This window comes from Diabrotica virgifera, chromosome 7 (genome assembly GCF_917563875.1).
Source record: "Diabrotica virgifera virgifera chromosome 7, PGI_DIABVI_V3a".
In the NCBI taxonomy this organism is placed as follows: domain Eukaryota; kingdom Metazoa; phylum Arthropoda; class Insecta; order Coleoptera; family Chrysomelidae; genus Diabrotica; species Diabrotica virgifera.
In genome coordinates this window covers 99,489,174-99,777,531 of record NC_065449.1, presented here as the reverse complement: position 1 = coordinate 99,777,531, position 288,358 = coordinate 99,489,174, and the positions used below count along the sequence as shown (strand labels likewise).

Here is a 288,358-nt window from a genome sequence, read left to right as displayed (position 1 = left end):
AAATCCGCACCTTTTTCTTTGAAAAATTCATAACCTTTATCATGATAAGAATAAAAACTTGAGGCAGATACCTTTCTCTTTAGAAATATTACAGCTATATAGTGTAAAAATTACAGAAAAAAATATTAAAATCGAACAGAGTTGTAGCGAGGTAAACGCAAAAAAACGTGATTTCTTTTTTTTTATTTTTAGGTTAAAATTGCGATTTTGACAATGTTCCCCCACATAAAATTCAAAATAAACTTCATTTTCGTTTTCAGCACCCTCGAAAATATAAAGTATGAATAAAATTAGCCATTCATCCCTCTGTGGTCAGTACTGGTCAGTATCTCGAAAACTAAGCGCTTTTTTGAGGGTGTCACGCTCGTGTATAATATCACAAAAATTGTAACGTGATAATATGAAAAAATAGAGGATACGGCAACGATGTCACAAGTGATGGTCGGATCGAACGCCAAAATCTACACAGACATATTAGGGTGCTTTAATATCCAAGATGTCCAAATTTCAATAGTATATAACGCGCTATAACTAGTCACTTCTGTCGCAAGTGCCACGTACCGTTATTTATTGTCAATCGGTTTTAAAATCTATAATGTATAATAAAAATAATTTAGAGGGAGTCAGTAAACATTAGAGGGTGTCAGAAAGAATTAGAGACCGTCAGAAAAATAGGCGGGTGTCAGAAGAAATGGGAGGGTGTCGGAAAAATAGGAAGGAATTAGAAAAAAGTAGGAGGGGTTAGAAAAAACTAGAGGAATTCAGAAAAAATTGAAGGGAGATACGATAAAATAGGAGGAAGCAAAAAAAATTGAGTGCAGTGACTGTAGTGGGCAATTGATTGTATCCCCAGTCGCATGGCGACGGGTAAAATCACTAGTTTTATATAAAATTTTATACTTTCGAAGGTCATGTACCTGTTCTCTTTAAACAACGAGTGAAGCAACTATATAAGCATTTTAAGATTTAAAGTCAAAAAGGTTAACTGATAAAGAGTTCAGTGAATATGGTCGATAAGAATATTTTTCATTATTTTGATTATTAAGCAAATCATATGTGATATTTTTACACTTTTTAATTTATCGTTTATTTATATGCTTGACCTGATGATATCAAAACATACAAATATTCGTAATGTCTCAATTTAGTTTACTACCTATTCTTGTCGGTTCCCTTTGTTATAATATAGTTAATGTGAGCTCCACACTCTCGCCGAAGTCGATCGAGGTTCAACAAGTACGAGAGTGTAGACGGCCACCTTGTGCAACTTTGCCTCACTTCGTTCTACTTCCATGCTCTGTCGGTCTGGCGCGTCCGAGTCAAAGGGATCTTTGTCGGTATCGCACTTCCTCGCGAAGTAGAACAAGTGTGTAGAGAGGTACTTCGGACTTCGGTCAACTTTGGCGAAGTAATTTCGCCGAGAGCGTGGAGCGCACAAGGCAGTGTTATTCAGTGGAAATATTAAGCAATTTTGAAAATATAAATAACTGCTACACATAATATGATCATCACAATCATTAATATCTTAGCAGATGTGTTGTGGTTCATTATTGAGCTTCAGCAGCTCGGATAATTTGATTGATGATATTTCTCCAGAACCACACACGAGCTCACAGAATCGAACTCAATGTCGGCATTAGACAAGGGGACAGCCTCAGCCTCAGTCCATGCCTATTTAATTTAATAACGGATGAAGTTATAGCTAGTGTTAACAATATGAATTAGGGATACAAAATGTGTAACCGAATTATGAGAATACTTTGCTATGCAGATGATGCAATCTTAATAGCCGAAAACGAAGATGACTTACAACGCCTACTACAAAAATTTAAAATAACCGCCGAAAAGTATAACCTGACACCATCAACAGAGAAAACCCAATCGATGGTGATATCCAAGAACCCAAATAGAAGTAAATTAGTAGTGGACGACCATATAATCGAACAGGTAATGGATTGTAGATACTTGGGTGTGGAAATATCTGGCGACTAGGCATCTGTGGCAAGAAACAAAACAGCAGGCAACGAAAGTAGCGAGAATATCTGGTTTCCTGAGGGATATAATCTGTTGGAATAAATATATGAGCACCGAAAGCAAAGTCCGCATTTATAAGACATGTGTTAGGCCCGTACTGACATACGCAGCTGAGACAAGGGCCGAGACAACAAAGACCGAACAAATAATGAGAACAACAGAGATGAAAACCCTAAGATCCATAAGAGGTATCACACTCAGCAAGCCCTTCTTTTCTACTGGGCACGTGCCCAGGGCCCCGCGATAGATTGGGGCCCCTTAGTCTCTACTCAATTACTGAATGATAACCGAATCGGTTATACAGGGTGTTTCATTGGGAAAGTAACATACGTTAACTGCAGAAAGAGGACACTTGGGCGGTCTCAAAAATACCATACTTAATGGGTCTTACTCCATTAATAACAAAGATACTGAGTGTTTTATCTATTTAGCCATTTTCTTAATTAGTTCATAACTTTTTAACCACACTGTATATTTATTTTATATTTGGCACGCAAATATCGTTTAAGGTGTACAATAATTTATATTATTTACAATTGTAAAAAATCCAGGTCCGGATTAAAAAAAATTGGAAAAATATTCCAACCCAAAAACAACACCCTGTACATTAAATTTTTTTAAAATGGATTTTTCAGTTGAAAAGAGATGACTAAATTTAGTGGTATACTTTAAATTTTTGGCAAAATGATTTTACTGGTCAAATTTTGAATTTAAATTCTGAAATTATGTGAATTTCGAGAGCTCTAAGTAGAAAAAAATTGAAATACAGCTTACAACTTGTCAACCGCACTGTATATTTATTTTATATTTAACACGCGAATATTCTTTTAGGTGTTTAATCAATTAATTTATTTACACATAAAAAAATCCAGGTCCGGATTAAAAAATATTGTATAAATGTTCCGACCCAAAAAAACACCCTGTATATTAAATTTTTTTAAAATGGATTTTGCATTTGAAAAGAGGCTGAAAAACTAAATTTAATGGTATACCCACTTTGAATTTTCGGCAAAATAATTTTTCTGGTAAAATTTTGAATTTGAATTCTGAAATTATGTGAAATGCGAATCTCAAAGTAAAAAAATTAAAATATGATTTAATTTTAATACCATTATTTAATCTAAATTGGTAAAATATTAACATTTTGACACTTAACAATAATTTTTGATGGTGGTAATTTTGAATAAGTACTTTAGTTTTGAATAGTTATGCTGCACATTTTCTCTGTTCTGTTATAATTTTTAGATACTTTTTTGATTAAAGTGATGTATTCTTTATTGACTCTTTATTATTTATTCATTATTTAAAGATAAATATTCGCCATAAACTATTTGTCACAGATAATAAAAACACTGAGACAGGAACAGAGACAGGAACAGAGACAGGAACAAGGTGGCTAGCAGGTCTATTTAATAGAATTATGGAAGTTTGACAAATGCCAGACGAATGGAGAAGCAGTATACTGGTACCTGTTTACAAAAACAAGGGAGATATACAACAATGTACAAACTACAGGGCTATAAAACTGCTTAGCCACACCATGAAAATATGGGAAAGAGTAATTGATAGACGGATACGTGAAGAGACCGAAATATCCGAGAATCAATTTGGCTTTATGCAGGGTAGATCTAAAACAGATGCAATTTTCATTATAAGGCAGTTGATGGAAAAATACAGGAGTAAAGAAACAAACGCTCATATGGTGTTCATTGATCTTGAGAAAGCATATGATAGAGTTCCTCGAGAGATTCTGTGGTGGGCACTCAATAAGAAAGGAGTCTCTGGTGAATATGTAAAGATTGTGAGGGATATGTATGAGGGAGTAACGACTAGTGTTAGGACAGGTGTGGGAGAGACTGATAAATTTCAGGTGAAAGAAGGCTTGCATATCGCCGGACCTGAAAAACCTATCTCAAAGAACCAGACGTAGAAACTCACGCCAGACTTTTATTTGGATGACTCTGCACCATCAGTCCAACTGAATGGAAAAGAAAGATTCAGAGTCGAAACCGTTATCTCCATAACTGATACCCTGGGCGTTCATCTAAAACAGCGATTCAGTTTTTATAAGAACATTAGTCAACGCTTTGGATTATTTTTTCGCTTGAAAACTCTGAATTTCGAAGAGTTTAGACAAAGTTGCAAATAATTTGCTGAAATCTATATGAAGACGTAAACGAGAAATAGTTGAGTACAAATGGCATGTCTGCATTTAACAGAATACTGTTGAAAATTAATCACAGTAAAATTAAAGGAAATATATCATCTTTTAAAAGAGAACAAAATTGAAGACATATTTCCTAATGTAGAAATGTCATTGAGAATATTTTTAAGCATGATCCAAACGAAAAAAAAACCAAAATCGGTTAACGATTTTCGACTCAAAACCAAAAAATAATTAAACAAACTGAAGACAATGAAGACAATAAAAAAAACAATAAAAAACACAACTCAACAGACAAAAACCATTAATGGCTAATGAAATATTAAAAATGATGGATTTTGAATTTGAAAAGACAATGTAAGAAGAAAGATAATAGTAAATATAAAGAAATTTACAAACAAATAAAAAGAAAGATTGTGAAAGGTGAAAGCAAAGGAGAAGTGGCTTTCAGAAACGTGAAGAGATAAAAAGACTTTCAGAAAAAACACCACGACAGACTTTTCCACAAGAAAATAACGGAACTAACTTGAAAAAGAGATAAACGACGAATGGAAAACATTATATAAAAAATCTATCTTCAAACAACAGAGAACAAGATATCAACAAACGTTTAAAAAGCACCTGGAAAAGCATCATCTGGAAAAGCACCTGGTCCCGATAATATTCACAGAAAAATTGAGGTGTGACTAAATATCGTAAATTTTATTTTAGAAGCATTCATTTTTAGACCCATTCTTCTTCCTGTCGAAATCTTAGGGTAAGAACAGAACAAGTGCGTCGAGGTGGAGGTGTAGGTCGTGGTGGATGCTACTAGTTAAGTCGCGGTCGATGTCGACAGCACATAGCAAGGAGGTCTCCTGCGCTGTCAGTCGAGCTAGAACCACTATCAAGTGAAGTAGTTTAATGAAATTTGAATAAAAAAAAGACTGTGCTTTTGCGATGTTGCGTCAGTCAAGTGATGATAGTGATGAAATGTCAGCTGTAAATAATCAGATCCTCCTTTATATTTCAAAAATTTACTGAATTTAATTACTTTAGAAATTCAAAAATAAACTGAATACAAAAAAGAGATTATATAAAAAGTACCAACTCAGATAGCGCAGGTAATGACAACTTGGCTTCGAACGGACCAATCACAGGGAAGCATCCTTGTAGGCCGCGCAGTAGACATCCATGTAAAACAAACTCTTTTTATTTTCAAAAGCATCGATGTAAACCTCCTGCATGGCATCGCGCTAAACCTCCACCGCGACTTACCTGCTCTGTTCTCTTCCATATACTACAATGTGTTTGTTTTACATGAATATCGACATCGACCGCGACCTTCACCTCCACCTCCACCGCGACCCACTTGTTGTGTTCTTACCCTTACGAAATCTACTTACATTACATCCCAATTGAGTTATATTACATACCTAGTTTTCATTTCATACCCCGGGGCGCTGCCCCGGTTGCCCCAATGGTAGTTACGGCCCTGCTGATGAGTCATATCCTAAAATTGTTCCTAAAGATAATCCGTAAAAGAATTTACAATCTGTGGTACAGTTTTTGAGAAGAAATTTCCCTCAACCAGTTCGGCTTCATAAATGCTGTTGGTAGGAGGGAGGCTTTGCTCTCAATACCAGTCTTATTCCAGAGATGCAGAGACGTCAATTGCGATGTATACGCTTGTCTGGTTATTGCGAGAAAGCGTTTGATCGAGTACAGCACGCCAAGATGATGCAAAGCCTAAAAGAAACAAAAATTAACAACCAAGATCTGAAAATAATTAGAATCCTTTATCCTTTACTGGAATCGGACCCCAAATCTGAGTTGAAGAAACCGAATATATGAAAATCATGCGTGTAGTGACGCAAGGCTGTATTTTGTCTCCTCTATTCTTCAATCTTTAGGCGTAGGGATGTGGCGACCCCACCGCCCAAAGGTGTTTTATCCTTTGCAGTCAGCGCAAGGTAGCAACTAGATACTTTTCTAATACCCCGGTAGAAGACAGATCTGCTAAAGGGACGCAACCCTGCCTTAAGCAAGCCTTGATTTTCTCCGCACTCCCCTACCAAGGAGAAGTCATGTCCTAACCAAACTTTCCATCAAATTCGTACCTACGCACTTGCCCGTGCGGTAGTGAAATGGCTAAACCCCCTCTTCTTTCATGTATGGAAATTTCAGTAAATGAACGGCCCTCAGTGCCCGGCGACTCCACTACCTCCGACCAAGGTAGCGGTCGGAAGAAAGACGGGGTAGAGGGTGCTAAGAATCCCCGGGTAAAATTAGGCTACCATAGACGACAACTTATACATATTGCTTCATATAATGTGAGAACAATGTTATTAGAGTCTAAATTGTTAGAAATGGAGGAGGAGCTAAAATCAATAAAGTGGGACGTAATTGGTTTCAATGAAGTTAAAAGAAGAGGAGAAGAACAATATACTTTTAAATCTGGCCACTTATTCCATTTCAAAGGAGAAGACTATTCATCGAATGGTGGAATTGGATTCATCGTACACAAACAACATACAACATGTACCAAACATATTAAAAATAGAAAGTGTAAGCTCGAGAGTTATCACTCTAATCTTAAAGTTGAATTCGAGGTAGAAATTACAATTGATAAATACAAGTGTATGCACCAACGACAAGCCACTCTGATGAAAAGATTGAAAACTTTTTTGAATATATTAGAACAGCCATGAAAAGCTATGAAAGTACTAAGACGTTCTATACTCTAATAACAGGTGATTTTAATGCCAAGCTTGGAAATAAAGAAAAGCAAAGTGAAACCGCACTAGGAAATTACGGCTATGGAGACAGAAATGAAAGAGCGACCATGCTTGTAGATTTTTTACACCATGAAAATCTTTTTTCTGTGAACTCATTCTTTCAAAAAAGCCCCAACGAAAGTGGACGTGGAAAAGTCCAGACGGTTTCACAAAGAACGAAATAGATTTTATCATTGCTGATAAGAAAGAAATTGTACAAGATGTGTCCATTTTAAATAGTTTTAGAATTGGAAGCGATCACAGATTAATTCGAGCAAAAATTCTGTTCAATTTAAAGAATGAACGAACAAAAATGATAAAATCAGACAAGCGTAAATAGACTTCGCCTGAAAATACAGACCACTTTCGTGACATCATTGACCACAATCTGCAACAAATCAACGAAGAAACACAGGTCGAAGTTCTAAACGAAAGTATCGTAAATGCGATTAAAAAAGCGGAGAAGTTGTGTTGTCCTAAAAGGAAGAAAAAACATGAAAACATAAGTCTTAACACTAAAAATCTTATAGAAGAAAGAGGAAGGCTGAAGGACAGGTATAACACAAACTACGCAGAACTTACCCAACTCAGAAAAACAATAAACAAAGAGATCCGAAAAGACATAAGGCAACATAACATGAGAGAGGAGACAAGGGTGGTAGAGGAAAATAGAAGTCTGAAAGTTCTAAGACACAATATGTCCACAGGAAAAAAGAACATACATAAGTTAAGAAATAAACAAGACGACATTGTGACTGATAAGGAATAAATAGTGAGAACAGTGGAAGACTTCTACAGACAACTTTATGAAACAAGTGAATCCGATGAAAGACTTCCTTTACCAAAAATAGAGGATCAAGGCTCAGAGTTAATGCCGAACATAATTATTGGCGAAATTAAAAATGCGCTTCAAAAGATGAAAAACAATAAATCCCCAGGTAGAGACAAAGTAATGACTGAAAGCATAAAACTAAGAGGAAAAAAACTTTTACTGGCACTTGCTAAATTATTCAATAAATGTCTGTACGAAGCGATAACACCAACACCGACGCAGTGGAACAACGAAGAATTCGTCTTACTCCATAAGAAGGGAGATATCAGCGACCTTAGAAACTACCGATCCATTAGCTTGCTGTCACAAGTATATAGGTAAGCTGTTCACAAGAGTTATTACCAACAGACTAGGAAGTAAGTTGGATTTCTATCAGTTAAAAGAGCAAGCAGGTTTTAGAGCTCGATATGGCACAAATGATCATTTACAAGTAATTAAGAACTTAATAGAAAAGAGTGTTGAATATAACAAGCCATTAGTCCTGATATTTGTTGACTACTAAAAAGCTTTTGACACCATAAGTCATCAAAAAATGTTAAAAGCCTTAACAGAGTGTCGTATAGATCCTCGCTATATAAACATGATTAAAGACATCTATCAAAATGCGACAGCAAGCGTGAAACTAGCAGATAAAAAGACCAACGCATTTAAAATAAAACGGGGAGTGCGACAGGGAGACACAATTTCGCCAAAATTGTTTACAGCATTATTAGAGCATATTATTACTTAGAGAGAAAGAGATAGTTGCTCGTATTATAGGGAATCACGACACTCAGCAATGAGGAAACGACTGAGGAGGAGGAGAGCATATTATGTTTAAGAACGTAAATCTGAGTGAAAAAGGAATTAATATCAACGGAGAAATACTTAGTCATTTGAGATTAGCTGACGATATTGTTCTTTTTGCTGACAGCATCGATGATGCAGTATCGCAACTGCAGAAACTGGGTGGCATTCGGAAAGCTGAGCTATGTCCTTAAGTCAGAACTGCCTATGTGTCTCAAAAGAAAAGTCTTTGATCAGTGTGTGTTGCCAGTACTTACCTATGGTGTAGAAACTTTAACAATAACCAAGAAAGTAATAAATACAATTTGTGTTACCCAAAGAGCCATGGAACGCTCAATGCTAGGCATTTCTCGTCGGGATCGAATTACGAACAGGGAGATAAGACGGAGAACAGGGATGACGGATGCCATAGAAAGAATTATGACCCTAAAGTGGAACTGGACTGGACACATAGCTAGAATGTCGGATAACAGATGAACACAGCGAATAATACACTGGTGACCAAGACAAGAAGCATATTGAAGTAGAGATCGTCCGCCAACAAGATGGTCTGATGACATAAAACGGATCGACAAAAACTGGATGCAAACAGCAAACAACAGAAATGCATGGAAAATACTGAGGGAGACCTATATCCAGCAGTGGATAGATCCGGGTTTAATGATGATGATTCTTCAATCTCTACTCTGAAAGAATATTTATCGAGGCTTTGCACGAAGTTAAAAAAGGAATTCTACTAAACGGGTACCGCCTAAACAACATCAGGTATGCAGTTGACACGAAGGTGAACTCTACATCAACCAAACCCCTGCAGAAAGAGTGAATCACTTCAATTACCTCGGTACCATAATAAAGAAAGAATGGACCAACCTCCAAGAGATAAGAGCGCACATCGAAAAAGCTAGATCAACCATCAACAGGATGGGGGACTTCTTTAAGAGAAAATTTCTCTCTTGACATAAAATTAAGAATGCTGCAATGCTACGTCTTCTCTGTCCTTTTTTATGGTGTTGAATCGTGGACCTTGAACGAATATATGTGGATACTTAAAATACCATGGACTGCCCGGGTCATCAAAGCTCGAAAGTTACAATACTTCGGACACGTTATGCGAAATGAATCCAGATATGAACTCCTAGAAGCCATCCTGCAAGGAGAAACATTTGGAAAGCGATCTCCAGGAAGAAGAAGAACATCCTGGTTAAAGAACCTCAGAACCTGGCTCAACACAACACCTGTGCATGTTTTTCGCGCTGCCGTTACCATGATGATCGTCAATATTCGTCACGGATAAGGACATCAACCAGAAGAAACTACCTCTACGTAATATTTTAATTGAAGAACAACAGTTAAGGCCCTAAGTGACTACATTGACCTTTTAGTTTTGCGGTTTTCGGTAGATTTTTTCAAAGCATCTGACACTGTGAATCATAAGTTGTGTAATAAGCTAAAAGCTTTTGGATTTACAGGCAATCTTTTCAGTTGGTTGTGCAGCTATCTGACAAACAGATACCATGTGTTAATATTAAAAATATTTCAATCTAGTGAAATTTTATGAAAATCAGGAGTACCACAATGTAGTCACTTAGGACCTTATATATGTTTAATATATCCATAAAATTTATTGACGTTATATCACAATTAGCCATCTCATAATATCTATTCACTGGACAACAAAAAAACTTTTTTTTTGTCCTAAAAGTTTTGTTCCCTGATTCTTATAGTAATTTATACACTGAATTCAAAAATGATAAAAGTTTCTCTCAATCACGTAAAGTATTTTTGTGACAGTTAAAGACATATTATACACTTTTTACCTGTGTGTGTGTAGAGAGGAGGTTGGGTTCGGACTTAATCCATTAGCCATAGATCGTAGTAACCACTTTTTACCTATTTCCAACTATTCGCATATGGGTTTACTCCATTAAAAGGTGGCTCTGAGGAATTTTCTTGAATATTTTGCTTATGGTACATCTCTTTTAAGGGTCCAGCAGTAGTTAGACAGCATTCTCGGACACCATTTTCCTTGATATCGTTTTTCCATGCTTGAAATATCTTGATGGAACGTTCTCCATGTTCATCACTAACGTCTCCGGGATTTTGTGGGAAGAAGTCGAAGTGGGAATCAAGGAAATGGATTTCAAGAGGCATATTGCAGTAGGCTTTGAGTAAATCTTTGACGTAATCCTTGTAGTCGTCAGGTTTATAGTTTTCTAAGAAATTCGTAATCACATTTTTGAAACAGGTCATGTTCTTTTTTCTGAGTCATTAAGACGGCTTTCGAAATAATTATCTTGAACCGTGAATATAAAAATATTATTTGTAAGTTAAAAAATGTCCAATAACTACCTCCTAAAACCTACCAAATTCCATTTGCATATCTCAACCGGTTTTAGAGCAAAAAATAAATCGTCAGTTTGTAAAAAAAATTCAACATCCCGCATCTCGGAAACAAAGCATTTTCGGACATAAAATGTATGTTTATAAAGCAAACAGTCATTATTTTTTCATGCAGAATTACCCCTTAAAGTTTGTCGCACTTATTTAGAAACACCCTGTATTGATGAAGAACATGGTTAATTGTAAAGTACCAAGTAACTTTTTTATTATCCAACATAAGCAAATGAATAAGAAAATAAATTGTTAAGAAAGCCTAAGGCTACAATTGGGGTTTAATTTCAATATTTTATCTAGTCTATAATATTCCACAGAGTGTTCCGAACTTTAAGGAAAAACACGGTGTATGATTGTTATACTCGGTATAAAATGACATTTACCTGTCTAGCAACAATATGATTACATCGGTTTTCTTAAATAATAAGGCTATAACATACTCAAAAGATCACTCAAATCGGACAACAGGTTTAGGAAATTCGAGGCACGTGTATAATTCATCGAGTGACCCGATTTTTTTGCTCGGCAGTGTATATCTGTAGGAACGAGCAACATGTTATCATGAATTAAAATAAAGGGGAATAAGTAAAATATAGCAACTGAGCTCTTTTGATTCACTGCAGGAATCATGATGATTAGGTACAACAAAATTTGAATTTTTTCCATTCGGTCATAATATTTTGGTGTATCGGTTATACAATGTTTAACCTCATATACCTAATAGACATCAAAAGGTTAGAGATATATTTAACAGGGACGATAAAATGTGTATTAATAGCAATACTGATATAAATTATTCATAAATTAATTGTTTCAAATTTTTTATGTCCTTTATTTTTGTTAAATTTACTTCGTTATTTATTATGGTTTATATAGTGAAAACAATATTGAATATGGGGATACATTTATCATGAAGGACATCAAGACTACTCAAGATGGAACACTCGATGCTGTTATAAATAAAAGACAGAAACATACAGGATAGAAAACAGGAAAGCCATATCCATGATGAACGGCATTCTGTGGGACCAAACAATATCTAAAGCGAACAAACAGCTTATATTATACAATACCATACTTAAAAGTGTAATCACATATATGGCCGTGAAGTTTGGCCAATGAAACAAAGAACAGAGAAAATCTTATTAGGAATAGAAATGGACTTCTGAGAAGAGCAGCAGGAAAATCAAGAAGAGATCGTATACCAAATGAGAGAAAACGAGAAATGATGGGTGTCACGCATACAACAATAATTGATTACATAAAAACAAAACAACTAATATGGTACGGCCATGGTACAGAGAATGCCAGATGACAGGATCCCTAAACATATTTGGACGTAGACACCACAAGGGAGAAGGAAAAGAGGAAGGCCGAGAAGAAGCTGGAGGTAGGGAATTGAAAAAGAACTAGAGTAAAGAGAAATCCCTCTAGATCTATGGTTAAACAGAGAAGAATCGTGGTTAGGAGTCGGAGGGCGTCGGAAAACGCTGTAGACCGATATTAGTAGTAGATACAATCCGACAAGCGAGACCTGGCGCGTGACCTTGTCGTATTGTGTATTTCTCGTTATGTATTTTCGCGCAAGGTCAGCCGCCAGGTCTCGCTTGTTGGATTGTACATTTATCATACTTCTAAACCTCTACTCTATTCTGCTCCAACACATCAGAATTGACATTTACATCCAGCTTGTGGTTCTAAAAATATTTTCTGATGGCATTTTATATGTTATCTATAAATTTTGATTGAAAATATGTTATATTTGAAGGTTAGAATTTAGCTGCCGAAAGCGTTATCAAAATACAAATTTAACAATATAAGGCAGTCAATGAGGGTATTTGGCTCCGAATTCCATCCTACTACATCAATTTATTTGATATTTTCACAGTAAGTAGGGAATAGCCCAAGAAACAAAGTCTACCCTATATACTATGGCGATTTTTATCTTGGGGCGGTTCCAACCCCTTCAAGGGGGTGGAATAAAAAAAAAATAAAAAATTACAAACGGATCTGGACTACACTAAATAGAATTAGAACCAACTGTGGTAGGTGCTCTGACTCACTTTTTAGATGGTGAAAAATACCTTCTCCAAATTGCGATTGCGGTGCTGAAAGACAAACGGTTAAGCATTTGGTGGAGGAATGCCCCATCAGATCGTACAGTGGCAATTGGTCCGATTTTTTAATGGCGACCAATGAATCGATTCAATATATTTATCAACTAAATTTTCGTTTATAAAAATTAATTATTCGGAAGTGGCTAGACACCCTAATTCTAAGTAAAAACTGTTCTATAATTTTTTTTTCAAAACTCAATACTTTTTGAGATATTTGTGGTTGCAAATGGGCCATTTTCACTGAAAACATGGCACCTTTTCGGACAGTTTTTTGCGAATACATACCTTCAAAACTATGCATCTAATTTAAAAAACTATATAAAACATTTTTATAGCTTAAACACTCGCGAGCATAAAAGTCGGGTTACTCAATGAATTATACACGTTTGATGTCTCGAATTTCCTAAACCTGTTGTCCGATTTGAGTGATTTTTTTAGTATGTTATAGTCTTATTATTTAAGAATATTATGTCAGGTATTAGGTAAATGTCATTTTATACCGCGTGTAACAATCATACTGTATTTTTTCCTTAAAGTTCGGAACACTCTGTGGAATATTACAGCATAGATAAAATATTGAAATTAAAACTCAATTGTAGCCTTGGGCTTTCTTAACATTTTCTTTTTTGGTTCATTTACTTATGTTGGATAATAAAAAAGTTAGGTACTTTAACAGCTAGCCATGTTCTTCATCAATACAGGGTGTTTCTAAATAAGTGCGACAAACTTTAAGGGGTAATTCTGCATGAAAAAATAATAACCGTTTGCTTTATAATGATATGCCCGTAAATGCTTCGTTTCCGAGATACGGGATGTTGAATTTTTTCTTACAAACTGACGATGTATTTGTTGCTCTAAAACCGGTTGAGATATGCAAATGAAATTTGTCAAGTTTTAAGAGGTAGTTATTGCGCATTTTTTGACATACAAATAAGAATTTTATATGTATTCACCATTAGCGTGCACACGGGTATAAACATTTTAGATACATCCCGTATGCACGCCAATGGTGAATATAAAATTCTTATTTGTATTTCAAAAATGAGCAATAACTACCTCTTAAAACCTACCAAATTTAATTTGCATATCTCAACCGGTTTTACAGCAACAAATAAATCGTCAGTTCGTAAGTTTAAATTAAAAATCCCTTATCTCGGAAATGTAGCATTAGCGGGCATATCTTTCTAAAGCAAACGGTCATTATTTTTTCATGCAGAATTACCCCTTAAAGTTTGCCGCACTTATTTAGAAACACCCTGTATTGATGAAGAACGTGGCTAGTTGTTAAAGTACCTAACTTTTTTATTATCCAACATAAGCAAATGAACCAAAAAGGAAAATGTTATAAAAGCCTAAGGCCACAATTGAGTTTTAATTTCAATATTTTATCTATGCTACAATATTCCACAGAGTGTTCCGAACTTTAAGGAAAAAGCACAGTATGATTGTTACACCCGGTATAAAATGACATTTACTTGCCTAACAACAATATTGTTACACTGATATTCTTAAATACTATGGCTATAACGTACAAAATAAATCACTCAAATCGGACAACAGGTTTCGGAAATTCGAGATATCAAACGTGTTTAAATCATCGAGTGACCCGATTTTTTTGCTCGCGAGTGTATAAAAGCAAAGAGATTAGTTCCTACATAAATCTTCTGGTTATAACACAAAAAGAGATATGGTGGTTTTATAAGAGTTTGTTTTTTTTGGTGCATGGGTCGATTTTAGTCGATTTTAGTTGTATAATGCTACCAATACCTTTTGTAGTGCTTGAACAGACCTTTAAAATAAGCGATTTTAAATATCGATTACATTCAAACTAAGCGAGATATGCTGCAAAAAACTTGATTACTAATGTATTTTAAGAAAAAATGAGAAGTATATTTAACCCCTTATCCACCAGAATTTAAATGTCTCATTTTCCTTCTACAATACCTTTTATTATAGTGTTATTTCTATGTTCAAAAAGTTGGACGGATTTAAAATGAATGGTTTTTGAAAAAAATAAGATCAATTTGAAGAGCGCATTTTTAAAATTTCCTTAAAATCTTCCTTTTTCTCCATGTAACTCGAAAATGATGAGAGATATGAAAAAAAGATACAATATAAAAATGTAGGATTTTTTAGATAAAAATTTTGGTTTTATTTTTCATTACTACATCTCTTATCATTTCTACGGTTTAATATTTCCTAGATCTTGTTACGTGGCGCACGATCAAATGCTTTTTCCAAGATGCGAGAATAGTTGCAAGAGTCCAATCTCTAGGTATGCATCCGGTATGCCAACAGTTCCTTATGATCTTCCATAGTAATTGTAATCTTTCTCCTTCCATATATTTCATTGCCTCAGCCTTAATATTATAGTGCCCTGCAAACTTAATATTTTTTAATTTTAAAACTGCTTCCCTGAATTCTTCGTATGTTATGTCATCATCATCTTGTTGTTCACTTTAATTGTACTCCCTCCTGTCATTCTCTATTTCGTTGTTGTCTCCCATTAATAATTAAATAAAATGTTCTCGCCACCTTTCGGTAATCTCTTTATTTTTTATTAATATGTTACCTGTTACTCCGTTTGATTTCTTTTGTCTTAGATTTATAGGGTTCTATAGAGCAACTTCGCATTACTCTTACTATCACTTTCCATTTTTCTTCCAAATTCTTCCCATTGACGATTCTTAGCTTCTTTAATTTTATCTTTCACCAGTATTCTCTCTTCATTATATTCTTGATAATTACTTTTACTTTTATTACTTACATACTTTTTCCATAATTTCTTCTTCTTCGAAATTTCCAATTTTATGTCATTGTTGCACCAAGCCGTACATTTCAGATATCTTCCTTTCGTTACACCACATACTTTATTTTAAGTTGCATACACCAGCTCCTTAAAAATATTCCATAATATTTCTATATCCTCCTCTTTTTTCTATTATCCCGGAGGTATTACTAAAATTTTGTTTTTTGCATTATCCGAGTATCTCTTTTCTTGTAAGAGCTGTACCATTTTTTGTAAATAAAAACACTGATTGACTTATAAAATAGAGGTTGGATTGATAAGATTAGAATGGCCCGCATGCACTCCAGATCTCAATCCTACTGAGCATTTATGGGATGAATTAAAAGAAGCTATTCGGCGTCATCCTAGGCATCCAGAAAATTTGGTGCATTTATGGCCCTGGTAGAGGAATATCGGGCTATTCCCCAGGCAAGGATAACACATCATTATTCGATGCTAAACAGATTGCGAGCAGTTGTTGTTACAAGAGGTGGACATACCCGCTATTGAACTGTTTTTTTTTGTTGTTAATTTTGTTTTGTTTTGTTAATTTTAGTGCACTGAACCAAAAAAGTACGTAAATATAATGAAAAAAAAACATTGATTCATAAACGGGGAGCATTAATTTTCGTCCAAAGATCAGTATCATTGGTCCAATGTAAGTAGATACATTAACTAATGCTCAAAAACATTAATTTTTATGAATTAGTACGTTAATTCAATGTATTTTCTAGTTAAGAATCAATGTATCGGTACATTGAATCAATGTATTGGTACATTGAATCAATGGATCGGTACATTGAATCAATGTATCGGTACATTAATTCTTAACTAGAAAGTACATTGAATGAACGTACTAATTCATAGAAGTTAATGTTTTTGAGCATTAGTTAATGTATCTACTTACATTGGACCAACAATACTGATCTTTGGACGAAAATTAATGCTCCCCGTTTTTGAATCAATGTTATTTTCATTATATTTACGTACTTTTTTGGTTCAGCAAATGTCATCTTCATGTATATTTGTATATAACATACAAATAGTTAATAAGTAAACAAAATCACGACTTAATATCTACATAAATATTACAAATATAGGTTGAAGCACCGATTTTTTGCCGATTCTCAAACTAATCTTAAGTATATATAGGTTTAAAGAAAGAAAAAACATATATTTTTAATTAACACAAACAACTTTTTATAGTGAAAAATTTGGAAAAAATTGAATAACTAAATATAACAGAAATTGATTCTTCTTATAAAATATATAAAAATATATCTATTTATATTATATAAAAAATGTATACCTAATGTCGTGAAAATAAATACATCTACAATAACATCTCCATAAATACATCTCTCTGGGATTAATTATCACCACCCATACAAAAAACAAATGGTTGAATGGCATTTTTCTTTGATTTCAAAAATCTAATATGATCTTCGACTTGTAAGAATGTAAGGATGATTACTGGAAATCTCTGATGGTATATTTGATTATATATTTGGTTGTTCATTAAGATCTTTTTTTAACCATTTTATTAGTTCGTACAAAATATCGATGTAGAACCCAAAGAAGAACTGCATATTAGCCATCTACAATTTATATTAATAATTATTTATTATAAAAAAATAATTCTAAATAGTGAACATAGTTGTATTTTTGGGTATCAATTTTTTTTATAGAAATATTTTAATTAATATTTTAATTAATATTTTAATTAATATTTTAATTAATATTTTAATTTATCCTGAAAAAAATTGCTAGATGTTGAGATGTTTATTTTTACTTTGATAGATACTACCGATTGCAAGAGTTAATAATATTTTTCAATTATTTACGGTTTAATCACCTAAATATTGAATTTATTAATCTTTTATAAGATTATACCATTTAGAAATATTTTCAAATGGTTCCTATTTCCTTTTACCCACGTGTCGAATTAGCTTTTGAAAACATTTACAGAGAACAAAAATTAATTATTACTAGATATGCAGGATTGAATAATGAAATAGGTAGGGGAGACCGGGGTTGGTTGTCATACGGGGTACGTTGACATTGTGCATTTAAATTACGCTCCGTTCATAGTAAAGCATAACGCGTCAACCTCTGCATGCACAAACCGTTGGGGCTTGTGTTACCATACTTTCAATCGAAGTTGTAACGTTATCCAGTGAATATAGTGCTCATTTGTGATTTTACGGTTGGTGAGTAATTTTTCGTTGTCACACACTTTTTTTAATATAATCTAGTACAAACATTTACGTTATTTTCTGTGATGATGGTGTGATAGTATATTAACAGCTCTTTAATCTGACGTAAACAAATTTATAGTTTATGAATTCGTAAACACGTGTTAGCCATTTTAGTTGAAAAACCGTCATCGGGGTTGGTTGGCATATTACGAATGGGGCAGGTTGTCACGTTGTGCCAACCTGCCCCGTATATCACTATGAAATCGATTGATTTTAACAAAAGAATTATCTAATTATATTATCTAATTATTTGCAGACGTAACCATGCGAACCTATAAAAGAAAAACAGAGCGAGGAAAAACATCTGCTGACGTTATGGAACGAGCAGTACGTGCGCATATTTCCAGCAAAAATTTATTGATAAACTTAAGACCATTTCCCAAAGCCGGTGACAGAAAAACAAATACTAAAGAAGGAAGAAAAAGACGTTCCACTGCAATTCTCACAGACACACCAATCAAAAAAGCGTTAGAAGAGGAAATAAGACAGCACAGGAGAAGAAGGCAGCAGTTACTGCTAGAAAAGAGAAAAGAATCGCAAAAAACTGTGCTTCCACTTCAACAAAGCGACGGTTGATAATGCCAAAAAAAGATTTATTCAAGAGAAAAATAAAGAAGCGTCCATTAACAGTATCTTCAGATGAAGACTCAGACCAGGATAATGCTTTCTGTCTACTTTGCATGGAGCCACATTCCAATAGTCGCCCAGGGGAACAGTGGATTGAATGCATTGAATGCAACTTTTCAGCACACTTCAAATGCACTGATGGCAATCTTGTGCCAAATAGATGTCAAAACTGCGATTGTGATGAATACTAACAGTATTTCTAAATACAGATTTCTAATTATTTTATTAATTAAAAAAAATTAAAGTTTTTTGAATTCATACCTTCTTATTAAATACATTTACCTATATTTTCAAATCAAGATGTTTTGCTGAAGATGAGGAAGGAATGTGAAGTCATAAGAACAATACAAACGAGAAAACTGGAATATCTAGGCCACATAATGAGAGGCGAAAAGTACTCCCTGCTAAGGCTCATAATCCAAGGAAAACTCTCGGGAAACAGAAATGTGGGACGTAGACGGATTTCCTGGTTGCGAAATTTAAGGGAGTAGTACGGGTGCAGTTCAATATAATTGTTCAGAGCTGCAGCCAACAAAGTTAAAATTGCTGTAATGGTAGCCAAACTCCGATAGGAGACGGTACTGCAAGAAGAAGAACCTATATTTTTTCGGCTTCTATTATTTTGTATATCTACTTATTATTGATTACTCTTCCTTTGCATCTTTTTCAAGTGTAGTTATGTTTTGTACCTATATGCCAACCTACCCCAAGGACTATGACAATTTGCCCCAATCACGGGGTAAATTGACATAGGTTGTAGAGCTACCCTTATTATTTTATTTGAGTATGTTGGAATACATCTAGAGATCTAGAAAAAAAGGGACTATTAAAGTAATGTTCACTTTATGTTACGGTAATGCGCACTTTTCAAAACAAGTAATACTAATCTCAAAAAAAAATGTAATAGGCGAATCTATGACAACCAACCGCGGTCTCCCCTACTTACATTCCGTAATGTCTTCATGGGTAGTCTTTTCAAATAAAAATTTATTTGTTTTATCCTTGATATGACTTTCTTACCGAAGAAAGGAGATAATTCTTTCAAAATTGCTGTCCCATCCATCAATAAGTCCATTTACATTTCCAAATGCCACTCCAAAGTCCATATCAATCTGCAAAAGTGGAAATAGAAATACAACTTTTTTTATAGAAATCCAACAAGATAATTTATAAATAGTTAAAAATATATGTAAATACATACCTTAGAAAAATCAACCAAATCACTAGTGCCAAACACCGCTCCTCAGAGTCTGCAGGATGACTGTCTGCTAGGAGGCTGCAACTGTTGTCACGTGATTTTTTTACATCAATAAAAACACTTATAGAGTTTTAAGAAATGTATCGGTTTATGTACAAGATTGTTGCTACAATGTATTGATCATTGATTCAGGTATATTACATTAATACAATGATTGCGTTACATAAAAACAATGTATCGATTTATTAATCAAAGTCGAAAACATTGATTTAATGTTACGAAAACATTGATTCAATAAACGAGTTCGTAATTTAAAGAACACTGTACATTAGTGCAATGTTTTATATTCATTAATTTAACCGCATAATCCTGATGTATAGTTTCATATATACAATGAACAAATTATTAGTATTATGAAAAAAGTCATTGGATAGACAAAACGATTCATTGGATTAATGATTCTACTCATTATTTTTTAATGAATAGAATTACATTATAATAATGAATATGGTCATTACTTAATGACTACGTGTTTATAGTATTAACGAAATTTTCATTGAATCAATGTAAAAAAAGCCAATGATTGGCGTTCATTGGTACTATGTACCATATTTTTTTCAGTGCGCTTTTGATATTTTTAGTATAAACCTTCAAAGCAGTGTTTTGATTTACAGCTCTTACAAGAAAAGAGATATTCGAATAATTCAAAGAACAAAACCTTAGTGATACCTCCAGGATAATACATAAGGAGTATGAAACAAAATTAGCCCTCCAATTTTTCCACAGAATTTTTTTAAATTAGGAGAAAAAACAACGCTTCCGTTCACCCGCGTACAATGCCATCTAAGCAACAATTTTTTGTTACCGGAATAATAACAAACGACATCAATAGATGTACCTACAACTACAAAGTGATGCAAGAATCTTGAAAATCGGAGTATAAATAATAAAGCTATCGATTTTCAAACTTAATCAAAAATTTTGGGGGGCGGAATTTTGTGCCAGTGAGTGTATAAAACTTGTATTCGTATTTCTATCTAATATGAATGTTGCTTATTTTCAACTTAAACTTTTCGTTTATAAATTCGCAAAGTCTGTTCGTTCGCTCATGCATCGGCGCTCCTGCAACACTTAGAGCCGATCTAGCGATGGTTTCCTATGTAGGTTTGTCTCCTGAATCCAAATCTGAAAACGGCATTTTGGTATCTCTAATCAGCTTAGAGATAACCGACCTCAAAGTTAACATTGTGACGTCACAATCCTTATTCAAATATTTCTTTACGTCAACACAAAATTGAGAAATGTCTAATAAATAAATTTTATTATTAATGTTTATGTAATGTTAAATGACAGCTCACTATTTTTTTATTTAGGCTGTCTACCCAATGATATGTATTATGTACATTATATTTATGTATATCTTATATACAGGGTGTCACTTAAGTTGCACATATATTATGGAAACTTTTTAATTTTTAATTTTACGAAAAAAGTTATTCTTCATAAAAAGTTCTGCATGGACTAAAACCTGTGATTAAACCATCAGATATCAAATTCTATCTATATTATACGAGGTATGTCAAAAAATATGAATTTCGCTAAAGAGTAAATCTTTATTTATTTCAAAATATTGAAAATTGTTATTATGAAATGTTTTTTGGAATAAAAAATTATGTTTTAATATATAGACCAGTAAGGATCTGTTTTTAGGTGTATGTGAGAGGTGGCATTCAAATTTTTGCGGATAAAGTTAGGTGATAACTTCGTTAATAATAATTGATTTATGCTCCTTCTCAAATATGCCCGGAACATTAATAAAAAAAATAAAATATTTAAAAATTACAAAAAATTTTTTTTTTTGTACTTTTTTGCTTATAACTTTAAAACGATTCATTTTAGAACAAAGTCGTATAGGAATAAAACAAAGATAATTAAATTTTCTATCAGATTAGATTGGTTAAACATGTCTTAATTTATCACCCTTGCTGCAAAACAGCAATAAATATAAAATAAGGGGGCAAAACAAGCCTGTCCTTATTCAATGATTTTCCATCACTTAAGTTACACTTGGAACCTTCCTAATACGCTTAGAAAATTTTTGTAATGTGCTAAAACCGTACACCAAATTTAATTAAAATTGGCTTACTAGATTTTGAATAATAATTTTGCAATTTAAACTTTTTTTAAAAAATTAAAATTTTTTAAAATCTTGCACAACAAAAACTAGAACATACAAAGATTTGTCAATTTTTTTACATATAAAGAAGCACTCCACCTATCTAATGCACTTTACAGAATTTATATCGGATTGTTTAAGCAGCCTCAGCATTGTTTTAAAGTTATAAACAATTTTTTGGCTTATAAACAAATTAGTTCTCTGGCCAGGAGGGGGTGCTACGGGCTCCTTTATTTAGATGGACTTACCCAAGATTTTTATGTATTTTTTGACCCGTAGAACACAATTTTTTTGGGTAACAGTTGATCCGGATGTCGATAACATTGTTTTTTTTTTGTATTTCTTGGGTAATTCTAAGCAAAAAATGTTCTTACAAGTTTTTTCGTAGGATGCATAGTTTTCGAGATAAACGCAGTGGAACTTTCAAAAATTCGAAAAATTGCAATTTTTGAACGCGAATAACTTTTGATTAAAAAATAAAATAGCAATTCTGCTGACAGCATTTGAAGCTTCAAGTCAAATTATACCGGTTTTAACTATTTGCATTGCTAAAAATTAATTTTTTTATTATTAAACAAAGCTATTTGTTTGCCAAAAAATTGTTTATAAGTTTAAAACATTGCTGAGGCCCCTACATAATCCGATTTTAATTCTGTAAAGTGTATTAGATAGGTAGAGCACCTCTTTATATGTAAAACAATTAGACAACTTCTAAATGGTCTACTTTTTGTTTAGAAAGATTTTAAAAAATTTGAACTTTTTTAAAAACATTTAGATTGCAAATTTATTATGCAAAATCTATTAGGTCGATTTTAATGAAATTTGCTACACGATTTAAGTATGTTACAAAGAATTTCCTAAGCGAATTACTAAGGTTCTAAGTGCCACCAGAGTGGTTAAAAACATTGAATAATTACAGGAGTATTTTGCCCCCTTATTTTGTATTTATTGCTATATTGCAGAAAAGGTAATACATTAAGACATTTTTGATCAGTCGTATATCATACAAAATTCAATTATCTTTATTTTATTTCTATACGACTTTGTTCCAAAACCAATCGTTTTAAAGTTATAAGCAAAGAAAGCAGAAAAAAATCGATGTTTTTCGAAATTTTTAAATATTTTATTTTTTTTATTAATGTTCCGGGCATATTTGAGAAGGAGCATAAGTCAATTATTATTACTGAAGGTGTCGCCTAACTTTATCTGTAAAAATCCGAATGCCACCTTTCACATCCAAAAATAGACGTTTTTTCACAGATCCTTACTGGTCTAATATGCAATTACATCCTTCTAATGAAAAAAAAAAAAAAAATTTAAAGATTTTTCTCAAATTACGAATACCAACAACATTTTCACTTATAACTCTTATATTTTTAATTTTAGGAAGAAAAGTTATTCTTCATAAAAAGCTCTTCATGGTCTAAGATTTAAGATGCAACCATAATCATTAGAGAGCGGAATATATGCAAAGTGCATATAGATGCATATATTGCATATTTCCAGACAACAAACACAACATTGCATATTTAAGCTAAACACGATTTATTTTGCATATTTTAAAAATAAAATATATAGAAGTTTAAAATTTTCCTCTCTTAGTTGGAATTTTATAACTTCGATATGAACGAGCTCGTTATTTATCTATCTATCGCTCATCTGGACTTTCCCATTACTACCTGAATTTAACAATTATGGGTGTTCCCAGAAAAATATTATTTTATTATCGTAGCAAGTCGTAGGTACCTACCTGCTTTTAAGGGTCTAATAATTATTTCGTCAGTTTCCGGCCAACATTTGTTTAAAGTAAACGTTGTATCGTATTTAGTGTTTTTGAAGTGATTGGTATATATTAAATTTAAATATGTCTACCATTCAAAAAAGTGCTTGGATAAAGTGTTTTCCCGAGTTAAAGCTATGTGGAGACAAAGTATTTTGCAAGGCCTGTTCCAAAATCGTAAGTTACATTTATTTTCACATTTCATTTTTTAAATGAGGAACTGACAAACAAAAGCATCATGTCCCACAAAAGAAATTTTTCTGGAAAGAGTGTTTTTATTCGACAAATTCGCTTTTACTTCTATAAAGACGGACATAGAGAGAAGCATCAAAATACAAAAATCCATCAAATTGTAGACAATTCCGCTTTTGTTCTTCAGCTTAAGTAACGTACTTTGTTCTTTAAGTAACGTACAAATTGCTAAAGAACTTATGTTCATAAAAGTTAATTTTAGTTTTTTACCAGATCTAATAAAGTCATTAGAACAAAGGAATTTACAATTAAGTGATTCGGTTAATCTTGTTAACACTTTTTCTGCTCATTTTTAAAAAAATTCCCGGAAATACAGGGGATTACAATTAGAAATAAATTAAAAAATATTTTAGAAAAAAATGACGGCTTCGATTGTTTGAGGAAAGTTGTACGTATTTTTGAAGGCAACTTTTCTGAAGATCTTACGACTTAATATATTGTTTTATTTTTGAGTATTTTTAATATGCATTTGCATATTTAGACAAATTTAGAAAACATACCTGCATATTTGTAGTAAAAGTAATGAATATATATATATGCGCATATTTTGGTAATGTTGTGTTGCATATATTCCGCTCTCTAATAATCATATATCAAATTTTGTTAAGTTTATACGAGGTATATTAAAAAATTTGAATTTTGATCAAGATTAAAGTTTCTTTATACAAGATTTAAATTATAATGATATAATTGCACATTAAAACATAGTTTTCTAAAAAACTTTTCAATTTAAATTTTCCATATTATGAATTTAAATACGTAAATAAACAAAGTTCTCAATATGACAATGCTCGCATTTTCAGCTTGTTATTTATAAAATAAACAAATGTTTTTCAAACAAATTACTTATCTGTTATCTATTTAAAGTATTGTAATTTTCAACCGTACAACATACCACTGGTTCTTGCATTTGTGTATTACGAGAAGGCTTTTGATTCTGTACAGCTTGAAACAGTACTGAAAGCCTTAAAGCAAAGCCGAGTAGACCACAGGTACACGTCACTAATCAAAAACATCTATGAGAACGCAACATCATGTACCTATACGACTACACGAAGACAAAGAAAAATTCAGCTTAGGTCGAGGAGTAAGACAAGGAGAAAATATTTCACCTAAATTGTTGACGGCAGCTTTAGAGTCAATATTTAAAAACACTCAATGGCAAGATATGGGCATCAATATAGATGGAGAGAGATTAAATCATCTGAGGTTTGCGGATGATGTATTAATTGCAGATAACTTACAGATAGTTTCTATGGTACATTCGCTTAAAGCTCTGTCTGCGTAGATCCGCTCCTGAAATTTCAGGTAGAAAAGTCGAAATTCTTTGAGCTCCGCAACTTTTATAGTTTTGAGAATAAACATTGTAAATTTAAATAATAAACCGAAATATATAGAAGCAGTGTACAGTGATCTGTTAATAGCTGTAAGTACAGTTTCCAAATTTGCAGTAGTTTGATTACAAGCATTGTTTTTATATACATACGAAGAACGTTATTTAGATTTCGTATTTATTAATTATTTAAAAACTAGTTTCAACTATTGGCATTATCTTGCTAAATTCTAGATTGACTATTTACTTTTAACTAAACAGAGTCGGACCTACCCAAATTAAAATTATTGAAATGAAAGTTCAATTTAAATTTTAAAAAAGATAGAAGATTAAATTTGACAAAATGGCACGTGGTACTTCTGACTACAGGGGTCCATCGATTAATCCCGATCAGCAAAACATTACTTATTCCACCATCACTAAGCAACAACCATTAATAAAATTCCCAACAAAAAACCAGGCCATAATTTTACCGGCAGTAGACGGAATAAGAACAGAAGAGTACACCATTGCAGTAGGAACTATAGTCCATCCAAAAAATGTACTGTTCTCATCCAAAATGTCGAACGGAATAATATGCATCTACCTTTCAAGCATACAAGTCGTAGATGATTTTCTAAGTCAACATGGTGAAATTAAAATTGGAAAACATACAATCAAAGCACGTAAACTAATTACACCCGCTAACAGATTAGTTCTATCCCAAGTATGTCCATCTATACCCCATAACATAATCGAACAGTCTTTAATCAATCTTGGTTTTAAATAAATGTCTCCGATTTCGTCCCTTAGAGCTGGAATACAAGACCCGCAATACAGCCATGTACTTAGTTTTCGAAGACAAGTTTACTTTGCACCTACAGACAATTTTACTGTACCCGACTCCGTCCTAATTGATTTTGAAAATATTTCGTACCGAATTTTTCTTTCCGATAAAGTAACTTGTTACAAATGCCACCAAACTGGTCACGTTTCCTCTGACTGTACCTCAAATCCCTCTTATCCACAAAATACTCAAAAGCCCCAAACGGAGGAAAATTTTCTTCCACAAATACCACCTACTAGCCCCAAACAAAATCAAATTACACATGTAAATGACGAATCTCGAGAAGAAATGGAGGCTCAAGTCAGCACTGATACTGATAATAAAAATAAACGATCTCACTCGGAAGTGTCACCCCCAACTTGCTCCACTCCTACAGACTCTATACCAACAGAATTCACGAAACCAAAACCAGTGCAAATTAAAAAGAAGAAAAAAATTATCAAATTAGACAAATTCACTTCAGAAACTACTAATATTGAGTCATTATTACAACCAGTCAAACAATTTATCCACGATGCATCACCATCATATGTACTAAATTACACCCAATTACTAGCATTCCTAGAAGACGTTCACGGTTCTTCCACCCCAGTAGAACTGGCCCTAGAATACACACAGAATATAACCGGATTGGGACCCGGACCTAACTGAAATATATCCCATGTTGAACGAAAGAGCAATTAAATCTAGAATTACAAGGATCAAGAAAAAACTACTTAGTAAAATAAACAAAGATTTTAGTATTCAGGATGACACCTCTGAAGATACTGACGCATCACAGGAAAATACTCCTTCCAACGATAAATAAAAAAAAACAAAAAGTTAACAAAATGGCAATTATTCAGTGGAACATTCAATCCGTATTCACACATATGGAAATGCTACAGCTTTTAATTAAATAATCACATCCACAAGTTATCTGCTTACTTATTCTTCTTCTTCTTCTTCTTCTTCTTCTTCTTCTTCTTCTTCTTCTTCTTCTTCTTCTTATAATAGGCCTCTTGGCCTGTTCCTTACCGATTTTGCGCTTGTATTCGTAGCTGTGATGTTGACTGCCAGCTATCTCGCCACCTTTTAAAGGGCCTACCTATTGGTCGCTCGCCTGTTGGCTTCGAATCCCTGGCTATACGGGCTATTCTCTCGCTGTCCATTCTCGTTACATACTGATTCCACTCTCGTCGTCCCTGTCTTCCCCACCGTACTATATCTTGTATGTTACAGAGATCTCTTATTCTGTCGTTCGGTATTCTGTCTCTCAGTGTTTTCCCAGTTATTGATCTCAGCGTTCTCATTTCTGATGTTCTCAGTATCCTCTTGGTTTCTGCTGTGTCACATCTTGTTTCTATCGCGTACGTCATGATCGGTCTTACACATGATTTGTATATGCGTACTTTCCCTTCCAGCCTCATATCTTTGTTTCTCCAGATGACATCCCTCAGACATCCTGACACGTAATTGGCTTTATTTGCTTGCTTTCGGACGCTCTCTTTAACATCTCCATAACTACATATTTCGATTACCAGATATTGGAATCTCGAGACGTGTTCAATTAGTTCGTTGTTAATTACTAATTTGCATCTTATGGGTTCCCTTGACACTACTAGGGATTTTGTCTTGGCTGTTGATATTTTCATGTTGTAGTTCTTCGCCACTGTATTGAAAGTTTGTGCCATTCGCTGTAGGTTATCCTCGTTATCGGAGATTAAGATTGCGTCGTCAGCATAACAGAGGATTTTTATTTGTTTTTCCGCCATCTTATATCCATTTCCAGTACCTTTAATGTTTTCTATGATTATGTCCATGAGCAATGGGCTCAAGCTATCCCCTTGTCTGATTCCCGAGTTGATTTCTACATCCGATGTTAGTTCATTCTCGACTTTTTTTCTGGTTTTGTTCTTCGTATTAATGTCTTTAATTAACCTTATCATCTTGTTGGGCTGATTTTTCTCCTTTAGCAATCTTAGCACATCTTCCAATCTTACACAATCGAAGGCCTTAGTCAGATCTATAAAGCACATAAATACAGGTTTATTATATTCCAGTGCTTTCTCAGCAAATTGTCTGGCTATGAATATGGCGTCTATTGTGGACCTATTTTTCCGAAAACCTTGTTGTTCCTCACTAATTGTGTATTCTTCATTTATTTTATTGGCAAGTATTTTTGTTAAGAGTTTAAGAGTTGTGCTCAGCAAGGTGATGGTACGGTAGTTGCTAGGGTCTTTGCTGTTTCCTCTCTTGTGTATAGGTATTGTTATACTCGTCCTCCACTGGTCTGGTATACGCTGGCTACATATTATTTCTTGAAAGAGGATCTCTATGTTTTCGATTAAGGTTTCTCCTCCGTATTTCAGGAGTTCATTTGGTATCCCATCGGGTCCTGGTGCTTTTCTGTTTTTTAATGTACGTATGTTATTCCTTATTTCTTCTTTTGTGACCTCTAGTTCTGTGTCTAAGTTGGATTCGTCTTTATTTCCTCTTTCTTCCTCTTCTTTAGGTACTATAGTATCTTCCTTATATATTTCTTCTATATAGGCGGTCCATTGTTCTGCTTCTATTCTATTTAAACTTTTATATTCGTTAATGGGGTTTTTCCTATTTCTTAGTATTTTCCAAACTTTTCTTTGCGCCCCATACAAATCGTGTTCCATTTCTTTGGTAAAGCGTGTCCAATATTCCCTTTTTATATTTCTTATCTTCGAATTAATGTCATTTCTTGTGTCTCTGTATTGTTGGTATTAATTGTTTGGTGTTTTGTTAGTGCAGTATTGTAGGTATGCTTTCCTCTTCTCATACGCTAGATCTCTTATTTCAGCATTGAACCAGGGCTTTGATATTTTGGTTGCATTCAGGTTAATTTTTCTGACGCCTATGCTTTCCTTTGCGGCTTGTAATATATTATATTCTATTTTTGCCCATGTCTCATTTACTCCTTCACCTGTTGTTACTGGGTTTATCTCAAATCTTTGTTCTAAACGTCTGTTATACAACCATTTTGTGTTTTGGTTCTCTAGAGACTCAATGTTTAGTTTTTCGAAGTACTTGGGTGGTTTTTTCTTGTTTTGGGGTATTTTGAGCAAAAATTTTCCAAGCACCATTTTATAATTTGATTCGATGTTGGGCGATGTTAATGCTCTTACGTCTAGTATTTGTTTAGGTATGATTTCTCTATTTGTAATTATAGTCTATTGTTGATTGTTGGCCTTGCATGTTTTGCCACGTGTATTTGTGTTGGGGATTGTGTGGAAAAAACGTGTTGTTTATTCTCAACAAATTTTGGGTACAGAATTCAACAAGGTACTCTCCATTTCGGTTCAATGTATCTTCGTTAAATCGTTGTTTGATATTATCTATGCTGTCGTTTCCTATTCTTGCATTGAGATCATCAAGAATAATTATTTTTTCGTTTTTCTGTATCTTGTCGATTACATCCTGTAGTTTATTATAGAAGTCTTCGGTCTCTCCCTCGGGTTTACTTATATCTGGTGCGTAGACTGATATGATGTGGAGTTTAGTGTTTTTCATATTCAAAGTCGTCATCAGGATTCTATGGTTGATATCTTCGATGTTTTCCATGCTCTTTTCAAATTTCGTGTGGATTATAAGGCCCACTCCTGAGCTAGCATAGTCCCCCTTGTCTTTTCCGCTGTATATGAGTAGGAAATCTTGGTATTTTGAATTTCCCTTTCCTTTCCTTCTGGTTTCGGAGAGCGCGCATAAATCTATTTTGTGAGACAAATCTGCTTACAAGAGACAAATTTCACAACAAATTAAAAATACTCATTAAAACAATATGAGGCCTACTATAAAATTAGGACAAACGCTGGTAAAGCTAGTGGCGGCGTATCCAATTATGTTAATTCACATTTGGAATCAGAGGAAATCCCTATACAATCAGAATTAGAGGTTGTAGCAATTAAAATAAAATCTTCAACACAACATTCTGTATGCAAAGTATATATTTTATCAGATACCGAAATCACTGCCAAACAATTTGAAATGTTAATTGAACAAATTCCAAAACCCAGAATAATAGTAGGAGACTTTAATGCACATAGTACAACATGGGGATGTCTATCTACAGATAAAAGAGGTGATACTATAGTGGCCATTCCACGAACATACGCCTGTTTTGGATTACTTCGACAACGAATATTTTACTGTGCAACATAAGAAGTACGAAAGTAAATGGCGCTAATAATTATTCCAATAAACAACAATGTAATTTGCAATTTACTTTTGGTCTTCTTATTTTGCACAGTAAAATATTCGTTGTCGAAGTAATCCAAAACAGGCGTATGTTCGTGGAATGGCCCATAGAAAGATTTTTAAGCTTAACCGACTTTGTCTTGCTTAACTCAGGGGAAAAAACTCGCTTTAACTCAATTACTGGTAAGCATTCCGCTAGCGATCTCTCTATGTGCCAAAGCTCGCTAGTTCCAAATTTACACTGGGAAGTACTACATCCTACTTATGATAGAGATCACTGGCCTATATTAATAACAAACTACGCATCAGACAAAAACACTGAAATATCCTTTCCAGAAAAGTGGAAAATCAATAATGCAGATTGGGAAATTTATCAAAATTTTATCAAAAACTCTATACCCCACTTAGGACCATTGGAAACTGATATTGATTTCATCGTTGAAAAATTCAATACAGTGACTATAAAAGCTGCAGAAGAAACTATAGGTAAAACAAGCAGACCAAAACGTAAACAGACGGTCCCATGGTGGAATTCTGAATGTCAAGATGCACTGAAACTTAGTAAACATGTCTTCAACGTATTAAAAAAACACCATACAGAAGAGAATTTAGTTAATTTTAAAAAACATAGAGCTAAGGCGGGATATATAATCAAAAAGAACAAGCGTGAGTCATGGAAACAATATGTATCCTCAATTACCGACGACACCCCCACATCTAAAGTGTGAAACAAGATCCGCAGAATTAAAGGTATTCCATATACTTACAAGATAAACTCTCTTAATATGAACGGAAATCAAATAACTGATGAAGCACAAATAAATGCCTTAGCAGTTTCGTTTCAAACATACAGCGATGACTCTATGTATGACCCTATATTTATTGAATATAAAACAGTGGCGGCTCGTGGCTTTAGGGCAGGGTCGGCAAGGTTTTTGTCTCCTCAGATAGGTATACCATCTAATTAAAAGGCTTCAATCATCATAAAAGATTTTTGGTTTTTGTTTTTTTTTAATTTTGTTTGTTTTTGTTTTCGTTTTTTCACATAGATTTAGAACCTAAACATGTTTATAAACTAACTTTAGTCTATGTTGTTTGGACGTAGCAAAATGGGTTATAACATCATCGTAAAATTTATTAATGTGTTGGAGAGATTTTAATAGTTTTTTTTCTATTGACATTTGAGAAAAGCTTGATTGACATTCTCTTTTGTTTCATGGTGTTTCGACAATACGTTTTGACACTTTTGAGACAAGAGAAATCCCGTTCATTTAAGGCAAAAGTTGGTAGCAATGAGAGAATTCATGATAATAATTTATTAATTTCGGGAACAGTTTGTTGCAATGAATTGCAGTATATAAAATTATACATACATATTTTGTAACTTATCCCATCTTCCGAAAATATTTGGTTCAGCATATAAAACTTTTAATTAATTGCCTTAGTTGTTTAAATTTAATTAAAGAATGATGCATACTTTTAATACATTTGTCTAATACATGTTTTAAAAATTCTTTGGCGTAACTTTTAATTTTTTGCAAATCTTCAAAAATTTGGAAATCTTCAAAATTTGAAAAAATGAGTATCTATTTGCACAAGTAATAATAGTATAAAAAATTTCAAAATATACTTGTTTTTCGAGATCTGTGTCATAATTTTGTATTTTTTGGGTGTTCAGAAATATCAAGCTAATCCAAAACGTCTGTGCGTATATATTGAAAATTACTATCTCTGAGATTTTTTACCAGCTTTGTTATTCGTGGAACGTGGACGTTATTATTCATATGGACGTGGATAATAATTTCAGTGAATTCTTAGATAAGCTTATCTGTATCTTCAATAAAGCATTTCCTTTAATTGCAATTAAGCCAAAACATCACAAACCCTGGACTACTAAAGGTATCCGAATATCTTCCAAGAATATGCGTTCTCTTCTCTGTATCAAGAAATTTACTACCAACGTCTCTATCACTGAATATATCACCAAGTACAGGGCAACCTATCTTAAACTTATAAAATCATCTAAAAAAGTCCAAAAGTGTTGCAAAAGAAACTTGGTCCATAATAAACGATCTTCGAAATAAAACCCACACTGCTCAAACATTTTCCCTTCCAGACCCTGAAAATCTAAATGAATACTTTGTTAATGTGAGTAAAAATATTACATCAACTATTTTGCCACAACAAGATCCCATTTCCTATCTCTCTAATTCAAGAAAGGTCTCGAATTCATTCTTTATAAAACCAGTCGATAAATCTGAACTGATCCAAACAATCAATAGTATCAAAAGCAAATCTTCCTGTAGTACTGATGGTCTATCGATAAAAATTTTTTCTAATCTTCCAGAAAATGTGTTAAACGTCCTCATCTCACTAATTAATGATTCTTTTGAGAAAGGTAAATTTCCAGAGTGCCTGAAGACAGCCATCATTATTCCTCTTCATAAGGGTGGTGAAATATCTAATACCTGCAATTATAGACCTATTGCACTACTACCGGTACTCTCCAAAATGATTAATGCCTCGTTGCACCAACAGATCTTAAGTTCCAGATTAGCTAAGTTCTACTTATAAATAGGGTCTCCTTGAGTATCACTTACGTTGCACCATCATTTTAGATTCTTACCTTATTATCAATTATATCTATTATTATATTATGGTATTCTTATTGTAATATATTATAATTATATGATATTAATTCTTATGATATTCTCGACTTAAGCTTAAGATCTGTTGGTGCAACCGGGCATAGAGACTCATAAAAGCCCGACTTATATCCTTTCTAGTTGAAAACAACATTTTATCACAAAATCAGTTCGGCTTTTTAAATAATAAATGCACCACTGATGCCATATTTTCTGTACTACATGAGGTTTATCAAGCACTGAACAATAATCTTCACACTGCCACCGTTTTTTGTGACTACGCCAAAGCTTTTGATTGTGTAAATCACAACATTTTGATAAAAAAACTAAATTTCTACGGAATTCGATTCATTTCTTTAGACTGGTTCCAATCTTACTTGGATGATAGGAAACAACTGGTTAGAGCAAATGATACAGACTCTAGTCTCAAAAACATTGTATGTGGGGTACCTCAAGGTTCAGTATTGGGTCCTCTACTTTTCCTTATCTTTATTAATGACGTCACTAATTTAAAAATCGATGGAAAAATCTTTCTTTTTGCTGATGATACCAGTATCACTTGGAGCAACTCAAATATTGCAACGCTTCATGCTACTATAACTTCTGATCTACTTACAATAAAAACCTGGTCTGACTCAAATTTACTCTCGTTTAACGTAGATAAAACAGTAGCATTGTCTTATAAAGTAGCTCTTCAACCCTTACCCCTTAATAACAGCCAGATCAGTACCGTTGATTCTGTAAAATTTCTTGGTATTTTTTTAGACAGCAACCTTAAATGGTCCCTCCATATCGATTTGTTACGGAAGAAACTCTCTTCATCTTGCTATGCTATAAGATCTGTTTCGAATGGACTGAATTTACCATCTTCCAAAATAACATATTTTACTTTGTTCGAGTCACACCTTCGTTATGGTCTTCCTTTTTGGGGTTCTGGTACAGCTGCCGAATTCGATGTTATTTTAATTACAAAAAAGAGCAATAAGATATCTGTTTGGCCTCAGAAGAACAACACATTGCAGAAGTTACTTCAAAGATCACGGAATTTTAACCCTTCCATCTTTGTATATTTTAGAAACTGTTTGCTTAATTCGTAAACATCTACATATCTTTCCACCAAGACCTAATCATGACTACTTCACGAGAAATTCTACGTTTGACGTCTATTTGCCGACCCCGTCCTCGGAGTTAGTAAAGAAATCGATATTATATTCCGCAAAAAAAATGTACAACCATCTCCCCCTACAACTAAAATCTGCACCATCTTTCCCCAAATTCCGTAAACTGACAAAAGCCTACCTGTCTGAAAGACCATATTATTCAGTAGAAGATTTTTTTTTTAGTCAATAACTAAGAAATTACAGTACCCTTTGCACAAGTAGTATTTTTATTATTATTTTTATCTATATTTGGGTGTCATATGCAGCAGCTTAACTTTTTAACTTTTAAACCTCTTTTATTAATTATTAGGTGACTGTCAAACTAACGTCAGAACGTGTATGTATCGATCTGTAAATTGGTGCCGAAATTTGTAATTATTACTGTAAATACTAGTTATTAAAATTAGTTTTCGCGCAAATAGTGACTAATAACAATTGTGTTACGTGTAAATCATCAAGAACAAGCCGTAACTTCGTTCAGTAAGAGATTTTTTTACTTAATAATCTTTCAACTTAAACAAATTCAGTGTCAAACTGTCAATAGTATTTCACTGTTGCTATCACGTCCCAACGGACGCCAACAGTTAGGCAACCAGTATTGTAGTGATGTATCCAAGGTTATCACTTATCTCCAGACATCCAAAGTGTTAATATAAACAAACTCAAGGTACTTTTGACTACATGAGTAACAAATTAAATCAATGTTCCCCCACTGTTAGCAACACCATGTCTGGACCCAATTCTTCCAGTAATCTTACTAGTTCATATGCAACTGCTACTATGACTAAACCGCGTCCGAAGTATCCGAAGAAGACCAAAGCAATTTTAATTCATGCAGAACCAAATTTAGTACTACTCGACTATGTCAAGGCCATAGGTAATATTATTAATCCTAAAAACATCTGCTTCGCCTCAAGAATTTCCAATAACAGAATCTGTATCTACCTTACAAATTCTGAACTCGTCGATCAAATTATAACTGAACATCCTAGAATTAAAATAAATACAGTTGAACTACCAGTACGCAGACTAGTAACACCAGCTAAAAGGCTTATAATTTCCAGCGTTTGTCCATCAATCCCACACGACATCATAGAAAAACATCTCAAGGATCTAGGTCTACAACTCGCGTCACCAGTCTCATATCTAAAAGCTGGAATCCCCGGTGATGTATTTACTCATATTATCAGTTTCAGAAGACAAGTATATGTCACAGAAAACTTTGAGCTCCAAAATTCAATAATAATCCCTTTTGACAACAACTCTCACAGGATATTTCTCTCTACTGATAAAATGGTTTGTTTTTTATGCAAACAAAAATTTTATGTTTAAATGAACAATCGTTCCCTACTGAACCCAATCCCACTTTCCCAATATCAAATAATGACACACTTTCAAACCCAACAAATAATCTAGATCTTAGTCAACAAATAAATACAGTCGATGTTTCCATTACTTCCATTACCCCAAATAATGATTTTCTTCCCCCATCCACCAGTCAGAAACGAAGTCGTTCTGACATCAGTGATACAAGCTCTTTAGAAACACAAACTTCTAAAAATACACCCACTAAAATCAATGAAATGCCCGCATCAGATGTAATTGTTCCCACTAAGCATAAAGCCAAAAAATCTAAGAAAGACTCCCCCGATAAGTCTAAATTAACTAATTCCACAATTCACACTATCCAAAATCTTTTTCAACAAAATCCAGACCCATTTTTCCTTACTGTTGAAAATTTCCTAGCCTTCCTTGAAAATACATTCGGCAGTGATAACCCCTTGCACAAAGCACAGGAGTTCACTCCAAATGTCCAGGCACTCCTTGACGATATGTCAAAAATATACCCCTCACTTGAAGAGAGAACAGCGAAAAATAGATTCACAAGAGTCTCTTAGAAAAAACAGTTAAATATAGACAACACAGAAACGGAAAGTACAGCATCTCAATCAACCAATAATGACAACGATTATCTCTCAGACTCTTCCTTAACTACCAAGCCATTACTTTCACGCTAGTTCAGTGGAATTGCGATGAGTTTTACCCTCCCCTCGCTTAGAACGCATACAACAGCTAATCAACAATACAGAAGCCGATATTTGCTTTCAAGATACTAATTTTAAAGACTCTCATAAACGAGAGCTTAAAAACTTTGAAGGTTACCATTTTCGTGTCTAACGATTTATTTTCTTTACATCATATTCTAACCACTAATTTGGAGGCTATAGCAGTAACTATCTGGTGTCCTGATAAAATAACTATATGCAGTATTTATATTCCACCTAACTATAACCTCACTGAAATCGAGTTAGATGATTTAGTCCGCCAACTACCTAGCCCATTTATACTAGTCGGAGACTTCAACGCCCATAATACTATGTGGGGCTCCAAGAAAACATTCGGAAGAGGAAAAATCAGAGAAATTGTATTGAATTGCAATAATGCTTGTTTGATGAACAGTGGAGCTAACACATATTTTAATATCGCATCAGGAATTTACTCGTCTAATGACTTAAGTATATGTGATCCCAAGTTAGCTGATTCACTCTCATGGTATACGTTAGATAGCCTATACGATAGTAATCATTTCCCGATAGTCATAACAAATAGTCATAAAAAACATTGCACCGTCACTAAGTGGAATATTGCTAAAGCAGACTGGAATCATTTCAAAAGTAGTGCCGAAAACCTACTCTCATTAGTACAAGAGTCTGAAGATATTGACGAGACAATAACTCTTTTTAACAATTGCATTATCATGGCTGCAGAAACTCATGTCCAGAAAATATCAATATGCCCCTCTAAAAAGGCTGTACCATGGTGGAATCCAAAATGCGAACAAATAGTACAAGAATGTAAAACTGCTCTTAACAGATATCGAAGAAAGAGAAGTCAAGAAAACCTGATTTGCTTCAAAAGACTAAAAACTAAAGCTAAATATATTGTTAAAAAGAGTAAGAAAGATTCCTGGCAAAATTTTGTTTCGACTCTTACCAGTGATACTTCTCCAACACAAGTGTGGACAAAAATAAGACAAATTAAAGGACAGAAATCTTCACCAAAAATCCCAGCAATTACACAGGAAGGAAAAGTAATTACAGATAACCAATCAATTTCGCATATTATGGCTGAAAGTTTCGCACTGAAATTTAGATATGAACTCGAGCATAACCAAAATCTAAATGAGCAAAATTCGTTACCTTCTCACACTCCTCAAATTAGTAGACATGATATAGCTGCTATCAACCTCCCTTTTACACTAGACTAGAAGAATTAACAGTAGCTCTAGCGTCTTGTAAAAACTCCACTGCCGGGCCAGATAATATTCCATACATATTTTTAAAAAACTTATCTAAATCCAGCCTTGCAAAACTTCTAAATCTGTACAATAAAATATGGCTTACTAAGAAATTTCCTCGTATATGGTCCTAATCAATCATCATACCAATAAAAAAACCCGATCAACCTTCCAATCTGCCAAAATCATATAGGCCAATTTCACTGACCTGCTCGTCATGCAAACTTCTCGAGAAAATGATTAACTCAAGATTAACCTGGCTTCTAGAAAAATATGCTATAATTAACGAAGCCCAATCTGGCTTCAGACGCCACCGTTCTACACTTGATAATTTAGTGTTACTACAAACACAAATAGCTACCGCCTTTTCGAATAAACAAGATGTTATCGCTACCGCTTTTGATATAGAAGGAGCCTTCGATAACATTTCACGACCAGCCATTCTTCAAAAGCTTCTTCAATGCAATATTACAGGAAATATTTATTTCTTCATACAAAACTTAAAATAAAGAACTTTCAAGGTAAAAGTAAACGGTGAAATATCTGCAACATACCCGCAAAATAATGGAGTCCCACAAGGTTCCGTACTCAGTACAACCTTGTTTATACTCGCAATAAATGACATCTGTTCGAGTGTTTGTCAACCAGTCAAATATGTAATGTATGCGGATGATCTTATTCTATATTGCCAAGGAAAAAATACAACCGCCACATGTAAAGTACTGCAAACCGCCGTAAATCAACTTAACGAATGGGCTAAAAAGACAGGATTAATACTATCACCTTCCAAATCAAAATTAATTCGATTTAGCAGAAGACCTCGTAGCCAAAATCCTATTGTATATCTCAACGAGATTCCATTGCAAACTGTAACACACTACAAAATACTTGGTTTAATTTTTTATAATAGACTAACTTGGAAAGAGCATATTAACAAACTAAAAGGAGATACCATGAAGAGGCTTAATATAATCAAGGCACTGTCACAGTATACTTGGGGTGCAGACGAAAGTATTTTACTCAATGTCTACAGAGCCTTAATTCGCTCCAAACTGGACTACGGTAGTTTCATTTACATGTCTGCGTCAAAGTCTGACTTAAAGTTACTCAACTCTGTGCATAATACTTCCATTCGTCTCTGTTTAGGCGCCTTCAAATCCAGTCCTGTAGAGAGCCTTTATTGCGAGGCTAATAAACCACCCCTCTGGATTCGACGAGATTATCTCCTACAATCTTACTTTGCTACAGTATCCGCAAATCCATCTAACCCCGTCTATCGTCTAATAAATTCAAAACGTCTCTCAGATTTACCGAAAACGATCCAATCAATTATTGAAATCCAGAAATCAACCTTAAGAAATCCCATCGATTTTACCAAAACACTTCCATATCCAATTCCAGCTACCCCTCCTTGGAGCAGATCAATCCTACATTTAAATACTTCTTTGTTGACCTACAACAAACACGAAACTCCGAGCATGGAGCATGAAGACAATACTTTAAAGAAATCATAGAGAACAACCAATTCCAAAAATTTTTATACACAGATGCTTCCAAAAGTGAAATAGGAACTGGATGTGTGAAAAATGAATAACCACTTTCAATTTTGTTATTCATTTTTGATTTACATTTACTCTGTGTGGAGTATGAAGGGAACCATTCTCGTTGGAACTTTACCGCGCTGAGCAGATGGGACGTGAATTGTAAATTGTAGAATTCCCTCATCTTCCTTAGTCTCAGCATCCGTATGGCTTGCAAATTGTAGAAGCCTCGGAGGTGTAACCAGAGAAGGTTCCCATTGTTTTCATTCTGGTGGTATGTGGAATAGCATTATGTTGTTTTATGTGCCATTAGAGTGAAAACTTAGTCTTTTTGGTAGCAGTTGCCGCTAGGGCATCTATGCCATTTCGTTCGTTGCAATCCGGGACTGCACGTTGGGGTTTGTTTTGGTTGGATCGGGGAGAGCAGCATATGTGCCTCCTGATGAGAGACTAATAAGTTTCGAAACCGGTAGAGGTGCTTGCAGCACTCTCTGATTGGACTAGAATATGGTTCGGCGGTAGTTTCGTTTTGCAACGAAATTGAAAGTCGTTATTCATTTTTGATAAAAAAAATTATTGATTATTCGTGTATTGTTCCCGCAAATGTATATGTCTGCAAATTTTCATTCATTTGCATTGGAGAAAAGGCACTCAAATTAACGTCTAAAGATTTGACGCAAACTATTGAACTAAATAAAAGCGTTTAATAAAATTAAAAACTTCCAAAAGCTGGTTACGAAAATCTGCTACAGTGAAAACTAACCGAGATTTAAAATTCCAAAATCTACTTTATTTCATAATAATTAATTTCATCCCGAGCGCACTATTATCAGGGTACGTGGCTTGTTACGTGGCTTGCCTGCTGCTGGTGCCTGCCCATCACCGATCGGCAGATTGGTATCTGCCGAACTCTGCAATTCAAATACGGGTGAAATTGTGGTGAAATGTATAATTGGTTGCCTATCGGCTAATATTCCACAGCGCTTCTTACAAGTAAATCGTAAATCTAGGGACGGCTTGCCGTCCCTGTCGAAGCAGATCTTGTAAATAAGAATTCACACAATCGCAATCGGATGCATGGCTGGGATTATTAATTTGAAAAGTTTCTTACGCGTAGGGATCACTTAACGTAACGGATTCATCGAATTCTTTTAAAAACAATGAATAAAATTTAGTCTGTGTTATCTCACAGATTTTTTTTATTTTACAGAAATAAATATCATCAACTCTGATTAAATTAAATATTTAGAAAACCTACAATGTGTCGATAAAGGTGTGGGTCGGCACTGCCGACCCTGCCGACCCTGACCGGCCGCCACTGATATAAAAGAAACTCAGAACAAGAAATCATCATTACCAATAACAATCATCCTTCTTCTTAACGTGCCCTATCAAGTCCCCTTGACGTTGGCGATTAACATGGCGAAACTCTCTCTGTCCCGAGCTATTCTAAATAGGTGTTCTGCTTTCTTTATTCCTGTCCACTCCCGGATATTCTTCAACCAAGAGGCCTGCTTTCTACTAATTCCTCTACGTTCTTCGATTTTACCCATCGTAATAAGTTGAAGAATATTATACCGGTCTCCCCTTACTATGTGTCCAAAATAGGCCATCTTTCTATATTTGATGTTATCAAGCAGCTCGCGGATAGCATTTGCTCTCTTAAGGACTGCCACATTTGTCAGCATAGCCGTCCACTCACTGTCAACAATCATCCACTGAACTCATTACTAAGTATAAATGAACTAAATGAAGCACTTCAGGACGTTAAAAATTCTAGCCCAGGACCTGACGAAATATCTTATGCATTCCTTATAAATCTTCCTTCTTCTTCAGGTGCCATCTCCGCTACGGAGGTTGGCAATCATCATAGCTATTTTAATTTTTGAGGCAGTAGCTCTAAATAGTTGTTTCGAGCTGCATCCAAACCACTCTCTTAGGTTCTTCAACCATGAAATTCGTCTTCTTCCGATGCTTCTTCTGCCATCTATCTTTCCCTGCATTATGAGTCGTAGGATACCATACTTCTCGCCCCGCATCACATGTCCGAGATACTGTAGCTTCTTTTCTTTAATTGTAAGTTCAACTTCCTTTTCTTTACCTATTCTTCTCAGTACTTCATTGTTTGTAACTCTATCTACCCAGGAAACCCTCATAATTTTTCTATAGGTCCACATTTCAAAGGCGTTAAGTCGTCTCATTGTCTCTACATTTAACGTCCATGATTCCACTCCATAGTATAGAACACTGTAGACGTAACATTTTGTTAGGCGTACTTTAAGAGCTAATGTTAAATCTTTGCTACATAGGACCTTTTTCATTTTTATAAAATTAGAACGTGCTTTTTCGATTCTGACTTTTATTTCTGCAGTGTAGTCATTATTTTCTGTTATAAGTGTTCCTAGGTAAGTGTACTTTTTTACTCTTTCGATCTGCTGGCCCTCTACTATCAAGATTTCGTTAGTATTATGGTTGTTTTTACTAATTTTCATAAACTTCGTCTTTTTGATATTGAGAGAGAGTCCGTACTCCCTACTACACCTTACTATTTTACTCATGAGTCTTTGCAGGTCTTGTAAACTATCGGCTATTATTACTGTATCATCTGCATATCTGATGTTGTTAACTAAGACTCCATTTACTCTTATGCCGACTGTTTCATCTTCCAGAGTTTCTCGCATTACCTCTTCAGAATAAGCGTTAAATAATAAATAATAAATAAATAAAAAATAAATAAATAAATAAAAAATAAATAATAAATCTTCCAGCAAATGTTAAACAATACCTTCTGGATATCTATAATCTGTTATTCTATACGAAACAATTCCCAAAATCTTGGAAATCAGCATTTGTAATTCCTATTTTAAAACCTAATAAAATAAAGACGGATCCAAATTCGTATCGACCTATATCTTTAATATCCACCTTGTGCAAACTAATAGAAAAAATACATAACAAACGTCTGCAATACTTCGTGGAATCCAATAATTTAATATGCAAACAACAAAGCGGATTTAGGAAAAACAGATGTACAACGGACAACTTGATTAAACTAGAATCGGTCATACACGAGGCATTTGCAAGTATTCGTCAAGTACTGGCCGTCTTCTTTGATATAGTAAAAGCCTACGATACTGTGTGGAAGCATGATGTCCTAAAAAGATTGAAACAATGGGGCGTGGACGGAAATCTTTAGCTTTTATCAAAAATTTTGTTTATGATAGAAATTTTAGAGTTAAACTTAATAATCATTTTTCAAGTTCGTATACCCAAGATAACGGAACTTTCCAAGGATCAACACTTAGTGTAACACTTTTCTTGATTGCAATGAATGAAGTTGTTGATAACATTAATACTCCTGTCCAAATTGGTTTATATGCAGATGACCTTGTTCTTTATGTAAGCAATAAAAATAGCCAGATAGCTGCAACTATTCTGCAAGAGTCCATCAAATCTTTAGAAAAGTGGTCAGAGAGAACAGGTCTTCGTTTTTCTACAAACAAAACAAAAGCAATATGTTTTTCAAGAAACAAACAAACAAGTTGGCCAAAATTAACACTATATAATCAAACTTTGGAGTATGTAGAAGAATACCGATTTTTGGGAATAATATTAGATACAAAACTCACTTGGAAAACCCACATTCAACAACTTAAAAAATCTTGCATGCAAAATATGAACATTATCAAAGTATTAGCCAATCATAATTGGGGAGCTGATACCACAAAATTACTAAATATATATAAAACACAGACTCGTAGCAAGCTATATTATGGATCAATAGTCTACAGCAGTGGTTTTCAATGTTTTTGAGCCATGTACCACCAAAATGCTTATAATTATTTTTGGTACCACCTAACTAAAATATGCTGGATTTTGGCTGTGGTTTCGCGTTTTGTGTACCACCGCACCTAATGAAATGTACCACCAGTGGTACATGTACCACAGATTGAGAACCCCTGGTCTACAGTTCAGCAAAAGATAGTTTATTAAGTTCAGCTAAAGATAGTAGTTTATTAAAGCAATTGGACATCATAAAAAATACCGCATTAAGGCTTGCACTTGGAGCCTACAGGACCAGTCCAGTAGAGAGTCTGTATGTAGAAGCTGATGACCCACCTCTTTCAATTAGAAGACACAGACTAAGCCTACAATATGCAGCTAAAATTGGAGCAAACTCCAATAACCCTGCTTACTCCTACATATTTTCTGACAATTTTCATTTAATTTTTGAACAAAAATCCTTTCTTTCTGCATCATTTAGTAAAAGAATCGCAGGTTTCAATTTTCCGAAAGTTATTTCCAATGAAATAATCTACCCTCCTCCTTGGACCATAAAACTCCCCAAATGTAATACAAATCTTCTACTGTATCCTAAATCTGATACTTTATCACATATAATTCTACAACGGTTTCAAGAGATTAAAGACAAGTACGAAAGATATTACCAAATATATACAGATGCGTCAAAAACTTCTGAAATGGAAACGGTAGGTGCAGCTTTCGTTGACGAAACAATTAAACATCATTTCCAGCTACCTAAGGAGTACTCCATATATTTCGCCGAATTGTATGCCATATCTAAAGCCCTACAACATATATCAAACCACCCCAAATTGAAAGCAGTCATTTTCACAGATTCTTTAAGCGCAGGCGCAGTACAAGGAATATTAAGGGTTTACCCAAACCACCCAATACTATGCCAAATTAAAATTGGTCTAGAAGAACTTTACAGTAAGAATAAACGGGTAGAATTTGTTTGGATTCCATCTCATGTAGACATAATAGGTAATGAAAAAGCTGATCGGGAAGCTAAAGAAGCCTACTATACGAATATACCAGATAAAGAGCTCCTAGAAATTCCTCATTCCGACATTCAAAACACCATCCAAAGAATTTTCAATGAGAATATGGCTCGAAAGATGGAAAAAACTTGACGACAACAAACTACAACGCATCAACCCAAATTTGTCACCAAAAGGGATAATGCCACAAAAACGACGAGATCAAGTCATACAACACCGCTTGAGAATATAGGACATACCAAGTTAACCCAACAGTACCTAATGAAGAAAGAACAACAAAAACTGTGCTATGTTTGTGATATTCCTCTGACAATCGAACACATTATTGTTAGTTGCCCACTTTATCACCTGAAACGACTTCAAAGAGATTTACCAAGTGATCTGAAAAGTGCTCTGAACTATAGTAAATGTGATAAAGTGACTAAGTTTCTAAAACTAACTAAATTGTACAATCTAATATAAAAATAAGCTTAAGTTCTCAATTGTAATTAGTTGTTATAAGCAAACATCTGATTTTATGTACAACTCTTCCCCGCCAATAACCTTTTATGGTTGACGCGGTTTCCTTAATAAAAAAAAACTCTGTCTGCGAGAGCAGGATTAAAAATGAACTTTGAGAAAACTAAACTCACTTATGACAAATCTCGTAATGAGTGGAAATATAACTAATGGCAATAATACCATACACCAAACAGACACTTACCAATATCTGGGACATGACAAACACATGAAATACAGAGGCGAATAGGCCTTACATGGGCAGAATTTGGCAAACTAAGCCATATTCTAAAAAGTTCAATTTCCATGTGTATCAAGCGAAAGGTTTCTAACCAATGTGTTTTGCCTGTGCAAACTTATGGAGCAGAGACTTTAACATTGACGCAAAAATTCGCAAATAAACTCGAGAGTTACACAACGGGCCATGGAACGTGCAATGCTGAACGTGAGTCTTCGAGAACACATAACAAACCAACCGATCAGGCAAAGACCAGGACTTCAAGACGTAATCGAAAGAGGTACGACGCTTATCTGTAACTGGGCAGGGCACTGTAGCTAGAACACAAGATGGACGGTGGACACGACGACCATGGAATGGAGGCCAAGAAACTACAAAAGAAGCCGAGGACGACCACCGACTAGATCAGTGTTGCCAATCGGCGTATAATTATCCGATTTACGTATCTTTTTGAGAGTTGTCGTATCTTCTTCGTATCTTTAAATAAATAGGATATTTGCTTATATTTTTCAGTGTATCTACCAAGGGTAACGGGTACAGTGATTGGCCACTTAAGGAATTTCAAATTGAATTAAAATTGTAAATTGGTATATTTTAAAGTGAAATAATTTGTAAGGGTTTTTTAATAACAATGAAACATCAAATTTTATAAAAACTCAGGTTATTTTAGTAAAAAATAATAATGTATATAAAAAATTAACACAAATTTAAAAACATACAAAATTACACAGTTATTGGCCATGCAAACATAGTTATTGGCATATGGGATTACAGTTATTGGCCACTCATAAAATTACTAATTTTCTTTTTTTGTTTGTGCAGTTTGTGCACAAAACTATTTAGATTTTCAATTTCTTGTTGTTTCTTAACACAACTACCAATGTGGTAGCCTCTGACACAAAATAAACATTTTATTCCAACTTTTGATTTAGAAATGTTATAGGAACAAAAATAGCACAATTCTCTATACAAAAGATTGTTATTTACAGGTATGTTGGTGTTGTCCGATTGTTTTACCAATATATCTGGGAGAATTTGTATTTTTTCATGTTCTGGATATCCCTCTGTTTCGAAAAACAACTTTCTTTTAGCCGACTCACCAGCACGTTTTTCTTTGCTGGTTTCCAAATTTGTACATTTGCTTTGGTAAGTATTCCTCAAATTTGATGAATTCTTATTGTTGGAGACATCAAAAGTTAAGTTATCAATTGAGGTCAGAATAGCGATTTCCTCTACAGAATCAGGAAATTGGTTCCGTGACAGTTCGTGGTTTTCTTTGAGGTTAATCACTTCTGGTACATGTACTCTAACTCCACTTCCCAAAGTAGTGCTTTTAATTGTATGATCAAGAAGTGTGTCTGCTTTAAAAGTATTTGTATCTACAATATCACCTGTATTTAGTGCAACATTTTCTTTATTCTTCACAACATTTTGACAGTTTTTGCTCTCGGAATTGGCTCTTGTGGCAATTTTTTTTATTACTTTCTTCTTGGTTTATTTATTTTGTTTACCTTTATTGTTTGCTTTTACATCAATTCGCTTTTGTTTTCGTTCTAATTTTATTTTTTCTTGTTCTTCTTTCTCTTCAATTTTACGCCTCTGCATTTTGACGATCTGAAGAAGTGAGCACGAAAGGAAACCTTTCTGTTTCCTTTTTACCCTTTCTTTCTGGGGTTTTTGGCCAAAAAAAGAGTTTGTCAATTGAAGTGTCAATTTCTTTATATAATCTTGATTTACTAAAGGCAGAATATCGGCTATCGATTGAATATCTAAAGTCATTGTATCTTCTGTGACAACAGTATCTTTTATATTATATGTAATATCACCGTCTTCGGGAAGTTGAACTAGAAAATCAGAAAGTAGATTGTCTTCTATAATAACAGGAATATCTTGTATGTTGCATATAATTTCATTGCCACCTGCAGGTTTAAGTGTAAGATCTGAAGATATATGAGTTTCTGTGATGATATCTTGTATATAATCTGTGATACCACCTGTCTCTGTAGTCTGAGTTATGTGTATATCTACGGTATTTTTAAATAAATTAAATATATTAAACAGCAATTTTGAATCTCCATTTAGTTCTTCTGAATTATCCAAATTTTGAAATTCTAGTATTATCTCGGCTCCAACTGTGTGTACAAAATCTTCATATGTTATTGATTTTGTCATTGAACTAATGTGATTAATAAGTTTATTCGGGTCTTTGTTCTTTCCTAAACATTTGGAATAGTCTATTGCCTCAGGGTTCCATGGATACAATCCACATGCTTGAGAGCCATTAATTATGGAATCTGATTTTAATTGACTAATGGCTGTGCTTAATACTAATGCAAAATTCTCTTTGGTGACTACTGAGTTTGGGTTTTCTCGTCTAAACTTTACCACTGCCCGGTTCCAATTTGCCTTTAATGGTTTAAATGCAGCAACATCTGCAGGCTGTATAATTCTGGTCGCATTGGGATATAATGCCACTAAAATAATTTTTAACTTTGAACATAATTCACTGGTTTGAATGGTTAAGTGAGTTTTATGTCCATCAATGAACAAAATGACTGGAAAATTAGTATTTTTTGCAACTAGGTACTTATATAAGACGGTTTCTATGTATTCATAGAAGTTTTCATTCTTCATCCATCCTGTATCGCTACAGCCTATGCCCCATTCTCGAGGAACTGAATTTATAACATTGCTAGGAAGTCGTTTGTATGGGTAAATAATCATCGGTGCTGTTATTTCTCCAGATGCTGCAAACGTAAACATAACCGTCAAAATTAACTTTGGAGTGGTGTTCTATTTGATAAACATTTTTGCTTCCATTTACAGCCAACACTCGTTTATTTTTGGGACACAAGTGGAAGCAGGTTTCATCCCCATTTAAAACACGTGAAGGGTCTTGAAGAATATCAATGTAACCTTTACGATGCAAATATTCTTGAACACCGGTGAACCATTTTCTTATACCTTTTTCAGACACAACTGAACTTACTGCTGTTACCGCTTCTGGAGTTCGCTCGCTTAAATCTGGATGTCGCTTTAAAAAGGATCTATACCAACCTCTTCCGGGCCGATTGTCAGTAAAAGACTCTTACTGACAGTAAAAGACACTCTTACTGGAAAACCTTTGTCTTGGCATGTTACGATCCAATTCTTTAAACGATTCTCTTCCTCCAAAGAAAGAATAGGATTCGGATCAAGGGTAGTTTTTTCATTAAATTTTTCGCTTGCTCTAAACTGCAGTGTTGCTCTTGGCACATTAAATTGTTCAGCGGCTTTTCGTTTGCTCATGCCATTTTCTATGGCCTGAAAAGCAGACTCAAGATCTTTTTCTGTATATTTTTTGTGATACGTTCTATCTTTCCGGATATTTGGCATTTTTTATTCTAAAAATAAAAATCATTTAATAGTATCTAATGTTAGCTACAATAAGGACGTTTCAAATTTGATTCAGATTGCCAGCATTAACACTAATTTTATAACAACTAAAATAATTGTAATTTTAGAAAAACGAATCCGGACAAAAAATATATTCTTATTACACATTACAGTTATTGGCCACCCTGTGGTTTAGTGATTGGCAGTCGGCCAACCACTAGTTATTGCCATAAAAAATAAGAAAAAATGCTTGAAATATGTTGTGTTGGACCAAACTAAGCTTAAAGAGCCTAAATTATAATAAATATTTTAATTTAAAGTAGGTACAGTAATTGGCCGGTAGGCCAATAATTATAACGCAGACATATTTAAGATACAGTGCTTAGCCACTAAAATTTACTGCCAAAAAATTATAACCTTACTATTAAAACCACCGATAATGTAAGATGTACCCCACTAAATCGCCACAAAACATTAATATGAGCAGATACACAATATTATTAGCCAAGATAACTCACCTCATGAATTGCCTTCCTTAACAAATTCTTTAAAAAACTCTTAAAACTGGATGCACCTGTTAAGCTTCGGACAACACACGCCGTCACAACTAGACAATAATAACTGAGAGAGATAATGGCTAGACCAAATATATAGCAATGTTGCCGAATTGTAATGCAAATACATTTATTTCCTTATACTTTCTGAAATTCTTAATATTTCGGATTTTTGTGAAAGTGGCCAATCACTAGTGACCGGCCAACAACTGTACCCGTTACCCAATCTACTACAACAGACTAATAACAAAAATAAACTTAAAAAAAAATCCGCTTCTCATTCATATATTCCCAACAACACATTCATTTTCTCTGGATTTTCTACCCAAACTTCTATAAATAATCTATATAGTGGATGAATGTGAGCGACATACGATACTTTTCATGGTAATTATCTAAGATAAGAAGGGACAAAAGGTACCTGTGCGAATTTTTTTGTTTGGAATTTGAATGCACAAATGTTTCCAGTTAAGGCATACTGATCCAATTCAAATTTCAAAAACAGGGATTCCGCCGTTCGATTTTATTTATGGGTTTTTAGTCTTTGATAGCTAGTGCACGATTTAGTTTTATTTTTATTTTAGTGCAATGCTTCAGCAAACGTCTGTTGAAATAAGTTTTGGTTTGTGAAAATACTTTTTTATAATGGATAAATAATAAAATTAGAAAAATTAAACTAATATATATTTAAAAGAAGACCAATTTTTCATTCTAATGGCATATAAAACAACATAATGCTATTCTACATCCCACCAGAATGAAAACAATGGGAACCTTCTCTGGTTACACCTCCGAGGCTTCTACAATTTGCAAGCCATACGGATGCTGAGACTAAGGAAGATGAGGGAATTCTACAATTTAGAATTCACGTCCCATCTGCTCAGCGCGGTAAAGTGCCAACGAGAATGGTTCCCTTCGTACTCCAATCAGAGTAAATGTAAATAAAAAATGAACAACCATTTTCAACTTCGTTGCAAAACGAAAATACAGCCGAACCATATTCTAGTCCAATCAGAGAGTGCATCAAGCACCTCCACCGGTTTCGAAACTTATTAGTCTCCCATCAGGAGGCACATATGCTGCTCTCCCTTATCCAACCAAAACAAAACCCCAGCGTGCAGTCCCGGATTGCAACGAACGAAATGGCATAGATGCCCTAGCGGCAACTGCTACAACAAGACAAAGTTTTCACTCTAATGGCATATAAAACAACATAACGCCATTCCACATCCCACCAGAATGAAAACAATGGGAACCTTCTCTGGTTACACCTCCGAGATTTCTACAATATGCAAGCCATACGGATGCTGAGACTAATAGTAGTCTCTCATAAGATGAGAGACTAATAAGTTTCGAAACCGGTGGAGGTGCTTGATGCACTCTCTGATTGGACTAGAATATGGTTCGGCTGTATTTTCGTTTTGCAACGAAATTGAAAATGGTTTTTCATTTTTAATATATATTTGTTTCCTAATTTAAAAAAAGTATTTTTATTGCTATTGGTTCTATCATTTTCAAACGCTAGTGAAGAGTGTACAAAGGGTTTTCAGTAATGTATTCAATATAAAAAAAAGCTAAAAGAAATCGGGATGATCCTAATACAACTACTGGATGGTCTCTGGGAGGGGTCGCCCCCAAAATCGCTATTGTCATTAACATGCCTAACTTCACGCGCAACTTTGATACGAGAATTATAAAAAAAATATGCATTTAAATCCAGATCCTAATTTTTTGAGCATTATAAAGTGAGTACAAAGGCATACAACTTTTTTTGTAATTCCATCTTCAATTTACCCTGCACTAGGGTGCGTCGAAAAAATAAAAGTTGGAAATGTTACATCTAATAGCGCGAAAAATTTGCTAGTGTTATTTTTCAGCATATTAGTATTTTTAATTTTTTTTCTAAGCGAATTTTCTGCTCCCCCAACGACCTTGAATTTTATTAAATATCTAATATTTATGGAAATTGCAATTTATATTATTTGGAATAAAATATGTGCTAACTCGATCTAAGATCAATTAAAGAAAACTTAAAATGTTGTCAATTACAAATTTAAACGATATTTAAAGTTTTATTTGTTTTTTCAGTCTCCCCCACCCCTTTGAAATGTTCTGCTTCGTGAGCCCGTGCGTGTAATTTTCACTTATGTTTGGTGCGATGCCCTACTTTGTTATTATTGTTGTTTATAAATTAAAGATTTTTGAAATAGATAAACCAGGATCATGGGTAATAAAATCAAGATGTGCTGTGGACCTCCCCATTTTTGGGCAACCACCAAATATACCTAAAAATGTTTTACCGAAATACTAACAAGCGATGAAGTTTTGTGGTTGCAAGAGAATAAAAAAACTCAGCAAGAAAGAGCCAGGATTTTCTGGTATTGCCGAACAGGTTGCAATTAAATTGGAGAAAATATGGAAAAAGGCTTTAATTCCAATAATTTAACATACAAGAATTATTCAGCTTTTAAAAGCCTATCATGACAAATATATGAAACTTATGAAACCATTTAAGAACAGGCAAAACAGTGAATTTAAAAAAAATAAAATTCAATGCTTTAAGAACAAAAGTAGAACTATACGTTTCGATCTTGCAGCATGCAAATGTGACACTCTGATTAATTGTCTTTATAGCAAATCTCAAAAAGTGCCTCTGGATGAGCGCGAATTTCTTTTAAATCAAAGAGGTCCCAGAAAAATGGTGATAAGCTCGATTGATAGGGAAATAAAAAAAAATATAATCAGAGAGAACAACGGTAAAAGAAGAAAGTTACCGACGCAGACAAAACTTTAGCTCAAGTAAAAAACAGTACCAAGTTTTATGGTCAATCGATCGTGGAAGAACACATAATAATTGTGCATGAGCCAGGGTGCAAATATTTCGGATATGGGTATCCGCTGTCTGGTATATCAGAAAGTATCAAATCCAGCTATTGCATGTGACGAAACAGTCGTAAATACTAACGTTAAGGGCGATGTAATACGGCTGTTAGAAGAACATCTTAAAAAACCGCGTCAGTGGTTTGTATGTCTGTGACATTCAAATGATCTACCCCTTGGACATCAAAAGAAGTTGGCCAGTGACCAAATCAAAAAACGTGAGGGTCTTCAAACTTTCTCCTATAAAAATTTTGATTCAAACGACTACTTTGAGTTAATTAACTAACAAGAATATCACCTTACAGAACCACCTATATTCTCTAGATTTTCGAGTGACAATCAGCGAGATTTTATTAAGAATCCTAAATTAGACCCTATTAACATTGAGATTGAGAAATATCACTGCCACAAACAATGTGTAGAACGATGTGTCAAGCTTGTGACACAAGCTTCTCTAGCAGTTTGTGGAGCGTATTCGAGGATTCGAGCGTATGGATTTATAAAAAATCGAATTGATTCCAGAAAAACTATGCCTCACTTTAATGCTAAATCGGAAGACATCTCCGAATAGAATGCTTTTGCCATATTTTTTTTGTAATATTTATATACCTAATTTTGTACTTTGCTTTATATTTATTTTAGCACTAAAATCTTGGGTGACTCTGGGAGACGGATAAGTTAGGCTATTTTGTTATAAAAAGAATGTTTTAGTATACTTTTCTTATAAAATTTTTAATTGCCTTGTGAAACCAGAAAATATTTTCCAATTTAAAAATTTTTAATTGCCTTGTGAAACTAGAAAATATTTTCCAATTTAAACCGAATTTATTTATTCAAGTTCTATAAGGTATTAAATTTCCCTTACAAAAGAAATTCGCATATTAATGTATTTTTTCTAATTTTTGGTTGCCGTGGGGGGCAGATAATATTTTTTTATTTCAACGCAATTTTACTAAAATACTAAATAGTGTGTTAGGCAACTTTTGTAAGCAATTACATTTTCGTTTCGAAATAAATTTTTTTTTCGTCGATAACATTTTTTCAAAATTTTTTCAAAATTTTTAACTGTCTTGGGGGGGGGGGGGGAGGGGGCAGAAGAGGTTTTTTCCAATTTCGAAAAATTTTCACCAAAATTTTCACAAAAAAAAAAAAATTTTTTTCGCCTTTTTCGATGCACCCTACCCTGCACCTAGACCTAGATTATTATCGATAAGGTAGAGTTGTCACTATTTTCGGTCGCGCCCCTCTGAGAGGTATGGAATAGTAATGGTGTTAAGCGTAGAGAGCTCAAAGTACATCCAAATGGGGGGGGGGTTATAATCCCCCAATCCCATCCCTGGTTACGCCTATGAGCGTATCTTTTCGTGACAAATCGGATCTTTTTCGAGCGATCATCGGATAATCTAGAGAAATGCGGTTGGCAACACTGGACTAGATGGACCGACGACATAAAAAGAGTAGCGGGAAACTGGCTACAAGCGGTCAAGTGTAGAGAACACTGGAAAGAACTGACGGAGGCCTATGTCCAGCAGTGGACGCGATTAGCTGATTGATGATGATGATGATGAATTGTCAACCAAATGTACATCTATAAGTATAAGTCGCTTTAATATTGAATGAAATACCCTTTAAAGGGATGGGTACGTAGTTTCGGCTAAAATGCTGTTTGAATGGGATTCATTTTTTTCGAATCTTGAGAAAACTAATACGTCATTTTAAAAAATTTAAACGCAGAATGAAAGATTAGGGGAACAAGGGGCTTGTTGTAACAGGGGTAAGTAGTAACACGGCTTTCTCATAGGTTATTTAACCGTTTTTAACTAATTTAGCTGACTCAATCTTATTCTCTTATGCCGGATTTATACTCAGCTATTCCCACTGCTGCTGCCGCTGACGGAAATATTGCCCGAAATACGATATCGATGCGAGTGAGGTGTTTACATCAGTTCCTCGCCGTTCCTCGCCAATGCCTTCACAACTCATTACCGAATGACTCACAAGAAAGGAATGTGATGACAGCATCGTCTTACTCCCTTACTCACTTGACGCTTTGCCGGCGGCAAGTGAGAGAGAGCAAGCAAGCAAGCAATTTGATTTAACCCGACCTGTGGGAATGTCCACCCTCTCGAAGGAGTACATTCGGGTGTAACAATTCATTGGGGCGAGGTGTTTTGACCCGAGTGTAAACAGGGATCACCCCACCTCGCTCCAATGCCCCAGGCCATCCCTTTCCCCCCCATAGCACGCTGATGCGCGATGAGGGCACAACTATCGTAGCCAAAAGTGAGAGAGAGAGAGAGTAGTTGAATGTAAATACCCACTCGTCCTCGCGCTGCCTCCCTTTGACTTCCGCCACAGAAAACCGACTCTTGGGGTATGTAGGTGCAATAGCAATAGCATGACGAGCAGCAGCGCGAGTGAGCTATTTACACATTCACGCTGCCCACTTCCCTGTCCAGTTCCCTGCCGAACAGGGCTGAGTATAAATCCGGTATTATCGCTCTGCAAATAACACCCACGGTTCCCGGGAAGGGGGGTTATCGTGGGAGGTCTTGTCACTGGGAATTTTCCGGCGTCAACTTATTTCTTAATGATTCTTTAGTCAAAATTCACTGAGAGCGAAATCGCAGCACGTTCTTTTTTTAACTAAACACGAAATGCATTTTTTCTGCACAAAGCACTATTCCGTAAGCATTTTACATCGTTTGAAATTCATATTATATTACCAATATTTTTTTTCTTTCAAAAACTCAGAAGTAGTTTTGGTGACATTAATGCATTATCCTGAATTTTTTCAGATTTTTCTGACTACTCTAAGACCACTTTTTGAGGCTTTGAAAATGATTTTTTCACTTTTTTAACAGTTTTAAACGCTTTTGAGATAGTGCTCTTTTTCCGGGTGTGAGTAGGTATATAAATATACTTTATTCAGATTAATTATAATATTATTAGTATATATTATATAAAGACAAAATACAAGCTTAAATTATGCGCCAATTTAAAAAAATTAACAATAAGAGAGGTATGTATTTTTACATTACAGGTGTTACAGGTAGAAATTCAATAACCATGCCGAATTCGACAAAAAATTAGTGCCGTACAAAGGTATAATGGAACGCATATTTAAAATGGTATTATAATGTCATAATAATATTATTATTTAAAAAAATTGTTTTCTTTTTCAGTACAAAAAATGTTGAAAAACTTTGCCAATTTATTATCCATCTAATATCTCTAATAATTGTTAATATTTTGCGGTCAACATATATCTGCATATTTATTTATACAATAAATAAATAATATAATATTATAATTATGTATGTTATCGAATTTCTACCTTTAACACCTATAGTGCAAAAATACGTATCTCACTTATATACTCTCGGACAAAAATATTGCATATGCATGTGGAATGAAATTTTTTGTGCTGCTATCCTTAGCCACCCTGTATCATACGAATAGGATTTATTTTCCGAATGCCATTTTTTAAAGTATCACATAAATACTATAATCGGATTTAAGTCTGATCTGCGCTATATACTAGCCAATAAATTTTTTAAATTGAATCTCATCAAGATAAGTATTCACTATGCTAACGACATACATGAAGAAGTGCATTAGCACCCATATGTCATATCCAATACGGCTTTCAAATAGCAAAGCATGATCTTCTAAAAATGTTTTCAATGTTCATATCAGTTGGCATTCGCCTAATCACCTTCACGTTTTCGGTCCAATAGTCCAGAATGAGACAACATAAATGAAAATCAAAAAGGGCAACTCAAGGCAACTTATTAGGAGGTCTAGTGTCTGAAGGGCTCACAAGTGGACCCTGCCCCGATATACCATAACCAAGGGCAACTCAAAGCCAGAAAGTGAAGTCTACCAGTTAGGTTCAGCGGAAATTTTAGATAATCAATGTAGCATAAAGCAAGCAAGTAAAACAGCACGGACTGTGTCATGTATCTTGATACCGATATAGAAAAAAAGAAAATCGTTAAGAGTCTACAAATGGGCTGTACTAAACCAGGGATAGTTTTTACAGCCGAAGAAGAAAGTAAAATGACTTCGTATATTCTGAAGTGCACCGAAATATATTTTGGACTAATTCCCATGAAGATGCGAAAACTGCCTTATTAATGTGCTGTGAAACTCAGTGCTAAGCAACTTCTTTCTTCTTGGTATCAAAATTATACGGTTGGTCCAGATTGGGTCCAAAATTGTATGCGTAGAAATCTACATTTATATTTAAGAACACCGGAAGCCACGTTATTAAGTCGAGCAACCTCTTTCAACAGGACCAACGTTGGTATTTTCTTCGAAATATTCCAAAAAATTCGAATTTTCGTAATGTTACAACCTGTCCTAATAGATGTTACAACTAGCCCCAAGCGCGGGGTAAGTTGTAACAATGCACTTTTTTTGGTAAAATGCTAGTTGATTAAAAAATACCAGTCTTTTTAACTTTTCTTGACTTCAATTTTATTCAGAAAGAGTTAAACTAACGTTTAGTGATAATTGGGAAAATAGCTGTCAAGATATATTTGATTTTATGAAAATTGTTACAACCCTGCTCCCCTACGTTCTTACCGAGGGCCGAAATTCCCTGAAAACTTCTGTAATGTTTATTTTAATAAGTTACAGGGATGAAAAACTAATAGAAAATGTAGTGTGATTTTTAATTTCAAATATCTCATCCAAAAGAAACTTTTTATTTATTCTAATGGACTTTCGGCCCTAGATAATAATCTAGTCTTTCATTCTGCGTTTAAACTTTTTAAAACATTTATTAGTTTTTTCAGGATAAAAAATAGACACCATGTCCATGGTGATATTTTCCAAATCGAACATTCACGATCTTTGTCATACAACGCACCGAGTCGAATAGAATATGGTGACAAGACAGTGACAATTGTAAATATTTGACATGGCATCGGGAATATTTTGAGTTTTTGATTAAATAATATTGATAGTGTATTTGATAAATAATTGATTTAAAACGTGAACTTAATAAAAAGTTATTAATTGTTTATTATTTATGGAAGATCCAAGCAGAGAATACAGCAGGATATATTCTGTGATCCAAGCATTTTGTTGTTAAATATGTTCAAAATTGTAAGCTTTCCATAGTATCAATATATTATTAAAAAATCACTTTATCACTTTTCCTCTTTTCTCGATTGAGTATTAATTTTTGTCGTACAGTTTAGAAATTATTACAACCACTGAATACATAGTTAGTGAAAAAATTATCAGTAGTAATTGCACAAGAGCTCTGAAATTATTGAATTTTTCCCGAGTGACACTTTGACAGTTTTAATTTCACGAGCCGAAGGCGAGTGAAATTATGTCAAAGTGTCACGAGAGCAAAAAATTCTATATTAATTTCAGAGGTCGAGTGCAATTTGTTGCGATTATTTCATGAATAAAACTGTTCAAAACCAAAATTTTACTGTAATTTATTTATGTAAGTACCATTAAACACACAGTTTTTATAAATATTTGACGATTGAAAGTCATCACTTTTATAATTTTTAAAACATTAATTGTCATTAATGTCACTGAATGTATTTTTTCGTAGCAACGAAGGGCATCTGACGTAATATACTTAACGACGGGAGATTATCAAAAATTATCGATTTAATTCAGATTTTTGTAGCTTTCTATTGGTCAGAATCTCCTATGTATGAAGTAATCATATTAATTAACTGAATTAATAATTTAAGCAAGTAACAGTTATCCAAGAACATTAAAAAGTCATCTCTTTAAAGTTAATGATGACAAATTTGTCAAGTAATGCTTACATATCCATACCAGTGAGAATTTTACTACACGTAACTTGCCGAGTAAAGACAGAAAAGTAGGTATAACCGTAAAATATTTTAGGTCTGGATCCCGCGTATGAAAAAAAAGTTGATTAATAGCAAGCTGAAAATTTGTTAATAACTTAAGGGTGTCTAGTCGGACAAACTTTGATATATGGGAACACTGGAACAGGGGCAGTTTTAATTGTGGAACAGGTTAACGATTTGGAACGGTCAGACTACGAAAACGGCACATGTATTTTGTCCGACAGAACAGACTTAAACTCTCCGAAGAGAGATTAAACTCTCATGCAAAAATCAGACTGCTATTTATCACCAAATGGGCGTTTTAATGAGTGGAACATGTAGAATATGGCAAATGACAGGAATTATGACAGGTGATAAATAGCAGTCTGATTTTTGCATGAGAGTTTAATCTCTGTTCGGAGAGTTTAAGTCTATTCTGTCGGACAAAATAAATGTGCCGTTTTCGTGGTCTGACCGTTCCAAATTTTTAACCTGTTCCACAATTAAAACTGCCCCTGTTCCAGTGTTCCCATATATAAAAGTTTATCAGACTAGACACCCTTAAGCTATTAACAAATTTTCAGCTTGCTATTAATCAACTTTTTTTTCATACGCGGGATCCAGACCTATTTGCGCCCATGCCCTTAACGAATACATAATTTTCGAAGTTCTATGTATAATAATCACGGACGTAAGTTTTTTCTGTCACTTCAAGGTTAACGCGTTAGAGCGAATTCGACAAACCATGACGCACTGAAAGAACGGTTTGGGATAAACTGTAGTATATTATGTAACAAGTGCAGAAAGGTACTAAGGTTATCCTCGTTAAGACAGATAAAATGCCCTCACCCCAGAATTAAATTTGTTTTTTTTTAAGTTCTATGTGATTAAAAAATAAGAGAGCGAAAAATATTTTGGTAAAAAAAAATCGTGAAAATCTACCACTATTTAGCACCCCAAATGAAATTAATCGTTACCGTTTTATAATATACTTTTAAGTTTGACTAGTTCGAATTGTTCGAAGTGCTTATTTTTGAAAGGGTTGTAGTTGAAAGGGCTTGAAGTTTGAACGAGTCACTAATCACGAGTGTATGCAAACTTTGAACAGCCATATCTTAACCAATTTTTGTCTTACAGAAAAACAAATACAACCAAAATAATTATAAAAGTAAAACCTAAATTTTTGTACTCTGAGATTTTTCGTATCACTAATACTTTTTAAGGTATTTTGATGTTTACTATAAAACCAAATTTTTTCAAAAATAAGCACTTCGAACTGGTCAAACTTACAGATCGTAAATATAATCAATACATATATAAAGTAAATAATAAAGCTGTAACGATTAATAGGCTATTGATTACGTATTTTAGAAAGGATCTACAACGTTAACGGGGTTTTATTGTTTCATATAGTCAATGGACCTCTAGATATGAAAAAACCGCGGAGTGCTATCATTTAGTGGGGTGCGTTTTTGAGAAATGGATGAATTAGTCCCTAGGCACAGGGCGAATTAGGGTGAGTTCTATGCACGTTTGGTACAAACACGTCTACAGGAAAAATTGTCCCCGTTAAATTTACTATCGAAATAGCACATTTTAAAGTCAAAAATATTTTTTTTTACAAAAAATATATTCAAAAGAAAAGCAAGAAAAAAACACCTAAGGTAGTATTTTTGTTTCTTGCCCCATAACTTTTCTCCACGGCAATATAGGTATAGGCATTGCTTCACAGAAAAAAAAACTTCCGTCCTTCCTCTTTAAAATGACGTTTGGTATAAGTCGCTATGATTTATTGTTTCCAAAATATGATTTTTGAAATTTCGCCCCTCACAGCGATTTTGGGCCATTTTCCTTGTTGCTTCGCAAACATTGTTCTGTAACTATTTTTTACGCAGCTTTAGGTATATGCAATGTCACACTTAGTAGGAAGAAAAGTAAATTACCTTTAAAATGATCTATCGTAGAAGACTGTGTGACTATTTTTAAGCAAGATATGGTTTTTCAAAATTTTATACTTTTAATGATTTTTGATATATTTTACGATTATTTTTAAATTTCTCATTATAAATTTTTTTATTGTATAGTTAGGTATATACATTGTCCAATAAAAAAGAAAGCCTATTTTCTTTACTTTAAAATGGTGTAATGTAAAAAATTCTAGGTCTATTGTTGAACAAGATATGTTTTTTCAAGGTTTGGTATATATACATGAAGTAGGTCCCACTAAGTTGGAAACATATGGAAAACATTTTATTATTAACTTTATGAAAAAAATTATTATTTATAAAATGCTCTGCATAGTCTAAAACCTAAGATGTAATCATCAGATATAAAATTTTATCAATAGTATACGAGGTAGGTAAAAAAAAAGAATTTCGCTCAAGAGTAAAGTACCTTTATATTTCACAATATCGAAAAGTGTTATTAGGAAAAGTTATTTGGAATTCAAAATTATATTACAATATGCAATTATATTCTTCTAAATGAAAAAATAAAAATTTTTAAATTTTTTCTCAAATAACGGATAACCTTGAATATCCTACGGATATCTTAGTTAAAAATAGTGCTAGAAGTGTTTGCAATACACCATTTTAAAGTAAAGAAAATAAGATTTTTTTATTCCACAATGTATATAACTAAATGTACAAGAAAAAAAGTCATCATGAGAAATTAAAAAAATAATCATAAAAAATATCAAAAATCATTAAAAGTATAAAATTTTGAAAAAGCATAACTTGTTTAGAAATAGGCGTACAGCCTTATACAATAGACCATTTTAAAGGTAATTGACTTCTCTTTCTACTAAATGTACCATTACATATAGCTAGAGATGCGTAGAAAAAAGTTATAGAACAATGTTTGCGAAATAATGGGGAAAATGGCTTAAAAATTCTGTGAGGGCAAATTTTGAAAAATTCTATTTCGGAAACTATAAATCCTAGAGACTTCTTCTAAACGTCATTTTAAAGAGAAAGGATGGTAGTTATTTTTCACTGAAGGAATGCCTATACCTATATCACTGTGGAAAAAAGTTATGGGACAAAAAACAAAATTGCTTTCTTTCGTGTTTTTTTCTTGCTTTTCTTTTGAATATATTTTTGTAAAAAAAAATACTTTGGACTTTAAGATATGATATTTCGATAGTAAATTTAATCTGGAACAATATTCCTGTAGAAGTGTTTGTACCAAAAGTGAATAGAACTCACCCTAATTCGCCTTGTGCCTAGGGACTAATTCACCCCTTTCTCAAAAACGCACCCATTTAAATGGTAGCACTCGCGGTTTTTTCAAACTTAGAGGCCCATTGACCATATGAGACAATAAAATCCCATTAACGTTGTAGTTCCTTTTAGCTCTCTTATTTTGAACATAATCAATAGCCTATAAGTTCATTCGGGGTTCTAAATAGGGAGAAATTTTCACCATTTTTTAACATAAAAAAATGAGCAAACTTTATTTTGAACGTAGCTCGCTTAGTTTTGATGCTAAAAATATTTATAAAAAATAAAAATAAAACTTTTTTAAACACTTAAAAAAGTTTTAATGGGTTTTCCTTGAAAAGAGCTTCATTTTCTAGTTATTTTACGTTGAAATATTAGATTTGGAATTTGACGAATGAGAACGTATTTTTCTTGAGCTCCAACTTTGCTTTTACTAAAATTAAACTCCAAAACGGCCACATACTGGGCGGGCTATTTAGACACATTCAGAGCCTATTTTACCACTAGGCCCGTGAAGCACCTGCCTCGGGCCCGCATTTTAATGGGGCCCGGAAAGATCACCAAATTGTAGTTTTGTCAAAATATAAATTTTATTTATTACTAATAAAAATTTAAATTTCTGGTGCAAATATACAGGGTGTAACAAAAATACAGGTCATAAATTAAATCACATATTCTGGGACCAAAAATAGTTCGAATGAACCTAACTTACCTTAGTACAAATATGTACATAAAAAAAGTTATAGCCCTTTGAAGTTACAAAATGAAAATCGATTTTTTCGAATATATCGAAAACTATTAGAATTTTTTATTGAAAATGGATATGAGGCATTCTTATGGCAGAAGAATCTTAAAGAAAAATTATAGTGAAATTTGTGCACCCCACAAAAATTTTATGGGGGTTTTGTTCCCTTAAGCCTCCCCAAACTTTTGTGTACGTCTTAATTAAATTATTATTGTGGTACCATTAGTTTAATTTAATATTCCTAAAACTTTTTTGCCTCCTAGTATTTTTTCGATAAGGCAGTTTTTATCGAGTTGAGGCTTATTTTTTAATATGTTTACTTAAAAATTTTATGGGGGTTTTGTTCTTTTAAACCCCCCAAATGTTTGTGTACGTTCCAATTAAAATATTACTGCGGTACCATTAATTAAATACAGTGTTTTTAAAACTTTTTTGCCTCTTTTTATTTTTTCGGGAAGGCACCTTTTATCGAGATATGGCTTCTTTTTTAATACGGTTCAAAATATACCTAAAAATGTAAATCATACATAAATTTTCATATTATTACAAAGTCTCCATAATCGTACTTAAATAAAAATATGTGGTGGATTTGACAAAATATTCAAAATATCTCGATAAAAACTGACTTTTCGAAAAAGTACTAAGAGCCAAAAAGTTTTAAAAATATTGTCTTTAAGTAATGGTACTACAATAATAATTTAATTGGAACGTACACAAAAGTTTGGGGGGGTTTAAAGGAACTAAACCCCCATAAAATGTTTATAGGGTGTCCAAATTTCACTATAATTTTTTCTTAAGATGCTACTGTCATAAGAATGCCATATGTCCATCTTCAATAAAAAATCTTTAATATTTTTCGATATATTGGAAAACATCGATTTTCATTTTGTAACTTCAAAGGGTTGTAACTTTTTTATATTCACATTTGTACTAAGGTAAGTTAGGTTCAATCAAACTATTTTTGGTCCCAGAATATGTGATCAAATTTATGACCTGTATTTTCGTTACACCCTGTATTTCTATTAAATAATATAATTAATACATTTAATTATATAACTAACAGTTATTACTATTAGTATTAAATTATATTTAGGGGCCCGAAAATTGTGTAGTGCCTCGGGCCTGATTTGACGTAAAATGGACTCTGGACACATTTATAAAACTAAAAAATAATATTTTTCATTTTTTTTTTAAATTGATAGATTGAGATAATCTTTATAAAGTTAATATCTCATTAATTTTAAAACATAATATCTTAAAAACATTTACACGCAAAGGGTAGATAGCGTCCTTTCAGGACTTTATATCGAGATCGAATTTCTAAATACAGGATGTTCACAAACGATACCATATTTCTTTAAACTTAACCATAGTCAATAATTTTAAACGAAAAACCCTGTACTGTATAATTTAAATAAAAAATAAATCAATTATCTTTCAAATAGTATTTGGATTCTCTACACTAACGTTAATATGCGAGATGCGTTGGCCAGGCTCAGGAACCGCAAATATCGGAGAACACCGCGTGTACTACTTTGGAACAGCTAACGGCAAACATGAATTAGGTGTCGGTATTATATTGACAAAAGAAGTTGCAAAATCTGTTGACAACTTCATCCCAGTCTCAGCAAGAGTTATGCTCATACAACTGAAAGCAAGACCAATCGACATCAATATAATTCAAGTGTATGCATTTGGGTCACATTACCAGAGGAGAAAAATATGAGTTGCTGAGAATTATTTTACAAGGAAGGATCCAAGGAAGAAGAGGCATAGGAAGAAGACGCATCTCCTGGCTGAGGAACCTTAGAGAATGGTTTAACTGTAGTTCATTACAACTATTCAGAGCAGCAGCCAACAAAGTGACTATAGCCATTATGATATCCAACCTCCGATAGGAGAGGGAACTTTAAGAAGAAGAAGTATGCACCTACAACAGAAGGAACAGAAGAAGAGGTAGAAGAAATATACCGTAGCATTGATGAAGTCGTGAAAACGTTGAAAAAGCAAGACCTAACAATTGTAATGGGTGACTTCAATGCCAAAGTTGGGGCTAGCAAAACATCATCTGCAGTTGGACCATTTGGACTAGGAAACTGGAACGATCGGGGAGATACATTGGAAATTTTTGCGGAAGCAAATCAATTAGTAATAAGAAACACCTGGTTTAAGTTACACCCAAGGAACTTATACTAGTAAATAAGAGGTATAGGAACAGCTGTACATATGTCAAAACATATCCGGGGGCAGACATAAATTCTGATCATGTACCAGTTATAGGTAATTTCAAAGTCAGAATGAAGAGGGTTACAAGTAAGTCGATGAAGAGGTATGCTATTAGAAAACTGAAAGATCCCAATGTTCAACTGAGGGTGAGTGAAAACCTCAATACAAAGATGCTAAAATGCAGAAATGCAGGAACTATAGATGAAAGTCTAACCATCATACAAGAAACAGTGAGAGAAATAAAAGAACAACACCTGAAGAAAGATACAGAGAAACGGAAATCATGGATGACCGATGAAATACTCGAGCTTATGGATCAGAGAAAAAAGAACAAAAAAAATCTCAAGGAATATAAAAGAATACATACCATCGTCAGAAGAAAGATAAGAGAAGCAAAAGAGAAACAAAAAAGAGAACAATGTCAAGAAATAGAGGAGTATGAGAGTCGATATGACATTTTCAATGTCCATCGAAAGGTGAAGGAAATAGCTGGAAATTTCCGAAAACGTAGCAGCGGAAAAATAACAAATGGTGAAGGCAATCTTGCCATTACCAAAGAAAATAAAAAGAAAGTATGGGAAGAATACTTGGGGAAACTTTTCCACGACCTTAGAACAGGAAAAGAACCCACCATTGAAGATAATTCAGGTCCCGAAATTCTACCAGAAGAAGTAACCACAGCCATAAGACAAATAAAGGATGGAAAAGCACCGGGACTTGAAGAAATACCTGCAGAACTGCTAAAGCTGTTAGATGGAGCACAAATAAAAATAATAGCTGAAATATTTAATGACATATACAAGGCAGGAAAAATACCAGCAGAGTGGCTCAAATCTGAGTTTGTACCGTTGCCCAAAAAACCAGGAGCAAAAGTTTGTGAAGACTATAGGACCATAAGCCTAATGAGCCATCTTCTCAAGCTGTTTTTAAAAGTCATGCATAATATAATTTACCGAAAATGCGAAGAACAAATTGCGCCCAATCAGTTTGGATTTGTCAACCCCGTTGGTACGAGGGAGGCTTTATTTAGCGTGCAGGTGTTGTTTCAGAAATGTAGAGATGCCAGCTGTGATGTTTTTGCATGCCTGATTGACTACAAAAAGGCTTTCGATAGAGTCCGACATGAACAAATGATGGAAGTGCTGAAGAGGACAGGGATTGACGGAAGAGACCTGAAAATAATAGCTAACCTGTATTGGAATCAATCAGCAGTGCTCCGAATAGATGAAGAATATACAGATCAGGTCAAAATCTTAAGGGGAGTGAGACAGGGATGCATAATTTCACGGCTGATATTCAATCTGTACTCAGAGCACATTTTTGAAGAGGCTCTAAAAGATATTGATGAAGGCATCTCAATAAATGGAGTCAAGCTCAGCAATCTGCAATATGCAGATGATACAATAGTGTTTTCCAATACCATAGAAGGGCTGCAAAACTTAATGGATAAAATAACTGAAACCAGTAGAACATATGGACTAGACATAAACACCAGCAAAACCAAGGTAATGATCATCAGCAAGCAAAACATAACTGGAGTAAATCTGTATGTGAACCAAATGAGAATTGAACGTGTCTCACAATACACCTATTCGGGAACTATAATCAATGAGTCGTGGGACAATACTCAAGAGATTAAATGTCGCATCGGAAAGGCAAAGAGTGCATTCTTGACTATGAGCTCTGTGTTCAAGAGCCATGACATCACTCTAAAAACAAAAATAAGGCTCCTTAAATGTTACGTGTACTCAGTGCTTCTATACTGAGTAGAAACGTGGACATTGAAGGTGGAAACTCTATCGAAACTTAAGGCTTTTGAGCTATGGTTGTACAGAAGGATCCTGAAGATACCATGGACAGACAAAGTCACCAATGAAGAAATACTACAGAGGACGAACACAACCGCAGATTTAGTCAACATCGTGAAGGGCCGTAAGCTGCAGTACTTGGGGCATATAATGAGAAATCAAGGCAGGTAAGTGCTCCAGTGCATTTTACGAGGTAAAATTGAAGGAAAAAGAGCTCCAGGACGAAGAAGAATATTCTGGCTTGCTAACCTGAGAGCATGGTATAGAAAGACCTCAACACAACTATTCCGTATAGCAACTAACAGAGTCATCATAGCCAGAATGATCGCCAACGTTCGGAACGGACAGGCACCCTAACAAGAAGAACGTTAATATGAGAAAATTGTGGTTTAATATTAAGGGTAATATGTATTATACTCAATTCGCTCTATCGAGATTCACTTTGACACTGACGTTAGTAATTTATTTTTTGAAAAGTTCAGTTGTCAGAAGTAACTGGAAATTACTACACAACCAACGCACCTGCTCATAGCCAATATTATTAAGTGAACAGACATAAAAATAACATAAACCTTACGCCAATCAATAATTATTTATTTACACCATTATAATGTATTGATAACAAATAAGAAAATTATTTATTCTACAAAATACAAATATTTTGTAGAAATAAACTCCACAAAATTTTATGAGATTAGTAGACATTCCCACTATTTCCAATAATTCTTCTTTTTTTAATAAAAGATTAAGTTGATTTGAGCAGTTAATAGTGTGAGGTAGGAATTTTTGTGTTGTATGTTTCCTATTCCGAATGTGTCAACGTGAATCTCGGTAGAGTGAATTGAGTATACCTACTATATTCTAGCATGGAGTGGATGAAGATGTCAAAATTGTTATAATTGTCATTATATGTGGTTACTAACACTTTTAAAAAAGTTAAAAATGGCTCGCAGGATTAAACAATGAAGATTATGTAAATTTAATTTTAATATAGTATAACATGTGATTTATTTGTTATAGATATCAAGATCTCTATACTAAATTTACAATCAAGATGCAGTCGAAATAAACAAACCAAGACACGTTAAATGCTACTAGGAGCACTCCCGAATCATAATTTAAAATGTATAAAATTTGGAAATCATGATTTGGGATTTACAATGTATATAGATTGTAAATTATGATTCGGAAGTGCTCCTAGTAGCATTTAACGTATCTTGGTTTGTTTATTTCTACTGCATCTTGATTGTAAATTTAGTATAGAGTTCATCTCTAAATGAATGTAAGATACATTATCAGTTAAAACCGTATCTTTTCTAGTCTTCGACAGCGCTTCAAATATTGGGAGAATTTGCTATTAGCTTTCTCAGCACAGCGGACGTTAAGTCAAAGCTTTCATCCCTAATCCAAAACAGGCGCAAATTCGTGAAATATACTATAGAAATTCTACCAATAAGATGCTAGTAGGTGTCATGATAAAATAAATTCAGAAAAGATGAAAAATCTAATATTTTAGGTTATGTTATAAGGAAAGTAGATTGATCTTTTCAAAATTTTCCAGTGAAATTAATCAATAGATCTATCATATAAAAATCAATCAATCTATCCAATGAAATTCACAAGGAAAAATTTTCCCGTAGCTGTTTCCATAAAAGTAGGAAATCAGCAAAGTGCACATGATCTTAAATAAGTTTAAATAAATACTAGCTTTACTAATTACTGTAAATCCCAAAGGGGGCCATTAGTACTCGTAGTAGATTATCAAAATAAACTTGTTGTATCTTGTATACGTATTTTCTACAACTATAGAATTTCTGGTATTTATGAGACTGAATTATGCCGTGTCAGTCATTGTTAGTTATTACAATTTATATATTAAAAGTTTTTAGACTATGGACATAAATGAAAAGACAAAATTGCATGAAAATTCGATTTAGGGTCTACTTAGCCTCCACTTCAAAGTTGGGCTTGTGCCGTTGGTTGCTTTTACTTGGTGGGTTACAGTCACCCCTTTTCGGGGGTGAAAAAATATACGTTTAGAATAAGTCCGGAAATGGATAAATTGACAAATTCTAAGCAACTTTCGTTCTATAGAATTTTTTAACTTAATGAATACTTTTTGAGTTATTAGCGAGTGAAAATGTTCATTTTCTAACAAAAAAACACGTTTTAGGCGGTTTTTCGCATATAACTCAAAATGTAAGTATTTCATTTCAGTTTCAAAATGAAAAAAAAAAATAGTGTAATTGTTCATGAAGTCTATAGACCTAGTAAAAGCAAAGTTGAAGTTCATGAATAATACGTTCTTATTCGTCAAATTCCAAATTGAATATTTCAACGTGAAATAACCAAAAAATAAAGCACTTTTCGGGAATACCTCATTAAATTATTTTCTAAAGTACTTAAAAAGGTTTATTTCTATTTTTTATAAAAGTTTCTGGCATCAAAACTAAACTAACAAAAAAAAAACAAATAAAACCAAAATAGTTATAAATGTAAAACTTACATTTTTGTACTCTGAGATTTTTCGTCTCAATAATACTGTTTAAGTTATTTTGAAAAAGGGCAGTTTTTCTAAAATAAAAAAAAAATGTTTTCTATAAAACCAATTTTTTTCAAAAATAAGCACTTCGAACTGGTTAAACTTACAGATAATAAAATCAATACATATATAAAGTAAATAATATAGCTGTCACAATTAATTTCATTTGGGGTGCTAAATAGGGAGAGATTTTCATGATTTTTTAACATAAAGTAGGGCCAACTTTACTTTGAACGTAGCTCGCTTAATTTTGATGCTAGAAATTTTTATACACAATAAAAATAAAACTTTTTTAAACAATTTAATCGGAGTTTCCTCGAAAAGTTTCCTCATTTTATAGTTATTTTACGTTGAAATATTCGACTTGAAATTTGACGAATGTGAACGTATTTTTCATGAGCTCCAACTTTGCTTTAACTAGGTCTATAGACTTTATGAATATACCATCTTTTTCCTTTTTTTAAAAGCTACGTTTTTGGTTAGAATATTTTGACAAAATACATAGTTTATGAGTTGTCTGCGAAAAACCGCCTAAAAACGTGCTTTTTTTTGTTAAAGAATAAACATTTTCACTCGCAAATAACTCGAAAAATATTGATTTAGTTAAAAAAACTATATAGAACAAAAGCTTATAATTAGTCAATTTCCGGATTAAATAAATTAAACGTATATTTTTTCACTCCGTAAGCAAAATCAACCAACTGCACAAGTCGAACTTTGAAGTGGCAGGTAAGTAGAACCTAAATCCAAATTTTCTTGAAATTGGGTGGTGACCCTGAAAATTACACTCCAAAACGGTCATTTACTGGGCTATTTAGACACATTTATAAAAGTGTATAATAAATTTTTCATCTATTTCTAAAAAATTTGACATATTGAGACAATCTTTATAACGTTAATATCTCATTAATTTTCAAACATAATATCTTGAAATAAGTCGATCGGACAGCTTAGTGGGACTAGCGGCTGACCGCACTTCACCAGTGCTTAAATATTTTTAGAATTATTCTCAGCAGACTGCAAGCGGAAACAAACAGATTAGAGATAATTTCAGAAGCTCAATTCGGATTCAGAACAGAGCACTCCAGCGAGCTACAAGTACTCAGACTAGCTGAGTACATAGCAGCTGGATTCAACGACAAGCAGTACACTGGAACAGCATTTCTGGAGGTAAGCAAAGCTTTCGACAGAGTATGGCATAAGTGGCTCATATACAAAATGCGAGGTTACGGGTACAGCGGGGCGATGACGAGGCTGATCTCTTCGTACTTGGGCGGCCGGAGTGTCAGGGTTCGGATAGGATAAGTCCTGTTCGAGCTCGGAAACCCGGAGGCTGGAGTGCCACAGGGAGCATTCCTGTCACCACTGCTGTACACAATATACACCGCAGACGTACCAAGAACACCAGGTACCCTGATGAGTCTCTATGCCGATGACACAGCGACAGCGCCCAAACACAGAAACGTAGATGTAGCAGTGACCAACCTGCAAACAGCATTAGAAGACATCGAGGAATGGAGTATAAAGTGGAAGATAGCCATCAACTCCCAAAAGACGCAAGCGGTGCTATATAAGAAAGGAAGACAACAGCCATAAGAACAACTGGCGGTACAGAACAACCCCATCGAGTGGAAAGATGAAGCCAAATACCTGGGAGTCATCATGGACAAAGGATTAATTTTCCAAAAACGTAGAAGCCACAGTCCAGAAGGCCAACATGGCAAGAACAACATTAAGAGGACTCACAGGCAGAAAAAGTAAATTAAGATTCAAAACGAGGATAAGGTTAATAAACAGCATCATATTACCGGTACTGACATACGCATCTCTCGCATGGGGACAAGTATGCAAGACACACAAAAAGAAAATACAAGCGGTTCACAACAACAGCCTAAGAGAAGCAGCCAAAGTCCCGAAGTACGTCGCAGAAAGATTCCTGTTCAGAGAGCTACAACAGGTGAGAGTTACAGAAATGATGACAGACAAGGCTAGGGTTAAATTCGCGGCGCTGAACCACCACCCCAGCCCCATACTGCGAGATATGCTAGGGTATGACGCTTTGCATTGGAGGGCATTAGACCAATCCCAGTGGGGCTTGGTACAATGACTTGGGGCCCAAGCAAGCAATTTTTAGTTTGCGTATAAATAACTAGAAGATAAAGGCATAGAGCGCTTCACGCTGGCCTAGTTTTGAATTCGATTAGGGCACCACATTGGAATCTTATTACCCAGGATTCCATTGTGAAGAGCATTTGGCTATGATAGTTGTGCCACTATCGCGCATCAGCGTGCTATAGGGGGGAAAGTGATGGCCTGGAGCATTGGAACGAGGTGGGGTGATCCCTGTTTTTACTCGGGTTAAAACACCTCGCCCTAATGAATTGTTACACCCGAATGTACTTTTTCGATAGGGTGGACATCTCTCACAGGTCGGATTAAATCAAATTGCTTGCTTACCAGTGCTTAAATATTGGGAGAATTTGCTATTAACTTCCTCAGCACAATGGACTGTTAAGTCAAAGCTTTCATCCCTAATCCAAAATAGGCGCAAATTCGTGAAATATACTATAGAAATTCTACCAATAAGATGCTAGTAGGTGTCATGATAAAATAAATTCAGAAAAGATTAAAAATCTAATATTTTAGGTTATGTTATAAGGAAGGTAGATTGATCTTTTAAAAATTTTCCAGTGAATTTAATCAATAGATCTATCATATAAAAATCAATCAATCTATCCAATGAAATTCACAAGGAAAAATTTTCCCGTAGCTGTTTCCATAAAAGTAGGAAATCAGAAAGTGCACATGATATTAAAAAAGTTTAATTAAATACTATTAGCTTTACTAATTACTATAAATCCCAAAGGGGGCCATTAGTACTCGTAGTAGATTATCAAAATAAACTTGTTGTATCTTGTATACGATACGTATTTTCTACAACTGTAGAATTTCTGGTATTTATGAGACTGAAGTATGCCCGTGTTAATTATTGATATTTATTAAAATTTATATATTAAAAGTTTGTTAGACTATGGACATAAATGAAAAGACAAACTTTTTAGCAAAGTAAATGAACGCGAAATACGACGATACCGTATAATTTTCAGGGTCAACTCTGAATTGCATGAAAATTTGGATTTAGGTTCTACTGAGCCTCCACTTCAAAGTTGGGCTTGTGCCGTTGGTTGCTTTTACTTGGTGGGTTACAGTCACCCCTTCTCGGTTTTACTTAAGGTACTCATTTTATTCAGGTTCTCGCCGGCGCACAGTGGTTCCAAATCCTGAAAACGTGGTCATGAGGCGAAAAGAAAGTCCCAATCTAGGGATTTTCATATTTACAGTTGTTTTCTCATACTATCGTAGAGTCCTAATACACAGGTATAAGGATAAGACTGGATGTATTCTGGTTCATAGCCCAGGAACAAATGAGCCATGTCCAGGGTTATTTTGGCCGGCAGAGAAAGTGGAAAAGAACGCGTATATTGAAAACGCTGTAAAACGTTTTGTAGTTTATCAATTTTATCGCTGTAAAGCAGATTCTTCTTTTTTAAGTATGTAGTAATATCAGATGTAAGTTAACTTAAGATTTAGCAACAGGAAATGCCTTAAATTTTTAATGCATAAATAGTGAAGTTATACTTGAAATAATCAAAATTTCGTAAAGATACATTCAAAAAGTACAAAATTCTGCATAATTCTGCGACTAATGTTTATTAATCTTAAAGTATATAGTAAGAAGATATAAAATCACTCTAATATAGCTGCCTATAACTGCCTATGCATTGCTGGCAGTTGTTTGAATACAAAAGTGGGAAATGACGTATATTACATTATTCTGGCGATTCTTGAGTATGTCAGGGCAGTTGTACATAAGCAATAGGTTCTGGATATCGTACTTCATAAAGAAAATGTATTGCTAATCAACAGTTTCAAAAGTCCCTTATAATATCAAATTTTAAAAAATATGCGTTTAAAATAAAATTTTCTAATTTCTTTCGGCCATATTGGATCCGCCATGTTGTTTTTAAAAAAAGTAATGTTAGATTTGTAATCAGCGACCTCAAGCTACCAAATTTGACAAAAAATTTTCCTTTTTGATTGATATTTTCATTTTCTTTCCGCCATGTTGGATCCGCCATTTTGTTTTTCAGAAAAAATAATGTCAGATTGTTAATCAGCGATGTCAAAAATCCTTTAATATGAAGGTAATTCCGAAGTATATAAACAATATATGCTTTTAAAGGTTCATGACCACGTTTTCGGCATTTGGAACCACTGTGCGGCGCTGGGATTTGATCCTTCTGCGTGGGAGTCAGACATCCTATCGCCTGAGCTATCCGGCTCTTTAAAACAAAAATTAAAATTTAAAATTTAACACATCTTGGTGCGCTTTGTTTAAAGCTTACCTAATAAAGGTACTATATTATTACAAACAACCCAAACACGCACACCGTATATTCAAAACCTAATAGAAGAGAAGAAGCACTCAAATATTGGATTTAGACTCCAGTAGAAAATATTTGAGGTACCAACTTAAATGCAACGATTTTTTTATATTATAGAGTACCGTACCAACATTATCCGAAGATAAATTTCCTTGGCAATAAAAAGATACCTATACACAAACTTAATAGACCTTCTCAAAACTATGTTCTGTCATACGTGGATTTAATGTTCCATCGTAATATACAAAGTGCATATGATTCTGTGACTGTTGTAGCACAGCAAATTTACATGCGTGCCTTACTCACGGTATTAGGGAGGAAGGAGGCCAATGTATTTTTTAAATCCCTCAAAATGCCATGCTTTTTCAGGATGCGACAGAATATAAAAAGCTTACATGATCTGCAAATTTAAAGCTGAAATAGAAACAGCATTATTTCTCAATGAGAAAGTCAAACAATCTTTATTCGCTCTCGCTGGCAAACGTTTTTTCGTCTCTTTATATGGTGGAAATAAAGATAATTTCTGGGTAGCATAAGATAGGTACAAGCGATTCGCCAAGACAGTGACTAAAAATACATTTAACTTATCATCGCTTCCTTCAATACAAGATGCAGCTCGTTTCCATAATCACCGAGTTTATCACCAAATTTAGTCGAGGCTAGACAAGTATTGAGATCCTGTAGATTAAAGGCTGTAAGAAGCATGGAAAAATTTGGATACCAATCGAAACTTTCAAAACTTTCGTATCCCCCAACTTCTGAAATTATGTTTCTGCAAGTGCAAGAGATATTGTGGAACTATGTCTGGTTGCCGAAAAGAAGACCTCAAATGCTCAGTGCTGTGTGCCTCAGTTATTCCGGAGAAACGTGCAGTAATATGCAATTAGGGTTTAGGCTTAGACCACGTAAAAACCGCGCTTCCAGACTCTACCTCATAGGTAGTCGGGGAAGGGTTGATAATAAATTAATAATAATATAGGAATTTTAACAAACTGATAAATTAATGAATAAAAAAATATGTAATAGATAGTCCAATGGTTCGTTTTTATCGTATTCTTACGAATATACTAGAACTCAATAAACTTCGGAGCACTATAAAACCAAGAAAAGTTAATGAAATTAAACAAAATTGTAGTGAAACTTATTAGATGAAAAACCTCTATATCTAATAATGCTCTGATGTCATCTTATTTTAAAATGACAAAAAAAAGTTATAAAGCCCAAAGGACAATGCATTCAAAAATGTTTAGTTATTTTTGTTAATAACTTTTAATTTTTCATTTTAGGATAATAGTCGAGAAAATGAAGCATTTTGGCTTGCAATTTTTTCGTCCAGCATGGATTTACTTGAAATTTTCACAGAAGGTAGGGAAGAGTCCAATGATCATTTTCTATATCATGCCGCTGTACGCTAAAACCTTGGGGGTGGTTGCCACCCCATCTCGGGGGCGGGAATTTTTAATTACAATTTAACTATGTAAGTCGATGTAAAAAGTAATTATAAGAAAAAAATATTTTTTACATTTTCTTCGTAAAACTAATATTTTTCGAGTTGTTCGCGCTTGAAAGTAACAGTTTTTCGATGAAAAAATCGACTTTCTTAGAGGGTTTTTTGAGAATACCTCGAAAAATATGCATTTAATCAAAAAAACTGTAGATATCAAAATTGTATCTTTTAGTAACACAAACCAAATTATTTTTCTGTAATATCGCTAAGGCCAATACAAACCGAGATACGGCATGTTAAAAGTTAGCTTTTTTCGTCAAATGCATCATTTGAAATATTCAAAGTAAAATAACGGAAAAACTTTGCATTTTTAGAAGAAAACTTAAATAATCTTTTTTCAAGTATATAGTTAGGCCTTTCAAAAAAAATAATAATATGTTTCTAGTCTAAAAATTAAGCGACTTATGATCAAAAAAGGTCGGTACCTGCTTTTCTCTATGAAAAAATCAGTGCAAACAACCCCCTAACTACCCTCCTGATTAAAAATTGGTCTTCACCTTTCTGTAATTCCTTTTAAATTTGTATTATCAATACACCCAAGAAGTTTGACCTATTTAAAAGGCCTAATTTTAGAAAAATTGTTTACCTTTTACTTCAAAATATCTCCGAAAATACTGGAGATACGAAAAAAATGATAGACTACTAAATTGTAGCTTCTTTAATCACTAAAATTCCCTTGTGCATATATTTTTCATTACAGTGAACAATTAGCGAGATATAGCTGTTTAAAACCTCTATTTACGAGCAAACACCCCCTTATTCGAGCCCTTTAAACCCACCCTAATTAAAAACTGAGGGATCTTACGGAATTTAGTTTACACAGTCTTATAACTCTTCAAAAATCCTACAAAGTCATTTTTGAAAAAACTTTTCACCGCCAAGAGTACAGGGTGAGATAATCCTAATCCCAAATTTTTATGTAAATCGATGCCAGCCGAAATTATTCTTTTAGGATAAGTAAATTTTTTATATATATCTCCAACAAGGGTGGTTTTAAGGGTTGAAATATTATGATAGTATATCTTAAAGAATAAAACATTCATTATGTAACTAATAAGAACCAAATGTTGACAATATTAAAGGTTAAAATTGTTATTTTATAATTTTTTACAATTAGGGGTAGTTTTCACCCTTACAAAACCAAAAGCGTACAACGGCTCAATATAGAAAATGAACTAGAAGGTGTAATGAGCCTAATCCCAAATTTTTGTACAAATCGATGCTGGACGAAAAAATTGCGAGGTTTTGCCATTTTTTCAGCTTCATTTCCTCGACTATAAACAGTAATAGAAATAATGTAGAAAATTTAATTTGCTACTCATACTGTTCAATAAAATTTTCTGTAGGGTTGCTAATTCACGAGATATAGCGCTAAAGCCCCTTGCCCCCCTTTTTCCAAGATGGCGGCCGGGAGACAAGGGTGGCGACCCTACAAACTTCAATTTAAGCTTATACTTACCCTCCAAACACATCAAAAAATAAAATTACGTGCTCTGAAAAATGCACGTCAAGGTCTAAGTGGCCTAACATATCAATGACCTAAATCGAAGGGGGCACTCAAATATTGGATATAGACTCCAGTAAGAAAATATTTGAGGTACCAACTTAAATGCACAGAAATTAAAAACGATTATTTAGCATACACCGTGTTATCAGAGTCAAAGGTCAGAGGACAAGTATAAAGGGGATTCTTGAGATAATTAACTTCAGTTGCTGTGCGACAATGGGTCGAAGAGGTCCGTTGCGTTTGGGCCTAGCCCTTGCATTTGTTTTAGTGGCTCAACAGACATTAGCCGGTAAGAGAAGGATGTTTTTGTGATTTTTATTATTAATAAGTGACAGTAATATTCGAATTGTTTCCTACCAATTTAATAATAAATTAGAACCATTTTGTAACCGGATTTTCTAATTGCCTAGATTAGTTGTTTCGGAATTTTTAGTTCTATTGTGATTCAATTCAATATTGCGTTTTCAACACAGTGAATTTAGTTTTTTAGTTGTAAGAAAGTTCCTTTTTAGAATGAAAAAAAAAAACAAAAAAAATAGATTTAATTTAATAGAATATTGACTCTATTCAGTCAATTAATTAGTGTTTCATCTCTATTGTTTAATCTTTCTGCCTAACATCTTTTCTACGTATTTTTATGTTTTTACAAAAGAAATACCTCTTTGATAAAAAGTGAGTTTTCACAGAGAAGCCTTTTCTGGATTCTATTTTTAGTAATTGCCTGAAATTTTCCTTGCCATAGGCTAGGTTTCATTAAATGCAGTGTTTTTCCTAAAAAATTTCATCAATATTCTGTCTTTTTTTCGTTTACAGACTTTTTGGGTAAAGTTTTGGATAATGTGTCATGATCATCTCAATATGTAGGATCTTAATATAAATATAAATGTATTGCTTTTTTTGCTCTATCGTTTCCATTTTCTATGACTTGATAGTATACTCAATCAAACTGGGTTACATGCTTAATTTCAGTCAATAAATTAAGTTTACATTTCTCATTTTTGTTTAATCTTTCTTTACTTCCCTTTTTGTGTAACTTTTATTTCTACTTTATCTGTATTCAGAGATTTAGCAAACACCTTATCTATTAATCTATTCTATCTTCTTTTATAAGATATTAAGCAATATATTTTTTATAATATGTTTGAACTACACAATGGGATTAAAAATGAATTTTTTACATTTATGTTTCAAAATTATACACTCACCCGCACAAAATTCCGCCTCCCAAAATTGTTGATTAAGTTTAACAATCTATAACTTTATTATTTGTACTCCGATTTTCAAGATTCTTGCACCAGTTTGTAGTTACATCTATTGATGTCGTTTGTTATTATTCCAGTATCAAACATTTTTGCTTAGATGGCATTATACGGGGGTGAATGGAAAAGTTGTTTTTTCTCCTAACTTTAAAAAATTCTGTGGAAAAATTGGAGGGCTGATTTTGTTTCATACCTACTCCTTTTGTATTATCATGGAAGTATCACTAAGGTTTTGATTTTTGAATTATCCGAATATCCCTTTTCTTGTAAGAGCTTTAAATAAATACACTGGTTTGAAGGTTAATTTAATTAAAAATATCAAACGCACTAAAATTAACAAAACAAAATTAACAACAAAACAAAACAATTCAATAGCGGGTATGTCCACCTCTTGCAGCAACCACTGCTCGCAATCTGTTTAGCATCGAATAAAGATGTGTTATCCTTGCTTGGGGAATAGCCCGATATTCCTCTACCAGGGCCATAACTGTACCAAATTTTCTGGAGGCCTAGGATGACGATGAATAGCTTTTTTTAATTCATCACATAAATTCTCAATAGGATTGAGATTTGGGCTGCATGCGAGCCATTCTAATCTGATCAATTCAACCTCTATTTTATGAGTCAATCAATGTTTTTATTTACAAAATATGGTACAGATCTTACAAGAAAAGAGATAAGTATTCGGATAATTCAAGAAACAAAATTTTAGTGATGCCTCCGGGATAATATGACAGGACTATGAAACAAAATCAGCTATTTCATTTTTCCACAGAATTTTTTAAAGTTAGGAGAAAATACAACGCTTCCATTCACGCCTGTATAATGTCATGCAAGCAAAATTTGTTTGTTACTGAAATACATGTACCTAAAAACTGATGCAATAATCTTGGAAATTTTAGTACAAATAATAAAGTTATAAATTGTCAAACTTAATCAAATATTTTGGGTGGCGGAATTTTGTGCCGGTGAGTGTATATTAATTATGTTTTTGTAGAAACATTTCTTGTGAAACAACTATTGCAAAAGTTTATGGAACTATTTTGAAAAGTTAAACGACGTACGTCATTGTAAAAATATTGTTAATATGATTAAATTTTAATATTACTTGGCTTTCCAGTTTTCAGCATTACGCGTCTTAGATTTAATATGTACTAGATTTGACAGCAGATATTTCGCTATTCTCTAGCAGCATTTTATATTATGCCTTTGCTTTCAAATATTCCCAATTTTTTTATTTCGCTTTTCTCTGTTTTTTATTTTGTCTGATCTGTTATCATATTTTCCTAACTATTCTACATTGTGCCATATTATGTAGAAGTAAGGCGGATTGGTTTTATTATAATTTCGTTAAATTTTGAAAATTATTGATGATACAATTTTTATGACACAGGTCATTTGAATTTAATGGTGATATAATATTAAAAGTTTGTCGGAATCGCCATATTATTTTTAAAATTTCTTATACAAACTTGAGACAAGAAGGTATTAATATTTTTTTCTTTGAACTATCCTGTATAAAGATCGTTCTAATCTTCTACAGTACATAAAAATTGTGCTATTATCCATTTTCAAACCGGTGCGGTGTGCTATTATGTTTAATTTTTAAGAAATTTAGACTATGTTGATTGCAGATTTCAAAGAAATGCTGTGGTCTCTTTAATCTTCTTTAGATATGTTTTTGTATGATCTTAAGGCTGTATGTAGTTGTACTTAACATTAACTGTCAGCTCCCCCGCTATCTTGTAAACGACCTTATTGGTGGCCTGGTGCCGGTTGGCCTTAAATCTCTTGATGCTAGTCTTTCACTAACCATTCGTATAATTTTAAATCTTTGAATCTTATAACTATAACATGCTAATTTCATTTTTGTCCTCTCTATCTTTTCTGTTACACAATATCCTATATGTGATCATCATCATTAGGTTCATTACATGACGATTAGCCATGATTCATGCATATATTTTTCACTAAATAATACAATAAGTAAAGGTATCTTTTGTAATTTGAGCGATTTAGGTTTTTATTAACTATATTTTAATCTATAATTATATTTCAGTTCTAAATCTTGTTGTGAAGCCTTGTTCGAAATCTTGAACCCTTAAAATATACAGATGTCTTGTCAGGTCAGCGGGTTTTAGATGTCCTTGCTAGCTTAACGACACTTTTTAGACCAACCATCCTTGTAACTATATTGGGGAAAAGGTCTAGCATTCCTTTAAGGTTGTAGTGGGACATGGTTTCATTGCATCCGTTTATTCTTACTACTTCTTCTTTTTTCTCTCTTGGCTCTACAACTTTAAGTGAGTCTTGGTCGAGTTTTCTATTTTCCTCCATTCTAGTCGTAGATCACTAGTTACTGTACCCTTCCATCTTTTTTCTTTGGCGACCTTTGTATTTTTCATCATTTGCTCTTAGTATATTATGTACTGCCCAAACATACTGTCTGCTACAAACATGTCCTGCTACAAACAAACATACATTTGAGAAATGTAACGAAAGAAAAAGTTGTTAAATACAAATACCTAATAGCAACCTGGATTTCAGAAAATAATTACGTATTTTCGATACTGCAATATGGACTTGAAAGCTGGACATTGAAGCAAGAACACAAATTAGCGCTCATTTGAAATGTGGTATTACAGAAGGATGCTTAAAATTGACTCAGAAGAAAACGAACGAGGAAGTAATGCAAGAAATGGGCAAGGAACACAAACTAATAAACACAATAAAACAAGAAAGCTACATTCTGGGACACGTAATGAGGGGACAGCGATATGAAATGCTAAGCCTTAATACAGGGAAAGATAAGAGAGGAAGAAGTAGAGTGCCATGGTTAAAAAATTTAAGGGACTGGATTAAATGAAGTTGCCTTGATATATTGCCCAAAAAAGTTATACGCTTTATTCCAAAAAAAAGAATTAAAACTTTTTTTTGGGGTTATGTACACTCAACCCACGGATCTATAAAAATAGACATACATGTTTTGTAGAAGCCTAAACTATGCGTGTGAATTTTTATAAATTTTAAAATTGAATGAATGAAAAACTAAAAACCAAAAATGAAGGTTTTGATGGTGGGGAAGGGGGAAGGAGGTAGTGGGTTAAAATTACGCTGAGTCTTATTTTAAGTCACATAGATATTAAAAAATAAAAAAAATAATCCTGGTATTGAGGGAGGCTGCCTTTTAATTTATTTATCCCGTCCATAACTCTATACATAACTATCTTATCTAACTGGGAAGTTTGATGCTCCACTGTCGACGCATGTGCCACTAAAAAGTGACGGCACAGTGTTCAAACGTTTTCTTTAAGGTTTTACTATTTAAGTTATAGGCTCTTATTGTGTCTAAAATGATTAGCAAATTTCACCTATACCGGCTCTTAGTGTAGGTACCTATAATAAAAAGTTGTGAAAACTTTTGCAAATTGACTTTTGCTCTATAATGACGCCCTCTTGCAGATGAAAAATCTGTTCCTAGTGATTCTTAGAACTATGTAGATAAAAAGTATCTTCAAATCAAAAAACGTTAATAGAGACAGTAACGTATTTCTAGAAAAAGTTACAGGTAATCATATTTTTTTTAAAAAAGCGCCATTTTTACACAAAATTTCAAAAATATCCTGTGTATGTTGGTTGGATCATACAGAGGAATATGTCTGTGCTGCTATAAATCTTGACATTCGACATCTCGACATAAGATTTGAATTACGCGTCATGTTTATAGAAAATTTAATTTGATTTTTACTACGGATCAAATTTTTTTCTAAAATCAATAATTTTCGAGATAAATCACAAAATATTACAAAAAGAGTGGTTTTCAATCCCTTTTCACACCTATAAAAGCAGGTGTGGTATGACTGATTTTTTATGTGCAATCTGAGCCTGTGTTCTTGAACTAAATAATATTTCCAATAAATAATTAATTTCACAGAATACTCTTTGTACTTTAAGAATCTTTTTACACCATTTAAAATAGAATACAACGAATCTTCACTGCGTAATTAACGACATATGTATATTTTAAAAGAATTCCATTCCATTATAGGCATTTGCCTTCTTTTCTGTCATTAAACAAGGATGATGTAAAAAATATTTCCATAAAAATACGAAATCAGCAAGTGCACATGGTATTATAGGTGTTCAATAATTAAATACTAGCTTTACTAATTACTATAAATCACAAAGGGGACCATTAGTAGTAGATTATCAAAATTAACTTGTTTTATCTTGTATACCTACTGTATTTTCTAGCATTATTGTATTTCCCGTGTTAGTCATTGGTATTTATTACAATTTGTAGATAAAAAAAAATTGTGTTTCATAAATAATAACATTTGAAGAAGAAACAAACAGTTTATTGATATAATTTTGTTTATTCTAATATCTATCTTTATCATTCTCTATAGTTTCCTTATCAGTCTTAGACCATTTTTGCTATCTAAACAAAGCAAATTGGAAATTTATTGATGCAGGATGAAATAAAAGTTCTTTACAAGCTGTAGACAAATACATCCCCTGCTGAACTTTAATTTTAATAGTTTTTAGACTTTTTAGATCTTTACTCCTTAGTCCTTTTCTTCTTCTTCTTTCTAGCATGATCGATCATGCTAGTAGACTACTGCCTATTCATTGTGATCAAATCTTCCCTGGAAGATGAGGTCCAGGATTCTTGCCATCGTTTGGATGGTCTACCCTGTAGTCTTTTACTTACTGGGTTATTCGTTTTTACGCTTTTAATGAGTCTGCTGTCCTTCATTCTCTTTATATATTTGTTTCAATATCTTCGTCTCTGTCTGATCCATATTCATAGTATTCATGTATTTCATAGTTTTGTCTGATGTCTTCACTTCTCATTCTGTCACGTAGAGTTTTGCCTTGCATACTTCTTAGTGTTCTCATTTCAACTGATGTCATCATTTGTAACGTTCTATTTGTGTCTGGTTTTTTTTCTGCCGCATATGTTATAATAGGTCTTATTGTTGTGTTATATATTTTGATTTTGCTTTCAGTATATTTGTTCTTCCATACGATTTCTTTCAGACTTCCCGAGATTTTAGCTCCTTTCATGGTTTGTTCTCCTCTTTTGAGAGATTTGAAGACCTCTTTTGAGAGATTTCCATAGGTTACTATTTCCGCTATAAGATATTTGACGTGATTCACCTGTTCCACAGTTTTGGAGTCAATTTACAATTTGCATCTTCTCGGTTCTTTGGAAATTACTAGGCGCTTAGTCTTCTCGGTGTTGATGGGCATATTTAGTTCTTTAGCTTTAGTATTAAATGCATGCAGTAGCCTTTGGAGATTGTCTTCAGAATCGGCGATAAGGACAGCATCGTCAGCGTAGCAAACGAGTCTAAAGAATGTGTTACCTATCTTAAATTCCGCTGTTCTGAGAAGGTTTTCTATTATTTTGTTCATTATTAAATTAAATATGAAAGGGCTCAGTGAATCGCCTTGACGGATTCCTGTATTTATAACTATGTCTTCTATTGTCCAATGTCCTGCTCTTATTTTTGTTCCTTTTTTCCTTCCTTTTTTCTTATATATATATCTAATCGTTATAATAAAGTAGTAATAACATAAAATCCTTTATAAAAGGTATATTTGTCATTCAATTTGTCATTCAATCATTCAGAATTTCCGCTATCAAAGTCACTTGCTTCTATACAGCCATGATGTGAACTAGTCAAATTGAGCTCAATGGTACCTCGAGCGTGAAACATTGGATATTTTACACATCCATGTTCAAATCCACATCATTTTCATATGTTCCTATGACGGATTAATTATAAAGGGTTTATACCCAAATATTTTTTACTTTGGTGGTTAGCATGTTAGATTCTGAGAATATACTGATGATGATCGGTCAACCGATTGAAAACTAGTTATGTCTTTGATGTAGCCCTGTATAGGGATTTTAACAAATATTATAAAGGATTTTATGTTTTTGTAATGGTATACAGCCAACTACAGGAAAATTTTTTCCTCGTGGAAAGTAATAATAGTTTATTATCGCATAATAGAGATAGTATCTAATAATTATTAGATACTATCTCTATTATGCGATAATATAAGTAATATAAGTAATGGGATAGTAATCATAATGTAAATGATATATTTTTTGATTTATTGTTTATTATTTCCAAAGCATTGTACTTATAAATACTTTCTAATAGATTGCACGTGTCTTAATTATTATACTACTGATCAACTTAAATAATTACAATTAGTTACAATTTCCTTTACAAAAGAAAAATCTCAATTTTCACGCAGTTTTCCCTAGGAAATCCCACAGTTTTCACATATTGTACTCTTCTTGATTTCATCTTTCAGTTCAAAGACATAAGGGATAAGATCGTGGTTGGAATTCGTCAGAAATCCATTGGTCTTATAATATTTATATTATGTAGATGGTTCGAGAGATAAACGGATTCTGTTTTTGAGTCTGTTAATCTATAAACACCCTTTTTAAATTCATTTCATAGAATTCTTTCGGTTCTGTTAATTTTTTTTGCAGTTTGAGACGAGTTGATTGTGATTCTATTTTGTGTCTACAACGAGATATGCACTAATTGAGGTTATTACAATTTTAAACATTTAATCATATCAATCATGATAACATCAATAGGTATAATTTTTGACAATACATATTGGGAAAACTTTTCTAAGTATTGTTATTTAATAAGCTGTTTCAGGATTTTTCATTTTGACAACGCGAAAACGGCGGGTTCGTTGTAAAAAATATTCCCATGAGATTTCTTTGCATAATCACATTCGTGAGACACCCTAGAACAGCGATACTCAACCTCTTTTTCCCTGGGCCACATACTAGCTATTGCCACAGCTTGCGGGCCGCATAGGTGGTATCGTATACAGGGTGTTTTATTAAGAAACGGAAATATTTAAATGGCGAATAGAGGTCACTGAGGCGGTTCTTAGATATTCTACATTTATTGCCCTACCGATTTTTATAACCGAGTTACAGGGTGTTTTTATCGACTTTGCCCATTTTTGTCTGGAGCATAACTTTATAATCACCTTGTATATTTTTTGATATTTGATATAAGTATGTCTTATTTAGAACCCAAACCATAGAACTACGAATCAGAAGAAAAATCCAAGTCCGGTTTTAAAAATTATACTTAAATTCATTGTGACCTTGAAACCACATCCTGTATTGAAATTTTCAAAACCCATTTGCACATTTGAAAAGAGCACAAAGAACTGAGTTTATAGGTTTTTCTGTTTGTCACGTTTTTCGCAGAAAATTTAATCATTTTAATTTTGAAATGAAATATGTTTATTAAAATTTTTAAGAACTTTGAGATTACAAAGCAGGTTTTTAAAGTAGGTACCTTTAATAATAAATTATTGAATTTAATGAATACATTCTCATTTTAACACTAATCAATACTTTTACTTAGTTACTACATTGGAACGACCCACTTACTACTAATCACAAATACAGGTCCAGATTAACAAAAAATATAAAGTGATTGTGACCTTGAAACAACACCCTGTATATTGAAATTTTCAAAACCCGTTTGAAAATTTAAAAAGACCACAAAAACTAAGTTAAATGGTTCACCTTCATTTTTTTCGCAGAGAATTTAATGACTTCAATTAATTTTGAAATTATGTCGAAATTTTTAAGAACTCTGAGAACTCACCACAAAAATTTCGATTTAATTTCGAAATTAATGTCATTAAATTGTCTGCACAAAAAATTGAAAATATACAGGGTGTTGTTTCAAGGTCACAATTATTTTATATTTTTTGTTAATTCAAATCTGGGTTTTTCTTGTGATAAATAAGTGTCGTTCCAATGTAGTATATAATTATGGATTATTTTTAAGATGAATATTTATTTATTAAATTTAGTAATTTATTATTCAAAGTGTTTTAAAAACCTGCTTTTTAATCTTAGAGTGTTTAAAAAGTTTAGTATATTTAATGTCAAAATTAAAGTCATTAAACTTCCTGTGCCCAAAATTAAACCGAACCTGTAAACTCAGTTTTTGTGCTCTTTTCAAATGTGCAAATAAATCTTGAAAATTTAAATATACAGGGTATTGTTTAAAGGCCACAATTACTTTATATTTTTTTGGTAATCCGAACTTGGATTTTTCTTGTGATTACTAAATGGATTGTTCCACTGTATCTAGTAAATAAGTGTTGATTATTTTTAAAATGGGTATTTGTTCATTAACTTTAATAATGTATTATTATCTAAAAGTTAATAATACCTGCTTTTTAACCCCAGAATTCTTAAAAATTTCAATATAATTTCCCAATCACGCGCAAACACGCCTTAAACACAGCGGCACACTATCAAATAATTTGACAAACACGTGAAATTTGACAAATAATTTGATCGTTTACAGGGCCTTTTAGTGAGCATTCGGGCCGCATGAAAAACGCTAGAGGGCCGCATGCGGCCCGCGGGCCGCTGGTTGAGTATCACTGCCCTAGAACAAGGTGCAAGAAGTCGCCCACGGGAAAAGTGGTCCAAATTTTTTTTAACAATTTTTTTTAATCAAATTGCAAAAAATCAATATTTTCGGTCCGGACAATTTTTTTTTAGGTTTTTTGGACCATTCTGGACAAAAAGGTCTTGCGTAATTTTTCTCTAAAATTGATCGTTTTCGAGTTATAAGCAATTTAAAATTTTAAAAACGCGAATATTGCCATTTTTAAGACAATAACTCAGTTAAAATTTATTATTATGAAAGTCAGAAAGTGACTAAATCAAAGTTTAAAGCTCCCCCTAGGTGATCCTAAAGAAATTTGTGTCCTGAATTTACTACTAAGGTGTTATTTTTAATTATTAACAATGAGCGGTAACATCGTATTTACGCGGCTGTAAATGTGAGTGCGAGTGAGATGCACCATTGACTGCCGGAATGTCATCTCACCTTTGACGGCCGCCTAATACGTGCATGGCGCTCATTATTATTACTTAAAAATAACAGCTTAGTAATAAAATAATGACAAAAATTTCTTCAAGATCTTGTAGGGGGGGCATTAAACTGTGATTTAGTCACTTTCTAACTTTCATAATAATAACTTTTAACCGAGTTCAATTTTAAATTTTTTTCAATTTTAAATTGCGTATAATTCGAAAGCGATAAACTTCAGATAAAAATTATAAGAGCCCTTTTTTGTTCAGAATGGTACCAAAAACCTTAAAAAAAATTGTCCGGGCCGAAAACATTGATTTTCGCAATTAGATTAACAAAAATGTTAGAAAAAATTTGGACCAATTTTCACGTGGGCGACTTCTTGAACCTTATTCTGGGATGTCTCACGAATGTGATTATGCAAAAAAATCTCATGGGAATATTTTTTCCAACGAACCCGCCGCTTTCGCCAATCGCACATACGAAAATTCTGCATTTTCTATTATTTTGTTTTATTTTGTACCTTTTATTTATTAATTTGTGATAAACAACTATTATATTCTAGCTTATTTTTCTTTCTTAAATTGGAATGGTTCCAGTGGTTTTTTAATTATCTTCTCCTGTTACTTATGTGAAGATACTACTTTTTACGGAAGAGTATAGAGGTATATGTAGCATACTTTAAAAGTATGTCCTATTTCTACCCACTTTTTGCATTACATTACATAAGTCAGGTATTAATCCCCCACTGTATGCCAGCCAGACTGTTATACAACATTATCCATTCGAAACAGATTACTTAGTCATTAAGAAACATAAACCATAAATTTTTATCTTGGCAGAAGCCATCAGCTATTTGTGTTAATTTCTAGAAGATGGATGGAAGGTTTTGTTTAAGTACCATTTCATAATATAAAATATAAATATACTTCTAAATTAGAACGTAATATACAGTGTGGGCCAAAGAAAAGAGTTCACCTCGATATTTGGCAGTATTTATTAGATTTTAACGAAATGACCAAACAGGTCAATTTTTGATCTAAGGTGGACACATTTTTACGGTACATACATCTGTCATTTGTCGACCCCCTCCCTTCCACTTCCCCCACCCCTTTTTTTAAATAGGGAATAGGGGTCGTGTGCTAGCTTATTTGAAAGGTTATTCAATTCTATATTCAATAATATTAACATTGACATAATTATTTATACAAGGTGTCCAAGAAAAATTATTTTGAATTAAATTAATTCACACAAAAAGAAGAATGTATGTCAGTTATTTAACTCAAAATACATTCAACTGCTGACAGAAAACAGAAAAAAATGTGTATTTGATAAATAAACATTGTTTGTTGCTTAAATTCAATATTCAACCTACCAAGAGGCAGATGGGTGGAAGCTTGAACATTAAAATTAAGCGAAAAGCAATGTTTATTTATAAAAAAACATTTTTTCTGTTTTGTGACAACAGTAGCATTTTGAATTAAGTAAATTACATACATTTTTCTTTTTGTGTCAATTAATTTAATTAAAATTTTTTTTCTTGGACACCCTGTATAAATAATTATGGTAATGTTTATATAACTGAATAGAGAATTGAATAACCTTTCAAATGAGCTAACACACGATCCCTATTCCTTATTTAAAAATAAGGGGTGATGGAAGTAGAAGGGAGGGGGTTGACAAATGACAGATGTATGTACCATAAAACTGTGTCCCCTTTAGATCAAAATCGACCTGTTTCGTCATTTCCTTAAAATCTAATAAATACTGCCAAATATCGAGGTGGACTGTTTTCTTTGGCCTACTCTGTATAGATATTGCGTCCGACATTATTTTTTAGGGGCAATGTTTAGTTCGAGATGTTGAGGATTTGGTTGAAAAATACTAAAGTACAGTCCTGGTCAAAAAAATCCGGACACCTTAAAAATGGGTCAATTTTTATGTCTCGAATTTCCTAAACCTGTTCTCCGATTTAAGTGATTTTTTTAATATATATAGCCCTATTAATTAACAATATCGATGTAATATTGTTGCTAGACAAGTAAATTTTCATTGTATACCCAGTGTACCAATCAAACTGTGATTTTTTCTCAAAATTTGCCACACCCTGTGGAATATTCTAGCATTTATAAAATACTACAATCAAAACCCAAATATAGCCTCAGGTTTTCTTAACATTCTGTTTTTTTTTGCTTCATTCGCTTATGTTGGATAATAAAAATGTTAGGTACTTTGACAACTAGCCATGTTTTTCATCAATACAGAGTGTTTTTAAATAAGTATGACAAACTTTAAGGGGTAATTCTGAATGAAAAAGAAATGACAGTTTGCTTTATAAGTATGTTCGGAATGCTTCTTTTCCGGGATACGGGGCGTTGAAATTTTTCTTACAAACTGACGTTTTATGTATTGCTCTAAAACCGGTTGAGATATGCAAATGAAGTTTGATCGGTTTTAAGAGGTAGTTATGGCGCATTTTTTTTACATACAATTAAGAATTTTATATTCACCATTGATACGGGTAATATGACCCGTACGAGTAATGGTATGAATTTTTTTAAAGAAAAAGTTAGTACGCCACTAAGATATTTCAAATTAAAAATCATTTTTGAATTTCTCGTTCAATTTATAACAAAAAATCTTTGTTGCTTTTTTTTTCAAATGAGGCGCCGTATTTATGAAAAAAAAAATAAAACATCTTAACGCTTACAAAGTACATATTCGAGGTACAGTGGAACCCCGATAAGTCAGACTCCGATAACCCGGAAGTCCGGCTAACCCGGACCGATTTTCATCAGACAAAACAAACATTTTTTCAGTTTGACTGAGTTTTTTACCAAGAAATGAACAATACCGTTTACAACTGTACGTAATTTAGATGTATTGTCCATATGTATTTCATGTATTCGCAATTATAATGGAGTTTATAATTCTCCGGCTAACCCGAATTTTTGATAACCCGGATTGGCCGCGGTCCCGATTAATCCGACTTATCGAGGTTAAACTGTAGTTTACATATGCATAAAAACTTATTTCAACTACTTTGTAAACGTTAACATGTTTTATTTTGTGCCTAAAAACGGCGCCTCATATGAAAAAAAGGTAAGAAAGTTTTGTTGTTTTAAATTGAACGAGGAATTCAAAAATTATTTTTAATTTGAAATATCTCAGTGGCGTGGTAATTACACGTATGCGCGCCAACGGTGAATATAAAATTCTTAGTTGTATGTCAAAAAATGCGCAATAACTACATCTTAAAACCCACCAAATTTCATTTGCCACTTATTTTGTAGGTATAAGGTTGTCATCTTTATTTAAATACACCCTGTATTGATGAAAAACATGGCTATTTGTTGAAGTAACTAACTTTTTTATTATCCAACATAAGTCAATGAATCAAAAAAACAGAATGTCAAGAAAATGTGAGGCTGTAGTTGGGTTTTAATTTCAGTATTTTCTAAATGCTAGAATATTCCACAGGGTGTGGCGAACTTTGAGAATAGAACACAGTTTGATTGGTACACCCGGTATACAATGACAATTTATCTGTCTAGCATCAATATTATTACAGCGATATTGTTAAATAATAGGGCTGTAATATATTAAAAAAATCACTTAAATCGGACAACAGGTTTAGGAAATTCGAGACATCAAAAATGTCCCATTTTTAAGGTGTCCGAATTTGTTTGACCAGGAGATAATTAATTTTGTGAAATACCTGCAACATGGCATTTGATAATTCTGATTATTAATCTTCAATAATTTTTATGGCCTGGCTTCAAGGTACCTAGATATTCCCAATCAAAACAGTTTTTAACTTTAAATGCAATCAGGTAACTAGATGTTATTAAAATCTTGCATCACGTAAGTAAATAAAATTTAATCGAACCTGGCAAAACTTAACGTAACCTATCACCTATTATTATCATCTAACGCTAACGTAACCAAACCAAACTTTTTAACGCCTAACTTCGTCACCTCATTACTTCGAGATCTCGCTAGCTTGTATCTCAAACACAATCATTTTTTAGATCGATCAAATTTGATAGTCAATATCTCAATACCTAAATTTACCATTTACAAAAAAAAATATTTCAGGTTAGATATCTGCTTCATGAAATTGACCATAAATACATTTTTTAAACAAATTATCCAACACATTTACGACAAATTATTCATTTTCGCTATTCTTTAAAATTCAATCGTAAATATATTTTAGATAATTACCATGACATGTGTACTAAACGCGGTATATTGATTTTAGATATTGGGGTTATATTCTTATTTTATCTATCTTTTAAAGATTTTTTCTACCCTCACGAGTGTCTGCGTTCCTTGCAAAATTTCGTTTCTTATCTGGCGTTTTACTCTTTTGTGTTTGCTGTGTTGCCCATCATTTTCTCTCATAAAATATTTTCCATTTTGCTTTCTATTTAATTAAATTCATATTTATTTTGATTCGGTCAATTAATACTCTTTGATTATATTTCTGCTGTCGAATGAATGACAAAGATATCGCTGTATGTGATATAAAATTTTAAACCAAAAACATTTTTTTGTTTGTCAATATTTTTCCCACAAACTAGATAATCTTATATAAATAGTTACTAGCACTTGGATTTATCGGACTAAACCCTGACTTTGAACTTTTATGTTTATTATGTACTGCGATAATGAACGATAATGAACTTTTATAATAAACGGAAAAATGTGGAATAGAAAATTCTGGATATAGTTTACATTAAACTGTGAATTAATATCTGAGGCGAACTTTATCAATATAATTATCTAATTCAAACCTTTTTTGTCCGTTTTGCTTGTGCTGCGAGATATTATTGTGAAAATATTTTCTTTGTGCTACGTGGTTTTTCCAAATTTCCCGATCAAGTTAACTTTTGATCTCTCAAGTAGAAAACAGACAATGTAAATATTGTTTATTAAAATAATATATAAACTTATTACAAATATATCTACGACTAATTACCACTAAAATTAAGGCACATATCCCATTGTTTCACCAACCTATGTATACTCTGCTTAAAGAATATTTGTGGAGGTTTCTCGAAAAATTCTCTTACAACATTTTGTACTTCGTCCGACTGAAAACAATTAACTTTGAAGAGCCTTTTTGAGTGTCCCAAATACGTGAAATTGCAAGGCGACAAATCCAGACCATAGGGTGGATGTTCTAATATACTCCATTTCTTTCGTTATAAATTTTCTGTCATTACTTTGGCAACATGAGCCCAGCATTGTTGTCAGGATGAATGGCAACAAGACCTTCCCTGGGCAGCTTCACCTTTCATCTCAAAACGTCATTATAGAAGTTTGGGTTGATATGCACTCTAGGTTCTGTAAACACTATGAGCAAGGGTCCATCGTAGTAGAAAAAAATAATCTTTGAACAAACATGAAAAAACGGAAAAAACATGACCTTGCTTACAGAAGGTTGAACTTTTAACTTCTTAGGTGAAGGAAAATTTTGGTGTTTTCCTTGTATCGACGATAGTTTACTAGACGGTTCAAAATAATGACACCAAGATTCGTCGCCAACAACTATTAATAAAAAAGAGTCATTTTCAGTTTTTCCGGTATTCCTTGAGATGTTGCAAAAATAAACCCATTTGAAACCTTTTTTTGGCTTCTAATAAAAGGAGCACAAACTTTTATGTAACCCAGTTTGTGTACGGTATTATGGACATGGACAGATCCTACGGATTTCTTTGAACAAGCCTTCTACACTGTCTTTTAGCCTGTCTGTTGATGTACTTACTCTTTTAGTAAATATCTTGTGGAGTTGTCTTGCAGGCTTTATAATTTTATCTATGTGATGTATCTTTTGTATTTTATAATAATTTTATATTTATCACCTATGCTTATTTTCATTCGGATTATGTAAATTATGATTCGGGAGTGCTCCTAGTAGCATTTAACGTATCTTGGTTTGTTTATTTCTACTGCATCTTAATTATAAATTTAGTATAAGCGCAGAAACTGAGGAACTACTCTGTCCACTCTACTCTGTGGATCCACAAAGTAGCTTGAACAGGCGATTTTGTAGCGTCAGTGGCTGGCGACAGTGCAGTGGCTGGCCACTGTCGCCAGCTGTGGCGTCCATTACATAATCATTGGCGCTACAAAATCGCCTGTTAAGCCACTTTGTGGATCCACTCAGTAGCGCTGCAGAGCGGTTCGTCTGTTTTTGCTCTAAGGGTTTATAAGGAAGGTAATACTGTTGGGTAATACATAGATCCATGTTTTCTGGTATGTTTCTATTTGCAAAATAATTTTGCATTTATTTAATACCTTCACGTTCTCGCTTATGGCGCTAAATTTATTTTTCATCCACATTTACAATTTAAGTTTTTTTAGTAAAAGCATCTATTATAAATATTTCAAGGCCATATTTTGTTATCACTTTCGAAGATTTTTCGTTGACAACAACCCTTGGGGGCAATGTCAGATGCGAATAAAAACTTCTGACCTCTTAATCGCGTTCCATTAATAGTGTGTAAAATAAGCAATATCATCTGCTTTTCACATGCAAAATGTTTTTGCAGTGATATTTTTTTAGTTTTATAGTAAATATATTTATCATAAATTATCTAAAAATATTAAGTAACGAAGAAACTTTTTGAAAACTAAATTAAGATAATAAATTTTAATCGCATTTTTTAATAAAACAGTTTTTCAGTGTAATATAAACATTGTTATCTTAGGGGAAGTCAACTTAGACTTTTTACTTAGACAATAAATCGTTTTTTAAATACAGGGCCTATTGACTTTTTTGTTTTGTGTTCGGAATGACTTCACGAAAAAGGTATACAATAGAAAAATGTAACCGTGCATAAACATGTCAAAATCAATATACTAAGACCCAGATTTTGTTACTCGGGAGTTTTTGGGGTCGCTAAACATGAATCCGCCATCCGAACCAACCCCAGGAGCACCTGGTGTCCACGATTACTGTTAGGGCACGTCATCTTTAGTTTCAAGGGTTTTCGGCACTAAATTGATGCAAACAGATTACTCAGGGGTTTTGGGGTCGCTGAATAAGAATACGTAATCAGAACTGACCCCTAGAGAACCTGGTGTCCAGGGTCACTGCTGTGGCACGTCATCTTCTGAAGTTTCGAGGGCATTCGGCACTAAATTGATTTAAACAGATTATTCGGGTGGTTTTGGGGATTGCTGAACACGAATATGACATCAAAATTGACCCTCGGAACACCTAGTGTCGAGGGTGACTGCTTGCACGTCATTTTCTGTAATGTCGAGGATTTTCGACAATAAATTGGAGCAAACAGAGTACTTGGGGGTATCCAGGGTTTATTTTCTGTGTATGTATGTGTTTAAATTAATTTAGTGCTGAAAACACTAGAAACTCGCGCACCACATGCTCTGGGGTCGGTTGGTTCTGATGACGTATCCATGTTCAGTGACTCCAAAATTCTCCGCGTAATTTATTTGTATCAATTTAGTTCCAGAAACCGTTGAAACTACAGATGACCTGCCTTAGCAATAATTTTGGGCACCAGGTGCTCCGAGAGTCATTTCTGATGGCGTATTCATATTCAGCGACCCCAAAAACTCCCAAGTCCCAAAATTTGGCATTTAATATAGTGATTTTGACATTTTTATGCACTTCTGGATGCATTTTATGCACTGTAAATGTAATTATGCATTAACACACATAGTTCTAATGTAAACTTTTTTCCCAGCGTCATCCCGAGCACAATGCAAAAAGTTGCAAGTCGATATATTCTGTATTTAAAAATCTATTTCTTCCGGTGTTTTGTGTTCAAAATATCTGGTCTATCTAATATCTGATCATCACAATTTCATCGGCGGTATAAAAAAAGTTCAATCACTACAACGGAGAAAATATTTTTCCGATATTTTCAGTAGTAATTACACGAGAGCTATAAAATTATCGATTTGTACCCTGAGTGACACTTTGACAGTTTTAATTTCACAATCAGAAGGGGAGTGAAATTATGCCAAAGTGTCACGAGGGCAAAAACGATCGATAATTCGAGCTCGAGAGTAATTCGGTATGAGTATTTCATGAATAAACTGTCTTTTTAAAGCATTTTAACTAATATTTGATTGATATCTTTGCCTGAATATTTGCTAAACATGTTTCTTGTTGTTCTCTGTGACAAGTTGTAAAACAATAATTGTCATTAATGTCACTGAATGTATTTTTGCGTAGCAAGCAACGAAGGGCAGCTGACATAAAATACTTGACGACGGGAAATTATCAGTAGTAATTGCACAAGAGCTCTAAAATTCTATAGTAATTTTAGAGATCGAGTGCAATTTGTTGCGATTATTTCATGAATAAAACTGTTCAAAACCAAAATTTTATTGTAATTTATTTATGTAAGTACAAATTAGTACAATTAAACACACAGTTGTTATAAATATTTTACGGTTGAAAGTCATCACTTTTATAATTTTTAAAATATTAATTGTCATTAATGTCACTGAATATATTTTTTTAATAGCAACGAAGGGCATCTGACGTAATATACTTGACGGCGGGAAATTATCAATTTAATTTAGATTTCTGTAGCTTTCTATTGGTCAGAATCTCCTATGAATGAAATAATCAAAAATTATCGAAGGTAATTACACAAGTGCATTAAAATTATCGATAATTTTGCTTGAAAGCCTATTGCCTAAAAACTACTAGAGTTCATTTTCATATTTTGGCGAAAGAGCCCGACTCCGAAGGAGGAAAATTTCACTAAAATGTAAAAATGAACGAGAATCGGTTTGTGTTGGAATGCCCGGTTATTTTTATGAGTTGCTGTTCATCAACTCCTTCCTTCGCCAGTTTTGAAGCAGTTGTTAGTATGTGGTTGTCAAATTCAACAATTAAAAACATCACAGTGCAATTTTAGATTTCTACTATGCAATTATCGCTGTAATCAGGCGATAATTATTGTCGAGTAGACAAATGGGTGAGTGTAATTTTCGCTGTAATTTTTATTCTTGTAGGTTTCTATTGGTCAGAATCTCTATGAATGAAATAATCCTATAAATCGTACATTTCACAAAGTTTGACACGTTGATCTTTTATAAAAATCCTTAGTCCCTACGTAAACGCATATGTCCTTAGTCCCTACGTACTAGCCGCATATTATATAAACAATAGCTGAGGAAGCAAACCAGCAATAGTAAGCAATATAACTGGGTTGGCAACTAAATATCGTGTAAGAAATACAGTTAAGATTTAATTTCAACAAACAGTACCACCATTCGCTTATACCTTGTGGAATTATCATAACGAGCTATTGTGTGATCCCTGGATCGAAACAAAATATTTCTGTCATGTTAGGAAAGTTATAATTTGCAAAGCAAACACACGATAAATGAACTGACATTAGAAATATAAAAATTGCATTTCATAATACGTCAATATATCTGGGCAAAAACGAAAAATAAGAAAGACAATTAAGATTTAATTTTGATACAGAGTACCACCATGCGATTATACGCATTTTATTCTTTTGGAAGCATCACAGCGAGCTGAGGTGTACCTACTCTCTGGATCGAAACAAAATGATGATGATCTCTTTCACCCATCTCTTTCCAGCGCTGCTCATCTGTGCATCTACATATGTTTTCTACGGCCGTGCTAAAAGAGCCACTTTCACTGAATTTATTTCAAAATCTTATTGTGTTCATGTTTTAATGAAATTAACGCGATTATTTCATTCATAGGAGGTTCTGACCAGTAGAAAGGTACAGAAATCTAAATTAAATCGATTATTTTTTGATGATTTTAATTTCCAATCGTATAGTAAGATATTTGATCACGTGTTTAATTCTGTCCAATCAGATTAAAATTATACTGAGAATTATCTTCTTCTTAACGTGCCCTATCAAGTCCCCTTGACGTTGGCGAATAACATGGCAAAACTGTCTCTGTCTCGAGCTATTCTAAATAGGTGTTCTGCTTTCTTTATTCCTGTCCACTCCCGGATATTCTTCAAATAAGAGGTCTGCTTTCTACCAATTCCTCTGCGTCCTTCGATTTTACCCATCATAATAAGTTGAAGAATATTATACCGGTCTCCCCTTACTACGTGTCCAAAATAGGCCATCTTTCTATATTTGATGTTATCAAGCAGCTCGCGGGTAGCATTTGCTCTCTTAAGGACTGCCACATTTGTCAGCATAGCCGTCCATGGTATTTTCAGAATACGTCTGTGCAGCCACATTTCAAAGGCCTCCAAACGGTTAATGGTGGATATTTTTAATGTCCATGCTTCGACGCCATACAAGAGGACTGACCAAATGTAGCATTTAATCATGCGCATTCGAAGTTGAAGTTGCAAGGTATCATTACAGAAGAATGACCTCATTTTTAAAAATGTCGTGCGGGCTATCTCGATTCTACATTTTATCTCTTTATCTGGATCTAGTTGTTCAGTAATATGGCAACCAAGATATTTAAAACTGGGTACTCTTTGAATTATATGACTATCAACATATAAACGTGAATCTTGATGGGCCAAACGGCTAAATACCATGTATTTTGTTTTTGAACAGTTTATATTTAGGCCAAACTCTCTTCCCAGAGAATTATCTACTGTAGAAAATTACTGATAGAATTTTTTTAAGTAGATTGTTTCTGTTTAATGGCAACCAGTTTCCTAGTTTTGACAACTGTCACATTTAAGAAAATATCCATAATATACGTATTAAAAAATAATCTTACGAATATCACACGACAATAAGAATAAATAAGAAAATAATGCTTCATTTTTACTCAAATTTGTTGTCATTGGGCAATAGCCACTCGAGCCCTGTGGGCTCTCGTGTCTATTGCCAGACAACAAATTTTCGAAAAACTGTCGCATTATTTTCAATTTATTCTCACTCTCTTGTGATATTATACCCGATAATTTTTGATAATTTCCCGTCGTCAAGTATATTACGTCAGATGCCCTTCGTTGCTACGAAAAAATACATTCAGTGGCATTGATGACAATTAATGTTTTAAAAATTATAAAAGTGATGACTTTAAACCGTCAAATTAATATTTATAACAACTGTTTATTTAATTGTACTGATTTGTACTTATATAAATAAATTACAATAAAATTTTGGTTTTGAACAGTTTTATTCATGAAATAATCGCAACAAATTGCACTCGATCTCTAAAATTAATATAGAATTTTAGAACTCTTGTGCAATTACTACTGATAAGTCGATGAAATCAAATTATTTTGACATAATATTTAAAAGTCGGATCAGTAGACAATTACAATGGTTTTGAATTCGTCGTCATGGAAGCCAAAATCGTCGTCATGGTAACCCATTATATTGAAAGTTTGGATTTGACAACCTTGTCAAAGAAATAATTTGTGTATTTTCACTTCTAAATAAAAATTGATATAACTCAATTTTTGTGGCTTTTTTCCAAACGTACGGCTCTAGAAAAAATATTGTTCCTAACTCATGCGGAAAGTGTCTTCCCCGCACTCGACTGCTTGCCCGAACTCCGCTATCACGTCGTTCGGGTCAACGGCAGTCTCGTGCCTGACAGTATCACTTTCCGCACTAGTTAGGAAAATAACTATTTTGTTCCAGACAATCGTATATCATTATTCAACGCAAAGTAAGGACTTCATATTCCTCTTTTGTTTTATCAAGAATATTTACGCGATACTGCGATACTAATTACGATTTTTTATAGTTTTTATAAAACTATAAATTAATAAGTATTAGAGTATGGAGCAGCAGGCTTACGTCTCTCCGATGAGACTCCAATAAGAGTCGAAAATCGTCGATTCAGAGTGCTGGACTGCGCTCCGTATTCTAAGTGAAAAATAAGATTGTTTTGCCTTCGCATTGCAACTGAATAAAAATGGTATACATTTTTATTTTTATATTAGTATTACTCCTATAGAGTAACTAGGTCCATTTTCCGTTGGAACTTTACTAAGTTGCAGACTGCAGTGAATTGCATAGTGTAGAATTCCTTCCCTTTTGTTTTCACTGCAGCATCCATCTGGCTTGCATATTGTAGAAGCCTTAGAGGTGTCACCAGGTAAATGGACCAATAAGTTTTCAATTTAAAAATCTTTTAGTAACATTTTTACTTTAATATTTTTCAATATTATTAATGTCGCTATTAGGATTGAAAAACTTTGCCTCTTAATAATAATTACTTTGTCTTAAATATAATTATTCCTAACGTGGTATTTTAGGCGTAAGCGTTATATTTTTCAGTCATAGAATTGTAATTCTAATATGACTAAAATCTGGTTAAAAAAATAGTTTTCGAATAATTATTGTTTTATTTAATTATCCCAGTAAAGAATATTATGACTAGACGCTCTGTAATTTCTTTAGAACGTTCTTTTTGTTCTTTAGCATACCAGAATAAACTCGAAGATCCATATGGGATATACCTATGTGTTTATTAAATTAGTTCTTGTTGGGATATTGTCATTACGTCAATTAGATCAAGTGAATAATAGCCGGTGAGCATTATACAAGCGGTTGTTTGTTACAGAAGACAATAGTGGTATTAAAAATACAAATAAAGTGTAGTCGAGATAAAGCTTTGTATGGAATACGGGGAATTCAATTATCAACGTTCTTTTGCGTTTGTAAATGCTTAGTAAATTAGATGCCAATTGGTTGTTGGAGGTTGTTTGCAGGGATTTTATGCGATTTTGATTAAAATTTGAATCAAAGATGAAAAAACAGAACAATAAATGAGTTATTCTTATTCTTCTTCTTTTTGTGTAGACATTATTCTGTCTGTTTTTTTAGTGTGCCCCCAGTAAGTTGTAGCTCTATCGTTTCTGTGGTCTTCCCCCTGATCTTCTTCCTATTTGGGTTATTGGGCTATTAGGGAACCGTCTCTTTCCGTTTTTACTACTCTATTGGTTGTCATTCGACTTATGTTCGGTTCTACTCTTCTGTTTCATATCCAGTTCTTAATGTTTTCCACCTTGCATATCCGTCCTATATCTGTACTTCTAGCTCTGCCCTATAGTGTATTACCATCGATTTTTCGAACGGCTTTCATCTCTGCTATTTCTAGCATTTTTTTGTCCTGTGTGCCAAGTCATGTTTCTGCAGCGTAAGTCGTTATTAGTCTAATGACTGTTGTGTAAATTCAGCCTTTCATTTCTTTTTCGATATTTTTATTTCTCCATATTGTTTCCTTCAGGCAACCTGTGGCTCTGTTTGCTCTATTCACTTGAACTTCCACTTCGGTTTCGAGCTTGCCGTAGCTAGATAGTGTGATGCCTAGGTATTTAAACCCCATCACATCACCTGTTCTATTATCTGACCCTCCAGATCCAATTTGCATGTTAGTATAATTTACTGATATAACCATGCATTTTATCTTTTTTTTTTTGGAGAAATTAACATGTTAAAGGATATTCTGGAGGATATATTAAATTGTTGCAGTATATGTTGTAAACATCTTCACGCATCAACATAAGTTAGTTACTAATGTATCTATATATCTATCTATCTATATTATATCTATGGTATCTATCTAATACAGCGGAGCCTCGATAAGTCGGATTAATCAGGACCGCGGCCGATCCGGGTTATGGAAAATCCGTGTTAGCCAGAGAGTAATGTAAAAATTAATAAAATACATATAAATAATAAACAAATACACATTATAATTGCAAAAACATGAAATACATATGCACAGTACATCTAAATTACGTACAGTTGTATACAGATACAGTATTGTTTATTTCTTGGTAAAAAACTCAGTCAAAGTGAAAAAATGCTTGTTTTGTCTGATGAAAATCGGTCCGGGTTAGCCGGACTTCTGGGTTATCGGAGGCCGATTTATCGGGGTTCCACTGTAAGAAAAAAATAATTAGCTGACAAAACAATGGGTCCAATGGACTGGTAGAGAATTCGATAAAATAGAGAATACTATCTATCTACTTATATAAAGTTCTTATTATATCCAAGTTTGGATATGGGACTTCAAACCTTACTGCCATTTTTCTATGTTTATAGAGATTTTCATCCATCTTGTCTTTTTAAATTATCTACCCAAAGCATCTGTGGTCTTTCTTTGGGTCGTTCTGATTCCCAGTGTCTCCAGTGCATGACCTGTTTCATCTATCTGCTTTCTGCTTGATGCTATGGCCTAAAAATATCCACTTTGTCTCTTAATTTTTCTAGTACATTTTTCACCTTCGTAGTATTCCGTATCCATTTACAGAGAATACTTGTCGAATGAATTAAAGTCTAATTATATATCAAGATAAAACTGTACCAACTTGTTTTGTTCAGAATTTTAGTTAGGCCTGGATCCCGCGTACCAAAAAAAAGTTTATTAATAGCAAGCTGAAAATTTGTTAATAGCTTAACGGTATCTAGTCGGACAAACTTTGATGTATGCTTTACGGCAAAATATAAAAATTAAAGTGACACAGAAATATTGTTAGAGCCAAAACTGAAAACTAATTCGTGTATTTTATGTTTCAGATCAAGTTTGCAGAACAGGATGCCGGAAAAGTAGTATGTGCTTTTTATTTATATTTACATTAATCACTAGTTTACAACGTTTTTTACCCAGCCATGGAACCAACGGGTATAAGTAGTATAATCAATCCTAAATAAGGTTAGGTAGTGAAAAAAAAAATCAGGACGTCAAGTTTTTTTTATATTCATTTTTTAAGTTTTTCATAATTATTCATATACATATGTTAAACAAAAAAAAAACTAAAAATGACACAGATTACTTTTTCTTTTATTATTATTATTATTATACATAAACAAGGGCAGAGGGACAAGTCCCTATTATGCCCAAAAACAAAGAAATTACATAAGTAACCTACTAGTAAATACAATATAAAAAAAACAACAACAACAAAAAAAAAGATACAATTTGGGTTTACATAAAAAAAATATTTCAACTATAATAGAAAACTGTCAAGTCTGTTTTTAAATGTGTTGGTAGAGGGGGCTGAGACAATGTTATCATCCAGGTTATTCCAAATATCGAAAACTCTATTTGCTAAAAAATTCTGTCTTGGTCTCGTACAAAAGTTCTCTTTTTTCAGTTTAAATTGGTGACCTCTAAGGCGTTCATCTTGATTGATTGTAAAAATTTCGTCGAGATTTCCGAAATTAAATTTTAATATTTTAAATGTGGATATTAAGTCGCCACGTTGTCGGCGAAGTCCAAAAGAAGTTAGGTGGGCCATACTGAGCCTTTCTTCATAGGAAGGTCTTCTCAGTCCCAATGGAATTCGAGTGGCCTTTCTTTGGACGTTTTCCAACAAAATTTTGTCTCGAACCAAATCAGGATACCACGTTGGGCCAGCATATTCAAGAATCGGTCTTATCTAAATAGTGTAAAGTTTACAGAATGACTGCATTGAAGCTCTCGAAAAACACCTCCGAATAAGATATAGTCTGGAGTTCGCACGTTTACAAATAGACTGAATATGGTCGGACCACGTTAGGCTGCTGTTTACGATAACACCGAGGTCGTTATACGAGAACACTGAATCTAATGGTTGTCCGTTAACGAAGTACGGCACAAGTGGATTGTTTTTACCAATTCTAAGCACTACACATTTTTCCGTGTTTAAGGGTAGTAACCACTGGGAACACCAAGTAAAAATAGAGTCCAAGTCTCTTTGGAGGGCTAACTGGTTTGTGATAGGATTGGCATATATTTTTGTGTCATCAGCATATAACGATATTTTACTTGAAACATAGGAAGGAACATCGCTGGTATAAGGAAGCAAGGACAGAACCCTGCGGCACTCCACTTTCCACTAACCTGTCCTGTGAGAAAGATTCGCCAACTCTAACTTTGTAATGTCGATCTGTCAGGAAATCATCAATCCAGCATAATAAAGTACCGCGAACTCCGAAATGTTCTAGCTTATGTAGAAGTCTGCGCTTAGGAACACGGTCAAAGGCTTTAGAGAAATCTAGATAAACAACGTCGACCGGCTGTGAACTGTTAATAGATGACGTCCAGTCGTTAACACAATGTAGGAGATTGGTTAGAGTAGAGCGACCAGAAACAAATCCATGTTGTTGTGTTGGAATAACATTTTCTTGGAGAAGGAATTTAGTCATCTCCTCGGAAATAATGGCTTCCATGACTTTGCTAACTACTGGTAGTAAGCTAATCGGACGATAATTGTTGGGATCGAGTTTGTTGCCTTTTTTAAAAATAGGAGTGACCGATGCTAATTTCCAATTAGGAGGTAAGGAATTCTGGATAAAAGAAGTCTGCATAATTAACGTTAAAGGTATTGCAAGTGTGTCTGCACATATTTTTAATAGTTTTGGTGTTAAACCATCTAAACCAGGTGAAGCGGATGTGCGAAGTTTTATTAAGTGTTGTTTGACATGATCCACTGTAAATTCGACTTGCCGTAAGGATGCACCGACACGATTACACCTAATAGGAGGTAGATTACCATCATTCGATTCTTTAGTAAAAACCTGTGAAAATGCTAAAGATAGAGTTTCAGAAGAATCTTTGTCAGAAGAGCATAAAGTCTGATTAGGTTTTTGAAGTAGAGGAATGGAAACTTTAGACGTCAGTGAGGACCTTATGTATTTGTAGACTTTTTTCATATTACCACTGTCAATAACACCTGTTTCAAAATTTTGTCTTAAAGTTTTTAGAAAAGTTTGTAAGTTATTTGAATATCTGCGGTGGTTTTGAAAATCAGTCAGAAGCCCGGTCTGTTTAAATTTCCGCCAGAGATGTCGTTTGTGATTAATTTGGTTTATTGCTGTTCGATTTATCCAGGGTTTAAGATTGTTTTTATAAATATTACGGAAGGTAGTGTTTGTAGAAATTATATTGTGGACGGCATAGAGAAATGCAGTCCACATTAATGAAGGGTCGTTTAAGCCAGCAAAAAATAATTGCCAGTTGATTTGAGATAGCTTAGTGTAGATTTCAGAAAAGTTGGTAATAGTATATATTACAGTATTATTTTTGCTGGGTAGTATTTGGTTGAATTGAATGTGAGCTGTTATAATTATATTTTATACTGATTTGTATCAGTTTCTCTTAATGTAGACCAGCAGTAGTCGGCTAGAATATTTTTGTCCCAAAAGCCTTGGTATCTCTCTTCAAAAGTCTCAAGTCTTGATGAAAACGTTCGCCGTGTTGTTAGTTCGTCACTTACGCTTCCCAGCATTTCAGGAAAAAAATCTAGGTGCGAGTGTAAAAAATGAATTTTTAGGGACATATTCAACATCAGGGTATTGTATATGCTTTTTGTTTTTGTTGTTAAAGCCTCTTGTTTTTGTAAGGCAAAAGTAACAGTCCGTGGCGTGATTTGTTGGTTCTCTTCACAACATTGGGACTCCGAATTGCAAGTATTTTTTATTACCTGCAGCCCAGTTCGTTAAAATACTTCTACAATTTTCACATACTACACCAAGAACCCATTTTTTATCAAGATTTTTTATCGATATTTGGAAGTATTGAAAATATGCCTGTTTTACTGCTTCTGAGATCGGTCTCTTCTTTTTTGTTAGGATTATTTTACCACAAACATGGCAAAAGTTGTTTGGGCTTAATTTACACTCCTTTGATGACATTTTGAAATTAATTTAATTGTCGATAATCACTTTAACACAACAATAGCGAAGGTCAAACTGGACGCAAGGAAAAAATGACTGAAAAACTTCATGGGGGAATATTGCAAAAACTTGACGTGATAAAAATTTGTGAGATAGGTTTAGTTATACGAGGGCAGTCGGAAAACAAATTATGTATGAATTGTTTTTGGGTTAAAGAAAAAATATATATTTGTAAACTAGTGCAAAAAATTTAAATTTGTAACTATGTATTTTTATAAAAATGTCAAAAGTTAAGCCATCTGCTAACGATAACTCAATCGCGATGTATGGTGTTGTCTTACAGTTGAAGAGTTGGTGCTAAAGAAGGAACAAAACGAGCGGCATTATATTCCATGTCTATTATCTATTTTTCAACATGCATTCTCTTTCTTTTTAAAGTTCCAACATTCAGTTCACAGTATAAAATTAGAAACTTCTTTGCTGTTATATGTTAATAATCATTACTATATTTTTTTGTAATAAGCCAAATTAAATTTTAATTTGTTACATCGACAAGAAAAGTGGCAACTGACAAAAAAAAAAGCTTGTAAAAAGCTTGTAAAAAATTCAACATTTGATGGTAAAAAAAACCGGATAATTTCAGACTGAGAATGTTGAAAGCTGAGTATGATCACATACTCAGCTTGTGAAGATGTTTGAAGATTACAGAAAAAAAAAAGACTTAATCATAGTCTGGAAACGAAAAGAAAGAAACGACTAGGAAGATGCGAGGAACAGAGTTAAATAAAAAGCAGTGGATTGTAGACATTCTAATTTGTTCATTACCTTTTATATATTTTTCAATATCTTCATTCCCCCTCAGTCTACTTTTGGTATTTTTTTTGCTCGGTAACCTAATATTTTTTATTCTTTATAGATACTCAATTATTCAAATACGTACCCGGCACAACATACAAATACAACTATGAAGGAAAAATCGACATTAGCTTATCGTCTGCTGAAGGACAAGTAGCAAGTACTGATGTAAAAGCTGTAGTATTATTAACACAATTAGGAGACTGTAACCAACTTCTTAGGCTTCAAAACGTTCAAGTTTTGACAGGAAATTCAAAGGTAACTATAGTTGATATTAGTAGATAGTTTAGTGCCAAAGGGCTAACTAGAGGAATAAATATTACTATTATGGTTATTTAGTACCTCCTTTTGTAGTGTATTTTTGATTGAACATAGAGAGAAACTTACCAAACGAGATCTATTTTAGCTCTATTTTATATTAGGCTTGTTCTCTAGTATATGAAAATCAATGTAAATCAAATTTCGTCTTAAAATAAAGTTATCACTGACTTTGCTAGTTTTTCTCCTTTAAGTACCTAGTTACTTTGTCCTCCAAAAACATCAGCATGATTTGATCTAGGTTACCTAAATAGTCTTGTGGTGCTGACGTCATACCACTGGCGGAGTTTCTTGGGCCAGAATATTCTTCATCGTCCTGGACCACATTTCCTTTCTATTTTCCGTTAATAATTACATGCATTAATTCAGTTTTATGATTTCTCATCATATGTGCACATTACTCCAATTTTCTCCTTTTTATGGTATTCAGAACCTTTTTTTTTGTCTAGAAGCTATAAAATTGTTTCATTCGACACTCTGACTATCCACGATATCATCAACATTTTACGACGGTGCGTCCACATCTCGAAAACATCAATTCTTTTACACATTGGTTTAGTGTCCAAGATTCTATTCCACAAAAGATCCCAAAGGCTATTTGTCTAATTTACTTGTTTCTAAATTGTCCCGCAAATATATTCCTAGCATTGATAGTTCCGTTCTTCTCCATATCACTCTCAATTTACGAGTACTAGCTGAAGATTTTATCCCTGCACAGTTTGTCAGCACTGGTAAAATCTAAACCAAACACTTTTCTTTTCAGATATTACGTTTCTTTTCAAAGTTTCTAGTAGTTTTCCAAATGTTGCCTAAATCTAAAAAAAATTTTAACTGATGTGTTTACCTACACACACATGCTTGTATAAACCCCAGCCCCGGGTAACAATGGAAAAGTGGGACCCACAGACCCACATGTCCGAAGATCAAACCGGTCACACCCCGTAATGGAGTGGTACCTATCTGACTTCCAAGCTATACCACCACCTCTCCCCATCGAAGGACATGCCGAATGGGAAGGCGTTGAACTTAACTTTACTTTGGATGCCCTGGGTAATGGGACATCCTCTGTATTACTTCATGTGGTTAAGCCACCTGACTTTAGGGGTAGCTAGAAGAGCTTTTCTCCCTATTATTGACTTAGTTAATTTGTTACTTTACTTTGGACTTGTGTTCTAAAAAAATGTGTTCCGGACATCAAGGCACTGATCGAAATCGGTGTCTCACTGTCCAGACCGTGTGTGCTCGGTCACTCAGTTGCCGAATTGGCAAAATAAATTTTATTCTCCTCAACTTCTGAGCGCCCGAAAGGTGTGGCCATCAAGCCCACGTCTGTCGGTACGTGACCTCGATGCTCAACTTCCGCGACTATGGTCCATTTGACCTACCTGAAGAGTACTTATTGCCAGAAGGGTGAAGTTTGTGCTTCGATTATCCTGTGGTTATCTCAATTCTTATTCTGAAGGGTTTTCTCTATATCCAGCTAACTACTTTCTAGGCCGTCTATGTACCGTTCTTTGGTTTTCGCCATAGTAAATCAATTCTCTTAATAGTCTGCTAATCTGCCCATCTAGCTGGGATGGTTCCTGATATTGTCGAATATTTCGTGTGCTCTTTCATCTATCATTCTCAGAACTTTCTTTTGTTGCGTATGTCCAAATACGTATCTTAATGGGACATATCTAGGTATATTCAGAGCTTTCCTGATCATGTGGTTTTGGATGGTTTGTATTTTTTCTTGTTGGTTTTACACGTGTGCCCTCATGCGGCTGAGGCGTATGTCAGTGTTGGCAAAATTATACAATTTGCCATCCTAATCTTTGTCTTAAATCTCAATTTACTCTTTCGACCTATTAGCGATGAGAGTTGACTCCAAGGGCTTTAGCTTTGTTGATTGTTTGTTTTACGTGTTCTGTAAAGGTTAGCCTTTTGTCCACCATTACGCCTAGGTATTTGGCTTGATTTGACCATTCAATTTGGATATCAAATAGGGATAGTACCTCATTTGATCTGCCTCTTCTTTTTTGGTACATGACGGCCTGTGTTTTGTCAGGATTGACAGCTATTTTCCACTGCACGCACCATTCTTGTAGTTCGTCAAGAGCTCTTTGTAGGTGTCTTGTTGCAAAATCTGGGTGGGTACTACTACAAGATATCGCTGTATTATCTGCGTAGAGACTTAGCAACGATCTGGGTTCAGTTGGGGTGTCTGCCGTATATATGATATATAGATATGGCGATAACACAGCCCTCTGTGGTACACCAATCTCCATGGTCCCAACTTCGGACAGGGTTGGCCCTATCAGAACTCTGAACCTCCTGTTGGCTAGGTATGACGAGAGAAGACACGTCATCGCCTCACTATAACAACCATATTGGTTCATTTTATACAGCAGACGCGTCGTGCCAGACTCTGTCGAATGCTTTACTGACGTCTAGAAAGGCGGCTGCTGTATATTTCTTTTCGATGAACGCTTTCGTGATATATTCGGTTAACCTCAGCACTTGAAGTTCACACGAGTGCTCGGATCTGAATCTGAACTGTGCTTCAGGTATTGTTTCGATTGCTTCAGATTCTTGTTTTATCCTGGCTAATATGACCCACTCTGCGATTTTGCTTAATGCTGGTAATAAGCTTATCGGTCGATAATTCTGTGGAAATTTGCCATTTTGTCCTGGTTTTTCAATCATGATTACGTGAGCTTCTTTCCATCTGTCAGGAAAATGTCTCAGTCTTAAAATGTTGTTTATTAAATTTGTTATGTATACTATTGCTTTTTCTGGCAGATTTTTCAGAGCCTCTGTTCATAATCTTGTTCGGTCCTGGAGCTTTTTTGGCATTAGTACGCTTAATCATCTGTCTAACCTCTTCAGGGGAGGTGTGTGTAATACCTATAATGCCCTTTCTTCTTTTTAGAATTTTACATCTTCCTTCGACTTCTGATAACATTGGTCCGTTTGGTTAACATTGTGTCTCCTTGTCTGATACCCCTTTATATTTTTATATAATTTGACGTATTTCTTGCTAGTATGCATTATTGTTATAAAGTATCTAACCGGTAGCAGGTTTCTTAAATGCATTATTAAATATTATTTGGTAGTAGTTCTCTTTGACTAATTTTTTTATTTATTCTAATTATTATTTTTTTTTCTGTAGAAACATGGTCATATTCCAGATGTGGAAAAGGCTATTCAACTTAATTTCCACGATGGACACATCGAAGACAGTATATGTGCCGAACCTACTGATACCCAGAACTCACTAAATCTTAAACGTGCCATCGCATCTCTTTTCCAAGTCAACTTAAAGACGGGACACGAAACTGACATTTTTGGTTTATGTCCTACTGAATACGCACAACATAAAGAAGGAGCTGATTTGGTTGTAATAAAAGGCCGTAACTTAAACAAATGTGCCTACAGAGAACATCTCAGACAAGACTTTTTCGCAACCACTTTCAATCTTAATAGTGAAATCAAATCTAGTCCTATCCTTAACGGAGACTACAGTGCTAAACTGAGGATCAAAAATGGCATATTAAATCAAGCAAATGTCATTGAAAACTACCTATATCTTCCATTCTCCGTAGGTAAAAGCGGTGCCAAAGCTGAAATTAACAGCAAACTACACTTAGTAGGTACTTCCAAAGATAATCCAAAAGCTGCTCCCAGCGTCCCTAAATCCATTATTTTCGACAATCCCCATCCAGTTATTGCTCCTAATAGTGGCGTCAACGTAATCTTGAACGCTGTTAAGGAAGTAGTAAAAACTATTGATATTGTTGTTGGAGACAAAACCGCCAAAAAATTCGTCGATTTGATTAAAACCGTCAAAGCAGCTAAGAAAGACGACCTTTTGGCCGTTTACAACCAAGTCAGGTCTGGTGTAGGTATTGGTGATAAAGTAGCTGCCAAGAAAATTTTCTTGGACGCTCTCTTACAAGCAGGAACTGGTGATGCGATTGAAGTAGCCATTACTTTATTAAAGAGCAATGAATTGAGCGATCAAGAAAAACAACTGGTCTATATTGGACTGTCCTTAGTCAAACACGCAACTGAGAACTCCATTAAAACCGCAAGTGTAAGTTTATGATTTTTTACTTATTACAAATTACGTCTATTGAAAATCACTTTTATACTTCTGTGAAAAATTGATCTAAAAGAGCGTTATTATACCCTATTCCACGAATATACGACTGTGTTGGATTATTTCGACAACGAATATTTTATTGTGCAAAATATAAAGAACGAAAATAAATTTCCAATTACATTGCTGTTTATTGGAATAATTATTAGATCCATTTACCACACTGAAATATTCGTTGCTGCGATAATCCAAAACTCGTTTGTAATCAATTACTCGTTTGTCGTCAGAGATACGAAAAAAAGTTATTTAGATAAAAGTTGGAGCATAGATAGGACCAAAATTTAAACATATTTTCAAATATACAGGTCCACCCGTATTGACAGAGTGACACAAACTTTTGTTTTTTTTTAATATAACACCCTGTATATTTTTATCTCTTTGGTTTTTCTCGATGTATTTACGTTCAAATGATTTTTACTATAGTCTACTATTGTCAAACATTATTTATAGCGAAATGTTTATTTTTATTTTATATAAGAAGATAAACTGTTGAAAGTTGGCTAGAACGGCTTCAACGGACTAGACACTTAGATTACGAGAAATCTGATCGAATTAAAACTATTCTAAATCAATAAAATGAATTAAATGTAATCCAAGCAAATAATAGTGTCACTGAAGATCTGCATATTAGTACGACCGTTCTCATAATCTAAGTGTCTAGTTTGTTGAAACCGTTTTAGTATACTTTCAAAAGTTTCTTTTCTTATTTGTCGTCTATCAGAAAATTGCTGATGATAAATTCATATTGCTAGTAGCACATTTTTGTTATACTATCCTAGCACAAAAACCATATTAATAAGCTATTAATTAGAAAAATTCATATTAGTAATGGCAACAAAGCCACTGGAACTATAAAAATAGTATAATGTCAAATGTTTAAGCAAATTTAGTGTCATAGCCAACTAGATAGAATATTATATGTTTTTATTAATGTTTTACGCACCAACAATTAATATTAACTACGTAGGTATTTTGATATCTGTGTATTTTGTGTATTTTGTTTTTCGAAAAATTAATTTTTATTGAATATTTTCATGGGCATCTAATAAAATTTCACGTCAATTTTGTTGCAATTAATGTTTGGCTTAAAGAATCACGAACAACTCACAAATTAAAGCACTTAGGTATAGAGAATTCTTATGAAATAAAAAAGTACAATAAAATATAATTTCATTACAATACGAATATACAGGGTATTCCATTTAAGAACACTTAGAAAATACTCATTCATAGTTTCGACCAACCCTGTATACTAAAATAAACATTTCGCTATATTAATCATTTTTGACAATAGTAGACTATATTAAAATGGTTTGACCCCTTCTGTGGCTCAGTAGTAAGAACGCCTACCTTTGGATCGAAAGATCCAAATGGTCGTGAGTTCGAATCTCACCAGGGTCAGAGATTTTTCGTTTATTATAAATTAATAAATGAAAATAGTTTCTGTCCTTGTGGGATCTGTACTCACCGGAGGGACCGCAGACGGTCGGATATAATTAGCGTCTCTTTGCAAAGACAATGATGTCGACTTTGCAAAGTAACAAGACACTTACTCAACACAAACTACACATAACACTAGGTACCTAACTGCAAAAAAACTGCAGAAATTTTGATGTCAAATCACTACAATTCTACAGGGTGTGAATGTTGCTACGAAATTACAAAGCCTTATATTTTAAGGAAGAAAAACAAAAATGTAGAAATATATAGGGCGTTATATTAAAAAAAAAACATAATTTTGTGTCACCCTCTTAATATGGGTGGCTCTGTTCCTTTGGAAATAATTTTAAATTATGGTCCTATTTATGCCCCAATTTTTATCTAAATAACCTTTTTTCGTATATCTTAAGACAAACGAGTAATTGGACTTCTTCCCACTAATGCTCTACCCTGTATTCGTTACAATATTAAATTGTGGATAAAACTATTTTGTAATCAACTTTCTTTTTTAGCAATTACTAGCAATTCCAAATCTTCCTGATCAAGCATACCTAGGTATTGGAAACTTAGTAGGACGGTATTGCCAACAACATCCATGTGACAAAGTTGATGCTCTCAACCAAATTACTCAAAAGCTTATTCAAAAATTAGGCAACGGACATCCAAAAGACAAGAAAGCTGAAAACGAAATTATTCTTGTGTTGAAAACTCTTGGCAATTTCGGACATTTGAATGACAATGTAGTAACCAAAATTGTTTCCATTGCTGAAAACAGACAAGCTGCTGAAAGATTAAGAGCTTTCGCATTGGAAGCCTACCTCTCAGATCCTTGCAAGGATAAGGTTAGAAACAGCGCTATTCAAATTTTGCAAAACATTCAAAATGACTCTGAACTCAGAATTAAGGCATATCTTGTTTTGGCAAAATGTCCCAACGCTAAAGTTGGTAATGTAGTAAAGGCTTTATTGGAAAAGGAACAAAGCTATCAAGGTAACGTTTATGTATTATTTGGTCTTAAATTATTACTGATCAATGACAATTTAATGACACAACAGGACTTATGGGCTTTTATATTCCGTTTTCAATGTAAAACACTGCACTTTGTTTGAGTGTTTTGGTTTTTCTTTAGTTTAATATTTTAAACATTTTTCTGTGTCTTTCACTTTCCCTATATCTTAGGTTGTCTACCAATCAAACACTGAAAATTATTGTTTTCAACCCCTCCACAAAATTATTACATCACTACAGCTGTTTCGGCGGAGTGATTTTCTAAGTGATGTATTTTTACAATGCTTCAACACTTTAGTCTTTAAATAAATAAGTTGAGGAGGGAAAAGGTGTTTGTCTCAAGTTACTCATTCATAATTATGTCTGTATTTTTTAATTTATTAATTTCCATAGATTCTAATAATTATATATTATATTTATTCTAAACATATATTCTAAAGATAGCTTAAGGCCTTTATTTTGAGTATAGAGAATTTCAAATTGGTCATTAAAAGAATGATTATGATCTAGAAGGTAAAGTGCTTAGGTACGTAGAATCTCCTTTTCTAATATTGAAAGCCCTTTTGTGTTCTGCTATACGTTTGTTAAAGATTCTACTAGTTTGAACGATGTAAGGTTTTGGACAGTAACCATAATATGTAAGTTTGTATACACCACTGTGTAAGTGCTTTTTAAGGTCTTATTATGTATTATTATTAATATATTTGCTCAAGTTGCAACAAGAGTCAAAGAAAAAAGCACTTATACATTGGTGTATGAAAAGGTACATGCAGCGGCTGTCATCTGACTGATCTTACATAGGTCAAACTTTTAGAACCTTTAACAAACGTATAGTAATGGTAGAACACAAAGAGCTTTCTTACGTGGAGTATCCTACGAATATATTTCAGGTAATTCTAAACTCAAATGTTTACAGGCGAATGTAGAGCACATACACATTGAGGTCTTTTGATGACACAGTGATTCCTGCCAAGTAAGCAGTAACATATTATTATATGACACCTAAACTTGACACAGAAACGAAAGTAAAAGTACACAAACATATTTATACAATAAATAAAGGCGACGCAAATTGATTTGAGAATCAGTTAGGTTTGGGTTGGCCTGAGAGTGCCACCTTGGGTATTATTTAATGGGCACTGTCTTCAGCTAAGTACAACCCACCTTAATCAACATATTTGCAACCAATAAAACAGATTGAAGAAATAATGTGTAAGCAGTATTAACTGGCTATTACTTATTAACTATTCACACAAATGGAAAAACACCCATTATTTTATTACAAATAGAAAAACAGATTCTACATACGCACTTCACCTTCAAGATTATAATCATTCTTTTAATGATCAATTTTAAATTCTTCATATTCAAAATAAAGGCCTTAAGCTATCTTTATTTATTAGATTCTATGGAAATTAATACATTACATTATTTTTATTGTTAGATAAAACAACCTCCATCAAATAACCGTCGAATCCATCACTTAGGTTATTCCAAAGAAGTTATTCTATTTAGCTTTATGAATAATTTCAATAAGTTTTGATCAGCATAATTCCTTATTTATCTTTAGTGTAATCTCAGTTTAAATTTTCCATATTTCTTTTTCAATTTCATGATTTTCTACTTTTATTCTTTTCGTTTATTAATTTGCAATTACTTAGTCCCAATACTGATTCCTATAAACATCTGATGATTCTTATAAACGGCTTAGGTCTTTGTTTTATTTTTTATTTTTGTCATTTATTTGCTAACATATTTTATAATAAATTACATTCTTTCACGGTTTTTGCTGTAAATTGTAAAGAACCGCTTGCATTGACATTAAATTTGGAATACGCATAGCTAACATGTCATAGAAAAAAAGTGATATGGTGCCGATGTGTGCTTTTGCCCTGGGGGTGAGTTTCACCCCACCTCGGGGGTGAAAAAATATATGTTCAAGATAGGTTCTGAAGTGGATAAACCGACTTATTTTAAGCAACTTTTGTTCCATAGAGTGTTTTCACCAAATCAATACTTTTCGAGTTATTTGCAAGTGAATATGTTAATTTTTCAACAAAATAACCACGTTTTTAGACGGTTTTTCGCAAATAACTCAAAACGTAAGCATTTTGCCGAAAAAAATATTCTTAGGAAAATTATATTCTATAAAAAAGTGAAAAAAATGGTGTACATATTAGGTCCCTATACCTAGCAAAAGCAGAGTTATAACTAATGAAAAATAGGTTCATATTCGAAAAATTCCAAATAGAATAATTCAATGTGAAATATCCAAATAATGAAGCATTCTTGGGGAAAACACATTACAACTTTTTTAAAGTGTTGTTGTGTTTATATGATCTGTAAGTTTCATCGATTCAAAATGCTTATTTTTGAAAAAAATTGGTTTTATAGTAAAATTTTTAAAAATTTTAATTTTGAAAAAAATGCTTTTTTTTTCAAAATAACTTAAAAATTGTTAGAGATACCAAAAGTCTTAAACAATAAAAAAAGTCGGCTTTACTTTTCTGAATATTTTGTATTTTTTTTGTTTTTCTGTAAGACAAAAATTGATCAAGATTCGGTGTTTTTAAATTTGCATACACTCGTGATAAGTGACTCGTTCAAGCCCTTTTAACTACAGCTCTTTCAAAAATAAGGACTTTGAACCGATGAAACTTACAGACCGTATGATCAATACATAGGCGAGTAAAAAACTTGTGAAGTGATAACAATTAAGTTCATTTGAAATGCTAATTAGGGGGTGATTTTCCCGATTTCTTACCAAAAAAAAGGGACCAACTTTATTTTGAGTGTAACTTGTTTATTTTTGATGCTAAAATTTTTTTTAAACAAAAATAAGCATTTTTTTAACACTTTAAAAAGTTAAAATGAGTTTTCCCCAAAAAAGTGCTTCGTTTTTTGGTTATGGCACGTTAAAATATACGATTTATAATTTGACGAATATGAACCTATTTTTCATTAGCTATAACTTTGCTTCTACTACAAGAAGTGACCTAATATATACACCAAGTTTTTCACTTTTTTACGTGCTATATTTTTGATAAGAATTTTTTTTCCACCAAATACTTACTTTTTGAGTTATTTGCGAAAAACCGTTTGAAAACGTAGTTATTTTGTAGAAAAATTAACATATTCACTCGCAAATAATTCGAAAAGTATTAACTTCGTGAAATATTTTACCTTCAAGGAACGTACTAATTAGTTATTAGCTATGTGTATGCCAAATTTCATGTCAATCCAAGCAGTTCTTTAAAATTTAGAGGTTTTGAAATATTTTAACTTCAAGGAACGTACTAATTAGTTACATTTTTAAAACCTTTTTATATACTTGGGTTGGTTGGTGTCACGGACTCCGCAAATTTTGTAATCCATTTTAAAAATAGTTCTAGGCTACCTAGACACTTGAAATTTTCAGGATAGCTTAGAATGCAATATTTTACTGCTACTATACAGGGTGATATTAGTGGGGTGAAGCTCCGTAGGTCTGTTATAGTAATGTATAGCGATAAAACTTAATAACAAAAATTGTAGCGAACTGTGAGCTTCACATTAAAGAATTAGTTAGAATGTTACAGGGTGTTCGATAACAAAGTGACAGACCAAACTTATGTTTTTTTAAATAGAACACCCTGTATTTTATTTTATATTCGAAATCTTCGTAACTTTTCGATAAAAATATAAAGGTTTGGTATGTTATACGGGGTATTTACAAAGTTATAACCAATTTTATATGAAAATCGTAACAGGTTTAACTACCTGTATAAATAAAAGCAAGCACAAAGTCAATGGTTTATTGAGGTCATATTTTTTTATTTATTGTCAAAATTTTCGTAAATGGTTGTTTTGCTAATTTCCTTTATATTGAATACAGGGTGAGTCAAAACGCAACTACATTATTTTCTCAGTAATTTTAAATAGAACAACCTGTATTTTATATCATTATCGAAAATTACCATTAGCATTCTATAGTTTTTGTATAACATTCCCTATGTGTAAATTTATTAGTTTTCGAGATATTTTCATTTTACAGAGCAAAATTATTAATAATTACGGGTCTAAATCTTTCCAAATTTTAAGTAAGTCATGATTGAATAATTGTCTAAAACTTACAATTTACAATTATTGATTATCAATCTGTTATAAAAGTTGGCTAAAATTTTTGTTATGAACTTTTATTACTATTTATTACTTATAACGGATCTACAAAGCTTTACCCCACTGACCAATCACACTGTATGGATAAATCGATTTTTTTTTAATTTCAAACTATTTTAAAAATGTGACTAATGCAATAATATTTTAAAGTACGTTAATAAATCGATATCTACAAATTGATGTTGCCTCAGTGGCACTAGACTGCAGATCGAGAGGTCCCCAGTTGGAACCCGGCTGTGGCGTATCTTTTTTTAATTGTTTTAATAAATAATTAAAAGTTTATATACTTAAAATTATAATATACCATTTTAAACAATCGTGGTATTATAAAAAATACTATTTTATACTAGTGTAATTTTTGGAATCATAATTATAAATAACAGTTAATACACCTACTAAAAATTCATATTTTATAAGTTAATTATTCTTTCCAAACATGTTGTCTCCTATATGAACTGCTAACTGCAAAAAGGGGACATCTGCATAAAAGCAAATTTTACAGGAGAAGGTAAAAACTAAATAATTATGTAACCAAATCTCTTAGAAACGGAAAACTTGGTGCACATGTTCAATATAGCTTTATACATAATTCTGTAAATAAGTTGTAAATAATTTTAATTATAATTGTATAATATTCACATTTTAATGTTGTGTAGAAGTTCCGTTTTTGCAGTTAACTGTAATAAAAATGAAAATTATTAGAAATAATTCAATTAGATAAACACTACTTGCCAGAAAACACCTTTATTTGCCATTATCAACATGTAATATAAAGAAAGGAATAGAAAATAGTCCATAGTATTAATTATCAACTTGTTGAACAGTGGGCCATTCTGTTATTTCCCTCCAAAATGGGATGTTGCCATCGTCGATGAATCTGAGTATTTTTCTAATGTTTTCAACATTGGATGATATTAATGGACGTGTTTCAGAGTAAACTCGCGTTGTAAAGGCAAAACTGTCACTTCTTCGGTTCTTTTTCGTTATATTTCTGCTGTAAAAGTCCACTTTTTGCAGTTAGAGAAAGGGTACCCCCGTTAAGATAGGCAAAATGCCCTCACTCTCAGAATTCTATTTTTTAAATTTTTTTACGTTCTGTGCAATTAAAAAATGAGATAACGCGGATTTTTAGCTTGCCACCCCCCTTACTCCTCCCCCCACAGCCAAAAACAAAGATTTTTAGATTTATTTTTTTTTAGTTGGGTTGCAATTGATTTAAAAATTTCAAAAAATTGACGCATGTAGCTGAGGTTTTTACAAAACATTTCCATTTTTTATGGACCCTTAGGTCGAGTGTACATAACCTCAAATTTTTTTTTAACTTTTTTAAAACCTACAACTTTTTTTTGGAGGGGGCTGCAGGTCCAATTTTTTTTTTCATTTTGTGTATTTTATCAAAAGATATCTCACTGATTTTTTTCAGATTTTTCCCTCAGGTGCGCCATCTTGAAAAATCCCGAAAACTGTTTTTTTTAGGGGGTTTTTAGGGATTTTCTCCATTTTATAGACTGCAACATAGATCAACTCAAGGTTTTGTTAATAGATTATGTATAATTTGAAATAAATGAGTATTTTAGGGTTATCAAAAATTGGGCAAAATACCTTTAAACCCCCCAAAAAAACATGTTTTTTTAAGTTATGTAAGGGTTTTTGCGGGCTTAATAATATTATTTTTTGAGATCGATACAGCCTGAATATTTTTTTTTTCATTTTTTTACGTTATAAGTGAATAAAAAATAAGACTAATCGCATTTTTAGCACACCACCACCCCCCCCCCCCCTGCCCCCACAAAACGTCAATTTTTCTATTTTTTTTTTTTGTTTAAAGTTGCCATTAATTTAAAATTTTTATGAGGCGTCTACAAAACATATCTATTTTTTATAGACCCGTGTAGGTCGAGTGTACAATACATAAAACCTCAAAATTCCTTTTTTATTTTTTTAAAACGTATTTTTGACTTCCAATCGATATTTTTTTAAAACGTCCAATGAATATTGTACATCTCTCTCTCTCTCTCTCTCTCTCTCTCTCTCTCTCTCTCTCTCTCTCTCTCTCTCTCTCGCGGACGGCCGCTTCAATACATGCTTAGCGCTCATTTTTAATTATTAAAAATAATAGTTAGAAATAAAATAATGACAAAAATTTCTTTAGGCTATTGCAGGGGGGCTTTAAACTTTGAGTTGGTCACTTTATGACTTTCATAATAATAATTTTTAATCGAGTTATTAAGCCTTGAAAATGGCCATTTTCGCGTTTTTCAAATTTGAAATTGCATGTAACTCGACAACAGTCAATTTTATAGAAAAATCACAAGATACCTTTTTTGCTCAGCTTGATCCAGAGAATCTAAAACAAATTTGTCCGAAGTGAAAAAATTGATTTTTTGAATTCGTTTAAAAAAAATGTTTAAACAATTTTTCGACCACGGCACCGCCCGGCACCCTGTGGATTTGTTATAAGGACCTGTTTTTGAGTAAGTTTGTGCAAAAAAATTAATCGGAATAATTTACCTAACGGGACAAGCATACAGAGTGGGATATTTGCATTAGGAGCCAAACGTAGATGGTTTGTAAAATACACAAAAGACAAAAAAAAATTAGCAGCCATCGCCAAAAAAAGTTATACGTACCTATTAAAAAACAAAAAAAATGAGGTTATAATATGTACACTCGACCTTCGGGTCCATAAAAATAGACGTTCTGTAACAGCCTCAGCTCTGCGTGTGAATTTTTTGTAATTTATAATTTAATAATAATTAGGTACTAACTATTCTAAATGCGACATAAGCCACAATTTAACTAAAAAATGATTTTATTAACGTTTCGACGTCCACCACGGACGTCCTTGTCAAAATACAGAATATTAATAAATTAAACAAAAAGGTTGCTTGGTAAAAAAATCTTCTAATAATTTAATTTAATCTGACTTACTTATATTAATCGTCCCAAACCATTTTTTCAGTGCGTCACAGATTATCGAATTCTCTCTATCGCATTACAGATGGAAAATAAAATCATTTTTTAGTTAAATTGTCACTTATTTCCCATTTAGAATAGTTAATTACAAAAATGCCACAAAGAAATAGCTTCAGAACAACATTTTTAATCTAATTGCAAACCAACTTAAAAAAAAATAAAATCGAAAAATTGACATTTTTGGTTGTGGGGGAGGGGGAATAGGGGAAGTGGGCTAAAATTGCGGTGAGTCCTAATTTTTTAATATCATATAGAACGTAAAAAAATAAAAAATATATTCAGGCTGTATCGACCTCAAAAAATATCATTAAGCCCGCAAAAACCCTTACATAACTTAAAAAAACATGGTTTTTGGGGGTTTAAAGGTATTTTGCCCAATTTTTGATAACCCTAAAATACTCATTTATTTCAAATTATACATAATCTATTAACAAAACCTTGAGTTGATCTATGTTGCAGTCTTTAAAATGGAGAAAATCCCTAAAAACCCCCTAAAAACAGTTTTCCGGATTTTTCAAGATGGCGCACCTGACGGAAAAATCTGAAAAAAATCAGAGAGATAGCTTTTGATAAAATACACAAAATTCAAAAAAAATTGGACCTGCAGCCCCCTCCAAAAAAAAGTTATAGGTTTTAAAAAAGTTAAAAAATAATTTGAGGTTATGTACACTCGATTTAAGGGTCCATAAAAAATGGACATATTTTGTAAAATCCTCAGGTACACGTATGAATTTTTTGAAATTTTTAAATCAATTTCAACCCAACTAAAAAAAATTAAATCTAAAAATCTACGTTCTAGGCTGTGGGGGGAGGGGTAAGGGGGGGTGGCGAGCTAAAAATCCGCGTTATCTCATTTTTTAATTGCACAGAACGTAAAAAATTAAAAAGATTGAATTTTGAGGGTGAGGGCATTTTGCCTATCTTAACGGGGGTACTCTTTTAGCCGCATTTTTAATATACTTAAAATAGACGCAGAGGTCCCATTTTTGTTGAAAACGATGTGTTTACGTGTAAAGAACGCAAAAATAACAAAAAGTGAATTTATGAAAATTTGTTGGAAGTCCCCTTTTTGCAGTTAGCAGTTCATATGTACAATAACAAAACCGTGATATTATAAAAAGTACTTTTTTATTAGAGTGTAATTTTTGGAATTTTAAGCATGTTATCGTTAAATCGTTTATCGTTAAATTATTTTATATTCTTTCCTATAAATAATAAAAAGGTTTTATTATAAAAAAGTTCTTTTTTATAAAAGTGTAATTATTATATTTAATTTCAGTTGGAGGATTTATTGCTTCACACATTCGAAACTTAAAAGCATCTGCTAACCCAGACAAACAAGTAGCCAAACAATTCTTGGGCCTCAACGTTCCTAAGAGATTCCCCGTTGATCCTAGAAAATGGTCATACAACGGTGAAGTGTCCTACGCTGTCGACACACTTGGTGCAGCCGCCTCTAGCGAAGCTAACGTAATCTACTCTCCAAATGCTTTCTTACCCAGATCAACCAATCTGAACGTTACAGCTGAACTCTTCGGACACTCTTTCAACTTTTTAGAGCTTAGTCTTAGACAACAAAATTTAGACCGCCTTGTTGAACACTACTTTGGACCAAAAGGTGTTATTAATACCGCATCTCTCAGTGAGATATGGAAAAACAAAAACCAGCAAGGCAACAAATTATGGAGGGAATTTAACGAAAAACTTAAATCAAGCTTAAGAGCGAGACGTGATGTATCCAGAAAAGAAATTGAAAATATTGGTAAACTTGTACAATTAAAAGAAAATCCCTTAGATAAAGATTTGGACATTGATCTCAGTCTTAAAGCTTTTGGTTCAGAAATCTTCCACCAGAACTTAAATGCTTATCAAGACGGTCTTTCACCTGACGTTATCATTGATAAACTTATTAGCCGTTTCAACGAAGGCTTGGACAAACTAAAGAACTTTGAGGTAAGTAATCCTTTCCCTTTTATACTATATTTTTTGATTCAGTGAATTTGTACTCTACGAGCCCCCTAGTGGGAAAATTTTGGGGTAGTTCTGGTTTCTTTCATTTTATATGGATTTTGGGCTACTGAATCCGAATCTGAGGTTTCCGGACAAAATTTCGTGACGGAACATTGAAAAAATCACGAAAAAAGCGATAAATTCCTGCTTTTTCCCGCTTTTTTGCTTAAATCTCGAAAACTATTAACTTTTAGTCTATGATATGTTAACAAAAATTAAAGTACATAAAATTATCTACAAATATCAGTATTTACTTTTTTTTTCAGATGAACCTTTCGGTCTAAATTGCAAGTTGAAATTTGCTAATTTTCAACGGTCTCTGTAAAACCCACGTTTTATATTCCAAAACTTTATTTTTATTAGAATGCTGTCATTTGATACATGTCTGCTAGTTTTCTGCACAAGTAATTAAAAAGAAAAAAAAGTCGAAATTGTACAAATTCAGTATCACAACAGGCCAGACAGGGGGCCACGTTCTGCAAAGAGTTACAGCTTTAATTTAAATTCTTCTGGCACATATTTTACAATATTTTTTACATCATTAGAAAGAATCACTTTTCTGTCTAAGTTGAACAAGATCTCCTCTAATTGATCCACCATTGTTGATGATAGGGCCATTTACTTAATCACTATTTTGGCCAGAGTTCCGTGAGCCAACATATGAGCTCGTACTGCCCTTGTGTAAGCGTGACCAGACATAATTTTTTCGGTTTATTTTGCCGCATATATGGTATTGAAAAGTTCAGTCAATCCACCACTTTGCATAATGTAACCAATTGCCCCCATGAAGGACATCAATAGTGAAATCCATCGAGCCTTATAACAACATTTGACAGATCAGGATCATCGGGATGACTAGCAAGGATGTCTCTTGCCTTGAGGTAGAGGGGTCACCAAATGTCACCAGACATGTAACTTGCTTCAAGGATTTAGTTTTCTTTACTCCGTTCAACAATTCTGTAAATATTGTATCATAATCACTTGGAGGAGCGTTGATAAATAGCTGGTAAACAATAAATGTTAGTTCATATGGCATGTTTGTTGTGACAGCTTCCATGAATCCATTCCATCCTAAGAGGCCGGGAATATCTCTACTTTCCCATAGAGCCACAGAAGATCAGGCACAAATGGAGTCACAGTTTCAGTTGGTGTGAACATTCCCTTCGGATCTATTATCTTGATTTCTGATAAACCTTGAGGTTTTGTCCTTTCAAAATGAATTAGTTGAACAGCTCCCTGACTTGCATAAATCTCAGGCGTGAGTTTCGTTTTTAACCTAGGAATGGATTGGTTAGATGCTACTGCATGTTTTGGTGCAATACAAGAAATGCCACCCATGAAGTAAAAAGTATTGTATCCGTCGATTGTATGTACTTTAAAATCAGCGTTATCGTACACCTCCTGTGTAAAGCACGGCTGGAACAAAACCCCAAAGAGGAAACTACATCAACCAATTTTCTTGATCCGTACTTTTTGTAGAGCAACACGGCCAACCCTACAAGGACTGGTGAGACGAATGATCTGGGCCTTACCGCCGCTACAAGACTATGAGCAAGCGCGTTACTTTTCTTCTTCCAGTTATCATACTCCCCACGTTTTTTATGAAGTACAACTTTTTCCGTAAATGTACGTAGTGTTTCAGGAATTAGTTCTTCATTTCCTTCTAAAAACTTATCCGGTGGGAGGTATTCCTGTGTCTCATAAACCTGGCTCCAGACATCCTCAACAATAATGGCAGCCGTCTGAACAATCCGTAGTCTTTCCTCTTTTTCATTTTTAACGCTTGTTGGTACCAAGCGTCGTTCAAGATTTTGTAACCTGTGTCTTTGAAACAAACGACCGACTTCTTGTTTCGGGACATGGTAATAATTATATCGCTTCCTTATTTTTTGAGTAGATGAGCTTTGGCTGTCTTTTTGTCAGGACGATATTTACCCTTAATTTGGTCGATCAACTCATCGAACAAAAATTGGCACTCCCCATCCCTATTCTCTAAATAATTGTAAACATCTTGCATTGCCCTTTCAACATCATCGGCAAATTGACCCGATTTTTTAATCTTTTTTTGAGTGATTGGGCGATTGTACAGTTTTCTCTACTAAGTCTGAGACAGGCAAAAGGCGTTTGATTATGGCTTTGCCATACTGATCATCACGTTCTTTTGCTCGTTTTATAACAGTTTCTTTAAATTTTAAAATTCGAACCTGATACACCATATTGCGGTTGGTTGTCTTTTTACTTTGCTGTTCTATAAAATCAAGTGTTATGACGAGACCACACATAAAACATTGAGTTTTGAAATTAAAAGGTGGTGCAGTAGAACGTCTTTGAACTTGCTCCCTATCCTCCTCAACTTTCTTCAAGTAAGCGCTAATCATTTTTACATCATTGTAATGTTTGCGACCTCACGCTATTAACAGCTTAATTAATCTTAAGGTAGAATTCCGCACCAAGCGACCGAGACAGGAGACCGCGACAGGCGACAGATAGGTCGCGATAGACGATAGTTGCTCACTGGTCTCGGTCTCGGGCTGCAGAACTACCCTGATATATTTGCATTGAGAGCAGTCGTGGGGAGACCTCGCCTATCTGTCGCCTGTCGCGGTCTCCGGTCTCGGTCGCTTGGTGCGGAATTCTTCCTTTACTCTGTCATTAAAAAAAGAAGAAATATTGGAAATAATCCTTATTTATTTATAAGTAGTAGAAATGTATTATGTATTTATGAGAATCTAGGAGAAATTTATCAAATGACAGCATTCTAATAAAAAATAAAGTGGGTTTTGCAGAGACCATTCAAAATTCGCAATTTTCAACTTGCACTTTAGACCGAGCGGTTCGTCTGAAAAAAAAGTAAATAGTGATATCTGTAGAGAATTTTAAGTACTTTAATTTATGTTAACAGATCATTTACTAAAAGTTAATAGTTTTCGAGATTTAAGCAAAAAAGCGAGAAAAAGCAGAAATTTTTCGCTTTTTTCGCGATTTTTTCAATGTTCCGTCACGAAATTTTGTCCGCAAACCTCATATTCAGATTCAGCAGCTCAAAATCCATATATAATGAAAGAAATCAGAACTACCCCAAAACTTTCCTAGTCAAAACACAATTTTATTGAATCATTTGGTGTTATACGAGTTATGTAAATATAATAAATTGTTTTCTTGTATTCGCGGTCTCCATTCAAAAATTATTTTTGTTCTGTTCACTGATCTTAAGCTGCTTTTACTAGGTGGCCTGCCGAATTCCATTTTAGTGTTGTTATTATTTCAATAACGTCTGATACGTCTGATCTTTTGCATATACATAATAGCATTAGATATTCTATCATATATCCAAACCCCTAACATTATTCTATCCATTGCTCTTTCCACAACTAGTTTACTCACTACTATTGTTGTATTAGGGTTTCTGCACCATAGGTCATAATTGGCAAAACGTACTGATTAAATACTTTTCTCTTAAGACACATTGGAATCTTTGACCTAATATATCGTTTATCTTCCCAAATGCGGCCCAAGTTAAGTTTGTTCTTCTCTCCAGCTCAAATGTTTGGTTGTCTCGACTTATTTTGATCTTATGATCCAAATACTTGTAGAAATCAACTGGCTTCATCTGAACTATTTTTCTGTAAATAAAATTAGTCTTAAATTGTGTTTTGGAATTATTTATATTAGGACTTACTCTTTTGTGGAAGCATGATGTAGTACCCAGTATGGTGTAGTGGTGGACCCACTCTTGCAGTATATTTGTGCCTGTTTAACGCTGTTCATAATGGGAACGACGATACATTAATGCCCTTCAAGTTTCAATCTATTGTTTTACAAGCGTTTTCTGGCAAAGTTGCAAACAATGTAAGAGATATGCCTCCTTGCCGAATTCCTCTTTCACTACTAAAGAACCCAGTAGTCTCATTGTAAGTCTTACATAAGCTGTAGTATACCCATGGATGTATTTGATGAGGGATATGTATCTACTCTACATTGCGTTAGAGAATGATTTGGTTAGGTTAGGTTAGGTTAGGTTAGAAAATCGACATTTTTCGACAAAAGCCACTTATTTATAACACCAAGTAAAGATGAAACGTATTCTTTAAACCCTAATTTACCTCTTAATTTCAGGAAACTGTTCGCACAAACATCCAATTCCTTGATGCTGAATTAGACTACCCAACATCTCTTGGATTCCCTCTTCGTCTAGCAGTGGAAGGAACTTCAAACACTCAAGTTAAAGCTGAAGGAAGTATCGACGTCAGAGCATTATTAAATAACAGAGATAACAACCTACATATTAAATTGATCCCAAGTGCTAGTATTGAACTCAGCGGAAGACTTACTTTAGACGCCCTTGTCGTAGAAAATGGTCTTAAAGTAGTATCTAACTTATATACTGCCACCGGAGGAGATGTTAGGGTTAACTTTTACAATGGCGGAAAGGGAGTTGATGTTAAATTTGGTTTACCAGTACAAATCCAGAAACTTATCTCAGCTAATCACCAAATTGTATTTGAAAGTAGAGAACATGCCGGACAAGTTGCTGTTACTCCTCTTAAATTTGCTCAAGCTAAAGATTTCTCCATCTGCTTTGATCAACTAAGCGAATTCATTGGACTAGCATTATGCGCTGAACTTAACGGTCCTAATTTAGCTGGCAAACAAGTACCAGTCTTGCCTTTCCCATTCTCAGGAGACGCTAAAGTTTCAGTGAGCATTGAAAACGAGGACTTAAAAGAATTCCACTTTAAAAATGTTGTAAATAAGGACTACACTTCTGGAGAAGTTTTACTTGAATCTATCGGTAACAATGGACAGAAGAAACTTAGCATTCAAGTTCAAAGTGAAATCTATCCTCAGAAATTCATTAAAGCTGTACTTTCTTCACCTGTTAAGTCAGCCTTTGCTGAAGGAAGAATTACAAATACAAACCAAGAAAAATCGTTGCTCCTTAAAGCTGGCCAAGACAACGTTGAAACTTACCTTAAGTTCGGTGTTGCCATCTCAGGTTCCCAAGATAAAGCAGTTTATAGTCCAATTCTTGAATATAAAACTCCAGATGGTAACCAACAATTACCAGTTCAAGTTGAAGGAAGAATTATTGCTGAACAAAATGGACCTAACAGGAAATATATATTTGATAACGTACGAGTTCACTTACCCAACCAAAAAGTCTTGGGAATTAATGGAAACATCGGAAATGAAGCTGGAAATCAAGGCGAAGATTTCTTCAGCGACTTAACCGTCTCTGAAGGACAACAATCAGGTTCTTTGGCAGGTGAGATCAATATTTTATAATGACGAATAATAATCTACTATATTTTTATGGTTTTTAAATTTCTTCTCTATTATAGTCGGGTTCTAACGATGGCATGTAAAAAAGATAATTCTTATAACAATTTTTTGAACTCATGGAAAGTCTGTCTCAAAAGTGTATTGTTTTGATTTTTCACTATTCAAACGGTTTTTTTGCTTGTTACATATTTTCTTTAAAAAAGGAACTAGAAATTTCTTGATGGCTTCCAAGACTGGCGTATTTTATTAAGTCTTTATTGAATAATAATTATGAAAATGTAAATATATCATTTTAAATATTTTTATACAATATTTCCATTGTTCACCAACTTAAAGACAAAAATGGGAATACAGTCAAACCCGCTTATAAGAATACCTCTTAAAGGAATATCCCGGTTTAAGGAATAGAAATTTAAGGTCCCGAAACGTTTCTACTAGCGACCAATGATCGGTTATTAGAATATCCCGGTTATAGGAATACTTTCGATTGGCACAAAAGCTATTCCAATAAGCGGGTTCGACTGTATAATAATATATGTAGTATCAGATACGAATATAGTATCATATCAGATAGGCCGGGTGCGATACATACAGAGATGTCCTAAATTATGGAATAAATTCATTTTCTCTAAAATGGACGACTATAGAGAAAAATCCGGAAAAAGGTCGATTTTTGTTTTTAAATTACAACTTTTTGACATATATTTCATACTAGTGATATCATCCATCGTGATGACGCAATCGATGATTTTTTTAAATGGGAATAGGGGGTTTGTGGCACCTCATTTGAAAGGGTTTTCAATTCTCTATTTAGTAATATAAACAATAATATTATGATTTATACAGGGTGTCCAAAAAATATTTTTTGAATTAAATTAATTGACGCAAAAAGAAGAATGTATGCAATTTATTTAACTCAAAATACATTATAGTGCTGTCAGCAAATACAAAAAAAAATGTTTATTTGACAAATAAACATTTCTTTTCGCTTAAATTAAATCACAAACAGCCTCCCACCTACCACTTGGCAGTTTGAACATTTAATTTAAGCGAAAAGCAAGGTTTATTTGCTAAATAAACATTTTTTCTATTTTGTGACAGCGATAGAATGTAATTTGAGTTAAATAAATTGCATACATTCTTCTTTTTTCGTCAATTAATTTATTTCAAAAATTATTTTTTTGGTCACCCTGTATAAATAATGATATTAATGTTTGTATTACTGAATAGAGAATTGAACGCCCTTTCAAATGAGATGCCACACGACCCCTATTCCCATTTAAAAAAATCATCGATTACGTCATCACGCTCAGATGGATGACGTCACTAGTATGAAATATATGCCAAAAAGTTGTAATTTAAAAACAAACATCGACCTGCTTCAGAATTTTTCTCTATAGTCGTCCATTTTAGAGAAAATGGATTTATTCCATAGTTTAGGACCTCTGTGTATAGAGGAAAGTATAACGAAACATTATATTTTATCAAAGTGCAGTTATTTCAGAGCTCATAGCTTGAGAGCCAATCCGGAAGGTACAGAATGTAAGTTCGGAGGATATACCAGAATCACGGGAGCAAATGCAACATGCACTCAAAAATATGAAAAATAATAGAGCTACGGGTGAAGATGATGTAGTAATATTGAGAAACTTAAACTAAGAGGTCCACTTTTGATGTCACAGATCTAACCACTTTTTAGTCTACGTCTGCAAAACAAAAACATTCCAAATCAATAAAAAAATTCGGTTACAATCCTGCTTCATAAAAAAGGATAAATTAAATGTTGAAAACTTTAGGCCCATTGTTTACTAAATGACCTATATACCTAAGCTCTTTAAACGAATACTGACAAACAAATTGAAAGTGAAACTCGATTTCTACCAGTCAGAAAAACAAGTCAAGTTTCGATGAGGCCACGAAACAAATGTCCATTTGCAATCTCTTAAAACTCTAGTCGAAAAGTCTATCGAATAATATAGACCACTATCTAGTTATTATTTTTGTTGACTTTCGCAAAGCATTTGACACGTTGGGCCAGTGGCTATCATAAAAGCACTATCAAAATATGTACAGCATTTACCACAGGTATGCGAATATTATTCGAAATATAAACGAAAATGCTACAACAACTATAAACCTTAATTGCATGACTAAATTAGTGCATGAGGAGATAAATATTGGGAGAGAAATAACACTCTGGGCAAAGAGATACTTTTAAGTATGGTGTACCTACGCGTTTAAACAATAGAAATTAATTACAGAAAATAAATATCATCTCCGATAGGTAGATGACGTTGTTCTTATAACAGAAGACTTAGGAGAAGTCAACATTATGCTACAACAAGTATGCAAGTAACACAGGTAGTTAGTTTAAAGAAAATCTATGAGAAAGCAAAAATGATATGTGTATTTGGGTCACAAAATAAGATTAACGCTAGACAACGAAACATGTGAACTACTCAAAAGAGTAAGTTTAAGTTACTGCATTTGGAAAAATGAGAGAAGTGCAAGAATGAAAGACGATTGGTGGACAAAAAATTGGTTGACTGAGACTACGGTAAACAAACGAAGCCGACCTCATTAGAATTGTGACCAATTGGATAGGAAAGGCGCAGAGCAGAAATAGATGGAAATATCTAGAGGAGGCCTATGTTTAACAATGGACAAATCAGGGCTGATTGATGATGATCATATTTCTATTTTCTTTTCATCAAAATATTAGCCGATTCTTTTTGTTACTTTATTGCTGGATAATTTTACGGTTTTTATTTAAATCTTCAACTTAAAATGAACTGTTTATGTTTTTAGGTCGTTTACACTTGGACGCACATCAATTGAACTTAAATGCCGAAGTGAAGAATAGCATAAACCCAGGTTTTAACTTTAAACTTCAAGGAGGCCTGAAAAGATCAAGTGACCTGTCTCAACTTGACAGCAACTGGCAGTTAATTCACGGTCAAGATCTAGCTTCCAAGACAAATATTATTAGCCTGGCAACTGGTGTTACAAGAAGATACAAAACACAAAATGATTTCCATTTTGGATTTAAGAATAAGGTCAGCTATCCATTGATCGGATTGGTTGTCAATATCGAAGCAGACCAGAAACCAAAAAGTGTTGATTATGATTTTGACTTCCAATATAATGACATTAAATTTGGTTCAGAGTTGGATTTCAACGTCGATAAAAAATCAAGAGGAGACTTTGAACTTGTATTTGGAGTTCATGGTCTGGAAAACAAAGTTGATTTTAAAGCAAGCCGAGAACTGGTAGGAGCTGATAAGAGCCAAATTAACAACGAGTTAGATATCAATGGACTGAAACTAGCAGTTAAGGGACTTATTACACACAATATCAAACCATCTAGCGTAGATATCGGCGCTGATCTAACTGTTGTCCTTCCTACCCACCCAACTCCATTCAAAGTAGACAGTGGTTTACAATATAATCCAACAGACTTTGCTGCTCACAACAAAATTCTCAGCGGCAATGTAGTGGTTGTAGACGCCTTTTTGAATGCTAACAAAAACGGCAATGCTAACGGTAGCGTTAAAGTAAACATTAAAAACGTTCTGGTAGTTAATGGACAGCTCAAATCAGTCAAAGGTGTTGGTAACGGCCACATTAAGATCGACGCACAATCTCTTAAAAAAGTAGTAAAAGCTGAGAGTGACTTTGAAATACAGCCACCAACTTTGTACAAAATTGTAGTAACATTATATCCAAGCTTTGACAAAGACCCCAATCAAAAAATTATTTTGTCCACAAACAGCAAATTATCTCCAACAAGTGTAGACACCAAGAATAGTGTTAATCTTTTGGGAAAAGTATTGGAAGTCAATTTGAACGTTGCAAAATCCGGTGACGCTGAAAACAAGAGGTATAACGGAGAAGTCGAAGTGATTCTTCCAAATGATCAATACTTGCAAGGAAAAGTTAATGGAGCCTACAACACTAGGAATGATATTCTTAACGGACAAGGTCAAGCCAGTGTAGAATATAGGAAAAACAAGAACACTCCCGGTCGTAAACTCAGTTTGTCTGGTAAATATAATAACGTAAACATCAAGGAAGGAGTCTATGATGTTAGCTACAACTTGGCTGCTGACGACGCTAGCGGAAGAAACGTCAATGCCGATTTAAATGTTAAAGTTTCTAAAGAAGGCGAGAGAAGAGTACTAGATACCTCAGTAAGTGATGTTTTATAATACCAATATTATGTAAGTTCCTTCTTCTTTATGTTCTTTTCCTAACGGAGATGAAATATCATCTAGGCTAGGTTATTCGAACTTTGTTTACAGCTGTTCTAAACAGTTTGGGATGCAATGAACCCACTTTCTTAAATTTCTCATCCATGCCATTCTTTTGCGGCTCGGATTTTTTCGTCCTTCAATATGTCCCTGCATTATATTTTGTAAGAATGTGTGTTTTTCTCCACGCGTTAAATGGCCAAAGTATTCCAATTTTCTCTTGTTTGTGGTAAGTATTACTTTGGGTCTTTTGTCCATTCAAGTAATACTTCCTCAATTGCGACTCCTTTAATCCAACTTATTGTTAATACCACCACATCTCGAAATTCTCGTTGATTTTTATATTTTTTTTATGAGCTTTTGTTTCCAGGCCATACAATAAGGTACTAAACACATATTATATGATCTTAACATTCTTATTTTTAAAGGGATATGGATATCACGATTATTAAACATCTTTATGAAAATGGACCTAGCAATTTCAATACATCATTTAGGTAATCTCGATATTTTGATGGCTTTTCTCGTTTACCATTGCTCCCAGGTAATTTTAATTATTACCCGTTTAAATGTAGTTCAAGTAATGAAGCTTAAAATAGGACAAAACCTCGCAATTTTTACAGAATGGATCGATTTGCTTGAAAATTTGAGAAAAAGTAGTGGATAGTCCAAGGATCAAAATCTATATAATGCTGAAAGGCGCTTTTACCATGGGGGTTGTTGCCACCCCATGTCGGGGGGTGGAAATTTTTTATTATATTTTCACCGCAAAAGTTGGTAAAAACATTCATTTTGAGCAAAAAACGTTCTATACATTTTGTTGATAAAATTAATAGTTTTCGATTTATTCGCTATCGGAAGTGTTAGTTTTATATCGAAAAAATCAATGTTTTAATTAGTTTTCTGCTAATAACTCAAAAAGATTTCGTTTTATCAAAACAACTTTACTTAACAAAAATGTACCTTTTGAAAAAATAAACAAAACCGTTTTTTCCAGTATTCTTTAAGACCAATAGTAATCGAGCTATACTTTATTATATGTTAGCTCTTCTTCGTCAAATGCTAAATATTGTAGTTTCAAAGTCAAAAGACGGGAAAACTATGCGTTTTTCGAGGATAACTTGTTGAAACTAATTTAAAGTATTTAAAAATATCTATCTCCAAAAATAAAAAAAAAGTCTCTAGCTCAAAAATTAAGTGACTTATAATGAAAAGATTGTCAGTCCCCATTTTTTTTCAGCAAAAAGTGATCGAAAACAACTCCCTAATCACCATCTTAAATAAAATTAGTCATTGACCTGATTTGTTCTTCTTTATTTATGTATTATTAATAGGTTCTATAAGTTTGATCGGCTTAGAATGATTAGTTTTTAAAAAAATGGAGTTAACAGCGAATAACGAGTTTTTGCAGTTTGGTAAAAAATGCCTTTTTTTTCTTCAGAATAGAAAGATTAGCATCAGAGATACTAAAAAATATTTAAATATTAAATTATAGCTTATTTAATTCCCAAGAACTTGGTTTGCAAAAATTTTTTCTACGGCAAAAATTAAGCGAGCTATTGACAATTAAATCTTATAATAACCTGCAAAAACCACCTTTACCAAGCATTTCAATGTCATCTCTTTTTGTGACTGAGGATTTTAAAAGAATTTAATATTAATAACCTTATAGATCTTGTAAAAATCTACAAAATTCTTTGTTACCAAACTTTCGAAGATAAAAAATAAAAAAGTTACGGTTAAAAAATCAATATATTTTTATGAGAAAAAAGGGGGGAAATCCAATTGGAAGCATAATAATGTAAGTTAGCGGTGTTTTTACTCATTGGCCTTATTCATTCTTCTTTATTTATGTATTTTTAACAGATTCTAGAAGTTTGACTGGCTTATAATGATTAGTCTAAAAAAACTGGAGTTTAAACGAATAACGAGTTTTTGTATTTTGGTAAAAATGCCATTCTCTTCATAATAGAAAGATTAGCATCAGAGATACGAAAAAATGTTTAAATATGAAATTGTAGGTTATTTAATTCCCAAGAACTTGGTTAAAAAAAATTTCAACGGCAAAAATTGAGTGAATCGTAAATGAGTATACCATCGAAAAACATTGATTTCTTAGATATGAAACTAACACTTTCGATAGCTAATAAATCGAAAACTATTAATTTTATCAAAAAAAAATATATAGGACGCTTTTTGCTTATAATGAATGTTTTTATCAACTTTTGCGGTCAAAATATAATAAAAAATTTCCACGCCTAGATGGGGTGTTAACCACCCCCATAGTAAAAGCGCCTTTCGGCATCATATAGATTTTGATACTTAAACTATCCACTACTTATTCTCAAATTTTCAAACAAATCGATCCATTCTGTAGAAATTGCGAGGTGAAAAGCTTCGGTTCCTGGACTAATGTGGGTGTTATTTATAGTAATATTTGTTTGATGGATTGAATTTTTACTAAAGATCATTTACTTTATTTTCTTGGTATTAATCTGTAAACTTTCTATCTTTCCCCCCAAAATTAGTTGCAGCTACTCTTACTGAGTGTGATGCATGATACCACCAACGTATGCCGTCTTTCTAATTCTACTGGTGAAGCTGATTCCCGTTTCTTCGTCCAATTTTTTGCATCTAGACAGCAGTAAGGACCAAAAGTAGTACTTTAGCGTCCGAAATCTTATCTGGGTGCCCAACTTCGGATGACATAAAAATTTGTTCATGTTTACAAAACCAGCCCTGGCCAGTAGATTCCACGGTCAAAAACTAAACTAGAGTTTAGGATTTTGAGGAGTTTATCTCTAGTCCTATACTAGTATTCCATTCCGACAGGACCTTTATTAGTGTCTGTAGATGTTCTTTCAATTCAGCCAGCACCACAGTGTCGATTGACAGACATCTGAGCGTTCCTCCAGGCATTCCTTAATAGTTTATTCCGCATAGACCTTAAAGAGAAGCGGAGACAAAAGGCATCCCTGACGTACTCCTCGTTTTATGCTGACATAGTTGGTGTTGCCATTTGCAGTAGGAATATACCGATTGTGATTGAACTTTTAACTATTGTATAGTTCTTTCTTGCTATCATCTTATATAGATACATTTTTCAGTTATGGTAGATGCATACAAAAGTTTAGATATGTTTTAGATGCTTTAATGTGCTTCGGTTCAAAATGAAGGCAACTTAGAATTTAATGATTTTTTTTTCAATATTTTTGTCTTAATGAAGTAAGTCTTATGATTATCATTTTCGCGTGATTGGATTATACATCGGCTTAAAAAACGTTATAACATTATTTTCTTTAATATTTTTCGGCTTTCGTTTTTGTAATAGCTCATTCTCCAGACTCTAGAATATAATCGTCATACTGGAGTCCACATTAGCTGTGTCTGGTTTTTCCAGTGTTTTTACATTATGTTTTGATATACATTCACATATTTCTTGTGAGAACGTTGATTAATTTGTTTTTTTTTCAGACCAAAATCTACGGATCTATATTGAAACAAGCCCTCAAATCAGGATTAGTCTTCAAGTACACAGTCGATAATGGTGAATTCGAAATTACTTCATCATATGGTCCTGAAGTTAATGGTAAACTTGGCGGAAAATACGATGTTAGAGATGAAGGTAAACCTGTTTCTGGAGAACTTGACATCGAACTTTTGTTGCCTAGCCAAAACTTGAAAACTTTGAGATCTAAATTGTCTGGATCTGTTCTCCTACCAAGTGAAAAATCTACTGAAATTACATTAAGCGGAGCTGCTAGTATCTACGCTGACAACAGAGTAAGTAACATTATAATTTTATTCAAATTAAGATGCTGCAGTCGCCTTTTTAAAATTTGGGGATTTAATATGTAAACCTTTTAAAAATCTTTGAATCTTCTTTCTTTTACTGAGCAGTAGTAGACCGTACATCGACGCGAAGAAAGAAAGAATGGATGACAGAAAATCAACCACACTTTGTCTGTCTCAACTAAGTGCATACCAAAAAAGAATTGTTGCATTTACTGGTTGACATTTAACTTCACTATTTATCTCTTTTAGTCTTATTTAGAATACTTATTAATTATACTTTTCATGTATGTCTTATATGTAACAGCGTTATTTTTTACAGGTTTCTTCGGTCCCATTGGTCGATTTTAGCACAGACGGTCAAGTTAGAGCAAGTGATAAAGATGGAGATCTTAAAGTAAGTAGTAATGACAATGTGTTTTTTTTCTGGAGGTAGTTTATTATACACTGATTTTATTGTAATCAATTGGTTTACTCTAAATACATACACACCGATTTTGGACGGTCGATTTTATATCGTGTATTTTATAAGGCGAAAAAAAAAGAAAGCATAGAACGAGATGATTGGATGACGTAACGTGAATATAGTGAAAAATATGAATATAATATAATGGAGGAGAAGAGCACAAGAGAGATGTGAATAAAAGGATATAGCCGGACAGACAAAGACCCCCTATTCAGGGTTATGATGCCAAAAGAAGAAAAAGTGTTTAACAGTTCGAATCTTACATAACTTTGGGAAGCGATATTGAAAACATAATAAGTGTTCTCCTCAGTGGCGCACCCAGAATTTTACTCTAGGGGGGTTGGCTTGGACTGGGTTCGGACAAGTAATCCCTGACCAAAAATCCTCAAAAATTATCCCTGGACAAAAAATCTCCAGACAAATAATCCCCGGGTAAAAAATCCCCACAAAAAATCCCGGACAAATAATCCCCACAAATATTTTTCTACAAAATATGTATCCCCACAAAGAATCCCCATGAAATATTTGCTACCGAATAGTTCTCTAAAAGTTTTTCCGTGAACGCAATCGACTCAAATGTTTTTCAGCATCAGTGCATAAGAGTTATAGAAATGGCCATGAAACCGCTTTTCGGCACGACAATAATGATTAGTAATTAAGATTAAGCATGAATTATTGTAATTTCGATAACCCAATTTCGAACTCCACTTACATGCCGAAAACTTCAAATTTTACATGACAAACGAGTGAGTTTTTTCAAAAATCGTGGAAGATATGGGGAATGAGCTAAGGCTGTGGGAATCATGTTGTAATTATTCGCTTAAATCTTTTTCTCACTCTGGCTTGGATAACTAAGTTCAAAACATTGTCCATTATCTGTGTGCATCCATGAAAAATGTTTGCGCTATTAAGAATGTTTAGCTTTGTTATGAAAATGCAGAACACAGGTTTTTGACATAGCTTTTGAAAGCTTTTGAAGCAGGATTCTGAAATGTTGCTTGCAGTGAATTAAAACTGAGGACTAAATATTTTTCGTTATGTATTACTAAAAAAATTACTACCATACGCCGAAGAAATAGTTGGTGACTATCAGTGTGATTTCAGGCCCGGAAGATCGATTTTTGATCAAATATTTACTACCTATTAGACAATAGCTTGAAAGGATTGGGAGTATAATCAAGACGTGCATCAGATCTTTATAGATTTCAAACAGGCTTATGATTCAATGAATCATCCTATACTATGAAATACAATGGTCGAACTGGGCGTACCCAAGAAACTAACTACGGTAACGCAAATGTGTGTAAGTAACTTCTTTGCACAAGTTAGAAGAGGTGGGGAAATATCAAATGCTTTCTGCGTAAATTCTGGACTGAGACAGGGAGATCCGTTATTCCTATTGTTGTTTAAGCTGGCCTTAGAATATGCCATGCGAAAAATTTATCCAAAAATCAAACCAGAAATAGCTGCTGGGGAGAGGCCAGATGGGAGAAAGTCTGTAAGGCGGCCTAGAAAAAGGTGGAAAGATGCAGTCAGAGAAGATCTGGAGAAAATGGGAGTGAGAAAATGGAAATAGTGGCACAGGACCGACACATGAAAGTAAACCACTCGCAAGGACACTCGAAGAGTTATAACGCCATTGATGATGATAATAACTAAATATTTTTGACAATACATTTACAAAAAGTAACAGGTTTTTTGCATTACAATCAAGATTATCGTTTTCAGGACCAGCAGTTCTCATCACGAATAGGCAATATTTTGAACATAGTTATTCAAAGCAGAGTGAGTAAAAGATTTAAGCGAATAATTACAACATGGTTCCCACAGCCTTAGCGCATTCCCCATATCTTCCACGATTTTTGAAAAAACTCACACTCGTTTGTCATGTAAAATTTGAAGTTTTCGGCATGGAATTGAAATTCGAAATTTGGTAATCGAAATTACAATTCATGCTTAATCTTAAGTGCTAATCATTATTTTCGTGCCGAAAAGCGGTTTCTATTGCTATAGCTCTCACGCACTGAGGCTGAAAAACATTTGAGTCGATTGCATTCACGTGAAAATTTTTAGAGAACTATTCGGCAGCAAATATTTCTTGGGCAGTTTTTGTCCGGGTATTTTTTGTAGGGATATTTTGTCAAAAAAAAATTATGGGGATTAACTGTCCGGGGATTATTTGATTATTTTTTGTCCAGGGATAATTTGTGGAGATTTTTTGTCTGGAATTATTTGCCGGGGATTATTTGTCTGGGGATTTTTTGTCCAGGAATAATTTGTGAAGACTTTTTGTCTGGGATTATTTGTCCGGAGATTATTTGTCCTAGCTTCGCTTGGCACCGAAATTTTTTTGTATTGTTTCTGAAAGACAAGTTACATTTTCCCACTATTCTTTATATTTTTTTTATATGTCCTGGGACCCTGGGAGGGGTTTTAACCCCCAAAACCCCCCCCCTGGGTGCGCCACTGGTTCTCCTTGTCACTGTAATATTATCATTCAGCACCCCAATCTTATTTAATTTTTTACTTTTTATGGAGCAATTCAAAATATTTATTAATTAGCACTTAACAAATATATTTTTTATCTTTCAGGCAAATCTTAAAACAAACAAACTTGACCCCATTTCTGTGGTTGCCGGATATAGCTGTAAAGATCTAGGGCAAGAAAAACATCAAGTAACTGGTAACGTAGCCTTGCAGTACAGTAAAGGCAAAAACTTGAAATTAGATGGAACTCTTACAAAACTCGCCAAACATCAATACAAATTGGAAGCAGAACTTGACACTCCATTCGAAGCCTTGAAAAAGAATCATTTATTGGTTGAAACTAAAGGCTCTGAGGACTATCAGCAAGTCACAAGTAAAGTAGTATTGACCAACGACGGTAAGAAATGGCAACTCGATAGTGACTTAAAATCATCAGAAATCTCACCATTGATTCATTTGAAGTTAAGATGTCCCGAAGGAAAACTTACTGAAGTTTTGCTAAAAGGAAACAAAGTCAGCGATAAAGAACTTGCTTTTGAATACAGATTGTTATGTCAAAAGAAAGACTTCTTACTTGAAGGAAAGTTAGATGCTAATGTAGCAGACATTGACAACTTCTATGTTAAAGGTAAATATTATGCTTTTCTGGTAGGCATACATAGATAAATTAAATATTAGAGTTAGTCCAGGGCGCATCTGTTTTGAGATGGACGTTGAGAGGTGACTTAAATTTTTTTGCATTTTTGCAATTTTTTTTTTGCAAAATGGTCCGGAATATTGTTTAAATAATCAAAATGTCAAAATATGAAGGACAAATTCGATATTTTTATTGGTTTTTTGATTATAACTTTAAAATTGTTCATTTCCGAGGAAAGTTGTACTTACATAAAAGTTGCGTAATTAAATTATATACAATATAGAATTGGTTAAAAATTTAAAAAACAGTCACCCTTGTTGCAAAATAGTAATAATTGCGAAAAAAAACCATACAGAAACAAGTATTCGAATTTTACGTTTTTCAACCATTTATGCTACACTTAGGACCTTCATATTTTACCCCGAAAAACAAAATCGGTTTAATAGATTTTGCAAAATAAATTTAAAAATCATTTTTTTAAAATGTTGCAGGACTGAAAATAAAGCAGATAACAAGTTGAATTCTTTTTGCTTATAGAAGTGTACTGTACCTTTAATTTGCAATTTGCAAAATTAAAATCGATTAATTACCACGGCGGCGTCAGGAAATTTTTTAAATAAACAATAATTTTTGGTGCTACGCGCAGGACAGCGGTGTTCGATTCACACAAGTTGATTTCCACCAAAATTTCTTCCAATCTTTATCTAATATATTATTTTCTTACTCTATATTTTGTTGTATTTTAGTATTTTAATTCCACAAAAATCAAACTAATTTTATTACTGTTTGTGAAATATTGTTTAAACAATTGCATATGTTTAAAAATAATAAACTTTTATTCTCTAAGTTAAAATATATGAACAAAGAAAATTTTTGCTAAAAAAGTGTTATTTCAAAGGATAGAGTATGTGTTTTTATTTTGCAATAAACAAATTTATTTATTTATATCAAAATGTAATAAAAATTAAAATGTATCAATCATTATCAAAGGTCATTGGAATGCCCAATCAGAGCAAACTATCCGCTGTCCTGCGCCAAGCACCAATAATTAATGTTTATTTAAAAAAATTCCTGACGCCGTGGTAGTTAATCGATTTTAATTTCGCAAATTGCAAATGAAAGGTACAGTACACTTCTATAAGCAAGAAAAATTTCAACTTGCTATCTACTTTATTTTCAGTCCTGTAACATTTTGAAAAAATGATTTTTTTTTGCGAAAGCTGGATTGCAAAATTTATTTTGCCAAATATATTAAACCGATCTTAATGAAATTTACAGTATTGTTTTACTGTGTCATAAAGTATTTCTGGGTGAAATATGAAGGTCCCAAATGTAGCATAAATGGTTGAAAAACGTAAAATGCGAATACTTGTTTTTGTATGGTTTTTTCGCAATTAGTGCTATTTTGCAACAAGGGTGACTATTTTTTAAATTTGTAACCAATTCTATATTGTAGAAAATTTAATTAAGCAACTTTTATGTTTGTACAACTTTCTCGAAAATGAATACTTTTAAAGTTATAATCAAAAAACGAAGAAAAAATCGAATTTTTCCTTCATTTTTTGACATTTTGATTATTTAAACAATGTTCCTGACCTTTTTGAGAGGGAGGATAACTCAAATATTATTTTTTGAGTTATTTTCAAACAATTTCTGCATAAAAATTTGAGTCACCGCTCAACGTCCAAATGTACTAATATTTTTGTAGATGCGCCCTGGTCTAAAGCCTGGGTTTCCTCGAAAGCGGCACCGACTTACAGCGACCGTAGCACTGCGATGAATTACGTCAGATTACGGTGACAAATTCAAGGTTCTTCACTGGGGCAATGGAATGTGCAAGCTCAGCAAGCGGTGGCTTCCAACGCATCCTTGGAAACCAACGCTATTATTTTGCATGGTACAGTTTTTTAGGATGTCATTCATCGCAGTGTTACGATCGGAGGTTGTCGGCACCGCTTTCGAGGAAACCAGCGCTTAAGTGTATTTATATGATTTATAGATTTGTCCTGTCCTGAATTCATGTTTTTATAGTTACGGTCTTTTCGTCTCAATCATATTCTTCAATATTATATTAACTCGTGTTTAAGATGTATAGATAATAATAATTATAATTAGCGCATCAATTACCCATTGTTTAACTCAAATTTGTGACCTTGAGTCCTTTTAGATTATCTTCTACATCCATTTTCCATCTTGTTCTGGGTCGACCTCTTCTCTGAAATCCTTCTATTGTACTTTACAGCAGCATTTTCGGTAATCTACCCTCTGGCATCTGCATGTATCCTAAGCGTCTTAGTCGTAGGGTTCTTATTAGCCCCATTATAGCTTATTACTTCCATGATAGGCTCCCATTATAGCTTTCTCCGATATTCATTTGTCCTTCTGATCCAAATGCCGTTCTCCATTTTTCCTCCCAATATTTTCCTATTCGTTCCCATATCTGCACCATTTCTGGTTGTTCTTTTATTTAATATCCATGTCTCTATTTTCTTAATTTGGCAACCATTAATACACATTAGTTATTTCTTTCTATACTCATTTCTTAGACTTTCTATACTCATTTTTCATACACAGACTTGTTTGCTTTCTTTAGTATATTTTGGGTTTCTTCTTCAATGTTTGGTTTTTGTTTTATAATTTGTTCCTATATATTCGAACCTCTTAACTTCCTAAAATCTATAGATATTTATATTTATTTACTGTTAAATACTTTTTTTTTACATATTCTTGTTCTGTACATTCTATGTATTTTCTTTTTGTCATTAATGTATTAATACAATGGTCATTAATATTTACAACTATGTACTTCTTCTAATTCTTTCTTTATCCGTATCCCTTTCTGTTTGCGTCTTGCTATCACTGCCATATCATCAGCGAACGCTAGGCTTTTTTATAATATGTATATAATTCCTATTTTTTATTTATATTGGCTTTCCGCAGCATGTTTTCCAGGAAGAGACTAAAGAGACTAGATGAAAGTGGGTTGCCTTGCCTGACTCCTTTATTTACTGGAAAATTGTCTGATACTTCATTATTTACGTGTTCTGTTCTTCATAGTGTTAGTTGTACATATCATTTTAATAATTAATTGTTCTGCTTAGTATTAGTTCTTCAAGTGATTTATATAGTTAGTTTCTTCCTTTTCATTTTATCAATGCTTGTTAAAAGTCTATAGATAATATCGTGCTCGATTTTTGGTATTAATAGCTTTCCTCTGCAGGAAAAGAAAGGAAATTGCAATATCTCGGACATGTGATGAGATGCGAAATATATATAACATCTTCTTCCTCTTCTTTTTCTCCTTCTTCTACTTCTTCTTGTTCTTCTTTTTGTATAGACATGACTCTGTCTGTTTTTTCAATGTGCCTCTAGTAAGTTGTCGTTCCATTGTTTTCGTGGTCTTCCCACTGATCGTCTTCCTATTGACGAACCGTCTCTCGCTGTTCTGACTACCCTATTTGTTGTCATTCGGATTATGTGGTCATTCCATTCTATTCTTCTGTTTCTTACCCAGTTATTGATGTTATCTATCTTGCATCTCCGTCGTATATCTGTACTTCTAGCTCTGTCCCATAGAGTCTTACCATCGATTTTTCGAAGGGTTTTCATCTCCGCTGTTTTGAGCAATATTTTTGTCCTCTCTGTGTCGGGTTGTGTTTCTGCCGCGTATGTCATTATTGGTCTGATGACTGTTTTGTAAATTCTGCCTTTCATTTCTTTTCCGATATTTTTATTTCTCCATATTATGTTATTCAGGCTACCTGCGCCTCTGTTTGCTCTATTCACTTGATCCTCCACCCCTGTTTCGAGCCTTCCGTAGCTAGATGGTGCGATGCCCAGGCATTTAAACCCCATCACTTGTTCTTAAATCTGACCTTCCAGCTCCAATTTACATCTTATTGGATCTGCTGTTATAACCATAGATTTTGTCTTTTTTGGGGAAATTAACATGTTAAATTTTCTGGTGGTTATGTTAAATTGGTGCAGCATACGTTGTAAATCATCTTCACTTTGAGAGATTAGTATTGCATCGTCTGCATAGCAGATTATTTTAAGTTGTTTTTCTCCCATTTGGTATCCTTATTTAATTACTACTTTTTTTATTAACACCAAGATATAACATCTTGAGACTCATAATTCAAGGAAAAATAGAGGGTAGGAGAAGCGTAGGAATGAGACGCGTTTCCTGGTTGCAGCTTAAGTCAACTGTTGAGAGAAGCTACCTCGAAGGTCAAAATGGCCATGATCATTGCCAATCTTCCTCAAGTATCTCTTTCAGCAAGCCAAAATATTCTGTTGTGCTTCTTTCTCGTCCAAATCTTCCATACTTTGTTTTTAGTCTATTCTTTATATCAGTTACCAATATTTTGTATGCGATGTTTAGCAATGCTATGCCCCTGTAACTTTCCCTGTAAATGCCCCTGTAAATCCTTTTTTATGAATGGGACGTACTATTGCTTTCGACCATTCTCTTGGTAATTGTTCTCTTCTACTGTGTGTTTGGCGTAGGCATATTTAACCTTGCAGTTCTGCTTATACCCTCTTCAATATATTATCTGCTGCTTAGTTTTATTTTAATTCTCCTTTTGCAGTGCTATTTGTTTGGTTTGCTAAAAATTTCTCCCAATATCTATATTATTCTTCTCGTATAGATACTTAAAATGTGGTATCGCGTATTTTTCTTATGAATTAAACCACTCATATCGTTATTATTATTTTTTAAAATATAACACACAATCTTGTGTTGCAGGTAGTATCAATTCTCCAAAACTCGAATTAAACAAGATCACTTTCGAGGCAACTAACAAAGGTAATAAAGCAGCTAAAAAGGTTCAAATTCACGTAAAATCCGCCGACAAAAACCTCGTTAGTGGAAGTACAACCTACCAGGCCAGAGAAGAACACGGAAAATACATTATTGAAGGCTCAGGAACACTAAAAATTAAAGAAGAAAATAAAGCTGCCAACTTCAAATTTATTTCTCAAGATTTGACACAGGAGAAGAATGGAGAACAAGGATTCCAAATTTCATTTGTTGCAGGAGTAGGAAACAACGCTTTTGACTCCGAACTAAAAATCACCAACAAACAATTTAGAATTCTTGACTCTTACTGTGAGAAAAACAAGGAATGTGCCCACTTTGAGCTCGATTCTAAAGTCAACGAAAATGGTAATTATCTTTTTTAATTCTCATAATTGTTACTATACTGTTTTATTATATTATTTGCTGAAAATATATTTAGTTGATATTTCTTAGTTGCACTAAACTTTTAGACCATTAAACCAATATTGCTTACTATTTTAGATGCCGAAAGATTTAGCCACGTCTTGGAAATAACCCTTGACCTCAAAAAACTTGGCCTTCCAAACGAATTTGGTCTTAAAGCAGTCACCACAAGGAAAGGTTACGTTCTGGACCACACAGTTGATATTCATTTCCAAAGCCCACAAAACAGCAAGTATCAATACAGTGTATACCTCCACCCTGACGAAGCTGGAGTCTCTTTGACTACTCCAAACAGAATAGTGGCTTTAGAAAGTCAAATCAGAGGACCCAGAAATGTTAGACTAGCTGGAGGTAAAGTTACTGCTGAAGTATCATTCTACCTCGACAAAAAGAATCAACCCAATCAGAAAGCTAGTCTAAGTGGATGGATAAACGTTGACGATAAAGGCAAAGGAGTTAAATCAGCAGTTTCATTGTCACATCCTGGACTTCAAAGAGTAAGTACATTTTTTTTATTAAGCATCATTTGTTTTGTTAATTTTCTGGTTTTATACCAGGTTTCTTGCTGATTTTATTATAGTCCAAGTAATGAAGCTTACAATAGGACAAAACCTCGCAATTTTTACAGAATGGATCGATTTGCTTGAAAATTTGAGAATAAGTAGTGGGTAGTCCAAGGATCAAAATCTATATGATGCCGAAAGGCGCTTTTACCATGGAGGTGGTTGTCACCCCATCACGGGGGTGGAAATTTTTCATTATATTTTGACCGCAAAAGTTAGTAAAAATATTCATTCTAAGCAAAAAACGTTCTATACAATTTTTTGATAAAATTAATAATTTTCGATTTATTCGCTATCGAAAGTGTTAGTTTTATATCGAAAAAATCAATGTTGCTAATAAGTTTTCGACTAATAACTCCAAAAGTTTTCGTTTTATCAAAACAACTTTACTTAACAAAAATGTACCTCTTAAAACAATAAACAAAACCGTTTCTTTTAGTTTTTTAAGACCAATAGTAATCGAGCTATACATTATTAAATGTTAGCTCTTCTTCGTCAAATGCTAAATACTGTAGTTTCAAAGTCAAAAGACGAGAAAAGTATGCATTTTTCGAGGATAACTTATCCAAACTAATTTAAAGCATTTTAAAATATCTATCTCCAGAAATAAAAATAAAGTCTTTAGCTTAAAAATTTAGTGACGTATATTGAAAAGAATGTTAGTCCCTACTTTTTTCAGCGAAAAAGTGATCCGAAGCAACCTCCTAATCACCACCTAATTAAAATTAGTCATTAACCTTATTTGGTCTTCTTTATTTTTATATTATTAATAGGTTCTAGAAGTTTGACCGGCTTAGAATGATTAGTTTTAAAAAAAATGGCATTAGAAGCGAATAACAAATTTTTGTGGTTTGGAAAAAAATGGCCTTTTCTTCAGAATAGAACGATTAGCATCAGAGATACGAAAAAATGTTTAAATATGAAATTGTAGCTAATTTAATTCTCAAGAAACTGGTTTGCAAAAATTTTTACTACAGCAAAATTGAGTGAGCTATTGATAATTAAAACTTGTAATAACATGCAAAAACCACCTTTACAAACTCTTTCAAAGTCACCTCTTTTTGCGACTGAGCATTTTAAAAAGAATTAATATTAATAGGCTTATAGACCTTATACAACCTTAGGCTGTTGCCTTAGGTTGTCTTAGGCAACCTACAAAATTCTTTTTTGCCAAACTTTCTAAGATAAAAAATAGAAAAGTTGCGGTTAAAAAATCAATATATTTTTTTGAAAAAAAAGGAGAAATCCAATTGGAAGCATAATAATGTAAGTTAGCGATGTTTTTAGTCATTGGCCTTATTCATTCTTCTTTATTTATGTATTATTAATAGATTCTAGAAGTTTGACTGGCTTAGAAAGATTAGTTTTTAAAAAAACTGGAGTTAAAAGCGACTAACGAATTTTTGTAGTTTGGTAAAAATGTCGATTTCTTCAGAATAGAAAGATTACCATCAGAGATACGAAAAAATGTTTAAATATGAAATTGTAGGTTATTTAATTCCCAAGAAATTGGTTTGAGAAAATTTTTTCTACGGCAAAAATTGAGTGAATCGTAAATTAGTATATTATTGAAAAACACTTATTTTTTCGATATAAAACTAACACTTTCAATAGGGAATAAATCGAAAACTATTCATTTTATTAAAAAAAATGTATAGAACGTTTTTTGCTTAGAATGAATGTTTTTATCAACTTTTGCGGTCAAAATATAATATAAAATTTCCACCCCCGGGATGGGGTGGCAACCACCCCCATAGTAAAAGCGCCTTTCGGCATCATATAGATTTTAATCCTTGGACTATCCACTACTGGTTCTCAAATTTTCAAGCAAATCGATCCATTCTGTAAAAATTGCGAGGTGAAAAGCTTCAGTTCCTGGACTATTATTATGATACGACGATAGTACCAGTTGAAATATTAATTAAATTCGAATTATTCTTCAATGAGTGACATTTTAGTTTGGTTTCCTTACTAATTATTACCAGATTATGACCAGCTTCAGATATTTAATAGCCGCCCAGTTCTACAATCACCCTGTATATATTCTTACATTACTTAGTTTTTCCAACGATTTAGTCTTTTCAACATATATCTTAAAGGATTGATTCTAAGCGATAAATAAGGCAATCTATTGTAACAAAATTAATATACTTTTTTTATTGCAGCCATTATCAATTACTTTCGAATCTACGCGAGGAGGTCAAACTCGTCTTCCCGAAATTTATACGTCCACCGTTTTTGATATTTTCGATCAGCCAAGTCAGAAGATAGTAGTTGATTACAAATTCACACCAGAAGTCGCCAATGACAATTCCCACGCCGTGGTTTACAATTATCTATTGTGTAAGAGCGTTGGTCTAGGTATTAATATCGAAGCTACTGAAGAAATAAGAGTCGACAGAAAAGCAATTTCTGGAGTCTATTGGTCAAGAATAAAATACGTGGTTGGAAGTTCCAACTACGACAATCTGATCTCCGTTAAAGGCAATAGACAAGGATCAGAAGTTATCCTCAGATTATTAAATATTGACTTCCTGAAGATCGAAAACAAATATCAACTGTCTAATGATGATATAACTGTTGACACTGAACTCACCTCTTACGATAACCGACCTCTGGTTAGCCACTTGGAAGTTAAGAAATTCAAAACTATCTTGTTTACTCTCGGTCACAAAAGTAAGTATATATCAATATCTTTGTTAATTATGTATTAGTAATAGGTTGTTTAATAATTTTGCGGTTCGTTAAGAAGAACACAATTTTATGGTTTGAAATACACCTTATTATTCGGTATAGTCTTCCTGAATATCAGCACACTTGATGCTCCAAAAATTCATGGATTTTAGCCATTGTCAAAATGCTCATACAGTAAACTCTCCCTAGGACAGACAGTAGTCGTTCCGCATAAAGCGTCCGTTTAAAGGAGGTGTCCGTTGAAGAGAAAACAAATATGTTAACATAAAATTTAAAAAATTAAGTGCATGTACATAAGTACATATATATGTATGCAACTTCTAATACATTTTCTTAAATAATTTTACCAGAAACAGGAATATTTTTAGACCGCACTTTACAAAATCAATCGAAAACAATTATTTCTAGGTCTAATGCAGCATCCTAATCGACTTTTTCCTTCAAACTTAAAACTTCCGTTTTTGGTAGTCCCCATATTATTCATGTTGCAAAAAACACTTATAAAAATGAAATTAGGTCTATTGAATAATCTTAATGACATTTCGGTTAAAATTCTTAAATCCTTGTTCCAGTCAAAACAATAATATAATGAGTTCCTGGTGTCGCTTTTCTTTCATCGACAAACACATATATTAAATTTTTATTACTTAGTGTTGAAACGTGAACAGTATCTATCAAATATCACGTCTTAGACATCGGCTGTGTTGATCTGAAAAATGTATTATACACATTTCTATTGCGAAATATTTGAAAAAAAAATATTTTTTTTCATTTACTGTCCGCATATACGCCATATACCCTCATTTACTGTCCGCGTTTGTTGTTAAGAGTGTCCGTCTAAGGGAGTTAAAGGGTACAGGTTCATATATCACCGAATGATTTTTGTTTTAAAAATCGTCCGTATAGAGGAGGTGTCCGGCGAAGAAAGGTGTCTGCTAAGAGAGAGTTTACTGCATGACACGGTCCAGTCTTCGTTTTTGGGAATAACAACAGTAGTAGAGAGAATAATAACAGTAGTAGATTATTATTGTTAGGTATCGTTACATCAATTCGTGTTGTTTTTATTTATTTATTTAATTCAATAATAATTAGTATGAGATCTGGTTTATTGTGTGCCACTGGTTGGTCCGTAAGCACAATGTAGCTTGTAGTTGTCATTCTTATGGATACTACTAGGGAGACACTGATAATATGAGAGATGGTTGGTTTGGAGAGGTCTCAGATTATCAGCTCTCTCTTGATGAAGGATCGTTCCTGTTGAGTCTTTCCGTTTATTCTATTCAGTTGAAGCAAATGCCTGATAGTCCTCTAATAAATGTTGGATGATTTCTTGGGCTGAAATCAATATCGGCATTTGTTGTTTTAGACCTGAGGGTCCAATTTTTGGTTCTTTCAGTTTAACCCTCATCAGGCAAATGCCTGATAGCCCTCGATAAGATGTTGGATGGTTTCTTGGGCTAAAATCCATATCGGCATTTGTTGTTTTAGACCTGAGGGTCCAATTTCTGGTTCTTTCAGTTTAAGCGGTATATCATCTATATCTGGTCAAGTTGGATGTCTTAAGAAGCTTAAGTAAAAGTTCTTAAATTAGCAATATGTTTTTCTAATTTTTCACCTATATCGATAGGACCTCTTCTTTCTAGATACCGCGGTAATGTCGTCCTTTTTACTGCACTATGAGTATGATGGTTTTGTGTCTATGTGAGGTGTGTTTCTTCAATTATAAAGATCTGATCTAGGTCGTTTCGAGTGGAAGCCATTCATTTTAAATCATCCATTTACAACAGATGATCAAGCTTTACCACTTCTATTATTCTTTCGATTCATTATATTTGAACGGAAACGGAAGTCAAACAAACGTATAATTTAAAATGTTATTTTTTTAGATACACCAAAACAAAAACTCCAAATCAACAGCGGTTTCATCCCTGGTCAAGTCGCTGATGTTCGTGCTGACTACGTTACCGGCGGAGGAACTTTGAATCTATTCCACGCCACCCTAAAACTCGACGAAGCCAATTTCCTTAAACCAGACTACAACGTAAATGCAAAGGGAATTGAAAAAGTATTTACCCAAGGCAAAGAAGGAGTATCTCGTTTCGTTAACGGTCTCGAAAAAATCGAAGACGAAATCGAAAAAGACATCCGCAAAGAAGCTAGTCAACTCTCTGAATTGGCAAAGAAAGCAGCTCCCAATCTTCAAGCTGTAAGACAATACTATTCTACCGAACTGCAAAGAATCAAAAACGAAATTGTGCAGGATAAATCTTTACAAGAATTTGGAGAACTCATAAAAACAATATTCTTCTCTGTTAGCGAACTTGTAGGTAAGTTCAACAAATATAATATATTATAATATACAATTACTACTAACTTCAATGTTATCTTCGACAATGCATATCATATACACCTTTTTGAGCCTTTGCCTGTGCCAGGTTTTTTCTCTATGTTTCTTCTATTTTTCTTTGTTTGCTTTCCATAACTAGTATTTCGTCAGCTGCTTCTTTTATAATGTTTATGCACTCTTCCCCACACTTGTTTTATGTTTTTATATTTTAGTCTGTTTTATAATTTGTAGTTCATATATTCTTTATATTCTCTTTTTTTTTTTCGTATATTCTACAGTCCATCTACATTGTATTAGGGTAAAAAAACTCAAACTCTACACTCCGACTACTAAGAATTAACTTCATCGAGAACCCTTTATAAAAATCCTTTATAAAAGGTATATTTGTTAACATCTCTAAAAAGGGCTACATCACAGAACTAGTTTTCGATCGAATGACCGATCATCATCAGTGCTTACGTGATTCTAACATGCTATCCACAAAAATAGAAAAATATATGGGTTAAAACCCATTAAAATTGATCCGTCATGGAAACATAGATAAAATATGTGAACTTAAACATGGATGTACAAAATATCCCGTGTATTATGCTCCAGGTACCATGTGAGCCCAAAATTGACTTGTTCACATGTTGACTAGATGATGGCAAGTAGCATGCAGTTTTAGCAAGGAGCATGAATAACTTACATACACCTTTATTTTTTATTTTTTTCCTGCACACTAATCACTGTGGTTGGTTACTGTGATTGGTAAACTCTTGATAAACTGTAGAAAGCAGGAATCGATTTCCTACGATCCTCTTCTTCTTCTTCTTCAAGTGCCATCTTCGTTCCGAAGGTTGGCGATCATCAGGGCTATACATATTTTCGAAACTGCTGACCGAAACAATTCGTTGTTGCTACAGCTATACCATTCCCGTAGATTCTTTAGCCAGGAGTTTCGTCTTCTTCCTATGGACCTTTTTCCTGCTCTCTTCCCCTGCATAATTATTCGAAGCAGTTCATATCTTTCGCCTCTTGTAATGTGTCCCAAGTATTGCAGCTTTCGTTTTTTGATCGTAAATATGAATTCCATTTCTTTATTCATTCTTCTCAAGACCTCGACGTTTGTGACTCTCTCCGTCCATGATATTCTCAAGATTCTGCGATACATCCACAGTTCAAATGTCTCTTTTTGTTGCTAGCGATCCTCTGCTAGCAACATTTTCTGACCAAAGAAACGTATACGCTTGGTGATTGAAAAGGTTATAGAGACAGAAATTAAACGCCCAAAACTGGGCGTTTGGAAGTTGTCAACGTTTGTTGAAGGTCAAAACATAGATATATCGAGATCATGGTTAGTTTCAGTATTTATTTATGTTTATAACAAAAATTAGGAGAATCACGTTCAAACAATTTTTACAAGACAAAACACAACCTACGAAACACAAAGTAAATGGGAAATTAATTAATAGTAAAAGGGTATATGTACACTTGTACCCTTTCTATTCTAAAGAGACCTGCACTTTAATTTACACAATATTTTCTTCTCCATAAAAGATGGCGTAAAGAGTTACATATAAATACGAATCTCCTTACACTAATAAAATATTGTTTCTAGTTTATATGCATATCTCGATTTTGACGAAAAGTGTACTTATACCCTTTCTATTCTAATCCCGTCAATGTATGTCGACACAGAATGGGGAGTGTCTACTACTCCCATAAAAGAAAGTGTCTATTAAAAAATTAATTCTGGCAGAAGTCGAAATATTTTTAAGAAATTGAAATTAAATTTAACTACAAATCAAGCATGTTAAATAAATTGTAACAATTGTATCGTTCATGTTTAGAGCCTATTTTCTTCTTTATGTTTGAAACTCTGACCTTTACTCTACTTTCAACCAAGTCATGATCAGAATTCGCATTTGTTCCTCTCCTGGTGCGGACTTTAATTTATTTATTTGATTGTTGTCTTGAGTCTACAATAACAAAACTTATATAAGTCCGTCCGGATCATAAAAGTCCGTCGGGTGATGTCCAGGTGCTTTTGTGTATATATTGATCAAAATTATCACTATGTTATTTATTTTCATTGTTCCATTTAAATATTTATAGTCTCGAAATATATTTTAATATAATTATTTATTACAGAAACAATCTTCGTTAGAGTTTTTGAAGTACTAGAAGCTGTAACTCATGCCGTCCAAAGCGTTGTAGTGGCCTTCGTTGAATCATTCGAGAAACATATCGTACCAGCTCTTAAGGATCTCGTCGAAAAACTCTCCGGTATTGCTGGTGAAATCCTTAATACGTTGGTGGAAATTACTTCAAGTTATTTGGCCACAGTCAGCGAAATTATCGAGAAATACCAACCAGAAATCAAACAATTGACTGCTACATTCGGTGAATTGGGACAAGATGTTGCTAGGTTTATTCAGAAATCATACGAACAAGTTAGACGAATCTTCATTAACTTGTACAGAAGACTCGTTGAAGAACTTAGAGCTCTTCCAATATTTGAAGAGCTACGCGCACAATGGGATGATGTAAGTTGATAATAGTATATTATGCAACAAGTGCAGAAAGGTACTAATTTCTCACGAGTTTGAAAAGTAGCGGTACTAGCGCAAGCGAGTGCCGCAATTCAAACGAGTAAGAAATTACCTTTCTGCACGTGTTACACACTATACTTTTTCTATAACTACAGTTTTTGCTAAAAATAAAAATCACAATTTCCAAACGAATATTTATTATAATAATAGATTATAAATTTTAAACTGTATTTAATTAATACTAATCAATTTAAATTCCTTATACCTAAACAAATTACACAGAAATCAGTTAAAAAATGAATGCACTGCCTTAATTTGTCTGAATAGGGCTTTTCATTCACAGTCATTTGTTTCGAGCTTCTGTCATATGTCGTAAAATCCGTGCATATTAATATTATACACAGATTATACAACATATGGTAGAAGCTCGAAACAAATGACAATCGATGAAAAGCCCTATTTAATCTATTTTAAATAATTATTATAAAATAATGTCACATTTGACGTTGTATTTATGCAGACACAGATTTACACCATACCTACTTCATTCGACTTATCTTGCTGAGGTTGCTAAATCCTTATTGGTTAATTGATAAATGTTTATTAAGAATAAAATTGTAAAATAAAACAGTTTTAACATTCATAATTTAATTTCTATGCGATAATCAAGTATAATAACTGTCTTACAGGTAATATATTTATCTACACTTTAATCTTTAACCACAGATGTAAACAGAAGATATAAAGTTACTCAGAATGAGGTAGTCATTTGTAGGATACTAAATTTAAAGTTCAAAAATAATGTGTTAAATAGGGCTTTTCATCGATTGTCATCTGTTTCGAGCTTCTGTCATTGTATAATTTGTGTATAATATTAATGAACAAGGATTATACGACATATGACAGAAGCTCGAAACAAATAACTGTGAATGAAAAGCCCTATTAGAGAATTTTCCAGATTTCTCGGACATGAGATGTAGTTAAATCAGTTCTTTTTTGAAAGTACTATCAAATCTAATATCTCAAATAAAACAATTTCATCAAAACATTGACTTGTTATAATTATATTTTTTGTGGAATGTAATGGCACTGTGCAGAAAAGAACTTTCCGGCACAGAAACGTCACTTTTCTGCACACTAATGTCATATATCAAATACTGTGAGAAAATGTCAAGTTTCTTAACATGAAACTGTGCAGAAAAGTGTATTTTGAATAGTGGTTGTAGAAAAAATATTTTGCGTACCTACCTACTTTATTTACCTAAAATTGTAGCTACTTATTTCCCCTACTATCTACAGTTTTGCCAAATATCTGTTTAATTTTTCATTGATTTCGTGTTGAAATAGATTCATCTGTTTATTGTCTTTTTAAGAAGTAAAAGTAAGAGATGGATCTCCTGTTTTATTCAAATCTGTAGTGGGTACTTTATTCATATCTAGACTTCGAAAAAGCATTTGATAGAATAAGACACGACTTACTATTAGAACGTTTGCAAGAAGTCGTTTTAGCTGGAGAAGACATCAAATTACTAAAAAACTTGAACTGGAACCAAAATGCCAGAGTTAGGATCGAAGGTTCCACACACGCATAAGTAGAAATTAGGAGGGGGAGTTAGACAAAGATGTGTTCTGTCACCCCTGCGGTTTAATTCTTACTCCGAGTTTCTATTTAAAGAGGCCTTGGAGGATACCAACGATGGAGTCAAGGTGAATGGCGTTAATATCAACAGCATCAAATACGCCGATGATACGGTGTTGATTGCGGATGCCGATTTGGGTCTACAACGACTCATCGACAAGACCAACTCGACCTGTGTGCAAATTGGTATGAAAATAAAAGTTAAAAAAACCAAAGTGATGTCAATCCGAAACCAAAACAAACCTCAACCTTGCACAATAAATGGGCACATTTTAGAACAGGTCAATTGATTTAAGTACCTGGGATGTCGGATCGACAGCAGCATAAATCTTGATCTAGAAATAACATCGCGAATATAACAGGCCAGAAAATCTTTCGAAAAAATTAAAAAAACTGTTTGTGATTCTCGAATAAAACTCGAAATTCGACTACGTTTGTCAAAATGCTACGTCTGGTCGACTCTTCTCTATGCAATTGAGACATGGACCCTTAAAACATATTGACATATAGTGGGATGAATATAGACTCTAGCCTGTCTTTAATAAGATCTTTAATAAAACACATGTTTAAAGTTAAAAAAACGTAAAAATAAATAAATACATTTAGTTCCCACAATTTAATATCCTTTTTATTTTAGTTTGTCAAGAACGGATTACCAAATGCTGATGGAATCGTAGGTGCACTAAAGGAAGTAGCTGCTACCATTAAAGATTTGGTACCTGGTGATCTCTTTGTTTCTAAGGAAGTCTATGAGTTCGTTGATATTCTTACTGATTATTTGGAAAAGGTGAGTGGAGAAATATGCAAATTACTATACTAACAATATTTACTAATATAACTATATTATGTCATAAATGTTCCAACTTTTTCTTATGAAGTTGAAAACCATATTTCTTACGAATTATGTTACTATTTATTGGTGATCATTTCTAACTCCTTTAAAATATGTTATGAAATATATCATGACGAAATAAATTCTGATTGTGATTGCGACATAATTCTGATTGTTTTGAGAGTATTGCGATGGTGAAAGTCCTACTAAAGAAGAGAGAATAGGTTGTTACCGGCAAAGAACCAGCAATTTAGAGAGATTTTAAGCAAGGGGAGATTCTTTACGATCTTTTTATGTCATATAGTTTTACAAATTTGATATTAAAAAACCTTTTCGTGAGAATAGAACTACCAAAATGCAGGTGTATGGTTCAAATTTTTTTTATGAGCATAAAATGCAATGAGTCCTATAAATGATATTAAGACTACATGTCTAGAATGTTTCCAAAGTATTTTGAGAGGTTTTATGTACTGGTAATTGGACGAAGTGGAATGTTTTCTTTATGCAGTTTGAGACGTACGTAAAGATATGGAGCAGTGCCATTGTGAGATATCAGTTTATTTTTTTTTAATTAAAATTAATTTTTTATTTGACATAATAATACTTGAGATGTTCCCTTTGAGAAACCCTCAATAATTCTGTTTGCATGGTGGGCTTCTCGATTAATTTTTTTTTAGAAAATTTGACGTTATACGTTCTTACGTACTTTTACTTATACAGTGCTAGTCAAAAGTCCGTACCCCCCTCGTATCTTTTGAACGGTTATAGCTATAATAGTGAAATTTGGAGGGAGGAAATAAACGGAGTAAGCTGCTTAACTAGTCATGACAGGTGACGTAACAGTGACAGATGACTTTACAGCGCCACTGTGACAGATAATTTTAAATGGGACCTTATATCAAGTGATACCTCGTTTGAAAGGTATTGAAAATACCTATTCAGTCATACTAATTTTGTTTGAGTTTAAGCTAATTTTGATGAATAAATAAAATAAATATAAAATTGTAGTTTCGCATTTAATTAAAAAAATTCAAAATTCCGCCTATGATTACTTGTCAAAAAGGTTGACGTTGACGTAAAAACTACTAGAGAATTGAAAAACTTCATATTTTTGACAAAAAAACCCATAGGCGGACATTTGAATTTTTATTAATTAAATGCGCAAGTACAATATTATATTTATTTAATTTTTTCACCAAAATCAAAATCAACTTAAACCCAAAAAAATTAGTATAACTGAATAGGTATTTTGACTACCTTTCAAATGAGGTATCACTTGCCATAAAGTCCCATTTAAAATTATCGGTCACAGTGGCTCTGTAACGTCATCTGTCACTATTACGCCACTTGTCATTAGTTAAGAAGCTTACCTCCGTTTATTTCCTCCCTCCAAATTTCACTATTATAGGTATAACCGATCAAAAGATACGAGGGGGGGTACGAGCCCTGTGTAGGAAATTTTACATACCTACTTTTATCACATACATATAGGAAAATAATCTTATAAGAATTTATTAAAATTATATTTTTTTTTGTAGAAAATCAAACAACAACCCGTAGATGACATCGCAGTTTTGAACAGACTTTTCACAGTTAGCGCCAATCTTGTTCAAAAGATTTTGACCTTGATAACATCTTCTACTGCTGATATTCAACAACCCCAAGTATCAATTTCTCTCGACTTCTTTAAGAAGCTGCCAAAATTGGTTGCTGTTAAGTTATCACCAATAAATTACATCCTACTTGAAGATCCTTCCAAGGAAATCCTTGATCTAGGCTTGTCCTTAGTCACGAAACCAAAAGAATGGTTGGCTCCATTCCAATGTAAGTATTGATAATCGTAAATAATATTTAAGTGATTAATAAAACATAGTATAACTGATTTTTGAAGAGAATACTTCTTATCGCTCGGTATGAAATTTTGGCGAGACTAAAATCGTATTTGCCGTCATTCAAAAATCGTGACGCGAGTGGTAAGCTTGCGGTAAACCGTCATATACATATCTGTACACTTATTTAACGTTAGTAAACTAAGTACAGCTCCCGAATTATCTATTGTTGAACTGGTTTCAGGGTGATTTTAAGATAAATCCAAAATTTTAAATTATTGACCGGCTTCGTGGTGGTTTTAACCCTACAGGGGTAGTTTGTTCAATTTTCTCAAAAAGATAGTGAGACACATATTTTTATGGTAAAACTAAGTATGGATACCGAATTTGATATAATTGACTGGGTTCGGAGTGGTTTCAACCCTTTAGGGGTTGATTTGTTCAGTTTTTCGAAAAAAATAGAGCGGTTCATGTTTTTATACTAAAACTAAATATAGTTTCCGAATTTTCAATTTTTTAGTGAATTTGGGGTAGTTTTAACCCTGTAGTGGTTGATTTGTTCAGTTTTTCCGAAAAATATAGTGTGGCAAATTTCTCTATGGTAAAATTAGATATAGATTCACAATTTTCTATTATTGACTGGGTTTGAATGGTTTCAACCATATAGGTGTTGATTAAATAAAACTAAATTAAATTAAAATTAAATTAAATTAAATCACATTAAATAAAATAAAATTAAATACAATAAAATTAAATTAAATCAAATTAAATCAAATTAAATCAAATTAAATCAAATAAATAAAACTAAATAAAATTAAATAAAATTAAATAAAATTAAATAAAACTAAATAAAATTAAATAAAATTAAATCAAAATAAAAAATAAACTGCATAATATAATTAGCGTCATTAATTTGATAAGTATTTCTTTGTTTGTAGTATTCGGAATGATTCTCCAGGCTCAGCACGTCTATACATTCGACGGAAAATACCTTAACTTCCAAGGAACTTGCAAATATCTTTTGGCAAGAGACGCTGTCAACGGCAACTTTACTGTCATTGGAAACAGCGCAAACGGACGTCTTAACACCATTTCTTTGAGCGACAAAGAAGATATTATCACTGTTAATGAACACGGACAAGTCATTCTTAACGGAGGTAAGTAAAATTTTCAATTTTAAATTCCAATGCAAATATTGTCTCCCAAACTAAGGCGATGTCTTACTCCTTTCCTTCGACCATGAGGATAGGATTTGTTTTGGAAATCGATCTTCGGGAATTTTTTGGACATGTTCTTAGCATATGTTAGTTGTTGGATACCAATATCCTCTACTAATGTATGATTGACATTCATGATTTCTCTTATTCTACTGTTAGTAAGTCCTTCCAATCTCGATTTCTCTGATGAAGGTCTCCAGAAATCCATTCCCGTTGCCTTACGTTTGTTACTATTTTATTGATTGATCCCAAAGCATACTACTTAGAAGGGATATTGCTTTTCTTCCCTGGTTGTTTCTTTCTTCTGTCGTATCGTCTACATTCCCTTCTTTTGTGATGATCATACCTAGGTACTTATATGTGTCGCAGTGTCTGATAATTTCTCCATCTTCCAATGCGAGGTCCTGCTGTACCCCACCGACATACATACAGGTATTCTGTTTTTTTTTATGTTTATTTCAAGCCCCAATTTTTTATATATTATAGTTAGTTATATATTCAATATCTTCATACTTTTGTGCAATTACTAGTTCATCGTCTGCAAATATAATAACGTGTATATAGTATTGTTGTTAAATGGCAATGGCTAATTTTGGAATTTGCATTTCTAAAGTTTTAGAGTTTGTTCGAGGTAAACTTTAAATAAATGTTGGTTTGGATCCAACTATAATCCCTTTTTTTTGAAATTTTTACTCTTGCCTTAGAATTAGCATACATTTGTTTCGTTGCTTGTATTAAACTCATGTTTATATTTGTTCTCTCCAATGCTTCCTATAGTTTGTTTTATTGGATACTGTCATATGCCTGTCTCAACCTGTGTAAAGCAGAATAAAATGGTCAATAGTTAATATACCTGCCCTGAATTCCCCTTGTTTTTCGGCTGCTATATTTTTGTATTCATTATGTCTGGTTGCATCAACAAATCTTAAGCTCTAGCTTATCCCAGTCCAGCTTATAGATAGGCCCGCTTTAAGTCTCACTTACGTTGCGCCATAATTTTCGATTCTTATCTAAGCACGTCTTAACTGAGACGAAGTTTAAGATACAATCCATTGTGGAAAGCTGAAAATTGATCTGACTCAATGGTGCAACGCGTATGTTTCATAAGCTGAGCTTAATGAGAGTCTTAAGCTTAAGATCTGTCGGTGCAACAAGGCAATAATCACTTTTCCGTATATTCTACTGAGTTTTACTCATCACCCGAGTAATACTAACTGATCATAACGATGCCTCCATAGTTGTCGCTGTCTTCCTTTCTGCCTTAGATATGAATGTTATCTTCCATTCTTCTGGTATTTCCGCTCAAACTTTTGAAAAGTTGGACTAAGCTTTCATATAACTTTACTGTGCGTATTTTATTAGTTCAGCAGGGATATTTCCTTTAGAAGGGATGATTATTGTTCATTTGTGTCTTTTTTATCTTTATCATTCTGCTGGGCTGGTTTTTTCTTTTACCACTTTTAGTACATGTTATAACCTAATATAATCAAAGTAAAATATATTTATATGTTACTTTGGTTACTAAACAATAAGAATCAAAACACGTTTAATGAACGTCCTTGAAACTATTTTATTGGTATAGTATAAGTAAGAAATAGAGTAGAACGGCCAGATTTGTAGGTTTTGGTAGTTCTGCTTTAAGCTATAGTGCCGCGGCTGGTTTTTTTCTGGTAATTAAATATGTAATTGAAAATATTTTATTTTTATTTAAGTATATACCGTTAAAGCAGGACATACTGTATGTGCTAAAATTAACTTTGGCCATTTTTTATTTGCATTTAAAAAGGGATTCTCTCTCTTACCGCATGCTTGCATTGGTAACTGATGTAGAATAGCTTTCGTAATTACCCTTGTTGCTGTTAGAATTATTGATACTATAAGAACTTAATAAAAACATATTTAAATTTAACATTAACTTAAGTTTGAGTTCAGTTTCTTTAAATTCATTAAAAAATGCAAATGCAAGCACTGCATTTGCTGCTCTATTTTATATTTTTTAAAAATACAAAACCTAAAACTGTTTTTACGAGTCTTACTTTATTCATCATTCAACTCGGATCTATCCACTGCTGGATATAGGTCTCCCTCAGTCTTCTCCATGCATTTCTGTCATGTGCTGTCTGCATCCAGTTTCTGTCGATCCGTTTGATGTCATCAGACCATCTGGTTGTTGGCGGACGACCTCTACTTCGATATGCTTTTTGTCTTGGTCTCCAGTGTATTATTCGCTGTGTCCATCTGTTATCCGACATTCTACCTATGTGTCCAGACCAGTTCCACTTTATGTTCTCCGTCTTATCTCCCTGTTCGTAATTCGATCCTGACGAGAAATGCCTAACATTGAGCGTTCCATGGCTCTTTGGGTAACACAAATTTTATTTCTTACTTTCTTGGTTATTGTTAAAGTTTCTGCACCAGAGGTAAGTACTGGCAACACACACTGATCAAAGACTTTTCTTTTGAGACCCATAGGCAGTTCTGACTTAAGGACATAGCTCAGCTTTCCGAATGCCACCCAAGTGAGTCCTATGCGGCGGCTTAGTTCGCACGTTTGATTATCTCTTCCTATGCGTATCTCATGCCCTAAGTACTTATAAGAGGTGGTTTCTTCAATAGGCATGCCATCTACTGAAATCTTTTCGCTTAACACAAGATTTGTCATGATTTGCGTTTTTGTATTGTTGATTTTTAATCCAACTTGTAAGGAGGCTAGGTATAGTTTCTCCAGTTTGTCAGCAAAAAGAACAATATCGTCAGCGAATCTCAAATGAGTAAGTATTTCTCCGTTGATATTAATTCCTTTTTCACCCAGATTTGCGTTCTTAAACATAATTATGCTCTAATAATGTTGTAAACAATTTTGGCGAAATTGTGTCTCCCTGTCGCACTTTCCGTTTTATTTTAAAAGCGTTGGTCTTTTTATCTGCCAGTTTCACGCTTGCTGTCGCATTTTGATAGATGTATTTAATTATGTTTTTATAGCGATGATCTATACGACACTCTGTTAAGGATTTTAACATTTTTTGATGACTTTTGGTGTCAAAAGCTTTTTCGTAGTCAACAAATATTAGGACTAATGGCTTGATACATTCAACACTCTTTTCTATTGTTCTTAATTACTTGTAAATAATCATTTGTGCCATATCCTGCTCTAAAACCTGCTTGCTCTTTTGGCTGATAGAAATCCAACTTACTTCCTAGTCTGTTGGTAATAACTCTTGTAAATAGCTTATATATTTGTGACAATAAGCTAATGGGTCGGTGGTTTCTAAGGTCGCTGATATCTCCCTTCTTGTGGAGTAAGACGATTTCTGCGTTGTTCCACTGCGTCGGTGTTATTGCTTCGCACAGACATTTATTGAATAATTTAGCAAGTGCCAGTAGAAGTTTATTTCCTCCTAGTTTTATGCTTTCAGTCATTATTTTGTCTTTACCTGGGGAATGTTCTTCATCTTTTGAAGCGCATTTTTAATTTCGCCAATAGTAATGTTCTGCATTAACTCTGAGCCTTGATTCTCTATTTTTGGTAAAGACTGGCCTTGATTTTCTCTTTGTCTTTATTATTACACTTGTAATTGGTCATTGGTCGTAATATTAATTTGCACAACACAACAATTAAACTACTGGTACACTTAATTACACTCTAGTAATGAACTGCTCCCCAACTAAACGCTTGGTGCTTTCAAAGACCGAATTCAAACCGGTCGGTAAACAGAAAACGCTTCAAATGTTCTGCTCTTAAAGTGTTGCTATTATATTTCTTACTTATACTATACCTAAATATGAAGCCAATATATTGGTATTTAATGTTTTGCTGATTATGCTAATACACAATAATAAATACGGTTACAATTTTTAGCTCACGCTGAATTCCCTGTTCGCAAAGCAGAACTTGCAGCTTACAGAAGCTACGAAAACATCCATCTAAAATCCACTGCCGGCGTTCATATTGTTTGCACACCAACATTGCAAGCATGTGGAGTTTACGTCTCAGGCTTCTACCACGGCCAAGTTAAAGGTCTTCTTGGTAAAGGCAACAACGAACCTTTCGATGACCTCACTGTTGCCAACGGTAAAATTGTCACATCAGATGTCGAGTTTGTCAACTCCTACAAAATCGGTAACTGCCAACCAGCCGTTGTACCTCCTTCTGCACCATCCAATCCAGCTTGTGAAAAACTCTTCGGATGGGAATCTCCTCTAAGACTGTGCTATTCATTTGTTGACACAGAAATTTACAAGAGAGCCTGTAACTACGGTTTTGCAAACAATGTAAAAGATACTGAAATATCCGCTGCCTCCGCTTATGTAGGACGTTGCCACGAACACAACATTCCAGTTAGTGTTCCATCTAGATTAGGTAAGCATTGATTATTTAGTTTTTTTATATTCCTGGTTTTCTCTTTCAACACCTTGGCTACCGACCATTTAAACTAATAACTTGTAATTTTGTACCAATTATTTTTGTACCATTTGGTACTACAGACGCCATGGAAGCCGGCGTCTCACACGGTACTACAGTCATATTTTGTGTGAGATGCCGGCATCTCACACGGTAGCCAAGGTGTTAAGAGCGTAGTAAATATAATAAAACCAAAAAATGTGCATACAGGTAACAGGTCTGGATCCCTCGTATGAAAAAAAAGTTGATTAATAGCAAGCTGAAAATTTTTTAATAGCTTAAGGGTGTCTAGTCGGACAAACTTTGATGTCTGGGAACACTAGAACAGGGGAAGTTTTAATTGTGGAACAGGTTAAAAATTTGGAACGTCAGAGTACGAAAACGTCCCATGTATTTTGTCGGACAGAACTTCCAATTAATTTGTTACCGTTTCATTAAACTGTCCTGCAAAAATCAGATTGCTATTTATCACCAACTGGGCATTTTAATGAGTGGAACACGTAGAACATGTTAAATGACAGGAATTATGACAGGTGACAAATAGCAGTCTGATTTTTGCATGAGAGTTTAATGAAAGGGTAACAAATCAATTGGAAGTTCTGTCCGACAAAATACATGCGACGTTTTCGTGGTCTGACATTCCATATTTTTAACCTGTTCCACAATTAAAACTTCCCCTGTTCCAGTGTTCCCATACATCAAAGTTTGTCCGACTAGACACCCTTACGCTATTAACAAATTTTCAGCTTGCTATTAATCAACTTTTTTTTCATACGCGGGATCCAGACCTATAATCTTTTCTGAATCTGCTAAACAACCTCTGTGGATAATGATTTTATCTAATATTATTATAATACTTGACGATTATTTTCTTTATTTAAAAACAACCAAAGATCTTCTGATCGCAGAATGCAAAAAACTGCAATATTTGGGACATGATTTTAGGGGCGAGAGTTATAACTTGTTGCAATTAATAATACAAGGAAGAATACAGGGTAGAAGGAGTCGTGGAAGAAGACGTATCTCCTGGTTAAACAATTTGAGAGCTTGGTTTAACTGCACTTATGCTGATCTCTTTAGAGCAACGGTATCCAAAGGGCGAATTGCCACGATAGTTGCCAATAATCTTGAAGGCGATGGCGCATGAAAAACAAGAATGATCTTCTGAAAATCATATTTTTTTTTGAGTGAATTTGATGGCCTTGGCCGAGCCAATTAGCCAGACATTTTGTTATTTTAAAAACAAACAAATTTGATTTTTCAATCAGAGGAATTTTTTCTGTATTTCTAACTCTAAATACATAGCAAACTAACATTATTATCTACAATTATTATCTAAATAATACTCTGTTTTGGTTGTTCATTTTTTTTAAATTTTTTTTGTATTTTTTGTTGTATTTTTTTATATTGTTAATTTGTTTTTTTTATTATTTTTTTTATTGTTATTTTTTATAAATTGTTTTTTTTTTACTACGCTAAGACGTAAACCCGATTCAACCTCGCGGAAGTTTACATCTTCTTAGTTTTTTTTCTTTTTTTTTTGCTTTTTTTATTTTTTTTTGCTTTTTTTTATTTTTTCTGTTTTTTTTTTCTTTTTTTTCTGTTTTTTTTCTTTTTTTTTTTCTTTTCTTTTTCTCTTTTTTTATTTTCTTTTTTCAATTATAATATACAATAATTACTTAAATCTACACGGTTTAAAACAAAATAACAACAAAACAAACATGTTTGTTTTGTTTTAACAAACATGCCTGCTTTGTTTTAACAAAATTTCTTAAGTACAGGGTAAATTTTATTGCTACAATCTATATTTACAGTTTTTAATATGTTCGTAACTTGTTTTTAATATATTAATATCTTCAGAAAATATCAAATTGTTCAGGTAGACGGGAAGTGGAATTTTTAATATATTCAGATTATCATAAAATTTGTTTATATTTACTGATTGATGTGAACATTCGAGGAGAATATGTAGTAGATCACCTTCTTTTCCACACTCACAGTTAGGTGACTTTGTGAGACCCAAACTGTACATATGAAGGGGGGTAAGAGCATGATTAGATCTCAATCTATTTATAACTCTTATGAAATGGCGATTTGATACAGAATGAAACCATCTTTTAATGGGAATTTCAGGTCGCATTTGTTTGTAATTACTACCAGTTCTCGTGTTTCGATAATACCTTTGCCAATTTTCTTTTTGGTGTCGTCTACTAATTATATCAATATCCGAAATGGGTAGTAAGTTCATGGGAAGTTCTTCGCCTATTTCTAGGGCGGATTTGGCTAGCCTGTCTACTATTTCGTTACCCCTAATGCCTGCGTGTCCCTTTATCCATGATATAATGATGTTTTTTCCTAAATTTGCAATTTTATTATAAAGAGTCATAATTTCCAGTTCTATATGATTGAGTTGTTGGTACTTATATGTACGTTAGTTAGTCTATCAACGACACTCTTACTGTCTGTAAATATTATGCAGCTATAGGGTTCGTTACTAAATATGTGTCTTAAAGCAAAAAGTATCGCTATCATTTCAGCGGTGTATATCGATGATTCACAAGGCAATTTGAATAATTTTTTAAATCCACTTTGAATATTGATTATTGCACATCCTACTTTGTTTTGTACTTTGGATCCATCTGTATAGTAAAACTGATAATGTGGCCATTTATGAAGTATAAATGATTGAAAAACGGCTGGATTTAAATTAATATCCATAAAAAAAGTATTAATTTTTTTTGAGAAAATTTCTTCTAATACATGGGAAAATCATATTAGATGCGCTAATTACCTGATCAATTTCTATATCTAAAAATATCTGTTTCAGCTAATTGCGGCTTTGGCTAACAATTATAATGCTCAAAATAGATATAAAAAAAAGGTAAAGTTTTCAATCCTAATAGCAACATTAATAATATTGAAAAATATTAGAAATATGACTAAAAGATTTTTAAATTGAAAACTTATTGGTCCATTTCCCTGGTAACACCTCCAAGGCTTCTAAAATTTGCAAGCCAGATGGATGCTGCAGTGAAGAGAAAGGGAGGAAATTCTAAAAAGTTGCAATTCACAACCCCCGTCTGCAGCTTGGTAAAGTTCCAACGGAAAATGGACCTAGTTACTCTATAGGAGTAATACTAATATAAAATAAATAAAAATGTATACCTACCATTTTTATTCAGTTGCAATGCGAAGGCAAAACAATCTTATTTTTCACTTAGAACAGGGAGCGCAGTCCAGCCAGAGACATGTTAAGAGGATAGACTTGGCTAGGGATATGCCACTCAATGCATGGGGGTGTAACGTCGACATAGGATTGAATGGTCTAGCCATCTTTGTCAGTCACATGCGCGGGATCGTTTGGTTAAAAGAGATAGATAGACCACCGATCGACTGTTTCCATGCTGTTTCCGCGTTACGCTTTTTTGGTGAGTATGCCGAGTCTACGCTTAATATGTCAATGAGTCCAGCACTCTGAATCGACGATTTTCGACTCTTATTGGAGTCATCATCGGAGAGGCGTAGACCTGCTGCTCTCTGCTCGAAGTGACCAAACCTTGAAAGCTTATCCGCACACTGCAACTGACGTGTATGGATTAGGTGACTAGAGATATCTGGCAATTGATCTGGCTTAAAATGGATAGTATGTTGGGCCTTTTCCTCTATACTTCCAAAGAATCTGCATGTTGCTTTGTCAACTTGCCCACATTACAGCGGTGATAATGGATTGAAAAGTGTCCAGTTCAGTTTTCTAAATTTCTAAGAATAGCCTTGTGTAGCCAGCAGCGGAAGGTTGTAATAACTTTTTACTTGCCTTTGTTCTGAAATATTTTTTTCAGTAGGCTGCATTTTCTTCCAGCAGTTTTGCCCTTTTAGTTTGCCTTATATCATCACCAAAGTTATTATTTTCATTTCGTCGCCTTAATATTATAACTTGATAACTCCAAATAGTAGTTCTGAGATAAACGGGTTTAAAGATTTTAAAGATATTTGTGCCTCTACCATGATGTTGGTAAATAAGGAATTCACTCTACAGCTCTAAAATACTGTTCCTTAACTTTTTGGCTACTGATCTATTTAGGAATACGATGCAAATTTGTTTTCTGATATGGAAAATAACATGAAAAAGTAAAGTTATCAACTTTTAGCACTACCACAATGTTAACATTTGGTAATGTCGCATGTCGTGCCAAGTTGCATCTAAGTGAACTTTTTAACAAAACTAATATTTTAAGCATTATTTTGGTGAAAATTATCCCTCCGCCATGAAGGTTGCCAGATCTGCTAACAATTCTCGAATTTTTGCATTAACATGAACCGAATCAACAGATAGATAGCAATTACGTGGTAGGCTCAATGGTTTCAGAAAAACACGTGCTACAACTAGATAACTAGAGTTAGCTAGTTGTAGCATTCAGTGTATGTCGCATTCACGATTATTTCGATTTAAAAATAACTCATCTTGTCAAGTTTTAGCAGTGAATATTAGGGAAATTTGAGTTTTATCAACTTTCATTGAATCATAAATAAATAATACTTAACTCGTTTGGAGCGAGTTATCAAGTTTTTACACAACTAGTTATTTCAAAAACGTCAATTTTGGAGTTATCAAGTTATAGTACTAAGGCGACGATTTAATATCATAATAACTATTCATAAACCTCAAACTATGACTCAATGCGAGACATACCGGTTTGTCTACTTTAATAGGCATGGTAAAAGTATTGTGATCTGCTCCAACTATAGAAGCGAATCAGTAGTAGAAGTCTTCGTCTGAAGAATTCTAAGGTCTAAAAAAGCTTAAATATAGAAAGAAGAAAGAAAAAGGACAATCAGACTTCAGGGCTGGAATATCTAGTACAGACAAAGTCTTTTGCTTAAAACAACTTATAAAAAAAAGATCGAATGAGAATATAGGGACCCATCTTTTGTGCATGTATCTGCGCAAAACGTATAGTATAGTTGATGCAAAACTGTTATGAAAGGCACTAAAAACCAATATCAGCCGAGAGATGTTATGAAAGGCACTAAAAACCATTATGAGATGCATTAAAAATATGAGTAAACCTTATGAAAAAAAACTGGTAACAATGTATCAAATAATTTCCCTGTAAACAAAGGTCTGCACCAAATGTGCTGTATCTCATCGACAATGCTTAAAACATATATGGGAGGTGAGTTAAATCAATTAAAGAAAAAAAACATTACGAAATGGAAATCGAAATAAAACCGAGAACGAATGACGAATGCAGACGAAACCTTGAGTATGTGACAAGGAAATTGTATGACAAATACAAAAAATGGTGTATGTAAATGAATTTTTCAAAAAACAAATACCTTCAAATAGGAGCTGAATCATAAGAAGTTCTATTGTAAAAAGAGCAAATAACAACATATTATACCGTCTTTATAAGTGTAGAAGTTTAATCAGACGTAATAGTAACAAGGAAACACTACAGAGAAATCCGAAAACTAATATCACAAGCTAAAAGAACAATGATATGCTTGGCAGCCCATTCATTGTCATGGGTGACCAGCAGTAAAAATAATAGAAACGTTCAAGAACATAATTTACATCATATAAGAGCGTTTAAAGGCGGAAATACATATCCGCGCCGCGAACTCCGCGCCGTGTGTGCGCCGCGCGTTCGTGGCGCGGTTATTGTTCGTTAAAATTTTTCATTTTGACGATCCAGAGGAAACTAACGAACGTTTAGTAATTGTAGATAAGCATGTCTCTGTCCTGTACTTCTACTACATCTTATTTCGGTATTGTTCTGAAACTATTTTCTTGTGTCATCTTATGCAATTTACTATTTTATGTGGAATAAGCCACAGTTTGGGAACATTTCGGGAAGTACCTTTTTCGCTTCCTGGCAACACAAATATAATGGTAGGGGAGCCCAAGCGGGGATTTTTGCAGTTACTCGAGCGCGTCAGATTATCATATGGGGAGAAACGTGGTACCCTGCAGATGTACCTCCACCATATATTGGCTATTAACACAGGGGAGTTCGTTCAAGGGGGCCCGAAAAAAAAATCTATCCTTAAAATATTCGAAATAATTGTCAGATTAAGATAAGGTAAGTTAAGTACATGCAAAAGAGTCTATATTTCAAAAATATGACGATTTGAGCGGGGCGTACGGAAATGGGTGAGTCAGAAAGTTTCACAAAAAAAGCGAATATTTCGCGAAATGAACGTCAGATTGAAAAACTAAAAACTACGTGTTCAATATTTTTCAAAAATCTATCGAAAAATACCAAACTTGACCCCCCACGGAGAGGGGTGGGGGGTAAATTTAAAATTTTAAATACAAATCCCGCGATCTTTCGCAAAATAAACATCATATCGAAAAACTGCAAAATACACTTTATCAATGTTTTTGAAAAATCTATCGAATGGTTCCAAACACGACCCCCCACGGAGGTGAGGTGGGGGGTTACTTTAAAATCTTAAATGGTAGACCCCGTTTCTTATTGCAGATTTGGATTGTTTGTATAAAAATAAACAACTTTTATTCGAAACATTTTTTTGAATTATGGATAGATGGCGCTATAATCGGAAAAAGATTGTTGGAAATGGAAAATTAAATTAAAAAATGGGAAGTCCCCACTAAAATGGAAAATTTTACTTAACTTTTTTGGTTTTAGGACCTAATAATCACAACCCAATAGGTCCCCAAAGCGCTCGAGTGACTGCACATTTAGCATACTTTGCTCCCCTACCATAATATATCTGCTTGTTCCTACAACCAGAAACAAAATTAGAGAACTATAGGTACTTCCAAGTCATGCGATACCTTTTTCGTTTTCCGGTGACACAATTGTAATGTATCTGCTTGTTTCAACTGCGTAGCTTCGTTTCAACGAAATTAGAGAACTATAGGTTCTTCCAAGCCCTGTGTTAACTTTTTCGCTTTCCGGTGACCCAATTATAATATATCTGCTTGTTCCAACTCAGTTGCTTCACCAGAAGCGAAGTTAGGAAACTATAGGCTCTTCCAAGATGTGTGTTACCTTTTTCTCTTTCCGACGACACAATTATAACATATCTACTTGTTCCAACTCCGTTGCTTCACCAGAAGCGAAGTTAGGAAACTATAGGCTCTTCCAAGTTGTGCGTTACCTTTTTCGTTTTCCGGTGACCCAATTATAATATATATGCTTATTCCAACTACGTTGCTTCACCAGAAGCGAAGTTAGAAAACTATTGGGTCTTCCAAGTTGTGCGTTACCCTTTTGGCTTTCCGGTGACCCAATTATAATATATCTGCTTGTTCCAACTCCGTTGCTTCACCAGAAGCGAAGTTAGAAAACTATTGGGTCTTCCAAGTTGTGCGTTACCTTTTTGGCTTTCCGGTGACCCAATTATAATATATCTGCTTGTTCCAACTCAGTTGCTTCACCAGAAGCGAAGTTAGGAAACTATAGGCTCTTCCAAGATGTGCGTTACCTTTTTCGCTTTCCGACGACACAATTATAACATATCTACTTGTTCCAACTCCGTTGCTTCACCAGAAGCGAAGTTAGGAAACTATAGGCTCTTCCAAGTTGTGCGTTACCTTTTTCGTTTTCCGGTGACATAATTATAATATATCTGCTTGTGCCAACTCAGTTGCTTCACCAGAAGCGAAGTTAGAAAACTATTGGGTCTTCCAAGTTGTGCGTTACCTTTTTGGCTTTCCGGTGACCCAATTATAATATATCTGCTTGTTCCAACTCCGTTGCTTCACCAGAAACGAAGTTAGAAAACTACTGGGTCTTCCAAGTTGTGCGTTACCTTTTTGGCTTTCCGGTGACCCAATTATAATATATCTGCTTGTTCCAACTCCGTTGCTTCACCAGAAGCGAAGTTAGAAAACTATTGGGTCTTCCAAGTTGTGCGTTACCTCTTTCGTTTTCCGGTGACCCAATTATAATATATCTGCTTGTTCCAACTCCGTTGCTTCACCAGAAGCGAAGTAAGAAAACTATTGGGTCTTCCAAGTTGTGCGTTACCTTTTTGGCTTTCCGGTGACCCAATTATAATATATCTGCTTGTTCCAACTCTGTTGCTTCACCAGAAGCGAAGTTAGAAAACTATTGGGTCTTCCAAGTTGTGTCTTACCTTTTTCGCTTTCCGGTGACACAATTATAATATATCCGCTTGTTTCAACTGCGTTGCTTCACCAGACACGAAGTTAGAAAACTATAGGTTCTCCAAGTCGTGCGTTACCTATTTCGCTTTCCGGTGATATATATCTGCTTATGAATGTTTTTTTGATATTGATAACTATTTCCGAAGTGAAAGTCGAAAGGTCAAGTAAACTTGATTTCAAACTCGAATTGTGGCTTATGCCCAAATAAAATAGTAAATCTTATTTTTAATACATGTTATTTTTAGTACAACAATGAACTAACATTTTTTAAAAAGGTCCGCATGTACATTTTTTTTATTTCAGCTTCTATTTCCGTTCAGATCGGATTTAAGTTGTTTCTTTAAATTAAATGGTTCTTTATTGAGGATCCCACAATAATGATTTTCCACGGTAAACATCAATTTCCTTCCGACAATTCCGACCATTCCATTACTAACAAATATTCAACTCATGCGCGCCAAAACCAACAAACCACTCGCAAACCCGTCCAAATACGTATTGCGAACCATCAAAGCGTTTGTTGAAAAACCGACAGAATTTAGATCGTGGTGCGCCGTGTGCGTGCCGTTTGTGCGTCACTTGAAAACACGTACTAATCTGACGAATACGCTGCGCGCGAGCGGCTCGCACACCGAGCAGAGCGCATATGTATCTCCGCCTTAAGAGTCACTAACAACAGCTATTGAGAACAAACAACTTAGGTATATAGTATAGACATATACATGTAGAAAGAATGGACGAAAATATACTATTCAAAGTAACCATGCATTGAGTACCACAAAATTGTAGTATGCAAAGAAGATCTAAGAATACATAGAAGGAATAACTAAAGAAATAAATGCTACAGATATTAATAGAGCCAAGGAAAAATACAAACCAGTTAAAATTTTACATCGTGCATTGTTTTCGGTTCATTTGAAATTGATCTTATATAGTGTTCAGAAACCATTCAATTTCAATAGTTCTCCACGATAAAAAATTTTTCTACAAAACTGAGAACCATCGTAAAGCACCTAGCATTAACACGACATTCACATACATTATAAAGACGTTCGGAAATCACTCAGTACGTTTTGGCGCATGATACATACAGTATTTCTCATGATCATCTTTCAGTGCGTCATAATTTTTCGAGTTCTTTCTAACGCATTAAATTGTATGTGACAGAAAAAAAGGCACGTCGGTGATTACATTTCGTCGGTGACATTTTTATAACATTTATTCTAGTTATTCTAGTTGTCGATAGATGGCGCGCCATAATAAAAAAATATTTTTTTTTAATTAGATAATAATATTACAAATATAGTCTGTATAATTTATAAGACTATACAAACCAAAGAATACTCGACATTTTTATAAATGCAAGAAACACATTTGATTTGTTTTTATTCCAAATTGAAAATAAAATGTGACAACTGTCAGATTTAACTAAAATGTCATGTTAGAATAAATGTCATAAATGTGTATTATCACGGACTTACCCTTTTTTTTATCATTTGTTACGCACTGAAAAATGATCATGAAAAGGACAATATAAGTTTGACGCATACGCATTTCAGTACTGTTTATTCTGCCGCATGCCGTATTATGACATTCACAAACGCCATGAATAATAAAACTGTTCAATGCACCCCTTTTATACAGTTATATTTTTAAATATGTATCATTTAAAAATACAATTTACATTTTCTTTTACATAGCTCAATGCCTGAACGGACCTGAACCTCACAACGTCGGAGACCAATTTAGCGTAAAAGTACCAAAGAATGCAGCTGATATTGTTGTTCTGGTCGACACTATCAAATCTAATGAGCCAGTTTACAATGAACTAGTAAAACCCCTTATTCAAGAGCTTACCAAGGGATTAGCTGCCAAAGGATTAACGTAAGTATAATTTATATTTGGTTTATTTTATCTTTCAATACCCTGTCTAGTATTTTATTGTGTACTTTTAGTTTCCTTCTATTCGTCTTGTTGTTTTATCTATTTTATACCAGTCAGTATATACTAGTACGATGACACGGTGATCCTTGCCAGTAGCATAGATGAATTACAACAAGCAACGGAAAGGGTTAATTTAGTTAGTGAGGAATACGGCCTGAGCCTCACTAAGGCAATAACCTGCTCGACAGTTACGGATAAACAACATATTACTAGTTCTTTTTCTTCTTCTTTTTTCTGTTTTTTCAATGTGCCTCTAGTAAGTTGCCGTTCCATCGTTTTCGTGGTCTTCCCACTGATCGTCTTCCTATAACCGTCTCTCGCTGTCCTGACTACCCTATTAGCTGTCATTCGGCTTATGTGGTCATTCCATTCTATTCTTCTGTTTCTTACCCAGTTATTAACGTTATCCACCTTGCATCTCCATCGTATATCTGTACTTCTAGCTCTGTTCCATAGAGTCTTACCATCGATTTTTCGAAGGATTTTCATCTCCGCTGTTTCGAGCCATCTTTTTTTCCTCTCTGTGTCGGGTCGTGTTTCTGCCGCGTATGTCATTATTGGTCGGATGACTGTTTTGTAAATTCTGCCTTTTATTTCTTTTCCGATATTTTTATTTCTTAATATTGTGTCACTCAGGCAACCTGCGGCTCTGTTTCCTCTATTAGTTCAAGTAATGAAGCTTAAAATAGGACACAACCTCGAAATTTTTACAGAATGGATCGATTCGCTTGAAAATTTGAGAATAAGTAGTAGATAGTCGAAGGTACAAAATCTATATCATGCCGAAAGGCGCTTTTACCATGGGGGTGGTTACCACCCCATCTCGGGGGTGGAAATTTTTTATTATATTTTAATCGCAAAATTTAGTTAAAACCTTCATTCTAAGCAAAAAAACGTTCTATACATTTTTTTGATAAAATTGATAGTTTTCGATTTATTCACTTTCGAAAGTGTTAGTTTTTTATCGAAAAAAATCAATGTTTTTAATAAGTTTCCTGCTAATAACTCCAAAAGCTTTCGTTTTATCTAAACAACTTTACTTAACAAAAATGTGCCTTTTAAAAAAATGAACAAAACCCTTTTTTTAAATTTTCTTTAAGACCAATAGTAATCGAACTATACTTTATTATATGTTGGCTCTTCTTCGTCAAATGCTAAATATGGTAGTTTCAAAGTCAAAAGACGGGGAAACTATGCATTTTTAGAGGACAACTTATTTAAACTAATTTAAAGTACTTAAAAATATCTATCTCCAGAAATAAAAAAAAGTCTCTGGCTCAAAAATTAAGTGACTTATAATGAAAAGAATGTCAGTCCCTATTTTTTTCAGCGAAAAAGTGATCGCAAGCAACCCCCAATCACCACTCTAATTAAAATTAGTCATTGACCTTATTTGGTCTTTTTTATTTATGTATTATTAATAGGTTCTAGAAGATTGACCGGCTCAGAATGATTAGTTTTTAAAAAAATGGAGTTAAAAGCGAATAACGAATTTTTGTAGTTTGGAAAAAAAATGGCCTTTTCTTCAGAATACCAAGATTAGCATCAGAGATACGAAAAAATGTTTAAATATGAAATTGTAGCTGATTTAATTCCCAAGAACCTATTTTTCAAAGATTTTTTCTACGGCAAAAATTGAGTGAACTATTGACAATTAAAACTTGTAATATGAAAAAACCACCTTTACCACCCCTTTCAAAGTCACATCTTTTGGCGACTGACGATTTAAAAAAAATTTAATATTAATAACGTTATAGATCTTGTAAAAACCTACAAAATTATTTTTTAAGCAACTTTCTAGGATAAAAAATAAAAAAGTTACGGTAAAAAAATCAATATATTTATTTGAAAAAAAAAAGGAGAAATCCAATTGGAAGCATAATAATGTAAGTTACCGGTGTTTTTGGTCATTTTCCTTATTCATTCTTATTTATTTATGCATTATTAATAGATTCTAGAAGTTTGACGGGCTTAGAATGATTAGTTTTTAAGAAACTGGAATTAAAATCGAATAACGAATTTTTGTAGTTTGGTAAAAAATGCCATTTTCTTCAGAATAGAAAGATTAGCATCAGAGATACGAAAAAATGTTTCTATATAAAATTGTAGGTTATTTAATTCCTAAGAACCTGGTTTGAAAAAAGTTTTTCTACGGCAAAAATTGAGTCAATCGTAAATGAGTATATCGAAAAACGTTGATTTTTTCTATACAAAACCAATACTTTCGTTAGCAAATAAATCGAAGACTATTAATTTTATCAAAAAAATGTATAGAACATTTTTTGCTTAGAATGGATGTTTTTATCAACTTTTGCGGTCAAAATATAATAAAAAATTTCCATCCCCGAGATGGGGTGGCAACCACCTCCATGGTAATAGCGCCTTTCGGCATCATATAGATTTTGATCCTTGGACTATCCACTACTTATTCCTAAATGTTCACGCAAATCGATCCATTCTGTAAAAATTGCGAGGTGAAAAGCTTCGGTTCCTGGCCTATATTCACTTGATCTTCCACTTCTGTTTCGAGCCTTCCGTAGCTAGATAGTGTGATGTTTTTAGGTTAGATAGGTTTTTAAACTCCATCACTTGTTCTATTATCTGACCTTCTAGCTCCAATTTACATCTTATTGGATCTGCTGTTATAACCATGCATTTTGTCTTTTTTGAGGAAATAAGCATGTTAAATTTTCTGGCGAATCATCTCCACTTTGAGAGATTAGTATTGCATCGTCCGCATAGCAGATTATTTTAAGTTGTTTTTCTCCCATTTGGTATCCTTTTTTGGTTCTTACTTTTTTTTATTATTTCTTCCATGATCAGGTTGAACAATAAAGTACTCAAAGAATCCCCCTGTCTTATCCCATTGCCGGCTTCAATTGGGTCAGTTAGTTCATCTTCCACTTTTACTTTTATTGTGTTGTTCTGGTAGATGTTTTCTATCGTTTTAATTATTTCCAGAGGTAACTCTCTCGAGTATAACAAGTGGATAACGTCCTTTAATGTGACCCTGTCAAATGCTTTCTTAAGGTCCACGAAACATAAATATGCCGGTTTGTTGTATTCCAACGATTTCTCTTGAACTTGCCTCATTATAAATATAGCGTCATTGCATGACCTTCCCGACCTAAAACCTTGTTGTTCTTCTGTTAATGTTATAATTTCATTCAATTTGTTTGTTATCACTTTTGTTGTTAATTTTAATGTTGTGTTTAATAAGTTAATCCCTCTGTAATTCTCCGGGTCTGATTTGTCTATATTACTAGTTGACCATGTACAATCCTATGTATATCTTGGCCCCAACGTAAATGCAAAATGGGAACAGGCGACAGAAATTAAGGCTAGAAGAGAACGAGCTAGAGCAACATTTTTTAACAATGTGAAAAAGTTCCCCATAAGCAAGGATGTGTCTCTTTCCCTAAAACTACGTCTAGTTAAATGTTACATTTTTCCGCTCTTACTATATGGTGTGGTGGCCGGAACGCTGAGAGAGGCTATATAAAAATCTAGAAGCATTCGAAATGCGAATGTACTGACGCATTCTTTGTATATCTTGGACCGAACATGTCACCATTATAGAGGTAATCCACAGAATCCGAAAAGAGAAAGAAATCGTGAGCACAATTAAACAAAGAACACTTGAATAGTTAGGCCACATATTGAGACACGATAAGTACCGTCTTAGACAAGGCGAAAACGGCGGGTCCGTTGGGAAAAATATTCTATGAGATTTTTGCATAATCACATTCGTGAGACATCCCAGAATAAGGTTCAAGAAGTCGCCCACGTGAAAAGTGGTTCAATTTTTTTTTAATTATTTTTTTAATCAAATTGCAAAAATCAATATTTTTGGCTCAGACGACAAATTTTTTTTAGGTTTTTTGGACCATTCCGGACAAAAAAGGTCTCTTATAATTTTTCTCCAAAGCTGATCTTTTTCGAGTTATAAGCAATTTAAAATTTGAAAAACGCGAAAATGACCCTTTTTAAGAGTTAATAACTCGGTTAAAAATTATTATTATGAAAGTTAGAAAGTGACTAAATCAAAATTTAAAGCCTCCGCTACATGATCCTCAAGAAATCTGCGTTATAAATTTATTACTAAGCTGTTATTTTTAATTAATAACAATGGACGGTTAAATCGTATTGACGCGGCTGTAAATGTGAGTGCAAGTAAGATGCACAATTGGACTGCCGGAATGGCATTTCTCTCGTACTCAGGATTTACGGCCGCCTAACACGTGCATGGCGCTCATTATTATTACTTAAAAATAACAGCTTAGTAATAAAATAATGACAAAAATTTCTTCAGGATCTTGTAGGGGGGCATTAAACTTTGATTTAGTCACTTTCTGACTTTTATAATAACTTTTAATCGAGTTATTAAGCCTTAAAAATCGCCATTTTTCGTTTTTTTTTTTCAATTTTAAATATTGATTTTTGCAATTTGATTAAAAAAAATTGTTAAAAAAAATTTGGACCACTTTTCACGTGGGCGACTTCTTGAACCTTATTCTGGAATGTCTCACGAATGTGATTAGGCAAAAAAATCTCATGGGAATATTTTTCCCAGGGAACCCGCCGTTTTCGCCTTGTCTATCTACTGCAATTGATTGTTCAGGGGAAATTGACAGGGGCCAGGCAGGAGAAAACACTCGCGGCTTCAAAATCTGCGGAAGTGGTTCGGGCTCACATCGGTCGAACTATTCAGAAGTGCAGTAAGTAAGATCAGAATTGCCATGTTAATAGCCAACGTTCGCACCAACGGACGCCAATGGACAGGGCACTTGAAGAAGAAGAAGATACCAGTCAGTAGTAAGCCTCATCTCATAAACAACTAGACAACATACTTTCTTAACCAAATAAGACTGTCAAAGCGGACTAGCAAGTTATAAGTAAATATAGAGATAAGGATAGAGATAGAGATGCGTTAGTTATTGATATTCAAATACTTACATATTTATATTTTTAAAGGTTATTTTATTATATCTTAATTAGCATTTGCTAAAAATTGTACCGAAAACTTTTAAGTATTTCTTTACATTTCCATTTTACAGAGATGTTGAAACCCACCTTATTACCTACGGAGGTGAGAACCAATGGCCCAGCCATGTCACCGTTGGTGGAAAGCTTGTTTTCAAAGGAAAAGCTCCCGAAATTAAATTCTCCGAAAATCCCCAGGAACCACCAGTTGTTGGAGAACTATCCAAATCTGTAGAGGCCCTCCGTAGTATTCTTAGAGACATCAAGCTGGCCCTTGGTCAAGATCTTCAAGCTAAAACCTACACTGAAGGATACGAGTATCCATTCCGTGCTCACGCCGTTAAAATTATCCTGGCCGTTACTAGCAAACCATGCGAAGTAGGCAAGCTGTATCCAGTAAGTGGATATTTCTAATTATTTTGATTTATTTAAATGCTGAAAGATTCATAATGGGCTTTGCTGGTTATGGTCACTTAAACACTAAACTTTTTTTAAGACCGACCAAAAAATGTACACTTTCTGGATAATTTTTCGTCTAGAAAATACCGTTTTGCCGGTCAAGACCGGAAAGTGAAAAACGTGCAGAAAGTCATACTTTTCCGCACGCGACTGCAGTTTGCCGAACGACGCGAAACGGGAGTTCGGCAAGCAGTCGAGTGCGGAAAAGAGACTTTCTGCAAGAGTTAGGAACAATATTTTTTCTAAGAGTCTTTAAAAAATTACCAAATCTTAATCAATTAATTTAATAATTAATATGAAAATACATACACAAATTTAATTCTTTGACAAGGTTGTCAAAACCAAACTTTCAATAATATAATTAGTTAGCATGACGACGATCTTGGTTTCCATGACGATGATTCAAAACGACTGTTATTGTCTACCGATTTGACTTTCGAATATTATGTCAAAATAATTTTATTTCATCGAATCCATGAAATGGATTATTTAATTCATAGGAGATTCTGACCAATAGAGAGCTACAGAAATCTAAATTAAACTGATAACTTTTTTGATAATTGCCCGTCGTCAAGCATATTACGTCAGATGCCCTTCGTTGCTACGAAAAAATACATTCAGTGACATTAATGACAAATGTTTTAAAAATTATAAAAGTGATGACTTTCAACCATCAAATACATCTTTATAACAACTGTGTGTTTAATTGTACTAATTTGTACTTACATAAATAAATTACAATAAAATTTTGGTTTTGAACAGTTTTATTCATGAAATAATCGCAACAAATTGCACTAAATTAAATTATTATATTATTATATTATATATAACACAAATCTCTAAAATTATTATAGAATTTTAGAGCTCTTGTGCAATTACTACTGACAATTCGATGAAATAAAATTATTTTGACATAATATTCGAAAGTCAAATTGGTAGACAATAACAGTCGTTTTGAATCATCTTCACGGAAACCAAGATCGTCGTCATGCTAACTAATTATATTGAAAGTTTGGTTTTGACAACCTTGTCAAAGAATTAATTTGTGTATGTATTTTCATATTAATTAAATTAATTATTTGGTAATTTTTTAAAGATTCTTAGAAAAAATATTGTTCCTAACCCTTGCAGAAAGTCTCTTTTCCGCACTCGACTGCTTGACGAACTGCCACTTCGCGTCGTTCGGCAAACGCAGTCGCGTGCGGAAAAGTATAACTTTCTGCACTTGTTAGAAAAGAACTATTTCCGGTCCCTATATTTTATTCTCCAATCGCTATTTCATAACACAGACTGCCTTGTATCCGTTACTATGACAACGACAACAATTGCGATTTATTTTGAAGTGACAAGTGCCAGTTGATTTTTAATTTGTTGGTTGTCAAAGTTGTTTGGTGAGTTCTCAAATTTAACAATTTGCGTCACTGTACACAATAAATGAGTCACAATTATATAGGTATTTTACATAAATATTCAAAAGTAATGTAGGTACCTATTTATTCAGTTTATGCAGTTATATTCAGTATTTAGTTTTAGTATTTGTTAGGTAATCATTTTATTATATAAAGTAAAATAAAATAAAGAATTAAATTTACACCAAAACGCTCTCCCCAAGCTTCCAGGGCACGCCTGCGGCTCGCCCTGGAATCTGCTTGGCTCGACCTGAAAAACACCACTTTCCGGTCTTGTAACGTAAATAACTATTTTCCATTTTGTTCTTTTTTCGTATTTTATTTGACCTACACGATATCAACTAAAAGGCTGCGTTCACTACGGAGACCATCGCATGATAACCTATCCTAGAGCATAGTATCCTATTCTTCATGGCCCAGAGCACGCCAAATAGAATTCTATTTTGCTGACGTCACAAAATAGAATTTCATAATGGAAGAATCGACGGTTGCTAGGCAACGTGACGTCACTAAAATAGAATTCTATTTGGCGTGCTCCCGCACCATATTCGTGAATTCTGGCATTCAAAATAATGCATTTATTTTACATAGCGATCGATAATATAGTTTCGATCGCTATGTAAAATAAATACATTATTTTGAATGCCAGAATTCACGAATATGAAGAGTAGGATACTTTTGGAGAAGGAAGCTTGCCGAGTACTTATTAATTAGGTATATTTACTGGGAGACATAATTCATATGCAACGCTTCGTGACGACCATTTTATTAGACTACTTCAACTGTCAATATTGCCAACCTGATTTACATATACTTGGGGATCAGGATAGCTAACATTTCAATACCCCCTCTCAATTTATACAACATTTACATAAATAGTAAATTTGGATGAATTGTCGACTAAACAACAATCTTGACTCTAACCAAGTCTTGACAAAAATTGAACTAAATGAAATCATAAAAACATACTTATACATCCTACATTACTCAGGTTACAACTCATACCTATATAGAAAAATATTCAAAAAATAACTTTCATTAACTCAAAAAATATTAACATGAGAATATGATAAAAAATAAAAAATAAGCAAATAGATAATTCACATGAGTTGTGCCTAAAGTATAAAAGTACTAATCTATAAAAACTTTCAACATTCTTGAATTTTGATCAAAGTTCTGAGACGTGAGAATATTTCATTTGAAGGAGCTTTAGTGAAAATATCAGCACAGTTTGATTTTGTATTTATGTACTGTAAAGTAATTACATTGTTTTCAATTAAATTTCGAATGAAATGATATTTTGTGTCTATATGCTTAGACCTTTTACCTTTAAATGAATTTGTTGCAATACATATAGCTCCCTGGTTATCTATATATAATATACTACCAGTTATTTTCTCGTTCAATAATTCTTCTGCTAAGTTTTTTGTGAACAATAACTCACAACATGTAACAGTTGATGAAATATATTCGGCCTCAGTACTGCTCAATGAAACAGTGCTCTGTTTCCTTGAATACCATGAAACTGGATTGTCTAGAAAATATACTATACCTCCTGACATGCTTTTTCTATCATTTACATTTGCTGCCCAATCTGAGTCTGAATATGCAAATATTAAAGGTTTTCTTTTTATATTTTTACTGTATATAAGACAGAAATTAATTGTATTTTTTAAATATCTAATAATACGTTTAGCAGCTTTCCATAATATATCATCAGGACAATTGAGAAATTGACTCAAATAAGAGATTGAAAACATTATGTCAGGGCGACTACCCAATGCAATATACATTAAGCTTCCAATTAATTGCCTATAAGGCACATTGACAGAGATTTGATTATTAGCATTAGTTTTGTCAACCTGAAAACCTGTTTCCATTGGTGTTTTGCTAACATTGCAATTCGTCATATTAAATTTCTCAATTATCTTATTGATTAAGGGTTTTTGAGAAATATACATTTTTACATCATTTTTATTTACAGAATATTCAAAATCAATACCCAAAAAGTTGTTTACACAACCAAGATTTTTTGCGTTAAACTCACTTTTTAAACTTTCAATAATTTTTTGAATCGAATCGCTATCTTCACCGCACAATAAGATATCATCGACTCATATACACATACACACATTTTTCTTTGTATAAACGCAACAGTCACTTTCCGCACTTTTAAAACCAATTTTGATTGCCCATTTGTTGAATCGTTGGTTCCAGCATTTGGGTGATTCTTTTAGTCCATATAAAGCCTTTTGTAGTTTGAGAACTTTGCTTTGTCGTTTATAACCCTTAGGACAATGAATATAAACATCATGTTGTAGCACTCCGTTGATGAACGCTGAAGGAATGTCTAATTGGTATACCTTCCAGTCGTTATTGAGAGCCAGTGATAATAAAATTCTTACACTTGCCATCTTAGCTACCGGTGAATATATATCTAAAAACACTTCTTCTTCATAACCCTTGGCGACTAAGCGAGCTTTTTTCGTGCCATCACTTTTTGTTTTAAATACCCATTTTGTATTTATGATTTGTTGATCATGAGGTATTTTTGTGGCTTCACTCCACGTGTTCATTTTTTCAAGACATTCTAGTTCTGTTTCTATTGCCTGCTTCCTTTCATCCTCCTCTACTGCTTCTTCATAAGTTACTGGTGTTGATGTAACTAAGCAATATGCATAATAAAGTTCATAGTCTTTGAACTTCGAAGGTTGTTTTATTTCTCTATTGGAGGAAGTAATTTTGGTATTTTGTAAATTTACTGGTTCTTCATCTTGTGAATTAATTTCAGTAGTGTTTCTTAATGTTTGGACTGTACTTTCTTCATAATTTGTTTCAAATGTTTCCAATTCATTTTGGCTTGGTAAAATTTCCTCAACATTTTGATTATTCGACGATATTTCTGGAGAATATTTATACTGTGTTTCATCGAAAACAACATCTCTTGAAATTTTGGTTTGCTTGGTCAGTGGATTCCAAATTCTATAACCAGCACCACTGTATCCAACCATTACACCTTTACTTGCTCTTGGTTCTAATTTACTTTGCTTTGGTAGGTTGTAGTACCATACTTTTGAACCAAAAATTCTAAGTTTAGACAAGTCAAGTCTGCCTAAGTATATTTCTGCTGGTACTTGTAATTCAATTGCTCGTGATGGAGTTCGATTAAGCTGATAAACAGCTGTTCTAACTGCTTCTCCCCACAAACTCTTTGGAAGATTTGTTTCTACAAACATTGCTCTTACTTTGTCTAAAATAGTACGATTAAGTCGTTCGGCTATACTATTCTGCTGAGGTGTGTACCCTGCAGTAAATTCTTGTACTATACCATGTTGTATACAATAGTTTTTAAAATATTTAGAAGACATCTCTCCACCTTTATCCATTCTTATTCTAGATACTCTCCTGCCTTCTGCAGCTAATTTTTCAATATGATTAATAAGATGTGATTCGCTTTCGCTTTTTCTTGTCATTAAATATACAACACTAAAATGTGAGAAATCATCAATAATTGATAAGTAATACTTTTCACCAGAAAATGTGGGATCTTTGGATGGTCCCCAAGTATCAACATGTAAAAGTTCCCCAACTCTAGAGGATTTTTTGTATATAACTTCTTTAAAAGGTTGCCTTGTGGCTTTTCCTTGTTGACACGAGTCACATAGTTTATCTGAATAGGGAAGTCCCAACAATTGTAGTCCCCTTCTATTTACGTGTCCTAAACGTAAATGCCATAAGTCTTTATCGCTATGCTTTGCTACTAAACTAGATTGAAAATTATTTAATTGAAAATTTGCAGCAAATAAGTTACTCTTATGTTTATAGCAAATAAGTTTAAAGTTCTTTTTTCTTATTTCAGCCTTATTTTCTTTAAATACTACTGTGAAACCTAAACTGTTTAGTTTACTGACTGATAATAAATTATATTCTAGTTCATTTAAAATGAGAACATCAATGTTAATAGGAGTTTCATTGTAATAAACTTTTAATTTACCTTTTGTACGAGCCGTCATCACTCTTCCATCTGCTATTTTAATGCCAACAGGCTCAATTTCAATAATATTACTTATAAATTGTTTATATTTATTGCTGCACATATTCTGTGATGCTCTAGAATCTATTATAAACGAAATTTGGCTGTCATCATTCTTGAGATTTTCAGCTGGTAGGGCTGTGATAAAACTTACTTCGTCTTCGGCTACATGGATATTCTGTTTACCTTGTGTATCATTATTGGCTCTTCTGCCACGGGAATAGTTATTTCCTCGAAAAAATCTACCTCGATTATTGTTTTTTCTGAAACAATTGGACACTAGATGGCCTTCAAGTCCACAAAATGAGCATCGGGGTTTTTTATTGTATTGCTTCGTATAAAAAGAGGATTCTTCACTTTCTTGTACATTATTTTTCAGCTTCAATTCTGCATCTAATAATTTTGCTTTAACGAAATCAACAGATAGTTTATCATTTGAAGTTTCTAGGACAGTAATAACGGTGTCAAACGTATCTGTCATTGTCAACAAAAGGTGACATACCTTGTCATCTTCTTCGATTGTAGTTCCAGTCGATTCAAGCTCTCGGATTAAAGAATCGAATTCAACGAAAAATTTTTGTAAATCGATACCTTGTTTATATTTCAACGTTAACAACTTTTTCCGCACATATAAACGAGAAAGAATACTTTTTCTTTCAAACACTTTTTCTAAACTTTTTATCATTTCGAATGCTGAGTCACAGTCACGAATATATTCTAAATGTTCATCTGTAATGCATGTGACAATGATCGATCTTGCTGTTGCATCATGCTTTTTATGTTGATTTTGCTCGTCTCTTGATAATTGTGTGAATTGCGTTGCAGTTACTTCAGTGGTAATAAAATCTTTAACACCTTTGGCATCTAGAAGATTGCCTAATCTAAATTTCCATGACGAAAAGTTCGTAGATGTTAATTGCGGATACAAACTCACGGTTGAATTCGCGCCATTTAAACCTTGGACTGCCATTTTTTTGCGGTCACTCACAACACTGCCGGTCGGTATAAACAGCAACACTAAAAAACTTTACTTCTTATTGAATGTACTCTTGGCATGTAAAACTGGAGTCCATAACCTTTTGGAGAAGGAAGCTTGCCGAGTACTTATTAATTAGGTATATTTACTGGGAGACATAATTCATATGCAACGCTTCGTGACGACCATTTTATTAGACTACTTCAACTGTCAATATTGCCAACCTGATTTACATATACTTGGGGATCAGGATAGCTAACATTTCAATAATACTATGCTCTAGGCTAGGTTACCATGTGACTGTCTCCGTAGTGAACGTAACCTAACACTTCATTTTCGAAGATGAGGAAACTGTTTATTGTTTTCAGTTCCGGCATCAAAATTCCCTTTATCTTTTCAGGAGAGCCCTAAACTTTTTCTTCCCTTCGGTTTTTAATTTAGTATCTATCTTCTTCTTCCTCTTTATAAGCAATTCTGCTTGTTCATTGGCGGATTGATACCTCTATGGAAGGTTGTCACTGCTTATTTTGCGCGGTCGGCCTGTACTTCTGCCGATTGGTGATTTATCACTTGCTACTTTGATCACACGGGTTTCCACCATTCTACTGATGTGGTTATTCCATTTTTTTATATGTAATGTCCATTTGTTCATACATTGTTCGTTACATTTTCTTCTAATTTCGTCACTCTTATTTCGATCTCTCAACGTATTTTCTATAATTCTCCTCAGTATTCTCATTCCTGCCGTTTGCAGTAGTCTTTGTTTAGTGGCTGTGTTTGTTTATGATGAATGTGCCATTATTGGTTTTATACTGGCTTTATAATAAATTATTGACTTCATTTCAGTGTTAATAGGCTGGTTTCGCCACATTGTGTTATTAGGGTATCCTGCCAGTCTATTTACTATTTGAATTATATCTCACTTATCTGTCCAAGTCTCGCATAGCTGGACAGTTTAATCCCAAAGTATTTTATTTACATTACTTGTTTAGTACCGATGCCATTAATTTCTATTTTATATCTGATTTTTTTACTGATTACAATTGTTTTACTTTTCTGAGATGATTGTCATATCAAATTCCTTTGCTCTGTAGACTAGTATTTGCGCAGACTATCTTCATTTTGGGTTATGAATATTGCGTCATCTGCGTAACAGAGTATGTTTACTTCTTTGTTTCCCACTCTGTTTCCCCTTCCTCTGTTGACACTTTTGATGATTTGATACATGATTAAATTGAAGAGCATAGGATAGGCCTCATGAGCCTTATTATTTCGTTGCCTCAGTCTATAGTGTCTGTAAGTTGTTCATCTATTCTGACTTCCATTTTGTCCTTTTGTTTGTTGAATTACGTCATCATTTCTTTGTTCATCAAGTCTTGTAATGAGTTTCACTCTGCTAAGAAATTTCATTTCATTCACCATTTCTATCTGGTTTCTCAATTCGCAATTGTTATTTCAGATATTGATTTAAGGGTCTGTTATAAAGATGTCTTGCACTTTGTTCTTATAGCAGGTAGACTTAAAATACTTTATTTTTGTTCTTGTGATAATACATTCTTTTCATTTTTTCTCGACTCAGTATTTGCATTGTTCCAAAAAATAATAAGATAGTGATCGGCCACCTCCACATTATACTCGAGTATTTTGTATTTGACTTTGTAATTTTTCATTTACTATTATGTAGCCTCTTATCTAGTTCCATTTCCGAAGAACACTTTATGTATATAACAATACTTAAGTTTAAAGAACCTTTTCGTGATTTTCAATTTGTGTTCAAACAAACATGTTTTTAGTTACAGAAATTGAGAACTCTTCTCTTCAAAAACAACCAAATCTCCCTTCAACTGATAACTCCATTCGAAGGTCTTCAAGTTAAAGATGTCAAAAAGACCAAGGACGTGATTGGATTCAACGATGAACACGTCTTCACCTTCTCACAATCCAAGAAGAAGCCCGAAGGTACCGCTGAATTGTACAAAGAATTACAATATGATGACTACTGCGTAGACTTTACAGTTAAGGTAAGCAATTTAAGCTACAATATAACTAATTCTATCGATATAAGTCACATAGTATAGTATATTTCACGAATTTGTAACTATTTTGGATTAAGAATGAAAGCTTTGACTTAAAGGTCCGCTGTGCTGAGCTAATAGGAAATTCTCTTAATATTTGAAGCACTGTCAAAAACAAGCAACGATACGGTTTTACCCGATAATACATTTTACATTCATTTAGAAAAATATACAATTACTATTATTTCTAAAGTTAGTAAAGTGTTATTTACTAATAAAATAATAACAATAACACTCAAAATTTTTCTTAATGAGAAAATGAAAATACATATTTATACCTTACAGTGTAATCAAGAATTAGGTTCATACTCATAATCACTGTCTTTGGTATCTTTATTTAGATTGTAAAGGATGACTGGGTTAATTGCGTCGATGCAATTTTCACGAATCCAACATTCTTCTATTAAATTTTCATATTTCCGCAAGCTTTGTTCCCAAATTGCAGGATTTCGTTATTGTGTGTAATATAGTATCTAGTTATCGTAGTAAGTTTTAAATATTCCCCAAATCTGTTCAGTGGGATTGAATTCACACAATTATAAGGAGCAGCCTTAACACATTATGTCCAAAAGTGTGTATAATCTCGTCTACTATAAATATTTTTGTTTTTTTGTTACCTTCGGCTAACTGTAGTAATTCCGGTTTGAAAAAATCCTTAGAAAATGAATATCCTCATCCGTTAATCATTCTTTTGTTTTTTGTAGGTACTGTCCAAAAATGTTTGGTTGCTTATTTAAAATTTCCGAATGGTATACCTATGGGGCATAGTTCAAAACTATGATAGATGGCTCGTGTAAACTTGAAAGCAGTTTTTAATTCAACCATTTCACAAAAATCTCCGTATTTAGATTATCGTAATAACCTATAGACAAAGAGACAAAAACACAAAATCCGCTCCATCAATAAAACTATGTATGTTTTCCACCCACATGCAATATAAAATGTCTCTTTCCCTCAGTATCGGTGTGATTTGTGGATTTTATACTCTCGTCCTATCAATTTCATTTTATTTCACCTTTCTTAAAAACTCGATTCTTTTATGAATGATACTATTTCACACAAGGTTTTTCTATTGTCTTCCACTTAATACTTTGAACCTAAACCCGTTTTATTTGAAAACTGTCCAGAAATTTACCATAGAAATTTAGAATGTATTTCCGATAGTGTTGCTCAAAATCGGTCTTGGTCTTGCAGTCTTGGTCTTGTTCTTGCGTTTTCGCAAGACCAAGACCAAGACCAAGACCGCCTAATTTTAGCAAGACCAAGACCAAGACTTACCGTGCAAGACTTGAGCAAGAACAAGACTAAGCCTGCAAGACTCTTGCGTCTTGCAGTTAGAACTGAGGGTCGTTTTAGGGAGTATACTAGTTCGACTATATTCTTAGATATTCTTAGAGAAACAAAAAAATTTGTAACAAAAATTTTTAAAATTGGACATAAACATACATAGCGAAGCAAAATATCCATTTAAAGAACACTTCACACATTTGACACGTAATCAGAGGTCATTAGTACAATGTAAAAATAAAATATTTTGTATTTACATTCCTTCCCAGCAGACGAATTCTCTGAAATTAATTATCCGGGTTATGAGAATAGTCGCCTTCTAATCATAACATAACATTCTTGCTTTGCGAAGCCGATAGTAATATCGAATATCGTATCCAAACTTTTTACAATTAGCTGATAAAAAATATACCTAATAAGTAATTAATTTTTTTCATTATTAGTTTTCCAGGAATTTAAACACACAAATCTTGTCGGTATATAGAATAGTAAGACTATTATGTATTGTTTTTGCTGAATGTGCTATGAGGTCACACAAAGTATGATACCGAGACAAAAGAACAGATTGCTAATGCTAGATTTGATACCGAAATATTATGACGATTTGCACTTCTCCAAAAAATTTACGCACCACCTTATAAACGGGTCATTGTTAATGTTTCGAATTTCCTAAACCTGTTGTCCGATTTAAGTGATTTTTTTAATATTATGTTGTCTTATTTTTATAAATATCGCTGTAATATTGTTGCTAGGCAAATCAATTATTGTCATTGTATACCGGGTGTAGGTCCCAATCAAACTGTGTTTTTTCTCAGAGCTAGCATCACTCTGTGGAATATTCTAGCATTTATAAAATACTGAAATTTAAACGATAGCCTCATATTTTCTTAACATTATGTTTCTTTATTCATTCGCTTATATTGGATAATAAAATACATAATTTCTAATAAACTTTAGTTAGTTAGAACATAGGCACGGATCACTTAGATCGTGGGTTCAAACCCCATCCAGTGTCAACATAGGCATAACCAGGGGGTGGTTTTGGGGGTTATAACCCCCCATTGGGATCTACTTTGAGCTCTATACGCTTAACACCAATATGTGTTGTCGACAAATCAAGCCACTTTGAAGTTGTAACCCCCCCCCCCCTTTACGATCATCCTACGCCGTTGAGTGTCAATTGTCTAGATCAGTAATTCTCAATCTTTTTGAGTCATGTAGGTACCACAAAATACTTTTTATTATTTTTGTTACCACCTGAACTGAAATAGCTAGGTAATCCAATTAACTATAATAATTGTGGCTGATTTTGGCTGTTTTTGCGTTTTGTGTACCACCGAAAATAATGATATGTACCATCAGTGGTACATTCACCACAGATTGAGAACCGCTGGTCTAGATATTTATTAATTTGGCTGGTCTTGACTATGGCTATGATATTCTAGCTTAAAATGTACCTCTCTGTTACGTTGTTCAAGGATATGCAATAGGCTAATAGGCAACTGCGAGACTTGCAAGACTCTTGCTGCAAGACCAAGACCAAGACCGAGAGCGCAATACCAAAGACCAAGCCCAAGACTAGGTGTACTGGCGCATGACCAAGACCAAGACTGTCTAAGTCTCGTCTTGGTCTTGCATTTGGGCAACACTAATTTCCGACCTTGATTTTTTTAACACCGTCTCTACGGAAAACATGAACCATGTACTTCCTTTCCACGGATATTATAATTGAGTATATCTTCTTCTTCTTCTTCTTCTTCTTCTTCTTATACTTGTTGTACATCTGTCGATCTGTTAATTCTATCTGACTGCCAGCTATCTCTCCATCTTTTAGTGGTCTCTCCGGTGAACGCTTGCCAGCTGGTTTTCCTTCTAGCTCAATTATGGGTAGTATGTGCTCCTCCATTCTTTTTACATGACTGAATCACTCTCTTCCTCTTTGCCTACCCCATCTTACTACATCTTGCACGCCACATTGTTCCCTGATGATGTTGTTTCGTATTCTATTTCTTATTGTCGTCCCTGAAATTGCTCTTATTGTCTTCATTTCGGCTGTTCGTAGCATGCTTTTGGTTTTATTGATGTCTCCTCTTGACTCAATACCATAGGTCATAACAGGTCTGATGCAAGTTTTATAAATTCTAACTTTGCTGTCCATTCTCATATATGGGTTATTATAGACTCTAGAACTCTAGACCACATCTCTCAAACATCCGGAATTAGGTATCTATATACTGCCTCGAATTTCAAACTTACCACCCCCAGGAAGATCTTTAGTTTTAGGGTGTGATCTAGGTTTATATTGTGCAACTTCTACTTCACTGTTTACACTACTTCTGTATTTCAAAACTGACTTGAGTTTTGTATCACTAGTAATACACAATGCATAACACACAAGTTTACGTACAGGTTGAACCCGTGTTGAGCTGCCCCCCCACTTGCAAAAATTAAAAAACAAATAGCCCTGATTTATGAGCTTTCATATTCCGCAAACTAAAAATTTTGAGCTCGTTCCACTGAGCAGGAATTTAATATTTTAGTGGGGGGGGGCTGAGTTTAAAAATAGGAATATTAAATCGATTTTTGCGGCAGAATTACAAGCTATTTATGAGCTCTTGAAATTATATAGTTTCAATTTTTGAGCTCATCCCCTTCACCCCAAACAGCCCTTTAACTGATTTAACTTAAGAGGATCGGTACGTATTTTCGACTGCAATGCTATTCAAATGGGGATTCATTTTTTTTCGAATCCTGCGAAAACTAACAAGTATTTTTAAAAAATTTAGACGCAGAATGAAAGATTACGTTATTAGCGAGGGCCGAAAGTCCCTGAGAACTTCTATAATGTTTATCTTAATAAGTTACAGGGGTGAAAAACTAAGAGAAAATTGAGTGCGATTTTTAATTTCAAATATATCATTCAAAATAATCTTTTTATTTATTCTAAGGGACTTTCGGCCCTCGGTAATAATTTAGTCTTTCATTCTGCGTTTAAATTTTTCAAAAATATTTATTGGTTTTTTCAGGATTCGAAAAAAATGTACACAATGTTGTGGTAATATTTTCCAAATCTATCTTTGTCTTACAACGCACTCAGCGGAATATAATATTGTCAGCATATATTGTCACTCAGACACTGACAATCAGTGACAATTTTAAATATTTGACATTGCATCGGGAATATGTTGAGTTATTGATTAAATATTATTGATATTCTCCTTTTCATGAACATTTTTCAGTGCGTCACAAATTATAGAAAAAAAGGTAAGTCCGTGATAATACACATTTATGACATTTATTCTAACGTGACATTTTAGTTAAATCTGACAGTTGTCAAATTTTATTTTCAATTTGGAATAAAACCAAATCAATTGTGTCTATTGCATTTATAAAATGGTATTTTCTTTCATTTGTATAGTCTTATAAATTGTACAGATTATATTGATAATATTATTATTTTATTTAATAAATAATTCTTTTTTGATTATGGCGCCATCTATCGACAACTAGAATAATCACCGAACTAGAATAATTACCAAAGTATTCAAAGACGTGCCTTTTTTTCTGTCACATACAATTTAATGCGTTAGAGAGAAATCGAAAAACTGTGACGCACTGAAAGATGATCATGAGAAAAAGAATATATAGTGTATTTGATAAATAATTAATTTAAGAAGTGAACTTAATAAAAAGTTAATTATTGTGTATTATTTGTGGAAGATCCAAGCAGAGAATACATCAGGATAATATATTCTGTGAACCAAGTATTTTGTTGTTAAAGATGTTCAAAATTGTAAGCGTTCCATAACAATATATTATTAAAAAATCACTTTAACACTTTTCCTCTTTTCTCGATTGAGTATTAGTCTTTGTTGTACAAATAAATTATTACAATCACTGAATACATAGTTAGTGAAAAAATTATCACATTTATTAACTGAATTAATAATTTGCAATTATAAAAATAACAGTTATCCAAGAACATTCAAAACCCATCTCTTTAAATTAATGATGACATTTTCAAGTAGAATGACATTCTAGTAATGTTTACATATCCATACCAGTGTGAATTTTACTACACGTAATTTGCCGTGTAAAGACCGAAAAAGTAGGGATACACGTAAAATATTTGCGAATTATGTACCCATAGCCTTAAGAGAAAAATGCTGAGAAAACTTGAAATATATCGTATTGCGGATATAATTCCTATAGCTTATATACTCTAAGAATAAACTATTAAATCACGTGCATTTCGATTATTGAACTACAACCCCTTCGTAAGAAATCCACCCTATCTTCCCGGCTTAAGAGAAAGTTGTACTTAAAATGCATTGAATTAATTATTTGGCGACTACATATCATTTAATAATTTATAAGCTCCCAAATTACGCGAATTTAGATCAGTAAATTGCAATTTATTTTGTATAGTGCAGTCACTGAAGGTAAAAATCAACGATTACCTTCAATTTCGGTGAACCTTCATCGATTTTCACGAAAATTGGTCAGTGGTTAGAGGATACCTCAAGAAACAAAGGTGACATGGTACCACCTTGCGCCTTTACCCTGAGGGTGGATACCGCCCCTTCCCGGGGGTGAAAATTATTTTATACAAAATAACTGCACAAATCAATAAAAGAACAAATTATAAGCAAAATTTATTATATAAAGTTATTAAAATAAGTCACTACTTAAAATCAAACTACAAACTCTTAAATCACACGCCTTTCGATTATTGAGCTACAACCCCTTCGCAAGAAAACCATCCCATATTCCCGGCTTAAGAGAGAGTTGTCCACGTGATTTAATAGTTTATTCTTAGAGTATATAAGCTATAGGAATTATATCCGCAATACGATATATTTGAAGTTTTCTCAGCATTTTTCTCTTAAGTTAAATCAATTAAAGGGTTGTTTGGGGGTGAAGGGGATGAGCTCAAAAATCGAAACTATATAATTTCAAGAGCTCATAAATAGCTCGTAATTCTGCCGCAAAAATCGAGTCAATATTCCTATTTTTCAGTAGTGGGGACTCAGCCCCCCCCCCCCCCACTAAAATATTAAATTCCTGCTCAGTGGAACGAGCTCAAAAATTTTAGTTTGCGGAATATGAAAGCTCATAAATAGCTCATAAATCAGGGCTATTTGTTTTTTAATTTTTGCAAGTGGGGGGGGGGGGGCAGCTCAACACGGGTACACATTGTACTGGTCGCGAAGGGTCCTAATTGGCTTTTTACCAGTAAAATAAGCGTGCAAATACACAGACACGCTCTTTCCAATAAATAAGGTGCCAAATGTATTAGGGCAGTATTAACAAGCGGTTTGGGAGTATCGCTAAAAATAAGGTAAAGTTGATCAAAAAAGGTTGCTAGGCCAACAAAAATTTCTGCGTAAAATGTGCAATGTACATAAATTATATCAGAATGATTTAATGTAAATAAATTCATATTAATAGAATTTATAAATTATTTCTTTCATATTTTCATTACTAGAGCAATTTCTTTTCGTGCTTCTTATGCAGTAAAGCATACTGGATCATTGGCTGTCGAATGTCCAGCGATAATCCAAAACAGTCGCAAATTCGTGAAATATATTTTATCGCCAGCCGTCACTAAAGTCATTCATTATTGTACCCCTCGTTTGCGGCAGTAAAGTAACACTTTATTGTACTGAAAGAAGAATTTTACTTTACCTGCCGCGATTAATCGAGATTAAATGTAAGTGGTCGATGACAGTAATCGATTATTTATTTGAGTTAACTTATAAGTTATTTAATTTAATTTTTAAAAATATCGCACAAAATCTACGACATTGTTAATTAAATTTATGTCAAAAAGTGAAATTCTGTAGTATTTTGTAATTATATTCATATAAAATAAATCAATACTTTACCGATTTAGTAATTATTCAATATTGATAAATATCGATTAAAAATCGAAAGCGGCGATCGTGTATAAGTCATCTGTCCTGTCATCACTGTCATGAAATTTTTATTACTTACGTCAAAAATTTAAAAAATTCTTAAAATGTAAATTGTAAGTAAGTGTTAAAACAAATATCAAATTGTTGGCGATACAATTTTGTATGCGCCACGTCAGTAAAGAGTCTTTATCGAACTCGTCTGTTATTCGCCTCGCTCGCTATGCTCGCTCTGCTCATAATATCAGACTCATTCGATAAAGAGTAACTTTACTGACTTGGTATACATAAATAACTATTATCGCCAACCGTCACTAAAGTAATTCATTATTGTACTCATTTGCCCTCATTTTCGGCAGTAAAGTAACACTTTATTGTACTGAAAGAAGAATTTTACTTTACCAGCCGCGATTTTTAATCAAATTAACCGAGATTGAATGTAAAGTGGTCGATGGCAGTAATCGATTATTTATTTGAATAAACTTAAAATTTATTTACTTTATTTATTAAAAATATTTTACAAAATTTGCGATATTATCAATTATATTTATGTCAAAAAGTGAAATTCTGTAGTATTTTTTAATTACATTGATATAAAAAATATTATCCGTAGAAAAAATATTTTCACATATTATTCGAAAAGCTGGTATTTTACTTTACCGCTTTAGTAATTATTCAATATTGACAACTATCGATTAAAAATCGAAAGCGGCCATCTTGAAAAACTTATCTGTCATCACTGTCATGAAATTATTATTAGGTCTAAAATTTAAAAAGTTCTTGAATTGTAAATTGCAAGTAAGTGTTAAAACCAATATCAACTTATGTTAGCGATAAAATTTTGTATGCACCACGTCAGTAAAGACTCTTTACCGAACTCGTCTGTTACTCGCGCCGCTCGTTTCGCTCGCTCATCTCGCAATATCAGACTCCTTCGATAAAGAGTCACTTTACTGACTTGGTACATAAATAACTATTATATTCTTAATGTAAAAAGGCATATAAAAACAATATATTTATGCATTAATCCAATTTCAGAACCGCGGAAATGTCTTCGTAACAGACAATTTCCTCGATGCCAAACCAGATGGTAAAAAACAATTCCTTCATACCGCTGCCCATAACATCATTGAAGAAGCCGTCAACCTCGAGCAAGGTTTGGACTGCGAATGCAGACCATCGTCAGCTTACGGAGGTAAAAATATATGCAGGGAGTCCTATTCCAAAGAAAAATCAGCACCAGTAAGTATTCAGTATAAATAGTTTTTTTGTTTTGTTTTTGTAATTATAAACTAGATTACATTAAATATTATAAATCGTGTGATTGACATGCCACCCAGTCTTTTGAAAATATGTATAAGCTGAAGAAATCGTTATGGAAGCTTTAGACGGCAGACAATAAGACAATAGGTAATTCGACAAGCCCATGTTCACATGCTTTGTAGATCTGAAACAGGCATTCGACAGAGTTCGATTAAAGGACGTGCTCACTATCCTTGAAAAGAAAAACATAGGTCAGAGGTATAGAAACATAATCAAAGAGCTCAATAGATCCAACAAAACACGAATTAAAACGACACACGGGCTCACGGAAGAAATCAAAATCAATGTCAGTATTAGACAAGGGGACAGCCTCAGTCCATGCCTATTTAATTTAATAATGGATGAAGTTATAGGTAGTGCTAACAAAATGAATCAGGGATACAAAATGGGTAACCTAAGCATGAGAATACTTTGCTACGCAGATGATGCAATCTTAATAGCCGAAAACGAAGATGACCTACAACGCCTACTACAAAAATTTAAAATAACCGCCGAAAAGTATAACCTGACACTATCCACAGAGAAAATAACCCAATCGATGGAAATATCGAAGAACCCAATTAGATGTAAATTAGTAGTGGACGATCATATAATCGAACAGGTAATGGATTGTAGATACTTGGGTGTGGAAATATCTAGCGACAGGCATCTGTGGCAATAAACAAAACAGCAGGCAACGAAAGCAGCGAGAATATCTGATGTCCTGAGGGATATAATCTGGCGGAATAAATATATGAGCACCGAAAGCAAAGTCCGCATCTATAAAACATGTGTTAGACCCGTACTAACATACGCAGCTGAGACAAGGGCCGAGACAACAAAGACCAAACAAATAATGAGAACAACAGAGATGAAAACCCCAAGATCCATAGGAGGTATCACACTCAGAGATAAAATAAGAAACGAACACATATTGAGAGAGCTAGGCGTTCAAGAACTAGTGAGATGGACAAGAGCACGACGGCGCATATGGAGAGACCACGTAGATCGGGTGGACCCTGAACGTATGGCGCATTGGGCGAAAACACAGAAGTCCAACACCAAGCGACCCATAGAAAGACCCAAAAAACGATGGTACGAGAGCTGGAGCTCCGGATCGCAGCAGAGACTTTGACAGAAGAAACAGGACATAGTCCTATTACAAGAAGAAGAAGAAGAAGAAGAAGAAGAAGAAGAAGAAGAAGAAGAAGAAGAAGAAAAAGACAATAAGGAGTAAGACTAAGCGGAAAAGTAATCAACAATATCAGATACGCTGAGGATACAGCCGTTCTTCAGTGAATTAAGTTATCGGAGAGTCCTTAAAATTAACATGTTAAAAACAAAGTGAATGGCAGTTGGAAAGATTAATATAGATCAAGGTCTATTTTCTCTTAACGGAGAGGAGATAGAACATGAAAACCATTGTAAATATCTTGGAAGGTGGTTAAATGCAATTTGTGACTCTGATGAAGAGATGATAACAGTATCGAAATATCACGTAAGGCATTTAAGACTTGAACCTAAAAATATCGTGGGTTTCACACATTTCCAATGAAGATGTTCTTAAAATGATACATTTATAACGTCCGCTTATAAACATAAAGAGGAGAAAAACATAATTCTTCGGCCTTATAATTAGAGGACCTAAATACCCTCTACTTCACCTTATAATACGAGGAAAAGTGTACTAAAAGATATGGATTGTTCGAAAGAAACTTTTATGGCTGCATAATATTAGATAATTTTGTGATTCTACAGTAGAATTATTTCGCGCAGCACATGATCGATAGACAAAGGCTTCAGGAATTCTAAACATGCTGACTGCCAATGACTGCATACGGACATTACACCTAAAGAAAAAGTTTCAAGATTCCACAAGAGTTAAACAAATATGTCTGCTTTTGAAGGGATCATCAAATATAAAGAGAATTCTTCTTCTTCAAGTGCCATCTGCGCGACAGAGGTCATCATCATAGCTAATCGGACGGCTGCTCTGAAAAGTTCATTTGATGTACCTACATCCGTACCATTCTGTCAGGGTTAAGTAGCCACAATAATCTATGTCTCCCTATGCTTCTTTTTCATTGAATCTTTCCGTCCATTATCAATCATTGAAGCAAGTTCTATTTCTTTCCACGAGTAATACGTCCTAGATATTCCAATTTTCTTGCTTTGATGGTATTTAAGATTTCCATTTCTTTATTCATCTTTATCAGAACTTTGTGTTTGTGACGTGTTCACGTGTAAAACAAATTAGACGAATTATAAAAAAGTAGGTATTCATATTTTAACTAATTATTTTTTGTTTCAGAAAAGACTTTCAAATAAAGCGTGAAGTAATCCACAGGCAGTGAGTTAATTTTAAGTTACATATAAGACTATATAGATAAGTTATGTATAGTTATTTACGGTATGTTTTTTACGTCACGGTATTGAAATTTGTATAAATCATATTTATGCACCTACATCTAACAGAATAAATATATGAAAGTTTACAAAATATGTTTTTTTATGTATAATTTATCGATAATGTATGTTTATCGGTAATGTTCAAATTTTTATAACATTGTTAATATAATCATCCAATTCAAATTTATTTATTACTTTACACAAATTAAAGAAGTTTTGCAAATTTATTTTGATTTGTCTCCCTTTATTGCACCATATAATATCACCAACAGAGATGAATTGCCAAGGCTAGTAGTAGACTTATTTATACAATCATACAAAAGTCAACAAAACCATAATGAGTAACTAACAGGAAAGTTAGAAAATTCAGGAGAAATATTAGTCAATAAAGGATTGGAATTGATGTCTGATATATCAACAGACGAAACAAAGAACGCACTGAAGAAAATGAAAAGTAGTAAAGTTCCAGGAGAAGATATTTCGTTATAAAACAGCAAAAATTGGAGGAGACAGACTATTAGAGAATATAAAGGAACTGTTTAACTTATCTCTACACCAACGTAAAACACTTACAGGCTGGCACAGTGCACTTACCATTTTGTTGCAAAATGAGCAACCCAACATATCTCGATAATTTTACTGACCCACAAGCATGTTAACACATCTAAAAGTTATTAGCAAGAGTAATAACAGATAGGCTAGAAAAAAAACCAGCCTAGATTTTTACCAACAAGGAACAGGTAGGTTTTAGCAAAAGGTCTGACTCTAAGGACCACCTCCACTTTAAAAAAGGTGTTATAGAAAAACCTATCGAATAGAATACAATCATCCATTGGTCCTGGCTTTCGTAGATTTTGGTAAAGCATTCGATACAATCGAAATTAACACAGTGGCGTAGCTTAAGATTGGGGGGCCAACTAATAACAATATAATTACTAAAATATGTGTAAATGACAATACATATTTGGCCTGCCTCTTCGTCAGTTAGTGTTAATAGATTTTTTGGGAATAGACATGAAAACCTATTATACCTTCATGTCTCTTACCCGTTGTCCTAGGTGAACGACAAACGCGACAACGCGACACGACGCGACGCGACGCAAAATATTAAGTAATGGTTGTATTTGTGTGTGGCCTACGTTTTCGGATTAATCAGTCTACGACAAGACGCGACAAAGTGCGAACTTGTTTTGTTCGCGACGAGACACGACGCGCGACGCAGTGTGACACCCCATTGCTTTTGTCAATTCAAATTATGCTACGCAATAGTTTATTAAATAAATAAAAACTAATAGTTACTACATAGTACCAGTATTTTCTCATTAACATACCTTAAAGTCAGTAAAAGCCTCTCCTCAATAGAAATTGGTTTTTGAAAATTACTTATTGACAGTTGAATACTGGGTTTAACAGGTGCAATAATATAATCGAAAGTACTTGGTAATGAGCCACAATACTCTTTAAACCAACGTGGAATATTCTTAATCTCGAATATAAATAATGATGAAACTCTCGAAATTTATTTCGCTCTAAATATAAGTGTTTAAAATATGAATTTTCTAGTAACACTGCCGTATACTTCCCCATATTTAAGAATAGGAATAAATTGACATCGTTACGTTTGTCCTAGGTTGAGCGATGGAAAGCGACGCGATGCGACGCTACATAAGCCACACGTCGCGTGAATTACTGGTCGCATCGTATCGCAACGCATTGCATCGCGTCGAGTCGTTTTCCGTCGCTCACCTAGGACAACGGGTTAATCCGACAAACCTATTAGTAAGTTGTTGCAATATTATATCTAGATTTACATTGAAAACATTAACCTTAAAACTTTTTTTGCTATAACACTAGCTTAGTGTGAAAACCTCGTATCTCATTTCACAGAAAATTTTACAGGAGAGACTTTAAACTTAATTTCTGCATATTATAACTTAAAACAAAAAAACTATCTTTATATATTTTTGATTCTGAGTACGTTTATATCAATACACATACATTTTTCATATATATATTTTGGGTTAGAGTATGCAGAAATTCAGTTTAAAGTAACTCATTTAAAATTTTCTGTAAAATGAGATACAAGGTTTTCACACTAAGCCATCGATAAGTTATTTTTTCGTCGCAGCTGAGCTCATCGTATTTTTTTTTAAGTTTTATCCATTTATGTTTAAATTCCGGTAAAATCCCCACTATTCTGCTACTCCTGCTGCTTCTGCTAAAATTTCGGAAAACGAATTTCTCAGTTCTCGAAGATTATCCACGAGTTTTTTCAAAAATTTGAAGGACCGTTAACTCTGCTGTTTCAGATTCCAAAAGTTTTGATGTTAGATGAATAAAGTTAAGTATTTTAGATTGAATAGTAATGTAAACGGCAAATTCAAAACTATTCATATGCTCTAATAATGCATTAACTTTTAATTTTTCATAGTTTTTTGATAGCAATGAAATTTTCGTTAACGATTTTATTACTTGTAGGAAAGATCGACGCAAAGCCATAACAGCATCATGCCTGGATAACAACCGGTTTTCATATAACCTTTTCGTGTTGGCAAACGCGATGAATCCAAAGTCATAATAGTAAATCCCAGCATTTAATACTTCCACTAAAAAAACATACATACAATCTCTTAATTATATCGTAAAAAAACAACTCATGTACACCAGCAACGGCATCATTCAACACTAGGTTCAGATTATAGAATGCAATAGGACACTGTTTTTTCAATGTCAGTTATGCGCCGTTGTACACCTGAATATACACCACTCATAACGTTTGCCCCCTTTCCTCTGCAGTTGTGTACGGAAAGGTGCTTTGATTGTATAAATTTTAAAATTTCATTTACAGGACTTTCTGCACTTAACTTCTGTTTTGGAAGGTAAATTATTTTCATCGCAAGTTATTTTTACATACCGAAAAATAAGACTAAGCTGATCGTGTTTTGAACTATCTTGAGTGGTATCAAGAATTTTTGAATAAAATCATTTTTTTTAATTAATTAATCGATTGGTTTTCAGTTTTTCAACAAACCAGCAAATTTATAACTTCGTTTTGTATTTGGGGGCTCAAGTAATTATTTGTTTAAGTTATTGATTTTATCGATTAATTTAGCTAAAACAGGATCATATTTAGCTAGTAAAAGAACCACCGACAGAAATTATTAACTTTTTTGGATTCACTTTCATCTAAACTACCAACCTGTTCACGAAACTCTAAATTGCACCCGGAAAGAGTAAGAGTTACGTTCCTTTAAAATTTCCTATTTTAAAGTCAGTCTGCGGGCCTGTCAGCTACGCCACTGAATTAACAGCGCAATGAGAGCGTTGGCGCAAAGGCGTATGCATTATCAAGCTCCAAGCTAATAAATTGCGAACATATTTAATAATAAAATCATAACCGTAAGACCACACAAAGGCACAAAATATATAAAAATCGAAAGAGGAATTAGATAAGGAGATATATTATCTCCCAAACTTTTTACGGCAGTTCTTGAACATGCTTCCAAACAATTGGAGTGGAAGAAAAGGAATCAATGTCGACGGTTAAATGCTCTAACACTTACGATTCGCGGACGACATAATTAACTTAAAATATATTGGAATTATGCTTACTGAGTTATATGCCGCCTGCAAGAAAGTTGGTGTGAACATAAATTTTGGGAAGGCATAATACATGACAAATCTGGTACCAAGCAAAAATCCAAAAGTCGACTGCAACTAAATAGCATCAGTCTATAAATATAAATACTTAGGTCATGAAATTCAAATTTCCAGATAGCATCAAACTGCTGGGCAGCAAAGAAGAATCACTTTAGATGGGGCGCATATGGAACGCTATCAGACATCTTCAATAGCAACATGGCAAAGTATTTGAAGTAGGAGACGTTCGACCAATTTGTGCTTCCTTCCGGCTATGACTTACGGCGCCAAAACGCTTTCCTTAAATCAGGCAACACCAATCAAACTTAGAGTGGACCAAGGCATGGTCGTTACTTGAACTGACTCTCGGAGACAGCGTCAGAAATGAAGAAATAAGAAGAAGGACGGGCATCACAGATATAATAGAGTGCATAGCATGGCTGAAGTGGAACTATGCGGGTCATGTGGACAGAGTTAATGACGGGCGGAGGACTCAAATAATTACAATGTGGTGACCACGAGCAGACAGAAAAAGCAAAGGTAGACCAACTATCCTTCAAACACCCGCTTGGCCGGCGTGTTGTTTTAAGGCTATTTTCCCCAAAGTAACAATGTCGAACTTTCAACAAAGAGGAAATATACCCCAGGTGGGTAGGAGATCCGGAATTCCACATCGGGAAACCGAACAGACTCAAGAATTTTGGGGGAGGCAAAAGATCGACACGAACAAATAAGAGAAAACGGAAACAGAAGGAACGCAACAGAATACATCTAGCGATATATAACATCAGATCCATGACTCAAGATGAAAAGTTGTACGAACTCGACGAGGAATTAACTAAAATCAAATGGGACATTTTAGGTTGTCAGAGGTCAAAAGACGAGGAGAACTTGGCCAGCGTGGTGTTTTAAGGCTATTTTCCCCAAACTAACAATGTCGAACTTTCAACAAAGAGGAAATATACCCCAGGTGGGTAGGAGAAATCCGGAATCCCACATCGGGAATCCGATCAGCCTCAAGAATTTTGGGGGGGCAAAAGATCGAGAGGAACAAATACGAGAAAACGGAAACAGAAGGAACGCAACAGAATACATCTAGCGATATATAACACCAGATCCATGGCTCAAGATGAAAAGCTGTACGAACTCGAAAAGGAATTAACTAAAAGCAAATGGGACATTTTGGGGTTGTCAGAGGTCAAAAGACGAGGAGAACTTGGCCAGCGTGGTGTTTTAAGGCTATTTTTCCCAAACTAACAATGTTGAACTTTCAACAAAGAGGAAATATACCCCAGGTAGGTAGGAGAAATCCGGAATCCCACATCGGGAATCAGATCAGCCTCAAGAATTTTGGGGGAGGCAAAAGATCGACAAGAACAAATACGAGAAAACGGAAACAGAAGGAACTCAACAGAATACATCTAGCTGTAACAAAAATAAGAAAACTTCTGTTGGAGTGAAAGTAAAAAGAAAGATATACTCCAACAGAAGTAAGGAAAAAAAAGAAGAGAAGAAAGGACTAAGGTAACTAGTTGGGACCTCTTATGAAAATAAAAATGAAGGGGGTTCAGCGGTGAAGCCGTAATAGGAAAAATAAAAAAAAATAAAATAAAAAAAGAAAGGGGGATTAGAAGGGATAGAAGTAAAGTGGGAAGAGACAGAGGCAAACTGAATAGAGTTGGCTAGCTATAGATGCAAGAGAGCAACTTGACACTCAAGGATGGATACGGCTCGTTTGCATGCCTGTCGAAGAACAGTAGCTCTATATAGATAGTAATGATGACTAGAAGATGAAATAATAAAATAAGAATAAGGTACTGAAAAGGAAGGAGATGAATAATGACTAAAAACGAACAAAATAAATAAAACTAACTAATCATGGGCGCCATGAAAATGATCTTCGATCATTTTCCCAGGTATCTTATACTGCTGTCAGATATTAAATATATCAAACCTGTAATAATGAACATAAAGGAATAATAAAAATAAATGATATACAAAATAAATAAACATATTTATTAAAAATAACTACCAGATTTTTAACAATCTCTGAGTTAAGCAAGTTCATATTATGCTGTGACTCTAAAATGACATAAGTTATACAAGAAGATATATATATTTTAAAGATAACAACAATAATGTTATCTGTTACAAACTTAAATATAAGTACCTCTTACTAACATATAGGGTACAAAATTACATAAGTCTTCTACCAAATGGTTATAGTACGCCTGCTACGTACAACTAAAGGAAACCGACGAAGATGAAAATAATACAAATAAATAGGCCCAAGCCTCACTAAGAGAAAATACAATACTGAATAAAGCAAAATTAAATATACAAATGAATAAACGTTATAGAAGTGAAGTTAAGAAAAATACCGACAAAATGACCTAAATTAACCGAGCAAATGCAATGAAATAAAGTAATGACGAAGTAACCGAACAAACGAAATAAAGCGAATAAATACAATATTTGGGAAACAAGCAAGTAATGTTACAAAATAAATTTACCCGAATTACATAAACCAATATCAAAGCAATAATAAAGTATTAAAAACCTAATTTTCTCTAGGCTTATTCCTGTGCACAAGAAGTTACCGTAGATACAAAGTTTGGGAACCAAATAATCTAATATACAAATACATATGTCAAAAAAAACAGAGGTAACCTAAATCTGGAAAAAAAAACATAGTGTATTTAACAGATAGTCTGAAATATAAAAAAAACCAATAGTTACTAAAACTCCTCACTAAATGTTCCCAAACGAGGTTGCGGTTGCATCCTAGAAAATGAGCATCACTATGATGCACCTCCATGCCCCCCCCGTAGGCCCAGGTGGCAGGACGAAAAGGAGCTGGAATGTCCCCCAAAAAGCTTGTTCCCAAAACATACTCCCAGTTTGACTTGGCGGTAGCTGCAATAAGGTCAAGGTGGCTTCCCTAGGTAGTCAAGGTGGGTACGACATCACATGAGGGTTAGTTTTCTTCCAAATGGCTAAAAACATATACTTCGTTTGATTTCTCATATAAACCGGTAAACAAAAGTAAAGAGAAGAAGAAATAATCGAGGAAAACTTTTTAGAAGCAATAACATAAAAAAACAACCATTAAAAATGGAACAAAAACTAATCTCAGGTAACCTTGAACTATTTTGAGTTTGAAAACATGAACAAATAATGGCATTGCATTTGAAATAGGAATATAAAATATGACTTATCTGAAATAACATGAGATTAAGATAGTAATAGCCATCTACATACATTTTATATACCTTAATGAAATGGTATTGAACCAGACAAAGATAGTTACATGACAATTTATAGATATATTGGAAATGAAAATTTATAGATATATTGGATGTTCAATCGGTTTAAAACGTACAGAGAAATGGTAATTATTTCCAATATTAATTTGAGGACTTCAAAAATGTTTGGTTATGTAAAACCAAAAACCCCATTAATATAAAGATCGATATAAAGATAATATAAAGATCGAAATAATCTACATCCTTCACCTAAGGGACTGGCTAAGAACATTTAACAATGAACCAACTATTTCATATATTCAAGGTTAACTAAAAAACATTAGTAGAAAAAACGATTTACCGGTTAATTTTTTATTCCTCTTCCACTGATGGTACTCCCATCCTTACTCCAGGAAACCCGTACTCCAGGAAACAAGTGGTGGTAACTTTTTCCTATACTTCCAAACTTAGTTGAAATAAAAATTAATTTCGAAGAAATTAACCGCCATTTACGGTACTAACCACCAACACCAACCTGTCAACCTCGCAGCCACCGGCCAAGTGCCTCTCATTCCTCCCACAGTCAGCGAGGAAAACGTCAAACTCTCACGGAACACGAATTAAACGACAAGGAACGGTTCAACAACTATGTTCCGTACAGTGTGACGTCACATGAGAAGTCCTTTACGATAAATTAAAGAATTTAAATGGGAGGTCAAGAGAAAATAATTATTTTTTTAAAAATAATTACAGCGCTAAAAATGATAATATAACGGGTGGACCGTTACAATCCCCTCCTACTCGGGAAAAAAATTTTTTTTTAACCAAAAAAAAATTTTTTTTTTTTAAACTTCAAAATATTAACAACTAAATTTACAATAGTCTAACAATCCACGTTGATTCGCAAGATTACTTCTAAATATAAACTAATGGTCAAGGAAAAATAAATCAATACATGACTCAAACTCATACTAAAATGTTACTATGTTACTCTCTGCTACCAAATATTAACATATATTGCTCAAAAGTCAAAACAAAACTAAATATTGTACTTAAGTTCATAATAATAACTGAGTGTCGAATTGGGCACTAAAACCAAAATTGAACTATCCATGGACATCAGATTTATAAAGGGTATATCCAAGAACGGAACAACCAGGAAAAGGTGTGAGCCAATTCGAACCATATCAAAAGTAAATGTACCAAAGTGAATAAAAAAAATCAGTAACTAAAATAGGTAAAGAATTGAACACTTTATCCAAAACTGAACTAACAATGGACACCAGATTCATAATAGTATATCCAGAGAAGAACAATCAGGAAGATTTATGGAACAATTCTCACTAATGTCAAATAATACCAATAATAAACATACCAAAGGAATCCAAAACTCAATAACCAAAATAAATGTGGAATCGGACACTTAATCCAAAGTCGAACTATCAGTGGACACCAGATTCATAAAAGGCATATCCAAAGAAGAACGACCAGGCAAATTTATGGACCAATTCACACCAATACTAAACCACATAACAGATCAGGTCTACGTACACCCACATCCGGTAATACGAACCTATCCAACTAAATACACAAAATAAATGAAGAATCGGACACTTATCCAGAATCGGACTATCAATGGACACCAGATTTATATAGGAGTATATCCAAAGAAGAACGATCAGGCAAATTTATGGACCAATTCTTACTAATACTAAATAAACTAAATTATTGGATCCAATGGTAACTAATACTGAACAAAATAAATAAATTAGGTCTACATACACCCTCATCCGGTAATATGAACCTATCTGAACTAAGTAATCCAAAATAAGTCAGAAAAAAAATTATTAACAGACTAAGTAACAGAGATGTAACCAAACTAAATCAAAGGTAAGATAAATACCTAAAGTGTATTGACTAAAGTATTCTAGAAAATACATAACTTAATTCATGCTGGTATTCGCGAACTATAGCATGTTGCTACAACAGATGTATGAGAATAACCAGACACAGATAAGGTACTAATATAAGAATAAGTAAGAAAGAAAACAGAATAAATGATGAACTCATAAGTTTTATGACACTATGATAAGTGATAGGAAAAAAAAATATGTGATAGGTGATAGGAAAAAAAATTGACGAGAACGGGCAACCAATTTTAATTAAAACTGCAGATTCATGCGCTCTCACATACGTGGAATTATTCAGGAAATGTTCAAAAATCTAAATAACAAAACTAATGCCTAAGGAAAGAAGTGGGAATATACTCTGATGAACAACTCATTTGTCTAAACACTCCAAATACTGACTTAACAAACCTACTGCGTATAGGGATGGCGTAAGCATTGATTTATAAACAAGTGCGCAAGATATTTATCCATGTTTATCCATCAACTATCAAAGTACAAACATACTATGAAGTAAAAGACCTAGTATGAACTAAATACTTCCCTATTAAATTGTAAAAAAAAACTGGAATACTTGGACTAATTACAGAAGAATGGTTAGGACATGCGACCGTCATTTCCTAACAAGAAATATTATAATGGTAAAACGTCTGCCTACTCTGCCATGAAAGACATAAATTACGAAGCCAGTCAAACAGCAGTGATCAGTTGCTGAGCAACAACTTCGAACCCACGCATTCACAAATCAGAGCATTGACAGACTATTCATAAGCAGAAATATGAAAGACTCAAGCATTCATACATACTTACATCAAAATTCGAAACTAATTCCAGAATCATACTGTATAGGAACTAAGGGTCTGAATTATTATAAAGTATTTAAGATATTGGAGACAAATGTTAATAGAGTAACCCAATAACAAATTTAAAAAAAAACACATCTTTCCAATATGGCAAATTCAAGGACAAGATATAAAAAATAATAAAAATTAGTAAGTAATCAAATAGGTATTCAAAAATAATATAACACATAACCTGAGATATGGTAGTGTAACATAGTTCCATCATAATATCCATATTAAACAAGAGTACTTGTATGAGCTTTCCTATCCAACTATATAAATACATAATAAGTTAACAACCCTACTAACTTAGGGGTTAGGTGTGCAAAACTAAACAAAAATACAAGTGAAGTTATTATTAATTGTGTAATCCTACTGACAGGATCAGCAATCAACAATATTGACTCATACTAATAATTAAAATGCATCATGTATAATACCAAAAAAAAAATAAACTCATACATAAAGTACTACATAATATTTAAACCAATAAGTAATAAATTCATAAATAAAGTCATCAACAACAAAGCCAAAGATGAAATCAAGCAATGTATGTAGGTACCTGCATTATCAGGTGGAAAAAAAAATTAGACTAAAATTTCTAACCATACTAAAGATTGAGTTAAGCTAAAGACAAACAGAAGAAGAGATTAGCTTGAACAACACTGTTAAGGTAATCTTCTTCTGAAGATTGTTCTATAACTTAATAGAAAAGTAGTATCAATGTTTCCTAACTAATAAAGAATTTATATTTGAATCTCAACCTAAAGTATCTGATTCATATAAGCATTATATTATGGTACCCACACTGATATAATATTATTACCAAAATTTAACAAAACTGGAATATGAGATGGATAGTGGAACTACTTAACTATACAATTTATCATTGTAATGTTTAACACTACCAATTAAAGAAAAATAATTTGGATGACCATCTGTAATCATCCGAACCATGCGAATTCAACGTATCATGTATAGAAGCTAATGTTCTGGACTGATATTGCTTTGTGGTGTGTGCCTGTCTTACCAAACAATCCAAATATCAAAAATAACAAATATAAAATATAATCTAAAGTTTGTAAGACAAAGATACATATGGAGAAAATATTAGCGACACACCAACAAATCAAAATGCCAGCAAAATATATAAATAATCAAATCAATAAAGTAAATAAAATACCTAAATACTGAAAATAATTTCTAGTTAGGTGTAAAATATAACCACACTAGAAAAAAATGTATGCATATATTCAACGATTAATTGTACGCGCAAACGTACTACCATTGGTAGAAGGAATAAAAATTTAACTAATAGAACATAATGTCAGTTATGTATACTCAATCTAAATACATAAATAAGTTTCCAATAAAAATACAAAATCCAAACTAAGATATGAGCTGTACCACTAAAGCTAAAGATGAGGTATCAAAAATAAACTAACCAAAACCAAAAGAAGCAGTATAAGTCTACCTGTTTATTATTAATAAAAATTAAAGACAAAAATAAATCAGAAATAACATATATACAAAGATATCAAAAAGTTAATAAAACAGAAAATTCCAATAAAAGAAAATTGAACTAAAAGAACTACTGTCTTAGAACCATAAAACGGTTGGCACCACGCATTGGGCAGCCAGTGTAACAAAAAGAAGAAAACTTCTGTTGGAGTGAAAGTAAAAAGAAAGATATCGGTACTCCAACAGAAGTAAGGAAAAAAAAAAACTAAGGTAACTAAGTAGTTGTGGCTGAAAAGAAGAGAATGTGGGATGTGTAAAGAAAAGGATGAAGTGGCTTCTACGTTGAGAAGCCGCAATAGGAAAAAATACTACTTTGCAGTAGTACTGAAGAAAGGGGGAATTAGAAGGGATAGAAGTAAAGTGGGAAGAGACAGAGGCAAACTGAATAGAGTTGGCTAGCTATAGATGCAAGAGAGCAACTTGACACTCAAGGATGGATACGGCTCGTTTGCATGCCTGTCGAAGAACAGTAGCTCTATATAGATAGTAATGATGACTAGAAGATGAAATAATAAAATAAGAATAAGGTACTGAAAAGGAAGGAGATGAATAATGACTAAAAACGAACAAAATAAATAAAACTAACTAATCATGGGCGCCATGAAAATGATCTTCGATCATTTTCCCAGGTATCTTATACTGCTGTCAGATATTAAATATATCAAACCTGTAATAATGAACATAAAGGAATAATAAAAATAAATGATATACAAAATAAATAAACATATTTATTAAAAATAACTACCAGATTTTTAACAATCTCTGAGTTAAGCAAGTTCATATTATGCTGTGACTCTAAAATGACATAAGTTATACAAGAAGATATATATATTTTAAAGATAACAACAATAATGTTATCTGTTACAAACTTAAATATAAGTACCTCTTACTAACATATAGGGGACAAAATTACATAAGTCTTCTACCAAATGGTTATAGTACGCCTGCTACGTACAACTAAAGGAAACCGACGAAGATGAAAATAATACAAATAAATAGGCCCAAGCCTCACTAAGAGAAAATACAATACTGAATAAAGCAAAATTAAATATACAAATGAATAAACGTTATAGAAGTGAAGTTAAGAAAAATACCGACAAAATGACCTAAATTAACCGAGCAAATGCAATGAAATAAAGTAACGACGAAGTAACCGAACAAACGAAATAAAGCGAATAAATACAATATTTGGGAAACAAGCAAGTAATGTTACAAAATAAATTTACCCGAATTACATAAACCAATATCAAAGCAATAATAAAGTATTAAAAACCTAATTTTCTCTAGGCTTATTCCTGTGCACAAGAAGTTACCGTAGATACAAAGTTTGGGAACCAAATAATCTAATATACAAATACATATGTCAAAAAAAACAGAGGTAACCTAAATCTGGAAAAAAAAACATAGTGTATTTAACAGATAGTCTGAAATATAAAAAAAACCAATAGTTACTAAAACTCCTCACTAAATGTTCCCAAACGAGGTTGCGGTTGCATCCTAGAAAATGAGCATCACTATGATGCACCTCCATGCCCCCCCCGTAGGCCCAGGTGGCAGGACGAAAAGGAGCTGGAATGTCCCCCAAAAAGCTTGTTCCCAAAACATACTCCCAGTTTGACTTGGCGGTAGCTGCAATAAGGTCAAGGTGGCTTCCCTAGGTAGTCAAGGTGGGTACGACATCACATGAGGGTTAGTTTTCTTCCAAATGGCTAAAAACATATACTTCGTTTGATTTCTCATATAAACCGGTAAACAAAAGTAAAGAGAAGAAGAAATAATCGAGGAAAACTTTTTAGAAGCAATAACATAAAAAAACAACCATTAAAAATGGAACAAAAACTAATCTCAGGTAACCTTGAACTATTTTGAGTTTGAAAACATGAACAAATAATGGCATTGCATTTGAAATAGGAATATAAAATATGACTTATCTGAAATAACATGAGATTAAGATAGTAATAGCCATCTACATACATTTTATATACCTTAATGAAATGGTATTGAACCAGACAAAGATAGTTACATGACAATTTATAGATATATTGGAAATGAAAATTTATAGATATATTGGATGTTCAATCGGTTTAAAACGTACAGAGAAATGGTAATTATTTCCAATATTAATTTGAGGACTTCAAAAATGTTTGGTTATGTAAAACCAAAAACCCCATTAATATAAAGATCGATATAAAGATAATATAAAGATCGAAATAATCTACATCCTTCACCTAAGGGACTGGCTAAGAACATTTAACAATGAACCAACTATTTCATATATTCAAGGTTAACTAAAAAACATTAGTAGAAAAAACGATTTACCGGTTAATTTTTTATTCCTCTTCCACTGATGGTACTCCCATCCTTACTCCAGGAAACCCGTACTCCAGGAAACAAGTGGTGGTAACTTTTTACTATACTTCCAAACTTAGTTGAAATAAAAATTAATTTCGAAGAAATTAACCGCCATTTACGGTACTAACCACCAACACCAACCTGTCAACCTCGCAGCCACCGGCCAAGTGCCTCTCATTCCTCCCACAGTCAGCGAGGAAAACGTCAAACTCTCACGGAACACGAATTAAACGACAAGGAACGGTTCAACAACTATGTTCCGTACAGTGTGACGTCACATGAGAAGTCCTTTACGATAAATTAAAGAATTTAAATGGGAGGTCAAGAGAAAATAATTATTTTTTTAAAAATAATTACAGCGCTAAAAATGATAATATAACGGGTGGACCGTTACATAGCGATATATAACATCAGATCCATGGCTCAAAATGAAAAGCTGTACGAACTCGAAGAGGAATTAACTAAAATCAAATGGGACATTTTAGGGTTGACAGAGGTCAAAAGACGAGGAGAAATGTGTATAGAACTAGAATAAGGAAATTTTCTCTATTACAAAGGAAAGGAGGAAGAAACATATGGAGGAATATGATTTCTGATCAAAAAGAAAATTAAACAAAACATAATCGAGTATAATAGCATATCAGGTAGAGTAGGATATAAATACTAGAAATTAACAGGAAGCAAAGAATGAAATTAATGCTGGCAACATCACATGAGGAGGAGAAACTGCCCCCAGCAACAACACACGAGGAGGAAGAAATTGACAAATTTTATGAGGAAATCACTACAGTAATGGAAGACAAAAATATAAAAAAACAATTCTAATGAGAGATCTCAACGCAAAAATCGGAAAGAAAATGGAAAACTCAGAAAGCAAAATAGGAAACTATGGACTTGGATCAAGGAATATTAGGGGTGACAGACGACTAGAATATTTAGAACAACAAAACCTTCATGCAATAAACACACATACTGCTTTATTTTCAGTCCTGCAACATTTTGAAAAAATGATTTTTTTTTTGCGAAAGATTGATTGCAAAATCTTTTTTGCAAAATCTATTAAACCGATCTTAACGAAATTTACAGTATTATTTTACTATATCATAAAGTTTTTCTTTACATAGCCCTCACTGGTGGGTCAGTTGAAACATGCAAATGGGGTCAGAGGGAGCTAGAAAGAACACGCCCCACGTTGGGCGACAGTTGAAGCGTTTTACATGTCTGCTCAGATGGGGTCAGGGATAAGACTAACTACAAAGATACTGGGGGTACAAATAAAGCTAAAGAAGAAGAAGAAGCAGATACGCAAACCTTCTTTGCGAGACGGTAGCTCAGGTTTTGTTGGTGGCGGGTCGTGGAATCGTTAGGGGGGTGAGAGGGTTTAAAGATGACTAACTACCATAACCAAATAAACAAAGGATACTTACACAGACTAGAGGACTTTTCTACTATTTAAAAATGGACGCCGTTTGAAATAAATCCTCTGGTTCATTACCGGGTACCAATTGGGGGGACATTCATCTTAGATTCCTCGTTTGGGCTTAATCGGGCTATCTTTATCATCAATATTGGCTTCTATGCCAACTTTCTTTTTCCTCTACTCTAAAACTTATACAGTTGCATTAGAAATCTGGTTAATAACTTACCAAAGGGTTAGAGAAAATAAAATTACGTACATTTTCAAAATATTTATTTCAAACCTCAGTTTTATTTAAAAAAATATTCTTTGGCAGGAAATGAATGACTTTATCACAGGATAAAATATGAACAACTACAAATGTTTCCACATGACTTCAGTACAAAAAAATCTTCAACTCTACATTATTTTTTTATCAATACAACAAAATTTAACTTTGGTTAGCAGTGTATTTTAAAATAAGATTTGACCTACAAATTTCATTTGTCATTCTGCTGTTAAATGTCACTGCCAAAAATTACCATTGTGAAAGCAAGATATTTTTATAATAAAATTTAAAATTTTACCAACTTCTAATATCCACTTGGAATTTAATCACTTTTAATTTACAATCAAAATAGTACTGTACCTTTTTAAAAGAAACATATCCATTGTCACACTTTAACAAAACAAACGAACTTTCCATCCAAGAGGTGGGCGTGGCAGGCATTTAATAATACAAAGGGGCTCTGGGAAACTGGAAACTTGAACACAGGGCTTCTAAAATGGGACAGGACAAAACAGGAACGAGACTATTGAGACCAAATCAGGCATCTCATCGGGACTTCAACACGGGAACAGGAACAGAACATCACCACACAAGGGCGGCCATCAGATACGCAATTCATTTGTACTACGTATTTATATTTTCACTTCAAAAACCCAAAATTAGGGAGTGAAACTTTCTACGAATACTCTTCATTGGTCACGGAACAAACTACAAACTCTTCACTTTGTTTCACATGGCGATAATATCTTATTGATGCTAGCAAGGTGGTGGCTTCTCTTTGAGCTCCACCGCTGGGTCGATGTACAGAGCGACAAGCGAAAAGTGGCGGCTGACCTTCTCGTATTCTGCATTTGACGCTGTGTATTTTCACTCAAGGTCACGCGCCAGCACTGGCTTGTCGGATAGTAACACCAGCAGATTTTCGTATGGAACTGATTCTCTTCGGCGGGGTACCTAACCTTCGAGAATTCTTCTGCGTACTTGCCGCGTAATTGCAAGCTAAATTCGCCCTTAATGATGCAACTTTACAAATTTGGAACCAGTCCAATGGGTTTTTTGAAGGGGAAACAGGTACTTTCTAAATATTGCGTAATATATTGTAATACTCAGAAGCAGGGGCGGTTCAGAATTTTTATGGTAAATTACTTCATAAAATAAATTGAAAAAATTGGATATTTTTCTTGAGATAGGATATAAAATTTATGGTTGGAGTTTTTTCAAACGCTACAATATGATACTTTAAAACATCGAATTCGGAAAAGAAATCCGATTTCTGTGACACTGAGAGAAGTACAAAAAAAAAATCATTTCACACGTTAATTTCAAAATATGCAATATTTTTTTCCGTGAGTGTATATTTGGGACAGATAATAAAAATAAATAATAAAAACCAAACAGCGTAGGTAAAAAGAACGGTCAGATTGGCCTGGGCAGAATTTGGGAAATTAAATTGGGTCTTAACGAATAAAAAGAATACAACAATACTTAAGAACAAGAGTGTTTGATCAGTGCATACTCCCAATTCTCACATACGCATGCCAAACATGGACCTTGGCCAAAGCAAACTTGGATAAAATAATGAAGATACAAAGAGCCATGGAGAGAGCAACGTTAGGAGTAAAATTAAAAGACAAGAGGCAAAATAACTGGCAAGAAATAAAACCAAAGTCAAAGACGCAGGACAACATATAGCCAGGCTAAAATAGAGTTTTGCAGGTCATAAAGCCAGACAAACGGACAATAGGTGGAATACCACGATACAACAATGGAGACCATGGACAGGAAACAGAGCAAGAGGACGACCTCAGATGAGATGGGGAAATGATATTAGAAAGATATGAGGAACACACTGGAAACAGAAAGCACAAAGAGAAGCGAATGGAGGAAACTGGGGGAAGTCTATGTTAAAAATTGGACATATTAAAGGGCAAAAGAAGAAGATAAGAAAAAGCACCTAAACGATGGACAGACGACGTCAAAATAATCGCTGGGAATTGGTTGCAGGAAGTTCAAGGCCGACAGAACTGAAAGAAATTAGGGGAGTCCTATGTTCAACTTTGGACTTAGAAGCCTGGAGAATAATGATGATTGCACCCTTTTAACATTATACAGATGGCTGTAAAACCACGGAACCACAGGCTCTAAAAGATCTGACAGCACAGAACCCGCTCTGATCTTCTATTTCCTCATATTGATTTTCGATCCCTTCTTTTATCAATCGACCGTACAACCTCACCAATTAGCTAATAACGCTTATACAGGGTGTTTCATTGGGAAAGTAACATACGTTAACTGTAGAAATAGGACACTTAGGCGGTCTCAAAAATACCATACTTAATGGTCTTACTCCATTAATAACAAAGATACTGGCTGTTTTATCTATTTTGCCATTTTTTATTTGGTTCATAACTTTTTAACCACACTGTATATGTATTTTATATTTGGCACGCAAATATTATTTAAGTTGTACAATAAACTAATTTATTTAAAATTGTAAAAAATCCAGGTCCGGACTAAAAGATATTGGAAAAATATTCCGACCCAAAACAACACCCTGTACATTAATTTTTTTTAATAGATTTTGCATTTGAAAAGTGGATGAAAAACTAAATTTAGTGGTATACCTACTTTGAATTTTCGTCAAAATGATTTTTCTGGTCAAATTTTGAATTTGAATTTTGAAATTATGTGAATTGCGAAAGCTCGAAGTAGAAAAAAAATTGAAATGCGACTTACAACTTGTTAAACACACTGTATATTTATTTTATATTTAATACCGAATATTATTTAAGGTGCCCAAATCAATTAATTTATTTACAATTATAAAAAATCCAGGGCCGGATTAAAAAATATTGGAAAAATGCTCCGACCCAAAAAACACCCTGTACATTAATTTTTTTTAATGGATTTTGCTTTTAAAAATATGATGAAAAACAAATTTATTGGTATATTTTGAACTTTCGGTAAAATGATTTTTCTGGTAAAATTTTGAATTTGAATTCTGAAATTATGTGAATTGCAAGAGTTTGAAGTAAAAAATTAAAATGTGACTTAACTTTAATTAATACCATTATTTAATCTAAATTGGTAAAATGTTAACATTTTAGTGTTTTTTATTATGGCGACAAATATTTCATAACAAATATTCACCTTTAATTAATGAATAAATAATTAAGAGTTCACAAAAAATACATAATAAAATCAGAAAATTTTTTTCAAAAAATAACTTATCAAAACTATAGTAATTGTTCAAAATGGCCACCACCTTGTGGAATAGAAAGTTTTGCCCTTTTTGTTATTTGTTTGACTGACTTCCTTATCTCTTCAGGGTTATTCTTCATTTCTTGGAAGGAGTCTCGAATCCGGTCAAGAGTTCCCTACTATGTATTTTCTCGTTATAAACTTTGGATTTTAGATATCCAAACGTTATTTGTCAGCAATTTTTTTTGTTTTTTAAATTTTTGAGCTAGTTTAATGATTAAAGTTATGTATTATTTGTGGACTTTTTATTATCTATTTATTAATTAAAGGTAAATATTTGTTATGAATTATTTGTCGCCATAATAAAAAAATACTAAAATGTTAACATTTTACCAACTTACATTAAATAATGGTATTAATTAAAATTAAGTCACATTTTAATTTTTTTTACTTCAAGATCTCGCAATTTGAGAATTCAAATTCAAAATTTGACCAGAAAAATCATTTTGCCGAAAATTCAAATAGTGTAGGAAAGAAAGGTTGAATCTTGCAAAATGGACACAAGTCCGGTTTTATTTTTTTTCTGGTATATCAAGGGGTGCTTATTATAAGACTAACTTTTCTTAAAAAATTTCGCCCCGGAACCCCTCTTTTCACCCCTTTAAATAGGGTTTTTGTGGTTTTTGCGGAACGTAGCCCTTCCTGTACCTTTTACAAAAAATTTCTGTTATAGAAATATGAAGATGACTATATTTTCTACGATTTGTTTCCCGACAGCATCTGTCTATCATCCACCGTTTAGCGGGGGTGGCGCCCAAAAGTTGACAAGTTTTTAAAAAAGATGTTTTTAAAAAATATATATTTTTCCCTAACTGTAACGGAAATTAAGAAGAAATCCTGCGGCAATTATTTACAAATAATTTATTGATTTTTTGGTATAGGTTTCACTTAAGGGTAATTGCCCTTTTTTTAATTACAGGATGTTACATTTTAAAAAACCCCTTTTTATACCATCTGAACCGTTTATGCTAGAGTAAAAAGACTTTTAGCGATTACCCATGCACTGGTGCTATTTACAAATTTGTATAATGCACCCCCATTTTTTTCCCGGAACCACCCCAAAAAAAAGAAGAATTAATAAATAAAGTGATTTTCTTGGAATCTTTCACACACAATGCCCTTTATTAATATGCTTCATATATCATTTTGTGCACGTTATTATTACCCATGCATGGACATCAAAAGCGATTTCCTAGTGCAACCCCCGTAGCCAAAAAAAAAAATAAATAAAATGGGGGGCTGAAATTTTTTTTTTGTTTTTTGCTTTTTGATCCATATGGGCATATGCTTCATCAATAGTGCTTTTCAAAAATATATATGTTTACTGCAACATCCCTGCGGAAACTACCCCTATCCTTGAAAATATACTGCAGAAACTACCCCTATCCCTTGGCGAGCATGTTTTTACGATTTTCTCATTACCTATGCATTCTTTTTAAACAAAACTTATACAAGGTTAAAAACCACTATTTACTCTAAAAATTAGGTCCTATTCATTTTTTTCGTATGAGCAACCGTTACGGCACAGTGGCGCCGTAAACCTCATATATGCTTTGGCGGGCTCCAGTTTTTGTTTTTTTTTCGTCATCTGTTCGTTTTATTGATAAAGTACTTATGTAAAATAAAACAACACAGTGTAACCTACAAATTATGACTTATGCACATTTTACAATCTTTGCGCCCCAAAGCCACAGTGGCGGCCCAAAATAAATTTTTGCATATTTTCGCCACCTACACGCATTTTATTGCATTAATGCTACCTTAATAGCACAATATTTACCCTTAGGTGGTCGCTAAGCAGTGGCGGATCCAGGGAGGGGTGATGGGGGTGATCACCTCCCCCCTCTCAAACCAAGTGATATTAAATTCAAAGATTATAAAAATATTCTTTTATTTTTATAGAAATTTAGCCAATTGGCACCCCCCTCTTAACGATGCTGGATCCTCCACTGTCGCTAAAGCATAAAAAGTACGCCATTCTTATAAAAATAATAATATAATATAAGTATTTCTATAAAAATAAATGAATATTTTTATAATCTTTGAATATATCACTTGCTTTGAGAGGGGGGGAGGTGATCACCCCCATCACACCTCCCTGGATCCACCACTGCTTAGCGACCACTTAAGGGTAAATATTGTGCTATTAAGGTAGCATTAATGCAAAAAAATGAGTGTAGGTGGCCAAAATATGCAAACATTGATTTTGGGCCACCACTGTGACATTGGGGCGCAAAGATTGTAAAAGTGCATAGGTCATAATTTGTAGGTTACACTGTCCTGTTTTATTTTACATAAGTACTTTATCAATAAAACGAACAGATGACGAAAAAAAAAAAACAAAAACTGGAGCCCGCCAAAACATATATGAGGTTTACCTGTGTCGTAACGGTTGCTTATACGAAAAAAATGAATAGGACCTAATTTTTAGACTAAATAGTGGTCTTTAACCTTTTATAAGTTTTGTTTAAAAAGAATGCATAGGTAATGAGAAAATCGTAAAAACATCCTCGCCAAGGGATAGGAGTAGTTTCTGCAGTATATTTTCAAGGATAGGGGTGGTTTCCGCAGGGATGTTGCAATAACCATATATATTTTTGAAAAGCACTATTGATGAAGCATATGTCCATATGTATCAAAAAGCCAAAAACGAAAAAAAATATGAACCACCCATTTTATTTATTTATTTTTTTTTTTTTTGGCTACAGGGGTTGCACTAGGAAATCGCTTTTGGTGTTTATGCATGGGTAATAGTAAGGTGCACAAAATGATATATGAAGCATATTAATAAAGGGTATTGTGTGTGAAGGATTCCAAGAAAATCACTTTATTTATTAATTCTTCTTTTTTTTTGGGTGGTTCCGGGGAAAAAATGGAAGTGCATTATACAAATTTGTAAATAGCACCAGTACATGGGTAATTGCTGAAAGTCTTTTTACTCTAGCATAGACGGTTCAGATGGTATAAAAAGGGGTTTTGTAAAATGTAACACCCTGTAATTAAAAATAGGGCAATTTTCCTTAAGTGAAACCTATACCAAAAAATCAGTCACTTATTTGTGAATAATTGCCGCAGGATTTCTTCTTAATTTCCGTTACAGTTAGGAAAAAATATATTTTTTCTAAAAACATCTTTTTTAAAAACTTGTCAATTTTGGAGCGCCACCCCCGCTAAACGGTGGATGATAGACATATGCTGTCGGGAAATAAATCGTAGAAAATATAGTCCTCTTCATATTTCTATAAAAGAAATTTTTTGTAAAAGGTACAGGAAGGGCTACGTTCCGCAAAAACCACAAATTACCCCCTTTAAAGGGGTGAAAAGGGAGGTTCCGGGGCGAAATTTTTTCAGAAAAAATGTCTTATAATAAGCACCCCTTAATATAACAGAAAAAAAAATAAAACCGGAATTGTGTCCATTTTGCAAAGTTCAACCTCTGTTTCCTACACTAAAAGTATACCACTAAATTTAGTTTTTCATCCTTCTATCAAATGCAAAATCTATTTGAAAAAAAAAATTAATTTACATGGTGTTGTTTTTGGGTCGGAATATTTTTACAATATTTTTGGTCCGGACCTGGACTTCTTACAATTTTAAATAAATTAATTGATTGTACACCTTAAATAATATTTGCGTGCCAAATATAAAATAAATATACAGTGTAGTTAAAAAGTTATGAACCAAATAAGAAAATGGCAAAATAGATAAAACACCCAGTAGCTTTGTTATTAATGAAGTAACCCATTAAGTATGGTATTTTTGAGACCGCCTAAGTGTCCTCTTTCTACAGTTAACGTATGTTATTACCAATGAAACACCCTATATCTCTGTTTTCTACATTTAACATTTTTTTACATTTTTTTGTCGAATTTTTGCGGATAGTGCTTATACAGAAAAAACTTTAGTCTTCTGGAATATTTTCTTGTTTGATTAGAAATTTATTAAAGATCTCCGCCAACAATTGTATTAGTATTGACGGTCCGAGTTTTATTAATTCAAAGGGGATGTTTCCAGATCTGTCGGTTTCCTATTTTTCATTTCCTTTAAGGTATGTCTTATCTCGTCTAGACTGATTGGCTTTTCTTTTTGTTCGTCTGTTGGATCTGTTCTGAAGTCTCTGTAACTAACGAATAATAATTTAAACAAAAGAATCAGGAATCAGTCGTACCTACATGCCATAATGTCTCTCAATCTGTGCTAATTCGATAGATATTATCCTGTTTTTCGGACAACCAGTATCTATTTATACATCTACATACATATAGTCCAGAGAAATAAAGTTTTTATCGGGACACTTGATCAGCCAGTTTTTTTTATGGCATAGACTTGGGTGTCAATTAGCCAGTCACAACTTTTTTGTTTTCTGTTCATACATAAAGAATGCAATGAGGTCCTTAGAGTTCCATAGCAAACTCTTCTACAGCTCTCTACTCAGTTCAAAAGCTGGCCGCTATGGACTGTCCAAGTTGCTCACCACATTTTCCATTATACATCTTCTTCTTCTTCTTTTTTCATATGTACATAATATACCAAATTATCAGGATTAATAAGTTTGGAGGTTAATTTTAGTTTCACAGATAAATTTCATTAAACAATTATATATATTCTTGCTGTTCAGAGACAATAGATAGGATATATTGAAAGGTGGAAAAACATTACATTTTATTAAGTCTTGGATTAAATTATATGTGCATGGAATGTATTTTGCGCACTCAAAGAAAGTGTGATTCAAGTCACCAACCTTCTGATATTCTGTACAAAGATTTGAATCAAAAACTTTAATTCTTGCTAGATGTAGAGGGAAACATGCATGTCCAAACTTCATTCTAATTAATGTTGTTATATATCTTCGAGGTACTACATAATTTTAAAACCAATATATATTTGGAACAGAAGGTTGAATCAGTGAATACTGAGATTTGGATTGTTTACAAAGATCTCGCCATGATCGACTCCACTGATTTTTAACTCGATGCTTAATAGTGTTAACTAAGTCAGACATGCAAAACTTACGATTATGTGAAGTACCATATTCAATAGCTTTTTTAGCCAAACTATCAACATATTCATTATTGGTCTGGATCCCGCGTATGAAAAAAAAAGTTGAATAATAGCAAGCTGAAAATTTGTTAATAGCTTAACGGTGTCTAGTCGGATAAACTTTGATATATGGGAACATTGGAACAGGGGCAGTTTTAATTGTGGAACAGGTTAAAAATTTGGAACGGTCAGACCACGAAAACGGCACATTTATTTTGTCCGACAGAACAGACTTAAACGCTCCGAACAGAGATTAAACTCTCATGCAAAAATCAGGCTGCTATTTATCACCAAATGGGCGTTTTAACGAGTGGAACATGTAGAATATGTCAAATGACAGGAATTATGACAGGTGGTAAATAGCAGTCTGATTTTTGCATGAGAGTTTAATCTCTGTTCGGAGAGTTTAAGCCTATTCTGTCGGACAAAATAAATGTGCCGTTTTCGTGGTCTGACCGTTCCAAAGTTTTAACCTTTTCCACAATTAAAACTGCCCCTGATCCAGTGTTCCCATATATCAAAGTTTATCCGACTAGACACCCTTAAGCTATTAACAAATTTTCAGCTTGCTATTAATCAACTTTTTTTCATACGCGGGATCCAGACCTATTATGCGTTAGTCCTATATGAGCCTTAACCCATAAAAAGTTCACTCTTCTTTTATTTTTATGAATTTCAAAAAGGATTTTCTTAATTAGTAGGATATAAATATTTGAATTGTTATTGGGAAAATCTATAGTTTAAATAGCAAGAAGAACAGAGAGTGAATCGGAAATAATTGTTGCAGATATATCTTCTGATTCTTTAAAATATCAGCCAGGTTGCAAATGGGTTTTTTGGGTACCATATACCTAATACATTATACATACAAAAATGCCCGTCACAGTTCGGACGAGAATTTTAGTTATTAACAAATAAGGGTCAAAAATGGCAGTTTTTTCGTTTAAATCGGTACAGTTAAAAATAGGATAATTAAATATCTTATTTATAGTATTCTTCTTTTAGTAGATGAGCCAATGTTTAAAACGGCAGTTTTTTAATTTTGGTCCGATTATTTGTTGCTTCAAAAATTGCAAAATAAAACTAAAATTTCGAAAATAAAAAATTTGCAATAACTTTCGCGAAAGTGACCTTACGACTTTTATATTTCACAAAAAGTTGAGTCAAAGAGTCCGTATATTGCACAAAAAATTTTAGGACGATTCGTCAATTAGTTTAAATTTTATTCAATTTGTTTATCCCAAAGAGCTTTTTTTGTAATCTTATTGTTCAGAAAATAATAATTATATAGAAATTCTGTGAAAACCACATAAAAGAACAATATAATAGTCTTGTTTTAAAATTATTGAAGAAAATCATTAAAAAGTAATTTTTGTCACTACGAAAACATTTTACTAAAGTAGAGTCATTTTTGGCTTGTAAACAATTTGAATAGCTTTATTACTATTGACTGTAGAGTAAATTTACCTTGGAATTTCAAAAGCTGGTATTTTTACACAAATTTTCAAAAAAAACTTTTCGTCTAGGTTAATTACGGTCAAAGTTAGCCACTTTTATTATTTAATTCACAGTTACTTCCATATACATAAAATTCTCCTGTAACAGTGTTAGTTGCCATACTACTCCGAAACGGCTTGGCCGATTTTTATGAAATTTTACAAGTATATCCTATGGGACTGAGAATAGGTTTTAATCTATTGTTCATACCCATAAATTATAAGGGGGTTGCCCCCTGACATTTTTTTTTATTTTTTTGGACAAAATTGTCTATCTTAATTTTGTATGATCTAGGATTAAAAAATACATATGTACAACCCTTAATTTACACTTTTCCATCACCAACCCCTATTTGTTAATACCGATCTATATATTTACATCTATAAAATTCTCCTGTTACAGTGTTAGTTAGTTGTCATACTCCTCCGAGACCGCTTGACCGATTTTTATGAAATAGGTCCTAAATTATGGAATAAATTAATTATCTCCAAAATGGACGACTGTAGAGAAAACTCCTGAAACAGGTCGATTTTTGTTTTTAAATTACAACTTTTTGGCATATATTTCATACTAGTGACGTCATCCATCTGAGCGTGATGACGTAATCGATGATTTTTTTAAATGGACATAGGGGTCGTGTGGCACCTCATTTGAAAGTTCGTTCAATTCTCTATTCATTAATACAAACATTAATATCATTATTTATACAGGGTGACCAAAAAAATAATTTTTGAATTAAATTAATTGACGAAAAAAGAAGAATGTATGCAATTTATTTAACTCAAAATACATTCTATCGCTGTCACAAAATAGAAAAAAATGTTTATTTGGCAAATAAACCTCGCTTTTCGCTTAAATTAAATGTTCAAACTGGCAAGTGGTAGGTGGGAGGCTGTTTGTGATTTAATTTAAGCGAAAAGAAATGTTTATTTGTCAAATAAACATTTTTTTTGTATTTGCTGACAGCACTATAATGTATTGTGAGTTAAATAAATTGCATACATTCTTCTTTTTGCGTCAATTAATTTAGTTCAAAAAATATTTTTTGGTCACCCTGTATAAATAATAATATTTTTGTTTATATTACTGAATAGAGAATTGAAAACCCTTTCAAATGAGGTGCCACACAACCCCTATTCCCATTTAAAAAAATCATCGATTACGTCATCACGCTCAGATGGATGATGTCACTAGTATGAAATATATGCCAAAAAGTTGTAATTTAAAAACAAAAATCGATCTGTTTCAGAATTTTTCTCTATAGTCGTCCATTTTAGAGAAAATGAATTTATTCCATAATTTAGGACCTCTCTGTATGTATATTCGGTAGGTCTTAGAATCGGTCGTATCTATTTTTCATATCCCTAAGTGATAAGGGGAACTCCCCCTAACACTTTGAAATGTTAGGTGGGGATTTACGTACATCTACATAACGTACTCTACAAAACTACGAGTACATACAATTTAAAAAAATTATAATCAAAATCCATCAACAAGCTCTGGAGATATTAATCGCAGCATATGTTTGAAGAATCATTTTCATTTTTTGAGTGCACGGATTTTAAGAATTCATTTCCACCGACCACAAATCGATTTCGTTAGAACGTTATTTTTAAAGCTTTATTAACAACTCTGTTGAAGTTTAAAGTTTACTCAAATTTTTACACATAAACTATATACCTTCAACTTCGAAATGGCCCTAGTTGGGTTGCTTAATTGTTATAAACAAAGTAGCTGTCAATTAAATAAAAAAAAGTGGCTAACTTTGACTGTAATTAACCTAGACAAAAAGTGTTTTTTCAAAATTCGTATAAAAATACCAGCTTTTCAAATCCCAAAGTAGTTCTAATCTACAGTCAATATTAACAAAGTTATTCAAATTGTTTTTGAACTAAAAATGACCCTACTTTAGTAAAATGTTTTCGGAATGATAAAAATGATTTTTTTTAGTGATTTTTTTAAAATATTTTGAAAATATGACTTTTCTTCTTTCATGTGGTTTTCACAGAATTGCTATATCATTACTATTTTCTGAACAATAATATTGCGAAAAAAAGCTCATTGGGATAAACAAATTGAATAACATTTAAACTAATTGACGAATCGTCTTAAAATTTTTTGTGCATTATGTGGACTGTTTGTTCCAACTTTTCATGCAATATGAAAGTCTTAAACTCATTTTCACAAATGTTATAGCAATTTTTTTATTTTCGAAATTTTAGTCTTATTTTGCAATTTCTGAAGCAACAAATAATCGAACCGAAATTCAAAAACTGCCATTTTTAACCTTTTAAACCTTGGCTCATCTACTAAAAGAATAACAGTATAAATAAGATATTTAATTACCCTATTTTTACTGGTAGCGATTTAAACGAAAAAACTGCCATTTTTGACACTTATTTGTTAATAACTAAATTTCTCGTCCGAACTGTGACGGGCATTTTTGTATGTATAATGTATTAGGTATATAGTACCCAAAAAAACCATTTGCAACCTGGCTGCTCAAGTATCCCGAACATGGTATATTTTTGCCTTATTTCCCTGGAGTAATATATTTATAGTAACTATTATCCAAACATGGTGTGAATGATCTTTGATGTATACTTTATTTGTACTAATCTTCACATTAATTTTAAAAAGGGTTGAAAAGATATCCGTCAACGTTTAGCAGCTGCTGGGCAACCCTAATGATCCTGCTTACTTTCCTCTTCGCAATTACAATAAAAAATTTGTTTTACATGACGTTTATTTACAAAGCGGTAATTTTTTTCTGTTTATTTATATTTCATGTGATGCATTAGTAGCAGCACACGTCTAGAGCATCAGCACTTTCAACAACAGGTTGTATGTTATGGTTTTATTTACAGGGGTAAAGAAAACAACGACCCCGACGGTAGTCATTAATTTCATTAATAAAACAACAAAGGAATAAGGACCGTCATTAAAGCAACTACTACCATAGGTGATTCCACAATACTAATATAATCATTTTTTTACATATTTTTGATATTCGATTATTGTTTTTGGTGTTTTTTTAGCAATTACTTTAAAAACGTGATCAAATCGATGTTTGTTACAATACGTACTCATTCACTAAAGTAAATTACGTTAGGAAAGAATTGACTGCCTATTTTTGTATGCTTGGTTAATCTCGTATAAATAAACAAGAACAAAAAACCGCTAAACGCCGCAAAAATGAGTGGCGTACACAATATTCCAGCTACAAAAGAGCTGATATTAATATTACGTGGCGCAAAAATGTATTTTCATTTTAATGGAGTTTATTAAAAGTATCGAAAATGAACAATTTTCCTACGGATTGACGCTGTATGCAGACTACAGCGTCTATTGGAGACCACCGCCGTGCATTTTGAAGCTTTTTGTGGAGCGTTTTACTTCAAATTTAGCAAATATTATAGTCTAAGAGCTGCGAGAGGATTTTGTGCGTGATAAGTAATATGGAAAAACTATACGGCGATATGTTGAGTTAGTTGTGTACATGACTTTCCCCAACGGACGGAAACCATAGTGGGGGACGAAGGTATTTATAAGGGGTCAAAGTCGCGGTTTTTATTAATTTTTTTGTGACGCTCATGATCGAGATAGTGCACCAAAATTTGGAAATAAGTAGGTCATGACGTAACTAAGTAAAATCTCTAGGGGCCGAACGCTTCGTGGCCGACAAAGGAGTGGGGGTAGGGGTGAATATAAAAAATATAAACGGTTTTTTGCGACGTTTGTGATTGAGATAGTGCACCAAAATTTGGGAATAAGTAGACCATGACATAACTAAGTAAAATCCCTAGAGCCGGAAACCAAAGTGGGGGACGAGGGTAGTTATAAGGGGTCAAATTCGCGGTTTTTATTAATTTTTTCGTGACGCTCATGATCAAGATAGTGCACCAAAATTTGGGAATAAGTAGGTCATGACATAACTAAGTAAAAGCTCCAGGGGCGAAACGCTGCTTGGGGTACGAAGGGGTGGTAGGCATTGGTGAGTATAAAAATATAAGGGGTTTTTTTGCCGTTCGTGATCGAGATAGTGCAACAAAATTTGGGAATAAGTAGATCATGACATTACTAAGTAAAATCTCCAGGGGCGGAACGCTGTGTGGGGGACAAATGTTGTGATGCATCATAAAAAAATAATACAAACTGCGACTTTGACCCCTTAAAACTACCTCATTCCCAACTCTGGTTTCCACCCTTGGATATTTTGCTTAGTCACGTCATGATCTACTTAGTCCCAAATTTTGGTTCACAATCTCGATTACGAACGTCACAAAAATCCCTTATAATTTTTATATTCACCCCTGCCCCCGCACCTTTGGCAACCACGCCGTGTTCCGCCCCTGGAGATTTTACTTAGGTACGTCATAACCTACTTATTCCCAAATTTTGGCGCACTATCTCGATCATAAACGTCACAAAAAAAGTAATAAAAACCGCGAATTTGACCCCTTATAACTACCCTCGTCCCCCACTCTGGTTTCCGGCTCTAGGGATTTTACTTAGTTATGTCATGGTCTACTTATTCCCAAATTTTGGTGCACTCAATCACGAACGTCGCAAAAAACCCTTTATATTTTTTATATTCACCCCTACCCCCACCCCTTTGTCGACCACGCAGCGTTCCGCCCCTAGAGATTTTACTTAGTTACGTCATGACCTACTTATTTCCAAATTATTTTGGTGCCGCGACGTTGAACCCTTATAACTACCCTCGTCCCCCACTCTGGTTTCCGGCTGTTGGGGAAAGTCATGTACACAACTAATTCAACATACCCTTGTATAGTTTTTCCATATTACTTATCACGCACAAAATCCGCTTCTATCTCTCCGACTATTACCGAAAAATCTTTCAAGATAAAACTAGAATTTTATTTTTCATCAAAATGAAAATTAACTTTTTCAACCTACCTCTACCGAAAGTATACTTTTCCGGACCTGATTGTAGTGAAAAAGTGACGTCATTCATGAAATATAACTTATTGACGCCCTGTAAAATATCTATTTTCTATTACGTAAGTACCTATACATTTTAACGTTTATTTATAAAACACCCAGTATTTTGCAGAATGGTAAAAAACAGTAAATTGTTATTTTGATTTAACAATGTTTACATTAATAATTTGACTTATATTTGACAGTTGACAGTTATATTGTACCTACTTGTTAGTTTTAGTTTTAATAAATTTTGTTGGTTAGTTACATAAATAAATTAGGTAAAAATGAAAAATGACTTGTTATTAATTTGAGGAAGGTGAAAAAACCATATGTATAACATGGGAGTAAAGTGCCTTTTCTTCGCTTGAATGATTACTGCCCTCCGCTAGACGTCGGGCAGTAAACTTCATTCTCGGGAGGAAAAGTAGCACTTTCCTCCCTTGTTATGCAAATAGCTATTACGAAATAGAAGGCAGATATCGAGCACTGAGTTTTATTTAATCTTGCCCAAGTATACTTTCGCTCCTACAGCATCTTCAGGGGCATTTCGTCAAAAAAGGAAGGTATCCTGGAATCTCATTAATTGTCTGAGTGGTGGCAACTTAAATTAACATATATCTAATCTAACAAATACCTAACGTACACTACACGAAGGATAAACAGGAGTGCCGGTAATTTTGGTACTTCTACATTTTGAAGATGGAGCTACAATGTAGTACATCTTCTATACTGAGCCGTGTGTATGTCTGATCCTGACCACTTAAGCGCTGCTTTCCTCGAAAGCGGTGCCGACAAACTGCGAGCATAACACTGCGATGAATGACGTCATAAATAACTGTACCATGCAAAATAATAGCGGTGGTTTCCAAGGATGCGTTGGAAGCCACCACTTGCTGAGTTTGCACATTCCATTGCCGCAGTGAAGAACCTTGAATTTTTCACCGTAATCTGACGTAATTCATCGCAGTGCTACGGTCGCAGTTTGTCGGTGCCGCTTTCGAGGAAACCAGCGCTTTAGGTACCATTTGAAAGATTAACTGAACGCTATTGATTTGGTGTATTTGCGGTTTTCCTGTTTCTCTTGAACCTTAGGCTCATGCCCCCATGCCGTGTTGTACTTACGCAGTCCTATAGCTGGCTTATGGGTGGTCAAAAGTCACAGACAACACCGGTTCTGAATAAGCACTGGCCCCTATTGAAACATAGAAAAAAAATTTAGATCGGTATAAGTTTTCCACACACATATGACTACAATGACCTCAGGATCATATCGAATCTATACTATAAGCAGCTAGCAAAGTACGTGTTAACGAACAGCTGTCAGAGGAAATTGAAATTAGACGTGGGTTGAGATAGGGATGCAATTATCGCTAATTATTTTTAATGCCCACTCGGAAGAGAACCTAAAGGATCTCTTGAGCGTGAAGCAGCTGGAATAAATTTAAATGGAGTGCCCATTAACAATATTAGGTAGGCGGATGATGTCACCTTAGCCGAAAATATGGAAGATCTTTAAATACTGGTGAACATAATAGCAGTGTCTGGCCAATAATACGTTCTAACAATGAACATCAAAACGGCAAAATTATGAGAATATCTAAAACTCAAGGAAATAACGAGAATATCCTCATAAACGAAACCAATGTCGAACGAGTAGACTAATATGCATATCTTGGAACAATGATCAACTCCACAAATTATTACTTCTAGGGAATTAAAATTATTAGAATAGAAAAGGCTAGAGCAAATTTTAACAAAAAGAGAGGAGTTCTCTTTGAGAACTCCTCCAAGAAAGACGCAAACCTCAACACTCAGGAATATATTAAGAAAACAATCACGAATGTAAACTCAGAAACATTACCAAAAATAGAAAATTATGAAACAGAAGCAGCACTATCACAATTAAAGAACAACAAAGCACCGGGACCAGATGGAATCCTTGCTAAAATGTTAAAAGAAGGGAAAGAAGAAATCTTACAAACATTAAGAAATATATTTAATCAGTGTCTATATAATGGAGAAATACCCGATGAATGGAACGAAAGTCTTACAATCCTGTTATTTAAAAAAGGCGACAGAAAGGACATAAAAAATTATAGACCCATCTCACTGCTGTCACAAACGTATAAACTATTCATGAGGATTATCAACAACAGGCTAACACACAAATTGGACTTATATCAATCAGTAGAGCAGGCAGGATTCCGAAAGGGATATAGCACCACTGACCATCTTCTAACAATTAGGCCACTAACAGAAAAAGCTAACGAATACCATATAGATGTGCACTTAGCGTTCGTTGACTACGAAACAGCATTTGACAGCGTAGAAATGTGGGCAATAGAAAAAGCTACAAACAACTGTAGAATAGATTGAAGATACAGAATGCTAATACATAATATACATAAGAAAGCAACTATGACAGTACAATTGGAAGAAACCACAAAACCCATACCAATTAACAGAGGAGTGCGACAGGGAGATGTTATTTCTCCTAAACTATTTACATTAGCACTGGAAGATGTTTTCAAAACAATGGAATGAACAAACATGGGAATAAACATAAATGGAAAGAAACTAAACCACCTAAGATATGCAGACGATGTAGTAGTAATAGCATCAAGTTTTGAAGAGCTACAATCCATGCTAACCGAACTAGCAAATGAATCCGAACAAATAGGTCTAAAAATTAATTTTGCCAAAACAAAAACAATGACATACACACAAGATAATAGAAATGTAATTCTAAACTACACCACAATAGAAGGTGGTTAATGATTATATATATTTGGGACAGATAATAAAAATAAATAAGGAAAACCAAACAGCGGGGGTAAAAAGAAGGGTCAGATTAGCCTGGGCAGGATTTGGGAAATTAAAATGGGTCCTAAAGAATAAAAAAAAAATACAACAATACTTAAAAACAAGAGTGTTTGACCAGTGCATACTCCCAATTCTCACATACGCATGCCAAACATGGACTTTGACCAAAGCAAACATGGATAAAATAATGAAGACACAAAGAGCCATGGAGAGAGCAATGTTAGGAGTAAAATTAACAGACAAAAAGCAAAACAACTGGATAAGAAATAAAACAAAAGTCAAAGACGCAGGACAACATATTGCTAGGCTAAAATGGAGCTTCGCAGTTCATAACGCTAGACAAACGGACAATAGGTGGAATACCACGATACAACAATGGAGACCATGGACAGGAAAGAGAGCAAGAGGACAACCCCAGATGAGATGGCGAGACGACATTAAAAATATCGGAGGAACGCACTGGAAACAGAAAGCACTAAACAGAAGCGAATGGAGGAAACTGGGGGAAGCCTATGTTCAAAATTGGACGAATTAAAGGGCAAAAGAAGAAGAGAGGAGTTCTCCGCACCAGAAACTTGAAGTTGCAGCTAACAGTTAGGGTGGCTAGATTTCTCGACTTTCCTTATGGAATGTAAGCTTGGACCTTGAATGCGGCATCAATGAAAAAACTAGAATCATTCGAGTGATGGGTGTGCAGAAAAATTCTGTAAAATATCGTGAACAGAACACGTCACAAACAAAGAGGTTCTGAGAAAGATAAATAAAAAAATGGAAATATTAAATAGTATCAAAACCAAAAAATTGGAATATCTCGGATATATTACACGTGGAGGAAGATACAACTTGCTCCAACTCATTATGCAGGGAAAGATCCAAGGGAAAAGAAGCATAAGGAAACGTAGAATATCATGGTTGCGCTCAACCCAAGAGAATGGTACGGATGTACACCAAATGAACTTTTCAGAACAGCCGTCTCTAAAGTCCGAATAGCTATGATGATTGCAGACCTCCGTCGTGGAGACGGCACTTGAAGAAGAAGAGTCGAGGAACAAAAATTTAAGCAAATAACACATCATTTCTTGGTTAGTGGCTATTCTGTTTTAAGTGTTTTACCATCAGACCGAGATTTTGCTCAAATTGAGAAGAGCGAGGGAAACCGCGCACCACCAGTTATTTATTCGCCGTAAAGTTGGGTAGATATTATTTAGAAATAAAATAAGTCATGAATAAATATCCTATTTAATTTTAAAGCTTCAAGAAGTATGTAATTAGTAGATAGCACTTCTTCGTTAGTAAAAGCTCTAATCGAGTTGACTACTCCTGCTGTAAATCAAGTCAAATAATTGTGATTATTTCAAAAGAGTATGTCATATTAATTTTCAAAATATTTATTTGACGTTCATATTGTGGTATGTATATTGATTTACAAGATTACAATATAAATACAACTGTAGAAAAAGAATTAATAGAAACCACAAGAAATTTAAAATCAACTAACAAGAAAGGCATTCTTTAATCTATATGTGGCAAATTACAATTTATAAACTAAGTAAAAACTTACAATATCGCAAATAATACACTTACACCGCAGTCTGCATGATGAATGCATGCAACTGGTTAAGAATGTGTACCGAATGTGTACGTCTTCTAATGTTAACCAGATGTTGGAAACCTCAAGATCTTAGAATTATTATTTTATAGCATTAATTGTCTCAACATATTTATATACACAACAAGGGGTCTAAAAAATTTAAAATAAATAACATGACCTTGTTCTATTTTGAAGGTGGTTTTTATGTAGAACATTTAACAGAAAATAAATATTATTTTTGCAAGAATAAAAGTGCTATTCAAGAAATAGCGTTTGGGCTATATCGTTTTTTTTTACGTTTTATTTTGCAGATTCAGTCACGAGCAAGATACACCTTCTAAATAAAAGAAGCTTTAAAAGTTGCCAATTTTTTTTACCACTAATGTCAAAATTGCCCCGATTTTGACGTTTCGACTTCCACTTCGGAAATCGTTATAAAAATACAAAACATTAATAAATTAAACAAATTTTGTTTTTGTTGTTTGGTAAAATTCAGTCAACATCCTCATTCATCGCTCCCTATAGCGAAGTCTATGCGTAGGAGATAAAATACTGGGTGTTTTCTGTATCTGAAACATGTCCACTGATCATCATATGATTTGCAAGTTTGCGTATTTTTTAGTCACCACATAGACGTAGGTTTATACAAATGCGTACCTACTCAGAGACTAGCTTAGTGTATGCTCCCATTCTACCTACAATACTGGTAGCTTTCAATGGGGAATTATATTTTTAATAAAAAAAAATCAATGGGAAATTCCCAGTAGCTGGCTGTATACTATAATTAAAAATCATACAGAACAAGTAAAAACTTCGTTTGTATAATGGTATAAAAAGTTTATTGAAAAACTATTAAAAAGTCATCAAAAGGATTTGCAAAACGTTTTCGATCTAGATCAGATCATCTTCAGTGCGTTCTGCTTAGTAGATGAAACTAGCAACCTTATAGAATATTATAGAATAGGTGACATCGAGAAATATGATTTACATTTCGAAAAACTGGTGTTAGTAGCGACTCTAAGCCGATGTTAAAAGATGAATTTAAGAGTGCTCAAAGGGCAACATGATTCAATGCTCGATGATAACGTGTGGTTCTTGCCAGTTCAATGGTCTGTGTCCATTGAACTTTGAGCCACACGGATCTTTTGTACTAGTCTTCTTGTCATGGTCAACGTTTCCGTTCCGTAAGTCAATTTCTTTTAGGGTATATTGGTATGTTAAAAATGTTAAAAATGTTAAAAATGTTAAAAATGTTAAAAATGTTAAAAATGTTAAAAATGTTAAAAATGTTAAAAATGTTAAAAATGTCAGAAAAAGCTGCTCAAGAAAACGACCTGAAAACACAACACACTATTATCCGAAATTTCACAGAGAAAACACTAAACAGTAATAAGCAAATCAAAGATAAACAAGGGCATGTAATTAAATCAGAACATGAAATAATACAAACATGAAAAAAACACTTCGAGGAAATATACTTCAAACACGAGGAAACGCCAGATATAGACGAAGAAAATGTAATACAGGAGTTAAACATTAGCCCAGATGAAATTACGAAAGAATAAATACAAAACACACTGAAACAACTAACAAATGGCAAAGCCGCTGGAAGCGACAACCTACCGAAAGATTTAATAAAGGCCGACGACGGACACAAACGAATCAGTAGAAATGTTACATAAACTCTTTAACAATATATGGACCGACGAGGAGCTCCCAAAGGAATGGAACGAGGGTGTAATCATTAAGATACCAAAAAAGGGCGATTTAAGTAAATGCGAGAATTGGCGAGCAATAACACACTGCTAAATTTCACATTCAAAATAATGTCCAAGATCATATTGAATAGACTGAAGCCAGAGCTGGAGAAGAAACTAAGAAGCAACCAAGCAGGCTTTCGCGCTAAACGCTCCACTATCGACCACATTTGTACTCTAAGAATTATCTTGGAACAAGCTAGTGAATGGCAAAAAAATATAAACATAATGTTTATTGACTTTGAAAACGCCTTCGATAGTGTAAACAGAGAACAAATGTGGAAGATTCTAAAACTGTATGAACTACTAATGAAATATATCAACTTGATCGGACTATACTCGTATATAGAGACAGACTGGAACATGCGGGAGAAATGGTAGAAGATATAGCTGTAAAAAGCAGAGTTATACAAGGATAGGTGCTATCCCCGACATTATTCCTAATAATAACGGATTGGCTCATGCAGAAACTAAGCGATAAAAAGACAGTTATTAGGTGGAATTTGCATGACCAGTTGGAGGACTTGGAGTTCGCAGACAACATTTGTCTCCTAACCGAACATAGCAGCCATATGCAAAAATAAGATCGACAAGATTTCAAAATACTGCAACGTAATGGGCCTGAAGATAAATACAAAAAAAATCAACTCTGGAAAAACAGCAACCACAAAACTAAAATTGAAATAAATGGAAGACAAATAGAGGAGGTAGATAACTTTATATATCTCGGATCAATCAAGGAAAAAAAAGGTGGTAGTAGATCAGATGTAGAAAAAAGAATAGTAAAGGCACAACATGCATATAACTCATTAGAAAATCTGTACCTGTGCCCCTCTGTACCTGTGCACATTGTGCCCCTCAGGGGCGTCGGAGGTTTTATTCATCCTCTATCCATATCTTCCATTTCTTCCATTGCTAACTCTTTCCTTTGTTGATGTGTTTTTCCTTTTTCCTGTCCAATTTCTATAATTCCTTCTTTTACTATATCTTTTTGATTCCATCACCTGCTTTGGTAGTCTTCTTGGTCCATTCTGTTAATGTGTCCATACCATTTTAATTTTCTTTTTTGGATCTTGGTTATTATCGATTCCTGTTTCAGTCTTAGTGTAATATCTTCATTTCTTATTCTGTCCAATTTCGTTTTTCCTGTTATTTTTCTCAGCTGCTTCATCTCCGTTGCGTTTATTGTACTGTCTATTTTTGGGCTAAGACTGTCCCCTTGTTTTATTCCTCTCATTAGGTTTATTATTGGCGATCTGTTTCCGTTTATTTGTACTTTAGCAAGTACGTTTCTATATGTACTTTTTACCACGCTTACTCTCTTTTGCTGGATTTGCACGTCTTCCATTACTGACCATATTACTTTTCTATTTATAGAATCAAAAGCAGCTTTAATATCTATAAACGTAATATATAAGTCTTCTCCTATTTCGTTTTTCCTTTCAATTATATTTTTCAGTATGTATATATTATCTGCTGTTTCTCTTTCCTTCCTACAAGCAGCTTGTTCTTCTTCTAGTTTTCCTTCCAGTTCTTGCCTGAGCTTCCTTTCTATTATCCCGGTGTAGACTTTATATGCCACTGATGATAAGCATATAGCCCTATAGTTATCACATTCCGCTTCATCTCCTTTCTTGTGTATTGGTATCAATAGATTTTCTTCCCAATCTTTCGGTATTTTTTCTGTTCTTCATGCTTCCCACATTATTTCCAGTAGCCAAAGCTTGCCTCGTTCTCCCACGTACTTCATCATCTCCGGATCTATGTCATCTGCACCTCCCGCTTTTCCAATCTTTATTCTTGCAAATCTTTCTTCAAGAACTTTGATATGAATTTCGTCTACTCGATTGTCCCTATCCTCTTCTCTTTCCTGCTGTCCTCTCTCCTCATTTCGTTGGTTGCTTGCCTCGAATTTTTCCTTATAGTGCTTATTCCATATGGTTAGTATGTCCTGTATGTTTGTTTTCAATTCATTTCGCTCATTTCTAATTCCTATTATTTGTTTCCTTTTTGTTCCTTTCATGCTTCTTATTTTATTCCAAAACTGTTTTTTGTTATTCCCAAAACCTTCGTTCAATTCTTCACCGAATTCCTTCCAGCTCTTCTTCTTCGCATCTTTTACTAGTTCTTTCACTATATTTCTCTGTCTTCTGTATTCGTCTCTGTCTTGCTCTTCATTTGTGTTTATGTATTGCTTCCACATTTCTTTCTTCTTTTTTACTGCTTGCTTTATTTCTTTATTCCACCATGCAGTTCTTTTATTATTCTTACCATTCTTTCTTATTCCACATACTTGTTTTGCAGTGTTTCATAACGTGTCTCTCAATTTTTTCCATCTCTCTTCCATATTACATATTTCCTCATTGGTTTCATGCTATTCCAGTATTTTATCTTTCTCTCCTTGATATAACTTCCTCATTTCCATATTTTTCATCTTAGGTATTAATTGCTATTCTTGTATATTGAGGACTCTCTATTATTTCCATTAGTTTCATGTTTATCTCTGCTGTCACTAGTCTGTGTTGGGTACCGAATTTGGCTTCGTTCTCTGTTTTTATATTTTGTATCGTTAGGTCTGCGTCTCGAGGATATACTATGTAGTCAATTATGCTTCTCGCATTTCTTTCTTTCGCTACGTATGTATATTTTTCGTTTCTCGGGTGATACCAGAAAGAATTACCTATTAACAAGTCATTTATTTGGCAGAAACTTATCATTCGTCTACCATTTCTATTTATCGTCTCTTTTTCATACATTCCCAAGCAGCCTAATGCCATATTTTCATCATTTCCTATTCTTGCATTCCAGTCTCCTGGTAAAATGATGTTTTTGCTTTCCTCTTGTACCTACCTCATCAATAAGTTTCTGTATCTCATCATAGAATAGTTCTGTTTTTTCATGCTCTGTTCCTTCTACCGGTGCATATACCTGTATAATGTGACACTCTTCTTCTTCTAACTCTATTTTTATGTATATGGTTCTTTATGATACTGGTTTGAATTTGGTTATTCTTCTATTCATTTCTTTCGTTACAACTTTTCCCACGCCTTCTTTTGCCCTTTGTCCTATCTTAACTCCGGAATAGTATAGTATGTGCTGCCCTCCGATATCGACAATTCCATTTCCTACTTTTTTCGTCTCGCTTATTCCTATCACCAGCAGCTTTCTGTTTTTTTTATTTGATTTTTCTTTTTTATCTTTCCATTTCCTCTGTTAATTCACGTTCCTTTCCTATTATCGAGGTTATATTCCATGTACCTATTCTCGTTTGACATTTGTTTTCATTTTTCTTTTCTTCCTTGTTATTTGTTATCCTCGTTGTTTGCTCTTTCATAGTACTGGATGTTCCATGTCCTTTCCTATCCGTTCCTGTCTCCGTATGTTGTTCTGGTTTTAATCTTAGTTTTTTGCTGGATGGGTTACTTTCATCATTTTTTTCGTTTGGTCATTTTCCCTGTGTGGCGATCTATCACTCATTGTTCTGGCTCTAGTTTTATCTATGGGAGTTTCTGTAATATTTTCCTTTCTTCTTTCATCCGTTGGAGTATTCCATGTTTTGACTTCTTCTATTCCGTATTCATCTCCGTTTATTATTAGCTTGTCATATTTAATCTTCGCATTATATCCTTTTGTTCTTGCTTCTTTCATGTGCTTTAAAAGTATTTTTCTTTGTTCCAAGATGGTTTTTGGGTAATGCTCATTCACGAACCATTTTGTTCTTTTTAATTTCCCGCTTGCCTTTAGGATTTCCATTTTTTTACCTCCACTTGTTAGCTCAACAAGGACCGGTCTTTCCGAGTTGTTAGTTTTACCGCCTAATCTTCTAATTTCGGTTGTCTCTTGGTCTGTTCTGCAATGTACTTCCATTTTTTTTCATGACTTTCTGCACTTTGTTTGACAACATTTGGGTATCTTCAGAAAATCTGTAACAGACGCGATATATCAGAATTATTAACCAAAATCAAAATCTTTAACAGCTGTAAGAGTATATTATTGTATGGCGTAGAATATTGGAGACAGGAAGAGACAACTACTAAAAATTACAAACCTTTATAAATAAATTGTTGAGAAAATTCTGAAAATATACTAGCCGAATAAAATAACAAACATAGATCTATGGAGAAGAACAAAACAAGAGAAAATAATAGTCACGATCAAAAGAAGGAAATGGAAATGGATTGGACTTACTCTAAAGAAGAACCGAAATAATATAACCAGACAAGCAGTCGAATACCAACCAGACGGAAGAAGAAGAATAGGAAGACTCGATAATAGCTGGAGAAGAACTGTAACAAGAGATCATGAAAGAATTGGCCTGAGATGGAGAGAAGTCAAACAGAGAGCGAGAAATAGAGAGAAATGGAAAATACTTGTAGAGGAAATCTCGAAAGAATAAAACAGAAGAGGATGCGCTGATCTAGCCAATCAGCCATCTTTTACTTTTGGCTAAGAAACGCCAGAGCGCCCAATACTCCATAAAGAGGAAAGGCAATAGAGAGAGAGAGATATTGGTATGTCGGACGATTTTAACATGTGGTTTAGCCGAAGGCTACCCAAGTCAGTTTTATACGACAGAGAAGCTCAACGGTTTGGTTATATTTTCCTATGTGAATCTCAAGACCTACAGTTTGTTCACATAAGCTATGCACTAGATGTAAACAGGAGTTGACAACGATGTCGTCATCAGCAACGAACGAGATTGCTATTTGGTGCAGTGCTTGAATATTTTTGGATAACAGTTACTTGTATAGTCGCATAAACTATTCATTAATTTAATTAATATGATTATTTTTCACTATCTCTGTATTGAGTAATTACAATAATTTATATACATACGATAAAATAAAAACTAATAATCGAGAAAAGGAAAAAAGTGATAAAGTGAATTTAATAATATACTGTTACTATGGAACGGGTAGATACATTTTGAACACATTTAACAACTAAAATCGTTGCTTACATGCACTGCATCTCTATTGTCATTGAAATTTAGTTTAGACATTTATAGGTCATTATCTAATGTATGGATTTTGTTCCTATGCATATATCGCTATAAAATTAACAACCAAAGTGATAACAAATTGAATGAAATTATAACATTAGCAGAAGAACAAGGTTTTAGGTCGGGAAGGTCATGCACTGACGCTATATTTATAATGAGGCAAGTTCAAGAGAAATCGTTGGAATACAACAAACCGGCATATTTATGTTTCGTGGACCTTAAGAAAGTATTTGACAGGGTCACATTAAAGGCCGTTATCCATTTGTTATACTCGAGAGAGGTACCTCTAGGAATAATTAAAACGATCGAAAACATCTACCAGAACAACACAATAAAAGTAAAAGTGGAAGATAACATAACTGACCCAATTGGAGCCGGCAATGGGATAAGACGGCGGGATTCCTTGAGTCCTTTATTGTTCAACCTGATCATGGACGAAATAATAAAAAAAGTAAAAACTAAAAAAGGATACCAAATGGGAGACAAACAACTTAAAATAATCTGCTATGCGGACGATGCAATACTAATCTCTCAAAGTGAAGATGATTTACAACGTATGCTGCACCAATTTAATATAACTGGCAGAAAATTAAGATGTTAATTTCCTCAAAAAGACAAAATGCATGGTTATATCAGCAGATCCAATAAGATGTAAATTGGAGCTGGAAGGTCAGAAAATAGAACAAGTGATGGAGTTTAAATACTTAGGCATCACACTATCTAGCTACGGTAGGCTCGAAACCGAAGTGGAAGGTCAAGTGAATAGAGCAAACAGAGCCGCAGGTTGCCTGAATGACAAAATATGGAGAAATAAAAATATCGAAAAAGAAATTAAAGGCAGAATTTACAAAACAGTCATCAGACCAATAATGACATACACGGCGGAAACCACGACCCGACATAGAGAGGACAAAAAGATTGCTCGAAACAGCCGATATAAAAACCCTTCGAAAAATCGATGGCAAGACTCTATGGGACAGAGCTAGAAGTACAGATATACGACGGAGATGCAAGGTGGATAACATTAATAACTGGGTAAGAAACAGAAGAATACAATGGAATGACCACATAAGCCGAATGACAACAAATATGGTAGTCAGAACAGCGAGAGGCGGTTCCCCAATAGGAAGAACGACAACTTACTAGAGGCACATTGAAAAAACAGACAAAGTCATGTCTATACAAAAAGAAGAAGATCATATATCTCCTCTGACTAGAAGATTTTTCATTATATGGGTTAGATACATTTATATATTTTCAATCCCCTTCTATCGAGGAAAGGTTTTTAAACTGTTTTTGGCCTTATCTATCCTAACAGCTATTAGCACAGCATCATCTACAAACATCAGGCAGCTAAGCTTTTTTACATTTTAGTCGAAGCAATAAAGCACTGAACCTTCCAAAAAAAACGACAAGACGGATCTTAATAATTATTTTTGCATTAGATTCGTGAATGCGCCAGGAAACTTTGTGACACTGAGCCATAATTTAATATTGAATAACTGCATACAAAAAATGCATTCTTAAAGTGCATCTCAAACAGACAATAAAAAAATTCAGAACTCGTCAATTATCCGCGGAAATGAGTTCAATTTTGTTACTCTGGAGTTTTTGGGGTCGCTGAAAACGAATATGACGTCGTAAGTGATCTCTGGAGTACCTGGTGCCACGGGTACCTACTGTTTACCTCGTCATTAAAATTCATTAAAAAATTAGTGAAAATCATTACTCGAGGGGTTTTTAGGGTCACTAATGACGAATATGACATCGGAAGTGGTCTACGGAGTACCTGGTGCTCAGGGTACCTACTGTTTACCACGTCTTGAAAAATTGATTAAAACCTAGTCAAAAATCATTACTCGGGGAGTTTTTGGGGTCGCTAACGACGAATATGACATCGGAAGTGATCTCAGGAATACCTGGTGCCCAGGGTACCTACTGTTTATCTCGTGACTAATGATTTTTGACTAATTTTTTAATGAATTTGCCGAAAACTTGGGAAAACGAAGTAAACAGTAGGTACCCTGGGCACCAGGTATTCCTGAGATCACTTCCGATGTCATATTCGTTGTCAGAGACCCCAAAAACCCCCGAGCAATGAATTTTGACTAATTGTTTAATGAATTTGCAGAAAACTCCAGAAACGAGGTAAGCAGTAGGTCCCTGGGTACCACGTATCCCGTAGATCAATTCCGATGTCATATTCGTCGTCAGCTACCCAAAAAACCCCATGTAATGATTTCTGATTAATTTTTTAATGAATTTGCCAAAAACTCCAGAAGACGAGGTAGCTTGAGCATTAGATATTCTGGAGATCACTTCCGATGTCAAATTCGACGTTAGGGACCCCAAAAACCCCCCAAGTAATGATTTTTGACTAATTTTTTAAAAAAATTTTTGCCGAAAACTCCACAAGGCGGGATAAACAGTAGGTACCCTGGGCACCAGGTTAGGGATGGCGGTTTTTGACAAAACACCGGTTTTCGGTTATACCTGTTTTTTTTTTGCTTACGGTTTAACCTGGCGGTTATAACCGGCCAAAAACCGGTTTTCGGTTTTTTTAATCCAATAGGTTACAAAGTTACATTTACAATACACTTTAGTTTGCGATACTCCATTCGACTCGATATCAATATGATCAAAATTAGTACTATCGAAAGAACATGTATTGCTGTTAACACGTTTGTATATTTGTAGAATAGGTATATTTTAAATCATTTAATACTTCCTGTATGAGTGTATTGTTTTAAAAACGTAGCGAAATTCTTGGAGATTCGTATTCGTAATTAGTAATTCGATATTCATAGTCAGAGCATTATTTTTGGTAATCAGAAAAAGTCATTTACCCACTTTCAATGTCAAGAGTTAAGTGTGAAAAATAGATCACGTTTGCGTCTAATTCAACCAGATCACTTCTTATGTAAATATTATGCTTACAAATACCTTTTCAAGGAAATATTATAATAAAACTTAATAATTGTTTCTGGCTGATGTGAGATTGCACTTTCAGTTTGCTTCTGTATTTTATAAAATAAAATAAAATTTGAATTATGGTTTTGTTTGGAATAATTACTTGAGAATAATAATTATGATTGGGATCCGAAATAATACCTAACCTAATCCTAATCACCGTAAAAACCTAATAACCGGTTTTTACTTTAAAAAGAAAAAACCGGTTATATCCGGGACAAAAAAAAAACAACCGGTAAAACCCGTTATTGCGAAGTAAAAAAACCGGTTTTAGGTTTAAACCGGTAGGTTTTTCCCATCCCTACACCAGGTGCTCCGTAGATCACTTTCGATGTCATATTCAGCGTTAGTGATCCTAAAAAACCCCCCGAGTAATGATTTTTGACTAATTTTTTAATGAATTTTAATGACGAGGTAAACAGTAGGTACCCTGGGCACCAGATACTCCGGAGATCACTTACGACAGCATATTCGTTTTCAGCGACTACCAAAACCCCAGAATAACAAAATTGAACTCATTTCCGCCGATAATTGACGAGTTCTAAATTTTTTATTATCTATTTGAGATGCACTTTAAGAATGCATGTTTTGTATGCAGTTTTTCAATATTATATCATGGCTCGGGGTCACAAAGTTACCTGGCGCATTCACGAATCGAAGGCAAAAAGAATTATTAAGATCCGTCTTGTCGTTTTTTTTTTTTGGAGGTAAGGCCGATTTTAGTACTTTATTGCTTCGCCTATTTATGGTTATTATGCTCTTTTTGGTCAGTTTTGCCCTTATCACAATAATTGTGCACAATTAAAGAGGGTCCTTCTTGTTACAACTTTTTGATTACAATACAAATCAGTATATTAATATTATTAAACGTAACAAAACTTACTGTAAGTACTCTCGCACTAAACACAATTTGAAAATTGGATTAAACCCCTGTATATTAATAATAGGTACTATTTACATACAACTCTTTTGTTTTGTTATCCATATTATGTTGTAAACTTGGAGGACAAGTCTTTTGAACTCTTCAGGACAAAAAATATATCTGATATAACTCTTGGTAGTAAAGTTGTGGTATTGTGTTACGTTCTTTAATGCCTTTTTTCTCTAAATCGCCGAGTGTTAACCCCGTTCAAGTCAAACATACAAAAACATTCAATTGCCACATGTGACGGGTGAAATTAAGACTAAAACGACTAAACGGGTAAAAGTAACTCCACTAGTGGAACATTTGAGATCAAATTATCACCATTTGTCGGATTCTTGTTGATGTTTTCACAGTCAGGAACGTAACAAGTTTAAAGTCGTCATGGGGATGAAAAAACAATTAATTAAAAATTACTTTGAAATCTATTTCAGTCTACATATTACAAGAATAAAAAACCGCTAAACGCCGTAAAAATGAGTGGCGCACATTATTATGGAAAAAATCTTTCAAAATAAAACTTGGATTTTATTTTCCATCAAAATGAAATTACATTTTCGCTCCACGTAATATTTATATCAGCTCTTTTGTAGCTGGAATATTATATGCGCCACTCATTTTTACGGCGTTTAGCGGTTTTTTATTCTTGTATCAGGAGTTTTTCAAAGTTTTTTATACAGGGTGTCCCAAAAGTAGTGGAACGGTCGAATATTTCGCGAACTAAACATCGGATCGAAAAACTGAAAAATACGTGTTCAATCATTTTCAAAAATCTATCCAATGACATCAAACACCAACTCCCACTACACCCCCTGGAGGTGGGGTGGGGGGTAACTTTAAAATCTCAAATGGAAACCCTCAGTTTTTCTAGCAGATTTTAATTTGTTACATAAAAGTAAGCAACTTTTATTCAAGACATTTTTTCGAACTGTAGATAGATGGCGCTATAATTGGGAAAAACGATTTATCCTGATACCATAGGTAAATTATAGAAACGGTCTAATATCTCACGAAATACACTTCCAAATGAGAAACTAAAAAACAGATTTTTAACCTATTTCGAAAACCTATCGAATAACACCAAACATAACCCTCCAACCCACCCCTGAATGTGGGGTGGGGGTAACTTAAAAATCTTAAATAGCAACCCCCACTTTTTATTACAGATTCGGACCCGTCATGAAAAATTAAGTAACATTTATTCGAAACATTTTCTAGAATTGTTAATAGATGGCGCCTTAATTGGAAAAATTCGATTTATTAGCGCCATCTATCAGAAATTTTAAAAAATGTTTCGAATAAATGTTGCTTAATTTTTTATGACGAATCCGAATCTGCAATAAAAAGTGGGGTTGCTATTTAAGATTTTAAAGTTACCCCTCACCTCACATCCAGGGGGTGGGTTGGAGGGTCATGTTTGATGATATTCGATAGGTTTTCAAAAAAGATTAAAAATCTGTTTTTTTGGTTTCTCATTTGGAAGTGTATTTCGTGAGATATTAGACCGTTTCTGTAATTTACCTATGGTATCAGGATAAATCGTTTTTCCCAATTATAGCGCCATCTATCCACAGTTCGAAAAAACGTCTTGAATAAAAGTTGCCTACTTTTACGTAACGAATCCAAATTTGCAAGAAAAACTGGGGGTTTCCATTTAAGATTTTAAAGTTAACCCCCACCCCACCTCCAGGGGGTGTAGTGGGGATTGGTGTTTGGTGTCATTGGATAGATTTTTGAAAATTATTGAACACGTATTTTTCAGTTTTTCGATCCGATGTTTAGTTCGCGAAATATTCGACCGTTCCACTACTTTTGGGACACTATAAATATATTAAATGTATGAAGTTGAAGTTGAATGTAATGTTTCTAGATTACACGTTAAGCGTTATAAATGGTGGCCTTTGTCGCATTCTCTCCTAAATAATCTAGTAGTTACGACACCAGAGTTGTGATAAGACAATCCGAGTTCATATCCCAGCCATCCTAATAATTATGGCCGGCAAATGAACTCGGATTGCCCGATCAAACTTAGCCCGAGTAAACTACATAAACCATTTTGGCGATAATGGTTAAATGAATTATACTTCTGGAGCTCGATATCTTCTGAACGGCTTAACCGATTTTGATCACTAAATATGAGTTTGAAACGTATTGATAATTAGTATCTGATGCATCCAAGGTCAAGTATGATAACTGAAGTACAGGAATTATTGAGCTTGAAAAATCGTTTTTCCCATAAGAAATAGATTTGATCATACTTATGAAGCCTATAACTTAAAAATTCGAATTTTTCCAGATATGAGGTATACACCGTTAGACGCGTGTAGAGTCCTTCTACAAACGCTCAGTTATTGGCGCAATTCGTAGGTTAAAATTTTGAGTAATTGTCGAAAAACCAAAATTTTCAAAGTTAATTTTTCAGTTTTTCGGCTATACTAAGCCGTGTGTAGCTATGATCTTGACTGCTTAGGCACCATTTGAAAGCTTAACTCAACGCTATTGATTTGGTGTACTTGCGTCTTTCTTGTCTCTCCTTGAACCTAAGATATATACGCCCAAAAAATATGCCATTTTGTATTTACCTAGCCCTATAGCTGGATTATGGGTAGTCAAAAGTCACAAACTACACCGGTTCTGAATCGGTCCTGACCTTCTCTTGAAACACAGAAAAAAAAATTCAGATCGGTGTAACTTTTCCACATACATACATATATATCCACATTTTCCCCTTTAAAAAAAAATATAGTCATATTTCTGAGCTCGGTAACTTTTGAATGGTATAACCGATTTTCCAAATTAGACATGCGTTGGAAAGGTAATGATCAGTTTTATCAGAAGCCGCAAAGTTCGGACTTTTTGAAATTTTTGGGAGTTTTGGGGACGAGAACGAAAAACAGACCCTAAATGGGAAGGGCCGTAAAATCCACACTCTTGGACCAAAATCGAGAGTTGACATATGGATGAACGAGTCTTTTCCTAAACTTTAAGATGGGATTTAGCCCAATTTTCAATTCAGTCAGATTTAGAAAATCGAAAATTTCGTGTAATATAGTGTCGCATGTAGGGGTATTTTGCGCCACTAGCGAGAACTGCCGTTCTCTGGCAATTTACATTTAAACTTTATGGCCTTTTTAATTTTATTTTTTTTTTAATTTGACTTTAACAATAATTATTATCTTTTTGATTTTAAACTGAATTTTTTTCTTCTACAGTAAATCTTTAACATCGGTGAACAAAATTTTGGCCGTTTAGAGTGACCGCTTTAGTGATACTCAAGTGATTATGTCAAATAATTAAAAATAATTATTGGTATTATTAATATTCAAAAAAGAAGGAAGTAAAACATATCATCAGACGGCGACGATAATAGATCAGATGTTGGTAAAACGATGAAGAAAGAAGAACCAGAAGAAATATTTGTCCAAAGTAAAAGAATACATCGAAAAACAGCTAAGATAAAAACAAAAACAAATGAAACAAATAAGCAGAATGAAATGATCGATTTAATCAGGCAACTAGCAAATGATATGATCATTATGGCATCTACACTCCTAGCGGAGTGATTTCAGCCCTCTTTTGGCCCTTCCGATTCATTTGTCGCGAAGAATCCGTCCGCATTAATATTTTGGTTTTACAATATTGATTGTGTGACTTGGCATCTTCTAAAATTTATTAGTTCCTGTTTTTGCTTATGGTTACCCATTCTCTAACTCCCATCTTCTTAAGGTCCTCGACTATCTGGTTCTCCCATCTGTTTTTGGGTCTTCCTCGTGGTCTGCCTGATACAGGTCTCCATTTGTTAATTTTCTTGATAACTGCCTCTAGATTTCTCCTTTCTATATAGGGTGAGGCAGATAACTGGCCTATTAGAAATATCTCGAGAACTAAAGGCAACAGAATCATAAAAATTGGAATAAAGGGGTTTTGAAGGATGTTCTATTAAATGAAAATATTTTCATCTCTTTGCAACTTCCGGTTATACCGGAAGTTGCTTATAACTTGTTTTTTTTTAATGGGACACCCTGTATATTTTTACATTTTTAGATTCTCCTCAATATATTCTTTCTTAAAATATGAGGTTTTGTAATGTTATACAGGGTATTTTAAAAAATAATTACGTTTTTCTTAGCAACATTCACACCCTGTAGAATTGTAGTAGTTTGACATCTAAAACTCTACTTACGTTCAAATGATTTTTAATATAGTCTACTATTGTTAAAAATCATTAGTACAGCTAAATTTTTAATTTTAGTATACAGGGTTGGTCGAAACTCGGAATGAATATTTTCTGAGTTTTCTTAAATGGAACACCCTGTATTTTAGTATCGTAATGAAATGATATTTCATGGTACTCTTCTATTTTATAAGTATTCCCTATACCTAACTGCGAGTATTGTGAGTTATTGGTGATTCAAGCTAAACATTAATTGCAACAAAAAATACGTAAAATTTTATTAGGTTGGCCGTGAAAATATTCAATCACAAATAATTTTTCAGAAATAAATACATATTTATCCAGACTGATCCTTAAAATTACCAATAATAGTTTATCTACCAAATACCTACGTAGTTAAGATTGTTGGTGCTATTAACAATTAAGCATAAATTAAAGCAGTTAGGTATAGGGAATGCTCAAGAAATAAAAAAGTACCATAAAATATCATTTCATTACAATACTAAAATACAGTTTGTTCCATTTAAGGAAACTCAGAAAATACTCATTCCGAGTTTCGACCAACCCTGTATACTAAAATTAAAAATTTAACTATACTCATGATTCTTAACAATAGTAGACTATATTAAAAATCATTTGAACGTAAGTAGAGTTTTAGATATCAAACTACTGCAATTCTACAGGGTGTGAATATTGCTACGAAATTAATAAATAAACGTAATTATCTTTTAAAATACCCTGTATAATATTACAAAACCTCATATTTTAAGAAAGAAGACATCGAAGAGCATCCAAAAATGTAAAAATATACATGGTGTCCCATTTAAAAAAACGAAGTTATAAGCAACTTCCAGTATAACCGCAAGTAGCAAATAAATTAAAATATTTTCATTAAACAGATGACTCTTCAAAACCCCGTAGTTAAAATTTTCATGATTCTGTTGCCTTTAGTTCTCGAGATATTTCTAATAGGCCCTTTATTTGCCTCAGCTTGTATATATTCCATCCATCTGAGTTGCCATGCCTTGATAAATCTGGCGATATCTTCTTTCAAAAGTTGTCTTACTTCGTGATTCATCAGTTTTCTAAATTCATTGTTACCACAAAGTTTAGTGGGCCTGCTATGCTTTTTCTCATGAGCATCTTTCAGTGCGTCACAGTTTTTCGATTTCATTCTAACGCATTAAGTTGTATGTGACAGAAAAAAACGCACGTCGGTGATTACATTTCATCGATGATATTTATAACATTTATTCTAGTTGTCAATAGATGGCGTTATAATCGAAAAAAAATTATTTACGAATTATATAATATATCTACGAATATAATCTGTACAATTTATAAGACTATACAAATCAAAGAAAATACCATTTGATAAATGCAATAAATACAATTGATTTGTTTTTATGCCAAATTGCAAATAAAATGTGACAACTGTCAGATTTAACCAAAATGTCATGTCACTAAAATGTATATTATCACGGACTTACCTTTTTTTCTATCATTTGTGACGTACTGAGAAATGCTCATGAAAAGAAGCATATCCTCCGAATTATTTTTCTCTTTAGGATCCTCAATCTTCCTTTATCTTTCTGTGTCACACACATTACTTCAGCGTCATATCTGATTATTGGTCTAATTCATGCTCTGTAAATTTTCAGTTTAGTATTCTAAGTAAGCTTCTTTTCTCTGAGGAAGTTGTTGTTTTTTCAGTAGGTTCTGTTTCCTGACTGGATTCTTTTATTGATTACTATGCTTCTATCGTTAGTTTCAGTAACTGAGACCCCAATATATTTAAAGTGTTCTACCTTTTCAAACTCATTTTTACCAATATTTAAACTTGTCACATTAACTGAATTTTTTCTTGAGCATATTAGGTATTTTGTTTTGTTTTGATTTATTGCTGAACCCGTTTTGGATGTTTCCGTGCACAACTTCGGAAATTCTTCCTTTAACTTTAAACTGTTTAGGTTTCTGCTACTCAATGCTATGTCGTCAGCATACGCCACAAGTTGCAACGTCAATGTCATAATAATTGTGCCTTTTATTTCTGTAGCTCTTATTGTTCCTTCTATAGCGACACTAAATAGTGACGTTGATAATAGAGAGTCGCCCTGTCGTACTCCAGTGGCTATTTGTAAATTTTTGGTGATTCGCCCTCTGTTATTATTGCTGCCGTCTGCCGTCGATCCTTCCATTGTCATTTTCGTAAAATTTATAAGTTTCATTGGGATATCTAATAATATCTAGGTTTTGGTTGAGTAGTAGTAGAAGTTGGTCTAACTATTGGTAGTGAAGCATAATATAAAAATATTCAATTGCCACATATGACGTGTGAAATTAAGACTAAAACGACTAAACGGGTAAAAGTAACTCTACTAGTGGAACATTTGAGATCAAATTATCACCATTTGTCGGATTCTTGTTGAAGTTTTTACAGTCAGGAACGTAACAAGTTTACAGTTGTTGTGGGGTTGAAAAAACAATGAAATCGAAATTACTTTGAAATCCATTTACGTCTGCATTTTTACTTTTAAATTTTGTTTCTTTAATTATCTTTATTATTTTTAAACTGAAAAGTTTTTTTTCTACAGCAAATCTTCTCAAACGAAATTGGAGCCGGTTTAAAGTGATAAAACTCAAGTGATCATAAATTATGTGACAGCATTTTTGAAGAACCAGCGACAGGTAATTTGTTATTAAAGGGGGACACATTTTTCCGATATTTTCGAATATTTTACTTTCAGCCCTAAGCCAGGGCAATAATTATTGCTATTAATATTAAAAAAAAGGAAGTAAAACATATTAGACAGTGACGATAATAGATCAGATGATGGTAAAACGAAGAAAAAAGATAAACCAAAAGAAATATTTGACAGAAGTAAAAGAATACATGTTCAAGAATACACATACAATAAATATTTCAACGTGAAATAACCAAAAAACACTATTCGAAGAAAACTCATTACATTTTTTTACACTATTTAAAAAAGTTTTATTTTTATTTGTCAAAAAAAGTTTTTAGCATCAAAACTTTGTGAGTTACGCTCAAAAAAATGACCCTTTTTTTTTGGTAAATGAAATTAATTGTTACCACTTTATCATTGTTCTTTACTATGCTCTTTTCCCATTCTAATAATTCGTGAAAAACTTTTGTGTTGTATAAGTTTGTGGCCGAAGATATAGTACCTATGTATTTTTGCAAATTTCCTAATATTTCCCTGTGATGGTAAATTTTAAATATACTGATGGCCCAAAAATACAACACATTGTATACGGATATTATATAGTATATGCTCTATTCACTGGTGTTTCTTATTCGCTGTTTCGACTGAAATTGGCCAAAATAACCTTGTATGAATAGTATTAAGTCCACACTTCGCTTAGAAGAAAACAGTAAAAAAACCATATTATGTCAAACAAAAAGTATTATGTCCCACATAATGCAATTCAGGCAAAGCATTAAGTCCACAAGCTTTTAAAATTTGGCAAGTTTGTGCCTCAGAGAGCACAAATTCACCGACAATTTTGGAATCATGAGACAACCATAGATCCAAAAAGACAATTTTGTTCTTATCTTGAAAAAACGTGTATCAAAAGAAAAAGAGAACGAACAGGTGCTCAAGTCTTCCAAGGTGCTTCCATTGTAACTGGAAATATTTTTTTACCATTAAAGAAAATAGACTCTAGATATTTCTCAATCTATTATTAGATGTTCACTTGAAAAAATGTAAACAAGTGGAGTTTTAGAATGTGAGAAAAGAGGGAAGCAGCCATCTAAAAATAAAGTAAAGAATGAGGTAAAAGATAGGATTCATGAGCATAATATAATGACCTATCCATATCCATATGAAGAATCACACTACAGTCGAAGAAGGACGTCGAACAAATATTTAGGAAGTCACTAAATAATTTCTACAATGTTTAGCACGTTTAAGGAAGAATGAAATTTGAAAAACATTCCTTTAGACGAAGTAGACAAAGAATGGCTTTACAATTGCATTTTTAATAAAGAATTTAATTTATCATTAGCTGTTCCTTCAAAAGACACGTGTGATAAATGTGATGAATTTCTAATCAATCGAAAGTCAACGTCTGAAGCTGAGTGAGAAACATTACAAGTGATGGTACAAATTGAAACAAATAGACTAGGAGATGTCCATCAACAGCCCTGGACAAAAAGGTTTAATGATAAATTTACAAAAATGTCTTCCTTGCCCAAAGCTAACTGATCCTCAAAGTTTTTACATATAAAACTCTGGTGTTTTAATTATACAATTTATGATTCAACGGAAAAACACGCGAACTGTCTAATGTGGGATGAATCAATTGCTGGTTGAGGTGGAAACGAAATGGCCTCATGCTTTGTCCAATACATTCATTACCTCAAAGCACAACTTCTATTGTTATTTGGACCAATAATTGCTCATCCCAAAACCGGAACTTACAAATGATTATGTGCTACTTTTATCTACTTATAAATATGTGGAGATATCCACATATAAAACAAATCACTCACAATTTCCTTTTACGAGGGCATACGCACATGGAGGTGGACAGTATACACTCAGTTATAAAACGACAGGCTAAAAATGCCCTAATTTTCAAATTATTATCTACTACATGAGATTGGTTACAGTTGGCTAAAATTTTCGTAAAAAACAAATATTTCAAAGTGTATGAAATGACAATTTCTAATCTTAAAAACTTTAATAAACTGTGCAATTCTTACGATTTGCCGTTTCAAAATAAAAATAAAACAGAGAATATGAGAATAATGAAAAAAATTTAATTTCACAAACAGTATGTATGTAATTCAGAATTCAGACAAGAAAATCCTGGGATTCTGTACTTTAAAACAGACTTCGATTTGGAATTTAAGAGTGTAGACTTAACCGAAGAGTTGGTAGAAGAAATCATCAATCTGTAGAAGATTCTCTGATTTAGTTGAGAGATACCTTAAATCCGATAAGTACTAAAAAATTCAATGATCTTCTGAAAAAGTGGGTTCCAGCGAGGATTCACGATTTTTTTCAGACTCTAGTGCATAAAGACACAATTCAAATTACTGATATAGCGGCAGTAGACCTGCACTTGTTAAGTTTTTAATTATTTTTTTATGTACTTCAAAAAGTTATTGTTAATTTTTTTAGTTAATAAAAATACAGTTGTGTTACAACCATTTCTGTTTTTCTTTTTTTAATTCGACTTTTTAAGTAGTTTTTTAGTACTCGTATTAATGGTTTTGTTACAAATACGTCCGTATAATATTTTTAGTTCTTTATATCCAAACATTTCCTTAATTTTGTAAAATAGGTATGATATTTCTCGTAATAGAGATAATAATATCATTAAAGATCGCACATATACTGAGTACCGTTTCTTATTATATGTCCAAGATATTCTAACTTTCTCCTTTTACCAGAGAACGGGAGTTCTCGCCAGTGGCGCACATCCACACTCCCCTACACGCGACACTATATACACGAAATTTTCGATTTTCTAAATCTGACTGAATTGAAAATACGTCTTTGCCATAGGATAGGTAGCAAAATTAATATTAAGCCACAGTCAAAAATTTATTTTTCAGAGAGAAAATGTGTTACGTCCATTTTTTTCCAAAAACAGTAATTTTCAAAAAAATTTCATGTTAGTGGTAAAAAGAACAATGATCATTACTCACATTTATAAGAATTTGCTTAAATAAAGTTTAATGTATTAAATGGAAAATGCTACGAAACACTAAAAATAATATTTATTTTTGCTCTCCTGTAAAATTTACATTTTGTTCTGAGGTACGGATATGTGATCAAGTTTTTACCGCTCTATCTTTTTTTTAACTCAAGTTTTTTCATTTTTTTTTTCGCAAAAACAAAAGAGATAAGAAATTTTATTTATATGTATTTAAATTTGTTTATTTGTAATTTTTAGTGTCATTTTGGATTGCTTTTGATTTACCCAAAAAAATTAAAATGCCATGAGTTCGCGGTCGATGGCAATTTCGTTATTTAAGTTACTTCGAAAAAGAACGCATTGTAGCCACGAAAAAGGCCGGTTTTGGTTTACGAGAAATTTCACGAAGAGTTAAAGCTAATCCCTCAACGGTGTTGAGTTTGGAAGAGGTGGTCCAATGATGAGACTTATCGATGTCTTAGAGGGTCTGGACATCCTAGAATATTGTAAGGCCGTGATTTGTGCCATCTTAGACTTTTTGCTCTCAGAAATAGACGAGACAGTGTATATAAAGTAAGAGATGATTTAATTGCAGCTTCAAGCAGGGCAGTCTCAAGAAGAACAGTTACTCAAAGATTACTTGGAATGTGCATGACTGAAAGCTTACCGTCCGCTTTTGATTTTATCTTTGACACCACAGCATGAGGCTCGATGCTTAGAATGGTGCAGAGCTCGGCAAAACTGGAATGGAAAATCTTGGTCAGGGGTCGGCAGGTATTTTTGGTTGGGTCCGGATACTAGAAGAACATTTGAACAAAGTCCAGAAAAAAAACAAATGATAACAATAATTAATGACAACACATTTCTTATTTTGATACATTCTTAATGATAAAACAAAAGACCTTAAATTAATGCGAGAAATTGCACCGACGGTCTTGAGCTAGTTGTTTGTGGTCTGGTTCTCGAGTCGAACAGCAAATTCGAAGTGCATCTTCGAGGTGGACTTCCATTTATCGGGAGCGATATTTGTTTTTCAAAAAAGTCATTTTTGAGAAATACGTTTCGCACATGTACGTTGAGCCAAACTTAGTGACCAAATTTATTGCAAGGAACCGCAATGGAAGTACGAAAAGTGCGGACGGTCCGCAGTCCAACCTTTCGCGGTTAGGATTCGGACCGCGGTCCGCCTGTTGCCGACCGTTGATCTAGGATTTGTTTGGATTACTCTGATGGTCGCATAAGGGTAAGACGTTTTCGAAGTAAAAGACGAAATATAGACTTGGTTGTTGAATGTCACACAGCAAGACAACCAAGCATTATGACATGAGGTGCTTTCTCTTTGGTAAGCAGATCACCGGCAATCTGACTTCTTCTTCTAAAAGTGCCTATCTTCTGGAGATGTTGGCGACCACATTGACCCATCTTATTCTATTTACGGCAGCTTGAAATAGATCAGTTGACGTTAGACCAGTCCATTTTCTGAGATTGGCTAGCCAGGATATACGTCTACGTCCAGGGCCTCTCCTTCCCTCAATATTGCCTTGTAGAATCAACTGTAGCAGTCGGTATTTTTCATTGCGCATAATGTGGCCGAAGTAAGCCAATTTTCTGTTCTTTACGATGTTAAATTATTTCTTTGTCTTTTCTTAGCCTCTGGAGAATAGTTATATAAGTTGTGTGGTGTATATATGAGACCCTCAACATACGTCGGTAGCACCACATTTCAACGCCTCTAACCGTTTTATGGCATCTTCTGTCAGGCTCCAGCTTTCAACTCAGTAGAGGAGGACACTAAAGATGTAACATCTAAGAATTCTTATGCGTATATTGATACTTAAAGACAAGTTGCACAGAATTTTCCTAAGACTGTTAAAAGAGCTTCTGGCTTTTTCAGAGCTTCTGAGTTTTTAGTTCGTAGCTATGATCCCAAATATCTTTAATGTTGCAGCCGAGATACCATATTTTCTGTACTCTCTCTAGAGGTGTATTGTTTACGGTAATTTGGGTGTTTATGTTGGTGTTTTTACTAATGATCATTATTTTTGTCTTCTTACAGTTTAGTTTTAGGCCGTATTTGTTACATGCTTCTACAACACTATCCATGATCCTTTGGAGCCCCTGCGCACTATCTGCCAGCAATACTGTATCGTCTGCATATCTAATTTATTTATAAGTTGTCCATTTACTGCAACACCATCTTCTGATTCGTCCAAGGCTTCTCTAAAGATGTTTTCAGAGTATATGTTAAATAATGCTGGTGACAGTATGCAACCCTGTCTAGCTCCTTTTTTGACTGTGAAGATTTCGGACAGTTCATTTTCGAATCGAACTGTTGCTTTTTGTTGGAGATATAAGTTTGAGACGAGTCTTATATCCTTACCATGGAGTCCTGATGTTTTTAGGATATCGATTAGTTATCCATGTGGGACTTTATCAAATGCCTTCTCGAAATCTATGAAACATGCATATACATCGCAGTTGACATCCCTGGCTCTCTGTATTAAAACTTGCAAGGTGAAAATTGCTTCCCTCGTTCTTCACTCAGCTGTTCTTCTAATTTGGTGTATATGCGTGAGTGAATGATAGTAAGGAGTACTTTAAGTACATGGCTCATCAAACTAATTAATATATGTTCTTCACATTTTCTAGCGTTGGCTTTTTTGGGAAGTGAAATGAATATTGATAGTAGCCAGTCTTATGGTAAGTAACCAGTCTCGTATATGTTGTTGAATAACTTCGTAAGAGCTGTAATTTGGTGTGCCTCTAATAGCTTTAAAATTTCACCATGGACCTCATCGGGTCCTGGTGATTTCCCATCTTTAATCCGCTTAATGGCCATAGTTACTTCTTCGTTTGTTATTTCTGGGCCGTAGGGATTGTCTATTTCATACGGACTTCGTGCGGCATCTTCGAATAATTCTTGCATATTTTCTTTCCATCTTCTTAATGTATCTTCAATTGTAGTCAAAATCTGACCTTCGACGTCTACGACTATGCCTGTATTGCGTTGTTTTCTGATGTTCTGTACTTCGTTAATCTTTTTGTACATATGGAAATCGTCATGTTTGCGTTGTAGTTTCAATTTCCTTACATTTCTCCATCAGCCATGCTTCTTTTGCCCCTTTTATTTCCCTTAGTATTTCCCTCCTATGCAACTTTATGTATTTATTGTCATTTCTACCTTTTATAATTTCCTTCGCTCTTCCATCATCTGCAATATTTCATCTGTCATCCATTCTTGCTTCTTTTCTCTTTTTGATTTAAGATATTCATGCGAAAGTGTGTTAATAGATGTCTTCATTTCGTTCCATTGTTCTTCTATGTCACTAGGAGTGTCTTCAACTATTTTCGCAAAATTCCTATTAATCTGTTTTTACTTTTTCCTAGATGTTATTTTCTTAGCGGCATCGAGCTGGCACTCTGACAGTTCGATGATATATTGGTGAAGTACTGCAATCGGTTTTATATCCCTACCTACAAACCATTACAAATGCGATCTTTAAACCGGATAACGTAAGATCTCATACTGCCGTGAGACCATGGAGTTCATACAAGAAACTGATTAATGCCTGGTTGCACCAACAGATCTTCTCCAGCTTAGCTAAGTTCTACTTATAGATAGGGCCTCCTTGAGTATCACGTACGTTGCATCATAATTTTAGATTCTTATCTTATTATCAATTATATCTATTATTATTATGGTATTCTTATTGTAATCTATTATAATTATATGATATTAATTCTTATGATATTCTCGACTTAAGTTTAAGATCTGTTGGTGCAACCGGGCATTAGAGACTTTGGAGTGGCCATCAAGATCAGCTGATTTGTCATCCATCGAACATGGATGGGATATGGTAGATCAAAACCTAAATCTACTGCCATGTCCTCCAGCAAACTTAGAAGACCTGTGGCAAGCCATAAAAACAATATGAATGAGTATTCTGCAATATGATATAGACTATGTAATTAATTCGATGAATATCCCATGGAATAGAGTAACTGAGTGTATAGAAAATCAAGGAGAAGACTCTCATTTTTGATATTTTACAAAAATGACGTTGTAAATTTGTGTACAATGTTATCAAATAAAAGAATAATATAATATATTATAAACAGACTAAGTTTTCACTCTAATGGCATATAAAACAACATAATGCTATTCTACATCCCACCAGAATGAAAACAATGGGAACCTTCTCTTTTTACACCTCCGAGGCTTCTACAATTTGCAAGCCATACGGATGCTGAGACTAAGGAAGATGAGGGAATTCTACAATTTAGAATTCACGTTCCATCTGCTCAGCGCGGTAAAGTGCCAACGAGAATGGTTCCCTTTGTACTCCAATCAGAGTAAATGTAAATCAAAAATGAATAACCATTTTCAATTTCGTTGCAAAACGAAAATACAGCCGAACCATATTCTAGTCCAATCAGATAGTGTAGCAAGCACCTCTACCGGTTTCGAAACTTATTAGTCTCTCATCAGTAGGCACATATGCTGTTCTCCCCGATCCAACCAAAACAAACCCCAGCGTGCAGTCCCGGATTGCAACGAACGAAATGGCATAGATGCCCTAGCGGCAACTGCTAGCAAAAAGACTAAGTCTTCACTCTAATGGCATATAAAACAACATAATGCTATTCTACATCCCACCAGAATGAAAACAATGGGAACCTTCTCTGGTTACACCTCCGAGGCTTCTACAATTTGCAAGCCATACGGATGCTAAGACTAAGGAAGATGAGGGAATTCTACAATTTACAATTCACGTCCCATCTGCTCAGCGCGGTAAAGTGCCAACGAGAATGGTTCCCTTCGTACTCCAATCAGAGTAAATGTAAATCAAAAATGAATAACCATTTTCAATTTCGTTGCAAAACGAAAATACAGCCGAAACATATTCTAGTCCAATCAGAAAGTGCAGCAAGCACCTCTACCGGTTTCGAAACTTATTAGTCTCTCATCAGGAGGCACATATTCTGCTCTCCCCGATCCAACCAAAAGAAACCCCAGCGTGCAGTCCCGGATTGCATCGAACGAAATGGCATAGATGCCCTAGCGGCAACTGCTAGCAAAAAGACTAAGTTTTCACTCTAATGGCATATAAAACAACATAATGCTATTCTACATCCCACCAGAATGAAAATAATGGGAACCTTCTCTGGTTACACCTCCGAGGCTTCTACAATTTGCAAGCCATACGGATGCTGAGACTAAGGAAGATGAGGGAATTCTACAATTTACAATTCACGTCCCATCTGCTCAGCGCGGTAAGTTGTAGAATTCCCTCATCTTCCTTAGTCTCAGCATCCGTATGGCTTGCAAATTGTAGAAGCCTCGGAGGTGTAACCAGAGAAGGTTCCCATTGTTTTCATTCTGGTGGGATGTAGAATAGCATTATGTTGTTTTATATGCCATTAGAGTGAAAACTTGGTCTTTTTGCTAGCAGTTGCCGCTAGGGCATCTATGCAATTTCGTTCGTTGCAATCCGGGACTGCACGCTGGGGTTTGTTTTGGTTGGATCGGGGAGAGCATATGTGCCTCCTGATGAGAGACTAATAAGTTTCGAAACCGGTAGAGGTGCTTGCTGCACTCTCTGATTGGACTAGAATATGGTTCGGCTGTATTTTCGTTTTGCAACGAAATTGAAAATGGTTATTCATTTTTGATAATATATTATATTAGAGGCATTCAGTGAGGGTATTTGGCTCCGAATTCCGTCCTACTGCATGGATTTTAATGAAATTTTGGGTATAGCCCCTACTTATCTCAATATTCAAAGTCTACCCTATGCCGATGTGCACATTTATCTTGGGGTGGTTCCCATCCCTTCTAAAGTGTGGAAGTTTTTTTGGTGGAAATTAATTCTAAGCAAAAACTGTTCTATAACTTTTTTTAGAAAACTCAATACTTTTTGAGTTATTTGTGGTTGAAAATTTGCCATTTTCATTGAAAAATGTCACCTTTTCGGACGGTTTTTTGCTAATACCTTAAAAATTATGCGTCTAACGAAATAAACTATATATAATATTTTTGTAGCTTATGAAAAATCAAAGAGATTCGTTTCTTTATAAATCTTATAGTTATAATGCAAAAAGAGATATGGTAGGTGAAAAAAGATTTTTTTGTTCATGCTCAAGTTGGTGTGTTCAACTTAAAATATCAGAGAAATGGTCGACTTTAGTGGTAAATTGCTACCAATACCATTTGTAGTGGTTGAAAGGACCTATAAAATGAGCATTTTTAAATGTCGATTACGTTCAAACTAAGCGAGATGTGGTGCAAAAAAATTTATGACTAATGTATTTTAAGGAAAAATGAGAAGTTAATTTAACCCGTCATCTACCGATCCACTAGAATTTAAATGCATCGTAATCCTTCTAAAATACCTTTTACTATAGCATAGTGTTATTTATATGTTCAAAAAGTTGGAGGGGTTTAAAATAAATGGTTTAACAAAAATAAGATCAAATTATACAGCGCATTTTTAAATTTTCTTAAAAATCTTCCTTTTTCTCCATGTAACTCGAAAATGATAAGAGATAAGAAAAAAAGTTACAGTACAAAATATAGGGTTTTTTCAGATAACTATTTGTTTTTTCTTTCATAACTGTATCTCTTTATCATTTTCGAGTTAGGTACATGCAGAAAAAGAAGATTTTTAAGAAAATTTAAAAATGATCTTATTTTTTTTTTCAAAAACCATGCATTTTAAACCAGTTTTAATTTCTGAACACAGAAATAACACTCTAATAAAAGGTATTGTAGAAGTAAAACGATGCATTTAAATCTGGTGGATGGGGAGTTAAATATACTTCTCATTTTATCTTAAAATAAATTAGTCATCAATTTTATGGCACCATATCTCGCTTAGTTTGAATATAATCGATATTTAACATTGCTCGTTTTAAAGGTAGTTTCAAGGGTTTCTCTTTTTGTATTATTACTAGAAGATTAATGAAGAAACGAGTCTCTTTAATTTTTCATAAGCTACAAAAATATTTTGTATAGTTTTTTCGTTAGATGTACAGTTTTTAAGATATTCGCAAAAAACTGTCCGAAATGGTGACATTTTTCAATGAAAATGGCAAATTTTCAACCATGAATAACTCAAAGAGTATTTGGTTTTCAAAAAAAATTATAGAACAGTTTTGCTTACAATTAGGTTCTCTAGTAACTTCCGTGATTATTTTGACCAAAAAATTTCAACCCTCGAGAAGGGGTGGGAACCACCCCCAAGATAAAAGCGCATACCGGCATACGGTAGACTTTGAATTAGGAGATAAGTAGAGGCTATTCCCAAAATTTCATTAAAATCCATGCAGTAAGATGGAATTCAGAGGTAGTTCCCTGTTTTCCCTCTCATTGACTGGCGTATATACCCTCTTCCATTAATAAATATTTAAAAAAATATTTTCCCTTCTAGGTGTTGCATTTTTTGACCATCAGTATATTTCAGTTATGTATTCAGATGATTATATAAAATGTTTACAATGCTGTTGGCTACGTTAAACATTTCTCTAGAAACTTAAATGCAAATAAAGTAAAAATAGACGTCGCCAGCTCTCCTGCTTAATGTTATCAGAATATGGAGTAATTATAAAACCTTTTTGGTTTTCTTATGCATGTCTTTTTGTATCTTAACGTGCTTCGAACACGTGTTGGCGTTGAAGAAGGAAAAAAATAGGCACAAAAACGTCTAGAAGAATGAAAAAATGTAAACTATACTATACACATTAGGCCGTCTCATATTTACATGAATTATTTCGAAAACGCAGCTGCGAAGTAATTTCATTGTTTTTTCTTTGGGCTCGCGACTGTTTTTAGAAGTACTGTCCGGGGGTACATCGAGATATTAAATTTATCGTCTAGAAAAAGACTTTTTATTTTTAAATCACTATGAATCTGGTATTTATAAACGATTACATTATGGAGGTGTTATGATTTGAAAAGTTCGAGAACATTTAGATGACTTTAGAGCAGGACATTTGGAACTAAAAACACCGGAATAAATCAATTTTTAAATACAACACTTACGACTTTGGCATTGTGTTCGGTATGACGTCAGGAAAAATGTCTAAAATAGAAAAATGGAAATATATAATTGCATTTAAAATGCATCCAAATGTGCATAAACATCAGTATAGTAAGGGCAGATTTTGTTACTCGGGGATTTTTAGTGTTGCTAAACATGAATACGCCATCAGAACCAATCCCCGGAGCACCTGGTGCCCAAGGTCCCTCCTGAGGCACATCTTCCGGATTTTTGAGAGTTTTAGGTCATAAATTAATGCAAATAGACTACTCGTGAGTACTTGGGGTTGTTAAAGACGATTACGTTATCAGAACAAACCCACGAAGCACCTGGTGTCCAATTTCGAGGCTTTTCGACACTAGCTTGATGCAAACAGTACTCGGGCATATCAGTCACACTGGACAATCCAAGGTTCAGTTCTGATGTCATACTCGTGTTCATCTAGCCCAAAACCTTCCGAGTAATCTGTTTGCGTCCATTAAATGCCGAAAACTCTCGAGACTCCAGAAGATGACGTGCCTTAGCAGTGACACTGGGCACGAGGTGCTCCGTAAGGTAGGGGTCGACAAGACAAGAATTCTTGTCTTGACAACAACTTCTTGTCTTGTCTTGAGAAAAAATCAAGAAATTTAAAAAGTCTTAAAAATGTATAAACATTCTCAATTTCTTTGCAAAACGAAAATGCAGCTGCTGCATAATACTCTGGTTAAATCGGAGAGTGCAGGAAGAGTCTATACCAGTTTCGAAAATCTTTTCCCCTCATCAGTAAACCCATATCCTCCTCTCTCCGCTTTAACCATTTACCATAGCTTAGGCCTTCCCGAATTGCAAAGAAAGAAATGTCACGGATGAACTAGGGCCATCTACCGAAAAACAAACTAAGTTATCAATCGAAGTAGCACAGAAAACGATAATAAACATCGCCTCCGTACCACCAGATTGACAACAGGTGGAATACTTTTTTTGGTTACACCTCCTGAGATTTTCAAAATTTATAAATCATACAGGGTGCCGAGGAAATTAAGATGAGAGAATTTTAAATAATTCACAACTCATCTACTCAGCGTGGTAAAGTACCGTGGTACCGGTTGTCAATCTGGTGGTACGGAGGCGATATTTATTGTCGTTTTCTGTGCTACTTCGATTGATAACTTAGTTTGTTTTTCGGTAGATGGCCCTAGTTCATCCATGACATTTCTTTCTTTGCAATTCGGGAAGGCCTAAGCTATGGTAAATGGTTAAAGCGGAGAGAAGAGGATATGGGTTTAGTGATGAGGGGAAAAGATCTCCGAAACCGGTATAGACTCTTCCTTCACTCTCCGATTTAACCAGAGTATTATGCAGCTGCTGCATTTTCGTTTTGCAAAGAAATTGAGAATGTTTATACATTTTTAATTCATTTACTCTTTTGTTTGAGTATTAAGGAATCTTTCTTGTTGGAGCTTTACCACGCTGAGTAGATGAGTTGTGAATTATTTAAAATTCTCTCATCTTAATTTCCTCGGCACCCTGTATGATTTATAAATTTTGAAAATCTCAGGAGGTGTAACCAAAGAAAGTATTCCACCTGTTGTCAATCTGGTGGTACGGAGGCCATATTTATTGTCGTTTTCTGTGCTACTTCGATTGATAACTTAGTTTGTTTAAAAAATTTTGTCTTGACGTTTTCTTGACATTTTATATCTTGTCGTGGCTCAAGATTCAAGATCTTGAAATTTCTTGATTACCCGGTCGGGTGATTCCACGGCGACCATTTTATTGCGTTGCGTGCTAACACGGCCTTCACTGCCACTGGGGGGAGTCCCTGATCTGCATTGGTTTCCTGATGAATCCAAAATTGATGTGTAGTTCCGTGCTTACAATAAGCACTTTGTACGTTTCGCACATATGCATATTCTAAGCTTAGCTGTCCAGAATTTCATAAAAATTGCTGAGCCAAATCGAAACAGTTTAGACATAGAAAGGGGTTTTGATTATTTGGAGGATGAGATCGAAGTAGAAAATGCTATAAATTCTACTATTTTAGATTTTAACTCTCCTGTAAGTAAAATTAAATACCTTGTAAAAAAAATCAAAAGCTCAGGGCAAATGCAACTTAAACTTAACAGTTCTTGCGAAGCCATAAATTGTAAGATGACTATGCCAAAACTAGATGTGCCTACAAGATGGCATTCGACTTTCGAGATGCTAACATGGGGCTTTAGTGTAAAAAATGTTTAAAACTATATTTTGTGACAGCAACCAAAATCTAAATAATTGGAAAATGTTGGATAAAGAATGGTTCTGATCAGTAAATTTTGTCAGTAGGTTTCTGAGAAGGTTTAAAACACGTTCTTCGATTCTCGAAGGGGAAAAATATTGCACACTCCCATTGGTGGTAATTGGAGGAAATTTACTTTTGAACAAACTGGGAATATGGGCTCATGAACTTAATAATAAAATTGATAGAGACGCTACAGACGAGCAATTAATTTACTGCATTCAAGCTGCGAGAGATAAAATACTGAAACACTATAACAAAACTAATTGGATATACTGTATTGTTGTTATTTTGAATCCTCGGCATAAAGTAGAGGCATTTTTCTCTTCATCTTGGGAAAAGCTTCTATAATCAGGGGCAGTACAAAAATTTGAACAAATATTTAAAGCTAACTACTTTAATAAATCCCCGAATGATCTATAGAATCCAATACCAAAGCCAGTACTTAGAAAAAAGAAGATAACGAGTTTGATTTAGATATTACTTACCTATTTAAGAAAGCTGATAATGATAACTTACAATCTTAGAAGTATGAAATTGAAAAATATTTAAATGAGCCTAGGTCAGAAGATTCTGAGAATATACATACTTGATTGGTGGAGAAGACACGAAAATATCTACAAGTCATTATCGAAAATGGCCAAGGATTTTCTCGGATCGCCAGCAACATCTGTACCTGCGGAAAAGCTATTTTCAAGAGCAACTTTAACAATAAGCCAAGCCGCACACCAAAGAAACATGAAACGAAAAACATGAAACATGAAACGAAAAACATGTTTCATGAAAAGAAAACACTGCTAAACAAATCTCAAAGTCCGCCTACCAATGAAACGAGTGTGATTCATGCTCATGAAACATTTTTATTTTCGGAGAGTTTCATAAATGGCCGGACATAATATATTTGTTTAGCATTGGTTTATTTCCATGAAACGTAATTTACGTTTCATGTTTCTTTGATGTGCGGCCTGACTAAGGCAAGCCGCACACCAAAGAAACATGAAACGAAAAACATGAAACATGAAACGAAAAACATTTTTCATGAAAAGAAAACACTGCTAAACAAATCTCAAAGTCCGCCTATCAATGAAACAAGTGTGATTCATGCTAATGACACATTTTTATTTTCGGAGAGTCTCATAAATGACCGGACGTATATTTGTTTAGCAGTGGTTTATTTCCATGAAACGTAATTTACGTTTCATGTTTCTTTGATGTGCTAACAAAACCAAGAAATCAGCTAGGCGTTGACTCCATAAGAAGTGTTATCTGCCTTAACTCATGGCTTATCAATTCCGATTTAAAAATTTGCTAAATTATTTGATATTTAAAATAAAATCTAGTTTTTCTATTTCAATATATTTCAAGATTTCTTGTTTTCTTGACAAGAAATCTTGGTATTGACATAAAATTTCTTGTCTTGTCTTGAAATCTAAAATTACTTCTTGTCTTGATCTTGTCTTGAAATCAAGACAAGATCAAGACAAGATCTTGCAATTTTCAAGAAGTTGGCGAGCCCTACCGTAAGGTAGTATTGATGTATTCAAGTTCAGAAATCCCAAAACAATCTGAGTAATCTGCTTGCATCAATATACTGTCGAAAATCTTCAAAACTTCAGAAGACGATATGTTTTACCCTGGACACCAGGTACTCCGTGGGTCGGTTCTGATGGCGTGTTCGTGCTCAGCGACCCCAAAACCCCCGAATAATCTGTTTGTATCAATTTAGTATGGAAACTCCTCGAAACTCCAGATGACGTGCCTCAGCAGTAACTCTGGGCCCAGGTGCTCCGAGGATCGATTCTGACGACGTACTCATGTTCAGTGACCACAAAAACCCACCGAGTAACAAAATCTGGCCTTTACTATACTGATTTTGTCATGTGTTTGTTATGTAGGTAGTTTTAGATGCATTTTAAGCACTTTAAAATGCAATTAGGCGTTTCCGACCATTTTTCTGTAGTAGACTTTTTTTCGACGTCGTCATCCCGAACACAATGCAAAAAGTTACGAGTGTACAAAAGGTACACACAGGTGCTTGGCCTGATATGGTGGTTATGTACATCTTTGGCGGAGTAGGCTTTCTGGTGCACAAGAAATACCGAGATAAAATTATAAAAATAGAGAGTGTAAGCTCAAGAGTTGTGTACCTCACATTAAAACTGAACCAGACACACTCTATTAAAATTATACAAGTACATGGTACATGTACCCACGACGAGCCATAGCGATGAAGAAATACAAAACTTTTTTAAAGATATACCTAGACCTACGGAAAAAGATAAAACTAACCTAATCTAAATGGGCGATTTTAACGCTAAACTTGGATTTAAAGGATATAACGCAGAAGTGGTGATGGTCTCATATAGATATGTTGAGCGATACGATAGAGGATGTATACTACTAAATTTTTGTTGCATTATCGGCTCTATATACAGAGTGTCCCGAAAAGATTGGTCATAAATTATACCACAGATTCTGGGGTCAAAAATAGGTTGATTGAACCTCACTTACCTATATACAATAGTGCACACAAAGAAGTTACAGCCCTTTTAAGTTACAAAATGAAAATCGATTTTTTTTATATATCGAAAACTTTTAATGATTTTTTATTGAAAATGGACATGCGGCATTCTTATGGCAGCAACATCATAAAAAAAAATAAAGTGCAATTTGTGCACCCCATCAAAATTTTATGGGGGTTTTGTTCCCTTAAACCCCCCAAACTTTTGTGTACGTTCCAACTAAATTATTATTGTGGCACCGTTAGTTAAACACAATGTTTTTAAAACTTTTTTGCCTCTTAGTACTTTTTCGATAAGCCAGTGTTTATCGAGATATTTTGAAAATTTGTCGAATCCACCACATGTTTGTATACGGTTAAGTACGATTATAGAAACCTGTTCATAATCTGAAAATTTATTTATAATTTACATTTTTAGGTATATTTTGAAAAAGAAGCCAAATCTCGATAAAAGGGGACTTATCAAAAAAGACTAAGGGGCAAAAAAGTTTTAAAATCACTGTGTTTAACTAATGGTACCACAATAATAGTTTAATTGTAACGTACACAAACATTTGGGGGGTTTAAAGGAACAAAACCCCCATAGAATTTTTATGTAAATATATTAAAAACGAAGCCGCATCTCGATAAAAACTGGCTTATCGAAAAAATACTGAGAGGCAAAAAAGTTTTAAAAAACGTTGTGTTTAACTAATGGAACCACAATAATTAATTAATTGGAACGTAAACAAAAGTTTGGGGGGGTTTAAGGGAACAAAACCCCCATAAAATTTTTATGGTGTGGACAAATGTCACTATAATTTTGTTTTAAGATGTTCCTGTCATAAGAATGATACATGTCCATTTTCAATAAAAAATCTCTAATAGTTTTCGATATATTGAAAAAAATCGATTTTCATTTTGTAACTTCAAAGGGCTGTAACTTTTTTTATGAGCAGATTTATACTAAGGTAAGTTAGGTTCAATCGAACTATTTTTGACCCCAAAATGTGTGGTATAATTTATGGCCAATCTTTTCGGGGCACCCTGTATAATGAACACATTTAAAAAAAAAAAACCCCAACAACATAAGTGGACGTGGGTTAGTCCGATTGTATAGCGAAAAAATAAATTGATTTGATAATCACAAACAGAAAAAATATTGTTCAAGATGTTACAGTACCTAATTAATAAGTCACTGTTGTGACCATCGATTGGTTAGAGCAAAAATTTTGATCAATATTAGAAGAAAGAGGAGAGAAATGATAAGAGCGAGGCATTCTAGTTAATAGAAATTTCAGAACTTAAAGAAGTAGAACATCTAAATGAAAATGAATAAGACATAGAGGTGACAAACATGCAAATAAATACTGTGATTTAAAAGTTTTTTGTCGATAATTATATATTTTTTTCTTATGTAACTTACATATAACGTATATTTAACGTATATATTTAACGTATATTTATTATCAACGTATATTTTTTCTTTGGCATTGTTTCAGGCAAATTAGCTGCAAGCTCTTGGCGTATAATTTTTGCTGGTTTTTCAGTAATATTCTCTTCGGCTTAACGTTTACAAGAGTTAGAAACAATTTTCCGATCTATCTACTGACGATCTGGTACATGATTATGTTGTAGGCTACTTCTAGAAATTGTAAAATTTGCACCAATAGTAAACAATTTCGCACTACAAATTGTTTTATTACACCTCCAGTACACTTCTTCACTTTTTAAAACTTTCACTTTATAAAACTTTCACTTAATAAAAAATAAAATTTTCAAATACATAGCAGTAAAGTTTTATCGCGATTAATTTCTATTAAATATGCCATTGCATATTAAATATGCCAAAATTGCAATTGTGACTAAAAATAAAACACCATAATTATTAATTCATTAATTATTATAGGTATCTACTGTAATCTTAGAGTTAGGTAGATAAATAATTCCCTTGAATGCCTTTTTGTAAAATATACCTGAAATAATCACTTCGATTTTGGTGAGGAAAATACCTGTGGGATTATGGCATACCCTTCCAAACGCAGGTAAAAGATTATTTTGGTGAGGAAATTACACCCGCCGATTTAAAACGCCCATAGAAAAAAGAAAGAGTAGGTAATAAAAAACGAACGAGGATAAACTCACCCAAGCTATTAAAAATCTTATAAATAAAAAAATTACGATATAAACAAATACACAGATAATTTTGTAACACTTGACAGTTAAAAAAGATATTTCCAAATCAATTCGAAAAGATGTCAGAAATCACAACACTAAACACATAGCTATCGATATCTTGGCCAAAAATAAACTTACGAATATTTTCGCAAGCTTATAATGTTCCTTTTGAGTTCTTCTATCATTATTGTTAATTAAGGTTTAATTTTATAGCTCAAATTTGCTTGAAACCCTTATAAATAAATTAATGTACAATTTTTTAGGAAAATTATAACTTAAAATGGATATAACTTTAAAACAAATGAGGATAAAGTAATTTAGCAAACTTTGTTTGGAAGCCTATTAATTAAGCTCTAAAATGAGACATTCTAAGGCTCATTTGCAAGCGTAAAAGCGAAGTTACGATCGATAAAGCTTCGAAAAATACTTATTTTGCAATTTGCAATTTGCATTGTGCACTAATTTTACAATATCTTGAGTTCTAATTCTTGGACTTAAGTGTAGTAAACGTTTTTTCTCCGTTTTTTATTAAGGACCAAATTCTATTTGAAACATTTTTTTATCGTAACGGTCCTAAATGCATTCAACACTAGTAGTGACCATAGAATGGTAAGAGCAGAAGTTAAAATAAGCACAAAACAAGAGAGACGCAAATTAGTAAATACGAAACCAATACCAATATGGACCCAATCTAGGGATATTAAAGAATATCAAAACGACATCGAAACCAAACTGAGAAACAACACAGACATAACTCTCAACGAAAACATATGGTAGGGGAGCAAAGTATGCTAAATGTGCAGTCACTCGAGCGCTTTGGGGACCTATTGGGTTGTGAAGAGTAGGTCCTAAAACCAAAAAAAGTTAAGTAAAGTTTTCCATTTTAGTGGGCGCTTGCCATTTTTTAATTTAATTTTCCATTTCCAACAATCGTTTTTTCCGATTATAACGCCATCTATCCATAATTCGAAAAAATGTTTCGAATAAAAGTTACTTATTTTTACGTAAGGAATCCAAATCTGCAATAAAAATGAGGGCTTCTATTTAAGATTTTAAAGTAACCCCCCACCCCACATCCATGGGGGGTCGTGTTTAGTACCATTCGATAGATTTTTCAAAAATATTGAATAAGTGTATTTTACAGTTTTTCGATCTGATGTTCATTTCGCGAAATATCGCGGGATTCGTATTTAAAATATTAAATTTACCCCCCACCCCTCTCCGTGGGAAGTCGTGTTTGGTATCATTCGATAGATTTTTAAAAAATATTGGGCACATATTTTTCAGTTTTTCGATCTGTCATTCATTTCGCGAAATATTCGCTTTTTTCTTGTGAAATTTTGGAACTCACCCATTTCCTTACGCCCGGCTCAAATCGTCAGATTTTTGAAATATACACTCTTTTGTATGTACTTAACTTACCTTATCTTAATCTGACAATTTCGAGTTTTTTTATGGATAGATTTTTTTTTTCGGGCCCCCCTTAACGAACTCCCCTGTGTTAAGAGCCAATATATGATAGAGGTACATCTGCAGGGTACCAGGTTTCCCCCATATGCTAATCTGACGCGCTCGAGTAACTGCAAAAATCCCCGCTTGGGCTCCCCTACCATAGATGCACTAAACCAACATATTATGCAAGCCATTGGAGAAAGCATGAGAAAACACTGTCCAAGAAATAAGAACGAAGAAAAACTTAGTACTGACACTAGGAATTTAATGAAACAAAAAAATCTTATTACAGAAAGAAATGATCCAAATGGAGAGCAAAAGAGAGAGATAAACAGAGAAGTCAAGAAAGCAATAAGAAAAGACTTAAGAAAGTACAATACACTAAAAATCGAACAAACCATAGAAAACAAAAAGGGCGACATAACAACAAATAGAGAGGAGCTTTTAACAATAGTAGAAGACTTCTATGGAGAACTTTATAAAAGCAGGCGAATGAACCGAACACAGCTAAATGATGCAATAAACAAAACAATATTAAATCAAGGCTCTGCACTCATGCCAGAAATATCTCTCAGTGAAATTAGACAAGCAATAAATAAAATGAAATCCAATAAATCACCAGGTGACGATGGAATAGTGATCGAGGCTGTGAAGAATGGCGGTGAACCTCTAATGAGAAAAATAAAAGATCTCTTTAATTTATGTTTCACAAAGAAATCCATACCATCTGAATGGAATAGAGCCAAAACAATTCTTCTGCACAAAAAAGGGGAAAAAACTGATCTGGAAAATTACCGACCGATCAGTCTGTTAAACCATCTTTATAAACTTTTCACCAGAGTAATTACCACAAGATTAGATAAGAAATTAGACCTATATCAAAGTAGAGAACAAGCTGGATTCAGAAGCAAACTTTGGAACCAACGATCATCTCAAAACAATAAAACAACTTATCGAAAAATCCATAGAATATAACAAGCCCTTAGTTTTAACATTTGTAGATTTCCACAAAGCATTCGACTCAGTTGAACTCGACAGTGTTATAGAAGCACTAAACGTGAGCCGCATTGATAGCCGATATTCGAGGCTAATATGTAATATATATAAAAATGCGACAAGCTCGATACAATACACGCTAACAGCAACCAAATAAAAATCCAAAGAGGTATCCGACAAGGTGATACTTTATCACCTAAACTTTTCTTATCGGCTCTAGAAAAAGCGATCAAAACCCTCGAATGGGGTGACAAAGGAATAAATGTGGATGGAGAGATGTTACACCACCTAAGCTACGCAGACGATATAGTCCTGATTGCAGACGATTTGGGACAAACAAAGAAAATGTTGGAAGAACTTAGTACAGCCTGTCATAAAATAGGCTTAAAAATGAATATAACAAAAACAAAATATATGACGAACTTAGTACCAAGTAAACACCTTGAAATACAAAATGAACAAATAGAACTGGTAGACAAATATATATATCTAGGTCACGAAATTAAGATAGGTAGGGACAATCAAACAACCGAAGTATCCAGAAGAATAATACAAGGATGGGCAGCATACGGAGCTCTTAGGAACGTTTTTAAGAGTGACATTCCAACTAATATGAAGAAAAAAGTTTTCGACCAATGCGTGCTACCGGTGATGACCTATGGTGCAGAAACATTATCGCTCACAAAGAAAAACGCACAAAAACTAAGAGTAGCGCAGAGAAGAATGGAGCGATCAATGATAGGGGCCACTCTGCGAGACAGGATTAGAAACGAAGATCTACGAGCTAAGACCAAAGTCACAGACGTCATTGAAAAAGCTGTAACTTAAAATGGAAATGGGCTGGACACGTTGCCAGAATGAAGGACGGAAGATGGACTCGTAAACTAGTTGAATGGAGACCAAGAGCCGATAAACGTAGCAGAGGAAGACCACCAACACGATGGCAAAATGACTTACGAAGGACAACAAAAAACTGGGTACAGCAAGCACAAGATAGAACACTTTGGAGACAAACAGGGGAGGCCTATGTCCAGCAGTGGATTGAGACAGGGTAATGATGATGATGATGATGATGATGATGATGATGATTTTTTTATCTCTTTTAGTTTATGAGCTAGAGCCTTATAAACAATTAAATTGTTTATTTTTTGACAAACTTTTTTTTTGTTTATTTAACAAATTTTTGACTCTCGGATCGAAATCCGGACACGCGCCAACTCGTAACTCTTAATGACAAACTTTTTTAAATCAAAATGTACACCGGCCAATTCGTAACTTTTCTACCTGACCAACTCACAACTTTATACAGGTGAATTCGAAACCATTGTTTAATAGTTGTTAGGTTAAAAGGTAAGAAATAAATTTGAACAGTAACGGATTAAGCCAACACGGGGCATATAGCATATATTATTATGTAAGCGAATGGTTCTTGGTTTGCTTAAAAACATGTTGTGTATTATATGTACCTATAAAAAAAACAAAAATTGAAATCTCTTTTGACTGAAACAATATTATATGTATAGACCAGGGCCGATCTGTAAAAAAACGTCTATTTGTGGATGTGCGAGGTGGCATTCAGATTTTTGCAGATAAAGTTAGGTGACGACTTCAATAATAATAATTGACTTATGCTAATTCTCAAATATGCCCGGAACATTAATAAAAAAATTAAAATATTTAAAAATTTTGAAAAACATCAATTTTTTCTACATTCTTTTGTTATAACTTTAAAACGATTCTTTTGGGAGCAAAGTCGTAGGGAATTAAAATAAAGATAATTGAATTTTTTATGATATACGACTAGTTAAAAATGTCTTAAATTATTACCCTTTCTGCAAAATAGCAATAAATACAAAATAAGGGGGCAAAATAAGCCTCTTTTTATTCAGTGTTTTTCAACAACTTTGGTTGCACTTAGAACCTTCGTAATTCGCATAGAAAATCCTTATAATATACTTAAATCGTCCACCAAATTTCATTAAAATCTACCTGATAGATTTTGCATAATAATTTTGCAATTTAAATTTTTTTAAAAAAGTTCAAATTTTTTAAAAACTTTCTGAACAGAAAGTAGACCATTTAGAAGTTTGCTAATTTTTTCACATATAAAGAGGCTCTCTACCTATCTAATACACTTTACAGAATTAAAATCTGATTATCTTAGAGGCCTCAGCACTGTTTTAAAGTTATAAACAATTTTTTGGCTTATAAACAAATACAGTGAGGACGTTTGAGTTGGAATAAATTCATTTTCTCGAGAATGGGAGTCTCTGGAGATAAATCCCGACATAAGTCGATTTTTATTTTTAAATTCTAATTTTTTGGTATACATATCATACTAGTGACGTAATCCATCTGGGCGTGATGACGCAATCGATGATTTTTTTAAATGAAAATAGGGGCCGTATGATAGCAGGCCGTATGATTCCGTCGGTATAACAGGTGACCTTGCAACCAGATGCAGAACAGTACCATAAATGTTTTCCACTTTTTAGCACATTCTTTAATCGAAATTTAAAATTATTTACCACCAATAACTTACACCCACGTGCACTCATTACGAAATCTGTTATCTGTTACAAGAATTTCAGTCATTTTCACAAAATTTATTTGGATTTTCTCTAGTAACTCTTCCAAGAGACAATACATAAATGATGAATACCTTTTACACCACCTTCAAAGAGAGTAATTTTTACAGGTACATACCTGGAATACCGGTATTCAATTATCAACATTACTTAAAAATGAAAGTTACTAATTCACCGGTAGTTAGTGGGTTATCGAAGAATTATTACCTGCGCGCCAGAGTTACAAGTTGGCCTGTAATTAGGATGGGGGATTAAAATAGTTACGAATTCACCGAGACCCCGAAATCCACCCTCGAAATTCGTAATCAGCAGCCAAAAATCCATAAGAAACCGTTGAGTTTGTCCATCAGAATTGAAAAGGACACGGTGACCTCTATTTGGCACCTAGACTATTGATCACTATTGATAAAAATAAAATTCTAAAGGTTCTGCGCCGAATGTAACTGATGAGTCGAGAAATATTTGAAAACTTGTGAACGAAAAGGGAGAAACTAAAACAAATAAGGAAGATATGTTAAAAATTATTACTCAAGATTTTTACTCATAATTGTAGAAACGAGAACCTAATCAAAGTCAAATACAAAAAGCCCAAAAATCTCTCGGAGATGAAAAACATAAATCACATACTTAGGTAGAGAAGAATAGAAGATGGGATAGTCATAGTACAAATCAAAGAAGGGGGAGAAACGTTAATAAATGTGTTGAAAAAGATGTTTAATTAATGTTTGTTTGATAAAAGGCGTAACCCCTTTCCAATGGCAGAATGCAATTATAACCTTAATGCACAAAAAAGGTGACATATATACATTCGGTATACTGATACATATACAAACTAATGAAGATAATAACAAAACGGCTTATGAACAAACTGAATAGTTAACCTTGCAAACAGGCTGGGTTCCACTCTAGATACTGAACAAAAGATGAGCTACAAGTTATTAAGACGCTAATAGAAAAGTGCACAGAATACAACAAGCTTATCTTTCTTATATTCGTAGACTATGAAATGGCGTTTGATATTATACATAATCATAAAATGCTTCGAGCATTGGCCAACTTCCTCATTACCTACCATATAGGTACATACTTATTACTTTTATGAAGAATATCTACGAAACTGGTACAACTTGTGTCCGTCCGACTTCATGAAGATATCAAAAAGTTTCGAATAGACCGTGGAATATTAGACACCTTATATATCACCCCGAAATTGTTTACAGCAGTAGGTACTCGAATATACAGTATGGTGCAAATGTCTGGAATAAATTCGATATTTCGCAAACCAGCGACTTTAAGGAAAAATCCCGAGATAGCTAGATTTTTATTTTTAAATTACGATATTTTGGCATATATATTTCATACGAGTGACGTCATCCATGTGGACGTGATGACGTAATCGATTATTTTTTAATGAGACTAGGGGTCGTGTGATAGCTCATTTGAAAGGTAATATTCAATTCTGTATTCAGTAATATAAATATTAATATAATTTTTATACACACTTGAAAAATGTATGTAATTTATTTAATTCAAAATACATTTTACTGCTGTCAGAAAACACAAAAAAAGTTTATTTAATTGCATTGCTCTTCGTTTAAGTTATATGTTCAAACTTCCAAGAGGCAGGTGGTTGGCGGAAGCTGGTTTGAACATTGAATTTAAGCGAGAAACAATGCTTGATTGTCAAATAAACATTTTTTTTTTTTTTTTGTTTTCTGACAATAGTAAAATGTATTTTGAATTAAATAAATTACATACATTCTTCTTTTTTGTCAATTATTGTAATTAAAAAAAATCTTGAACACTGTGTATAAACAATTAGGTTTATATTACTGAATACAGGATTGAATATTTCCTTTCAAATCCATCACACGACTCCTAGTCTCATTTAAAGAAGTCATCGATTACGTCATCACGTCCATATGGATGACGTCACCCGTATGAAATATATGCCAAAATATCGTAATTTAAAAATAAGAATCCAACTGTTTCGGGATTTTTCCTTAAAGTCGCCGGTTTACGAAGTATCGAATTTATTCCACCATTTGCACCATACTGTATAAATAGGGTTGATAAATCAAATCTACAAAAATGATGGAAACGCTTTATGAAGAGTAATAACCTAAAATTAACACCTCAAAGACAAAATTTATGACCAATCTTAATCTTGTATTCTCTTTCTACATTTCTAAGCCAACTGTTCTTAAATCGGATGTCATTTCGTCCATCCGTTATATATCTGTGATATTTTCATCAATATTATCGTAACATACTTTAGTAATTAGATATTTCAAATTCAAGCCATATTATGACTCAGAAACTGGTGGGATTTTCAATCAGTGGAATACCAAATAGTCGAGGCATTGAAGCACAAAAAAAGGCCTTACTGTCGATTTTTGGCGCAGTAAGACGGATTTAAATGCAGTTTAGTGAGGAAATTTTGTGAACTAATGTAATGAATAAGAAATCTGAAATTGTTTTTGTGCATAAGAAAAATGCATTTCAAACGTGCATTTTGAAATAGGCAATTATTATAAATTTGCAACTTGGTAAATTTTCTTACTCGGGGGTTTTTGGGGTCGCTGAAAACGAATATGAGGTCGGCGAGAGTGTGTAAACTACCTGATGCCTGCAGCGGGTGTAATAAACGTCTTTCTCTGGAGTATTATGGTAATTTGTTAAATAATTGGCCCAAACTTGTAACTCGGGGGGTTTTTGGGGTCCCTCAAAATGAATATGAGGTCGGCGAGAGTGTGCAAAGTACCTGGTGCCTGCAGCGGGTGTAATAAACTTCTTCCTCTGGAGTATTGTGGTAATTTATCATACAATTGGCTTAAACTCATTACTCGGGGGGTTTTTGGGGTCGCTGAAAATGAATTTTAATTTTAATTTAATTTTATAGGATATTATAAAAAAAACCTGATTATTTTGTTCAGGATCTCCATTTTTTTGTTAAATTTGACGCTTAAAATTATGTTGGCAGTATTGATACATTCTTGACTAATTTCATGTAGGATTTATTGCCTTTTTCTGTCACACGTTTGTATACACTAATATAACGGTTACACTGTAAGCAAAGCAGAATACGTTGTTTTTATTATTTTGTTTTCCTGTTATTTAAATAATTTATTATAAAGAAGTGTAAAAAATATTTTTTTTTTATTTAAATTAACGTGTCTCAGCAACGCAGGCCATTGACACGGTTACAAAAGTAAGGTTTACAATATGTTTAAATTATAAGAATAAAGAGAATTAAGAATTTAAATTAAGAAATTACAATATCAGCAAAATAATAAAAAACAACATATATATGGCGTAGTATAACCGAGAGTCTTTGAGAAACATTATCACATTATTAAAGTTACTATTATCACTAAGAGTGGTGGTTTGGTCTTCATCCAGTTTATGTTGTCTTCGGGTGTTCGTGTATAGCTGGCACTCAACTAGTATGTGTTTGACAGTGACACGAGTGTTGCCGGTATGACACCAAGGAGGATTTCCCTGGCTCATCCGGTAACCATGTGTAAGACGGCAATGTCCAATTCTTAGTCTTCTCATGACAACTTTGTCGCTTCTACAAAGTGCTGGTATTTTTAAGGCAGGTATTCTGGGTTGAATATTGCGGAGTTTTGAGTTTGTACTATTCCAGAGGTTTTGCCAGACTCTCAAGCATACTTGGTTTACTGTATGTTGTACCCCCTAATGAAATTATTGACCACGGCTGCCAACTTCTTATGGTTATGTACAATGCCCCGATAAGTTTCAGGAAACCGAATATTCCTGAGCAGTTTAAACTGAGTAATATCCAATTAGCTGAAACTTACCGATACAGAATGTACTTAATGGCTATTGCCAAAAATAAAAAGATTGTCATTGGAAAAATTCTTTCACCTGTTGATGCATTTATCCAGCATTTAAAAAGGGTATATTTACAAACACAAATTTGACTGCATGGAGAGGACAGTAACATGAACCCAACCGATTGGGGATGGGAATTACAAAATAATGATTAATTCCAGTTAGTATGACTCAGCCACCTGGTCCTCCAAACATTTTAAATTTAATATTCTGTAGTTGTAAGTCACACTGCGGTAACTCATGCGGGTGCAGGAAGCATGGGTTAGTTTGTAATTTAGCCTGCAAAAATTGTGTAGACTCTGACTGCACAAATATTGCATTGGACTCGAGAAAGGAAGGCAATAATGAAGAAGAAGATGATAATGATGAAGAAAATGAATTCTAAAGATAAATGACGATAAATTTTGTATAATGAACTTTTTTAACTATAAATATATTATAATAATAAAAATTTATGTTTATTTATAATAAAAATACCACCCTTTTCGATCACTATGGTTACATCGAAGAAAATAGATTACCCCAAAAACCCCCCGAGTAACGAGTTTAAACTAATTATATGATAAATTACCATAATACTCCAGAGGAAGACGTTTATTACATCCACTGCAGGCACCAGGTAGTTTGCACACTCTCGCCGACCTCATATTCGTTTTCAGCGACCCCAATAACCCTCGAGTAAGAAAATTTACCGAGTTGCAAATTTATAATAATTGCCTATTTCAAAATGAACTTTTGAAATGCATTTTTCTTATGCACAAATGCAATTTCAGATTTCTTATTCATTACATTAGTTCACAAAATTTCCTGACATTCTCACGAATCCAACGCACCAATCCGCATTAAAATCCGTCTTACTGCAAAAAAATCGATACTTCAATCCTTCAATGCCTCGACTAAAATGAGGTTTATCCTGGAGAAAGTAAGTAACCTTTTTTTTGCGAAAACAGCAAAAAACATATTTTTGGTAAAAACACGAATCTTTTTTCAACAAAGGCTTTCCATCTTAGAAATGGTTGCTATGTTGAAAATAATAAGACGGTTTCTGAATCTTGAAACGTTAAAAACAGAATATATTTTGCAGTTTACTTCCAAAAGAACTTAAAAAAATCAGTAACTATACATATAAAAAAATTTTATCGCCTGCTTAATAAAATAACATTCCACGGATATAGATACATCATAAAGTTTTCATCCTGCTTGTAGAACAGGTCATATTAAACTTCTCGAAACAGGTGCACAAATTATATAAAGCAAAAAACACCCCTCTTTAAAGAAAATGACTTATAGCATTAGTTTACACCCGAACCTTAAAGACAGCTACTAAATAAAAAGCTCTTTCCTTATTTATATTTATTTGAGATGGTTTTTGCTCCTGTCTTAATTTATTTTTATCTCATTTATTTTTTATATTTGTCAGAGTTTCCCACGGATAGCTTTTATGGTTCAAGAGATTCAACCCTTAGAATTTTATTATTTTCATATGTTTCCATAAATCGTTAGGTTGATTTTGACAGGACAGTTCAAACGCACCATATTTATTATATTCTTTTTAAGTGACAGATTTTCTGAAACCTTTCTAAAACATATGGTACTAGAAGAAAATTAAAATCAGAATATATCGGATATACGGCAGACTGTATGTCTAGCTAGGTAGGGCATAAATTTTATTTAATTTAATAATATAAAAATATGAATACCGAGTGAGTTTTATGTATGGAAACACTCAATTATCTCGAAAACGGATTGCTCTATTTTTATATATTTTGGTGGATACGGGTTCTCTAATACGGCCGATATTATAGTGGTAATTATATTGTTGTCAGATCTTCCGTTTTTCTGGAAATCTAATGAACTTTCTTATTTCAAGCATACAGAGTGTCCCGAAAAGATTGGTCATAAATTATACCACAGATTCTGGGGTCAAAAATAGGTTGATTGAACCTCACTTACCTATATACAATAGTGCACACAAAAAAAGTTACAGCCCTTTAAAGTTACAAACTGAAAATCGATTTCTTTTTCATATATCGAAAACTCTTAGAGATTTTTTATTGAAAATGGACATGTTGCATTCTTATAGTAGCAACATCTTAAAAAAAATAAAGTGAAATTTGTGTACCCCATAAAAATTTTATGGGGGTTTTGTTCCCTTAAACCCCCCCCCCCCAACTTTTGTGTACGTTCCAATTAAATTATTATTGTTGCACCATTAGGTAAACACAATATTTTTAAAAGTGTTTTGCCTCTTAGTACTTTTTCGATAAGCCAGTGTTTATCGAGATATTTTGAATATTTGTCGAATCCACCACATATTTGTATATGGTTAATTAGAGAGCTGTTAATAATCTGAAAATTTATTTATAATCTACATTATTAGGTATATTTTGAAAAAGAAGCCACATCTCGATAAAAGGTGACTTATCAAAAAAATACTAAGAGGCAAAAAAGTTTTAAAAACATTGTGTTTACCTAATGGTACCAGAATAATAGTTTAATTGGAACGTTTATTATTTAATAATAACACAAATACTACACATATATACACAATAACACGTATTCAATGATCGAAAATCATTTAAAAATATGGGATTCTGTATTCTTGTGACGTAAAGTCAAAAATTGAAGTCTTCCCACCACCGTCGATCTGGGCAACCGTAGTATGTCTAAAAACCGTGGGATGTACCTATCCTATAACCCAAAAACAATAAAGCACCTGAACCAGATCAAATCCCTGCTGAGCTACTTAAACTTTTAGATGAGGAAAACATTACCTATAACCACTTTCATTAACAAAATTTACAACGAAGGAAAAATACCAGATGATTTGTTGGAGTCACTATTTATAACATTACCAAAAAAAAAGCAGGCCCACCAAATGCAGCGATTTTAGACTAATCAGTTTGATGAGTCACTCACTTAAGATACTTTTACGAATTATACCAAACCGAGTATTCCTTCTGTGTGAAAGTAGAATGGATAATAAGCAATTTGTATTTAGAGATGGTCTAGGAATTAGAGAGGCAATATTTTGTATGCGCGTTCTCTTACAAAAAAGTTGTGGGTTCCGAAAGAACGTTTATGTTTGTTTCATCGACTTCGAGAAGGCATTCGACCGAGTCAACACGATACACTTTTTGATTGCCTGCGGGCAGTAGTACTTGGCCACTACGATACAGTACTGCTAAAATACTTATATTACAATCAAGTAGCCTCTATACAACTTGGAGATAGTCGTACTGAAAAACTACCCATCAAACGTGGAATACGACAGGGTTGTGCTTTGTCACCCAGTCTTTTTAATATGTACTTTGAATAAATCTTTAGGGAGGCTTTGGACGACAGATGAGAGGGAGTAAGACTGGGCGGAGAAGTAATCTACAATATCAGATACGCTGACGATACAGTAATTCTTGCAGAAAATGTACAAGATCCCCAGACATTAGTAAATCTAGTCAGTAAGCAAGTTATCAGAGAGGCTTCAAAATTAATATTTCAAATACAAAGTGGATGGCAGTTGGAAAGATTAATGTAAATCAAGGTGTGCTTTCTATTGATGGAGAGGAGATAGAACGGGTAAACCATTTTAAATACCTTAGCAGTTGGTTAAATGTAAATTGCGACTCTGATGAAAATATATTAACCAGGATCGAAATATCACGTTAGGCTTTTATGACCTAGAAACCAGTTTTATGTAACAGAAAGATTCGCAAGAAGGTCCTGAAATGTTATGTGTGGTTCTTATTGAATAATTGTAAGACATGGACTTTAAAAACCATAATGCTAAATAAATTAGAAGCATTTTAATGGTGGTGCTATCGACGAATCCTAAAGATATCCTGGGTTTCGCACATTTCCAATGAAGATGTTCTTCAAATGATAAATTCAGAACGTCTGCTCATAAACATCATAAAAAGGGGAAAGACAGAATACTTCGGCCATATAATTAGAGGACCTAAATACCATCTACTTCGCCTTATATAACAAGGAAGGATGGAGGGAAAGAGATGGATTGGTCGAAAGAAGCTTTCATGGTTGCGTAATATTAGACAATGGTGTGGTTCCACAGTAGAAGAATTATTACGCGCAGCAGTCGATAGAGAAAGGTTTCAGGAACTGGTAAACATGATGGCGGCCAACGTCTGCATACGTAGGTACATTGCACCTAAAGAAGAAGAAGTACCTATGCTATCTCCACCACTATTCAATGCATATAGTGAAGACGTATTACTATCAATTTTTGAAGAAGTATTACTATCTGAATGTGAAAACATAAGAAATCCAGATGTCACTGTTTTTATGGCAAGCTCTACTGAACAACTCCAACTACTACTAAACAAAACAAGCATGTTCTGTGAAAAATATGGACTAAAAATGAATATAAAAAAGTCTATGATAATACTAAACAAAACAAACATACATTTGGGAGATGTACCGGTGGAAAGGGTTGCTAAATACAAATATCTGGGAACATGGATTTCAGAAAATAATGACAATGACAATTATGAAAAAAAAAATTTTAGGCCTCTCCTAACAATTATCAAAAATGAAAAAAATAAACAACAGAAATAAGGGCCATGATAGAAATAGCAGGAAATGCGTTTGCAAAACTGAAAAAAAAATCCCCGCAATAAATAAAGACCTTAGATTAGAACTGAGAGTAAGAGCTCTGAGATGTTACGTGTTTTCGATACTACAATATGGACTTAAAAGCTGGACACTGAAGCAAAAACAGATAGGTACATATTATTCGTCCGCTATAACTTTTCCCATGCGTCACGATTCATTTTCAAACAAATTAAATCAAAACATAAAGTGAAACGAACGTCGATGTGTAATTTTGTATAATGTATACTATATACTACACACATCGGCGTACGTTTCACTTTATGTTCTGACTTAATTTGTTTGAAAATGAATCGTGCCGCATGGGAAAGGTTATAGCGAACGAACAATAAGCTACAATCATTTGAAATGTGGTATTGCAAAAGTAGGTATGCTTAAAACAGCATGGACACAGAAGAAATCAAACACGAAAGTATTGCGAGAATTGGGCAAAGAATACGAAATAATAAACACAACAAAAATAAGAAAGTTTCAACATCTAAGTATCTGAGACACGTAATGAGGGGACAGCGATATGAATTGCTAATATTAATATTGATAATACAGGGAAAGATAAGAGGGGGAAGAAGTAAAGGAAGAAGGCAAGTATCATGAGAAAAAATTAAGGGCTTGGTTAAAATGCAGTCCAATAAAACTCTTCAGAGCAGCGGTAGATAAAGTAAAGATAGTGACGATGATATCCAACCTCTGATTGGGAGACGACACTAAAAGAACACGAAGCGATTGCAGTAAGTACAAATTATCTGACTCTTGATAAGTCTTTAACATAAGGGAGCGTTCAAGTATTACGTAACGCAATTTTTGAAGATTTTTGACCCCCCTCCCCCTACCTAAACGTTACGTAACACCCAACTGACCATTTGAACCTAAATGGAAAACTAGGTTGCGAAAAGTATATACCGGAAACTCGGTAAAAGAACTTTGTTATTATTTTAATCGCATTTGAGGTAATAATAAAAACTTACAATCATCATCCAGCCTCAAATGTCTACTGCTGAACATAGGCCTCCTCCCCTCGTTTCCAACCACGTCTATCCTGCGCCGCTCTCATCCAGTTTGTATTTAGCTTTCTTACGTCGTCAGTCCATCTTGTAGGCGGTCGACCGACGCTTCTCTTGTCTTCTCTTGACCTCTATTCCAATAACCTTTTTGTCCATCGCTCATCTATCATTCTGGCTATGTGTCCTGCCCATCTCCACTTCAACCTGGCTATCCTTTTGATGACGTCAGTCACCTTTGTTCTTCTCCTGCTTTCTTCGTTTTTGATTTTGTCTTGCACAGTTATTCCTAGCATTGACCATTGACCGCTCCATTCCTCTCTGCGTTACTCTTAGTTTGGTAGCCGAGGCTTTAGTTAAGATAAGTGTTTCTGATCCGTACGTTAAGAATGGGAGGACGCACTGATCAAATACCTTTCTCTTTAGGCATGTGGGCAACTCACCTTTAAAAGTTTCTCTCAGTTTTTCAAATGCTGCCCACCCAAGAACGATTCTTCTATTCAGTTCATGTGTCTGGTTATCCCTGCCAATCGTAATGTCATGTCCCATGGCATAAAATATGTCCAAAACTTACAATAATAATATTTTATTACTAATTTTACATTTACATTTTCCCTACTTGGCCCCATCATTATATACATTTTTGGCTTCATCCTTTATTGTTCTTCTTTTTTAATAAAAGCTTAAAATAAAATAACTTATTTAATATTTCAACATTTTATTTTGCTTAGTAAAAATTTTTGTATAACGAATAATATACGATGTTGCCGGTAGTTTCGGAAAAATAGTGAAAAAAATGTGTAAAACTTTTTGTTCTTCAACGCCCTGTATCGTGAAAACGCATGCCGTTACAAAAATTATTTAGTAAGCAAACCCCAATTATTTTTCAATTTTTCACCTATCCTAGAGATCGTGTTACCTTTTTCTGAAACACTCTGTATATATAAGAAGGCACTTACGGAATAAAATTATTTTTGTCCTTGTTTTAAACAATTTTAAAAAACGCTGAGACCAGTAGATTTTCATATATAAAAATGTGTGCTTTTTAAACATAAATTTAAATGTACAGGGTGATTCATGCAAGCCTACCGTAGTCCATAAGCTTTATTTTTAATGAAACACCCTGTATATTTTTATATTTTAAAAGCTGCTTAACAATCTGATTTCATGGTCTTTATGAAGAATACAAGGGTGATCATTTAAAATTATAATGTATGGAAACCACTTATGGAATAAAATTGCTTGTGTCATGTGTCATTATTTTAAAAAATTATAAAAACGCTTGAATACGTCAACTTTTAAATTCAACTATGGACTATTTAAACATAAATTTGAATATACAGGGTGATTCACTCACGTCTAGCATAGTCCATGATCTTTAATTTTAATTAAACAACCTGTATATTTTTGTTTTTAGAAGCTGCTTAACAACCTCATCTCAAAAATGTGTATTATGTAGGGTCTGTTATGAATAATACAAGGTGAAATTTTGAAATTATGTATAATTTTCGTCAAGATATTAATCACATAAAACTTTGAAATTAATAATTCAGGAATCACACTTTAAATAAAGGTATTATTTTTTAAAATAACTATCAATTTTCTAAACCTAGTATAAATATAGTGGGTTTTGTATTTAATGCTTTTTATTTAAAGACATTTGTAAATAATTTGAAAATTTGCGTATTTAAAACATTAATGAATACCTACTGCAGAAAACGATACTGCATGTTATGGACTTCAGAAAACATACATGATTTATGAACATGTAGTTCCCTCTGCAACCTCTTAATCCCATTTGTATCATTTCATCTTTTGTTGGGGAGAAAGGTCGAGCTAATTATTGCAAACACATGTTACGACTGTGCTTCATCTGGTTGCAAATTTTAAGATTTTTTCACTTGAATACTATTGTCCTGTTGTCGGAACATGAGCGGAGCCTGAGGGTGCAACATAATACAATTCAGGGGTCTATGTAAAACATAAAAGTAATTCTGTAGTTTTTTTTTATTTAAGTTAAAAAAGAATGTTACGTAACGCGCTGTTCGAACCCCCCTCCCCCATGTAACGCGCCGTAACGTTTTACAAGACCCCCTCCCCCCAAGCTAAGTTACGTAATACTTGAACGCTCCCTAAGTTCAAAGGAGAATTGTTATCATGGTAACTGGATTGACAATGATTGTTAATTTTTTTCGAAAATTTCTTGATACGAGATACACTACCTTTGTGCATGGGCGCCCATATAAAAATTTTTAGGGGGCCAAACGTGAAGATGTTGCACATTACATTTTGTATACTTTGGATGACAATATAATAGTTTATGGCACCCGAGAAGCTAGGAAGGCACAGCCCATAGGTATGGGGGGCCGTGGGCCACTGCCCATATGTATGGGCGCCTATGCCTTTGTGTCTACAATCGACGAACTACCAAATTGTCAATTATTAATTGCTCATTATATTATAAAAAATAAATACATTTTTAAATCACCCCGTATAAAAATACTAGACACTTCATAATGTACCGCTACAGAAGCGTCAAAAATAATTAAAAAGAAAGTTAATGCCAACTGTTACGAATAAAACAAAACTATACGTTTATCTCTCTTCATTAGTCGGCGACAAGTGCAGGACGAGTCGAGATGAGGTATCGAATTACTGGGTGGTAAAAAACTTTCGGCCACGTGCAAGCAACCAATGAAAAGCCTCCTGTATGAAAACATATGAAATGCCATTAGCACTCAGCACGAAGCACTTTTTTGTTTGACATAAGGAAAAAATGTGAAATGGTTTGTGTACGTTAAGGTTCAAGTAATAAAGTCAATGATATAACTGTAGATATTAATATTTTTACTCCTTTATAAAAATCACATTGCATTATGCATATGTTACATTATGCATATGTTACAAACAAACATCTAGGTTTTATTAATAACATAAACAGAAATTTTTCAGTAAATCAAATAGTCAAAAGATATTGACATATTTTTATAGTATCTGATGACAAGTGTAACATAAAAATACACAGTTTCAAAAGTTATGCATCATCCAAAATTTTCGCTCTTTTTAACTATTTTCAAAAACTAGAGATAGATAAGGTTGACAGATATTTTTTGTTTTAAAATGGACATTTTTTTTAATAAATAAAAAATTAGAAACTAAAAAAATTATTTCTAGATCAAATGTATTTAACAAAATTTTAATATCGTGTATTTTTACCACGAATATCGATGCAAACCTAGATTCGAGCTCTGATACTGCTAACAAGCTAATCAATAATTTCCTGTGGCCAGGGCCCCCGCTACCATATGTGCAAAGTGTGCAAGGCACACGGGCGCCATCCTGTAGGGGCGCCAAAACCCAGAGTCAAAAATTAAAAGAAAAATTTCAAAAAAACAAAAATTAAGTTTAAAACAAAAGTTTAGAAATTAAATATGATTAGGTATAAATACACACTAAACATATTTAAATTAAGTGACAGCAATCTTTTACATAGTTTTTTTTTTGTTCTTGAAGAACGACTGACAGATCAGGATATAGACTCCAATGATTTGTTTAATGAAATTAAAACGTTAAAGTTATTTTTATTATCTGAAAATACTGACCCCTTAAGTATTTTACAATATATATTTGAAGAAATTTAATCTCTACCCTTCCAAACGTAAACATTTCACTAAGAAATCTTTTGTATGCTTTTGGCGAGCAATCTTTTTCAATGTTAAAAATCATTTAAGGACAATGCTTCAAGAAAGATTGGTTGGGCCAGCAATATTAGCAATTGAGCAAGACATTTTTGATGGTATAAATTTTAGTGATGTAAATAAAGAATTTGCAATAGCGAAGTCCCGGAAATATCACTACTAAAATAGCTATTTTTTATTATATCTATAGCCCAGTAAATAAACGTAAAAGACGGTCACCATACCACCATACCTGTAATTTTCAGGGTCACCGCCGAATTGCATAAAACTTTGGGAGGTTCTACTCAAACACGTTTAATCGCTTAAAAACACGTTTTTAGGCGATTTGTCGCAAATTACTCAAAACTAAGTATTTTATCGAAAAAATATTTGTATAAAAATGTAGCTTAAAAAACGAAAAAATGGTATATTCATGAAGTCCATAGATCTAATAAAAGCAAAACTTAAGCTCATTAAAAATACGTTCCTATTCGTCAAATTTCAAATCAAATATTTCAACGTGAAATAACCAAAAATTGAAGTACCTACTTTTCGGGGAAAACTCATTAAAACTTATTATGACTTCTAAAGTTCAGTTTTTTGTTTTATTTCAAGCACCTTTTTACCTACAAACCTTAAAAAAATAAATAAGCATGGACTAAAATACCTTAAGGGGCGCCAAAATCCTTTTTTGCACACAGGCGCCAGCAGCTACGGGGGCCCTGCTTGTGGCAAATTCTTCCATTCTTCTCTACAGGTAATTGTAAGTTCATGATGGGTTTTAGAAGGATTCCTTCGAGCAGGAATAGCTCTGGTGAGCACATCCCATGCATGTTCAATGGGGTTCGTGTCTGAAGACATCGCAGGTCGCTCCAAACGAAGAATACCTTCTGTCTCCAGATAGTCATTAACCGCTGAGTCCTTTATGTGCGGGGGTTATTATCTATAATACACAGTTTTCAATTTTCACCCACAACTCCTCACCATTATCTGACATGAGGTTCTAATATCCCAGTGATGTACCTTTGTCGTGTTAAGAGTCCCGTCAATAACTATCAATTCCGTACGGTCACGTTATATAATACATGCCCAAAACATAACACTGCCACCAGCAAATGAAGTATGGTATTGGCATTGCTAGTTGTACAGCTCTTGTTGGCTCCCGCCAAACACGAATTCACCGGTTATTTAAAAAATTTGGTCTCGTCTGAAAAGCACAAAATTACAAAACTGATGAAAGAGCCCACTGGTGACGATGCAAAACATTTCTAGGTTGTAACTGAGGAACTCTTACTGGTCGACGAATTCTCAAACCTGACTCTAAAATTCTTCTTATTGTAACCAACGATTCGCTGACTCTTGTAGCATGCTTGAAGTCTCTTTGGAAGGCTGGTACAAACAGAAGAATTTTACGAATGGAAATTCTGATATATTATCTATTCAGTTGCTCATTGCCAACTCGGGGTATACACTAGATCTACTACTACTAGTCTACTACTCTATCTGTATCGAATTTGTCTCCAGAAACCTATTCCATATCCGTGGGACATCACTCTGAGAAACACCCACTCTTTCCGCCACGAACCGCTGTTAACGACCTTCTTCAACTAAAGCGATAATTCTTGCATGGTCCAACTCAGGAATTACATTACATAAGTCATGTTTTCACACTTCACACATTTTACCAGAATAAATTTTTCAAATGTTTAGGTAATCGGTCACGGTACACCTTAGCAAAATCAGATCAATTAAATGGGTATTTAAATAAAATAAAAAAACGAAAAAGGTGTATTTTATGTGAAAAAGGCCTATTAAATATTTAATATCCGACTGGTATAATATTTGACAAATAATGACATGATTTCGAAGTCAGTTAAATATGATATAATGCCCTAGGGCGTTATTTTGAAAAATAACGCCCTTGGTCGTTAAATTTAAATAACTAAGGAATATTGCCTTTCTCAGGCACTCTGCCGAAACAGCTGTAGTCACATAGTTATAATAAATTTTGTGGAAGGTGGAAGTATAGAAGACAAACGTTTTCAGTATTTTATTGTTAGATAAAATAAACTTCCATCAAGTAACGGTCGAATCCATCAATTAATTATGATAATGTTTATATCACTTATTAATAAAGGATTGAATAGCCTCTCAAATGAGCTAGAACACAATCTTTACTCGTATTTGTAAAGATCATAGATTACGTCATCACGCTCAGAATGGAAAAATTCATAATTTAAAAATTAAAATCGACCTGTTTCGGGATTTGTCTCCAAAGTCGCCTATTCTCGAAAAGATGAATTTATTTCACAATCTTGCCCCTCGCTGTATATTCCAAAAGGAAAAAAAATATTCCCATCTACACTCACCGGCACAAAATTCCGCCACCAAAAATTTTTGATTAAGTTTGACATTCTATAACTTTATTATTTGTACTCCGATTTTCAAGATTCGCGTATGAGTTTGTAGGTACATGTATTGATGTCGTTTGCTATTATTCCGTTAACAAAAATTTTTCGCTTAGATGGCATTATACAGGGGTGAATGGAAGCGTTGTTGTTTCTCCTAACTTTAAAACATTCTGTGGAAAAATTGGATAGCTGATTTTGTTTCATACTTCTATTGTATTATCCTGGAGGTATCACTAAGGTTTTGGTTTTTGAATTATCCGAATATCTCGTTTCTTGTAAGAGCTGTAATTAAAAACACTGCTTTGAAGGGGTTTATTTAATTAAAAATATCAAACGCACTAAAAAACAAAACAAAACAAAATTAACAAAACAATTCAATAGTGGGCATGTCCACCTCTTGCAGCAACGACTGCTCGCAATCTGTTTAGCATAGAATAAATACAGTGTGTCAATTTGAAAAGTTGCCACACCCTATAATTTGGTCCCTATAGAAAATCTAAAAATATGCAAAAACACGTCAAATTTATTTGTGAGGGGGACATTTTGTAGACCAGTTTTTAACTAAATTACATCAACCCTATAGCGGGGGCTTTTCAAAAATACCACATGCCGTATATTTCTTTTCTGTACTTTTGGAAAAATCTTGGATTCAATACTCTAAAAAATTTTGGAGTTCTGACTAGGGATGGCGCTTTTTGACAAAACACCGGTTTTCGGTTATACCGGTTTTTGTTGCTTACGGTTTAACCTGGCGGTTATAACCGGCCAAAAAAAACCGGTTTTTGGAAAAACCGGTTTTTGTTTTTTTTAATCCAATAGGTTACAAAGTTATATTTACAATGCACTTTAGTTTGCGATACTCCATTCGGCTCGATATCAATATGATCAAAATTAGTACTATCGAAAGAACATCAATATCAATATAAATAAAACACAATTTTTAATAAAACCATTTTATTCTATTAATTAATATATTTATTTATTATTTTACTATTATTATTATCCCAGACTCTTTGAAATGGGATTTAAAAAAAATAATATCAACATAAATATTTTACTTAAAAATAAATTGGATAATGCAATTTTTCTCTTATTTTTACTACCATCAAAAAAAATTATCATAATGTATTACTTTTAACACGTTTGTATATTTGCAGAATAGGTACATTTTAACTCATTTAATACTTCCTGTATGGGTGTATCGTTTTGAAAACGTAGGAAAATTCTTGGAGATTCGTATTTGTAATCAGTAATTCGATATTCATAGTCAGAGCAATATTTTTGGTAATCAGAAAAAGTCATTCACCAACTGTCAATGTCAAGAGTTGAAGTGTGAAAAATAGATGATGATTGCGTCTAATTCAACCAGATTACTTCTTATGTAAATATAATATGATTACAAATACCTTTTCAAGGAAATATTATAATAAAACTTAATAATTGTTTCTGGCTGATGTGAAATTACACTTTTAGTTTGCTTCTGTATTTATAAAATAAAATAAAATTTGAATTATGGTTTTGTTTGGAATAATTACTTGAGAATAATAATTATGATTGGGATCCAAAATAATACCTAACCTAATCCTAATCACCGAAAAACCTAATAACCGGTTTTTACTTTAAAAAGAAAAACCGGTTATAACCGGGACAAAAAACGGTAAAACCGGTTATTGCGAAGTAAAAAAAGTTTTAGGTTTAAACCGGTAGGTTTTTCCCATCCCTTTTCTGAACTCGATTAATATCTTTACGGTTTTACTTGATTTTTTCAAAAATACTTCAAAAAAACACTCTAAATACTTCAACACCCCAAAAAAATTCAATTTGGAGTTCAATACTCCAAAAAAAAATTTGGAGTTCTGAACTCGATATTTAATATCTGTACGGTTTCACTTGATTTTTCCAAAATTACTAAAGAGAAATATAATGTATGTGGTATTTTTGAAAAGGTAATCGAACGATCTTTAAAATGAGGTATCACTCAACCCCCTTTTCATTAAAGATTTTGGGGGTTGTGTCCGCCCTCGCTAAAGGGTTAGTGTAATTTGGTTGAAAACTGGTCTATAAAATGTCCCCCTCACAAATAAATTTGACGTGTTTTTGTATATTTTTAGATTTTCTATAGGGACCAAATTATAGGGGGTGGCAACTTTTCAAATTGACACCCTATATGTGTTTTCCTTGCCTGGAAAATATCCCGATATTCCTCTACCAGGGCCATAACTGTACCAAATTTTCTGGAGGCCTAGGATGACGGCAAATAGCTTTTTTTATTCATCCCATAAATGCTCAATAGAATTGAGATCTGGCCCTCGATTTTTGACCCTTCGCTTTGTTATCGATCATTCGCTATCTGTACACTAAACAGATACGAAGCGAATACGTTCGATAGCGAAGCGAAATGTAAAAATCGAGGCCCTGGGCTGCATGCGGGCCATTCTAATATTAGCAATCCAACCTCTATTTTATGAGTCAATCAGTGTTTGTATTTACAAAAAATGGTGCAGCTCTTCAAGAAAAAAGATATTCGGACAATTCAAAAAACAAAATGTTGGTGATGCCTCCGGGATAATAAGACAGGACTATGAAACAAACTCAGCTATTCCATTTTTCCACAGAATTTTTTAAAATTAGGAGAAAATACAACGCTTCCTTTCACCCCTGTATAATGTCATGCAAGCAAAATTTTTTTGTTACCGGAATAATACCAAACAATTACAATACATGTACCTACAAACTGGTGCAAGAATCTTGAAAATCGGAGCATAAATAATAAAGTTATAAATTGTCAAACTTAA

General features: G+C 33.6%; 1 protein-coding gene and 1 long non-coding RNA gene across 3 annotated transcripts; one reads left to right on the top strand and one right to left on the bottom strand.

Annotated features, from left to right (window-relative positions):
- Nucleotides 1–75,489: 75,489 nt before the first annotated feature.
- LOC114336812 (apolipophorins) lies at nt 75,490–195,359 on the top strand. 2 transcript variants are annotated; one of them, XM_028287192.2, is made up of 25 exons: nt 75,490–75,642; nt 100,012–100,044; nt 104,009–104,205; nt 107,420–108,343; nt 110,362–110,839; nt 119,271–119,944; nt 124,118–125,267; nt 128,093–129,474; nt 133,009–133,317; nt 133,649–133,723; nt 136,385–136,907; nt 141,667–142,086; nt 142,222–142,640; nt 144,872–145,382; nt 147,287–147,727; nt 149,881–150,275; nt 152,558–152,707; nt 154,291–154,576; nt 155,520–155,738; nt 159,658–160,158; nt 170,041–170,224; nt 175,342–175,663; nt 183,944–184,165; nt 192,460–192,663; nt 195,035–195,359. In XM_028287192.2, the coding sequence occupies exons 1-25, from the start codon at nt 75,570–75,572 to the stop codon at nt 195,056–195,058; spliced, it is 10,116 nt and encodes a 3,371-aa protein (XP_028142993.1). In that variant the 5' UTR covers nt 75,490–75,569; the 3' UTR covers nt 195,059–195,359. The 2 variants fall into 2 exon arrangements, with proteins under 2 accessions (XP_028142993.1, XP_028142992.1); XM_028287191.2 differs by having other exon boundaries at nt 75,491–75,642; nt 183,938–184,165.
- Nucleotides 195,360–200,766: 5,407 nt separating this feature from the next.
- On the bottom strand, nt 200,767–209,004 carry LOC126888871 (uncharacterized). The gene is made up of 2 exons (XR_007699688.1): nt 208,606–209,004; nt 200,767–207,995 (listed from the first exon to the last, which is right to left on the bottom strand). It is a non-coding gene; the product is annotated as an uncharacterized LOC126888871 (long non-coding RNA).
- Between the last annotated feature and the right edge of the window lie 79,354 nt (nt 209,005–288,358).

Bases quoted from the DNA above. Each gene is read 5' to 3' on its own strand.
- LOC114336812 (XM_028287191.2), top strand. From the start codon at position 75,570: ATGGGTCGAAGAGGTCCGTTGCGTTTGGGCCTAGCCCTTGCATTTGTT. The intron at 125,268-128,092 runs GTGAGATCAATA...TTATGTTTTTAG, and splicing joins ACAATCAGGTTCTTTGGCAG to GTCGTTTACACTTGGACGCA. The intron at 152,708-154,290 runs GTGAGTGGAGAA...TTTTTTTTGTAG, and splicing joins TTACTGATTATTTGGAAAAG to AAAATCAAACAACAACCCGT.